Genomic DNA, 270,382 nt, shown 5'->3' with positions numbered 1-270,382 from the left:
CGCATTATTACTGGTGATAAGATGTGAGTTTATGAATATGAAATCGAAAATGTCCAACAATCTAACGAAAAAGCCAAAATTCGCGGAAGGCATTGAAGACCGTCCCGGCGGAGGCTTATAACAAGTATATGGAAAATTGATTTTGTAATAAAGTACTTAAATTTTTTTTTGTCAACTCTTCAACCGGAATAACTGCAAAATCAGGATAAACCATGTGCTGTGCAAGACAAATCAAAGCTAAAAAAACATTTCCTCTTAAAAAAATTATTGCTTTTTCTTCTCGTTAGTGGATCAATAGCTACTGGTGGCTGTAGCCATAATTTAGTTAGATTTTTTTTCGAACACACAGAGTTTCCTTTAATAATAACATGGCTACCAACAAGGCTAACAATACAGTATTGACCCAATTGATTTAACCACTTAGACTTATGATTGCGTCATTAGTTCAACTTAACCTCAAACATATCAAAACAAATGAGTATGAAAACTATAAAAATACACGCATAAATGACAAAAACGGTATTATATGGTAACTGATTGGAAGAAGTCAGCAAAACGAAACAGTTCCAGTGATTTACAGTTATTAACGATATTTGTGTGCCGCAAAAGCTTTAACTGTATGTGAGAGCTTAAATTGTAGCCAGCAAATATGCTTCGCAGACGACATTCACAACAAACAAGCATGACTTTACAACAAAACGAGAAACCTTGAAGCCAATGCGACCAAGTGAGAGCTCTTCATATGCATTTGCTTTCTGCATATTTTTGGCAAGATTATTTTCACAATTTTCCACAACTTCAAGTTACAAATACTTTTCTGGCATTTCAGTGTTGCCAAGCAGCGTTTTGTCAATTTCCTCTTTCAATTGCGAAATATGCATTTTTTGTTTAACTTTTTTGAGATATGAAATAGTGTTTCATTTTGGACTGTTTTCCTTGCTGCACTCTTTTTCTTTGATTATTTTTCTTTATTTTTGGATTTTTTGTTTTTGTTTTTGTTTTTGTACTTCGAGTGGCTTATGACGTGCGCAAAGCTTCAGCTACACAGTTGTGTACATTTGTATGTATGTATGTTCGCTTGTGGCAATAGGTACGTATGCAAACATGAAGTTAACATTGAGATAAATTCGGTATTCTTTTTCCTTTTTGATTCTTCTGAGAGCACTCACAGCCAAAGTGACTTGGCGGCGATGTGAACGCCAGTGGCTACTACAGCCATTTCAAAGGCGAACGCTAAGTTGCATTTTAAATTTGATTTTTTTTTTTACCTTATCTTTTGAATGATTTTTCATTTTCCATTTTTTGGTTTCTTTTATCAATATATACTCTTTTCCACGCCACTTGTATGCCTGCCTGCTCCTTGGCATGAGTTGCAGCTAACATACATACAAACACACATATGCATCTGTGTTCACGTATTTACATGCCAAACTCATCCTTGGATTGGATGGCAATCGCACTGAAAGGCAATGAATGGTGGCGCAGCAGTGCAAAAACATGCAAAACTCTTACCCAGCGCAAGCATGTGGCACAGACCACATGCCACAAACGAACAAACTGCATTGTGCGGAAAAAAATTGAGAAAAACACAAAGAATCGTAGCAAAAAAATTTATATAGCTATATGTATATATAGTATATCATGTGGCACGCAGACAAGAATGCAAAATAAATGATCATGCAGGAGCAATGGAGGATATCAAAATCACGTACCGGCCACTTTTTGCACAACTGATAGGCACGTCTCGAGCGCAGCGAAGATTTTGTGCTGCAGCGGAAGCGTAAAATGAAAAAGGCAAACAAAAAAAAAAAACACAAAACCAAAGAAATATGAAGTAGTGAATGAGAAAAAATCATAAAAAAGAACAAATAAAATAAAATCGCGATAGTGTTGCGTAGTTCGGTGCTTCTACCGTGGCACGCACTCATTCTTTTGGTCATTCAATATACACACAAACACTTACAATAATGCACTCATTGAAGTATATTCTTTGCACAATGGACTGTGGCAGCCATGGCGATAGTTGCAAGAATATGTGGTGCGAAACTTTATTGGAAATATCTGTGGTTTAAAGGAAAATGCCTTTGTATTTTTATTGAAGCTTAAAAATAGCAAAGAAATATAAAGTACAAGTGCACACCGGTAATTGCTTCCTACCTGTTCATATAATTTAGAGTTCAGTCCAAAATACAGAACTCCAACTTACTATACTTGGGCAATAAATTTGCTTGATCAAAGTATCAATGACCTAAAACACTTATAATTTACTTTTGATTTTCATACAGAGCAAATAACCAAAGTCTTGCAAATAAATTAAAGAATAATCTATGCAAAACCAGAGAATAAGAATTAGATATCTGTTCAAACCCTTGTTAGTTGTTTATTTGGTATTCGTAAACTTTGTCAAAAGTCACATTAACATATAATAAGTTTTACTTATTCTGAGGACTTTTTTTTATCTGCCAAAGATGGACCGTAAGGTGCCAGTTATGTATTCAAAGTTTTCAACGCATATTTATCTTTCTATTTTTTTACTAAACTTTTAGAAGATCTTCAAAATTTTTTAGCAGAACGTAAATATCCCTGTCGACAAAAACATGCTATAACTCAAATTTCCCAAGGTTTGTTTGCTGGCTTCGACTCTCTCTCACAAATATCTGCCTCGATAGTTGCTTTTAGGGCTGTTTTCTTGTTAGATTATCCAGAATTGTCAAATATCAGCCTTGATACGAGTATTAGATTAAGAAAACTGATAATACGATTATTTACCTAGATGAGTGAAATGCGATAACAACATGACCTACGTGCCATTGCTTCCAATATTGCTTAAGGGATTATATATACTTGCAAGTCACAAAAAACGCGTTTTTTTTGATTATTTAAGAGGCATTTAATATATAAATAAAAAAACATAAATTTACAGAATTTAATGTATTTTGATAATCGATGAAAAATATTGGATTCCCTTGATTCCGTAGCCGATCGCCAGGAGAGCTTTCGAAAAAAGGTATCTGGCGTTGAGGGATTTTTCTGCTTACAATTATCGTAACTAAAAAATTGTTTAATTAAATACTATATATGAATTTATATGAAGGACTAGTCGAAATACTGACTTTTGTGAAAACAGCGGCTCCTAAAAAAAGACGCTTTTTGTAAAAAAGATTATTCCTTCAATTGTTAACAATTTATCTATAAAGGTCTTAAAAGTTCAATTGGTTCAGCCGCTTCAGAGAATTTTCCTCATCAACTCTGATAACAACGTTTCGAAAAAAAATGGTTTAAGGTTTTGGGAGCCGATTACGCTAACTTAAAAATTCTTACAAATACGCTCATATCTTTGAAACTATTTGCCGAATCAACTTCAAATTTTTTTGCAGAGTATTCTCAAATACATGCACATTCGATATACGTGCAAAAGCAAAATCGATTTTTTTGAAATTCACAAGTGGATATAAACCTCTTTAAGCAAAAATACAAAGTGATGCTTTAATTATTCTGAGACTGACTTTTCGCTATATTTACTAACAGCAAGTAGCTGCCATTAAAAAAAAACCAATTCTGGCAACCGTATGCCTTTGAGGTTATAAATGTATTATAATCAATGGTCTCTCGAATTCCAGACAGTTCCTTGAAATTCATTAAAACAATTAGAAAAAAGTAAAAAAGTTATCAAATGATATTGGAATTTAAACAAAGCCATCTCAGAAGTGAGAAATAAATTAAAATTTAGTAAATAAACAAAATAAAATTGGTAAAAACTATACCGAAATTAAAGTTAAAAACATCAGATAAATGCGAGTGATACCCACGTGGTTTCAAGTTTCATGAGATAAAAAATATCATAATACAGATTAGCAAAATAAAATTCCGGTGGAGCATGAAATACATTTTTTAACATGTTTAATCAATGGTCATCAAAGACATGGTCGTACATTGTTGTGAGAATTGAACATATATTAATTAATAAGATTTATTCACAAAAGTCGAACCACAAGAAATTCAAATTTTCACCATTTACAACGCAATAATTCAAGAGGAACAAATTATGCAACACTTTGTTGCACCAACTCTAATTCAATGCAAAGCGTAAATACAAAAGAAATATTAAACAACATATTTCCAAAATAGTTGGAGTTGGCATGAATAAAGGGAAAGTAAATGAAATATTTGAATGAACAATGTGCGAGCAAATACGAAGTAAGAAAAATGTGCTGCCATTTCATATTCGGCAGCAACATCTCCACAAAGTACAACACAAGCTGCGGCCCCTTCGGCGGTGTGGTGGCAACTTTGTGGCGCAACTACGCGATTAAACTAGTATGCATCTCTGTACTCTTGTGTGTGTGTGCGTGCCCATAGAGCAAATGCATTGCGCGATCCGTTCACCTTTGGCTTTAATACCTGTTAATATTGTTGCGTACTTTTGTAATTTATTTCTACTTCAATAAGAATAACAACAACAAATTAAATTTAAGGAAAAATGAGCTGATATGTAATAATCAAGAATAGATGGGAGTTCAAAAAATTGTACAAATAATTCGGTAAGGCAAATAAAAACTTAGCCTGGATGTCTATATACGGTTCTTCAAAGAAATCAAAGAGGATAACTAAAGTATAATGGCATAGAGGACAACTAGAGTATAATGTGCTTTTTAAAAGTTTTTCAAAAGCTCTGTCAATCTTCACGCTTCGTATGCTTCGATATAACCATAACCATACCATGAAGTATTCATTGAAGCTTTTAAAAGTCGAAAAAAAATCACTAGAATCCATTTCAGGTTCAGTAATTTTTTTGATTGGATACAATATCATTTAGCAATTTACCTAAAGTTCCTTACATTAACTGATGATGTTGAGCTTTTTTAGATTTACATTAAAGCTCTCAAAAGCTCGCAAAAATTAGTCCAGCATAATGACAATACAAATGTACCGCTGTATCAATAAACCAAGCAGTATTCAAAGCTCATATTAAAAGCTTGGCAACTTCAAACTTTCAGACTGAGATACAATTGAGAAAGGATTCCAATACTGAAACTTTAGTAATACGAAACGTCATTAAATATCATTATTCGAGATCATTTTGGTTCCTTAAACTGGTGAAGCGCTTTAAGCTTTCTGAGCCGACGCTCCAACACATTAGAACAAGCTGAAGCAGATTTTTTCGCTTTAAACTTCAACCGAGCTTTTTGATCACCCTCGTGACAATACACGTCAAATGGTAGAAGTGCAACAGAGCGAAACAAGAACGAAGACATTTTGCACAAAATACACAGAAGTCGATTTTCAAACATTTCTTCGCTTGAGTACGGAGGCGTAATCTTGCTGCTGCGCTATACCATCGGCCATCCCTGCCGCTGTTCAACGTCACATTGTCGTGGCGCGTTTTCATGAGTCCCAAAAGTGCAATTTCATCTTTTCGGAGACTTCGAAGTGAGTTTCATAAGCAGCTCGGTAAGTAGTGTGTGCCAAGTCGGAGGTAAGACTATTGGATATGTTCATGCCAACAGAAGCAGGAACGCCGTCAGTGAGACGAACAATAAGAACAAAAACAACGCCAACAGCTGAAACAACAGCGACAATGTAACAACAATGGCAGTGGCAATACGGTTCAAGCGCAGAGGCAACTATTTATTTTGCAACACAACCACCAATACCGCCATCACCACCACTACCACCGACCACAATCACCAACAATCTTTCAACAATACTTCTTAGCTGCTCCACACTAGGTAAGTTAGTATATGTGTAAGTATGGTCTTCATCACCATAACCAGCTAACATTGCTGAGTGCTAGCCATTTCCACTAGCAGCTTGCTTGCCGCCCCTCAAAAGCCCGTGTACTGGCTTATAAAGCGTATCAATGTTGATGTTGTTACAGTGCTTGTTGTTTTTGTGGTTGTTTTTCTTCTACTTGTACTACTCGCACTGGCTTTTGACGGCTACGACGCTGTGGCCTTGTCTTTGGCTTAAACTGCACCGTTGCGGTTCAGCGTTGTCGTTGTGGCCTTTGTGGCATGTTGGCTGGTGGTTCTGGTAGCTAACGCGCTGGAGGACTGCGGTTAAAGTCTGACTCCTTACATTGTTGTTTTTGTTCTTGGTACTTGCTACTTGCGCGTTTACCGCAATAGAGGTGAGCGCCGTGTGTCGGTTGATGACTGTGTCGGCCGCTAACGTTGGCTTCGGCCCGGCCACAATAATTTCATATCAGTCCAAAAGTGGGCGTTTATCGTTTGACGAAGCAACAACTTCTGGTTGTTTGCCAATTTTTTTCTTTTTTTGCTCATATAAGGCTACATTCATTTACTACCTTCATTTTCAACATTCTTTTGTTCGGAATTTTATTTTTGTTTTTTCGCTCTTCTCAAGCTATTCAAAGCAACCGTTTATTACATGCACGATATTGAGTATTTTTCCGAGGTTTTCACATACTCATTTATTTTCGATTGGGCTTCATTGTTGTTCATGTTTGGCTTTTCTTCATATTTTTCTTATTTATGCATTTCTGTGGCTTTTGACAGTGTTTATGTTGTTGTTGTGTTTATTTTAGATAAATACGAACATGTTTTAGCAACAAAGTATGTGACAAAACGGTGACAATAAAAATTGACTTTTTGCCTCAGTAAACATCATGTGATATCTGGTTTCGCTAGTAAGACAAGAGTGAGAAATTTTAAGCCTCAGATGAGAGATCCAAGCAGTCAGCTTCTAACAAAATAAGAAAAAATGTCCATAAATCTTTTCCAGAAACTTCTCTCTAACTGGGCATACATAGTGTGAAATTTTGAAAAATCGAATTTTATACATACTGAAGTTTGAAATCGGTTTCTCAAATAGTTTTTGAGTTACAATCATTAAAGACATCAGCTTCATCTATTTCATTCATCAGCTCCATCAGTTTATCTTTAAACGCTTTTTTCTCAAAACGGCATTTTTCTTCCTGTTCTGTATTCAATTCTACTCGTACACACAATGACCGAACGGTTTTTTAATCAGATCAAAAAGTGAAAATCCAAAAACGACAAAAGTTTTAGGTAAAATTGAACTTATTTTTTAAAACACCGCCATTTTCTCAATTTTTGATTACTTTTTTTTTGATTTGATTTGATTTGATTTGTACGGAGAATATCTTCTAGTTTTACGGAGATTTTTTATTTTTACGTTTCAGCTACGCAGAAGGCCGGATCACTGCCGCCGTGGAGGACCTGTTTTTAGCGCCGTCGGAGATTTCAAATAACTCAAAATTTTTTCAAAAAAATTTCATTGTCTATTCTTGAAACATGTATCAGTATTCCTTGAACATTTCAAAACAATCAATAACGCAAATTTTATTTTTTAATTACCAATAATCGACGTTTTTTTTTTGGTCTGTCACATTTGGTGTGCCTTTAATAACTACTCAACAAAACCTACCAGCACCTATTCTCTGTTGGAAATTATACGTACGACACTCGTAAATTTAACTTCTCTTCTAAATCTCAGTCAACAGTACCAAGGTATTATTCTTAGTAGTATAGTTAGTTTCAATTCTGAAATGATTTTTGGAGCTCACTAATTGATTCTTTCCCTTGCCACTATACAAGCTGATCAAATTTGGCTCGGACTGGTCAATTTAAACTGCGCGGCCAAAGCGAATCGAAAAAATGTTTTCCTAGATTGGTACAACCCATTTTAATGTACTTGTGAGGGTTGATATCCATATGTTAATTTGTATATTTTTTTAAGCTGCTTGTTTACGACGCGAAGAGTTTGACTGGCGATTTCTTCCATAAAAAAATTGTACAACGAGTTTGATAAAATTTTATTGTTTCCAAAGAAATCACGGATATGGGTCGTCAAAGATGTTGCAGAACTGTTTTGGAGAGTCAACTTTATCACGAACACAGCTAATTGAATGGCACAAAGCATTCAGTAAAGTTATCGAAAACCTGCCACGTGCGAGTAGTTCATCCACCTCTGTTAATGACAATAACATCGAGAACGTTAAAAAAATCGTGCTTGAAATTGTCCTGTTGGAAAGAAAGCAGGGGATCTCAACATCTCGAAACACATTTTGGTTAATGTTTGGGTATGAAGCATGTCAATGCTGGACTCTCATCAAAAAAAAACTGTCTAAAAATCTAGCGAATGGTCAATGCTCCAAAAATGAGCTGCAACCGAAAAAACCAAAATGCGCTTAAGACACTGAAGGTCACCCCAGTCGAGGCTTATTACAAGTATATACATAAGAGTATGAAAAATTGGATTAAGCGTTGGCATGCTTTTATTGAAATACCCTATTTTGAAGGTAACAAAGAAAGTTTGTAATAAAATAAATGGAAATGTAGTTTTTTTTGTCAGTTGTATATATAAAGTTAGCAAAATTTTACCATATTTTTCAAAAATTGCGAAAGTTGGCAATGAAAAGTCCTTGTTCCATTCGGTTTAAATTCGGTCGTGGATTGCGATGAATTGTAGGCACAAAAATCAGAAGGGCGCTATGTGCAATATTAAAATATATCTTTGGTCGCAACATTCTTGTAGAAAATCTTGGAGATAATATAATTTTATACACTCTCTATTCCATCGCGTCTCTTGGTTGAGGACTTCATGCGGGCAGCTTCGGTTGACTTACTCACTTCTAATGAACACTACATGCCATGTTTACGCCTTCAAACACACAAAAAAGATAAACATTTTCAATAAAAGTATGGCAAGAAAATTGCAGTTCTCTATTTCAGTGGCGTGATTCAATTAAGAGCAATAAGCTAAATATTAAAATCAGGCCATCGTCATTAAAATAGAATGTAAATAGACTCGATCGCAAATAGATGATTTCTCTATCTAATTTGACACCAATTTTTGGTGGTAAAATTTAGGGAAGATCCTGATAACCGTCAGGCTACGTGGCGGTTAACGAGGCGATATTCTGTAATTGGAAATTCTTAAGTATATTCATGCTCGGGTGTTATGTCGAGGCCATAAATACGATGCTAATTTCAAACGAGATGAAATTCAGAAATTGTTGTAAATCTTTAGATTAAGAAACTGATAACAAATGAGTCATAAATTATGTATACAACTTCTTCGGATCATAACTCCTTGTCCATTTACTGAATACAAATAAGTGTGGAAAGATTATAGAAAGTAAATGGCTCAAAAATCTGGAATATGGACATATGGACTTCGTTTGACGGCAAAAGTAAAAAAAAGAAGAAAGTACGAACAGAAAATGACCGTTGTAAATCAAACAAGAAAAATGTTAACTTTGGTTGCACGGGTAGATGGTATACTACCACAATTACTAAAGATTCCATACAAGACTTGTTTTGATCGGCCAATTTGTATGTATGTAATAATGGTCCGATCTAAACAATTTCTTCGGTGAGACAGACAGACATGGCTAAATCGACTCAGCTCGTTATACTGACCATTTAAATCTATACTTTATAGGGTCTCCGACGTATCCTTTTGGGTGTTACAAACATCGTGGCATACTTAATATACCCAATTCAGGATATAAAGAGGAGCTAAAATTAGTTGGCTGATAAAATTTACCTATAGTTTAAGAGTTAACAGACTCCCGGGAAACTGCAGTTCTTTCATGATCGAAAAATAAGCATTTTGTTCCGAGATGATTGAATGTAAGAGCATGTTCTTCTCAGAGAAGTTGGTGGCTTATACATCGAAATATTGAAAGAAGTTTTCTATTGGTAGTAGTAAAATAGACGAGGCAGTTATAAGGTCAATTGAAATGAGTGATCCGAGAAATATTATCGGCTGGAGAGAACAAATCCTGAATACATATATTTTTATACATATTTCTGCTACAAATTTTCTCGAAAAAAACGTAGAGGAAACAACAAAGAAATTATGAAATCTTGCGCAAATACATATAATATTGTACATACAAATGTACCAACTTAGTTGCCACTGTGGGAGCAACAACAGCAAAAGACCTCTGCACCCGAACAGAATTTAAGCGATTAGGTTAAATTGCATGCGAGAACGAATTCGAAAAGCTACAAAGCCTGTTAAGCCAGCAGAGACAGAAGCTAAAAAGCGAACATAAAAGGGGAGGATGCGGTCATGCTAAAATTGAGGCTACAATTTTATGAAAAAAAAAAAAAACAAAAAACACAAACTGATGATGGCAAAAAAACGTAATAAATAAAGAAATAAAAAGAAAATGCAAAAAAAGCAAAAACAAGTAATGAACGAAATCACTGTTATGTGTTGCGCGCTGTATTGTTGTTGTTTTAGTACAATAAGATAATGTATCTGCGCGAACGGCCGGCCGCGTAGTTGCCCATCCACAAGCGGGAAGATATTAACGTAACTACAACAAATGGCATAAAATGAAAATGGAAAGGAATGAAACGTGCGAACAACAGCGCGGACCAACAGACGGCCAATGGGCCATTACAACAAAGGCGACAAAAGCCCGCGCGGCGCAAATGAATGTACGCAAGTGTGTGTGTGTGTGTGTGTGTGTGCTGCACAACAATGGCTTCTGCTGGTAGCAAGTGCCAAGTGGCAAGTGGCAGTGACCAACGGTGGCAGTGTGGCAGGCAATTTTGCAACTACAAATAATTGGTAATCTCACAGATACACAATGATAATCGCAAATGCGAGTACGCGCCGGCCATCGCCATCGCCATCACCATTCACTCACTCACTCATCTTGGCCGCAAACAGCCAGGCAGTGGCGCAGCATTTATTCCACTCATTCAGCGTGCAACGCGGTCACCGATTGAAGTGTGGTGTGGCGGGCCATTGAGCAATGCGAGCAAGAAACCAAAATAATAATAAAACGAGAGTATAAAAACAACAAGAACAAAATATGTAATAACAGTAATACAAGGTATCAATTTAGTAGGTTGGCAGTCGCGACGACTGGTCATTGAACGAAATAAAGCCGCCAGCGTCAAGTTGAAGCGTTGCAGGAGGAGTGCGAGTTGACGCTGAGTGTCGCTCTGGTAATAACTGTTCCTGCCATTAAAAGCATTGCTTGGTATTATTTATGATATTTATAACATAAATATATGTATATATATATGCAAGTGATTATTGCAGATATGTATAGTAGTACTTACTTGATTATTGTTGCTCGCAACAACTGCTGATGATCACCATCATTTAGGCAAGCAATAAGTGGCAAATGAAGTGAACAGCAATCACTGAAAATAAGAAAATGGAATTAAAAATCAGACTTAGTACTATTCCTTATGATTGTGTCATTTCCTAATGTAGCTGGTGCTCATATTACTTATTCAATTTATAGTTTTCAAAAATTTGCCTGTATCCAATTTTAAAATACGCTGGAATATAAATTCTACATACTAATTGCTCCGTCCTTTCTGTTTCTTTGGGGGGATAAAAATGAAACCATCGCTTTAATTACACCTAAATTGGAATCGTGTCACAAAGCAAGGAAAATGTTAGCAAAATTTCCATGATGGAAGAATGATGACTTTTTTATGCCCTCAAATTGAAAAAATTGCTAGTCGGGAAAAAAATTTAGCGACAATGATAAAGTAATCGCCGAAACTGGTGCCGGTTTCGAATCAAAAGACCAAAAAAAAAAGATATCGTCAAGTAAAAGAAAAAAAAATTTTCACTTCCGCTTAACCAAAGCTATAATACCTCACAGGTACATTTCTTATAGCAACTACATATATGCATTCAACGAAAACGTTTTCCTAATTCTTTATAGCCACATTGTTTGATATAAACCATCGCTAAGTTGAATTAAGGTTACTCAATTAGGAAAAGCGATATTTTCTGAAGCACAATATCTTGATTTTGTTTTGTCGGATCGAAATAATTTGTTCGGACATTGTAGCTTTGCTTTAGAAAATAATTTATGCCAAATTTCGCGTAGACATTTTCTCAAAAAAAAAGTTTTCCATACAAGAACTCGGTCAGTTTGCATAACAGCTATATAGTGTAGTGGTCCAAGCTGAACAATTTGTTCGGAGATTGTAGCGTAAGTCAAATTTCATTAAGATATCTTGTAAAATGAAAAAAGTTTTCCAAACAAAAACTACAACATATGACTTGATTTTGATTGGTCATTTTGTATGGTATCCCAAATTGTTCCGATATCAACGGTTCCAACATATGAGTAGCTTCGTGGGAAAAGGACTTCAGAACAATATCTCAAAAGCTGAGGGTCTATTTCGGACGGACCGACAGACAGATGGATATGACTAAATCGACTCAGCTCTTCACGCTGATCATTAATATACAATATTTTATTACTGGGTGTTACAAACTTCGTGGTAAACTTAATATACGCTGTGCAGGGTATAAAATGGCTATTATCGGTATATCAAGATTATTAAATCTATATAGCAAGATTATTAAAATTAAAATTAAAATTAAATTTTGCCAAAAAGTACGTATTTTCAGCCTACCTGATACATATGTATTGTATATACTTGGTCTAACACAGTTTTGAAACCCTTTAGAATATCTGCTAATGTCTACTATAACAACAGTGTTAAACTAGATTGTTTAAGAAATTATGTGTAGGACACCATAGTCCTTCATTTCGAGTAGAAACAATTCTTATACGACAGGAAATGGTTATTTTTTTGTTACCGACGAAGGTCGAATGTATGGAATTTTCTATCTTATAGAACTGTTCCCCTTCTCCTACATATCTCTTATAGAAGAAACATTATCGATAACGGATTGAAAGGTGTTCCTATATTCACCTAGTAACAGAAACCAAAACCCAAAATTTTTCCTAAAATTAACTTTAGATGGCATAAGCTCATATCCATAGTTAAAAATTAACGATGTGCGACGGGCAAAAACCTCTCGAAAGAAACGAGGAAGGATTTGTTCTTTATAATCTATATTATATAATATTGAAGGACCAGAAATCTTTTGTATTTGAGTTGGTCTTTTACGTGACGATCTCAAAAGTAGGTAGCTAACATGGATATATTAAAAATGTTAGATATTAATTATATCTCCTGTCAAGATGGAGATGATGTGGCTTTTGTTTCGCGAACGATAACATAACATTTTTGTGAAATACTGTAATCCTTTCTTCAAGCTTTTAGTTTGTTTATGATCTCGTATAACCTCGAAGTTTCTGTTCAAGTGCTTACTAGGGTCTGTGAATACCTTCGGTAAACAGAATCGAGTAACATTTCAGAGACCTCAGTTGGCTTTTATATAATAATTATTATAAAAAGTTAAACTAATTCACATTCAACCCCGATAGAGGAAACCATAATTTCAACTTTCGTAAAAAAAAATAAAAATAAAAAAAAGTTATGGGCACTTAAATTTAATACTTTAAACTAAACTCTTTTAATATTCCCTTAAAATAGGCAAAATAAAAACGAAACCAGTAGCTTTGTAGTTAAAATCGCCAGAAAGTGCAAATACGAATGGCAATAAGAAGTGTAGTAAATTATATTGCAATGTCTACATGCATGCAACACCCAGTAGCAGAGCATTTTGCAACAATATCAACACAGGGGAAATACAAAATACAAAATATTATCATTTAATGTGCCGTCAAAGGCAAGTCTAACTAACCATTTATTGACAATTATTTTGGTCACAAAACAACAATAAATGTTGCAACACAAAGCAAAGTTGCACAAACAGCAAACTTATAGCCATTAACTATGAGAATGTTGCAATATCGACTTAAAAACACTTAAATATTTGCATGCACATTCTTATTGTATGGGTACAGTGTGACTGAATTGAGTTTTAAATTTTCAAAAATTATTTTAATTTTGCATCTTACGACACACACGGAGTCGGCGAAAGTAATGTCAAATAGTTCGAATGCTGAGCAAATACAAAAACAAGATGTCCGATCTAAAAAATATATACGGAGATTGTAAATTTCGCGAAAATAGCTTGTCAAATAAAAGTTTCCCACACAAGGATTTGATTTTGATCGATTAGTTTGTATGGCAGCTATGTATATTCGATAGTGGTTCGATATCGACGGTTCCGAAAATGAGCAGCTGCTTGTGGAGAAAAAGATATGTGCGAAAATTCGCACTGATATTCCAAAAACTGAGGGACTGATTCACATATATGTAGACAGACCGAGTGGCGGACAGACGGATATGTCTAAATCGACGCAACTGATCTCGCTGATCACTTAAATACCGGTATAGAATCTCCAACGTATACTTAATTCAGAGAATAATAATGCAATGATCACTTCTACTCATGAACTTCGACCAGTATATCCAAATTGGATAAGAAAAAAATTGCTTTTGTTCTGTACGATTTTTTCTTTTTTTTTCGATTTTTCAGTTCTTCCCTTTACCTTAGAGGTCGGAAGATCTTGGCAAAATATACAATATAAGATCTATTAATATATATTTATATATGGTTGCGATAAATATTGGAAACATGGATATATAAAGTATTTTCCGATCTCTGCATTGAATATAGGTTAGGACCCTACAAACTGGCTGAACCTCGGACTAAGGGTAACACAGGATCCCCCTTGGCCTGATCTGTCGAATAACTCAAAAAGCAATTATCGGATCAACTTGAAATTTTCAGAGAATATTTTCAAGGTATTAACGAAAATGCAAACAAAAAAAACTGAATATTTGAAACTTTTAAATATAGGACAGGCGACTAATAGCGATTATTCCTTCAGTCTAAGAGCTGACTTCGCTGCCAGTTGCTTACAGAACAAGCTCTACTGATACATACCTACATAGCTAGGAAACATTATATGAGTATGTATGTAAATTAAACAATAATGATATTAGTTTACAACCTGAAGCGTACTCTTCAGTCCCACTGTATTCAAGCCAACGTAATACAACAGGAAATAGCAGGTGACTACCATTGGTAATGATGATTGTCCTATGAAATTGCGAAAAAATATAAGAAATAATTCTTTCTATAATATGCTCTGCGGCGAAAGACAGCTGAGTGGCGCCACAAATCTTATAGCATACCAACCGTGCAACAATGTAACGCGAACGTGGCTTATTAGTCATAAATTTCATGAAAAATAACTATGCGACGGATAAATGGTGTGGCCGAGTTGCTGCTGCACGGCTACTGGTCTGAGATTCTGATGGTGGCAACAATAACAAACACATAAACAATAGGCTGCATTATTGAAATGTAAAAGAGTATGTGCATATGAATGTATGTAGTTGCCACCGAATGATTGGCGCAGCTGTATGGCGGCGGCGACGCAACGCAATACGTGACGCAGCCATCAAATGACTTCGGTTGCCCAACTTCGATGTGGCATCATGCAAATTTGCACTTCCTTTCATAATAAACAAATGCCATGCAGCAGCAAGTGGCATGCCACAGCATAAACATAGCACATAAATCAGACATGGTCAGTTCATCAGCGTGTCGTCAATGAATGCCTTCGTAGAATATACACAAAGCAAGCAGAAATACAAGTATGAAGTAGGAACAACAAAAACACTTCATCTCACAGCGGCTTACAACATGCGCTCTTTCAACTCTGCACGAAACCGCATGTTGCACTTTCAACTCCAGCTGCATTGGCGGTCAGCACGCGCTCTTTTGGATTTTTATTGTTTGTGTTTTTGTTTTTGTAGGCAATGCCAAGGCAGGGTATTGCAGCTAGCTTGCCGAGCCGTCACCAAGTGAGTCAACCATGTGGCAACCGTTGCTGTTGCTGCCACATTACGCTGGCCACTTGTTTGCGGCTGTTGGCCATTCGCCGTTGGCTAACATTGCGCGGTATTTATGACTGTTTTGTGCATTGATGCATTACATATACAATATAAAAATATTATAGACACTCATTGCAGTGTGTGGCAGACACATGTGCGGCCAGTTTATTTGCCCGACTGTCGTTGTGGCTGTTTATCAATGATTATTGTGCTTCAATCTTCATCAAATGTAACTCATACTAGCGATCCATCAGCGCTCATTGACTGTTCTCATATCTTATTTTTTCCAATTACAATATTTTCAATTCGACGTATGAATTTTACAATTGCTCAAGCTCTTCATCTTGGTAGAGTAGTCAAAATAGACTGGGTAAGAAATTTTCTATTGCCAAAAAAAATTTTCAGCCTACTCAGATATATTACTCCCGATTTGCAAAGAAAATATACTGCCTACACTTGACGCTGATTTATTCCCAGTAATTCTCTCGAAAAATAAACTCCAAAAAATATAATATAATATAACAATGCAACTGGCGGACATTTCATTATTACCCGATTCAGAAATAAAAGGGAAAAAAATTGTCGTACGGTTCGGCAACTCGTACGATAAACGAATGTCAGATGAGAGCTGTCAAAAGGATGTTACATAGCACATTGCTAAACTGGTGTCAGATGGAACCTATCAACACTATGTAATACAGCAGCTGTCAATTATAATACTATAATAACCGGGACCAATCCGTTTGAAATCGTTTATTAGACGGTAACCAGTTTTGTAAAGTAAAAATAAATGTTTCAATTTAAAAGATGACGAACATATGAGGCAGTGTAAAGCCTTTGGCTATACAGTAATGCTGGAAGCTCCTGATTTTCCATAACACTGAATGGGATGTGGAAGAAGAAATTATGTATATTAAGCCTCAAACACAATCAAGCTTGAAATGATTGCATCCCTGAATGACTTCTTACTTACTTCGAGAGATATCTCCTACAGAGAATTTTGTTGCTGAAAACTTAGAAAATTGAACTGTAGAAAATTGTATCTTGTAATTTTTTGCCACGAAGTTTGCAACATTTAGAAGGAAACGTTGAAGACCCTATGAAATATATACACCGCATGACGAGCTGATTTGATTTAGCTATGTCCGTCTATCTATCCGTCTATATATACTATATATACGCGAACTAGTCCTTTTGTTTTTGAGTTATCGATCTGAAAATTTGCCTTTTCTCTCCAAGAAGCTGATCATTTGTTGGAACCGCCGATATCGGATCACTATAGCATATAGCTGTCATACAAATTGGACGATCGAAATGAAGTGCATGCTTGGAAAACTATTTCATTTGACTAGATATCTTCAAGAAATTTGGCATGTGTGATTGTCTAAGGCAATGGTGCAATTTCCGAAGAAATTCTTCAAACTGGATCAAAATCAAATTCTTTTTTGGAATCTTTTGCATTTGTGAAGGGTATAGTAGTTTCGATGCAAATGAAATTAACGATTTTTCTTAATTAAAAGTTAAAGCAAAATCTCAATTGTACCGGTTGCGTTTACCGAGAGCATACTGTACAATAAATTATAGATGTAAGTTTTCAGATTGTTAAGTAACTCCATCTTAATTGAGGATATTGAGTAGGTGGCAAGAATAACACTTCTTGATAGCACATACATAAACACACACATATGTAGGTAATAAAAAGCTAGGTTATCAGAAAGCTACACACATACACCTTCATCTTTCTGTTTGTGGTCATATTAAGTTCCTAGTTATTTTGATATCTTGTCGCATTTTCAAATTAATGAGCAATTCATGGCACACCAAGTGCTTGCGCCTGTAGATATGCTACATTTAACGTTAAACATGGAAGCTGCTGATGACATGCAAACAACTAAGCACATATGTATGTATGTGTGTGTGCATGTGTGCGTATTTGCTTGTAATTTTAGTTAATTTTATACTGTTATAGCGCAAGCAATGCAACAGTCGCCACACGGCCAGGTAATTGAAGTAACTAAAAGGCATGTGATGTATGCATGTACTTATATGTTCAGTGTGTTGCATGGAGATCGTGTCAGAATTTAGTTTTAACTGCCATTGCTTAAGGTGAGTAAGCTTTTTTAAGTGGAAAAGTTTGCACTTGCACGCACACAAACATGAATATCACACATGTGTACATTTAAAATATTTACACTTGTCCCTTTTGTACGCAAGTGTGTGTTGTCTCCTAATTTTTGAGAAAACAACACTAATTGCGCAACACACATATATTAGCTGACTGCCATTTTGGCCGCTAGTCAAGTCAGTCAATTTTCACATACAAGAAGCCCTTCTGACACTTACAGCTACTTGCAACATTTTGTGGCATGCAACATGCAGCGTTTTAATGGCAACTTTCCACATTTGTGTGAACAATGTGTAAACAACACTTGTGTATGAGAGGATAAAGTTATACTTGCAACAACAAGAACCACAATAACAACAAAAGTAGCACATAATAAGTGCACACACACATATAATGAAATATGTATGAGTGTGTGCGTGTTAAAAGTTTGGCGCACGCCTAATTTGCCTGGTAATTTATTAAAATTTCCACAAGTCTGCACCAATATTTTGCTAGCATTCAAATGCTTTAAGCAGTTTTGTAAATTTATTGCGAGCAAATTAACAGCATTTCACCCAACGTGCCAGCCACTTAATGTCCAGTTTGGCTAATCAAGCGTACGATGATTTTCATGCAATCAAATTGGTCTGCATATGCATCCATGTATATATGTGTATATATGTGTGTGTATTTGTTTACTGGTCAATTTCGAAAAGCTTCTGCTCAAATGGCCAAAAGTAAAAATGGCTTGTGAAGTAAAGGGTTATTGCGAAAATACATCACACTATGGCTGGCAGCATTCATGTGCATATATGTTTGTATAGCGATTTACCCGACAGTACGTGTCGTGTGGCTGGCATCAAATCACACGAAAGCAAGCATCACTTATTCCAATAGCTACGGGGTGCAAGGAAATGGGAGTTTAAATGAAACGAGAGATGGCTGGTGGCAATCCCAAAAGCGGTGTGTAAAATTGGTAGTTAAAAGCAACTTCAAACAAGAAAAATCATTAGCTTCAACTGTACGGAAGCTATGAACCTTTCATAGGTGCATTTCTTATAGCATTGAGGGTATAAAATTTTTATCTTGATTTTGATCGGTCAGTTTGTATGGCAGCTATATGTTTCAGTGGTCCGATCTGAACAATATATTCGTTGATTGTAGGGTTGTCTTGTACAAAAACGGATGCCAATTTTCGTAAAGATATCTTAGACAAAAATATATTTCATACAAGAACTTATATATCGATATCGGTTCCGATAAATGAGCAGCTTCTTGGAACGAAAAGGATGTGTGCAAAATTTTAGATCGATATCTTAAAAATTGAGGGTCTAATTCGCGTATATTCAGATGGACAGACGGACAAACATGGCTAACTGGACTTAGCTCGTCACTTACAAACATGACGCCAAATTTAACATAGCCTGTATTAAGGACTACTATCCGGAACGTCAAGCACACGAAAGTGCTACCTTATTTTGAGGTGCTGTAAACACTAAAATCAACCGAGTCACTAACTCATCATCGGATTTCAAATGTAATTTTCAGACAAAACTTCAATTCACGGCTCGGAAGGACTATTCTGGATTACATCGATTGAGACCTTTTTATACTCTCGCAACATGTTGCTACAGAGTATATAGTTTTGTTCTACTAACGGTTGTTTGTATCACCTAAAACCAATCGAGTTAGATATAGGGTTATATATATATAAATGATCAGGATGAAGAGACGAGTTGAAATCCGGGTGACTGTCTGTCCGTCTAACCGTGCAAGCTCTAACTTGAGTAAATATTGAGATATCTTTATGAAACTTGGTAGACATGTTTCTTGGTACCGTAAGACGGTTGGTAGAGCAAATGGGCGTAATCGGACCATTGCCACGCCCACAAAATGCCATTAATCAAAAACAAATAAATTGCCATAACAAAGCTCTGCAATAAGATACAAGACTGTTATTTGGTATACAGGATCAAATTAGGGAGAGTCATCTGCAGTTGAAATTGTTTTTTTAAAGTGGGTGTGGTCCCGCCCCTAATTAGTTTAATGTGCATATCTCCTAAATCGCTTAAGGTATAATAACCAAATTCACTGGGAGCAAATTTTTTTATCATTTCTATTGACAGTGTGAAAATGGGTGAAATCGGGTGACAAGCCCGCCCACTCCCCATATAGCGGGACTTTATAGGAACCGCGTTCAAAATTAGTCAATGGGCGTGGCACCGCCCACTTGTAGGTGAAAACCCATATCTTGGGATCTGCTTAACCGATTTCAACAAAATTCGCTGCACAACATTCTTTTCATATTTCTATGTCATAGTGCGAAAATGGGCGAAATCGGACTATAAGCACGTCTATTTCCCATATAACACCATTTTCAATACCATCTGAGTCTTTCACTTTCCACTATGCATATCAAGCAACAATGATTATATCGGGGTAAAATAAGATATATAATTGAAACTCATATAATAAAATAAAAAAATGAAACTCTCGACAATAGTATGTTTTTGTGTCAAAAATGAGTTGAATCAGATCAATACTTCCTTTAATATAAAATTTTGCCAACACCTGAAGTAATTTTCCGGCTTTTGAACCTTGAAAGTTGCGAGAGTATAAAATGTTCGGTTACACCCGAACTTAGAACTTCCTTACTTGTTAATTTTTGTTTTTACACGTTAAAACTTTAAAACAATATTCACTTTTAGAAACAGATACACTCGAATCATGACTGCATATATATGTATAACAATATACTCAACTCGTCAATGTGAACCGATTTTAATCACCTTGTATCTCAGGATAGTTATCTGTTTTGCGGACAGACCAACTGGCGATTCTCCCACACAGATATAGTATTTAAGAGTTTTTGTGCTGACCGGTAGATTATTTTCAAAACTCATTTGACTTTCGAATTGTTTCCAGGTATCTTGACTGTCATTTTATACACTTGAACTTTAAATATAGGCTTCTTTCGTTCCTCATTGACCAACACAAATCCTCAATTTTTAGTCAGTTATCGCTTGCACGGACAGAGAGTCACCCGGATTTCAACTTGTCTCGTCATCCAGATCCTTTACCATACACATAGATAACTATATAACTCCGTATATATCTCGTTTAGTTTAAGGTGTTACAAATACCTTTAGGTGCACAAAACTATGATATTCTGTAGCAACATGTTGCGAGAGTATAAAAATTAAACCGTTCGTCCAAATAAGAAAATATCTCCAAGTCCATTAAACTGACACTTGAACAAAGATAGAGATGGCTATCTACAGATCTCATGGTTGCAGTGAAACGAAAATGACGTTGCAAAATCGAGTTCAACCAAGCGAAATTTTCTTTGTTCTTGCTATTGCAACTTCAGCGGCTATTTGCTGCGTGACAACAACAACAACACTAATATTTTTCATCTTATCAGAGAAGTAGTTGCGTTAACACTTCATTTTTCTGCTGAAATTCATTTGCTGTCTTATTTGATAACTTCTATTGTTGCTTTACACCGCTATGTGTGATTGTGTGCCGTTATTTTTATTCTAACTTGCAAACTTTGCTCTTTCACCGCTTTTACGTTGCTTAACTAAGTAACGGCGCGGTTGGCGAACTCGTTAGCCATTTTTGCTGAAATCTGAAATATTTGTAGCTCCTCGCCGTTGTTGTTAGTGTTGTTTTTGTAGTGATGGTCGTTGTCAGCGGCGACAATACCAACGGCACAGCGGCACAATGGCAGCGATGTCACCTACTGGCCCTGCCCCATTGACGCATAGCGAATCAAAAACGCACTAAACGGACACTGCCACAGCTGCCTGTGTTGCAAGTACCTTCTTCTGTCTCCAGTTCAGTGCTGGTGCTTACTCCCGTCCCTCTGACTTTTCAACAATCACGTATGAAGTATTGTGCAACCGGGAATCGTGTTGGACAGCTACTTTGACCAGTGTTGCTTTTGTTTTTGCTTTGCTACGCTTGGCTGTTTTTATTCCAGTGTCTTGTTTGCCCCATAGTTGTCATTTGTGTCACGTTCGTCGGGGACTTTTGGATTTTATTGCACTTGTTGTTGTTGCCACTCACTGTAGTTAGATGTTGGTCGCTCTGGTTGATGCTTGTTGGTGCGACCTCAAAAATTTTCCACATTGCATTTTGTTTTTTGCTCCGGTTTTCTAGGAGCCCAGCTAGTTTATCTGCACTGTTTTGGTTGTTGTTGCTGTGTTGTCTGCGTAGCGTTGATGATGTTGATGATTTCGGATGCATGGATCACAAATGTCACATGAAGTGCGCTAATGTATGGGTTCCATATACGGTATCTACGGTCCGATCTGGAAATATGTAGAATATGTTCCGTCGGAGTTTGGGGTTAGATCTCACTAAACTCTACACACTTTTGCAGAAATGTGGGGGTACCATATTACGTATATAGGACGCGGAAATTCAATCCTCTCGAAAAAGATAACATATTTAGTTTTAAATTCATGTAGAATGAGGTATTCTCTCTGGCTCCGTCGGATTTTGGGCGTGGGTCTAAGTTGTTTTCACATGCTTCTTGGTGGTTGGTTACGACATGAAAATTATGCTCTCAGAAAGAAGCTGTCATTTGGGTTCGTAAGTTAATATGAAATTAGGTAATTTCTTCTGCTCCATCCGATTTTGGGTCTGGATCTCACTTACTTTCACAAGCTTGTCGGTGCCAAACAATTTCTAAATGTTAGCGAAATAAATAAACATCGGTACATTACAACCTCTCATGACAAGGCTTTTGAAGACTGTTAGATCATCAATGAACTACTCATTATATAACCAGAAGTCCGTTAAAAAGCTGGACCTCCGCTAATACATGTAAATCACGACCCGACTTCCAAAATTAATATATCTCGAAAATAAGGGTTCCATAGCTTCTGTAAATATTTGAACATTCCCTTATCAGCCTCCCTTAAAATTAAACCAGGTGATCAAAATTGACCCGGACTGTGACAAACAATATTTTCACGTGGTATATGTTAATGAACTGATACATAGATACCAACTTAACAAAACTAGCTGAACTATAATCAATAATTAACTTTGTAAGCAACTAATCTCGATTTATAATCCTTAGTATAGATGTTACACAGCAGATAATTTCAGAAATATCCCACACAGGTTGGGCGAACGTACTATACTATGTCAAAAATATCAGCATGTTACGTCACTAAGTCTTAACCAAGCTTTCTAGAGGAATTTATAGAACAAAACAAAATAGTATTAAAAATAAACAACTATCTGCTCTTTGAACTTGTAAATTTTCCTACAGGGTATGAATCCATCAATCCCGTTATGCATTTGGGCGGATGTGCTGCGGTTGGCCATGTGTCACATCCTAAAAATGGCACGTACCAACACACAACATTACACCTATCACAACGCACCGCACCGCACCGCAAAGCAACGCAACACAAATACAAACACCATGGCAACAACAGCAACACCACAGTGGGAATCAAACATTTTTTGCTTGCGTATTTCTGGTTATTTGCTCGCCTCGATGCGACATTTCTGCCATACATTGTACACCATTTTCCTTTCGTTTTTACGCCAATGTTGCTGTTGGTGTTGTTGTTCGCATTCGTGCAAGCGCCATTGCAGTGAACCGAAATTCGTACGTGACTTTTTACGCTGCAATATTTCTTTAGCCCCCCAGAGTTATTTTGCAGTCGGGCATTGTAGAGGTCTCTCTGGATTTTGTGGGTATCTACATATATACATAGGTATTATGTGCATAGTTTAAGCACGTATACACAATGCTCACCAGCGGCACTCGGTTAAGGCGGCGGATGTGTTAGTTAAATGACATATTTCAAATTTTTTGATTTAATATTTTGTTTCAATATTAACGGATTTTTCTAAGGCTACTCAACTGAATGTAGATATATGTATCTATATGATTAGTATGCATGAAAATTGTTGTTATATAAAAAAAAATATCTATATAAGTAAAAGTTTAGATTTATTATGAATTTTTAAATTCCAATCTGTATTGAAGTTTTTATCATCATAATTTATCACCTTTTTTTACAAAAACAGCTTTTGAATTAACTCATTGAAGATAAAAAAAAATTGCATAGTGATGCCCAAAGCATAGCAAATTTCTGTACGGATACCAATCGATAGGAGGTATTATTGAAAAACGATAAGGGTGTACCTTTCATATGAAAAAATTGAAATAAAGGCTGAAAGACCAAGAAAAAAGCTATTTAAAAACGAAGAAATTTCGCCCAAGATTACATTACAGAAGTCGTCCTTTTCAAATCATTCAGTGAAAGTCATTAAGTCATCGAAACCTTGCCATCGCTCATCCACTTTTGTTAGTAACGATAACTTCGAAAAACATTTCTTATGGATCGACTCAATAGATTTTGGTTAATGTTGTGGGTATGAAGGGCGTCGATGCTAGAATCGTACCAAAACACCTGAATCGTGTGTAAAATTGACGTCAAGCAGAGGTTGCAAAAGAGATGCTTGATAACATAGCTGAGAACCCATTCACCAAACGCATCATTACTGCTAATGAGACATGGGTTTGAGAATATGACGTGGCAACTATCCAAGAATCTCGAGAAAAATAAGCCGAAACCATAAAAAAAATAGAAAAAATTCGTTGAAGGCCCTGAAGGTAAACTCAGCTGAGGCTTTCATAAAACAAATGTATGGAAAATTGGGTTAAGCGTTGGCATGTTTTTACTCAGTCAGGAGCTTGTTTTGAAGGTGATAAAATTTTTTTTTATGAAAATACAAGAAAATGTATTTTATTGCATTTCGGGTTTAATTTGATCAGACTATATTGAAGACTTTTTTCTTGTGAAGAATTTGTGTAAGAATTATCCGATCTAAAGTCCTTTAATATTGTTCATGCGTTCAACTTTATTACGTTTAACTTTACACTGTTCACTTTCAATCAGAAAAATATTTTTTTGTAATTATAAAACTTGAAGTTTTTTACACAAAATAATACTTATTTTTTAAATAATAATATGTGATTTTTTTACTCCAAAAAAATATTTTTTGATATTATAAAATGTGAAATTTTTTACACAAAAAAAAACTATGTTAAAAAAAAAGGTGAATTTTTTACCCAAAAAAAATTTTGTTTTTGAAATTATGAAATGTGAATTTTTGTATACGCTTATACGAGTATAAAGAAAAACGTGATTTCCAGTCATCTCAAATACAGTTGACTATTGCTAACCGATAGCTATTCCTTCTGAATTTGGTGAATTTTCGCAAAAGTTAAAAGAAACTTTAAAGGAATATACATGTTGTATATATAACACATAAAACCCTTATATAAAAGCACGTTTTCGTGTACTTTTTTCTTCCCAGTTAAGCTTTTTTTATGGTGTATTTTAACTGTTTTCCCTCTGCTTGAATTGTCATATTTGATTTTTGACTTTTTTAGCTTTCACATACACTACACTTTGTAAAAAAAAAAAAAGCGGATTCTCCAGCAAAGGCGACGCCATTGTTAGTGAGTTGGTCGTTTTGGTTGTTATTGTACTCTTTTTCGTAGTGTTTTTTTTGCGGTTTTGTATTCGTATATGCAGCAAGAAACAAACGTATTTATTTATGTATGTGTATGTATGTATCTTTGACATTGCGGTTAACATTACATTCGTGTCCTTCGCACACGAAAAGGGTCCTCAAATTTATGACAAACGTAAGCGTGGCAAGCCGCCGGGATTTTATTTTATTTTACACCCAATATAAACGTGAATTATGTACTGGAGACACATGTAAGTCAGGTATAAGACAAACGGGCATATAGGTATATATAATCACAAACATTGATACACACATAAATTACAATGTATATATAAATAGAAACATACTGCCAGGACATAAACGACAGGAGTGAGTTACGATTTATGATAAAATAAATATCAAAACATATTGCAGAACATAACCTTAACAAAAAAGGTAAAGTAAGAACTTGTTTTTCCGTATTTATAATTAAGTACCAAAGCAATATACAAATTGATCAAATTTGAACCGGACTAATAAATTTTCAGGTGTTTTAATAAAACTCTTTATTATTGCCTTCAAAATGGGCTCCTTTTGAGTCAACGATTACTCAAATTTTTCATACACTTGATCTACTCGTATATGGTACATATTATATTTGCTTCGACTGTGATGACCTTCAGTGCCTTCAGCGAATTTTGGTTTTTTCAGTTTCGGCTCATTTACGAAACACTATGTGCTGAATTGCTGAACAGTTTTGACATTATATTTTTAAACCCACGTCTCGTTACCTGTAACTACTCGAAGTCCTTTTTGCAAAAGACTCTGGTGAAATGGATTCTGGTGGTACGTGTCTAGCATTGACACGCTTCATGCCCACAACATTTACCAAAATGGTTGAATCGATACATAATGAATGTTGAGATTCTCTGCTCTCTCTCTAATGCCACCACGACGATTTTCAAGCATTGTTTCTCAAACTTTTTCGTTGTAATCATCATTGGCAGGAAGCGCTGGACGACGCGCATGATGCAGATTTTCGATGATTCGGCGACCTTCACTGAATGCTTTATGCCACTCAAATACTTGTGTTGGTGATGAAGTAGACTCACCAAAACACTTCTGCAACATTTCATGACTTCATTAGAAACAAAAAATTTCCAACAAATATTTATCGATTCGGTTTGAGCGTAGTTTAAATGGACCAGTCCAGACCATATTTGATCAGATTACCATCCTTGTTTTTATTTTTTTTTTTAAATTTGGTACTTCAGTAAATCACACTTATAAAATTCAACGAATTGGCAATAAACATAGAAATATGACAATATTTTTGGTGTTTCCGTTTCAAAGAAGATTGCAGAACACGTGTCCATAAAACTTTTCGCTACAGCTTTTTGCCCCATCGCAATTTAATAAAAAATTAGATAATAATATTGAGTTGTGTTACTTGTTGCAAAGAGCTAATCTACATTTGGGTTTCCAATACATCAACTTGTCCGAATCATAACTGTTAAACAGTTATGTGTGGTTGATTAAACTAAGGACATGAGATTCTGGTTCTCTATCTAGTCTTGATGACGCTGATATATGGAGAACATCAATATGTATTTCGATATATGGAGATATTTTTTCTACAACAAAAGAAATATATCCTAATTTTAATGGATTGTATCATAAGCCAAAAAACCGTATAGCCTAAATTAAACACCAATTAGTCCTTTTCCCTTCTTTTATTCAAAAGTTTATTGATCATTTTTGAAACAAATATACATCTCAACGCTTCTTTTTCCCTGGTTGTGCCAGTAATAATCCCTCCTTTCACCCAGCTTTTAAAAACATTAAAAGGGTAGTTCCAATTCAAAATAATAAAGTTTCGTAAAAAGATATTGAATGGTTAGTTTACTAACAATGGCCTTTGATTTCTCATAAAAAACGCTGGACCCAACTGTTATATGCGCTGTTTGGATTTGTCAGCTGCCTGACATTAGCTTCTTCTTCTGATGGCATGTTCCAAGCACTTTACTAGTTTTGTCAACCAGTAGAAAAAAAAAGGAATTTATTGTACAAAATAAGTAAAACCTTGTTAGTTAGTAACTCACCAAATATTTAAACTTTCTTCTGAAATCAGCGAATTCGAAAAGAAAGTTAAAGTTTTTTGAATCGCTCAACTTCAAACACTTAAGATCAAATTTGACCCGGACTAGTTTCCAGATAGGAAAAAAATATTTATCACTGCGGTTTGCGATTTGATCCTAAGTGTACATTTGCCTAGGAATTTCGGCCGTCACAAGCTTATGTCCAAAGTAGTTGATTAAGATCTCTACTGGTACAAGGTGAAAGTCCTCCGTCACTTTTATTAGAACTTCAATGAGAATTTTTCAATTTTATGGCAATAATATAGACTGGTGGACCTTCTTGACTTGAAAATTTTAAAGGCGATCATTGCTTTGTTGAAAAATGAATATTGTGCTCGACCGTTATATGAACGCAGTATCCACCGAGCTCAGATAAACGTTTAGAACAGCAGTCTTTCTAAACTAAACTTTAATGGTTTCAGCCCTTGTGATGGACAATCGTGTCATATATTTTTACGACGTTATGAATTGAGTGCCAATTACAAAATTTGATTTTAAGAAACTTTTTTTTTAATAAGAGAAATCAAAACTCAAGACAATTTCGAAAAGACTTTTTCAAACTTTTTTTTGGCTTTCTGCAAACTTTTTTCAATATTTTCGAGTTATTCATGATTTAGTGATTTCTTTGAGGAACGAAAAAAAAAACTAATTCCTTTTCTGTTTTTGTGCAGAAGAAGACTAAATTATTACGCAACAAACTTTGCTTCAAATCTCTTCAAGCACTTTTGAGAGTCAACAAATGTGCGAACAAGTATATTTGCCACAACATGTGCACACCAACATAGACACACACGCAAATCATCTTCACGCCTATATGCATGTAAATTTGCTGCATATTAAACTTTTCACATTAAATGAATGAGTACGAAATTCATGGCAAAAATTTGCATAAAACAGGGAGCTTCTACTGTGACCCCCGCAATTTTGTGCACACAACTAACATGAGTACGTATGCATGTATTATTGTGTATGTATGTGTGTTTGCATATCCTTTGCCGTTTTACCATTTTATGTTTGCACTACCTAATCGCCGGTACACATCTTAATACGCACACTTGCCTCTACACACACACTCTCAACGAGCTTGGGTAACATACATTTTGCAAGCACCGTTGTGCTGTGCGAAAGCAACTTTGGCAAACCACACTAATCGCCGACAGAATTTGTTGTACTATTTTCATTATTTTTTCCTTCAACGATGTGTTTGTTGTAGTGATAGAAGTCTAAAGGCAGAGGTGTGCGGAGGTCTGCTTGAAAATTGCAACATTTCTTTCTCGTCTATAAGCCTACAAATTGTTGTGATAACATAATTTCCATTTAACCAACAAAGTAGCTACCATTTTATGGTTCTAATACTCCTACGAAATTCAAATTTTGGTTCTACCACAAGCAATAAAAGCTGCTACACTGGAAAATATTTAGGATGTGAATTTTAAAGCATAACTGTTTGCGCTGTCACAAGCTGTATCGCTCTCCCTCTTTTATTTTTTTAATGAGAAGACCATAAAGTTCTGTATTGAATTTTTTGTTACGTAGCGTCTTATAGCGGTCTAATCAATCCAGTTACTTAAAGAAACTTTTAAGTTGATGAATTCTTCCACAATTTGACAATTATCACGAATTAATTAATATCATATCCCACTAAAAGTCGGCTCTGAAGAAAAATATACCAAAATGCCTCCCCCTAAAACAATTAGCAATTGTTGTAGGTCTCGGAAAATCTACTACCAATCTGAAATCAAAATGTCTAAGTTACTTGAAACATGTGGGATTTATTTTACGATACCAAAAATCTATGTTTATGTACAATATCGGAGCTGACACTTTCGCGTCACTCCCAACATACCAACTGAATTGTTGATCTGAATTTATCAGGATGCTCTAAACAGAGGGCTACAGTCAGAAAAACGAATCATAACATAAGAAACATCAATACCATTTATTTTACTAGAAAATTATCTCACAGATTCTTTAGGGAAAATAATAAATCGACTGAAGAAATAGAAATTAATGTGAAGATTATGAAATTCGACCACGCACTAATCAGAGATCAGAGATTTGTTGGTTGGTTAGATACTTTCTATGAGGAATTGATTTCGACTTTTTAATTAATGAATATTTTCTTGGAAAAAGGTTGCTGTTAAAGATAAATTATTTCATCGCGGCTCTGAGGATTTAAATCCGGTTCATATCATCTTTCGATTCAGATTGAGGCGGAGTCTTTTGGTGTCAGGACACGACAACGCCCCCTGTACTCTACAATCGCGCTAATAAAAACATTTTGAATATAATATGCTGAAAACTCCTGCGTTCTTTTCGGTGATCTGTACGACAGTTCGACGATCACTATCATCGTAACATCAAAGATGTGGGTATTAATAGACATTGATTATTTGTATAACTTGATATAGCTTTAAAATAACTTTGCACTCTCATAGCAGCAATTCAATATAAAGTGCTAAAATCTACTAATGGCAGTTGTTTTATTTTGCACAGAGATAGAAAAGATAATATATCCTTGTATGAAAAATAGATTCAAAATGGAAATAAGTCAAAAGAAGTTAAACGTATGAGCAATATTGAAGAACTTTAAATCGATTTATTCAGTATAGGAATAAAATACGAAAGCTTATAGATCCGAAAAATATATGTTCTCTAGAAAAGAATCTTCAATACAGTCTGATCAAATTTAAAGCCAGTAAAAGCATGCTAACATAACGGTTAATCTAATTTTCCATATACTTGTGATAAGCACCAGCTGGGATGACCTTCAAGGTCATTGACAAGCATTTCTTTTGACTTCGGACAAACTCGTAAACAAACAGCTACCAAACACGAACATAAAACAAATTATAATAATCTAAGAAAAATTAGTTAGTTTATATAGACCAGTCTGGGTCAAATTTGATCAGATGGTATATCCAAATAGGTACCAAAATGCAATTATTCTCCTGTTATTTCGTTAAATTAAGAAGCAGAAACTCTGTCGAAAGCCGAAGAAAATATTTCACACATAACTGTCTCTTTAAATCTAAACGAAATTATTTAATTAATACGAGCAATTATAGTAGTAGTAGGATCAATCATACGGAAATATCCCTTTTTGAACTCAACTACTTTTTTTCTGAATGTTTACGGACAGTAAGTCCTTCCCCAATTTAAACACTTGATAATATTTTGACACTATTAATTTAATACAAAAATCAGTCGGATATCTATTTTCTTAGCTTAGCTTGTTCATTTCGAACAGATATTCCACAGAAGTTCTTAGGAGCATTTAATTTAATTTAGGAGAATTTAATTTAATTTATTAATTTAGGAGAATTTAATTTGATAATATCTCCTAGAAAATTTTTCATATTTTTAGAAAAACCAGTGAGTGCTTTCTTCAAAGGATTTTATCCGTGTACTTGCTTCCACCTGCAACATGAAACTACGACAGAGAATGTACAGGTATACCTTTTGCTTATTACACTTTATTGGACTCGGAGATAGAGACCACAAATTTCAACTAAAATAAAATGCACAACAGGATTAACCGCAAATACCAACGCAAATACACTTGAAATGTGTAAGATAAATATGCACGTATGTGTGCATGTGTGTGAGTAGGTCTATCTGCCTCGGTAAAATATTGGAAAAACCCTGAAGTACAAAACTAACATGGAAAGTGGTGGACAAAAAACCAGGATATGCTGGTCGGAGTTTGCACTCAAAAGGTCAAGTGTCTTACACGTGTGTGTGCGAGTGTGAGAGCAAACGCATGACGAACGATCTATGAGCGCGCATGTGAAAAAGTTGTAGCAAACATGAACGTGCAACATGCGTTGCTTTAGTGGCAGTGGCAAGGTGTATGTATATTGGTATGTTAACGCTTACACACATTACCAACAAAGTGGAAAAGTTCCATTTTTATTACATTGTTAATACACGCACACATACAAAGATAAACACACACACATACGTGCAACATTTTTTGCTCTCAGCTATACCTTTGAAATATATAAAACGATAAACCGAAGAGTTGTGGCACTTACGCTTTACCGAGTAGAGGTGATATGCTGCGGATAGTGGTGCTTGCAACGGGTGTGGCCAGTAAGCGGGTGTAATGTGTGGCAAAGTTTGTTGCAAAAGTAATTGTATAACCGCAAAAACCACCAAAGCCAAGTTTAACCACAACAAAAATAACAATAACAATGTTGAATGATGGCAACGATGATGCAACTGATATGCAGAGCAATAATGAAAACAACAACAACAACAATACACAGGGTTACAATAGTCAAGTGCTTGTCGTTGCACGTGTGTATGTGTGTGTGTGTGTGTGTGGCAGGTGTTTGTTGTTTTGCCTCAAACTGTCAAAAGTTTTGATGGACGCCATTAACAACAACAACAATAGGACGAACAACAATAATAACAACAATAACAAACAAACATCAAAAGTTACAATAGCAACAGCAATGCTAGCAACAGCAAGAGTTACAACAAGAACAACAATGCAATGCACAATACTATGCATGCATGTTGCAACAACAGAAAATATGATCAACCATTAGAATGCCAGCAGGACAGCAGTCAAGGACCATGCATGAGCACTCGTATTTAGATGCTGCAACATGACAACGACGCCAACAACAACAACAACATGCATAACCATCATGCTTTCTGACAGCATGACACATATGACAAACCAACACATTTGCATACACAACTCCCAACAAATAAACAAACATAGCTAATGGTGTATATGTGCATCTGCGTATGTGTATGTGTATTTGCATATCGCTAGGAACACAATTTAAATTTGCTGATGGATGCCCTAACCGGAGGCGATGGTGCACATGCATAAATGCCAAACGTTTGTGATGTGGCAAGGCAAAGCAAAGCAAACCCAAAGTCAGCCAGTTACAGAGTACGAGGAGGCCGACGTCGAGACAGAGACATCGCCCAAGTCCGGAACCGATGCGACCGAAATGTTGCACATAAATGCATTTGGCAACAAACTAGGCAAAAGTAAGCAGAAAAATATTGTACCATAATGCATTATCGCTTGGGGCACTTAGCATACAGTCGCCAACATAAATTACAAAGTAAATACTTAAATGCGTACACATACCATACATACTACTATAATAAATTTATATTTTTTGTGAAAGGAACCAATTCGAAATTCATTATTTTTTAAATACTTTAAATGAGCATTTGATTTATAATGTTTTTTGATAAAAAAGGAAAGTTATGCAGTCTGAGAAGATATAGATATAGTTCAATCATTATTAGCAAAAAGTTGACACCAAAGCGAAACTAAAACAAGAAAAAATTCGGCTGCACCCAAGCTATAATACCCTTCTCAACTGTATTTCTTAACATATAGCATAAAAGTTTAAAAATATATCTTTATCGTGATTTTAATTAGTCAGTTTGTATGGCGGCTATACGGTGTGGTCCGATCAAAACAATTTGTCTCGATATTGTACCGCTGCTTTGAATAAAAATTTATGCCAAATTTGGTGAAGATATCTAGTCAAATAAAAAGGTTTTCCATACAAGTACTTGAATCCGACCGTTCAGTTTGTATGGCAGCTATAGGCAATAGTGGTCCGATCTGAAACTTTTTTTCGAATATTGTACCGTTGCTCTGAACAATATTCTATGCCAAATCCTGCAAATATCTCGTCAAATAAACAAGTTTTCCATACAAGGTTTTTATTTGGATAGATCAGTTTGTATGGCAGCTATATGCTATAGTGATATGATCTTAAAATTTTTTTCGAATATTCTACCGATACCTATGTATGTGTGCAAAATTTCAGATCGAGATCTAAAAAACTGGAGGACTACAAGTTCGCGTATATACACACAGACGCACAAAAGGAAAGACGGACATGGCTAAATCGACTCAGCTCATCACGCTGATTAGTTATGTATTGTATGAACTTGTAGGTTCTCCGACGTTTCCTTTTGAATGTTACAAATTTCGTGACCTGTTCAGGGTATAAAAATTAATAATAAAATCATCCGGAGCTTGGTCTTCCTACCTAGGGTAACACTGGCGAGACTATGAGACTTTAGGAAAATGTGATCAAATCATAGAGATTGCAATTTCAAGTGTAAAAAGACGGCTTCGGAAGTAGGATCAAGTTTTTAAAGTCTTGACAAAGCATAATCTAAAACGTCCACTGTAAGCTGCTGCCGATGGGCAACATATATCGGTTTAAATGTTTCGATTTGACAAAATTAATTTTATTCAAGGTCCAAAACAGAAGCAGCACAATTGTTGTTGTAGTAAAAAAAAAAACATTTCGTGAACAATTTTGAAAAATGCCACCGATTTCCGTTTTCCGTTACATAGACTTAATGGGTGAGAAATAAAAGAAGTTCAGAATTAACAAAATGAACATAAGGCGCACTTTTACAAGATTTTTGTCTGGTGTCGTGGAAGTTATTCTCTAGCACACTAGCAACATTTGATTTCGATTGTTGCATTCGTACTTGAATTTGCCGCTAAATATATTTGAGTTGATATATGTATGACTCTACATGGCTATGTAGACATACCAAAAATGCCTAGCTGTTGCCAGTGGAGAAAGATATGCAAGCAACAACAACACTTAATCACTAAACTATGTAATTTAATGTAATGCTTGACCATAAGATGGCTACAGAAAATGGCTACTAAAGCTGCGGCTACTGTGAGTTGTTGTCGAAAGACAAGGCAACAGGACTTAAGCGTGATCACTATGTGAACACTCACAGGCGTAGCCAAAGCAAGCAAGAGAGCAAGCAACGTCAACCGAAGTCGAAGAACAACATGTCAGAATTTATGAGTGGACATAAAATATGGCCACACACTTACACACTAAATACTGCTACCAGTTATGGGTGGACACGCAATCAAAATAACCAAAACGCCAACAAGAACAACATGACGACAATTTGTGTTTTGGGACAAGATGCTAAGCCAGAGGGAACAGTGTTTAATGAAGGAATTGTGAAAGAAGGTAATTTTTGGGATTAATATAATATATTATGTAGAAAAAATTTTAAACTAAAAATAGTTTAAAAAGTTAATCTTAACTATTCATAATTTAATTAGAGAAAGGTAAGTAATCAGGTTTTGCAACTCAATGTCAAAGGGTTTTGAAAGTTAATGGTACCAAAAGATCAAAAGCTCTGATTAAGGTGTTATAACCACTTGCAAGCCGGAAAAAAAGTGTTTTTTGAAAGTTTTTTTAAGGAGTTAATAAATAAATAAAAATTATGTAAGTTTACAGAACTTAATAAACTTTAATAATCGGCAAGTTATTTCGAAAAATTTTGGATATCCTTGATTCCATAGGCGATCTCTGGAAGGCCCCTACGAAAAAGGGTGTTTGCTGGTGAGGAAGATCATTCTGCTTAAAATCATCTCACGCTTTTTTCTACTTAAAGCAGGTATTAAATAATCTCAAATCTTAGAATCAAAAAAAGAAAAATATTATTACTCTAGATTAATACAGGAAATGATCAAAGGACTAGTCAAAAGCATGTTTTTTCACAAAATTGCGGCTTCCAAAAAAAGGCGTTTCTGTGAAAAAATTTACATATCAGAGTAGCTTAGAAAATCAAAATTAATATCAAAACTCCTATTCTTTCGATTATTATCTGAAAATTTTTTTTGAAGGTCGTCTGAAAATTTCAAGTCAATCGGTCAAACCTTTTTGTAGAAATTTTCTTCACCGTCTCTGAAAACAGCGATTCGAGCAAAATACATATAAAGTTTTAGGAGCCGATTGCACTAAGTTAAAGAAGAATTATGATAAATAGGTTCGTATCTTCGAAACTATTTGCCGGATCAATTTAATTTACAAAAAATTGATATTTAGAAATTCACAGGTGAGTATAACGCTTTAAGCAGAAAAGTTTAGAACTCTCGCTTAAAAATAGTATAGAAATGATCCCGCCGAAACACTATTGAAAACGATTACAGCAACATGATCGCAATGAATGAAGAAATGCAAGAAAAATCATCCACCCAACAGCTTTAATAAGTATTTTATTCTAAAGTATCTAAAAAAAAAAAGAATTAATATTTAAACTTCGATAACTTACATATTCATGAATACTTTCCCGAAATTCCTCATTTTTTTAAAATTTTAGCGTTATGGCAAGTGGTCGGCTTAATGAGAATAAATCTAACCATATTAGGCTGTAGGAACTATAAAGAAATGTTTTTAGGAACAATTTTTATCCGAAGCATTAGTCCAAAAATATCACCTTCTAATCAACCTTCTAAAAAATGTCTTATTATAACTATTATTCTTTTTATAACAATTATTAAAAAACAAGAAAAACGTTAACTTAGTCTGCACCGAGGCTATAAGACTTCATATGTGCATAATTATAACATAAAAGGGTATCAAAAAATATTGATTATCGTTCAGTTTGCATGAAAGCTATATGAAAAGAAAAATGTCGAATTTTGTCCAAATAAATTTTTTTTTTGCACGCAAAAATTACATATTTCATATAATCGAAAAACTGGATGGTCATGACAACTACAGCAGCGCAATAGCTATAGTTTCCCAAAAACTTAAACTTGAAATTAAGGCAACTCTAGACATATTCGAACATATTGTTCGGCCCTTTCATCCTTTACCAATAGTCACGACCATTGTAGATCACACATGTCCTGCGTGCAATGAGTCTCCGCATGACACTAACCACCTCTTTGCATGCCCAATGAACCCCACTCATTTAACACCCTTTTCCCTATGGTCCGACCCCGTCGAAACAGCTCGTTTCCTGGTCCGCCCGAACTTATCACCCAAACGGGGATTAGGTAACCGTTACAACAACAATAACAACCATTGTAGATCGTTTCTACAGCTATTTAATACTTCTGAACTCTGAAATAGAGTTTGTTCAACGATCGTTTGATTGCAAAATCTTTTTAACTTCCGCTAAAATATTCGAAATCTCCGAAGGCGCTAAAAACAAAGATCCACCATTGCAGCAGTTATTATAAATAAGTTCTCCATGGATTAAACTTAAAAAAAGCCATTATCTACTATAAGATATTGTTCATTCTACGGTCGAAAAAATAGATTAAAAACTGACAAACATAAAAAAAAAGTATTTTACTCACAATTTTTGTCGTTTTTGAGCTGCGAAAATCGATTATTGATTAGATGACAGGTATGACCTGGAGAACTATGCAGAAAAAATATGACGGCGATCGGATCATTTATCTTTGAATAATTACTTCAGCGTTTTAGAAAGCTGTAATTCAAAACTATTTGAGATACCGACTTATAATTTTAATATGTTATTTTCAAAAGCATAAATTATCGAAGTATGAAAAATACAATTTTTTTTTTATTTCACAGTAGGTGTGCCGCTTAAGAGAAAAAGTTTTTGAGTTTTTTTATATCCTGAACAGCTTATATTAAGTTTCTCACGAAGTTTGTAACACCCAGAAGAAAATGTCGGAGACCGTATACAATGTATATATACATAAATGATCAGCATGATCAGCTGAGTCGATTTAGCCATGTCCGTCTGTCAATATACGTGAACTAGTCCTTTAGTTTTTGAGATATCGATATGAAATTTTGCACACGTTCTTTTCTAACCAGTTTCTTTGCCTAAACTGCCGATATCGGATCACTATAGCATATAAATGCCATAAAAACTGAACGACCGGAATCAAGTGCTTGTACGGAAAACTTTTTCATTTGACAAGATATCTTCACGAGGTCTTAGACAATCAAATTCTTGTATGGAATTTTTTGAATTTGTAAAGGTTTTTTCTTGTTTTGTTTTTTTTTTCTTTCTTACTTTAAACATATTAATGTATATTTTTCTAAGGTTTGAACTACTAATAATAAAATATTTAAAAATTTCAAATTAAATAAACTAAACCAAAAATCAAAACTGAAAATCAATATTTCATTTTCTCTGCACTGTGCAACATTGTGGCAGCGACTAAGAAACGGTTGTATATGTGTGTAGGGAAATATATTTATGTAAAATATGCTCCTATGATGCATGATGTTTGTATATGAAAACGTTGCTGACAACAATGCCGGCAAGTGCAGCAAAACAACAATAATAATAACAACAATAGCCGGAATGGCAATGGGAGAGCCACATTATGCATGCTTGCATACATGCAAAATACAAACAACAATAAAGTTGCAAACAAGTGACAGTTTTGCCAACCAAACAACGGTGCCAACAAGCCAAACAACAATAACAGCAACAAATATGAAGCATGAAACAGCAAGAGAATGCAGTAGCAGTGGCAACAGTAACGATAACATGCAAAAACAAAAACAAAGAAATAATGTGTGGCAACTCGCCAGGCTAGGGTTAACAAGAAACTATAAGGACAAGTAAACTTCAGTGGATATCAGCGCAGAAATCAGTTGCATGCAACAAAAGCAAGTGGCATGACACGCGATATTTCATATACATGCCGGCAATAGTATTGGAAATATGTATGCTGCTACTACTCGAGCCAAAGACTGGTGCGCAATTACAGCGCTTAAAGGGACGAAACACCCATTTGGGCATACCCAAACAGCAAAAACAACAACTTGCTATATGCAACTTGCAACAAAGGAGTTTCAGCTAACATGCTGCAACAAAAAACCAAAGAAAGTGTTTGAGCTTAAGCAGAGGTACAAAAACCAAAAACAAAAACAAAAAAAAACATACAAAAGCTTCGCTGTTGCACGTAGCAAAGAAAAAATCTCTTGCGGCACAATAAGAAGCGGCCGACGACCAGTCAAGCAAGCAAACAGCCGTCTAAAGCCGCAGATAGACTCGGTGGGCCGGCAAAGTGGGTGGATACAAAGCCATCGCTACAACAACAACAATAACAATGAATGGTGAGTTTCATCGATTTGCGAGTCGGAGAATGGTAGCTGGTGTACATGCAGCAGCAACAACAAAAACAAAAACAACATTTAGCAATTCAAAAGCTTTGTAGTTATTTCCACTGTTGTCTGTATAACGTTAACAACAACGACAATGTCGAAATGTCTCAACGTCTTGTTCAGCATGCCACATGTGGCACAATGATGGACAAGCCATAGTGACACATAGCAGTTGGCAGCATGCTAGCAACTGTCAACCTGTACATACATACATATATAGGCTTAAGTACATACACATGTATGTGCATAGCGCGCCAAAATGTCAGTAGCAGCTATAACAAAAACAACTACAATCACATGAATAGTGTTTTATTTGAATAAATATGTGTTTGTTCTTATTGAGATTGATTGTGATATTGTGGAGGATTCAATTGTTTTTGTACAAGGCACCAACTGTGAATTGGATAGCAAGTGTACTGAAAGTTCTGGATTCACGCTGCCATATTCACTAATGCAAATAATAATGACAGTACTATAAACGAGGGCTGCAAAAGCAGTAATAAACTTTGGTATCTAAAATAATTCTAAAAAATTTTAGATAACAGTCCTTTAATTGTTTGTTTACTTAAAATATGTAAGGGGTTATCTTATATACACTTATGAAGTTCAAAGATATATGTCGAACATACATTTCATACATTTTAAATATTTGTAGTTGATCCGGCATATAGTTTCAGAGCGTATTCGCCATCATTTTTTAACCTATTGGAATCGGCTCTCAAAACTTTGAACACATTTCTCTCGAGGCGCTGCTTTTAGATTCAGTCAATATTGATCGAAGTAATAAGATTTTTGATAATCGTTTAAATTTTTCAGGCATTTACTCATATCTGTACATTTTTCACGAAAAAAAAAAAACTTTTTTGGAAGCCGCCATGTTGTTAAAACTCAAAATTAAGACATGTCATTATACGAGTATATAGTAATAATATTTTTTGTCGTTTTTGAATTTCAGATAATTTTAGGCAGAAAAATCTTCATCGCCGTAGGATACACTTTTTTTGGAGTTTCTACTAGAGAGCGGCTACGGGATCAAGGTAATCCAAAATGTTTCAAAATGAATCGCCGATTATTAAAATACATGAAATTCAGTAAATTTAATTTTTTTTATTTATGTATATTTTTTATATAATATATATTTTGTTATATTATAAATGTTTTTTATACCCTGCCCTGGGTATATAAAGTTTGCCAAGAAGTTTGTAACACCCAGAAGGAAACGTCGTAGACCCCATAAAACATATACATAAATGATCAGCGTGATGAGCTGAGTTGATTTAGCCATGTCCATGTCTGTCTGTCTGTCCGTTTGTCTATATATATGCAAACTAGTGCCTCAGTTTTAAAGCTATCGATGTGAAATTTTTTACTTGTCCTTTTCTCACCAAGAAGCTGCTCATTCTTCGAAACGGCTAATATCGGACCACTATAGCATATAGCTGCCATACAAACTGAACAATCCAAATCAAGTGATTGTATGGGAAACTTTTTTATTTGACGCAATATCTTCGCGATGTTCCGCTCGAGTAATTTTCTAAGGCAACAATGTAATCTCCGAAGAAATTGTTTAGATCGGATCACTATAGCATATAGCTGCCATACAAAGTAAACGATCGGATTCAAGTTCTTGTAAGGAGCCTTTGTATTTGTGAAGGGTATTGTATTTCATAACTAAGAGTTGTGACTGCTGCTAATTTTTCCTTGTAAATTAATATTACATTCACCTTAAATAAATTTACCACCATTACTACTATTACTTTTGGTTCACATTACTGTATCTAATCAAATCTTAGTAATTTCAGTCGCAAGATTTCGTTCCTTACATATTGTCTCCTTTAACTTTCTTGATATCGAGGGGGTATTAAACAAAGCACGGATGGAAGCGATTATCGGAGCTCTTACTCAAGAGTACCTAAATGTGGTAACAGAGTAGGCAGAAAGAAATGTATTAGCCATAAATACAAACAAAACTGAGCTAGTTTTATTTAATAGGAGATACAAAATCCCTGATGTTACTCTCCCCTCGTAGGAAGGCTATTCTTCAACCGGTGGACAGGGTTAAGTGCTTGGAACTTATCCTTGACAGGAAGCTTTCATGGAAGCCAAGTATTGAGTAGAGAGTGACTAAGGTATCGGTCGTCTTGTACTATTGAACAATTGGGAAGAGAAGGGGCCTCTCACTAAAAGTTTTGTACTGGCTGTGTGAAACCGTAATTAAGCCAATAATGTTTTATGGTATCGTTGTTGAAGTTAAGAGAGAGGGTGGGGGGAGGGGCTCTCCATCATCTCTAGCTTCAGGCTACCAGACCACTGAAAGTCACTCAACAAAGAATAGTAGATGTATTGCTCCGAAGTGCAGCTTTCTTCAGCGAGGTATGCCTTCTCTTCGATAGCAAAGCGGTTACACTGGCTTTGAGCTCGCTGAGTATAAACTCAAAACTAGTCAAGAAGTACATGGCCTCACTAGTAATAAAATCAATTTTCTTCCGTATTAAGCTTGTTTGGGTTTCCGGTCTCAGTGGATTCGCCAGAAACTGCAAAGCTGACGATCTAGCTAGGGAGGGCACTCTTACACATCCAATTTCTTTCAATCGAAATCGAGCCGGTACTCCGTTATCCTTTTGCGTTTTATCGCTGGACTTATAGAGAGATATTAATTGCACTAAACAATTTTTGGTCAATCTATGATAATCTGGTGATCCAGTTTCAAAAGTTTTTGGGTATCACAAAAGACCAAAGTTTACAGCTGTGCAAGTGAGATTCATCGATGTAACCCATTCTACATCCTAACTTAATCTAGGAACAATGGACCATTTTCTAAACCCTGAAGAGGGTTTATTAAGTTTGCCACGTAGTTTAAAACTCCCAGACGTCAAACAGCCCATAAAAAAACATATATTATATAAATGATCAGCTCAGTTGAGTTAGCAATGTCAGACTGTCCGACTGTATGTCTGCCTGTATTTACGCGAACTAATCTCTCAGTTTTTGAGATATCAATTTGATATTTTTGACACGTCGTTTTCTCTCCGAAAAACAGCTCAATTGTCAGAATCAAGTGCTTGTATAAAAATACTTTTTCAATTGACGAGATATCTTCAAGAAATTTGGCATGGATTGTTGCCTAAAGCTACGAAGAGATTGTTTAGATTGGATTGCTATAGCATATGGCTCGCATACAAACTGAACGTTAGTAATCAAGTTCTTGTAAAGAAAACTTATTTATTTGAAAACATATCTTCACGAAATTTGGCATAGAATATAATCTTTGAATAATTTTTTCAGATCGGATTACTATAGCTGTTATGCACACTGAACAATTAAATATAATTATTTAAAAAAAAATTGTTGCCTCTACAAGATCTTTAATATATTCTTGAAAGCTAGCGCCCAAATAAATTAGCTATACCTTGACTGACAAAAACTGTCGAATCGTTAAACGTCAAATAATGTATGTATGTAAGTATGTAAAGAACGCAACTTTCACTCTTCCGCTAAAGTTTGTTCAACGCCACTTCGCTTAGAATTCGACAAACAAAAGCCACAATGGAAATATACGCCTGCTTATATACGCATACATACATACACACATACCTATGTATTTATGTATATATATATATGTATGCCAATGTTCATTTGCAAAATGTGTGTGAGTGTGTGCGTATGAGAAAGTATTCGTTCTGAGTTGTGGTGTTGTGAGGACATAACAGTAGCACCAGTGGCAGTTGACATTAACACCAACACCATTAAACACAATCACACACCAACGCAATACATACATATATAGATACATACATAAATATGTACATATGTACGTATAGAAAAGTGTAGCGATACAAAAAGCATTTATGCTGCACGACAGACAAATATGAGAACGAAATGTGAAATCACACAAACAGCAAAAAAAAAAAACAACAACAACAAACACAAAAGGAAGTAACAACGCTGGAGCAGTGGAGCGCGGAGGCAGCCCAACAAAAACTTCGACCAAACACTTCACAGCTTAACACCCTAATGTGCAATATATATTTTTTCTTATCCTGCTGCGCTTTCGTTTCTTTGTTCATTTTTTTGTTAAGCCAACAACAAATGCTGCCACATACCTATAAACATTCCTACGCACATATGTATGTAGCAAAAAAAAATTAAAAGAATCGACAGCGTATTTTTGTATTTGCATTTGTTCGCTTGTGTGCGTGCCGTGCTGTGTTTGTTTTTGTATTTGTATTCCCGGTGGTGTGGAAGGTGGCTGGTTGACGCAAATAGACAAGAGACAAATACTGACAGCAGACGAACGAATGTTGAACGAAGCAGAAAACACGCCTGCCTGCAACAACAACAACAATAGCGATAGCAGCAAGAGCCGAAACAACAATCATAAAAGTCGCGAATGCGCAACGCTCATGACGATGGCGCTGTTGCTGCTGTTAGTGCCACAGAGGAGCCGCCCACCCACTCTCGCGTTCATAAGCTAACGTACACACACTTACTTATTTAAACAGTTCTCTGTAGGTAAAATCAACTACAAATGAGGGGGCAAAAAGCTATTAAAAACGAAAGGTAAAAATTTCCCTTAAAAATATATCACAAAAAAATTTAAATTCTATTTAATAATAAATAATAAATAAAAAAATAAACTAAAAAATATGGCTGCCTTGAAAACAAAAGCTATTAATAACGAAAGGTAAAAATTTTTCTTAGAAAACCTATTGCAAACAAAAAAATTTAAATAAAATAAATAAATACATCAAAAGTATATAGCAGCCTTAAAATCAAAAAATATTAAAAACAAAAAAAAACTTTGATGAGAAATAAACTTTCAAAAATATATCACATAAGTTAAATATGAAAAGTAAAAATATGGCAACTTTATAAACAAAAAAAAAATCTCAAAACGAAACGTAAAAATTTCGCTTGAAAATATTTCACAAAAAAAAAAATAAATAAAAAAAAAACTTTAAAACTAGGGCAACCTTAAAAACAAAAGGTAAAAATTCTGCTTCAAAAAACTATCGCAAAAACAAAAAAAAAATATATGGCAACCTTAAACAAAAAAATATTTAAAACTAAAATACAACTTTCATGAGGAATAAACTTTAAAATTATATCACAAAAGTTAAATATAAAATATATGGCAACTTTAAATATAAAAATATTCAAAGCGAAAGATAAAAATTTCGCTTAAAAAGTAGATAACAAGCTCCAAAAAAAGATAAGAATAAAAGAAAAAAGAAATATTAACAAAAAATATGGCAATTTTAAAAAACAAAAACTATTAAAAAAATTTGCGAAAAATTCCAACTAGTGTGTGAAAAGCATAAATAAAGCAAAAAGCAAAACATTTCGTAATGCTATTGTCTTCCCAAAGCCACTTACCGCCCCACAGCTCAGCAAATCATCCTCACTTGGTCGCCGTCAAGTTTTCTACGCTACTTCGCCAATAACTCAATGTTTTTTTTTTGCAATTCATTACATTTTCTTTTATTTTACTTGCCGTTGCCACCTTTTCTTATTTTTAATGCTTCTTTTTAAAAATTTGTATGCCTCTTTGATCTTTGGCTTATTACCGTGTCATGTTAAGCATTGAAAACTTGGCGAAACAAAAACTGGCGCAGTAAAAAAGAAAAATAAAACTAAACGGCAACAACAACAACACTAACAAATATGCATATATGCATGAAGAATCGCGACAAGCGCGCCTGGACAGCGCAGCGTTGAAGCATCCTTTAGAGATAAAAGTTGCAAAAATAAAAAATAAAAACAACAAAAATATACATATGTATATGCATTTGTACATATCTATGTTATATGCAGCGCCAAAAGCTCGAGCAAGTGTATTCGTGACAGTTGTCGACTTCTGCGCCAGCCATAGCTGTAACAACGACAGCGCCAACGGCGACACAGTCAAGTTGCTGTCGCTACAATACGCTCACTCGAAAAGTCAAAGGGGCGGATATTTTTGCCTTACTTTGAATTTTGTTTTTGTTTCTGTTTTTTTCTTATTCTTTTCCATTATTTTGTTTTTTGATTTGCTCGAGTTCAGTTTGTTGGGGCATAACACTGGCGTAACCAACAAAAAGCAACAAAAATAAATGCAAGAAAAATATACGTAGTTGAGAACTTCTATGTTACTCTTACACTTTCATGCGACAGAGGCGGCGCATTGAAATTTTTTTAAAAAGTTTATATAGGAGTGTACATACATATGTCTCTTGATATATCGCATTGAACAATCATGTCAAGCAATTTTAAAAAACAATAACATTTTGAATATTTTTTTTTCAATTTAGATTTTTTTTTCTGAACATGTATACATGTTTACAACTGTATATTAAAAATGCATTTCAGAGCGCTCCACAGCATCTTTAAAAGAATGTTAATAAAAAATATAAACAAAAATTATATATTTCGATGTTTAAATACTTCTCATTACCTATTTCTGAAATGTCTCGGTAAATATAATAATATATTGGATTCAGTAAAACGAAATTCATTATTTTTCTAATAGATGGCTTTAGTAATCTGCATCTCGCGTTGTATCAATGCGACCGGGTTGCTGTATATATGAAGAAGAAAGATATGATAAGATATAAGATTGTACCTTCTCTGGCATTTCTGTGATTCTTGACTCAGCAAAGATGGACAACAGCAAAGAGAAAATATGACATATTTTGCAGTTTTTCTTCGATAAAGTCGAAAACGCAGGCCAGGGCTAATACTGTAACAACTTATCACTCGCAATTTTGGTTTTGTCGATTCCGTTCCGGTAACTTTGTTTTCAAATATACATCACGCACTTGAAAGCCAATTGTCTTAAATATCGTTAAAACAATGGAAATGGATAATTGGCTTGCATATTTTTATGCATTCGCCTTATAGTTTGGACTTGGCACAAAGTATTGTAATTATATCTCTTTATGTCTATGGCGAATAATTTTGCTGATAAAAAATTCGCTTCTGGAGAAGCTTGAGAAAACCGACTGTCCCAGTTTTTTTGAGTGACATTGTGAAATTACCTTCAAAATACCAACAAGCATATTTCATCTAATTGGATTATTCTAACTATGCTGAATAAAACCATTTTAAGGCAAAAATAATGAATTTATTTTCTCCTAGGCCTGATTTATTTAACATTTAGACAAATTGATTCATCATTTTTAAAAGCATATGGAACATTGCTGCTCACATAAAATCTGGAATATTTTTTTTTTTACTTTTCGAAATAAAAAAGTATTTATCAAAATCGAAAACAACATTTAAAATTTTTTAAATAATAATTTTTAATCAAGCGTTCTAGTAGAACACCTGATTTTATCTTTTTTTTTCTTAATCTATTTAACTGCTAAATGGCGTGCAAAAATAATATTTTATCAGAACTGCCGTGATCCCATTCATTTTAATAGACACGACACCACTGATGACTGCCTTGGAGCGCTACGAAGAGTAACCAGCGAGCTAACCGACACGAATGACAGTGCGCAGCGTATTTGACATTTTACCTTGGAAAATGACTATGAAAGTACCAACCGCAGCAACAATATAAAAAAAATTACAACAATAAAAAACACGCACAACAAAAAAACTGCCATCTACACAGCTAACAAAAATAAGCGTATAGCTACAGAAACAACAAAAGGCGATAGTTGATAAGCCGAAGTTGAGCTTACAATAAAACACAAACATATACAACAATTACAACAACAACGACATATGTAAATACAACAGCAACCAGTTGAGAAACATAAAAGCAGAGCAAAGCGAAAACAAACGCAAAGTAAATAAAAGAAACGAAAAACAACAAAGGCAAAAACTTGTTGTACAAGGAAGAAAAAGCACACAGCCAACAGCAGTCAACTACAATAACAATGGCAAAAAGCCGACAACAACAGCAACAACATAGGCGTGTGGTAGCGCCTGTCGACAATAAGAAGCGCAAAGAGCAAAATGTCACTTTGAAAAATGCCATTGGTTCGACAAACTTCTCCGACAAGACACAGCGCACATACACACCTACCCATACACACTCGCTGGCATACACTGAAACCCAAACGTACCAAAATAAAAATTGAAGAAAAAACCCTTGCTGAGTGCCAGCGCGTACTTCGTGCCGCCTTTTATCGCTTTCGCTGAGCGTAACTAGTTGCTTAGCAACGCCCTCTTACCACACAAAACGCCGCTACTCATTGCTGTACGCTCTTCAAGTCACTTTGCGTTTACTACACTCACGGTGTGCGGTTGTTGTATTTGCACATTGTTGTTCCTTTTGGCTAGCGGCGACGGGGCTGTCGTTAGCACTCGCGCTCTATGCCAGCAACACACATCCCAGAAGTGTCAGCAACAGACTCCATTGCGATTTTTGTGTGAGCGAGTGGGCGATAGTGTCTGCTGAGCACAATACAGTGTTGCGCCGCTTACACGCAAGTAGCGCGCTTCTTACTATAAATAGCTTAAGAGCGCGCACGACTTATAATTGAGCACTGCACCAGGTACTCATCTGTTAACGCAGGGGAAATATTTGCCTGCCTTGGTGCACTCTCTCTTGCGCGCATGTTAACGAATACGCCCAATTTCCAAGGAGCGAGTGAGCGCGTGTCTGTTTGAGCGAGTGCACGGCCTGTTAGCCGCTCAGAGAGCGCGCGATGTTCGTACTTTTGTTGCGTTTTGGGGTGGCGCGACCGAGCCAGCGCTTGTGTGTGTGTGCGGTTGTGCGTGATTGAAGAGGCTGGCAAACCGGTTGCGCGTTGTTGCTCTGCGCTGGCAGCAGCAGCTGTTCGCGTGTTGTTTATATATACAACATTAATAAATATGTATGTATGTATTTAGGAAATTTTCTTATTGCTTACTGGCCGCTAGTGGTTGGTGCGCTCCGCTCGCCATACTGTTGAATTGCTAGGGCGTGTGTGTGTGTTTGTTTGTGTGCTACTGCCAGCGCATCGTGTCTGATTCGGTCGGTGGTCGTGGCTGTGTCCGTCGTCGTCGCCGCCGCCGCCGTTGAGTGCGCTCCGCGCGGCATACGCTTCAGTTTCTTCTCGACGTTCGCGTTGTACGCTCGTTGGTTTGGTTTAGTGTCTGTTCAATACGGATTATTTACGTGCGCTAAACGATTTCAGTCAAACGGTACGTTCCGCCGCGCAACAAATACATATAGAGCGTGAAGCCTTTTTTGGAATATTACGCGCGCGTTTCGTATTCAAGCAGCAAAAAGTGACTCGCGAATAATAAAAATTAACGCAAATAAAATATTAAAATTTCTAAGCGAAAAGCAGTTGGTTTTGCTCACACTGTGGGCTGGCGCTGCGCCAAAAAAGAGCTGTCAATGTTACTGTTAGCCGCCTCTGACAGTTGACACATTATCTGCAGGTGATATCGCGCGCTGTGCGCTTCAAGTGACGAAGATTGTTTAACAAAAGGTGCCGAAAAATTTACGAAAAAGTGTTGCAGCTACCCAATAAGATTGGCATGAAGGCTGAGAATATCTCAAAGCTTTGATGTGACAGCGCGTGAACACTAACAACTGCACATAACTGTCAATAATAAATTATAGTAAAGTTATATGCTGACAGTTCAAAGCACAAATATTTTCAACATTAAAAAAAATGTAGAAACGCAGTTTATAATTCCTTCACAGAACTACCTTGCAACCAATAAGCCGCTTTTTATCGCGACCAGCGCTAACTATTTTTAAGACTTATCAGCATATGCGCGCACGCCTACAATCGCGGCGCGTCCATCACAACTGTCAAGTGCCAAAAGTGAATTTCACACCGACAAAAGGCTCGAAGCCTTGCGAAGATAAGACAACCGCGATACCGGGAAACATCAACACTGCATACGCAGCAACTGGCGCACACGATAACAGCCTGCCTGTCTGTCTATCACGTCCGCCTTGAGCCTTTGCTTCCGCGTCTATATAGGTGCGTGTATGTAGAGCGGCGCGTGGACGAAAGTGCAAGTGTATCCAGTGAAATTAACTAAAGTGTCTGTGCGCGCGTGCGTGCGGCTGTTTGTGTGTGATTGCGCGCGTTCAGGCGGTCGTAAAAAGGCCTGCAGCAGCCAAAAGTCAAGTCATTATTAAACCCTTTTTTCGTGCATATAGAACAGCATCCGCGGCGCCTACGACACCGCCCCGCCTCCTCATGCTCACGCGTACTAATTAACACCATTAAATAAAGCCTTTGTCGTCGTTATTGTCGCCGCAGTCGCGTGTGCTTGTTATTATAATTATTGGGGTAAAGTAAACATTGCATGTATATATATGTGTGTTTTTAAGTTGCAGTAGCAGCTGTTGCTTCAACACTTCTATTTACACTTGTTACAAGTTGAAGTGTGTCGGTAGTGTGCCGCCGCAAAAAAAAACAAAAATAACAACACACATTCATGGTCAGCGCTGTCAGCGAGTTTCGCTTAATTAGCGTATACTTGGCTCATCGCCTAAAAGTAGACTATTAATTGCGTGTATTAGCGCGTCAACTCGAGCGCACGTCCTGCGCGGTTGCATACAGCGTCGACTGTGGCCTCTACAAAATTTACAACAAATTCAAGGCGGCAACAACAACAACGTGCTTCTGTGGCAAATACACTGCTTCTCAGTTGTATATATATGCTTGTGTGTGTGTGTGTGAGTTTACCTTTGTTCCCAAAGTGTTTCATGTGCATCGCCGTCGGCAACAACAACATAGCCATTTACTTACAGTTAACTAAGTTACAGTGTCGATTACAGCCACAACAGGCGTAACGACAAGAGTGACAAGTGCATTAAGCTTCAACAACAACAACAACGGCATAATAAGTGTCAGCAGTAGCAACAACAAGCAAGTGTAACAAGTATCGCACGGCAAATTTGCCTTGCCACAGCGGCGGCGTGTTAAGCGAAAGCTACAAAATTCTAACCGAATTATCGAAAACGCCCCTTAGGGCTGTCGCGCTGGCGTCATTTCTGGGCGACGGTTTTGCCGCGCTCGGTTCAAGAACACCATCGGTTAAGGATCTAATGGCGTTCGGATCGGTATTACACAATAATCAACATAGTATCGGTGAGTACGAGGAATTTATTAATATTTGTGATATGAAAGCGTGTCTGGTTTATTATATTTAATATAAGTATTAAAACAAATAATAATAATTAATAAAAAGAAAGATCGAAAATAAATAAATTTATGAAGATTATAAAATATATATTTATTGCCACAACAAACATTTTAAGACAATAATTTGAACATATTTACAAAAAAAAATTTTTTCTAAGATTATAAATTGAATATATATAATCCTAGAAAAAGTTTTTTCGTTGGCCAAAAGTCGATCTTAGCTTCAGATTTAATGCAGCTTGCCTTCGGGCAGGAAATACAAATCGCCAAGGTGCACATTTTTGATGAGAAAACTTAAAACAATGTATCAGCCTCACTCAGGCGTGTTATAACATAGTAGAGTCCTGCATATATCGAAAAACTACATGTACTTTCAAATTCTTAGTCGCAGCAGCAAATAAACTAGCATTTATTCAACTTTGCTAAGTTTGATTCTAATTTTTTTTTAATAAATATATAGCAGTTGAACCGCAAGAATTTTTAAATGATCCCTTGATCAAGGATCAAAACAACAGTTTTAGAATGCAAATGGTGTTGTGCGTAACAGTTCAAATAAAATATTTTGCATGCAATTTTTTTACTTACGCTACTTTGCTACTTACGGCGTGTCTTTAAAACTTTTGTAGGTTAGAAAATAAAAAATAGAGCAAATTGCTTCAAATAGATTTTTTGTTATTGCTGCTTTTGTTTACAATTCTCAAAATTCGAAGTTGTTTAAAAAGATACCGCCTGCTTGTTATAAGTGAAATGTGAGGAGCACTACCTCAATTTAATCTTGAGAGGTACTACCAAAAATCTCGATTAACAAAAGAATATGTCCAGAAAATTACGGGAATTTTAAAATTACGTCGCTTTACAAGATAGATGAAAATCGCTGAAAGAGCTAAAGGCTATCCCAAAAATCGAGTTTGATAAGTGTTTCGACGATTGGAAGAAGCGTTGGCATAAGTGCATATAATCCAATGGGGGACTATTTTGAAGGCGACAACAATTCAGTAGACGAATGAATAAATACTTTTTTTTAAAAAAACATTTTTTTTTTCATTTCACTATCATTCGTTAACATTTTTAATTTCATTATCATTTTTAACTTCCGGTTTTTGTAATATTTTAATATGCAACTGGTCGAAATTTTAACTAAAAGCAAAATAGTTTGCAGTTAATTTTTTTTTTCATTTTTATGTCTGAAATAAAGATTCTGTCACAAGTAAAACTGAATACCTATAATGAGAACGATTTTCTTTCCAATATTTCATGCCTAAGCAGTTTTGACAAGACTGGAGAAACTACAATGGAAAGTTATTTAAATGAAAATGCAAAATTTGCCTTACGAATTTAAATAAAGTGATCCAATTTTCAATGAAGAATCTGAGCAACGTTTTTCCGACAGACCATAAAAACATACAAAACTGTCCCAAATATTTTTACCAAAAAAAAAAATATTAATTAAAAAACTGAAAACACACATTGAAAAACTTTATATAAACTATACAAACCAAAAAACATAATAATTTATAAAAAAATCAAAAACAAAAAAAGAATAATAATAATAATACAACGGTAAGCCTGGAAACATGAATATTATTTGAAGCTTCTTCAATGACAATTCTCAATCAAACAAAATTCGCCTTATAAAAAAAACATGTCCCGTTATGTGCAATAAATGCCACAAATAAACTTTGCGCTTGTTGTATTTGCAAATAGACAAAACAACAAAAACCACGTTTATAAAAACTCACAACCAATTACAAAAACAATACTGTGTTATTAAAAAAAAAAATATAAAAAAAACGTGCAGAGCGAAAAAGTTTTTAAGAACAGTTTTTCCAACTTTTGAACTTGGTCCTCGTTTACCAACATTTTTCGTCATTTCGTCCTGCCCGCTGCATGGCGAACATTTTCGAGCAACCAGTGCGGCATAAGCATGTTTGCTGTGGTGTTTTCATGTATATTATTGTGTTTGGGAATTTCTTTGCTTTTGTTTTAATTTTCGGAAAAGACACATGCAACGCTATTGGTGTAAATTTGTTTGTTGTTTTTCAAACTTTTTCTTATAAATTTTGTGCGAACTTTTTAGTAGCATATGAAAGTTTTGGGTTAAGCAACAAAAAATAAAAACAAACAATTTTTTTTTGTAGAAGTTGGCAAAATATGTTTACTAGATTTGACAATTTATTTGGATTAGTATGGATATATTTCATATTATATGACGAATGTTCTAGTAAATTTTAAGATTTTATCGTGAAAGCTGTTAAAATGTGTGGTTATTTTGAAAAGTGTTTTCAAAAGAAAGAAAAAAAATTATTTGAAATATAAATTTTGTGCTCAACAATACTCATATATAAAAACACCTGTTGGTAAACTTTGGAGTCCAAACATGTATAAAAGTGGTTAAAGTAATTATAGCGAATAATATTTAATGAATTAATCTCTTTCTCTTTTAATCTACGCGGAATATTAAATTTATTAATGAAAAAAATTACAAAAAAAATACGTGACATTTTAGAATAAAGAACAATTTGCTAAAAAAAAACACAAAAAAAAATTAATTCGGTTACGAAGTAATGCTTGATAATATATAAAGAAATTATTTTTGAATATAAATTTTATTTTAAGTTTAGCTCAAGAAAACTGTTTAAATACCCAAAACTTTATCAAAATCTTAATTAAATATATAATAAAAAAATACGATTTTATAATAATTTAAAAACAAGAATAACGTTGGCAAAAGCTATATTAACCTTGACAGATGCATTTCTTATAGCTAGCAAGATCGTTATCTTGATTTTGATCGGACAGTATGTATGACAGCTATGAACTACAGTAGTCCAATTCGAACAATCTCTCGGGAGATGGTAGCATTGCCTTGGGCAATAATCGGTGCCAAATTTCGTGAATATGACAAACTAAAAGGTTTGCTAAACAGAAATTTAATTTGGATCGGTCAGATTGTATGACAGCTATATTATATAGTCGTTCGATATGAACAATTTATTTGGAGATTGTAGCGACGTGTCGAAGAATAAATCCTGCCAATTTTTTTGGAAATGTCATGTCAAATAAAAAAGTTTTCATACGGGAACTTAATTCTGATCGGTCAGTTTGTGTGGTAGGTATATGCTATATTGATTCGATATCGACAGTTCCGAAAAAAAGAACCGCCTTTTAAAGAGAAAAAAACGTGTGCAAAATTTCAGATCGATATCTCAAAAACTATGTGACGAATACGCTTATATACAGACAGGCTGACGAACATGGCTAAATCAACTCAGTTCAACACGAAGTTTCGTTCTGGATGTTACTAAATTCGTGGCAACCTTAATATACAATGCTAAGGACACAAATGAGATGTACGTAATATTAAAAATATTACCTATTAAGGATCAAATTTAAAGCTTCAAATTAATTTTCTTAATTTACAAAAATATACTGAATATTTATAGATAACTCAAAAACATTTTTTTTAAATATTTTTATATAATAAAGTATAAGACGCCAAACGTAATAAATTTTTTTTTTTAAGTTTCAAGATTGAAGAAATAAAAACTAAACATTAATTAGTTGAATTAAAATAAAAAGACCATTTACTATAACAACTAATACTTTAAGATTTCTGAAAAAAAATTAAAATAAATATCAAAAAAAAAAAAATTAGATAAATAAAAAAATATATAAATTTAAAAAAAATATGAATTTAAACAAAATTGAAAATTAGAACAGTATTTTAAAATTAACAATTAAATTTTTATAATTTTCTTGATCTATATCATTTAGTTCATTTCTTTCATGTAATGCCTACAAATTATTTTAACGCAATTCGCAGTATTTTCATTTCCTACACTCGAAAATATTTTTTCAAGAAATTTAAAGATTTCTGTCACAAAAAAATGACGTAACTGCAACACTAAGTATTATTATGTAAAATGAGCGTACAATATGCAACTACCTCCTTTCGGCAGTATTTCAGTCTCAACTGCTTTACTACCATTACAACAACAACACTGCTAAAATAGGTGTTAAATGCTGCCAACAGAATGCAGTCACGTGCATGCAACATAAAACCGCAGTGCAACGCTGCGGTGGCAACAAAAATTGTGAACCAAAAAAAAATTATATACAAGCAGTAAGCGGCAGGAGGCACAACAAATACAGGAAACTGAGCAAAGGCAAGCGGACAGGCAGTCAGGCATCCAGTCTTCCAGGCATCAGCAGTAAAATCTCACATTTTTCACTTGAAAAATCGCAAAGGAAATCGACGAAAGGCAACAATTTCATAAGCCGAGCTAATGGCAGCGAAGGAGTTATGGGAAACAGTAGGAAGGGCCATAAAAGTGCAACAGCAAGAACAAATCGAACAAAAACACTGAAAGTAATAACAATGCAAAACGGAGGTTAAGTTGGCGGTGTTGCCACACAATCAACCATCTTCCTTGGAAAGCGCTAGTGTGTACGAGTATATGTGTATGTGTTTGTGTTGCAAGTGGTTGTATTATGAGAAATGTGGGAAATGTGCGTGTTGATGCCACACTGCCGCATCAATTGCAGCAGCTGACGAGCAATGGCCCAATTGATGGGCCGTGACTTTGCAATTTCAACAGCACTCACTCAACAGCAACAATGGTCACTTGCAATTGCTGTAATTGCTGCCACACGTAGCAAATGTGCAGCAAGCAAAAGGGCATTCATTCGATTGTTGTTGCCCCAATAGTGCAAAATATCTATTCAGGGCACATTTCAAGTGCTTTTTGTTGCATTGTAGCAAGCATTGCAAGTGGCGAAGGTGGTGTGTGTTGACTCATAATTGTTGCCACATTAAACTAGTTGGCCTGCAGCAGCAGCAGCATTGCCGCAAAACACGTTTGAGCACCTACATACGAGTACATGCGATCTGGTGTGGCATGCGGCATAAGGTAGGCGGCGGTTGGCATAGAGCGTGGCAGCAGCGCGCATCAATGCACAATGCAGCAATGGCAAATCCATCCATTCTAAATTGTAAGCTGAATTTATGAGTTGTGCAGCAATATGAGAAGTGATTTTCGTTGAAATTAATAGGCAGTCGGCGGTTGGGTCACTCCGTCAAATGTGTTGCAAATGCAAGTGGCAAGTAAAAATGCCAGTAAAGTGTTTTTGTTGGCAATTTATTTTATTTTTATACATATTTCTATTACTCGTCACAGTGGCAGCGCCAGTGGCAGATCCTCGCAGCTTTCGCTGAGCAACTTGTCAGTAAAAAGCCGCATTGCATCATGTGGCACAAATGCATGCGCGTTAAGTTGCAGTTTAAACGTTCGTATGAAGCCTGGCAATATTGTAGCTGTGCTTTTGGCTGCTTCGCAGAGGGATTACGCCAAGTGTGCAACATCGTGTTGACAGCATGTATGTGAGACGACAGCAGGCAGCGCGTTTGATGCAGCTGCAGCGGCTAAGCGGCGGTTAGTCGGTCAGCCAATTCGCACGTCACTGCGAATTCAATTGCACTCAATCGGAGTTTCGGTTTGCAAGACGGACAGGCTGCAAATGTTGCAATGGATTTGGTATGTGATTGGGGACAGAATGTTTGTGCGTTAAGTTTGGCCGCACACTTGGCCGGTGTGTTGCATATTTTTGTTTTGAGTTATGATTTTTGAGATAAAATTTTGCGCAAGTTCTTTTCTCTCCAAGAAGCTGTTCATTTGTCGGTATCGCCGATATCGGACCGCTATAGTATATAGCTGCCATACAAACTGAATGACCGAAATCAAATTATTGTATGGAAACCTGTTTTATTTGGTAAGATATCTTCACGAAATTTCGTATAACTTTTTATCCAAAGCAAGACTATAATCTCTGAATATATGGTTCAGATCAGACCACCATAGCATATAGCTGCCCTGCAAGCTGACCGTTTAAAATCAAGATAAAAATTCTTTCATAATATTTTTTGCTACGAAAAATGCACCTGTGAAGGGTATAGCTTCGGTGCAAGCACTCTTTTGAAGTTGAATTATAAGTCAAGTCCTTATGTATCAACCATAACCTCAAATCATTCATAAGAAAATTTCGTTAAGGAAGCTATTGGGAGTCATGCAGTTTTTTTAGGTCTAAGTCACATGACTTGCTGATGCGTTCAACTACATAGGTCTGAAAAAATAACAAATCTCAGAAATAACAGATTTATGTAGTCGCTGACTATACATCTATTATCTCCAATCTATCGAAGAATAAGTATGTATGTGAAACTACTAGAAAAGTAGAGATCTAAAATTTTGGGGAGATAAAAGCCAGGATAAAATGTGTAATTTAAATTAGAGCCTAAATTGGACAAACCAAAGCTATTTACGCACTCTTGGAAAACCCTCTGGCCGGCTGAGTCACTGTTTTGAGAAGTTACCCCTCACGATGAATATTTACAAGTATATTTAAAAATAGCATAGCAACTATTTTTTTGTTGACATCAAGTATGCTGAAAAGCTAACATTTTATCAAATCCAACCCCACAACTGGTTCTGGTTATACAAAAATGTTCTACATATGTATATGGTTACAACATAAAAATAAAATATGTTGGCTACTACACGGAATTCACAGATTTTTCTGAATTTCTTCATATATAGTGCTAAGAACTATACAGTAGGGCTTCAACCAGATTTCAAACCCAAATAACGGCACTTCAAAATTTCAAAATTTTTTATATTTTCATAACGGCTGATATATGAACTAAATTTATGGCTAGACAAATAACATGACAAGAAAATAATTCACCCACAAAGCGAATATGGAATTAATTTCCAAAAAATCATTACAGTTTTTTACAAATTTTATTGGAAACGGAAAAAAAACTGTTTGTAAAAACATTTTATAAAAAAAGTGATAACAATGTTTGTGATTATTAATCATTTAAAATACTCTTACTGAATTCGGCAGTATTTTAATAAAAATTTAGAGTATTTTATTAATCATATCGACAAAATGTATTAAAAAATATAAAATTATTAATGAAAAAAAAATTTGAAAAAACCAAAAAATATTTTTTGACACATACAAAGTGCGCCATCTTTTATATAATATAATGTTTATAAAATGATAAAACATGTAAATACACATTTCAAGCCAAATAGTGGTAAATATGGAGTTGAGCAAATAATTTTGGAAAACATACAATATCTGCTATACCAAAAATAAAAAAAATATTTAAAAAATTAAAAAAAAAAACAATTTTTAACATTTTTCATGAATTTAAAACTAATTTATGTTTTTCTAAGTTTTAGCAAATTTTAGAAAATTTTTAACGAAGTTGTTAAACACGTATGACATTTAAATTTAAATAATTGTTTTTACTCACCTTCAATTCCAAAGAGTGGCCAGCCACTGCAACAACAAAAATATAGAAAACACTTTTTGCAAACCGCACTTGCAACTTGAGTCGAGCTACGGACTCGCTTGTGAGCAAATTATGCTCATTTCCTTTATGATCACTACAAGAAGACAACACAACACAGAACACTGAAAATAAACAAAATTAAAAATAAAAGAAAAAAAAATTTATAATAAATGCAGAAATAGTAACAAAGCATAATAGATGATATAAATGAAAAATAATAAGTATAAACATGATAAAACATTTGCAATAAATGAAAAACAACAAACATGAATAACTGGGCAGTGAGAATGCTGCTGGTGGACATAAAAGAGAAACAGACAAAAAACAAAGAAAAAAAATACGAACAAAAAATATATGAGCAAGTAGCTACTATAATAGCGTTGACTTTGGCAAACAGCATTTGAACAAGAACTTGCGGCAACAACAAAAATTTAAACAACAACAATAGAAACAAGCAACGCTGCTGAAGCCATTGCAACATTTATGTTGTTATGCTTGTGCTGAAGCCATTGCCACTGTTGCGCTTGTCTGTGTTGTTGTTTTAGCTGCTGTTGCACCTACTTTTCTGTGGCTGCCGCAGTTGCAGCATTATTTTTATGATTCCAATGCAATTACTATGAGAGCCAGCTGCCTGTCGGTTGGAAGCCAACTAAGCTGTTGCCGTGGTCATCGCCGATGCCACCGCGCTGCGCTGTGCTGCACATTTCGCAACCTCAATCAAAGGGGAGGCCATAACCAGAGTACGAGTACAACTAAGAATCCTTGTATTCGATCATTTGGAAGAAATCACGCTTCACCAAGCGAATATTCGGCGGCAGAAGCGACTCGCTATTGCACTGCAAAGACTGGGAAACGCGTTGAGGAGAAGTTAAATAGCTGGACATGCAGTCAGTCAGTCAGCCGGTCAGCGTTGTGTGCTTGTCGTAAAATCACATGGTGACTGACTTTTTGCCTGCTTTGGGGACGCGACGCGCAGGCAGTTGAGTCAATTTGTAGGTTTTTTGTATTAAATTTTCGCTACTAAGCTTAATGTTGAATGACTCCAGACTGCTGTATTGCAATTTCTTTTGCTGCTGACCGCCTCAAATGACAGCCAATGGTCGTCTGTCAGGGTATCCACCTTCACTTCGACGACTGTCAGCGAGATAAATGTAAATAGAAAAAGTATTAAAGGAAAAGTAAGGTTGCGCAGATTTGGTCTCAAAGTAGGCGATTTCAATTTTTAAAAAATATTATTAAAAAACTTAAAAAAATATTTTATTGCTAAAATTTTTTCCTAATTTTTGTTCTCATAAAAAAAAATTAATTTTAAATTTTATTTCCACAATTTCGAAAATTTAATTACAATTTCGAAAATCTGATTACTTTTTTTGAATGGCTTGAATTTGTTTTTATAACATAATCTTCATTGAAACACACTAAAATCATTTTTTAGCTGTCGGATTTCATAAAAACATAATTTTAGTTTATAAAATGTTTTGAAAAAAATTAGGAATAACTAAACGAAAGAAAAAGCAAACTTGAACTAAAAAACTAAATTTACACATTTTTTTGTTTATTATTTTGAGATATATTTCCAATTCGAAATAAATTTTTTTTATTTAAAAAATTTCTCTAAAATTATATAAATATTCAAAAATTTGAAAATAAAATTTTGGTATCTTTAATGATCTAAGAAAAAATTTTGTATTCTTTTTTTTGAATAATTTTACTTGAAAATTTTTTATAAAAATTATAAAAGTATTCAAAAAAATTAAAAATAATATTTTGATATTTTTAATGATCCAAAAACATTTTTTTCTTTTATTTTTTTGACATTTGGCTATATATATATTTTTTTTTAATACAAACCGGTATAAACACGTGTCAAACACTTCAAATTATTTATTTATTTTTAATTTTAAAGAATTTTATAATTTAAATAGTATCCAAATAGTATTTGATTTCCAAAGTAAGCCACTTCTACTAGCCAAACTCTTCTTGCACCAAAACTTTACACACAAATTACTCAGCAAAGTCAATAAGTTCACGGCTTGCATCACCTTCCTATGACGTCTCATGTTGCAACAAACGACGGCAAATGCATTAAAATTGCAGCAATTGCGAAAACTTATAAATAATAATAAACAAAAAAATATTAAAGAATTTTGTGCCAAAAGAAGAGTCTACTTTTTTTAGTAAGTGCATTTGCCATGATCGACAGCGATTGCTGTTATTCAATTGTGCAAAAAAAAGCACACAGTAGGCTAGTAACGACCATAAGGACTCAATAGCGCAGAACTTTTGCAACAAAGCGACCGCGCTGAGATTTTCGCAGCGCTCACGAATTTGCTGAAACGCTGCTGGAGTTTAATTGCTCGCCTGGATGATCGATGTTTGAAGTTTGCCGATAAAATAGAAGCGCATCTGCGTTGATGGCCGCAATGCAATTTTGTATTAGAGTTTTTTTTCTTTTTTTTCTTTTTTGTGTTAATTTTTGATGAGCACTTTTTCTGTTTTTCTTTTTACTGAGTTGTAATACGCGTAGTTAATATGAGAAGGGATAATAGTATAGTTTATTGGCTGCTGCTAATTTTGTTTGTGTAATAGTTTAATATACTTGTAAAATATTTTTTTGGAGGTAAAAATTATTAAAAATCGAAAAATAATTAAATACTCCAAACTTTTAAGCTTTAAACCGTGTAATTAGGTCTTTTTTTGAATTTTCTGAAAAAACTTACCATAGTAATGTACATTTCTTTTACACCATCAGAAAGTAGAGAATTCAACACACCAAAATCTTACCGACTTTTTTGAAAAAGCAGAAATTTTTAGCGTAAGAATTTTCTATTGAAAGTTGAGATTCTTTCACGACCGGAAGTCAAAATATGTTAAAAAAAAAGAATTTATATTTTAAATCAAGAAAATTATGCTACCTTTGGGACATACTTTGTATGTTAGTTTACTCCAGATTTGGAGAAATATTATTTTTTGGAAAATATAAAAATAAAGAAAAACCAGAAAACCTAATTTCTGGATTTTTCACATAAGTTTTGTGTCTATATGACAAAAGTGTTCATCCAAAACTTTTTAGATCTTTACACAACTACATTTGCCATTTAATATTTTTGCATTGCACTTTTAGTTTTTCCGGAAATCAAGTTAAACTGATTTTTACTCTAAAAAAACTTAATCAACCCCTTCTTTTCACGTCCCGACGACAGATCGCCCCTAAATTATTTCTGCTTTAACGATTCGTTATATTCTCTCACTTTTCCAATGTGTTTCATCTTACAATTATTTCTATCACTTTTTACCATTTTCAAAAGCTTCAGTCGTGATCTATATTCAAAATTTAGGAATTAAAAATATATGAAGAAATTTAAAAATCTGAGCATAAAATGAAAAATGAATTCTTGAAACCATAGAAACTGAGAGCCATGGCGAACTCTCTAACTAAACAGCTTTAAAAATCCGCTGCAATACTTTTAGTAAACGAGCGCGTTAACCCTCAGCCCCTGTACTTGCATCAGTTGGCAATCTGGCTGGCGTGCCCACTTTTAAACTATCAATATTTACATCTAGTGAAACTGAACAGTTTGCATATCCTCCTTTTATTATTATTATTATTTTTTGTTTCTTAGTTTTATTGTTGTAATATCTTTTCCCTAACTGTCAATAGCGCATGTGCTAGATAATTTATTTAGTCATAAATAAGGCAAAATGTCGTGGCCGCAGCCAGCGAGGCAGAACGCCGCAAAACAGTTGACTGTCTGCCGTTGGAGAAGCAGTGAGCAGCCACTGCCGCCTCAATAGGAGCGAAATCGTAACTGGCTATGAGCAATATATTTTCCAAGTGCCCACAGACACACACACACACCCATATGTGTTGGTATTTGATTGAGTGCATGAATGAATGCATGACTAGTCAGTGATTTTACTGCGCCATATATTCAGCTTACTTGTCAACAGCGTCTTGCCGTCGCTGATGAGCGTGTAAGACAAACGTCGCTGCGGCAAGTAGCGAAAACCGGCAGCAGCGAAAGTCAGTGACACTAACACGAGCACACACCGAACAGCGCGTACTGACAGTTTGGCAGTCAATAATGAGCAGCAGTTGAAATGTTCACACCCCCAGACCTATGGCTATGGCTTTTCGTGCAACAATTGATTTACAATGCAGAATCTGTCCGCAGCAGACCAGCCAAGAGACACAGACAGGTAGTCATTTCGTCATTTGCACAGCCGAACGGTCTATCAAGGTCCGGCTGCTGCCGACTGACCGCGTTACAGTGAGCTGAAATTGTGGCGTACAACTCAATTTTCGTTGGTCGCCAAACTGACTGCTGATGTGTGATCGACCGCTCTCGCTGCCGGTATTGCTGCCGCTGTCCCGCTTACATGCCCTGTGTTGTTCAACACCTACAAAAAGTATGACAAATGTTTTGTGCTCGGCGTTTGACAGGCGGCTACTCGAGGCGGCGACTTTGTTGAAACATTCAGAAATTTGCTGTTAATATTGTTTGGCAACAATTAAGCGTCAAGTCGAAAAAAAATATATATAAAAAAACTCCAAAAAGATAAAAAAAAAACGCATGTCAAGCGCACTCAAAATATCGAACAGATATTGCCACCATATGTGTGCGTCATAGGTATGTAAGTGTACATGAGCATGCGCAAATGACCGCAGCGAATGCCAATTCGTTACACATGCACTCAATATAAAGGCACGTCGTAGCGCAGCCGCGCCGCTAAAGCGGCATACTACCGGTAGACCTTAGGTCTGTCCCAGACTACTACGAAAATCGTCAGCTGTTCGATGCAAGACATATGTTTGTATGAAGTGTTTTTGATGAAGTGTTTCGAAAGTATTATGATATTTATTAATATATATTATATATTTAAATATTTTTTTATGAAACGATTAACTGTAAATGAACATTATAAATGTTAAATGTGTACACTGTATTGTAAATAAAAATAAATTTATATAAAAATATATTATAAAAAAATTTCACAGTTAAAAAAATTTATAAAATAAATTGAATTATTTATCAGTAATTTTTGTTTTGTCAATTCTATAGGGTAGGTTTGCCAGATACTAGCACTAAAACATTTTATTATTGAGTATTATTGAGGGAAAAAACGTAAATGTTTTTCAGTAATATTTTTATCTACTGCCTTGGCAAAGGGTTGCCAGATGTGGGGAAAAATTAGTTTTTATAAAAAAATTAAAAAAAAATTATTAAAAAATTGTTGGGTAAATTTTTTTATCAACTGTTATAAGTAAGTGTTGCCATTTGTAAATATTACCACTAAAATATTTTAAAGAAAGCATAATTGAGGGGAAAAAGTTAAAGTTTTTCAGTAAAATTTTTTTTATCCACCGCCTTAGGGTAGGGTTGCTATATATGGAAAAAATTAATAAAAAAAAATTTTTTTAAATGAGAAAAAAAGACTTTTAAATGTTAATGTTTTTTTTTTTCAACTCCCATATTGTTATGTATTATTGAGGGGAAAACAGTTAAAGTTTTTCAGTACATTTTTTTTTAACGACTGTCGTAAGGTAGGGTTGCCAGATGTAGAAAGAAAATGCCAACTTCCCAGTTATTGTTTTGCATGAAATTTTTGTAAAATTTTTATCTGTATTAAAGCCACCAGGCTGCACTCAAATCGTTCCCAGCTGCCATGTGGTTAATGGTTTAGCGGTTAATGTAGCCACAGTGTCTCTGGTGGTGCTATTATTGGTATTACACATATCGTCATATATGCCCATATACATACATACACACATATGTATATAAATATATATGTGCCACTGCCGCTGTGGCAGCGCGAGTGCACAACGCGCATCGAAAGGTGCGGCACTAAAACCCAACTGAAATGGTCCAGAGCACACACGGATATTGACTACATGCACTCCATATACAATAATGTACACACACACTGGTTCACATACAAATGTGTGGCATGTGATTGCGCATATGTTGCACGCATCCGTGTACATCACTGCGGCCGCGTGTGACCGTCAAAAAGCGTGTAAATGTTTTGCCGAAACGATCGACATTGCACCTCAAAAATACATACATACATATGTACACACAAATATACCAAATATGCATCCAACTGTCCGTCGGCTTCACCGGCAGTTAACCTAAAATGCCGCCGCCACAGCCGCTTATAGGCAAGCAGTTGTCATTGTTCACATGTTTAGCGCTCCGCTTTGCCTCCATTCACACTGACACACGGTACTGCCATGCCCCATCTATCCCCAACATTCTACTCAGCTGTTGCCAATGCACCCAGCAAGTGCTTGCCACACTGCTGTGCACATAACAATTTGTTATTCATTTTTATTATGCGATTATTAATAGTTTTTTTTTCATATTTTTTTTTGTTTGGAATACTTCTTTGTGCCGCTCTCTGCTTCCACTCTTATTTCATAATCCCCCATATTCATTTGTTATTTTTATTATGTTGCACAGCATTTAGTAGCCGACTGTCTGCCGTTGTATTGTCTCCTTTGTGCTTTCCCCAACTCTTTTTTTTTATTGTTGTCGTCCTCTTCCTTGCTCACCTTGTCGTTGTTTTAGTTTTCTAGAGTGCGTGCGTGTGTGTGTGCTTTTATTATTAATAATTTTTTTTCTTGCATTTAGTTGCAAGTGATAATGCCACCATTTGACAAGTGGCTACTAATGACAGCGTTGACACTTTCGGTCAGTGTGCATATTATGCGGCATAATAACGGTGTCAACGAGTCTGTTTTGCTCGTAGTTGTGTTGACAGTTTGTTTAGTGTCATTTGCAATTTGTTTTGATTAACGATAAATTGAAAAAATAACTGAAAGGAAAATATAAAAATAATCCAGTTATAGCTAAGTGGCAACATTTAATGGATTTTAAGTTATTATGTTTTAAAATAACTATAGAAATGAGAAGAACAACAGGATTTCTGTCTTCCAGGTCACAAATTTTATTTTAAAAACAAGTGAATAACTCTTTTTTTATGGCCTGGCTTATAAAAAAGTTTTTCGTCGACAAAAAAAAAACATCCCCGATTCATGCAATTTAAAAATAGATTTAAATTTAATTAAAAAATTTTATATTTCTTTTAAAATTTTGTATAGATCTTATCAAAATAGGCTTCAGTGCCGATGATTAGCCGCTAAATTTCTTTCCAGCGTTCTTGTTTCAAGATCTTCTAGAAGCAGTTCTAGTGGTGATTTCCACAGGCCTGCTACAGTTGCCTCTCAATGTTGAATTAGCTATGTTTTAGTTTCTCAACCAGAATTTTAGTGGAGCTAATGCCAATATGTCAACTAAAACTAATCTTTCAGATGTTTTGAAACTTTCGAACTAAAAGTTCCAGTCATATCTAATTAAGCAAATCTATTTGAGGAGAAAAATATCAGTCTGGGAGAGCATAAAAGATCTCGTAAGGTTTAAGGGCTATCTGACCTAATCGCAGAATTATCAACTAATCGCGATTTTTTTTTGCTTATACTAGTATTATTAGCCCTTAAAGAAGACTTAAAACAATGAATTAAAATAAATGAAAAAAATGGAACTTTTAGAAGGGAAAACTGAGAAGGGTTCTAGTAATATCATTACTCAAATCGCTTTCGGAAAAACAGCGAAAAAGTCTGGTCTGCGAACACAATAGCCCTAGAATGGATTACAAGGGGCCAGTCTAGAATTTGCAAAAAAAAAAAAATTTAATTAATAAGTATAAATATATAATTTAGTAGTAGTGAAAATGTTTTTTCCAGTCTATTTAAAAAAAAAAATTTGCCCATTTGCGAAAAATATATGTAAAGTGTACTTTAAGGAAACATTTTGGAAACATTTATTGGGAGTCTTAGACAGATTTTGTTTACTATATTTTTGAATTTTGTGTCAGACAGCACGGAGTTCCTAGAATCACTATCGTCGACAAGGCCTTTTCGAATTTAGTGGTTCCGAAGATTAGTCGAGTAGCCGCCAAAATTTAAATACAATTTTTTTTAATAGAAATAAAAAATATTTTTTTTTAATAAAGCCTGAAAGAGAGAAATTTGATTCCCTTTTCCTTTATCCTAGAATAAATTCTCAAATTTAGACCATATTTTAGGGCTTTAGACTGACCTAACATCTTTAAATAAAGACATATCTTTCTTAATATTGATGAAGAGAACCTTAAAATGTTTTAGAGATTTATTATGTTTAAAAAAAAATCAAAAGAAAATATGTGAAAAAGGATACTAAAGCATTAGCGCTGTATTCTAAAGTATAGATATAAAACGATAATATAAATCCTTTAATGTAAGTGTAATTTTAACGAAAGTATTCGAAAAATATTTTATGCTTTTTATTCAAGTAAAAAATAAAGTAAAACATGTTTTAATATTACTTTTCTAAGATATATATTCCAAATTAAGTTTTAAAAGTGAGAAACAACAAAAGCCACAAAAACACTTTTTACCGTTTTTACTGTTTACCACTAAATTTATAAGATCGCTTCATATGGACCAACAAAGTATTGTGTCCATTTAAGGGCATATATATATCATTGTTACGAAATTTATTTATCATTTGTTTAGCCATTAAGCTGGCGAATAAAAAATAAATCAAGCAAATAAAAGCGAGTTCATCAAAAAGCCATTTCGAGCGCAAGCGATACTGCGCGGCAACTCTTCTTCAAAGCCAATGAGAAGAACAAAAAAAAAAATTAAAAAAATGAAACTAAAAGGCAGTAAACGTAGTTAAATTGTCAAATGAAGACAGACTTTAGCTTTTAGCCTACAAATCGTATCGCTGATCGATAAACATAAAAAGCGTCAAATTAGTTCAACACCTGAGTATTAATGTTGTGGCACAGCCATTAGCGGCATTTCTGAGATATGCAAAAGGCACTTTTGATTTTTACACACAGACACACACACACATATATATTTTTTGGTTTACTTTTATTTTGGTTACTTTTACGGCCGTGGTTTATGGTCAGACAGCGTAGCGCTGAGCATGGCACAACAACAAGTTGCTTGTTGTTGCGGGCGCTGCGCAACTCTCAAGCGTGTAACAAACTGCCAATGTGTAATTAATTAATCAAAATCACATTCTACTGTACGAAAAGACTGCGCTGCGTTAACTTGACTTGGACTTCGCGGGTGACGGTGTTTTTCGTTTTTTTTTTTTTGTTTCAAAATTGGTGGTTTTGATGTGGGGCTTTGTTGTTGCCAGCACTTTAGCTGTTTTGACTTAATATAACATGAAATGCCGTTTTATTTCTACGCTGCATGCGGCGTATTGTTACAGCCGCACAGGGGGTCGGGTCAGCAGCTTGTCAGAGTTGCCGCCGCTATTATGATTTCCCATATACTCGAATGTTTGATTGACTGCATGCTTTGCGAGAGCGTTTCGAAAAGTGTTGCCTTGAGTTATTGCCGGCGCTTTCGGTCAAAGCCGCACGTGTGATTTATGGCAAAACTAAAAAACAATTTAAATTAAAAAAAAAATAAATATAAAATATAAGAAAAAAAATATTTAAAAAATTTAATAAATAAAAAAAAATAAATAAAAAATATTTAACAAAAAAATTTTAAAATATATTTAAAAAAAGTACTAAAACAAAAGACAAAAAATAAGCAAACAAAAAAAAATGTATTTTATTTTAAATGGAATATATCAAATAATTGTAGAAAACAGTTTTTTATTTAAAAATTCTTAATTTATTACGTTGGCATTAAAGTCTTAATCAAATAAGCCGCTCAGTGGCCTGATTAGTCGATTACGTGCTTACAATTTCATTTCACTTTATTTTTTTACGGTTTTTTTAACCTTTATCTTTGCACATAAAACCTAATTTCGACCTCGAAATTTTTGTAAGCTAAGCTCAGTAACGAGTTTTCAAGCTCGGCTTTAATTTTATGACAGTGCAAATAATTTCAAAAATAAGGAACAAGATAAGTGAGCTAATTTTTTAGATTTTTTACATTAATTTAATAAAAAAAATAGGTTTTTTTAGTGAAAAAAAAATTGTTTAGTAAAAAACTAAGTTAAAATTATTTTGGTAAATAAAATATATATATATTTTCTTTAGAGAAAAAACAAATTAATTTCCGTCAAGTTCTTTCTTCAAAGAATCCTTTCAGAACATTTTTTAGATTTTGAGGCTTTAAACTTCATTTACATCAAAGTTTTCGAAATTGTCGTGAGTCTTCTAAATTTCCAAAGCGTTCTCAAAATTGAGAAAAAAGTAGCATTTCTTGAGAATATCGGCTACGAAAAAGTGGGGATCCACACATGACCATAAATCACTTAATATATAACCACTTAGTGATTGACAAAACTAGAAATTATTAGATTTGGTTTTAACAGTTCTTCTTCTTATTTAGCGATTTTAAGATTTCGAAAACTCTTCTCAAACATTATTAGCAAACAAGAGACGGATTGAGACCTAAAAATGAGACATCTGTCTATATAAACACAATAGAAAAACCACTTAATGTACAATACGGCTGGCTTTAAATTTCTTAAATATCAATTAAACTGCAAGACACTCTCTGTGTCTTTTCAAGTCCCTACACTCTCACCAAACCAAACAATGTCATCGATATTACTTGGCGGCATCGATACGCGTTGACTCATCAGCGACACTTCAACGACACACTGACCGCACAATAACGGTGCTGTGTGCTGCGTACAACAACAAAGTGACATTGAAAGACTAACGGCAAAACTGACCGTTATTTCAGAAGCGTTGGTGGCGTGACACAAACCGCAGCCGACGAAACGCACAGCAAATAGCTCCGAACAATGTTCCACACAGCAGCTGAATTTGGGCCACACAAACGCCCTGTCACAACCAACCAACCATCCATCCATCCATTTAGCCATTCATCCAGTGAGGCAGCCAGGCAGCCGGCTATCCATCAGATGCAGATAAGCCGCTTCACTGGGCAACCAATGCGCATACCAAAGTTGACCGCAACGACGGCAAATGGAAAGCGGGGAAAAGTCGAGAATAAATAGTCACAAAGTTGCACACGGGTTAACGGGTCGCGTTGGTGGGTTGATCGAACGCCCGATTTGACGCAGGCAACGCAACACCACGCAACTATTTTGTGGGCTCTACGCGCCTGATATTGACATTTTTTGTGCGAAATTTTGCACAGCAACCATTGGCAGCGGTAGGCGTACGCACGCACACGCACACAAGCAAATATGGATGGCAAGATTGAAGGCGCAACAGCAGCGGCTGCAACCAACAACGGGTAGAGCACATTTCCGCGGCGAAAAGCCAAACAAAAAATCATAAAAGTAAAATAAACGCGCATTTTCCTCCGCTGCTGGTGTCGGATTACCACCCCGAGCGAGCGCGCTGCTTGCGCAAGATTTAGATTTGTCGCCGCTGATAAGACAAGCCGAAAGCCCGAAAATGTTGACTTTTGTTAGCTAGACTGCGGTTTGTTGTTGTTGTTATGGCCGCTCCCTTTACTTCTTTGTGGCTGTTGGGTCTCTTCCTCTTCTTCCACATAGCTCGGATGTCTGACTGTCGAGCTGATAACGGCAGTTAACAAAGATAGAGCAAAAGTTGCCAAGGTTAATGCTAGCGACAAAATCGGGCATTAGAGCAGATTTGTGTGCCACTTCCGACGCAAGTGTCGGTAGAGAGATGGTAGATATACATATATACTGAAGCTGTGCTGGCTGTACCCTTCACCCCGCTTGACTGGCTAACACTTGCCACAACGCGCCTCAACCCGGCGCGGCCGGTTATGGCATGGCAGACGTGTGGCCTCTAATGATTTTTATTGTTGTTGAAATTGCTCATTGCTTACAATTTATTTGATATTGTTGCTATTGCAGCAGTCGCTTAAATGTGGCAATGATCTGATAAGAATTTTATATAAATGTAACAAAAGGCCCCGAGGGGAAAAAGGTTGCGATTTCAAGTGAATGATGCTCACGGACAAAAGTGAAGTTTGCAAGTGGGCAAGCGTTCGAGCGACAATCGTTAACACACTGCTACAACAACAGCAAAACTAAAGTCCACAAATAGCAACAGTAAAGGTAATAACATTTAATATGTTTAGTGGAAAATATTTGGTTTAATGTGTGCTGAATTTAACTTCAATTGCCTCGACGACCACCAAGCAACCCTCACCGACGTCCTTCACCGTTTGCACGAATTGTGTCAGCTGTCGCTTTTCGTTTGTGGCACGTAAATATCAGATTAGCATGAATACATAGATTCTTTACATAATTTTTTTTTGTTTACAAAATTATATTGTGAGAATTCTGTGCGCAAAAGCTGGTAGATTGCAAATCTATTGCAGAGTTAAGATTTTTTCAAAGTGAGAGCAGTTAAAAAACCGAGAAAAAGCACTAACTTCGACTACCCCGAAGCTATAATATCCTTCACTGGTGCATTTTTTATATCATTAAATGGTATAAAATGGGCATCACTAACTTTATTTTGGTGGGTCGGCTTGTATGGCAGCTATATGATATAGTAGTCCGATCGGAACAATATATTCGGAGCTTGTAGCGTTGGCTTAGAAAATAATCTATGCTAAACTGCGTAGTCAAATAAAAAAAAAGTTTTCTATACAAGGACTTGGTTTTGATCGATCAGCTTGTATGGTAGCTATATGCTATAGTGGTGCGATATCGCTGGTTCCGACAAACGAGGAAAGGAGATGTGCAAAATTTCAGTTGGATATCTCTAAAACTGAGGGACTAGTTCGCGTATATTCAGACAGACTGACGAACATGCCTAAATCGACTCAGCTCGCCACACTTATCATTTATATATATATTTATATGTGTGTATATTTTATGAGGTTTTCGATGCTTCCACCTGACTGCTATAAACTTCCCGGTTCGGGGTATAAAAATTGTCAGAAAATGAGAAACTAATTTAGATGTGAATTACTTTTTGCACTAACAAACTTTTTTTTTTTTATTTTCAATACTTGAAAAAGTTCAAAATTTATACAGATTTATTTCTACAGTGGTCTACAGTGGTCTCAATACTAAATCAAGCTGGAAAGAAGTCGACGTTTGATCGAAATTTATACCAATTTACTTCTATATGCTTCTGAAGTCACTGAGCCAGGTTGAAAAAAAAAAATTGAATGATTGAACTTAAAATCTTAAAAAAATATCAAAAACTATTTACGTGATGACGGGATCATTGATTACGAAAATCGAATATTAATTCCAAATTTTTAATTGGTTAGACTTGAAAACGGTTATAGAATATATAAAAAAAATTTAAAAATTGAAAATCTGAAATGTGCTTGTTAAAAATATTTCAAGGTTTTCTCAAATACAAAATCTTCAAATACCTCTTTTTTTTCAAAATTAATTTTGATATTAAATAAGTTCTTTAACAAAATATTAAATAGTTTACATTTATTGAAATTGATTATATATATTTTGCTAGATAGCACTCAGATCTTACTTTTTTTTTTAATCTCAATCAAATTTAATATTTTAATAAAATTAAATATTCTCCAAGTTTTCGCAAAGTATATTTAGCAATCATTAAATTATACATACAATTTTGGTAAAGAAATAAACTTGTAACTAAAAAATTATCCTAAATTTTATTCAATGCTGTTGTTAAAACTCACTCAGACATTTTCGTAACTCAACCGATTACCAACCAGTGTTGCGAGAATTTAATAGGTGCCGAAAAATCAAAGTAGCAACAACAATTTCGAAGCAACAAAACTATGTAAAATTTTAAATTTACGCAAAATAAAATAAATATATACACATACACAAACATACACACAGCTATGGAAACGCATATATACATATTTGTGTGCACTTTGCGTTTGGGCTGTTGCACAAAAATTTCACTCACGCTTATAAAATAATAATAAAATTATGTGTGGACAGTTGAGGATTTGACTTTAATCCTATTTAGGCAGCGACAACGACAGCCGACGCACAGACACACACACACGCAGCACATACGTAAGCACAGCAACGACGAGTTCGCATGCATATTTCATGCACACGAGAGCGAAGAATGTGTGCGTGACATTGCAGCCATTGGTTGGTCTGCGTGCGTGCTGCTGCCACCGCATAAACTTTGTCTAGTGTGGCAAGTTCGATGGCGACGGCTGAAAGGCAAACATAGACACCAAAAACAACAACAATAACAGCAACAGTTCGAACAATAACACTAAGCAAAATAACCTAAAATGGTTAATTTTGCTGGATTTGCTGCCAATATTGTTGTTGTTGTTGTTGCTGTTGCAGTTTTGGTGCTTTAACTGGGGCTTAGTTCGCATGCGTTGACACGGAACTCATGTTGCACTAAATCCCTTAAAACAAAATTTTGAATGGCCTTGTGGTGGACATTAGACGCATGGCTGTGTGGTGATACATATCTGTGAATATAATATGAATATATTTAAGTGCTCATCACATACTGTACTATATGACTGTAGTCGTTGCAACTTTTGCTGAGGCCTTCTTCCAATAAACACACTGACCGTTGCAGTTGGCGAATTCGAACTAACAAATCGATATTTCAATGTGGAAACCTGTCGGCGCTGTAAATTTAGTGATTTTAAAGGCTAAACTATTTTTATGTCAACAAAAAAAAATCATGTGTGGTTCTTTTAAAGGTGTGCAGGAGCATGTGTACATATATATGTCTCTTACCTCTTATATATATCTTTATGTTTACCTTTAACCTTAACTTTAGCCTTAGCTTTCACCATAAGCACAACCTTATCTTTGACCTTAACCATAATGAAAACCATAACCAAAACTTTAACGTTAATTTTTACAAGAACTTGAACCTTAACCTTAACCATAACTACCGTTAACGTTAACTTTAACCTTAACGACAATTTTAACCTGAACGATAACCTTAACTTTAACCTTAACATAACTGAATCTTTAACCTTAACTTTAATCTAAACCTTTATCAAAACCATAACCATAAACTTAACTTAAAGCTTAACCACAACCATAATCTTAACCTTTGCCTTAACCATAACTTTAACCTTAACCATAACCGTAAACATAACCTTAACCTTAATTTTATATATGTATGGGTATACAAAGTTTGCGATATAATGATTTTAAGATAACGACCTGAAATTTCGCACACTTTGTTTTCAATCCAAGAAGCTACTTATTTGTCGGAACCGTCGATATCAGATTTCTATAACATATAATATAACTGTCATACGAACTGATCGATCAACATCAACTCCTTGTAAGGAAAACTTTTTTATTTGACAAAATAACTCCACGAAATTTAGCATGGATTATTTCTAAAAATAACGGTACAATCCGAGAAAATTGTTCAAATCGGATTAATATAGCATATAGCTGTCACACCAACTGTTTGATTAAAATCAAAATTTTTTTTGTGAAGAGTATTATAGTTTAGCTAACGATTTTTATACTCTCGCAACCTGTTGCTACAGAGTATAATAGTTTTGTTCACCTAACGGTTGTTTGTATCACCTAAAACTAATCGAGTTAGATATAGGGTTATATATATATAAATGATCAGGATGAAGAGACGAGTTGAAATCCGGGTGACTGTCTGTCCGTCCGTCCGTGCCGGTACCGTGAGACGGTTGGTATTGCAGATGGGCGTAATCGGACCACTGCCACGCCCACAAAACGCCATTAGTCAAAAACAAATAACTTGCCATAACTAAGCTCCGCAATAAGATACAAGACTGTTATTTGGTACACAGGATCACATTAGGGAGTGGCATCTGCAGTTAAAACTTTTTTTTAAAAAGGTTAGGTTTAATGTGCATATCTCCTAAACCGCTAATGCTATAATAACAAAATTCACTAGAAGCAAATGTTTTTAGCACTTCTATTGACGGTGTGAAAATAGTTGAAATCGGGTGGCAACTCCGCCCACTCCCCATATAACGGTACTGTTAAAAACTACTAAAAGCGCGATAAATCAAGCACTAAATACGCCAGAGACATTAAATTTTATCTCTGAGATGGTATAAATTGGCTTTATAGGAACCGCGTTCAAAATTAGTCAGTGGGCGTGGCACAGCCCACTTTTAGGTGAAAACCCATATCTTGAGATCTGCTCAACCGATTTCAACCATTGGGTGCATAACGTTCTTTTCATGTTTCTATGTCATAGTGCGAAAATGGGCGAAATCGGACTACAACCACGCTTACTTCCCATGTAACACCATTTTCAATTCTATCTGATTCTTTCACTTTCCACTATGAAAATCAGGTAACAATGATATTGTCTAAATCGAACCAAAACTGTTCAAACCCCTAAGTACTAAATATGTGGACCCCAGTGCCTATAGTTGACCTTCTGCCGAAAATATCAGCCAATCCACAAAGAAATCTCAAACGAGTATACCATTTGACTTTGCGAGAGTATAAAATGTTCGGTTACATCCGAACTTAGCCCTTCCTTACTTGTTTTGTTTTATCTTCACACCAACTTACATAAATACAATAATTTTTCAATTTCCAAATCGGCAATACATTAAATTTGACTTGCTGATTTTTGCTACTCACTCAATGAAGGACAAATATGGCATTTCGATAAATTATTTATATACAATATCTACACACATACATATGCGACAACATGAAAAGGACATACCAGATGGAACCACAACAATTTTTTAATATACGACACAAGTGCTGCCACCCATTTCTATACAAACACATACATAAATCCACCACATTAATGTTGCATAATAAACAATGCAGCAGCATCTTTCATTTGCCGCCAAGGACCTGCTGCTGAGCTTTGCTTATGCCGCTCGCTTGATTTGCTCTGCTCTTTATTTTGCATGCTTTTTTTTGTATCCACCTTTGTTGTTGTGTGCTGTTGTATTATTTTACCCCATGGTACAATGAATTCTCATTTATGTTGGAAATTATTGCAGTGCGCTGTGACAACCAAAGCAAAAGTTTAAAAATTCAAATAAAAAAGTGAATCAAAGCCACAACAATAACATGAATTATGTAAAGCGCTGTGCGGCATGTGGCAGCTACAGCATTTTTACTCAAAAACGCACACATATAAACATATACATTTACATATATATATATATATATATATATGCATGCTCATATTTAGCCGACAAACATCAACGTCGGTTGGCCCGGTCAATGGCGCCGGTTGGCCACCTTCGCAGCCAGCCATTCATGCAACTGCCACAACAAATGCCGCAATGGCAAAGCAAACACACGAGCTGCAAGAGGCAATGCCCACAGTTGCAGCCAAAGCCCATCCCATGGCACACAGTCGGGGCCCGCCAGTCAGCCATCCAGCCAGTTCCATTGTTCGTTATGCTTTTGATCTGCCCACAGCTATGTAAACACGTCTATGTATGTGTATGTATGGATGTCTTTGCAACGCCCACTCTACTACATGTACATGCAACATTGTGTCTCATACGTGTATGTATATACAATTGTATTTATCTGCACTCGCTTATGCAATTGCTGTTGTTGTTATTATCATAGGCAATAGCATAAGTGTTGTTTTTGCTCGCCACCCACAGCGCGTTGGCTTACATTTTGACGTAGGCTTTCAGTTGGCGCTGTCGGTGATTTGTGTGTTTGTTTTAAAATCTTGGCTTTTCTTACAACAATTTGTGGCATGAATCAGCGTTTTGTATGAAAAGTGTTTCAAAGATTTGAGAGAAATTTGTTTGGGTTTTTATTGCATAATATTGGAATAGTTAGATATGCTAAATAAATTTTTTTTTCTAGTAAATAGTTTACTTTTCAGTCGCGAATTTTGTTTTCGTTAGCGAATAAATTGGTTTTTGATAGCGAATAATTTTGTTTCTTGCGCAATTCTTTTTTTTACTCGCGTATAAATTTTTTTTGCTCTCGAATTTTTTTCTTCGCTCTTAAATAAAATATTTTTTTTTAGGCTCTTCAATTTTTTTCGTTCGTCAATTATGTATTGTTTCGCTCGTAAATAAATTTTATTCAGCTTACAATTTTTTTACTGATATTATTTATTTTCGTTGTTGATTATAAATAAATTAATTTTTTTTAAATTTTATTTTCCAAAGAAATGTATGAACAAGTTTATGAGTTTATTTGGTTGACGAATAAAAGAAGAATTTTCGTTCTCGTGTAGTTTACTTAAACTAAATATATTATATTATATATAACATACATATAAATAAAAGGAGATAACTCGTTTTACTAGAATTCTACTCAAGTGCCACCAAAAGTTTCTCAATACATTAAGCTTTCGATAGCTTTCCCTCAACACAGCTTCGATTAAGCAATTTGCGCAAAGTATTTATGAATGCTTTACCAAGGATTTAACTCATATCTTCTTAATAAAAAGTAATAAAAAATCGATCGCGAGCCAAAACCATGTTTACGGTTAATTTCAGCTGCTCAACACGCTTGTGTGGACAGGAGCATTAACTATTATATACAATAGGATATAGCATTTGCATATAAATATACACAAGTATATGCTGGGTTTTATGTGTACATATATATATATATATATATATACATATATATCTATGTATAAGTTCATAGTTATAAAAATATTGTATATATAATATGTATATAGTATACTCGCACCATCACCTCGCGCCATTTACATAAATAAATTTATGCACAAAACTGGCATCTGTTCGGGCGTACTGAAATCTTAAGGAATAACGCTGGTACGTGCTCAATTTTGCTTACTCACGAATTTATATACATATTTATATACACTTGTGTGTGTATTTATTTCATGCGCTTGATCCCCATTAAGGTTTGGTGAAATGGAAAGGAAGCAAGTGGCTTAAAGCAAATGCGTCGGTGTTAGGAAAAATAAATAACTTAAATAAAAATAATAATAATATATGTATACGTATAATAAATTAAAGCACTTATATGTAAGGAAAATAAGTATATGTGTATGTATATTAAAAAAGCCTTCTTTAAAGCTCTTAACCTAGGAGTTTCTCTGATAGTGACTGTACCTTGGGTTAAGAAACTCACTTAAGCATTTAAAGACTACAAAACTTTATTTAAACCAAAAGTAACCGAAATCCATAAGCAGGTGTTTTACCGCGCGACTTAGTATAGTTGTGACAGCTTAAAAAAGCTATCTAAAGCTCGCTTGAATGTAGTGATATATGGAGTTCAGCATCAGAAGAGAATTATATATATATTTTTTTCTGCAACTAAAACCTTCAAACAATAACATAAATAACTCGCAAAAAAATGTAGAAATAATGGTATTATGACATTTTGTCTTGAGGAGAAAATTTTCAACTGGTTTAAATGAATTTTTGCGAACTTAAATTTGAAAACAGTAGTATGGTAAAAACTGCCCGCAGTTGAGTAAGTTTAATGTCCTTCAAGCACTATCGATAAAGCTTTTAGTCACTAAGAAGAAAAGAGCGATATGACATTTCTTTGGACTGGTCTGGATAGGATGTAATTTTGATTGAAATACATTTTTTTTTTAAAGCCGAACATTAGAGTGATCCAGTTTTTTTATATAAATTCGCTCGAATCTATATTGGAAGACGCATAAATTTAATAATATCTAATATCTGCTGAATCAAGAATGAAAAATATTGTCGAATTCCGCAAGTTAAGAACAAATCTGGACTAAGAAAGCCTTTGACCCTGGAAGCTCCATCAAATATGGAATAAATCTAGCTTTGCAAACATAAGCATTAATAAATAAACAAAATTTCATTTTTTAGGTATAAAAAATAAAATAATTTCCATGACTTTTTCTAAAAGGAAACGCCGTGGCCGGTCTTTGAGATATCGATCTGAAATTTCGCAGACAGTGCTTGTATGGAAACATTTTTCATATAAAGAGCTATTTTTACGAAATTTGGCATAGATTTATATGCAAGACAGCGCTACAATTCTCAAACCTATGGTTTAGATATCTAAAACTATAGCATATAGTTTTAAGATATATCGATATTTAGATTTTATATATGTATACTTTTATACCATAAATTCTATATATATAATATTATATATTCTTGTAGCATGTATTTATCAGTCGTTTATGCCATTCACATTTCAAACTGCACTGCCATAGGAAATGGGTGGGTTAAACAGGGCAAATAAATGCACGGCAAAATTGACATAAAAAGATACATGCCACAGATAGCGCAAATAATGGCAGTCTGCTGCATACGCGCAAAAAAAGTTCTACGAAGCAACAAAAACAAAAACAAAAATGGTAGCAGAAACAGCAAGTGGCAGTAGCATTCTGCAATATAGATTTGCTGCAGACATTTCAATACACACACACAAGCAGGTAGTTATTAAGAAGAAACGTTGAAGTATAAAGAAACGTAGGACGTGTGCGGCAAGTGAGGAGCGGAGAGCCTTTAATGGCTGCAGGATATTCACAACTGGAATGTGTACGCAGCAACACGCGCGCACATAAATAAAAAATAAACATTCAACTTCCTTATCGCAAGACGCTAAGATGACGATGGCGCAGACCCAACAACAACAACATATGCACACACACACATATGGAGCATACACAAACGCTCATACCTGACGCTTCGGCGCTTTAGGGGTAGGCAAAGTCGCCTTGCGCTGATGTGGCCGATATGATACGGTCGGCAGATACTTTATATGCACGAGGCGAAAGAGAGATAAGCTCGAGCAGACAGCGCCGCTGCCAAACGGAAGGAGTTGCGTGTGGATGTGGCAAAAAAAAAAACAAAAAAACAACAGCAACAGAAATGGAAATGGAGACAAGGCGGGTCGCATGCGCTTAGCATGTAAAACGTACAACAATGGCAAGCTGTTGTGGTTGGAGCCAAGAAATACTGCAACAGCAACAAAAACATATAAGTGAATAGAAGCATGCACAACAACAATGCCAGTATGGCCAAAAGAAAAGAGGCGGAATTTGAAAGCATAACGAAAAAAAATACAACGATAGCAACAAAAACTAGAAGGAGTTGAGTGGCTCGGCAAAGAAAAATAAATATGAAATATGAAAGAAAGAAAAAAAATTTAATACAAAATATAAAATAATGCTGATACAAGCAGGCAAAAAATGGTGGTTTATAAGCATGTCTGAAAGGCCAAATAGGGGTATAGGGGACCCCATATGTATATACAAGTATTTGTAAGCTAACATATTATTTTATTTACAAAGGTTAATAAATATCACTCTAACAACTGCAATATTTATATATCTTACATACGTATGTAAATAATGTGTATGCTTACTTTATGTACACATTGTCTGCTTGTCAAACGCATTGTCGCAGTAAAACTGTACGAAATGAAAGAAAAATGTCTATATATTACAACAACAGTGATTGCATACTAAACCCAATGAGATTCAGCTGTGAATTGCCAAAGATGTATATACAAACATATTTACATATATGCAAAGGCGGCATCTATTGCTCATTATTGCAGCAATGACTGTGACTGCTGTCAAAATGAATTCAAACTGAGGGTTCAAAAGTTGACAGTGGAAAACTTTTAGTCAGAAAGTTGGCAGAGCGGACTGTTTGCAATAAATTTTTTATATAAAAAGAGGAGAATAATTTTTGAAAAATAGTTCTTCGAAAAAATAAATAAAATAATTTTTTAAGTACAATAATTTATTAAGTAAGTACAAAAATAGAATTAGAAAATAAATCTATAAAATTGTAAAACCTTGAAAAAAAAAATATATTTTTTTTAATATAGGAACTACAAATTTTCCTAACATCAAGAAAATGGTGTCATATAGTTTATTTTCAATATGGTTTTAAAAGGATTTGCTTTCCATTTTCTCTACTTTGATATTAAAAGCAATAAAAATATGTAGTATTATGCCATAAGTAATGCTCACGAAGCAAAAAATATGATATAAGAAAATTCAAAATTGGAAAAATATTGTTTCAAAAATGAAAATTATACTTTTTAAAAGGAAATAAGAAAACCAAAAATGCCGAAGCCATAGTCGCCTTCACAAGCGCACTTTTTTTAGCATAAAATTGTATAAAAAGTTCCTTATCTTGATTAGTTTTAATGGTAACTATATGATATAGTAGTCTGATCTAAGCAATTTATTCGTAGATTGTAACGCTGTTTTGGGCAATAACCAATACCCAATTTCGTGAAGATATCTTGTGGAATAAGAAAGTTTTTCATACAAGGACTTAATCTTGATCGTTCAGTTTGTATGGCAGCTATATGCGATAGTAGTCCGATGTGAACGATTTGTTCGCAGCTTGCAGTACTACCTTGGATAGTGATCTATGCCGAATTTCATGAATATACCTTTGAAAAGTAAAAAAGTTTTCCATACACGGGTTTTAGTTGGATCAATCAGTTTATGTGGTAGCTATATCCTATAGTGGCCCAATATTTGACAGTTCCGAGCGATAAGCAGTTTTTGGGTAAAAAAAAGGACATGTGCCAAATTTCAGATCGATTTCACATAAACTAAGTGACTAGTTCGCGTATATACAGACAGACGGACATGGTAAAATCGACTCAGCTCGTTACGGAAAACTTTATATATATAATTTTAGGGACACCAACGTTTCACTGTTCAGAGTATAAATATATTTAAAGAATTATATTGGCGGATCTTTATGTAAACATGTGCTTCTTTTTATAGAGTTTAAAATAAACTTTAAAAATTTTTTAGTATTAATTTTTTAACAAATTTTCATATTTTCATGTTACCTAAAATCTTAGTGTCATTTGCTGCTTTTTAAAAGTCAATAATCTACTTAATATTCAATCTTGATATTAGGCACAGTATGAGCAATAACATAACTTATAACTTAAAATTAATTAGGAAATTCGTTACGATGCTTACTAAAGACAAAAAACAGCTAACTGTTACGCCCAATTTCTCAATTACATTTTTTCTACTTGCCTAAAAAGCAACAATTTTATGAACATAGATGTACGCTCCGTTACACAAAATACACATACATACATATATATGTACATACAGATATGCCATGAGCATAGTCACCCAATCGCTTACACTTAATACTTATGCTAACAACTTTACACCTGAACCAATTTGAAGGTGTTAAATTGATGCCGCACCGCAAACGCCTTTCTTTCCGCCTCGCCAACAAAATTAATTTCATACTTAATTTCGTTGAAAACTAACAAAATTTTCATAACTCTATTTGGTTTGCCACAAAACGGTGGCACACTGGCACACTAGCGCATGCATATGTATTTGCATGCAAGCACATATGTATGTATGCATGTAGTGTTTGTGTGTTTTGTGTGTACGTGTGTGTAGTGTTGTGGACAGCAGCTAAGGAAAAGCGTCGCCGCTACGCTGCTGCAATCAAATTGTCAAATCAAGCGAAACGAATTTCGATTTGAAGTTGAAAAAGGCGCAACAAAAACAACAACGACGCGCATTAGTTGCGGTCTTTTTAGTGGCAAAATGATATGACGACGATCCCGCTTATGCCACACACGCCCTTGATCACTGGCAGACACACAGGCGCATCAGCTGAGGCGATTAGCTGGATTCGGCGCACCGCTTGCATGCTACTTGTCTATTTGGCCGCTTCGTTAAACGCTTGAATATTATTATAAAAAATATTTAATATACATATATATCTATAAATACGTACCTATTATTTATTTACTTTGCATGTTGATTGCCTGGTTGCCTTGTTAAGTGAGTTGTTGTATTTAACCATATAACCATTATGGTTATTTTGCGCATTGTTTTTGTTATTTTGTTTTTAACTTTTTGTTATTGTTGTATGTTCATCACTTGCCTGCATAAACTTTACAATTTTATTACTTCATTATTTGCCATAAATTTGCTGCTTTTCAAACGCTTTTATGCTTTCTTCAAATGCGCCGTTTTTTAGGCTTATCGTAAGCGTTTCCTATATAGTTACATATGCACCTAAACATACACACACAAGCGCAGAAATGAGCATAGGTACTACAGGTGCGTGCAAATGTGTATATTAGCGTGTTCAGCGCTAATCTGAAAATCTGACAGCCAATAAATATTTAAAAGTTTTTTTCTGTATGTTTATTACCTGCTAATAGTTTAGCACTTTTTAGTATTTTTTTATATTTTTTAATATTTATTTTTATTTTTGTTATTTTATTAATAACTTAAACACATTATTGAAATTTAGCGCATATTTTTCACGCTTACTAAGCCCGAAGTCGTTAATTTGTCTAAAAAAGTGGTAACAGTATATTAATTAACAGCTTATAAAAAAATACTGTGAATGAATAAATGTGTATTTTAACAAGAAAATACTTAAACATCGCTTACACCGAAGCTATAATACTCTTCATAAATAAAAATTTGTTCATACAAGAACTTTTAAAGATCAGTCAGTTGGTATAGCAGCTATATGTTATAGTAGTACGACCTGAACAATTTGTTGTTAGATTTTAGCGCTACCCTGTACAATAACCCATGACAAGTTTCGTGAAGATATCTTGCCAAATAAAAAAGTTTTCCAAACGAAAACTTGATTTGGAACGGTCAGTTTGTATGGCAGCTGTAAGCTATAGTCGTCCGATCTAAACAATTTGTTCGGAAATTACAATGTTGCCTTGAATAATAATACATACCAAATTTCGGAAAAATATATCATAAAATAAAGAACTTTTCCATAAAAGAACTTCATTGGGACCGATCAGTTTGTATGGCAGCGGTACCGACCGATGAGCAGCTGCTTGAGGAGAAAAGGACATGTGCGCAATTTCAGATCGATATTTCAAAAACTTAGGGATTAGTTCACGTATATAGTTAAATCGGCTCAGCACGACACGTTAATCATATATGCATACTTTAAAGGGTCTTCACCGTTTCCTGCTGGGTGTTAAACACTTCCTTGTGCAGTATATAAAAAAGTAAAATATATAGAATAAAAATTTTGAAAAAAAAATGCTTAATAAGAACATTCAGCGAAAAATTTCCACACAAGAACTAAAAAGTACCCAATACCTACTTACATATGTTTGAAGAAACCAGCAAGTATCTATTGCCCGTAAAAGTGTAAAGCTGTCATATTTGCTATTTCGCGAGGTGGCGAAAAGGGGTCCACATGAAAATGTGGTGAATATCAATGAATATGCCACACACACGTACACGTTCGCTAGACAGATAGAGTGCACAGCAAAAAAGAAACTAAGAATGGAGCACACAGAGCGGGAGGATTAAAGAGAATCAGCTGCGGTTGCTGGCAAGATTGGCATTACAGCATTTGCTGTTGTTGTTGTTATTGCTGCCACCGCATTTGCGCATACATTGGCACGACTTGACTTTGGTTGAATGCTTTTTGGCTGAGTTTGCCTTTTATAGCGCAGCACGAGCGGTTGGTTGCCTTCAACAGCTCAGCTACGCCGCAAACGTTTTGCTATGATAACAACAACAAAATAAGGAATTTTTTTATAAATATTTCTTTTATTTTTATTTTAGTCACGTCTTGGCGGGTTCCGTCGACTCGATACACCACGATTGAATGCGTTTGCATTTCGTTGCTGACGATATTGGCAGTCATATCAATAATAACAACAAAACCAACAACAACAACAATATGTAGCTTATGTTGCATAGTAATATCGCGCACCACCAACAACAACAACAGTTGGGGCCAAAAGTGCGCACATTGTTCTTCATGTTGCTGATGTTTTCTGCCGTTGCATGTTATTGTTCTTGCTGATGCTGCAGCGTATCTTTTTGCTTATAGTTGTTGATTGTGCACTTCTTCTGGAATTGGATACGAACATATTTCTGGCTGCCTTGGCTAGGTATTGCAGCATTCGAAATGGGTTTATTTGCTGCTGCACTATTTTGCTTTCTTTTACTCTTATTTTTCGGCTTCCATTGCTCGCTTTTGCACAGCGAAAAATCAGCCAGCAACAAGAAGAAAGGCTCACCTATAATGTCTGCCATTATTGCTGCTTGCTGTAAGCTGTTTCAGCTATTTTGTGTGTATTTGTGGCAAAACATGTATTGTTGTTGTTGTTGTTGCTGACATAAACATGTTTTTATTGTTATTGTACTTCTGATGGTTATTGCCATTACGTTGCTCAAGCTCGCGTTACACTCGTAGTCAGCGTTGCTGCTGTGCATTTTAAGGAGCCCAAGTGAAGCCAATGATAACAACAACAACGACAACAAATTGTTATGCACGCAAAAAATAATAACTACTGAAAACATTGACCATGCCACAAGCACGGTCTACTGCATGGTCGATCAGCACATGAACGCTTTTGCGCTTTTTGTTGTTGTTATTGTTGGTTGCGGTGGAAAAGCGGCAATTATTACTGCCGCAACTTGCTGCTGCATGCTCGTGCTACGTGCTGCGGTCACTGGGATCGTCGCCGACGAGCATACAGAAGCAGCCAGAGCCATCGTCATGCAACCACCACCAACAACAACAACAACAACCATTTTGTGTTGTTGTGCCGCCGTCGCCACCGCCACCGTCACAGCTGCTGTCACTAATGGCAGGGGGTGTGGCTCACGACAACAGCAACTAGAAAAAGTGGCGAAAAAAATTACGTAAAATTGCTTACTAGGCTATTGTTGCAAGTGGCATAGTCTGCAGACAGTGTGTGTGTTGTAGTCAGCAGCTAGAAGAATTGGAAGCCTTAAAGCCACACAAAAAAGCAGGATATAGACAACAATGGTAGCAGCAGCAGCCATTCAGTCAATATGTGCGCGCGTGTGTGTGTGTGTTGCATACACAAGCGGTTGAAAGAAAATCGAAAATGTATCTGGCATTGGCAGCAAAGATCATGAACTTTAGATTTTTCAGCGCAATCTCGAGCTGCCAAGTCGCGGATGAATTGCCGTGGAAACGCAGTAGTTGCCAGATAAGGCTACTTTTGTGGGTGAAAACGTTGTTGGTATGATAGAAAAGCGTCGCAGACCCCAACAGCATACATTATTATTTAGCTAGGTGGTGTGTGTGTGTGTGGAAATATTGTGAGCTGTAAACGCCTACTGGCTGTGTGTAGCATGCCGCTACAGGTTTGAAAGGAAGCTATTGTTGCTGAAAAAACCTGCCCTAAGTGGCAAGTAACCGGTATGTGCGGTAGTTGCAACAAAGTAAGCGTTTGTGATGATTGGATGAATTTAGTCTTTGCATTAAATAGCGTTTTTTGAGCCATTTCCTGATAAATTGCAGTTTCTTGAAGTTTTTTTCTGCTAAATATTTTTTTTATACAACTTTGTAAATACTTTTATTATTGCACTGAGATATCGATATGAAATTTGCAAACGTACTTTTCAGCTTAAGGAGCTGCTCATTTGTCGAAATCGCTGAAATCGGACCACTATTAAATATAGCTGCCATAGAAACTGCTTCATCTAAATGAGGTCATTGTAAGAAATGTTTTTTATTGGAAAAGATATCTTCACGAAATTTTGCACAGATTATTGCCTAAGGCAACCCTATAATCTCCGAGCAAATTCTTCAGATCGAACCACTATAGCAGATAGCTGTCATACAAAGTGATCGAACAAAATCAAGTTGTTGTAGGGAAAACTCTTTTATTTAACGAGATATTTTAACGAAATTTGGCTTGAATTATTTCCTAAGACAATACCATAATTTCCGAAGAAAATGTTCAGTTTGGACCACTAAAGCATATGGCTGCCATACAAACTGCCCGTTCGAAATCATGTTAAACATTTTCTTATGCCTTTTTATGCTATAAAAAATGCGGCTGTGAAGGTTATAATAGCTTACCGTTTTTTCTTTTTTTTACTATTTTTTTCGAGCTCGATTTTTTACTGAAATTTTCACTGCTACTGCCTTCTATATATGTATAAGGAAAATATTTTGAACACAACAATTTAATTTTCGCTACTGTACTTTATAACGTTTAAACTTGCTACATAAATATGCGTAAAATATACGCTTGCGGCACTGTATCCGCTGTCAAAATTTACGCAAATGTTGCTCGTTTGCCTTTGATAAACGGCACTTGAGAAGCGTTGCAAATTCCAGAAGCTTGCAACATAAATTTCCGAAAATATTACTTTCATGCAGTTTGGCTGCAACATACAAATGCAAAGTGTTGAAAATTGTGTGGCAAAAGAAGAAATGCAGAAGTTGCAGCAGTTTGCATATGCGAAAGCAAGAGTTTGCAATGAGAGCCGCAGCAGTTAGTTGCAAGCGCGAAGTACTTGTCAGCGTAGCAGCATATTTATGACCAGCTTCCTAATGCGCCGCTAGCCAAACAATTTTTTTAGGGCTAATAGTCAGCACCAAATTCTTATATATACGAAGGTCTTCTGATGCTGCTAAAACACAATTCAAAAAAAAATATCGAAAAAACTAATTTTTTAGGCGCAATTTTGCCACAAACTCTCACAAGTTGCACCGCAGCTTCAAAATCAGCCGAATATTGATTAATGACATCCGTTAAACTTTGCGCGCTGCCCAAATATGCTGGGCAACTTGCCGTCTTTGCCGACAATTATAATTTGCTGTTGCTCTCACTCAATGTCTGTCTGTGGATTTGCCACAATATATTCATTCACAAGCCACGTCCAGTCATCCGTATGTCGCTTGCAGCAATTTGTGGCACATGCAGACAATTTCATGCGGCTAACACGCTTGACTGCGCACAATTTTATACGGCAACATTTTAATATTCAATGCATATACTTAACCTGTTGCACTGCCTTCGTCACAGGCGACCACCGCAAAACCCCGTTAACATTATATTTGTACGATTTGTATGTGTATATGCTATAAGCTTTGTGCTACTGTCTTCGGCTAGCTAGCTGTCTGGCTATCATCCTCATCAGCAGCCAATTGATTTGGCCATTTTACCGGTCTGACCTTTAATGCAATTATGCCCGCAGTTATTTTCTTTATTTCAGACAATAACTATCTGTGCCCTTCACTCACTCACTTACTCTCTTTTGCGCTCGCTCTGTGGCTTCTTCTAGCGCACACGAAAGTCACCTGAGTTTGCTGTCATTGATAATTCATTGCTATTCATTGATAAATTCAAGTACTATTAAGTTTTTACTCAGCTGCTGATTGACTAATTTTACAATTTGGCTTGAGTAACGGCTTTATTGCTGTGCTAAGACATTTGCAACGTGGCTGCATTGTGCAACTTTTCTATTAATTTTTATTATTTTTGATTCTGTGAGTTCATTATTTTTATTAGTGAACCTGCACTTAATGTTGCAGATTGCAAAATTTGCACATTTTTGTTGGTTTTAGGCACCACTCCCTTTCTTGTACAATGTCATTGGACTACCAATAAAATTATTTTAATATAGCCTTATATGTGTATATGTATGTACATATATCTTCGGTATGAATTTATAAGAAGCAAAGTTTATGCAGCACTTAAACAGTTCCACTTCAATGCCACTGTTCAATTACGTAAAAAAACATATTCGATTTATAAGTGTTTTAGTATTTTATCTCATTCATAAGGCTGCGTTGACACTATGTCAGTTTTATGACATAAAATGTAGTTAACAAAATTTTCTGTTCTGATATTTTGTCGCGCAAAATAAAGTCTTACTTGTATATATATTTTCTAACTTTTATATATAATAATTGTATTAAACACCAATCTATTTTAACTTTTACTATAGATTTGTTGTCATTGAAATGACGAGCAGGGTTATAAGGCTAAGTTCACACTAAGACGTTATTTTATATAAAAAACAGCAAAAACAATAACATTGGCGGTACCGAAGCTATAATATCCTACACAGCTGCAATTTTTATAGCAGAAAATAGAGTAAAAATTTTTATGTTCATGTTGGTTGGTCAGTTTGTATGACAAATAAGTGCTACAGTGATCCGAATTGAACAATATCTTTCGACATTATAGCATTGTCTTGGATATTAATACACGAAAAATTTTGTGAAGATAACTTGCCAAATAAAAAAGTTTTCCACACAAAACTTGATTTAAATATAGTGTTCCGATATCGGTGGTTCCAACAAATGAGCAGTTTCTTGGGAAGAAAAGGATGTGTGCGAAATTTCAAATTGATATCTCAAAACTGAGAACCTATTTCGCGAGTCAGCTCATCACACTGATCATTCCTTCTTCTGGGTCCTACGAACTTCGTGGTAAAATTATTCTACCCTTTCAAGGTATAAAAAATCATGGTATAGTTTGCCCTAACTTGTCGCGTCCTAAAAAGTCACTTACTTGCCACTTAACGTTCTCGAATCTGTTTTCCAAAAAATAGCATAGCAGAAACCTGCCTTACTACTTCATTCAATTTTAAAAGCATATGCAAATTAAGAAAAGATGTACTTCGTGGTAAGAAAATATAAAACGTTAACTAAAAAAATAAACAAAAAATAAATAAAAATCGTACAAAAAAGAAAAGAAAAGTAGCACAAAACTTCGCCAAACTCAAACACACCAAAATCGACAGTTTTGACATTAAGGGTTACACAAGCGCAATGCAAAAAAAAAACATAGATACGAAACTTTTTGCATCAAAATAAGTAAATTTCCAAGTTTTCCCACTTTTGCAGCTGCAGCAAAGTTGCTACAAAAAAAGAAAACACAGCAAAAAAAAAATTATAAAATAGAAGCATAGTGAAAGAATCACCGAAAAAGAGTTTAAAGAAAAAAAAGCTGCAAAGCTACACAGCAAAAAGTTTGCACAAAACTTTGGCAGCCAACATTTCAAATGCCAAACCAAACTGCTAGACACACACACCAACACTTATATACAAAGTTTTCGCACGAAGAGCAGAAAAGTGCTACAGTTGTTGTTGTTGTACAAGTTGTTTAAATTTTCTGCACTTTTGCTCCACTTTTGCGCAATTGCAACGAAATTTATATACGAGTACATACGAGTATATATATGGTATGTGGCATCTACTGGGCTGCACACAATATAATGCTGCCACAATTGCGGTTGCTTGCCTGCAGGGGCTATTTTGTGGGGTCCTCCTTTTCTTTTCACTCCCAGTTTCAAACTATAAGCTGCAAACAACCGCTGCCGAACACCTCAACTGCCGTAGACTTTGCTTATAAAGTCTTTCGACTTTTTTCCACTTTATTTATGCCTTGATGCAACATCTTACCTTGCAACTAAATGCCTTAGTAGTCAGCGGTATGCAAAGATATGTCTGACTGTGTGTGTGTGTGTGTGTGTAGACTTAATAAATATTTATGCGGCGATCCGACGCCGCCACCACCGACATAGTCGACGACGCAAACTACCCTCCGGCTATTTGCTGGCCAAGCGAAAATCAACACAAGCGCACAAAAATTCGACTCAAGCGCGCTATTCTCCACGTTAAGCGTAACCGAAACTGAAACCGTATCATTAAACGGTTGCACTTTTGGGGTTGGGAATGAGCTCCACCCTTCACAAACGCAAACGAGACGAATGCGCGTGATAAAAACAAAAACGTAAATGAGCGGAGCGGCGCGCTTTCCAGCGGCCTGGAGTGATGGCAACTCCGCCTCAACTTGTCTCGCTACCTGAAAAGCTGGCTCCTATTTAGCAGCGCCACTTTGCTTTTGAAATATTTCGTATATGTATGTATTTGTGTATGAGTGTGTGTATGCAAATATATACATTAATTTACTCATTTATTTACTGAATTTTGTTTTATTGTACATCAATGCCTGAAGGGCGGCAAATTCTATACACAACCACAGCTATTTGTGCGTGAGTACGAGTATGCGTGTGCATTTGTTGTAAGGTGTAAAAGTCTGAAAACTACGCAGTTATTTGTATTTAATTACACATACAAGCACATATATTTATACACAGCAACTCATTCGCTTCATTCATATTTATACTTCATAATGTTTGTTATGTAGGCGTAAAAAGCTTTGAAATCATTCTTCCCCAACCAACAGCTACTCACACACATACGCACATTGCTATGTATGCTTACATACATATATTATAATAAAGGTGTTGAAAGTTTAAGCTATGCTCGACACATAAAACAAAAATGTATAATGCTTGTGTGCCGCTGTTATTCATGGTATATACATAAATACATACATATGTATACTTGCATGTATGTACGTTTGTATTCAAGTACTCTTACTTCCATAAAACCACGTGAGCATATTGTATACTTGAGCACATTTAAGCATGCCATGCATGCGGCATTTTCAATGCGTGCCACAAGAAGGTGCTGACAGCCCCTACAACATCACCAATCAAACGCACACACACATAACCATATGAATGCTATCTAAAGGACCCACGTGCACAGTTTCGGTGCTTTTAGCAAAAAAGTAGGCACTAAACAATAATATTAACGGTTAATGAAAATAATTTATGAAAGAGGAAAATGCCACTTTCGTAACCAAAAGAAATTCTAGAAATTAAAAATGAACAATTTATACTCAAAATAATTTATTATAAACCAGGTAATCACTCAAAAATTCGGAGACAAATTCTAACTATCAATTGTTTTAAAATTTAAATAATTTCTTATATTTATACATATTTCAAGAATACACAAAACTGATACGTTATTGTATGGAGAACTATATGTTATACAGAGCATGCAAAAAAAAACGATAGCAATCGGATCACTTGTCTCCGAGAAATCAGTCACACAAATTCGAAAGATGTAGTCTCGATTCACAGATTTGTGTCAAATTTTGTCAGTGTGCTCAGTAAGGTTTGATATATGGCTGACTTAATGGCTTCGTCAACGAACAAAACATGGACACATGCCTTACAAAGTTTGGCGACTCGTTAATTTTGAGATATGGCTCAGGCAAAAGACCGTCAAGATCATCCGATTTAACGCCTTCAGATTACTTTCTCTGAGGGTATGTTAAATTAAAAGTTTACGCCAATCAACCAGCAATGTTCGAAGAGTTCGAAGACAACGTCCAGCGCACTATAGCCGAAATGGATGCACTGGCGAAAATTGGCTAAAAACGGGTGGAGATATGCCAAAGGAGCCGCGGTGGCCATTTGGCTGACATTTTGTTCAAATCATAAATGGCATATAATTATCTGCATAACAAAAAAAAAAATTAATTCATTTTGACCAAATTTGAGTGTCTTATTTGATTTTAACATCACGTCATTCTTGTTGGTAGACCTTGAAAAATAAATTGATAAAAAATCTCTTAAAATCACGTTTCTAAAGAAGGAGCCAGAAAACAAGATGCGGACACAAAGCGATCGAATTTAGGACAACAGCACATAGCAGTATAAAGGAAGTAGAATTAGGAGTAAATTCTTATATAAGAAAAGGTTTCTTTAGAAGCGTGACTATAGATATTTTTCCTAGGTCAGCAATAGTTGTGATGTGGTGGTATGTCCAATAACAGTTATTTGATAATTTCAACTTTGTACATATATTAGTAGAATTTATTTAGTCGGAATATTTCCCCCACTCCAGGAATTATTTTTTACTTATAGAAACTTTTCACATCTAAGTAGTTCTTAACTACTTCGAGAGCTCATCTTCGCAAATGAAATTTTTCTTATATAATGACAAATGGGTATAAGGTTAAGAAATGAACTTTAGGCCGTGCACATATTGGAAAGAATAGCAAATAGCAATAGATAGCATGGATATATAAAAAAACAATAAACCAAATAATTAACGACCCACATCAAAACCAAAATATTTTGTATCTGCAAATGTAGTTTTCTAGCCAATATCTTAATTTAAAAATAAAATAATGCAGATTTATATAATTTAATGTACTTTAACTATGTACTGATTCATATTGAATAATTTTGGATACCCAGGATTCAGAAGGTTCTAGGAAAAAAGGTGTCTGGCAGTAAGGAAGGATTTTCTGCTTAAAATTACTTCAAATCCAAAAAGCAAAAATATTTGTTACTATAATACAAGAATACAGGAATTGATAGAAGGCTTAGTAAAAAATTTTATTTTTTTGGATTTTGACAAAATGGCGACCTCCACAAAAAAGTATTTGTTTTTGTGAAAAAATGTACACTTCAGAGTCGCTTAAGAAATTATTACCACAAATTTTATTTTTTTGATGATTACCTGACAAATATATCAAAGTAGGCAGTGTGATGTTTTCAAGTTGTTCGGTCCAGCCGTTTCCGAGAAATTTTGGTCACAGACTCTGAAAAACTGCTTTAAAATTTTACGAAAATATATATATATTTTTTTTTTAATTTACACAAAATCAAATATTTTTTTACAAATACGGTCATATTTCAAAACCGATTTGCCGAACCAACTACAACTCAGTATTCTCAAATATATGTACTCGTACATTCGATATACATATGTATGTATATACGCAAAAAATATTTTTTTTTGTTAATTCACAAGTGGATATAACCCCTAAAGGATGACTACAGCACATTCTAGATCTGACTGGCTTAGCCATAGACGGTTTTAAAATTATAATGATGCCGAATATCGCCTACTATATTCACTATTATATTATTATATTTTTTAACATTTACTCATAAACTGTTTCGTTAATTCGTTTCCAGCCAGTATTTATGCTTAAGTATTTTCTAATTAAATGATTAAGGCTCTGAAAGTAATATTCAGACAAAACGTCAGCTCTTTCCAGCTTTTACAAATTTACTTTTCAATCTAAAACTCCTAAAATTTACGCTCCACCACTTTCCAGTTCCCCTACAACACATTCACTTAAATCCTTTCCAACTGATTTCATACCAAATTTACCGACTAAATACATCCTTCAACGCTAAGTAAGTAGCAGCAGCACCGCCTTGACCATTTAACAAATAATTTTACTTTGGGGCAAATTAAACGTTTGTGCACTCCGCCCCAGCGACACTCCTGCCAACGCGTACCACAACTATGTTGCCACTAAGTATATGTTGCAAGCAAATATATGTATATGAAGGTGGATGTGTGCGTGCGCTGGTGTTGCGTGCATGCAAAGCAATTATCAACATAAAATGTTGAAAAGGCAAACAAATGTTGCAACAAGCATGCAAATACACACACACACACGCATACGCACACATGCATACAAAAAACTTAATTGTAGAGACTTGATTGCTGGCGAACAAAAAAAGCAGAAAAACCAAAAAATTTGCGTACTTAATGGCAGCAAGGCAATAAAAAACGATAAAAAGTGGAAGAATCATTGCAAGCGACGCCGGCAAAAAGATCAACTGCTGCAGGTGGCCATTAAGTCTTTAGAGGGGCGCACTTGGACGCTGCTTTAATTGGTGGTGTGCGGCGCATGCGTGCGTTCAAAGTCAAAAGCTGGTTGGTTGTTGTTGTTATTGTTGTTGTTCTTTCTGTTATTGTTGTTGTTGGTGAATAGTGTTAATGATGTTGTTTTGACATCGCAACATTTGCGCATTTTACTGCTCAACTACTATTTGTTGTTGTTGTGGTTGTTTTTGTTGCTTTCACTTTTTACGCGCGTGTGTGAATTTCAGCGCTGCTCAGCACTAGTTGTTGTTTTTATTGTTCGACTGCACCAGCGCACAGGCCGTTATATGTTTGCTCTTCTCCACATGTATGTTTTTATATGTACGCGTGTGCGTGTGTGTGTGTGCGGTGGCTTTGTTTGACTGTTTGTGCATGGCGTTGCATGCGGAATTAGTTGAATTGTGCAAACTTAATGAGTTTAGGTGCTAAATTTGCCCTCAAAACGTAAAACGGATTTTAAATGTTCACTCGCCTCACTTATTTCACATACACACCTATACATGCACACACTCATATGCACATCAGCACACTTTCAAATGGCTCCGCATGAGAATCTTCTGTTAATAGTTTGTTGAATTCGGCTTGTGGGCGGCGGGGAAGGGGTGGTAACGTGCTGGCATTCATTCACACATTTGTTAAGTACACACATCCACGTGTATGTACATAAGAATGTGTATATAAGTAATGCAGCAGTAAACTTTGCACAATCAACGTCATTCAACGGAATAGTCTGGCATTTAAATGTTTTTGAGTGCAAAATTTCATTAAAGATTTATGAGTTAAAGTAAAAGATTTAAACATTTAAAGCTATTAACGAAAATTGCTTACTCAGGTGAGAAATATTGTAGATATAGACAAATACATATATGAGAAGAATATATAATATTTCACTACTGGAAATATGTAAATATTGAAACACATAAGCTAAGAAACATAATTTAAAGACAAAAATTTAGAAATAATTTTATATATTTTTATTTTTTTTAGCAATATTTTAGTTATTTCAACTTTTTTTTTCAAAATAAGACCATTTTTAAATATTATCTAACATTTCCGCAATTTTTGTCTATCTTTGCAGGACGCAGTGAACCGCCCGTTGGTGTTGGTGATCCGTGTGCGGGTTGCAATAAACCAATATTAGATAAATTTTTATTAAATGTCCTTGAACGCGGATGGCATGCATCCTGCGTACGTTGCTGTGAATGCCTTCAACCGTTAACGGAAAAATGCTTTAGTAGAGAATCGAAATTATATTGTAGGAATGATTTTTTTAGGTGAGTAAGAAATTGAAAAATATGCGCATAAAGAGAGAAATTGTATAAAAATAAATGTAAGAATATTTACGACTTTTTCATCACATACATACATTACATATTCATTATAAAATATATTTTTTCTCAATTTAATGTAAATGGATGATTCAAAATATTAAAATACATATATAAAAATTGTAAATATTAGAAAAAAATTGTATAAAAATAGAAACAAAACTAGAAAGAAAGTTAATATCAAAAATTTAATAAAATTAAAATTAAATAAAAAACTATTATTAATAATCATTATTTGAACAAAAATAAAACTATAGTAATTAAAAAATATAAAAAAGTATAACAAAATATATAATTAAAATAAATAAAAATCAAAATATTTATTAAACAATTTTATAACAATTAATTTATAAAAAAAAAATACTAATTGAATCAAAAATTAAATCTATAATTATAAAAAAATAAAGAAGAAAAGTATGATTAAAAAATTATTATTCAAAAATAAACTTAAAACTACATAATTATAACTTATAACACATAAGAAACAAATTAATTAAATAATATAAAATATTAAAAAATATTAGAAAAAAACTTAAAACGAAAATAGTTAAAACAAAAATTTTTATTAAAATAAATATAATGAAATATAACATACATATTAATTATATTAACTTTTTTTAAGTACTAATTTAAAAAAAAATATAAGAAACGTTCAAATAAACAACTTACTAAAAACATGAAATAAAGATTATTTTACATTACAATCATAATATATAAAAAACACACAATTAAAAATGCATGTTAATCATAATATATTTATAAATACAACCTACAGAAAAAATAATAAAAAAATATACCAAAAATTGCATAATAATTATTATACAACATATAAAAAATATTAATTAAAAAATATAAAACAAAATTACTAAAAAAAATTAAAAAAAAAAAACATAAAAACAAACAACAATAAATTAAAAAAACAGTTAAAACAAGTAATTAAAGAAAAAAAATTTAAACAAATAATAAAAATTTAAAGAAAAAAATATTACAAAATTAAAAAATAAATATAAATAAAAATACATATTAATTATAATTATAAAAAAAATGTAAAAACATTAATTAAAAAATATAATTATATATTATTTGAAAGAAATAAAAAAGAAATTGAAATAATAAAAAAAAGCAAAATTTAATCAAAACTAGGAAATAGGTAAAATAAATAATTTAACACAAAAAAAATTGAATACAAAAACCCAGAAAAATATTTAAAACAAAATAAAAAATATATATTTAAACAAATTTTATATCGTTTTGGCGATAACGAATGGAAACACCTACTACAGTCACATTATCATATACAATATATACTTGTAGTATACACCAACAAATCTATTTAGTATAAGAATTATTATAAGCAATTTGGATTGTAGCATATTGAAAGGCAGTTATTTCATATTTAATACCCAATGCGCCTAAATGTAGGCCTCATCTATCTTATTATTTGAGTAGCATGTTTTAAAAGAAATTTAGTAGGCCGTTAAAAGTTTAAATGAACATAGAACTACTAAATCGTTCAGCTCCTTTGACAACATTGAATAAAAAACTCGTTTTCTCATGGAAATATATGTAAAAAGAATTAAGGATTGTTGTGAAAAATTTCACCTACGAATATATGAAGAAGAGAAAAGAACAAGTTAGGTAATCTTAAATTCAGCCTGAACCTAAGACATCAAAATAACTATGCCAAATAAAATAATAAAATATAAATACCGTGATGTCAGATTTATAAAAACAAAACAAAAAAACAAATGAAATAAGCGAAAAATATTCATTCATTCGTTGAAATTAAATCTGACTGACGATTCTGAAACAACAATTTCTTAGTTTCAAAATTACTATTTTTAAAGCTAAAGATATTATGAATTTCTTCTTTTCAAACAGAATCGGAATATGAACAGGTCGAAAACGAGTCATTCCATTCTCTCCAAATGCAAACATACATGTTTATGTCCATCGTTGGTCAAGTTTTTGGTCACATATTCATCCAATTCACCCGAAATTTCGAATTACCCAAATTAGCGAGTCAGTGTTTTGGCAATAAAATATATTTATTTTAAGGAAAATTTAAAAAATATGCATCCCAGATATATTAATTAAGAGAAAGGAGTAGAAAATATAAAAATAGCTTATTAACATTAGGCATTTGCAAAACCATAACATCATAGTAACAATTAAGATTACTAGAAAATGCATACCAAAACTTTATTAGCCACTAAAGTAATTAAAAAAATTAATTTCAGAAAAGCTCATAAAACTAGTGAAAGGTGTGAGAAAAAATTTGCGAAGAATGAGTGTAAGGGCGAAATGTAACGGAAGTGAAATGAGCGCAACAACAGATAAGAATTTTAAATAACAAATGTAAAGCCACTAATGAGGAAAAAATAAACTAAAAAATTTAAAACCAAAAAAAACTTGTATTTTTAAAATAACTAAACTATTATTAAAGAAAAGTATGCCACTTAAAGAAAAAAGTGCAAGAAATTTGCGCTGCTTGAATGCAATCCGCGCCAACGATTTCGCAGAGCTCTCGCGCTTAGCCGCTACTGTGTATTTTCAATTGGCTGTGATTGCAAAAATTCCACCGTTACTCTATTTCGCATAAATTGTTGCCGGATGTTTTTGTTTTAAATTCCATTTGCATTGCTTGTTTTTGCAAATATTTAAGTGGTAATAGCCTGACACTTCGCGTTAGCTACCATAGGGCTGCAGTCAGTCAGTCACTTAATCAAAACGCGGCAGTCAATAGACATAACATACAGAGTACATGCTACATACAAAAACAAATCAGGCCACTCATTGTACTGGGATTCTGTTGTCATTGTCAGCGGCGAGTGGTTTTGTGATAAGGTACACACATACATATACATACATATATGGTATGTGGTGGCAGGCAGCTCTGCGTATTGATTGCGATATGTGGTAGCATGCAGGACATGTTGAAAGTCTGCTAGACCCACTCACACTCCTTTTATACATATTTTGTAATTATTCTCTATTTTTTACTGCCGTAATTGTAATTGAGAAAGCAAAAATTCCAATCATTGCTGCTGCTACCGCTATGACTACCTTTTGTCGTGCGATGTACGAGTGTATTTCAAGTGTGATTTTTCCTATTAATTCAATTTCATTTGCATTTCGCTTCGATTAAAATGTGATTCAAACACAGGAACACACATACAAGCATACACTCAATCATTTTCGTGCTTCAATTTTTTTTTTTTTGTCGCGCTTCAATACTCATTTAGCAAGCAGTTAGGTTTTTTCAACTTTTTCATTTTTTTTAATATTTTTTTTTTTGTGTTTTGCATTTGACTCTTTTGTTTCTTCCGCAGCGTTTGTTGTTTTACGACTCAACTGCAGTTGATTTAGCTTTGATTTAGTTGAATTGATGTTTTGATGCTTTGATGTGTTCTAAGCGCTGATCATCAGCGCTGATGTGTTATATACTCGTGTGTACAAGACTACTTCGTGTTTTTTATAATTTTTTTTTGCGTGATTTTTTTTCATTGCAGTTTTGCCCACTTTTATTGCATCGCAAGCGTTAGCTAACGGTACAAAGTGATTGAAGAGTGTAGTATTCACTATAAATCAACATTTATCCAAACATGTACACATAACTGTTATCTTTTGTGGGTCAGTCAATTTCACTGCTTACCTATATACCTTGCGAAAGGCGTATAAGGTATACTTAAATACATATGCATGTGTATAACTACTAGATTTATTGTATACTCTAAATCGGTATCTCTGTAAAACAATAATGGCTTTAGAATGAAAGAAAAAAGAAACAATAAGAAAAATAAAAAATAACTGGCAAACATTTAGAAATCTAACTAACCAATACTAAAGGCCTGAAGCATATTTTATCCAAACATTAATTGATTCTTTTTTCCCTGTTAGCACTTTCAAATTATTAGGTCAATGGATTTTCGCACTTCCAGCTGCCAAAGAAGAATAAAATAGAAAATTGCTTTCCAATTACGCGATTAGTGCTGCATAACAAAAATTTGCAACGTTTTAAGAAATAAAAATAAACCAAAACAAAAACAAGAAAAAAACGTAAACTTTGGTTGCACCGATGCTACATGTATAATATCTTTCACAGATGTGTTTCTTATCGCATGTAAGAGTATAAAAAGTTCTTTATCTAGATTTTGACAGCTATACGCTAGAGTGGTCCAAACTGAGCACTTTCTTCGCAGATTGCAATACTACCTTAGATCATAATATATGCCAAATTTCGTGTATATATATCTCGTCAAATAAAAAAGTTTTCCTTAAAGCACTTGATACCGATCGACCGTTTGTATGGCAGCTTTATGCTATAGTAATTCTATATGAACAGTTTGTTCGAAAATTGTTGCGTTGCATAGGAAACTTAATATAAAACCAGAAAAAATGTTAAATTCGGTTGAACCGAAGCTATAATACCCTTCACAAATACAAAGGTTCCTTTCAAGAACTATTCAGGGCATAATTAGGATATCTCAACTCTTTTCTACCTGCCTTTAATTTACCTATATGTTCAGTCAATTGATTGTTCGATTCACCACTCTCTTAGTTTAAGCGAACTCAAGACCGCTAATAAAATATGGATTCTGCAAATGCGGAATAAATAAATATTTTAAGCTACTAGTTTTATAACAAATATAATGTTTTAAACAAGACTGATTTTGGGTAGTAATAACCGATATTACGAAATAGTTATCCAAACTTTCGGCACCTACGTATGTACATACCATATAAAAGGTATATATACTTAAAACAACAACAATCCAAAATGTAAGAAAAGTAGCCCTGAATATGAAACGAGGTAATCCGAAATGTAGATACTACTATACTAAACTTACACCCAGAATCACTACTGATCAGCCAATTCACAAACTTCCATAGTTCATTTAAATCATTTCTACATGTATCAAAAACAGAGCCTAGTAGAACATTTAGCTTCATACTTCAATTTTATTACAACTTTTAATTATCTGAATAATGGAATTTGAATTTCTTTTGTGCATTCCACAGGCGCTATGGCACAAAATGCAGTGGCTGCGGTCAAGGCATCGCTCCCTCCGATCTCGTACGTAAGCCGCGCGACAAAGTATTCCACCTCAACTGCTTTACATGTTGCATCTGCCGCAAACAGCTCAGCACTGGCGAACAACTCTATGTGCTGGACGACAATAAATTCATCTGCAAGGATGATTATCTGCTGGGTAAAGCGCCTGGTTGTGGGCATAATTCACTGAGCGGTAAGTTGATCAATGGAAAATTTATTTAAAAAAAAAAAACGATAGGAATACGAAAATCTAAAGAATTTTAGAGTAAATCAAAAGAAAATGTTCGAACAGAGCGAAATTTTAAATATTTTCATTTTTTGAATTTTAAAATTGTTGAAAAATTTAAAAGTTCATTCAATAACTATTAACTAATATATGTATGTTACTAAGAACTAGATTAAAAATTTATATTTAGTGAATCCTAAAATCTTACCTAAAAAGGGAATATATAATATATTTAAATTTTTATTGTACTATTCTTAAACTCGTCCTAAATACAAATCTTTAGACTCAGCACTGTTTTGCAACAAAATACGGAAACACTATTGAAATTTTTGAGATTCTGAAACACAACAATGAGAACGCGTGATAGTCGTTTCTAAAAACAACAAGAACGAGTTTGTTGTATAATTATGCCTCTTCTATTTATCTATTATATACATTTTGCAACTTACATACTATTTGATCAAATTTGACCCGAACTGACAAAAAAAATACGAATTTTCACAACACATTTAATCAAATCTTATTTATCGCCTTCAAAATAGACTACTTTTGAACCAATACATGACAGCATCCCAACGCGGAATACAATTTTCCAAACACTTGTTTTAAACCTCCGCCGGAATGGCCGACAGTGCCTTTAGCGAATTTTGTTTTCTTCGGTTTCGGCTCATTTTTGGAGCGCCATTCGCTAGATTGTTGGTCAGTTTTGACGACCTATTCATAAAGCCACGTCTCACGTCTGAATGTAGGGTTCTTAACTATGTTGTCAAGCTCTCTTTGAGACCTCTACTTGAAGTAATTTTGTAAAAGATTCGGATCTTGCTTTATGCCCAAAACATTAACCAAAACGTGTTAAGTCGATCCATAAGAGATGTTGAGATCCTTTGCTGTCTCTTTGGTGCCAACACGATGATTTTGAAGCACTGTTTCTCTAACGTTTTCGATGTTGTCGTTATTAATAGAGATGGATGGGAAACTCGTATGAGGCAAGTTTTCAATGACTTCACAACCTTCACTGAATGCTTTGTGCCACTCAAATAGTTGTGTTTGTGATAAAGTAGACTCACTAAAGCACTTCTTCAACATTTACAACGATTCCGCAGCCGTGATTTCATGGGAAACACAAAATTTCAATCAAACTCGTGGCAGTTTATATAAACCAATCCGGGTAAATTTTGATCTTAAGTGTATAGTGACTTACTAACAACTAATATTATAATATAGTAGTGGAGCACTAAAGCAAAACTTATTTGTAGCACATGCCACACAGTGAAACAAGGCAGTTGCATGCCACTTCCGTTACCTTTTGCGAACACATTGTGACAAATGAGAACTCAATACCAGAGTTGATCATAAATTTTAAGGCATAAAATTCCAAATGTATTAATATTATTGCACATGCTGTGCTTTAAACTGCTGCAGGTCGAGGCTAAGGGGTGGCAGCAACAAAATTAAGGACACGGGGGGAGGGGAAAATGAGCAGCAACAATATGTATGCTAATTAGCTGACTTACATGTGTGTATTATACATATGCTAATGCACACAGATAGAAACATTAATAGCAGCCAACAACAACAACAGGTATTAACCACAAAGCTGCTGGCTGGCAGCAACAAAATTTACAATCACAACATAAGCAATTTAAAGTGCATTGTAAAGTGCTATTGCAAATTGTTGTCAGTGTTGTTGTTGTATTTATTGTTATTGTCATATTATGATGTTGTTGTATGTTGCATCACATGCATTTACTAATAATTTTCTATTGTTTTATGTTAATGTCACAACAGGCGACACATGCATATATTGCAAAGTGCATGCATAGGCAAGCAATAAAATACAACAAAAACAATAATGCTATACTAAGGCAGCTGCAACAGCGACAATGACAACAACGCTATTTGTTGTGCTTTGTCATTTTGAACTGTATAATGCGCTGTTGCAAATTTACAGTGCAAGCAAAATATGCAATAAGACAATAACAACAAAAATTGCAGCAGCAGCAGCAACAAAAACAATAAGTGCCCAACAATCTAACAACGGCAAATGCCACACCGTCGCAGCAACAACAGCAGAAACAGCGCATTGTCAGCAGCGACAATGCAAATTATTAGCAACAACAACAAGAACAACACCAAAAATAATGCAAGAAACATTTAGTCAACGGCTGCTTTTGCTGTCGCTGCATTAATAGTTATTTGTTATTGTTATTGCTGTTATTAACTTTTTGTTGTTGTTGTTGTTGTTATTTTTGTATGCCTAATACGTGTTGGTTGTTCAAACTATTGGCATTTTGTCCATTTTGCTTCGGCATTAGTCGCCCATGCCAGCAGCAGCGCGATAAGCGCAAATGTTGTCGCATATTACTTCGGCCATTGTTCATACAATTTGTTACCCAACATGGTGTATTTAAATGCAATTTTGTTAAATAATACTTGGGGAATTCGATAATCAAATTTTGTTCGTTTGCTTGCCATTCGTAGCGTGTTCGTTTCGTATGTGTGGCTTTGGCGTGGCTAACGCCAATCTTCCAATCTTGTAAATGATTTGTTTAAATTTGATTAAAATATTTGTTTTTTCTTGTTTTTGCATTTTGGAATTCTTTGTTGTCAGCAATTACTTAATGCCAGCATAATTATTTTGTCGCCACTGTCATTTGGTTGTGTTGTTGCAATATTTTCTGTATATAGAGAGATACTATATGAGTTTGCTTAGCTCTGGTAACGGATTTTCACTTTAAAGCTGGTCGCTGTCTGACTATTACAAATGTGTATTGACTTATACCAAGTTTGGAGATCTTACATTTATAAATATATCCAAGCCTCAAAATATCATTTAAAGCTATAAGTTACACTAAGTAGCTTACTATATATTCAGGTAAGATCATTATATTAAACAAATTTTATCTTGTTTAATTTTAACTGGTTTGAAAACAATGCATAAAGCCATATATTCCCTCTGAAACTTAAATAACTTCTAAGTTGGGTTAAGATAAACCATTTAACATCACAATTAAACATTTATTGGCAGGCGAAATAGTTATCGAAGCCTAAAGAAAAGCTTCATCGAGATGCTGGCAATTTGGAATATCACAAAATAGGTGTGAAACTTCACTTTTTGTCTAGTAGAGACACATACCCCAACGCGGTTAAGCCAGATTCAGATTTTTTCATCCATTTTAAGTTATGCTGCGATGGTTAAAAACCGCTGAATATTTCAAAAAAGATACTAAACGATAATTGAACCCAATAATGTAGTTCATTATTAGCAAAAAACAAAAAACAAAAAAAAACAACAACAACAACAATAAAATATGCTCTTCTTAAGATATTATATGCACTTGTAAGTATTTAAAAAAGTATATTTGTGGATTTTTTTTTGAAGAAGCACTTTATTTTATAAAAAAAAATTTTAAATGTTAAGAATTGAATGTATTTTAATAATCGGCGATTTATTATGAACAATTTTGAATTGCCTTGATTCCGTAGCCAATTACCAGGAGGATTTACAAAACACGGTGTCTGGCAATGAGATATGATTTTTCTGCTTAAAACTATTTTGAATCCAAAACCAAAAATATGGTTTATTAAAAAAGATAAATGTAGGTATCGAAGGTAGGTAGGTATGAAGCACTAGTTAAAATTTTCTTTTTTAACAAAATGGCATTTCCAAATAAAACGAAATTACGAACCTTTACAGAGCGGCCTTAAAAATCGAAATTATTATCAAAAATCCTGAAAAATATACTTTAGAAGTTCGCGTGAAATTTTCAAATCGTTTTCTACTGCCGTTTCGAAGAAATTTTCCTCACTTTAAACTCTAAAAACACCGTTTCGAGAAATCGCGCTTTAACTTTTGTAAACCGATTACATTACGTTAAAAAACTTTTGCAAATGCGATAATATCTTCGAAACTAATGCAACTAACTTTAAGTATTCAAACAATATTTCAAATACAGCGTTCACCAATAGGGATGACTTGATTCTGACAGCTCGTGGCGGTCATGTTTGTTTACAGATTTATGTCAAATTTTACCAGTGTGTGGTGTGCTATTTCATCATGTCTTTCATCATGTTACGTTTCACTTTGGTGCAACGCTTAGAAATTTTTCAAGATTATTGCGCCAATTCATGTACTGTCGAAAATCTGGAAATACCAAAAATCATCTTCTTAGATGAGACCACTTTCTGACTTAATAACTTCGTCAACAAACAAAATTGTCGCTATTGTGGTGAGTTAAATCCTCATGTGGTTTAGGAAACGCAATTGCATCCCAAAAAATTGGCTGTTTGGTGCGGATTGCGGTATGGCGGCATAATGGAGCGTTATTTCTTTCGAAATGAGACAGGAAATGCCGTTACCATCAAAAGCGAGTGCTATAAAATTATTTTTTCTCAGAATTTGATAAAATCGACCAGGACAATCTTATGTTAAATCAAACGTTTACGCCAATTAACCAGCAATGATCGAGGAGCTCAACGACCACATTCAGCGCATTATAGTCGAAATTCCAGCCGAAATGCTACACCGTAAATGCTAAGGCGTAAATGGGTGGAGTTATGCCAACGGTGCGGCGGTGGCCATTTGGTCGTCATTTTGTTCAAACCATAAATGGCAGAACCTTATTTGCATAACAACAAAAAAAAAACAGAACCTATTTTCACTAAATTTTTGAAATTCACAAAAAGCTTTTTAAAAAACTAAAAAATAAGAGGATGCCGATATACCATTTAGGAAAGCTTTTGCCTATTTAAAAAAAAACTATACCTTGACCAACTGATTCCTAGACTCTGTCATTTATCAAAGGATTCGTTCTAACTTTCTTCAAAATAGTCAAGCCTGAATTTCTGTTTCACATATACAAAAGAATATAGATTATAAATATTCACATGAAACTATAATTAATATATAAACTAGATATATATTAAACATATATGTATAAATCTAAATAATAGCTTAGTAGAAGTCTCTGCTTGAAGCCTTGTTAGCAGCATGAAATATCGGTAATGGCATAAAGATACAGGCCACTGCGTTAAATGCATTCAAATAAGCTCTACAATGTATATTTTTTATATTAGCTAATGTGTATATTCGCTAGCGATAATATCCATATATCAGATTTGTAAGAGTAGACGCAACCATTTAGATATGATTTATGCTCATACGCGCTACTTCACATCAATAGAAAAGGCATTTGATTTATAAGCCATTAAAATTGTTAGTGTAGGTTTCTGTGTGTGTGTACGAGGAGGCAGGATGTTATATAAGTACATAACGGTATATGGTTTTGTATTTGTGGGCGCTATAAATAATATGAAAATTAAGTCTGAATTTTAAACTATGGAAATGTTGGATTTTTTAAAAAAAATTACTGACTTTGAGCTGTGAGTAAAGTAAAAACTTACTCAAACTTCTTTTAACTTTATGTAAAAATTTCCATAAAAATATTGCTGCGAAAAACGGCTAAAACTGCAGGAAAAATTTTAAAACCGTACAAAATTTTAATCAAATATATATAAAAAATATATTTTTTCACTAAAATTAAGTGAGTCCTACAGTCTTCTACAAATATGCGTGCACGTATTTGCTTTGCGAACATTTATTTCCGCCTCTTTTAAATAGCTGCAGGCAAAATTTTCGCAACTTAACATGTGAGTATTCGAAAAGAAAAAAAATTACATATGCAGAAACATATATACAAATTCAGCAATATGTATATAAGCGTGTGGCAACTTCCTTTTTTGCGTGCAACATTATTTAAATTTACACAGCGTCACATCTACCGCGAGTTGGGGCAATTACAAGCGCGTCAACCAGTACAAATATGTATGTATATGTGCCCGCGCCTTGCGGTATGCTACACACAAATTACATTACATACATTAGCGTAAATTCTAAAATTTCCTTGCTACACTTTCAACAAAAACAAATAGGAAAAACACAGCATCTACAAGCCTCTTCCATTCACACACTCTGTCGCAAGCACTTGTATTTGCATGCCACACACGCTCATATATCACTTATGCCTTATCACTTCAACATGATCAGTTTTAAATTTATTTGCTCGTGGCTTTAAGGAGCATAGCAAAATATATGAATATATGTAGATAAATACATATACTCGTACCCATAAAAAAGCTTCAAAAAGCATTTACTTAATTTTCCATTCGTGCGTTCGTGTGTATTCGCATGCGTTATTTCTGCCGCCGTGTTGGCGCAAGCATCTTTACGCTCTCCCTCACATTTCGCCTGCCATTTTCAAAATATATATTTTACAGCGCATTTTCGCTGCGTAAAGCAAATATTTGTCAAGCGTTTAACGAAAAATTTGTCTCTCGGGACGGCAGCCAACGCATTCTGCACTTCATTTTAAACTTTCCCGTATTTTAAAATGAGTGGTTTCCCGATTTTGTAATTTTTTTATCAAATGCTTCTCTTAAAATTTTAGTGATTTTATAATTTTTTTTTTGGCTTTTACATTTTTTTTTCGTGTACTTTCATTCTGTGCGCTTTGTTCTAGCTTTACTCGTTGTGTGGCAACATTTTCTTTTGTCTTTGTTCCCGGCATACATTTTTGCTTGCTGCTCTATTTCCCAGTTGTTGCTTAATGAAAATTCAATGAAACGAAAAATTATGTTGTCGCAGCGGGTAGTTCTTTTTTTCTTGTTGTAGAAGTTGAGTGCCTCGGTGTGAAAGTGTGTGGGAAGAGTAGTGTAACGCGTGGGATACGCCAACAGAGTCATACGTCGCGCCTGAGTGAACTCTAAAATTGCCTTGACGAAATGTAAATAATCAAGTAGCCAAACAAAATATCAATTTCGGAGAGAAAATTCATTTCACTAGAAAGATTTCTTTTTGATTTTTTTTCGCATAAAGTAATAGTAAACAAGTAAGGAAGGGCTAAGTTCGGATGTAACCGAACATTTTATACTCTCGCAAAGTCAAATAGTATACTCGTTTGAGATTTCTTTGTGGATTGGCTGATATTTTCGGTAGAAGGTCAACTATAGGCACTGGGGTCCACATATTTAGTACTTAGGGGCTTAAACAGTTTTGGTTTGATTTAGACAATTTTTGGCCACAAGGTGGCATACTTTAATCGCATTATTCACGCAAAGTTTTATCCCGATACAGTCATTGTTGCCTGATTTGCATAGTGGAAAGTGAAATAATCAGATGGAATTTAAAATGGTGTTATATGGAAAGTAGGCGTGGTTGTAGTCCGATTTCGCCCATTTTTGCACTGTGACATAGAAACATGAAAAGAACGTTATGCACTGAATTTGGTTGAAATCGGTTAAGCAGATCTCAAGATATGGGTTTTCACCTAAAAGTGGGCTGTGCCACGCCCACTGTCTAATTTTGAACGCGGTTCCTATAAAGTCATCTCATACCATCCCAGAGATAAAATTTAATGACTCTGGCGTGTTTAGTGCTTGATTTATCGCGCTTTTAGTAGTTTTTAACAGTACCGTTATATGGGGAGTGGGCGGAGTTGCCACCCGATTTCAACTATTTTCACACCGTCAATAGAAGTGCTAAAAATATTTGCTTCCAGTGAATTTTGTTATTATAGCATTAGCGGTTTAGGAGATATGCACATTAAACCTATTAGAGGCGGGACCACGCCCACTTTTTTAAAAAATTTTTTAACTGCAGATGCCCCACCCTAATGTGATCCTGTGTACCAAATAACAGTCTTGTATCTTATTGCGGAGCTTAGTTATGGCAAGTTATTTGTTTTTGATTAATGGCGTTTTGTGGGCGTGGCAGTGGTCCGATTACGCCCATCTGCAATACCAACCGTCTCACGGTACCATGAAACATGTCTACCAAGTTTCATAAAGATATCTCAATTTTTACTCAAGTTAGAGCTTGCACGGACGGACGGACAGACGGACAGACGGACGGACAGACGGACGGACGGACAGAGAGTCACCCGGATTTCAACTCGTCTCTTCATCCTGATCATTTATATATATATAACCCTATATCTAACTCGATTAGTTTTAGGTGATACAAACAACCGTTAGGTGAACAAAACTATTATACTCTGTAGCAACAGGTTGCGAGAGTATAAAAATATATAAATTTTTAATTAAAATTTTTATGCAATAATTTTCACACAATTTATGTAATACATTGTAGTTGCATTGCTTTAAACACTTATTTTGATCTAGTAGGTACATGGCGTATGAGTAACATTTTGGTAAAACATATGTTGCCGTCCAACATGTAACATGATTACTATCTCAAATACTAAAATAAAGTACAATAAATCAATAATTTAATCCCTAAAAAGAGAGTATTAATCCAATATCAATGGTTTAAGCCAATACTTAAACTTTTTTTTACTTTTGCAACAACGGCGCGGACACCTAAAATGTTTTCCCATTACTAATAACCTATCAGCTGTAATAATGTATGATATTTATACCTTCAACTCAATAAAGCACTCAAACGCATTTCTATAAGTAAAGATTTTAAAAATTCTAAGGCAATACAGATGCTGGATACTGCATACTTATTATATAAAACTAAGGATAATAAAGGAAAAAATATTAAAAAAATTAGTTAGATTCCAATTGCGCCCTTTTAATATTACTTTTCTTGCCTATAGCGACTGTCAGCTAATATTTACCGCTCTGACGCCTAAAAGCATAACATAATTTGTATTTACTTTAATTTGACTTTAAAATCGTGTAAATGACTTTTAAAGTGTAACGTGCTTAGAGACATATCATATAGTAAGACTTACACAGGCGTAAATATACAGTGCTTATAAAAATAAATAAAGATTGCCTTTGAAGATCTACAAAAGGAAGAATATTCAACCGAATTTGCTGCTTTAGTTAGCTACAGCTTTGCGTTTCCTATTTACTGCTGAATATACTTCTAGGTATTGTATATGTATGTACATGTAAAATACTTGTCTTTATTTCTTCTCTTATCGCTTTTATCCCCTGCTTTTCGTTTCTGTACAACAATTCGTAGCACCACTAGTTCATGCTCCTAGAAGTATGCTTTCTTTTACAACTTCCATGCTTGCACCACCCACAATTTGTGTCTATCTCTGCATTTATTGGCATATCTTCTCGTATTTCGTCTTGCCACTTAGTCCTTTACTTATATGCTGCTTTCACGCTGTTGCTTCTCCTTTAGAGCTACTCGAAATTTCTTATTTTCCGTTTCGTAGCATTTATTTTTTCTCAAAACAACTTTCAAGCATCGCTAAGCACCCGCAGCATTTACTTGCGCTTCGATTGGCTTTCAAGACGCCATATTTGTCTTACAGACACCTGCTTTAGCAAGTACACACACGAGCATGTATGGAAGACATACATACATACAAATAATATAATAAAATATGTATCAAAATAAAATGTGGTTCAAGAAATTTGCACTACGTATACTATATACCTATACTGCCTTGACAGAAATTTCCCTCTGTGAAAATATTTAAATAATTTGTTAACTGAAATGCACAACTTTTTGACATACTAAAAGTTGGCGACGATTTTTTCTGACAAGCAAATAACCACATTTTTGTAACATACTTTTCAGAGTTTTTTACACCCACAGGCATGCTTCATATACAAAAAAAAACGGCAGTTCAACACATTCATTTGCTCACGCAGCACCGTTTTTGCTCTCTTTCTTACACTCTCACTCACCTCTGCTTGCGCTCTTTCTTATACTCTCACATATGTAACGGTTTAATTAGCATTAAATACTCCCACACAATACTGGAATACTTGTGTAATGTGCACTTTTAGGCGCTTGCGCTGTAGAGAGAATTTGTTGGGATTTTTTTAAAAATTTTATTGCTCTATTATTTGAGGCAGGCATTAGGTAGCTATCTCTTTCTAACTTATACTATAGAGTTTGAAAAATAAAATATTGCTTATATTATATAAAATATTAAAGGAATTTAATTCTCAATATAGTATTTTTTCTTCATGACGAAAACAAGTACGCTTAGTATATTTGTTTATTTTGATGATCGGTAACCTATATGTGGGTCTCCCCAAAATATTGCATTACAAGCAAAAATAAATAAATAAATAAAAAATATGAACTCTACTCCTTCAACATTTTTTCTTCTTCTACATTAAAAAACCGAGTACAGAAACAGAACAGAGAGTGCTCTTTTCTTTTATTCGTTTTCGTGTAATGAAATAGTCCTACGAATGAAAATCTCTCTTTAGAAATGAGCGAAATTGTTTTCTATGAATGCCTCTACACACGCTCTTGCGCCGAAAAATATGCTCTTAAATTGCAAAGCAAACGCAATATTTTTGTATGTCTACTGTAACATATGCCGTTAAAACTGTAGGCATATATACATGCATATGTATATAACTGCTATATATACATACAGGCACACGAGTATGAGTGAGTGTTCACAATTAACATAATTAGGAGTGGTAGTAGTCGGTGTATGTGTTTCTATTTTTCCTTCTACTAAAGCTGAGCCAAGCATACGCACCCATACACACACACATACTCTTACATAGCGGTACATGTGTGTTGTGGCCGTTTATAAAAGGTCATTAATGTTTTGATTTTAATTGTGTTAATTACGTGCGCGACGGATTTTGCTTTGCTTTGTGTTACGGCAGCGGTAAAAAGGATACAAATTAAAAAATTAAGAAACAGTCACAATGGGAAAATCCTTAAACGTCAGCAGGTGTGTGAAAAAAAAAAAATATTTCTAAAGAAAATGTGATTAAAAGTAAACTAGAACAGCAGACAATTTAGAACGAGACGATTTAGAAAGCCAAATAGTGAAGTGTGATCTCTTATGTAAGCGCAAAATAATGATATGACACTACAGAATACGTAAAATATATGAAAAAGTAAAAAATATTTCAAATATATAAAAATTAAAAAAAAAAAATACACAAAATGTAAACGAGTATGAAAAAGTAAAAAATATAATACAAAATAAAAAAATTAATCAAAAACAAAAATTATGACAAAATTAATAAAAAAAAAAAATTTTAAGTTAAATAATAATTAAAATTATATGAAAAAAGTCTAAAAAATTTTAAACAATTTTTGTACAATATATGCGTTTGATTCTACTGACAATGAAACGCTACTGTTAAAAAGCTCAACGAATATGCGAGTTAATGCCGACGGTTATCGGCAAGTAACCCGATATAACGCCGACGGAGATTGTTTTCATACAAATTATTATATTTTATATTAAAATTTAATTATAATACAAAAATTAAATAACCAAAAAACAAAATAATAAAGTTTCTTTTTTATAAATATTTAACAAAATTAATAAGCTTGAAGTAATTGCATTAATTTTCCAGAGTAAAAAAAAAATACTGCCAAATGAATAAATAAATCGTACAAGTGTCAAAATAAAGGTGTAACTGGGTGTTTTTAAGCTCAAACCGCAAGACCCTACAAATTTTCAAAATACTGTTCACTTAAAAATAGATAAAAAGGTCACATGAAAAAAAAAAACAAATAATACAAAACAGAACAAATAATAAAAAAAATAAAAAACAAAAAAAATAATATAAATAAAATAATAATAAATAAAAATAAAAAGGTTGCAAAATAGTTCTAAATCATAGAAGATTAAGAAAACGTGTAACTAGGTGATTTTAAGCTTAAGCCGCAAGACTTTTTCAACTATTTTAATTTTATTTAACAATTTCTATCGCTTAAACAAATTATTAACAAAATATAAATAATATAATTTATTAACCAAACAAAAAAAATCAATATTACGAACAACTAAATAAAAATTTATATTAAAAACAAGTTTATAAAAAATATATGTATAATAAAAACATATCCATGAATAAAAAATATATAAAAAAAAATTATAAAAAAATAATTATAAAAAATATACATACATATGTATAGTAAACTATTCTCTTAGTTAAATAACATATAACAAAAAAAAAATAATTAAATTAAAAAAAATATTAGAAAATAAAACAACAAAATACAATTTCAAATCAAAAATATTATCGTTTTAACAAAGTATACGCTATAATTTAAAAAAATGTAGACACTAACTGATATGCATACTGTGTTTCCATTTTCATTTCATTGTTGTTGCAAGTGTGCATTAACAGTAAAAATGGTACTTAAAGGTGACTGTGTTCAATAAAGTAAATGATGAAATATGCATATACTAAATCAATATTTATTTGTGTGCAGAATTTTTCCAGTGAAAAGCTGCGAAGCAAATGTGACGCTTGCAATTTTGCGAGAACCAGTGATCAGATGTGAGGTTATAAAATGTGGCAAACAATATTTTGTTTTTGTTGTTGTTGTTATGGTTTTTCCTGCAATCTAAGCCATCCTTAAAAAGTTATTGAAAAAATTTCTGCGGCGACAATACTAGTCCCGCTCATAAATCCCGTTTTTTTCATGTTACGAAAACCGAATAGTAATGAAAACGAAACAGAACGAGTGTACTAAACTATAAGACACTGCAAATCAAAAAAATATTCGCTAGTGGTCACAAACCGAAGGGCCTTCAAGCACTTTTTGCACCTAGACAGATCTTTCATGAAATATTCTCGTTAGGGGGCGTTTTATGAAACTTAAGTTTTTCGAACTATAACACAAATCGGAAAGAAAGTCTACTGAAAGGTTCGGGGGTTTCACAAACCTATCAATTGGAAATGTGTTCTTACTTTGCATAAAAAACCTGCATTGTATATAAAAATAAAATAGAAAGAATCGTACTTTTCATAAATATAGTGGTTTCTACTTAGCCTCAGAGTCAGACTTCACGACATATTCTGATAATTTTTTATACCTAATTATTAATATACTTATTTCAAGTAAATTTATAACATATATAAACATATAAAACATGTACACTCCATTATTTGCCTACAATGCTAAGCCGATAAAGAGAACTTAGTTAAGCAGCATAATAAATCTCATGTTTCGCGCATCATCACGGATGCGTCAAACAACGCACGCATAAAACGCATATTTATACAGAAAACTACTGATATATATGTTATACTAACAGAGCACCATAACCTCCTCTAGGTAACGAAACAGCTACATTACCTGACTGCCACAGCGCTCGTCTATTTTTTATGGCCACTAATCAATCATGCTGCTGTTCCACGGTAGCGATAGTAAACTGGACACAGTGGCATCCTTGTGCGCCCGCCGCCATCGCCTTCGACTTTGCCGCCCTCAAGCGCGCGCTACCAAGCCAGCATGTCGACAACAGCGCGCTAACTAACAACCAACCGTCGGGGCATCCAACCGGGCGGACAAAGGCGCAACGATTGTAAAGGTCGCACATTTTAATTGCCATTTTAAATTACAACTGCAATAAGGCAATCTCGCAGGCTATTGCAGAAGTCCTTTTTTAGCGCTGTTGCAGCAACACCTGTAAGCAAACAAAGGCAGAGATGTGCGCTGACGTGAGCGGCGGCGGCTGTCATTGTCATTCCGGTTGTTGCTGTTGTTGTGTATTTGCTGTTGCCGTTGACGGGCACTCGCGAAATTGCCAACTCACGCGGCAATTGTGACGGATGAAAATTTACAACTTTCCATAAATTTCCCGAAATGCTGACACCAAGCGACCGACACCACTTGCACAGCGTATACTGGCGTGGTGGAGCGTGCAGGAGCTGGGCGGTCGTAAATAGTTGGTAACAAATGTTTCGGGGCGTAGCGCTTGCAGCGGCGGCATATTTACTACTAAATACACACTACGGTGGGGGGGAATGTATGGGAGTGCGCTTGTGGGCGCGTTGGTGATGAGTTCAGCCAGCATTTTCAGCGATTTACGTCGAACGCTTAGCTTTTCGCTAGAACGGCGAAGTAGCGCGCACTTGGCCAGTGCAATCGGCTGATTGCGCTTTGTCGCGGCAGCCGTGGTAGCGAACCATACAAATCATCGTCGCGGCGTATGACGGACAATGGTTGAGACGGGCGTCGTTTTTTTTCGTTGCTGCGAACATCGTCGGTGGTCATAAATCAAAAAATGTTTAAACGCGCCACGAAAACAATGCCGAACAAGATAACAATAACAATAATTTGTGGCATAGAAAACAGCAGCGAAGGAAAAGAACTAAAGTTTATAGCTTACTAGCTGTGAATACTAACTACTAGCGACTGCTTCATAGCAGCAAAAAAAATTTTTTTTTAGAAACTCTTTTTCACTCATCACTACCGCAATCCTTGGCCAATAGATACCAACTCAGAGCCAAAGAGACAAGCAGTCACTAGCCGATATGTGGCAACAGCCTAGCCTACAGTCAAAGTCATAAAGATGGCAGCGCTGACAACAAAAACAATAATAACAACTTCAACCTCAGTGCCTTTGCTAGCCATTCACGCGCCTCCTTTTTTACATTCCAGCCTTTTTCTATCACCGTCACCATCGCTACTGCTGCTACCAACTAATGCCGCCGCTGTCCACTACAGCTCTCTCCCACTTCACACTGTCATGTCTAACATCCTAATGACTTTTCTGACATTTTAGGCGTGAATCTATGTAGTCAAGCAGTCAGTCCGTCCGTCACACGCTTAGCACGACCACCATTTGCGACCGTTAAACGTTTTGAGATCTTGTAGGAAGTTGCAACAGCCACAAGCTTGAGGCATGAGGCATTGGGCGCAAAAAACAGTAGCCGGTTTATGGCACTAGAGACCACAAAAAAAAAAAACTGCGGCGAAAAATCAAAATAAAGAAATGACAAAAACTCAAAGGAAAAATTTTGCCCGAAAAAACGGAATTTTAAACTGCAAATGAGCTGTTTGTCGACTGTCTGCTGGCACTTGGCGGCTCGCTGACTATTACAGCAACATATCATTCGGCTCATCGTTAACCACTGCATTGTGGTGGTGGTGGCGGAAGAAAAAAGAGCACAATTTTTTAACAGTCTGCCAATCTGATTGTGCAATTTTTTTTGCTGCTGTTTTTGTAAGCGAACCCGTAGCAGCAACGCTTTGAAGTGACTCCCGCGATGTGACTGTCAAAGAAATGTCAGCACGGGTTGCAGCTTTTCTGTTGTTTGTGTAGTAATGGTGGAATTTAAAAGTCTTTAAAGGTACTTTGACTGCATGAGCAATAATTTTTAAATAAATTACCGAATGTTAATTGAATATTACTGCATAATTATGCTTCTGTATTTGTCTTAAGTGTGCGGCTAGAAAAAATATCTATAGTATTATGGTCAAGTACTATACTTGAACAATCGTAATTTCACTCAAATATGTGTTTACAATCGGAATTTTGTTTAAAATTGTAATTATTAACTTCTCTTTGGACAAAAGTGCCCATCACATGCAAAGTAATTACTGTAGTTGCCACTTATTAATGTCTACTACATTTTAAATATGCATTTTTTAAATGATTGTATGTAATTTATAGATCTATTAGTATAATTGAGTGGCGGAGGGGCACCTAATATAATTTTAGTATGTAAAATAAAATAAATTTCAATACTTTTGCGAAAACAATAAGACTACTAAAATAGATGTAAAAATATATACAAAAAATGTGACTACATCCCTTCTAACATATTAGACACTACAATAAATTTTCTTTGATATATTGTTCCAATTAAATTTTATGGTTTACATAGCCGAAAGACTCAAGAAATTTCTAATCTACAAATTTTTACTACTAGTAATTCGATTTTTTAAAACACCTATTAGAAAGAAAGAACGGCCTAAAGTTGTCTATATATAATATTATAAAGTGAAATTAAAAAATCGGCAAGTCAGATATATATTTACCAAACATAGTCCACTAATTAGTATATTGCCACCGCTATATTCGTAGAGTAATTCAAAAAACAAATTTAATCTCAAATAAATTTAGAAATCTTGGGGGAATTAAAAATATAATTTTAAAAGCTTAAAGAGGCAACCTACATTCGCGGTTTGAAAAAAAGGATTTTTTTGGCATATTTCTAACGTAGACATGACTTGAAACATGTCCTATAAAGGATTTGATCGAAACCATGTCGATATCTCGTAATTAAGCCCCAAATTCAGCCTCGCTCTGACTATTCACGTCGCTCAGTTAGCTTTAAGCGTGTTTTCCCAAAGTAACAATTTTTTTATTTTAATTTTTAGCACGATTATGACGAAACACTAAAATATATTCGAAATCTGTAAATTGTTATTGATTCATAAAACATTTTGCTATGTTTAGACACGAGCTTTTTGGACTTCTTTTTTTTTGATTTCTTAGTCTTTGAGGCACTTTATCACTAAATCGCTGCCATATTGTCAGTTTTACAAATTTTCAAAAAAGCTTATGTCTAGACATTACTGGGGTTATAGTAAACCTTAAGAAATATAAATTTTTTAATTTTTTCAATTTTTTTTTTTCAATTTCTGATCTGAATCATTGCCCATATTTCGACAAGGTCGCACCGGAGGTGGTGCATTCAAGTGCAGAGTATAAAGTAATTTGTTTTTTATAAGTTTAGGAATTAATTAATATAGAATTTAAGCTTCCAAATGTAGATTTGAGGCCTCGATATTTATTGTAGTATTATTTCAGGGTCGCATTTGAATAAAGCTAAACGTTAAAAGTTACATCCACTTCTTGTGGTCTACCGACCGTCTGTCGATTCCACATTAATGAAATTGAAAAAAAATTGTGAAAATATAAGCTGTAATTTTTTTTTTGCAATCCATCGTCAAAAAAACCCCGAAACTTGAGCGCGAAGATAGACGATTCACTTAAAACAAAATTAGCATCCTTTGCAAGAACTTTTCATTAGTAGCCGTTTAGTTAGGCATGGAATTTTCATACAACAAACTCTCCCGAACAATTTCATATTGCATAAGGCAGAGCACACAGTGGCGTACAAAGCTAAGATAACACGTACATCGTTTTTGCCATTATAAAAACAACAAAGCAAGTCGTTTAATGACACATCTGCAAAAATTTATATAGTAAAATTTGCTTAATTTTTTTGTTACTTCAATATTTCCTACCTTCCACACTGCACACAGTTTTGGTATACTGTTTAACGCGGACACTTCATGGCAGGAAAATTATTGGAGATATAAAAAAAAGTACACGCACCTGAAATAAAAAATAAATAAAGTTGTTTGAGTAATCTAAAATGTCACAATTGAGTATTTAACAATTATTAATATAATATTTAGATCAAATACCAAGGAAGGCAGCAGTAGTTTTTTAAAATAATAAACAAATGATATTCTATTATTGTTTAACCATACATATCTTCAGCTTATATAACCCCTTTAACAATAAATATTGCTAATATAATATTTTCAAATATTTCTGTAATTTTTTCGTATATGGAGAAATGTTATTTAAGGGTTACACAGATCTTCAAACTTTTGCACTTTTGCACATACTTATTTCTATCAGTGTGTAAAAAAATAAAATCCAATAAAGGGGTAACCGAAACCTTTAAAATTATTATGTGTGTTTTTGGGTTAAGAAAAAGTTTTTTATATGTATATATTATATATATTTGACTTTGCAGCATTACTCTCACACAAGTCTTGTTTTATCCTTCGTTGTACGATTTACAAAAAAATCAGCTTAACGAGCACAAAGGGTCAATAAAGCAGCCAACAGCCGGTCAGAAGCGCTTAACAAAGCATGGGTGGGTATGAAAAAGGCGGTCACTACTTGGTTGTGAATAGGTTGGGAGTAAAATAATGCCGGAATATAAAAAAATATAAAATAAGCGGTCAACATAGAAGTAAATGAGGTTAAAGTTATATATTTTTAACTTACAAACTTATATACTATACATATACATACATACTTATATATGATAATATAATATATTGTAAATGTATGTGCGTGTGAACCCTAAATACCAAATTAGAAGTGTAGGCCAACATATTGGTGTCTCTAAAGATTTATGGACGGAGCTTGTCTTTCTTAGTTATGTTTATAGCGTTTAATCGATTATTTCAAACCAAGAATAGTCTCTAATACGGATTCTTAGCTCTGCCTGGGTATAGCTTAGAGATAATATAAAGCCAGAACTTTGTCGTAGCAACTGTAGTAACACTTTTGAGAGATTGTAGCAAATTCCCGATGATAAAAAATATAAAAATATGAAATATACAACACATACTGAAAATACAAAACTTTCATCAGTGAAACGGGCTTCCTGGAGCTACAAAAAAAACTCTAACATGCTCATGACAGTCATTTTGGTCCACTTGCGGTTCACTTGGCTGCTTTATGGATTACTTGAGTAACCGAAGAGTTACACTTTCAACAACATCAACTACTGAGCCAGCAAGTGACGGGCCAATACCGCAGCAGGCGTATGACCCACAAAGTGGTGGCAGAACGAACCGAGACCGAGACCGTAGCCCGAACCGGACAGTGTTGACCATATTTTATTTTATATGGCGGTTTTTAAGAGATTTTTTTGTTGTTTGTTTGTTGTAAAGCGCTTTTTTATTAGTGTCATTTATAGTTGATGCTGCTGTTGTTGTTGCAGTGTTAGCCACAACATTAAAGCGAACTTTATTTGCCCTTACAGCGAGAACATTTATTTCGGTTGGCATGTGTGTGAGTGGCATGTACAATAACTATAACAACTGTTGGCTTGATGCCGGCAATGATGTTGGCGATGAACAAGGGTCACTTTATGGTTGTTGTTGCCATCTTTATTACCAGCATATATGCCAGCGCAAACACATGTACATACATACATATTTACATGAGAGTACATATTTACATGAGAGTACATATTTACATGTAGGTATATAGAGGTGTATGTGTGTGTGTGGGTATGCATGTAGTGTAAGCTGGTCTTGCGTTTGGGTGATATTTTATTTTTATGACGTGATTCGTTGCTTTTCGTACTTGCTATTGTTGTTGTAGGTTTTTACTTGCTGTTACCGCTGTGGAAATACATAAATTTCAATGCTATTTTCGGTGCGAAGTTATGTACGGCAATAAATTTGATACACTTTGCGGTAAAAAGGGCCGCACTCGAGAAAGCAACAACCAACACATACACACACATATATGTATATATATACGTACGAACTTTATGTGGCACTTTTTACTATCTGCTGGTCTACTTGTTTATTAAGTGTTATTGTTGTTGGGCGTATGTGAACTTCATGTGCTGTTGTTTGTCGGCTTTCCGTAATGCGATATTTCAAAAAAGATAATAAAAATCATCATTCCAATAAAGTAAAGAGTTGAAATGTTGCATAAAGTCTGGGGAATTAATTTTTTCTTTTAAAGAAATGTTGTAAAATCCATTTCATACATGGGTTATAGTTGCTTTATAGCGTTTATGTTAGTACTTCTGCGCATAAATTTGGCTGATAATTGAATTTGTTCGAAAAAAAAGTTTAGATTGAGGTTATGCGGTTTGCAAGTATTGTTAAAGAAATCAACAAATAAAAAAATCGAAATCGCTTCAGTACAAAAATCAGTGAAATTTGTTATATAAAAAAGTTTATAGTAAATGAAGAAAAGTATAAAATCATATATTAAAAAATCAGCTTCATCACTCACACGAGAGTCGGGTCTACGTAATCGAAACAGATCCACCAAAGAATCGACAGCTAGCCTTAAAATTATTTGGCAAATATTTGCTGCTACTACAATAACAATAGCAACAAAAAGCTCCGAATTAAAAGAAATATTCTATCTTGTCGAAAAAGAATTCAACAACACGATTTTTCTTTAAATTGTGTTTAAAAGCGGCCAATACCCCGAATGTTGGAAATCTTAGAGTCACAATTCCTATATCACTTTTATTACCATAATGTTTTATATATAAAAGCTGATATTTGAGTGGTTTCTGATAGATTTTCCCGCTAAGTATAGATATTGGAAAAGATCGCGACTCAAGTTCGATTATTTATACTGTCTTTATAGCCCTAAACCTCTCCGAAAAGCGTAAATATTTCCGATAACCCCTAATATTATTAAAGTACTACCCACAACATCGCTCTTTAGAAAGAAATAATAGATAATTATAAAAATGATAACAATTCTTCACTTTCAATTTCTTGTTCTACCCGAAATGTATAGAAATCTGAGATACCGACAACTTATAAAAAAACTGTAAGTTTTTGAGATATCAATCTGAAATTTTGCAGGCATTCTTTCCCCTCTAAGCAGCTGCTCATTTGCCGAAACCGCTGATATTGAACCACTATAACATATAGCTGCCATACAAACTGACCGATCAAAATCAAGTTTTTGTATGAAAAACTTTTTAATTTGACAAGATATCTGCACGAAATTTGGCATGGATTATTGTTCAAAGCAACGGTACAATATCCGAGCAAATTGTTTAGATCGTATCACTATAGCATATAGCTGCCATACATACTGAATGATCAAATTCAAGTTCGTGTATGGAATCTTTTATATTTGTGAAGGGTATTATAGCTGCGGTACTGCCGCAGTAAACGTTTATTTCTTTTTTTTATAACATTTGTTCGACATAACCAACAAATCCATGTTGAATAGTTTTTTGCATACCCACCGAAGCAACAGTTAAAATATGCAAAAATACCAATTTTAGCAGAAACTTGCGAAAAACTTGCACAAAACTTTAAATTTCATGCTTAAATAGACGCCAAAGCATAGATCCAGTTGTATTTTCTTAATCCTGCAATGCGCCGCTTGCGCCCTCCCGACAAACTGACACAAAGCGCATTTCTCCCCATTTAAACTGCAAATAACTTTCCACAAATCCGACAAAGTTTTGTACGACAACGCACACATACACGAGCAACCGCAAATGAGTGTGTGTGTTCGTAGAATGGCAAAAACTTGGCAAAAAATGTCGACCAGCTAAGCCAGCCAACGGCAGCGAAGCAGACAGTTACACAAGCACAAACACACAGACAAAAAATAGAAAAAAAACTACGGAAAACAGTACAGGAAATGCAACACAGAAAAATCCCTCAGCGATGGAATACAAAAATGCGAAATAAAAGTGGAAAAAATCCCGTAATCGTGTCATATTTCAAAAACAGCAGAAAAGTTAAAATCCCAATGCAAAAGACGAACAAGAAAAACACAAAGAGGCGAAGAGGAAGCATAAGTATAAACTTCCCAAAGCGACGAGCGACCATTTTGAAATATAAATCCCCAACAGTCAGGAACATGCGCTCGCATACCAACACGTGACTCAGCGTACAAACGGCAAACGGAAGTACGTTGCGAGATAGGTTAAGAGCCGCTTCAGCAGAGAAGAGAAGGAGCTGAAGTGAGCTGAGGTTAGGTGCGACGATAGAGAGGGCGCGAGAATAAAGCACAATAAAATCCGGTGAGCTTACCGCATGGCAGCGGCGGGTTATAGAGGGGACCGCCGGAAACTGTAGTTTGAAAATGCCAAAGTTCGAAAACAAGGTAACTCAGACAGTCCGTGTTTGCCGCAGCATGGTCGGATGGTCGGTAGGACCGGAAAGGGAATGAAATGGAATAAAAGCATCCAACCAAATCAAACCGCTAAAAGCAACCCTGTCGAAGCGAAGTAAGGTCGCTGTCGATAGGTAGGCATGTAGGTCGGTGAGGGCGGCTGACTGCTTGGGTTGGCAATTTTTGTAGACTCAAACAAGCCAAGTATGGCAGTAAAGGCAGCAACAAAAACAACAGAAAAACTAGTACATATATATATTTATTGAGCCAAAAAGACACAAAAGGACAAAGAGCACGTTGGGTTCGGTGAAAGGTTGGCGGATTGTCGCAAGGTCTCGGAGCGGTCGCAGGCAAGTGGAGGGGAGAGCATTAAGCATAAAAATGGATGCTGCGCACGCCACACAATACCAGGCCAGCCATGAAAATCCAAATCCGACTGTCGAAAACAGCGTAAATACCTATGCATTGTTAAATATACACAGCTATATAAATACACACATACATACATACACGAACACTTGTGGCAAAAGGACATTTTTGGGGGCGCTATTGCCACGAGGGATGTGCGCGCACATGATGGCTGAAAAGATGCAGAAGTGAAGATGAGGTGCGGTGAGTTGACGTGAAATGTGCATGTGTGTGTGTGCTGGAGAAAAGTTGGGGATCAAACACAATAAAAGCGGCACAGCGACTGACGCGCATGGATAAGTTAAACCACTGGGGAGACGAAATATTGGCAGCTGCCACAAAATGTCTGTGCCAAGCACACTTACACACGCACAGGCGTATGAGTGTATTTGTGTGCACGTGTGATGTTTAGCTCGATATTTCTTTTTTCTCACATATGTATATAAAATCTTTTTTTCTTTTACTCGTACCTTTTGTGTTTATAGTTGCCATTGTGCGCCATGTCGTACAAAATAAGGTTATGTACACAAAGCAAGCGAAAAAATGCGGAAAAAAATCGAAGCAAAAGATAAAATGCTCGCAAAAAAGTGAGGGGCCGGAAGCAGCTTAAAGGCATAAACCAACGCACACACACACAAGCAATCGTCTCATAGAGAAGCGAAGAAGGGAGAAACAAATAAAAATATTGCAAGAAATAATAAAATAAAAATGGCGTATATGGCTTGTGGCATAATGTGCTGTCACTGCTTGTGTGTGGCAAATGGCGAATTGTATGTATTTGTGTGTGTGTACATTGGAAAACGCTTTGATGTAGTTCAAATTTAATAGAATTGCATAGCAAATTTGAAATCGATTTTTATTTAACACAAGTAGCAACTTCATGTAAATATGTATCTATGTGTTTGTATTTATTTAGGAAAGTGTTTGTAAGCCTTTGTAACTCTTGCTGCCAAATATTTAAGTAAAGCTCACACAATAGTTGCTATGTTACACTTGTCTTATAAAGAGGAGACTCTGAGGCTTCAATTCACATATATTATATATAAACGAATTATTTCAACAACAAAAACAATTATACAACGTATCGTATATCGAGTTTTAATGTATGTATAGTTCTGCGAAAATTGGAAAACTTTCACAGAAAAAATAATAATAGGTGAAAATTTTTGGGAAAAATATTCTAATTTTAATTTTTAAATTTTAGACCACAAAGAATGGTTTCAGTTTTTCTTGAAACTTCACAGATTTTAACAACCGAAAATCAAATCAAAAATAAAGGTATTTCAAGGGGCCACACTATCAGAAATTTATTTTCGGAAAGACAACGCAATAAATGAATTTTATATTCAAACAACTTTAAATATATTTACCAAAGTAAAATTTTTCGACTTTTTTTCTAAAATTTTAAACAAAATGGCAGCTGTAAAATGACCTGAGTTGGAAAAATTATTATTCAAGAAAAAAATTTTGATTGAAGAAAGAGTTGATGATTTATTAAGTCACAATGAAATATCCATACAAATTTATATTATAAAAATTATGCAAGCAACTACAAAAAAGACTGAACATACAAGCACACATTATGTCAAAAAAATATGTTTCCAAATGAAACCACCATTTCATCTTATCACAGCTTGCGATCTCTGCTATTGGCTATGTCACCGCCACGTGCCCACATATTTATTTGCAATTCATAAATTTTCTTTCTATCTACAACTTTCGTTATGAGATTGTCATTGTCGGTGAAAGAGTATACTCGTATATTATGTGAAAAAATCATAAGTTGAATGCCATCTATGCAGTTTGAGTAGTGGTACTCATACCAGCACACGGAATTGTATTGCTCTTTGTAAGCTTTTTTCTTATTGCATACAATTATATAAAAATTTGGTGAGTTCAACTTAAATGAATGTAGAAATGCTGTTATATGAAATCAAATGTTTTTGTCAACCCCTATATAGGTAGCTATTCAGCCAAAAACATAGAAGACATTATTTAAATTAGTTAGGAAAAATTTAAAAAATGTATGCAAATAACTTATAAAGCAAATATTTTCTTCAAAACCGAAATTTCGGAATTTTGAAAATATTACTTTCTTGCTCCTGAAAACAATTTCTTTAAAACAGTTTTTCAATCAACAAAAAAAGTCTGAATGCCGAAGTTTCGGGATCCCGAAAATATTTTCTTTAAAACAGTTTTGCATACAAAAAAAATATGAATGCCCAGAATTTCGGGATTTTGAAAAAATTAACTTTAGGATCCCGAAATGAGGACATAAAAAATATCTTATATGAAAATTGTGTTTAAATACACGCGGATAATATGAAAAATTTGTCAGTGAAAAAAAGTATGTATAAAAGGTTCCTTTCCACATTCGATTAATAATAAACTACAAAATTTTAATATATATCGGGTCATAACATAGATGAATATAATTAGGCTTTTCATTGTAGCACATGCTCGAACAAATGGCAAAATTAGTTATATGATTCCGTTCTCAGTATGTGTTTTTCTACACGTATACATATAAAATATAATATATAATATATATGAAAAATATATGGACAAGCGATTTTCCTTCAATAAATGTACAACTGCTATACATACATATGTATTATATTGCTATGCTCTAACGCTATAGTCTCCAAAGACCAGCCACGTGTTTGCATGGAAGCTTTGTGCGCTGTGCTTTCAATTATTATTATGTATTATCTACTATTCTGATGCTTTCAATATTTTTGCTGCTACATATATGTACATATGTATATATGATTTGATATATATTATACAAGTATATGTTTTTTCAAGTATTTCATTTTTATCTTTTCGTTATGTTGGCACTGCCGGCATTATGGCAAATTTTTTTCTCCGACACAACATTTTTCTTAGTAAATTTTTCATGTTTTTCTGTTGTCATTTATTTTGGTGGAAGCTTCTGGTTGCCATATTCATTATTTACCTTTACTATACAACATTTTTCTATTTGCTCAAAAACACATATATGTATATGTATCTATGTTCTTCTAAGAATTTATGTAGGTGAATATTTCTAAAGTCTTTTTTTTTTCTCAAACTACGCTCTATATTTTCCTTATTTTATTATATTTATTTTAATCGAGTTTTCATGTATTCAAATATATGTATATATTTTTTTTTATTTTCTGCATTTGGGTATACACGCCAGCACTTTCTGCTGTATTTTTCCACATTTTCGTTGCATGTTTTGATATTTTATAATTTTAACAATATTATTATTATAGTTAGCGTTGTTTTTGGTCGCTGCTGTTTTCCCTACACATTATCTGTATATACATACATGTGACAGTACAGTTATTTGCTTTTATCCTTCGAACTCAATAACAGCCTCCTCCTCTCCCTCTCTCTACTCGCCGTATACCACTTGTATGCAGATTTTTGACTCTACCATTTTTACGGTGGCATTTTGGGTTTGTGAATCAGTGTCAAATATGCTGTCACATATGCAGTTATTTTCACAAGCACCGCTATGCATGGATATATACATATGCATGTATTTACCAACATTACATTTAAATATGTATGGCAATGCTTGCATATCCTTTCGTAGCTGCCATTTTATCTCCGCAACGGTTTCGTGCCAAAACACAAACACACACACTATATACATTTCTACATATATTTGCATATGAAGATTGTGCATGCTACTGCTTTCGTATGTTTTTTCGCCACATATCTCGCTCTCTCTTTCCCCTCTCTAAATTTATGCAAAATATTGAATGTTTTTACATAGATTTGTTGTTTGCGATAACGTGGAATATTTTTAAAATAAATATTTCAGTTTCGCATTTACGTATAATTTTGCATAAAAGCCGTTGGTTTATGTGTGAGAAACATGCATATACTCGTATGTGTGTGCGATAGCATGTGAATAGCACGACTGCACTGGATATTTTGCTTTTCGGATTTATTTTAGTTTAGATTTTATTGTTTTTTCTGTAGTTGCACATACATATATTGTATAAATGTGTGCAACAGTTGACTGCGGCTTTGTTATTTTAAAATGGATTTCAAATGTTCCTGTTTTTGATGCTGTTGCTTGTAATTTTTAGATAAATCATTTTATTCGGTTCTCCATGAACTTCTAACGGTTCGTTGCAGCTTATAATGCCCATGCTGCATTAAATACACAGGTGATTTAAATCGACAGGGATTGTGAAATTAAAATATCTTTGCTTTGCGGCATTTAAATAAATTATGAATTCAAGAAATAGTGAAAAGAGGTTTTATAATAAGTCTGTAATAGATAAATAAGCCAGTATTATGGATTTACTTATTTAGGTGTAAATTGCTTCTAAGTTAAGAATATATAAGTAAAAAGGAAATATAGAAGAGATATACGGAATACGACAATATTCATATCTATAAAGAGTATAAAGAAAATATAAAAGAAAAAAAGAAAAAAAGAAGCCACGTTAACTTTGACTGCACCGAAGCTATAATACTCTTCACAGGTGCATTTCTTGTTAAAAGGACTTTTATCTTGATTTTGACCGGTCACTTTGTATGGCAGCTATATGCTATAGTGGTCCAATCTGATCAATATATTCGGAGAGTGCAGCGCAGTCTTGAACATAATTATATGCCAAGTTTCGTAAAGATATCTTGCTAAGAAAAAATTCTCCAAACAAGAAATGAATTTTGATCCTTCACTTTGTATGGCAGCCATGCTACAGTGGTCCAATATTGCAAAAAAAATGAGCAGCTTCTTGGGTAAAAAAGGGCATGTGTACAATTTCTGATCTATATCTCAAAAATTGGGGGATTCAGTATATATGTACAGACATACAGACAGATGGGCGTGGCTAAATCGAACTGGGATTGGAAAAAAACCCAAAGAGTGCTATTGAAAGGCTGTGCCAAAATCTAGTACATAACAAATTTATACCATTTCTTCTCAGACGACCTTCCACAATGTAAGCAATTTATTAGAATGATGGCTACAAATTTCAGAGAAAAGGTTTCTAAAATCGAAGAGGCTGCAAATGGGATAAAAATTTGCTTTCATGTAAATGCTACGCTATTTCTAAGACCTTCCTGAGAAAATATTTGTCTTATTTCTTTGACAGTTCATACTGAAACAACGAAGCGCAGAAAACAAAGGGTATGACCCAAAGAACGCTTTGCTTTCAGTGTTTCTCTTTATAAAAATGGCGACGGTTACTTGGCAAAGCGTAAAAATATGAGAGTTGCCCAACATTTTGCTTGGATTCGCGTTGAAAAAAATTGTATGTGAACGTATTCATACAAAAGCGTACATCGAACGTTTCTGTCAAAACAAATGACTGACGTAAAGCGAAGCAAAAGTTCTATGTGAATTGGCCCTAAAACTGAGGGATCTCAAAAGAATGGAATTATAGAACTGCTTCTGATTTCAGTCATCAGCAATCGTAAAAAATTGTAAATGTATATGTAGCTCGATGCACATATGCCAAACTATCCACATTTCCTAATGTTACAGGGTGGTCTAAGATGGAGTCGACCTATTTTACGAGTTCGTTTCGAATACTATTGACTGTGTATTGCAAAGGTTTAGCATACATGTATATTAAAATTTCATGATTTTATAATAACAACTAACAAAAGAAGCCAAACAAGAGTCGTCACTACTTTTTAACCACAAATAATCGATAAAACTGAAATTGTAATACGTTTGAATGATATCGGATTCACGGGTTTGCCAGAGCAGTCTCCAACCAAATAAACTCCTAAAGTGAGACTCTTATCTTGAAAGTTTCATTACATCTTATCTCTTATACGACTTTTACAGTACTATGAAGTTGCCACATTGTAGGAAAAGAAATACATAAATATAAAAATAAATATTTTTTTTGTATATTATACCTACTAACGAAGATATAACTCCATTAACAAGCAACAATGATATTTTAAAGGCTAATAAAGTAGATTTATTTTAAAACGTTAGAAAAGCCGCCCATAAAAATTGTAACGGCAGTAAAATAAATTAAGTGGAACAAAGATAAAAGTATTTGAACGGAAATGCATAAAAGCTTGAGTAGAAAAGAAAATTAAAAAAAAAAAACATACATAAACATTTCACAGTTTTAAAAACAAAATAAATTGAAAAATAATTTTTTTTTTTATCCAATCCCTAAGTTTACGCATTATTTTTAAGCTCAGAATGCAGAAAGTCAAAACTTTAAGCTGAAATTACCCTCCTACAGCCTGGTATCATCCCACCGGCTATTCTGAGGAGGAGCTTGTGCATTAGGTTCTTACACGAGTTCCACATAGCTCCCTGATATTCAATACAAATAATTTAGACTACAAATAAGTTCAAGGTTAACAGCCCCAAAATTCCCATTCCCTTTTTCTTACCCTAAGGTCTAAGTAACAATGCCAACATAATACATACAACCGACTTATAAACTACGTATACATCTGATCAAATTAGACGCGGACTGAAAAATACAAATATTTATTAACACCTTCAAAACAATCTCCTTTTGAGCCAATAGAAGCATGCAGGGATAGTCTTCAGTATCTTCAGCGAATTTTGGTATTTCCTGTTTTGGCTCATTTTAGACGTCCTATTCATTAACTCACGTCTCGTTAACCGTATTGATACGTTTGATGAATGCAGGGTCTCAGCTACGTTCTCGAGCATCTTCTTTGTGACCTTTACTCGACGTCGTTTTTGCAAAAGATTCAGGGGTCCAGCAGTGACATGTTTTATATCCGAAACATTAACCTAACTGCTAACTGTTTGTTGCCAACACATCGACTTTCAAGCACTGTTCCATTAACTTTTTCGATGTTAACGTCTTTAACAGAGGTGGATGGACTATGACGTATGAGGCAGGTTTTCGCTGACTTCACGACCTTCACTGCTATGTGCCACTCAAGTGCTTGTGTTCGTGATAAAGTAAACAAAATTTCAAGCAAACTGGTTGTTCAATTTTCTTTCATGGTGAAAATCGCCAGACAAACTTTTCGCGTCGTAAACAAAGAGCTGCCAGATATACAGGAATTGGCTTATGGATATCAAGCCGCACACGAATATAAAAAAAAAAAGTTTTATCTATTTAGAAAAAACATTTTTATTAATTCGGTTAGCGCGCGCAGTCTATATGAACCAGTAAGAGTCAAGTTTGATCAGATGGTACAGTTATGTGACCATTTCCAGCAGTTCATAAGTGGAAATGAGAGTAATACGTGCTGTTTCTGCTAGTTAAAATTAGTTCAACGGTTACTCTTATTTTCAAAGCATTTAAATATCTACGTAAATACGCATATATATTATATATATATTTCAAAGCGAGACTTGTCGATTAACGACTAAGCCATTCAGGGTCTGCCTGAAAGAGAACGCTTAGAATTGCAAATGGCGTAACTTATAGCTTTTCCTAGATGTAAGCAAGTTAAATAGAGCACATAAAAATTACACAAACAACAACAAATGCGACAGTACTGCACCAGAATCATAGCTGCAGTCAATTGTTCTAAAAACATTTGTTATTTTTTTATTTCTGGTTTTCCAGCGACAAGTGCATGCAACATAAGGGCAATGCAACGCCGTTGCCGTATCATGTTGCAGGCGCACATAAAAATTTTTATGACGCAACCAAGTTTAGAACGCACTCAGCCAAGTCATCAATGTGTCATTCCAGTGCAGGGCAACAAATAAAATCGGTTATGTGGCATGAAGTGGAAGAAAAGTTAGAGCAACAACAAAAACAACACAAATAGCTAATAAAAAAGCCACAACAACTAGCCGAACAATGAAACAGCGAAATCACACAAATAACAATAACAACAGAAATCTCGAAAAGTCGCCTAGAAAAGCGGGTAATTTTAGACGGAATTTACTTAGCGATAGTGACGCAAAACAGCTAACGCAACATTAACTAAAGCAACAGCACATGCGTTGCACATAAAGTGCAATTTTATCGTTTTTTTGTGAGCATTTGTCAGCGATTAGCTTTAGAGTAAGCTTTTTCGTCGTTACTCGAGCCGAAGTTCTTGTTGTTGCTATTGTTGCAAGTTGTCGTTAAAGGTGTGTTAAACAGCGAGTGTGGCTGCCATGCATTAGCTGTAGTTTTTGGGTCGTCGTATTCCCGACGGAATCAGGGCTACACTTAAAATTTAGTCAAGCGTTGCAAAAATCGTATAAACAATAGTAAACTTGTTGGCCGTAACGTAAGCGAAAACTTGTTTACAACAAAAGAAAAAAAAATCGATGAAAAGAAAAATTCAAGAGAAATTTGTTTTGAAGACTAAAACTTCAGTGAAAGCTTTATGGGTATAAGCACGTGTGTGTATGACAAGAGCGACAATTAAAATTGCCAGTTAAAAGCTCAGCATTAACTATAAATTACACAAATTTAGTGCATTTTTAGTTTAGAATGGACTATGACACCTTAAAAGCTTTCGTTCGATGTGCCTCAAAGTACATGTATATAGGGCCTAATTTTCACGTAAATGATTATATTGATATTAAAATTACTTCTAGAGTAACTAGTTGGCAACAAGAAGTTATTTTTTTTGTTTGGTTTTTTTTTTTATACTTTACAATAAATTTTGGTAAATAATGTTATATATGGTTTAGGTCGTTCGAGAGAAAAACAATTTTTTTGGTTATGAAATAAAAAAATATGAGTGAAAGCTTTAACCGAAGCTATAAAACCCTTCACAGGCGCATTTTTGATAACATTATAAGCGGTCAGTTTGTATGGCGGCTATATGATACAGTAATCCGAATCGAAAAATATGTGCGGATATTGTAGCCTTGTCTTGGTCAATAACCTTTACCAAATTTGGTGAAGATATCTTATCAAAACAAAAAGTTTTCCATACAAGAACTTGACTTAGATCGGTCAGTTAGTATGGCTGCTATATGCTATAGTAGTTCGAATCGAAAAATATGTTCAGAGGTTGTAGCGTAGCTTTGGAAAATAGTCTATGCTAAATTTCGTAGAAATATATTGGCAAATAAAAATGTTTTGCATACAAGGACGTGGTTTTGATCGTTTAGTGTATATGGCAGCTCTAACCTATAGTGACCAAATATATCCCGTTCTGACAAATAAAAAGCTTCTTGAGAAGAAAGGGACGTGCGCAAAATTTCAAATCGATAACTCAAAAACTGGGTAGCTAGTTCGAGTAAATACAGACGGACATGGATGAAACGACTCAGTTCGTCACTCTGATCATTTATATACATATATATATGGTTTATAAGATCTTCGACGCTTCTTTCTGGGTGTGACAAAATTCGTGGCACACTAAAAATACTTTGTTGAGGGTAATAACATTTATATTGGACAGCTTAAGCATATGATATCTAGACAATTCACATAACGCAACATTAACAACTGGTGTCAAAAAAACTTGTAACCAGTCAGCGCATGCAATTTAAATAAAAATGTGCATACAAATCTTACAATATGCATTAACGCACATTGTATTTGTAACTTGCGATCGTTGCATACTTACATACACACATACAGCTAATGTTGTAGTGTAGCCAGCCAACGCCTCGCGATTCTTGCCTTATCGCGTTGCCGGCGGCGACCGCGACTGACGACGACGCCGCTGCTTGTCACTGTCAACACGTATACACACATCAAATATACCGACGGCTTATGAATGTATGCTTCAGTGCGTCTTTTCGTGGCCGCCATGTTGCATGCGTGTCACTCACTGATAAGCCGATTGTTGCGCGTGCAACAAAACGCATCGCAACAATGATAGTCAGCTGACGCGAATATTATGCAGCCTTTAGACTTTAAGTAGCTCAGCGAAATTTGTTTCCAATGCGATTTATTTCTGCATTTGTGCAACTTGCAGTTTCCCATAGCTGCCACATGGCACATTAACTGTTTTGCATGGTAAATGTGTGTGCGTGAGAATTGCCAAATTGTTGGCCGAGAGCAAATTCAGTATTTTCGTTGCAAAAAACAACAATAACATTAGCAAAACAGTTGTAGTGAAAAACGTTGAAGGGTTTTATTTGTTTTCCCAAATTTTTCATAAATATTTTTACAGCCGTTATGCGGCACACACATTCTATATTTTTGATATATGTATTTTGTCTGTGTGCAAGTACGCATGGAATTTTTACTCTTTTATTTTTTTATATTCGACATGCCAAACTTTTGTTTCCTGCGCCGTAACGCCTTTGGCGCAACAATGGCAATCTACTCAGGCGCGTTTTGTGGCATAAAGGAGTGCGTACAACCTTGTTTTTATGGCTTTCGCCATTACCTTTGCTGTTTATTGTTTGTGTTGCTGTCTTACAGTTTTCGGCGTTGAACTGTAACAAAAACAAACGGGGTACGCGTTGAAATGAAAGGAAAATACAAACAAGCTGAAAAAAAGGGTATGCATGATGGACGTTGTCTTTGATTGGAGTACAGCTAGATGTGAGGCATTTTCGTGTAATATGAGAGCAATAACAATAAGTAGAGTAAAAACGAATACCGACACTCGAACGGAGACAAAAATGTCTGTGTTGCTGCGAAAATATTCAAGTAGTCTTCGTAGATAAGAAAGTTGGTATAAAGTTACTCAAATCCATTATACCAAACCTAGTAATTTGTGTAATATAAGGTTCAAGCGTCTCACAACGTCATAACGGTATTACTAGGTTAACTTTGCATGACAAACTCGAGTTTAACAGCCATTTTAGAGTTGAACTCTAAATAATACAATAAATACGGTGTTTACCAATATCTATGATTTAAATGGTGGTTAACCCACAAATGAAATTCAATTTCACAACAAACTCGAGTTTAATAACCATTTTCATGTTTCACTTTAAACATCACTCATAAAAATAGAGTTTACCATACATTGTTATACATTTTGCGTATAATTTTGCAAAAAACTCAAGTTTAATGATCAATTTGGTGTTTAACGTCAAACACTCCCCTTTAAAAACGGAGTTTACTATATTTTATATTAAATTTTTTTTTGAAATTTCACAACAAACTCAAGTTTAGTGATCATTTTTGTGTTTAATTTTAAACACTTCTCATAAACACCGAGTTAACCATATATTAAAATACTTTTTTCGTCTACTTTTGCAACAAACTCGAGTTAAGTGATAATTGTGGTGTTTAACTTTTAACACAGAGTTTATAATATAATACAATATATTTTCCTTTCAATTTGCAACAAAGCGGAGTTTAGTGCTCATTAATGGCGTTTGACTTTAAACAATACTCATAAACATGAAGTTTATCAAGATTTCGGATTCAAATGGCGATGGCAAAGTGTGCATCGAAGATTATCAAGATTTCGGATTCAAATGGCGATGGCAAAGTGTGCAATTTTAACCTAGGTCGATTTTTTATAAAGAATACTACAATAAATTTGGAGTTTCTTAATTACCATATTAATTTAGGCATGTGAACGTACTATACTCGAAATTCTGTATTCAATATACCTAAATGTTTAATGTGGGAACAACTACTTAAATCAGCAATATGCCCACTTATAACACGAGTTAAGGATATCTGTATAGTTCCGAGTTTGTCACAAATGCCTGTAAGCAAACCACTGCAATCATTCCCATACATGTAATATATGCCAGCTGGTTGAAAGTTGCATTCTTTAAAGAAAAACGTAAAAAGAACAACACAACTCGCCATTATTTTCTTTACCGCTGAAGCGGTAAACTTAACAAAAGATATCAATTTCAAAGATAAAGCCTAACTTAGCCCACTGTTACCTTTCTACTGAATACACAAAGGTAACAGAGAGAATAATATTTATACGAGTGCGCGCTATAGCGGAAAATACAGCACACGTATTGCCACTTGCAAATTTATCATACAAGCTCTGTAAGAAAAATATTGAAAACTTTTAAAATAATACAATATAAAAAACAATTTTTTTAAGATTATGAAAAGTAGAGAATGTAATATTTTATGTGAAAAAATTGTTGTGATTAAAACTGGGTATACAAAACCGGTTGGAAAAATATTGAAAATTTTTAAAAAGAATAATCAGATATAAAAATATACAAAAATGTTTCTCAAAGATGGTGAGAAGTGGAAAAAGTTATATTTTGATGAAAAAATCAATGCAATTAAATGTTTTTATGATTTCGTTTATATTTTTACAATAAATACCACACCATATGAAAAAATTGTATGTTTTCCACGATTTGGAATTTTTGGAACACCTTATCCCTTACTGCAAAATATGTGTTTCAAAAGCAAACTACAATTTTCTCACATAAAAAATATTGAATTTCCTACAGGGCTTCTATTGACTGAATTTAAGTAAGCTTACTGAGCCGTTATCATAACAACAGAAATTGTTTTCAAATGCCAATCAAAACAATTGCAAACACCAAACTCAAGTAAAAAAGGTAGCCAACTGAGATAAGCCATACCCAACCATTGACTGACTGGTTGAACAGTGATACGTTGATATTTAGACGGGTATTGCTTGGGGTGGCTCTTCATGCACATTTACATACAAATATACAAACTGAGAAAAGCAACCGCATAGCGGACGGACATAATGGCGTACCCAAACGCACATACATACATACCAACTGTTATGATATGAAAAACAAATAAAATAAAACCTTAAACCCATTGTTGCCGCTTCATGTGGCAACAACGCACACAACATATCGATTTCAAAGCGTTTTTTTTGAATATATTTGCGTCGGCAGTTGTTTCAACGAAATCAGTTATTTTTGTTGTTATTTTTGTACGACCCAACACTCTTTGCTGACGTTGTTGTTGCTGCTACCGCATTTGTCTATGTCCTGGCTGCTCCAAATTCGTTGTTATTTATTGTTAATGTTGTTGTTATTTTTTTAACATTCACTGCCATTTTCTGTTGTTGTTTTTTGTTATTTAATATTTTGTAATCTTTTTTGAATAATTCCTATTTGTGTTTTTTCGCAGTTGGCACTTTTTACTGCAGCTTTGCAACATTGTTTGCACGTTATCTGTCAGTTGGCATTTGGCACGGCTCACCGATGTTGCCAACAAAAAAATACATATAGTGTTTTGTGTTTGAATGGCAGTCAGGTCCATTTCTGCAATTTACACACACATACATATATATGACTACTTTTTGGGGACATATAAAGAGATGGAAATTGAATGCGGAAGTTGCAAAGAAAATGTTGCACACTTATTCGGTCTTATGTTGCCGGTTGTTCATACAAGAGTAGTCAAGTATTACGAGATTATTTTAGCAAAACAGGTTAAATGAAAAAAGGCTTAAGTCGTAAAGTTTTGAATGACAGGTTCGATACGAGACTGAGCCTGAAGTACTCATTTTTAAATCGGCTTGAGCCAGTCCAGAGCCTAATTTTGACCACTTATGTTTGGCGTAAATTTATCTCTTTCAGGCTTTATTAAATATGCATTTGAGTGTTGGCTACTAATCAAATCTTCGGAATCACCTTTTTAAGAGGTCCTCCACGGATGACAGTGAATGTAGAAAAAATATCTTCAATGAAGATATTTGTACTGATTTTTACCGATCAGTTTCTAAGACAGATATATCTCATTATATTGGTCCGATCTCAACACTATGTTCGGAGATTGTAACGTTGTCTTGCAGAATAATCTATGCCAAATTTCGTGAAGATATCTTGTCAAATAAAAAAATTGTCTTTACAAGGACTTGCTTCTGATCAGATTGAATGGCAACTACGTATATGCTATAGTCAATATGATTGTTTTCGATTATCTTTAATTAATAATATTAAAAAATATTTGAGTTCGCCACCCAGCTTAGCTAAAGACACACTCTGTATTTTAATTTTTTGCTTTTCAATTTTTGTTTCTCTACATTCCGCACCATAAACCACAGTCACAATGCGCGTCTCACAGCTGACAAGCCGACGGCCCACGCCAAAACTAAAAATTAGCAAGAATAATGCTAAAAATAATTCACGCCGTCAAGGACATATAAAATTGTTTGTTGTCAAAGGCTCCATAAAGTTAAGTTGAGAGCATGGAGAAGACATGCATCAATGCGTTTCCCACGCGTAATTGCAAGTCTTGACAAAAGCTTGCAATGCTCAAGCCATAAAGTACGCTTACACGTACACATAAACAGCCACACACATATATCCACACATACACTGGTATAAGCACACTTATGCGTTGGCTTGCGTGCATAATTTTCAATATTTTATGAGCGCCAGCGCCATATAAATAAATAAATCGCTTGATTTGCAATGGAGCTGTGACAAGCTGTATGATGAAGCGCTTGCCACCAACCTGCGCTTACGCGCCTGTGTGTATGAGTGCGTGAATGAGTTCAAAACTGGCAATGGGCGGCGTTTTTAATGCTCTTTTTCGCGTCCTCGGCCACCAGCTGCCAACAATGACAAACGTCGCAACCAAACCGCAACGCACTGTGTTTGCTGTGATAGCGCAAGCACATGCGTCGCTCTCATGAAAGCTTACCAACTTTTATTGTCATTATTATCACAGCAATCATTTGCTTGTTATTGCTTTTATTGTTGCGAAGCTGCGCCAGGCGATGCCGCCACACCAACAGCACCAAGTCATAAACTTGTGAATAATTAAAATACGCATGCGCGCGCTTCACTTCGAGAGCACAGCACAATGGCAAAAAAGCGATGAAAAAAGCTTACAAAAAATCAGCGCCACAAATTATTGTAATGAAAAGGCGAATAAAAGTCATAAAGTGCCGCATTGACGGGCGCGGAGTAGAGCGCTTGTATGCGCGCATGTGTATAACTTTGTGACTAACGGCGCTTGCTAGTGTCTTTCGACTGTCGGCGGTTTTATAGAGACTCTAACTGAAGGAGAAGGAGCACAGCTGGGTTTAAAGCTTTTGGCGCGCTGCAAAAACAGGCCACTTTTTAGTGGCAATAACTTTTGATAGCGCGCACAGACACACACACGCGCGCGCTTGCATACAACAACAAGTTAACAAATTGCGAATCTTGAATTACGAATTACGGTGGCAATTCACAGCTTTATGACTTTTTCAGATGATTTGCATGAGTTTAGAAGTGGCTCTAGCCGCTAGCCCTAGGGAGCGCTCGTAGATTATGGCCTGGAATGCATCAGCGCAGCTACTTTTTGATATAGATAACTGCACTTGGTTAGCTTTACGAGCGTTTATATGCTGAGCGCTTTTATATAGCTACATGTGTGTATGTGTGTGTGCGTTGTTGGGTAACTAAAACCTCTGCAAACGTTTTTAGTGTGCTAATCTACAGTTAAGCGCAAGCGCGCCATGAAAAATAAGGCAACAAAACTACAAAGATTATAGACTCGTATAGCCGCTTTAATTTGACCGCAAATTCGCGCGGAGTTAAAAGAATCCAGTCTTTGGTTCAACAACAAAGTGCCAAAAGCTGCAAATAGCTAGTGAAGAAAAATCATCAGCAGCTGTAGTATGCACGCTCGAGTTTAGCTACCTTAATCCACTGCGAAACTAGAGAATCTTCAATTTCACAACTTTGTTTAATTTCTTGCATTTTTTTTCTTCTCTTCTGCTTTTATCGTTATTTTTCGTGGCATTAATTGGTTTATAACGGCTTCTATTTACGACTCAGCGCTGAGGCACTGTTTTGCAAGCCATAAAAAAATATAACAAACATACAAACATGCTAACTGCACAACAACAAAAGCAATAACAAAACATTAACCCCACAATTGCTAAATTTTTATGTGCCTTCAGTCTTTCATTTCGGTTTTTTTTTTTTGCATCGATTGCTGATTTTTGGCGCTGCAACTGCAGCGGATTATCCACTTTAGTTGCACCGCGCAATAACGCGCTGTTCGATTCGTACAAGGAAATCATGGAATTCCAGTTCAGTTTGAGAAACGTTAATACGGTATAAAGTGCATTCGCTTTGGCAAAATTATTTGCGCATTTTCATCGAATTCGTCGAAAATATGTTTTTAATGTGGAAATTATGGGTTTATTAGAGAAGGTCAGTGAGTTGTGGGTTATGAAAATGGCGCATAGTATTGATAAATGGAAGATAAATATACAAAATCGCTGAAGAAGTTTTATAGTCGAATATTATATTAGAATATTGCTAATTATTAGCAGATCATTACATTAGGGATCAGAAAAGAATTATCGCAGAATTACAAATGTATTATATTAATATTAAGTATTGATGAAAATTGAAAGATAAGTGTTTTCCAGCTTTTATATGTATGTATGGTATAAATATTATTTCATCATTAATTTGGGAACAGTATAAATTGGTTGAGAATTATAAGCAAAGACAGCAAAGTAGTAAATTCCGCTTTGAGTTCGCGCACTGCTCAAAATAAGTCAAGGAGGGTCTATCCTCACTCTCAGTAGCATGAGGTTATTTCAGTATCTTGTGGAATTGCCAGAAACTGCAAAGCCGACGAGCTCGCAAGAAGCGGCACCCCGTCACATCGGATTGGGAACGAGCTGTAACCCCGTTTGCTCTTGCCTTTAGCACCGAACATATGGAACTCGCTGGTCTGCTATGGAGCTCAGCAAACTTTGGTTGATGACCAGTTTCTGTGCGACTTGCTCTCATCAGGCTCAGCTTACTGAAATCGTAGCGGTTCTTACTGGACATTGTCCAATAGGCAACCATGCGGTAAGGCTAAATATCTTATCGGACGCAAATTGTCAAAGTTGTATGGGGGAAGATGAGGTAGAAACATCCAAACACTTTCCCGTCCATTATACGACTTTTGCAAGATTCACCATTCATTCATCCAGTTATCGAACCCGGTTAGCCGAAACTGATATTACCTGTCTCAAAAGATTTGTGGTAGGCTCAAAGCGCTTTGTCGAATAATAAGGGGCTTTATTATCATTATATAGGAGTTTTAGGTATCACAACGGTCTGGCGTTCTAAGCTGTCCAAATGAGATTCCTTCTGGTGATTGTACCAGGATCGGCTTTTTTGGCCAAACCTAACTTAGTGAGTGTTTAAAATGGAAAGAAATTTTATATTAAAATATTTTTAGCCCATTATATGGCTTTATACATATTAAATGATTGTCATTTAAAATATTTGGTAATTCTGTTCCACAATCAGAAGCCTACAACAAGACAGATTGAAATCTTAAAAAACATTATTTAATGGTAGAAAATTGTGTCAGAAAACATTTCCAATATTTGAAATTGTAATAAAATTTTAGCCAAACTACATTTCAGTTATTTTTAACTTAAAACCGATTAGCAACTCCACTTAACAAATATTTTAAAATTCCTTGATATAATATTCCAATTTACATATGATCGAAAGTGTTATAATTTTTGGCTGGTAGCACTACGCACATTACATTGTGTCCTAATTTTTAGAAATGAAGTTTGTTGGCAACTCTACTTATTTTTCTTCATATTACATAAATAAATTTTTCTTGTCCACTTCTTTCACTTTGCTATACCGAAAATAGGTTTTCTTGGAGTATTTCAGCGAACAATTTTTTATGGTTATTTGCCAACTCTAGTTAAAGCCATTTATTGCTACAAAATCATTTTTAAGCCATTTCTAACGAATAAAGTACATTTTTTCGGCAACTTTAATTTTACTCGAAATTATTTCAACTCCCTTGCAAAACTTTTTTGAAAAGTAAAATCATTTGAAGAAAATTAAGTAAATTAAAATTGTGTGTCCATGAGTTCGATAGGAAGAACTTTGGATGATTCAGAAACTCGCTAACGGCACTACCTGACGCTGTTTAAACGATCAAAAAAGAGGCTCAGAGGCTTCGCAGCCACAATTGCTTTAGATATAAAGAGAGCAAATATTTCCTTAGATCTGTTTAGTTGGTAAAGAGGAACCTAAGACTTCCCAAAAACCCGTTAGCAAACAGGATAATCTCAGTCGTGGATGTTACTAAATGTTTTAGGGGATTAGCAGGCATGATTCTATAAAGATTAACCTTCTCTGAGACATTTTCGCATAAAGCGCAAATATTTAGGAATATTTTACATACAAATATATGGCAGTATGACCTCTAATAACACCAGCAACTACCTCTAAAAGTTTGTATGTAGGTAAGTAAACAGCAACACAACAAATTTCCAGCATAGTAAACACGCTACAACACTCTATAGGGCTCTATATATTATGGATGAATGTAAATGCAAATATGTTTTTTGTTAGTGTTGTTGTAACACCAACCGCCGCTTTTGTGATAGGATTAAAAATTTACCTAAATCTTATCGCAACGCAACAAAGTGGTGTATAAGCTAAAGCAACGACAACAACAAATAGGAAAAAATATAGACGTAAGGCTTGTGCCTTTCCGCTAGCTGCTTATGCTATGTACCATACATATGTATGAGTGTTAGTGTGTGTGGGTGCAATTTGTAAATCCCAGCTTAACAATGATCAGCAATTGATCTCATTCAGATGATTGGCAGCGCATTGGGATGGATCAATGGTTGGCGTGGTGGTTGCATGGCTCACTTTTACCTGCATACAATCGGCTGCTCGGCCGCAAATCGGTAGCGGCGATCAGTGCGTAGGCACAGGTAATGCCATGCAAAGGCGCTCCACATATGTTTGTTTGTAGGTATGTGGTAACTGAGAAGATGCCACAAGGGAGCAAATGTAGTGAGTAGGTGCATGTGTGGCAGCAGCGTATAGGCGCTCTTGACATGCCACATGCGACAACTGCATGACAGTTCGAAATTTGTCACTAATCATATGCGCGAGTTTAGCTGGGCGAATGTGTAGAAAAATCAACATTTGCGATAAGAATAATTACAAAAATAACAACAAAGTTTTTTTTTATCATAATAATCAGAGCAGCGTTATAGTAACAGAGGTTGAAGCCACACGCAGTTGAAGTCAATCAGCCCTGCATCGGAGCTCTTCGGCTTTTAATGGCAGTGGAAATTCAACCAAAAGGCTTTTTGAAATATTGTATATTTCTGTTTTGTTATTGTTGCTCTGCGGTACTGTGTCACCTTAATCCCAATAGAAAAAGTCAACAAAGCGCATAATTTTAATCTCGATCACACACACACATAAGCACAGCATAGAGAAACGAAGTTGAATGGCTGAAGGTTAGCTGTCAGAGGCACAAGCGCTGAGTTCGCTTAGACAGTCAAACTTCAAAGTGTGCAAATACAAAACATAAATACACTCATACACACATACATTCATACATTCATACTCGTATATGTTTATATATTTTTTCATACAAATATCCATGCAGCCGTGTGCATTTGACATTTGCATGTTGAGCCGCAGTTGACAAAAACGCGCTTATACACACACACACAATTTTTAAACAATACAAACAGGATTTAAATGAAATCAATGCGGTTGTGTGGTCTGCCGCCAATTGTCCTGTAATCCCTCCTCAACGCCAGTAGTTACTCATACATATGCTCACACAAACAACAACAAGCATGGTATGGAAAATCAAAGCGAAATATTTTTGTCAAATTCAAGCAAAAGCAACAACAACACACTTTTATTTATCTACCTTTTTCAAATGATCTGTGGCAGATTAGCAAATTGCTTTATTAGATATTTTTGCAACGCTGACTTTGGCTGGCAAGCATAAGCTACAGATACATACATATGTATGTACATTCATGCATACATATAAACATATAAACGTAGTTGGATTATATAGGCAAAACGTATGCAAAACCGCGCGGACTTAGCAAAGTTGCAAAACGGCACATCAATAACTCAATGTAGAGATTATGGTGGCTACCGTTAGAACCTCAATATTTATCAGCATCGACAAAAACAAGTACTATTTTGGGAAGATAAAAATTGGAGGAAAAATAGCAACCATAAAATTAATTTGTTAGAAAAGAAAAATTTATAGTCTGGAAACTACTAGGATGAACTTTGTTAAGAGTTTCAAAAAATATATTTTTGTCGATAAATTTTTATTATGTGGCAACGTAAAATTCATACTCTTGTAATATTATAACTTCAAAAAATTTCGTATCCATATTAAATTTTTTAAATGTGTTAAATCACAGCTTGTTCAAAATTTACGCAGGGTGGCAACCCTCATCCAAGTGTATAAATAAACACAAACCTTACAACGCATCTAAAGTTTTGTATCACAATACTAAGGCAAAAAAAAATCATAATTAGAGTCAGATGGCAACTCCGCAAAATAATATTTGTTAAGTAAGCTTGTTAAAATAACTTTTTAAGTAGATCTACTTTTAGAAATTGCATTAAATTTTTGAGTTACTTTAATACATGATATGAATTCAACAACAACGGCAACCCTGTTTTTTCGAGTTAAAAAATTTTATATACACATACATATCTACATTTACTATATATACCTACATAAGTATACTATTTTAGTGTCATCGAAAGACTGTTTTTAGAGTTGGAAGAAAATTCTTTCGAAACGGGTGGACCGATCTACTTAAAATATTCACAACGGCCTTCTTAGATATACATATTTATTTGCCTGAAAATAATCGAAAAAATAAAATTTTGGCAAAATTTCGATTTTTAGGTCACACAAGTGTAACTTTTTTCACCAAAAAAAAGAATTTTTTTTGACGTCGCCATTTTGCCATATCAAAATTTTTACTAGTCTTCTATCATTAACGGGATCAAGGGAATCCATTATTTTAAAATTTCTCGATTAATTAAGGACATTAAATTCTGACAAAACAAAACGCAAGTGAAAAAACCGCTTAATTCAACAGATATGATAACACTGTTACTGATTTTTTCAGCATTAAGGCTTTAAACGATCACTATTATGTGAAAGTATGCGATACAATTTTGAACATGTTTGCATTATTTTATTATATATGGATATAGTTCAACTATATAAAATCTTCTTAATAATAATAAATTTCCAACTAGAGGCATCTTTTCTATATATTGGACACAAACATATGTACGTATCATAAGTATTTTAGCATGTCCTTCTACATAAAGATGTTAATATGCCACTCCTGTCGTGCGCTTCATATATTACTTTCAAGCACTTGATTATGTTGTTTCATGTTTCCCGCACCTTTCAGTACATACGTACATATATTACACGTCTTCCCTCTAAATTTCAACTACCTTTGTCTAGCTACCCGCACGTATGTATGTATGTATAGCGCTCCTGTTGCAAAGGCAGCGTAGCCTTGACATAAAAGCTGGCCCTGCGTCCGGGCTGCCAAGCTGATGCCATACTTCATTGCTGACTGTTCAAGTGTTAAATAAATCGCTTAGTCTAACTGAAAAATGTGACTCCCCTTCCTCCAAACGGATGTAAATGCCAGCCTTCTGTTTACAAACTCACATACAAGTAGTATAGGTATGTACATACATATGTATGCTTGTGTAATATGCATAGCCTCAGCTCCTTTAAGCGTTTCGAATTGCTCTGGTATTTTTGTGCCGGTTCATTTTGTGTTAGCCGCTCTGCAACCTGCCACACGAAGTATAACGTGCATCCACACACATATACTTACATATTACTTATGTATGTACATAAAAGCGAGTACGTTTATCCTTACTGGACTATTTTTCCGTTGCCTCGCTGTTCAGTCAATTTTGCATTTTATTAGTTGGATTTATGCGTTTCATCATTTTAGTTCCGCATTAAATTCCTTCCCTTTATTTGCGCACCTCAGATATATACATTTGTATGTATGTATGACATCTACACAGGGTGTACGAGTACGCGCGCACTTGTGAAGCATTCGTTAATTTAGTTATCACGCTGACACACCCACTCGCCCGCACTTGCACACTTACGCAGGTCTATTCTGCTCCACCATACAATAAAATCACTTGTCACTGGGGAGAATACATAAATACCAGCGCAAATATGGGTGTGCTTGAGTTGTTGCATATACATTTTTAGAAATACTACTGAGGGTTAACTTACTTTCCTCTCAAAATATTTTTCTTTAATGTTTTCTTCATTAAATGCTTCTTACGGCTGTTGATTCTTTTTCCATTTATTTAATTTTGTTATAAGTATGAAAATGGTGGCAACTCTATCTTCTATGCTTAAATGCATTACGAACAATAAATTCGATACAAATATTATATTATTCTAACACAATCCTGTTTATTAAAAAATATTTTAAAAAGGTGGCAACTCTGCAGAAAATTTAATTTTTAATGAATAAAGGGGTACGTTAATGTGTCACCATAAAATAGGCGATTTTTGTGCATTAAACAAAAACCACTGTACCAATTGTGTTAAAAGTTTAAGGGTATATTTATACTTCCATACATATGTATGTATGTATTTATTCAAAGGTATGTGTTTTTGAAATACACAGTAAAATTTTTGAAGAAAACAAATTAAATTTTTTTTGTGTTATACGTAGATGAAACCCAAAAAAAAAGTCACTTCTAGACGATATTGTCCGCGCAACGATCTACGGTCGAAAAAATATCAAAAATAAACAAAGTGGCGGCGTTTATAAAATTTTTTTTTTAAAATTTTGGTTGTTTTTGGCCTGCCAAAATTCGATTTTTAAACAGATCAAAAAACTGGTAGGTCGTTGTGTAGAGAACTATGTGCTCGTACAGATCATGCATAAAAATTTTGATACTGATAGTATCATTTTTCTCCGGGTAATCATAAAAGCAAATTTCAAATATGTAGTTTCGAGAAAAACGCGTTTAATGATAAACTGATAGAGCTGACTGAACTGAGCGGTTAGAAATTTTTAATGAATTAAGCCTTTCTCATTTAATTTCATAATTATATTAATCTGATGTAATTTTGTTATTGTTACTTATTTTTTAGTACAGGAGGTACCCTAATTTTTTTATTTGATCAGAACTTCTCGTTAAAAGCTATCATGGAATTACTTTATACCATAGAAATTGCATTTCTTTAAATTTTAGTTCAACTTTCATGGTTAAAAAATTTCGATTTGTGCCCAGGGTTGCAAATATTGCATTAAAAATAATTGAATTAAATATTTTTTTATTTTGTAATCCCAAATACGGATTAAAAAAAAAACAATATTTTAATCCCACATAACATATTAAAAAATAAAAAAAGAATTTTTAATTCCAAAAACCGGATTAAATTTTTATTTTATTTTTAAGACTAACATTAATAAAAACTAAGAAAAATTTTAATTAAAAAAATTAATACAAAATTTTTTTTCAACCGGTTTTTGGAATTAAAAATTTATTTTTTTATGTTTTAATATTTTTTCTATAATTTTTTTAATTTTTACTATTTATTAAAAAAATTTATTCAAATTTTAATTTTAAATTAAATTTGAAATTAAAGATAAATGTTTAGTCTCAACTACCGGATTAAAAAATATAAAAGAAACTTTCAGGCATAAGCATATTATTAAATATGTAAAAAGGAATTTGCTCTAGAAGTTTATTAGTTTATTCAAATTAAAAACCGGATTAAAAACATTTTAAAAACTAAGATTAATAAAAATTAATAAAAATTTTAATTTTAAAAATTAAAAAAAAAAAATTTTCAAACGGTTTTTGGTATTAAAAATTGTTTTATTTTTATTTTTTAATCTGGTATTTGAGATTAAAAACTTTTTATATTTTGTTTTTTTAACTTTTATTAATTTTAATTTTAAATTAATATTAAAAATTAAAAATAAATTTTAGTCACAACTACCGGATTGAAAAATATAAAAGAAAAATTTTAACCTTATACATATTATTAAGAATTAGAAAAGGAATTTGCCTTAAAAGTTTATTACTTTATTCAGATCAAAAAATAATATTTTAAATTTTCAATTTTAATCCCAATATCGGGATTAAAAAATTGAAATCTAATTTTTGATCCCAACATCGAGAATTTTTTAATTAAAAAATACACAACCCTACTTGTGCCTTACAAAATTAAAATCATCTTTATGAGAGCAAATCACATGAAATACATTATTATTAATCTAACAATTTGATAGATGAATCATCATTAGATTGTGTTGAAATCATAACAAAACAGATATAATAAAAATATTCATCAAAATTCAACCTTCAAATTTTTTACAAAGAAATTTTTCGAATTTTCAACTTAAAGACACGATTTTCTTTCATACAGTTACACACACTTACCTACAGCTGAACAAAAGTATCTTGCACTTTCCTTTCCACTCCTTTCTAACTTCCTTCGATGGCAATCCACCTGCACGCCAAATTAGCTTGTTGTATTTATAAGCAGTGTTTGCATTTCGGTCAACTGATATGCGGACGATTTGTAAAATAAACAAGCTTGCTTCTTCTTCTTCCTTGTCTACTGCTACTTCTACAATTTCGGGTATTCTTGTTGCGAGTTAAGTTTGCGTGTTTAAAGAAAATTTAGAATACTTTTGTCGGCGCTGTCTTGTGAGTGAAATGTGTCTAAGAAAATGTTGAATAGAAAACACGTGTGAACTAGAAACCACTGAACGACAAACAATTGCCATTAAGCACAAGAGGAATAGTACTGGAAGCTACCCAAAGGCAAGTTGAAGTATAAACACATCTAGTAATCTAGTAATCTAAAGTAATGGCTAGGGTAGCTTAATGGGCCTGTAAATGACGGAAAGTGGGTGTACTTATGTGTATGTATGTGTGTACATACCTACATATGTATGAGCAGGAGATGTTTTTTCGTGGAGGGAGAGTATTTTAACCGGCTTGCATGTTAACCATGCTTTAGACGCTTGATGGCAATTTGAAACAAGGCATCATTATGTGGTATACCCTATCTCTTTTTTTGTTTTTGTAAATAATAGATGAAGAGGCAAAGAACATTGTTGGTGTGTAAGGAAATCGCATTCACCTGTTTATGTATTTTTAAAGCACTTTTTCTGTCGATATTAAAAGTTGAAGGTTCCTTCGGTTAATGCTCCTTGAAATGGATTTTTTGTGAAATAGTGTTGCCACCAGAAGAAAAATACATTTTTTCTACATTATTTAACTCGTTTCGAATAAAATTGCTTAGCTTTCTGGTGCAGATTATTCTATAATACATATTTTTCGTGCCAAGGTTGCCAATAATTTTATTTTTTTTTAAATATAACTTAAAATTTTTGAGTAAGTATAATATTATAGGAAACAAGAAGTATTCGAATAAAATTTAAAGTCAATTTCTATACATAGAAATTTTTTTTCTTTAGAAGGTTGCCATATTTATGCTATTCATTTCATTTTAAAATTTCAGCCAAATAGTAAAATTCGAAGACTATTTTAATACATTTCACTAGCTACAGAGCTTAACTGTTGAATCCTCGTAGCTCAATTCGCCCCAGTATTCATTTGAAAAATTAGTTCGACTACAGATTAGTTTCATTACAGCTCCAGTTGGCATTTAACTTAATAGTAATTTATTCCAGCTCAGTTTTTCATGCATTCCATTTACATTTAATTTGAAGCCGAATTTAATTGCAGCTCACTGCACAGTTATATTTTAAGCTACACTTAACGCTCTTTTAAACTCAGCTTCAAATAAGTTTCAGTTTTAATTTGGTTCAGCATACAAAAATCGATTTCGAATCGATTACATTCGATTTGGTTTAGTTCAATTCGCTTTAAATTGTGCTAGGTTTCAGTTTAATTTGAAATCAGTGGCAGCTCGATTTTTGATTCGCTTTAAGTTCAGCTTCAGTTGATTTCATTTCAGTCATAGTACTGTTACGGCTACAGTCTGATTACGTTTGAGCCAAGTTCCGACAAAGATTTTTTAGTTAAAATGGATTATGCTGGAGCGGAGCTTAAACTTTTATGGTATTGGTTTAAATTTCAGTCTATTTCAAATAACTGTAAAAAAAATTCGAATTGTATACTAAATTTAAATTCCATCTTAAAGCATACTCCAACAACTCTTATTGATCCCCTTTAAATTTTCTCCCTTTTGTCATTCAAGTGATTTTTCCGTGAATTTCTCACACGCGCACTTCATCCCCACCAGGTTTGCTATTGACAGCGTGCAGTCAAGTTGAACTAAATTGTTGCAGACTATCGGTGACTGGCGTTTCGCTTTCCATTTCTTCTTTTTTTTTTTCTTTTTTTCCTACACGGTATATTCAGGGGGCGTATTGTGGCAAACACGTATTTGGTGCAGTTTAGTAGTCGTTAGAATTCGTTCTTACTACATGCAACTACCTCAAAATCGCTGACGCGCGCAAAACTTCAACTAACGTGTGGCATTCTTCAATGTTGCATGCATCACATACAATAGAGTGTGAGTATGTGTATATTTTTGTTGCTCCCGCTATTGTTCCAGTTGGGCTTTGTCAGCTTTGCATTAGGGGCCTGCAGCGGCAGCAGCAATTTGCAGTTTAGCGTGTTTTTGTCTTTGCCTAAACGAAAAGTTGGTGGCATGAATTTTGCACGTGATAGTTTGCGGCATCATTTATATGCGTGTGTGTGATTGTTCACATAACTAAATTGTGTTGTGTAATTTTGTTGTCTGTATTTGACATTTAAATGTTTGAAATGAGAATTTTTTCGTTACAACCGCCCACGGCTCTAAGCTTTCCTCTCCAAGCTTTGGCAAATATAGTCGATATTATGGTAATGGTTAGGTTAAGGGTGTGTTTGTGCTGGTTGTAGTTTGACAAGCAATGGAAAATATTCAATTGATTTTTGAAATAAATTTGAGCATGTTTTGGTTTTATTTAGTTAGCTAGTTAGTATTTAAAAGTTTGTGTAAATATTTCCACCATACATTAATAATTTTTTGAATAGAAGAGACTTTATGTGGCGAACATTATTTGTTGATATCTCTTACGCTTTTTTATTTTTAAAGTAATCATTACTGCCAGATTTTAAAATAAAAAAATTCTAATAATTGTTTAAGTTTAAAAAAAAAATATAATATCTTGTATTACTGAAGAATTCCAGTAATTCTAGTAATGGTTTAATAATCATCACAATAATATTTATAAATTACATGTTATCATTCTTCTTACGAAGAATTTTAAATAAAATATATAAATATAATATCACATGTAGTAGCTACCGGTAATTATAGTAACGATTATATGTATTAGAATGATAACTTAAATACATGTACCAATATTAAGAGTAATGATTACTTCTAGAAAGATCAATATTAAAAAAATTAACTTTACTAAATAATTCTAAATATCAATTTTTTTCCAAATCTTTTATAATGTAATGGTTACATGTAATTAGTATGATAAATTAAATACTTATGCCAAATTAAGAGTAATGATAACATCTCAAAATATATGTTTTTATTAATCTTTCGTTTTTCTTTAACGTACTAAATATAAACACAAAAACCTTAAGAATTATCAATAATGTTAGTAATGTTGTAAGTAAAATAACCAATACAATAATATTTAACAATTACAGTAATAATTATTTTTTATATCAAAACTGATATAACAATGCTATCTAAGCGTTTATAGTACTTAAAGTAATGATTAAACGTAATTGCAATGAAACTTAAGCTACAAATACTAACAATAAGAGTAATGATTATTTCTAATAAGGGACAATATATTGCAAAGATACTTAAGCTACACATACTAACAATAAGAGTAATGATTATTTCTAAAAAGGGAATGTTAATTAAGAACCTTTAAAAAGAAGCTTGTGTAATTTTGTTGTAATCATTATCAAAAAAACAAAAATGGTGTCCACGATTCACTCTGGTTTAGCTTATCATTTCGTGAAAACATGCCATTACAAAGTAGATCAAAATTAAACCTCACACCCGCTTTTAAATTAAAAACAATAAAAAATTTGCAATAATGTTAGTGTTGGTCAGAAATCATTACAATAGTATTTAATAATTATAGTAATCATTACTCTTTACATTACAATGAATTGTAAATATCATTCTAAAGATATGTAATCGTTAATAGTATTTAATGTAATGATTACATGTAATCGGATTTACAATTAAAATACATTAAAAGTAAAGATTACTTCTAAAAAATATATTTTTTTAAATCGTTTGTTTTTCTTTAACTAACAGCATTTTAATAAAATCAGAATTATGTAATTATACTGTAATCACTATAAAAAGTGTTATATGTACACTGCCACTTTGGTTTAACTCATCACTTTCGTAAAGCAAGCAATTTGACAACAAAAACTACTTTCCCATGCATTTAAGGCGTTAAACGAGAATTACACATATAGCTACATACTAGTTGTTTCAGCAACTTGTGGCACTTGCCACCAAACCCATTTTGCTGTTTTTGCAGCTTTCAATTAACACGCGCAAATCGCAACTGTCAGTTGGACACCAGCGTAAAAAATAAAAGTAAAACAAAAACGACAAACGCAAAAGAATTAAAAGATGCAACGAAGAGTGCAACGGCTGAGCAAAGTGCTTTATACAATATACAGATGCAAGTGAATTCAACTTGCCACAAGTTGGAATTCTCGATTATGCTCACCAGCCGGTATTAACCTAATTTCTACAAACAAATGCGCTCACAGACAAGTTATGAACGCTAAGCTGATAGACAGTCGACGAAAGAGCGCACAAATCTGTTGGCGATTGCGAAAACACCGCGTTACAGCACCCATCCATATATCCAAGCAGGGTATCTATTCGCAAGGCGCGCATTCACGTGGAAAATCCGCCGATCTGTTCCACATCCATGCGCATGCAACACAAGAACACGAAGAAGTAACAGCCTCAAGTGGCTGACCGAAGGCGCTGAAGGCATTGTAACTGCCATAGGCTTAAGCCACTAGCCAGCTGGTGGCGACTCAGACACACCATTCAACTCGCCCGGACGAGGACTTTAATAGTTTCTCATAAAATCGAATTGCAGGCAGGCATACACACACAGTCTTATACAAGTCTACATACAAGTAATCCAGCTCAAAGGATACTCTCTGCTATATATTTCCCCGGCAGTCTCAGCTGTGGCTGCGCTCGTCTGCTGGCGGTAACGCGTTTAGACGATTTTTCTGCATGGTGTAGCATGTGATGCAAAACTAATTCGAAATTAATGTGTGCGTCAAAGCGGGAGAAACATGAAAAAACTGCGATACAGCGACGTACAAACATACACATATACATATATAACGAAGTAAGCCTATAATGTGCCACGCATTACACGCGTCGTGTGGCAAGTGTTGAGTTGTGCGTGTAGCAAACGTTATCGGTTGAAAGTGAGTGGTGGAAGCTGTGACTGAGGCATAATAAATAGGTGTGCCAAAGGCCAAGTGCAGGCAAATAGCGGGTGGGTAAACAACAACAGCAGCTCAAGAGCAAAAGCAACAACAAGAACAACAATTAAAGCAAACATTAAGCGCACACGAAGCACCACAAAGCAAACAGCGCAGCCTGCAACAACCACAACAAGCAACAACAACAACCAGTCACTCAATTGGGTACCACGAGATAAACTTTCCAACCAGAAAACCCAAATAAACAAACAAAAGTGAAACAACCGAAATTTTCAACTCACTTGCTGTCAGTCAACGCAAACACTTTGTGCTTTGTTAAGCTTTGGATAAGTTGATGGATGGGAGCGTGGTGTGCGGGTGGGTGGTGAGCTAGTGTTGTATGTGATGGACTCCTCCCACATACACACAGTTTATGTTGTGATGTGTTTACCTACGAAACAGATAGCCGGAAAACAATAACAACAACAATTCTTGGAGAGCTTCCGCTTTGGTAAATATTGCGCGGTAGTAGTTGTTGCAACAACGCTGTCGCAAGTGCCGCGCGCCACTTGTACAAGTGGCCACTGGTGACCATGCAAGTGGAGATGCATAGAGCTGCTATAAACTAAGTACCGAAGTGGTATATATGTACATACGAGTATAACTAAAACTGAGAACGACTAACCACTACCAAGATCAAATTGCCGTTCAGCGAGTTTAGAGCAATTATAGGCGGTTTTGAAGAGATTTTAGAAATTAAATTAAACTATAGAAGCTTTCTAAAGCTAAATAGCAATATTTTAATCCAAACTTATCATAATAATCAGACTCTTCAAGAATTATCTAAGAAAAACATTCAGTGTTCCACAAGTTCAAAAGAAATTTGCAAGCTCAAAGTCATATTATTGTTGGTGTAAATAGTTCGAAGCAACTCTAAATGTGTTAAACTAAAAAAAAATTTTAAATATATTATATATACTATATATATATTAAGTGTTTCACAAGTTCAAAAACCATTTACGGGCAAACGGCTTTATCGAATATAATTATTTAGCTAACAAGAGTTGGCGGAAATTTAATTGAAACTTAAACATTAAAGAAACCGTTAAACGAGTTTGAAATATAAAAACATCTATCTGTCCAAATTTATCTAACAAGTTTTAATATTACCTGTTTGGTAACCTGGTGCTTTTCTAATATCATAAAATGCTATCTTGATTTTGATTGAGCAGTTTGTATGGCAAATAGGTATATGCTTTAGTCGTACGCTCAAACAATTTGTTCGGAAATTGTAGCACTGCCTTGGACAATAATCTATGCCAAATTTAGAGAAAATATATTTTCAAATAAACAAGTTTTTCATACAAGGAATTGATTTTGTAGTGCAGTTTGTATGGTACCTATATGCTATAGTGATCCGATTTCAGTGGTTTAGACAAATGAGCAGCTTCTTGGGAAGAAGAGGACGTGTGCAAAATTTCAGATCGATATCTCATAAACTTAAGAACTTGTTCGCATATATCCAGAGAGAATCGACTCAGCTCGTCACGCTGATCATTTATGTATATACATATATTCATTATAGGGTTGCCGACATTTTCATCTGGGTACTACAAATTCGTAGCAAATTTAATGTATTCAGAATTTTAAAATGGAATTAGTTCACAGAAGTTCAAAAACCAATTTTTCGGTCGCAGTACTATGAATTTTCGTAAACTTTGATATATAAAAATATATTTTAAACTTTTTTCGTTTTCATACAACTTCTGCATACATACTTGTGTGTTATACCACCCAAGTATATGTATCTACTGCCTCCTTCAAGACCTCTGACAGCGTGTCTAACCCAAAAATGACACAAGTACACGAACATACTCGTATGTAACTACACTATGTATACTTAAATGTGACCCTGAATACTCGCATCTTGGTTAAAGTCACAGCATAACGCGTAAATGTTGCATTGCGACACAGAAGACATAAAAATGTTGCAAGTAAACAAAGTGAAGCACCGGACGCATCTGGGTTGAGTAACTCAATCAAAGCAAATCGAAAATAAAATGCAAACAAAAAAAACCATATAAGGCAAGAAAAGGCTTCCACAGAAGAAAATGTTTCAATAGCTAGCTAGCCTGAAATTCGTTGTTGCTGTAAACAGGGAAGCATACATATGCAAATGATTCAAAAGAAATAAGTAGAAGTCCTCACATACGTAGATGCAAGTGTATGTAGTACTATTAACAATGCTGAACGGAATGGTATAATGAGACAATGACATTTCCTCATATTCGACGCTAGCAAAGTTCAAATAGTTGCAACGAATTGTATTGAAAACGCTTGAAATTCAGCTGTGCATAATTGAAACTTAGCTTGGTTAAATCAATCTATGAGGATTAAGCGAATTGGTTAGGCCTGCTCCTTTGCATATTTTCAAAGTCTTGGCACTGGTAAAGAGTTATTCGCGTATTGTTATTTACTTACGCTTAAACTTGAGTAAATTTCCCTAACCAATCGCTTCGTCGATTACGATGTCAGGATTTTGTTTTTATATTTTTGGTTGTATGTATAAAACATCTGTTATTTTATAGCTTATTTTTTATATTTTTAGGTTTATACCAAAGACGTTATCGTCTCTTGGAAACAAAAATAAGGCATATGTATTAATTACCTTCTGATAAACAGATTTTGTTCGCAATGTATTCAAAGTTTTCTTTATTTAATTATGAATAAAAGTGTTTCACAAGTTCAGTATTTGATCATAGCTAAACCGGCAAAAGAATACTATACTTATGGTATGTCAATCCTCGGGGATTTTTAGGCCTGCAGAATAGTTAATAGGATAAAGAAATTGTATATATAAATCTACGGTTAGCAAGTCAGTCACTAAAAACATTTGAATTTAGCTGAAATCATATTGGAGATTGGTGTCTCACAAGTTCAGCAAGCGAATTGAGACTCATTGTTCACTAAATTTTGTTAAATTTCTATCACTATTGATAGATATTATAATAAGCATGAATAATAAAGAACTTCTGCTTCATATTAAGCTTTTACATTAGCAAAATAGTTAAAACTTTACTTATTCGCATTCGATTTTATTGTTCGTGTTGTATTATAATGCTAAAAGCTACAGATATTTTATGAAGTACATGAATATTTTAAGAGAGTCCTGAAACGCTATTGAAAGCAATGAGTGCCCACATGGCGAGAAAGAAAGAAGCAAAAAAACGATTTACTTTTGACAGGGCGCACGAAAAGTTCTTACAATATTTGCATTCACAGGTTATCGACTTTTTTTGCTTTAAAACATCCGATATGATAAACTCCCCGAGACAATATCTTGTTGTTTGCATTGCACTTGTGCATCATTCGCCGTCCACAAAACGTTTGAGTTATTCATTGATGTGCTAGGGTCACGTGTACTAGCTTTAATCGTTATCGCTGCTGCCAATATCACAGAAGTGTTTGCACAAGACAAACACTAGAAGAATTTCTTAAGCGAAAAATAAGTGCATGTTTGAGAATTCACTTTCGAAAATCGTGCGTGTCATAGTTTTTATGGGTTTTTTGGGAAAACATTTTACTGTTGTTGCTTTTGTGAGCTTACTTTTTTTTTGTTATTTTTGCGTATTGTTGTCGCTTATCTCAAAACTAACAATTGGGCATGCGAAACGGTAATGCATGCTTGGGAAGCAAACAATGTAGAGCGAGGCGTAGTAGAGAGGGTGGTTCAAAGGAGAAGGTTAAGCTTGTGAGCTTTTGTTGTCCCAAATATTCAAGTGTACTCGTACGAGGCGCATCTGTGCCGGTTTCATTTTTTTTCTGATTTTTTCAATGTTGTTTTTGTAACGATATCTTCGATAGAGGGTGTGCTCTACATACACGCTTTGGGTGGAAAAACATGCGAAGCCTTCAATGGCATAATTGCTATTTTACAAGAACAATAACAACAAAATCGGTTGCCACATGCGCGAAGAAGTACAACAAGTGCTTTCGGCTACAAGTACAAAAATAACACAAACAATAACTTTGAATGCTTTGTTCCATCTATGGCTGAATGTTTGTATGTGTGTAGACAGTAAACACAGCCTATTATGCACATACACATGTTAGCATACGCATGCTTACACCCCAAATACTTGGATGGTGTGTCCTGCACGCCGGGACGGGTTGTTTACTTGGATGGCAGGAAGTAAAGGAAATCGTTGTCGCGGTCGTCATAAACGGCGCATTCGGTAAGTGAGTGAGTGCGTGAAAAGAAATTAAGTTCGAATTTTGTGGCAAACAAAATGAAGTGGCCACTTGCATGTGCCACTTGTATGAAGTGTTGTTGAAGTTAATTGAAGTGTTTTTGCTGTTGCTGCGGCTGTTTTTGTTATAGCTATTAACACGTGTTTTGAAGCTCTTCAAGTTTGGTGATACCATTTAGATTTGTTTATACTTTAGTTGCCCATCAACGTGTGCATTATACGTGCAACTTGCAACTCAAGTGATGTAAACAAGAAGAAAGCTGGGCTAGTTTGGGAACTTAGTAGCAAAAATTTGATTATAACTTTCAAGATGTTGGTGAGAATAAAAAATATCAAACAAAGCGGGGCGAAATATTAAGAAATACTCGAAATAGATTACGGTAAAAAAAAAAATATATATAAGGAAATTGTATTAAATGAAACAAATTTTATATAATTTAATTTATTAAAGGTCTTTTAAAAAAGTCTATCTTATTTTCTAACAAGTAAGGAAGGGCTAAGTTCGGATGTAACCGAACATTTTATACTCTCGCAAGGTCAAATGGTATACTCGTTTGAGATTTCTTTGTGGATTGACTGATATTTTCGGTAGAAGGTCAACTATAGGCACTGGGGTCCACATATTTAGTACTTAGGGGCTTAAACAGTTTTGGTTCGATTTAGACAATTTTTGGCCACAAGGTGGCATACTTTAATCGCATTATTCACGCAAAGTTTTAACCCGACACAGTCATTGTTGCCTGATTTGCATAGTGGAAAGTAAAAGAATCAAGTGGTATTTAAAATGGTGTCATATGGAAAATAGGCGTGGTTGTAATCCGATTTCGCCCATTTTCGCACTATGACATAGAAACACGAAAAGAACGTTACGCACCGAATTTGGTTGAAATCGGTTAAGCAGATCTCAAGATATGGGTTTTCACCTAAAAGTGGGCTGTGCCACGCCCACTGTCTAATTTTGAACGCGGTTCCTATAAAGTCATCTTATACCATCTCAGAGATAAAATTTAATGTCTCTGGCGTGTTTAGTGCTTGATTTATCGCGCTTTTAGTAGTTTTTAACAGTACCGTTATATGGGGAGTGGGCGGAGTTGCCACCCGATTTCAACTATTTTCACACCGTCAATAGAAGTGCTAAAAATATTTGCTTCCAGTGAATTTTGTTATTATAGCATTAGCGGTTTAGGAGATATGCACATTAAACCTATTAGAGGCGGGACCACGCCCACTTTTTTAAAAAAAATTTTAACTGCAGATGCCCCTCCCTAATGTGATCCTGTGTACCAAATAACAGTTTTGTATCTTATTGCGGAGCTTAGTTATGGCAAGTTATTTGTTTTTGATTAATGGCGTTTTGTGGGCGTAGCAGTGGTCCGATTACGCCCATCTGCAATACCAACCGTCTCACGGTACCATGAAACATGTCTACCAAGTTTCATAAAGATATCTCAATTTTTACTCAAGTTAGAGCTTGCACGGACGGACGGACAGACGGACGGACAGACGGACGGACGGACAGACAGTCACCCGGATTTCAACTCGTCTCTTCATCCTGATCATTTATATATATATAACCCTATATCTAACTCGATTAGTTTTAGGTGATACAAACAACCGTTAGGTGAACAAAACTATTATACTCTGTAGCAACAGGTTGCGAGAGTATAAAAAGTGTTTCAGAAGTTCAGATAACGAATTTAACTGAAAATGGATGCTGGAGCGTTTCACAAGTTCAGCAAACGATATTAGTTGATATAATAAGAAACTCTCAGTATGAGAATCGTAAAATGAGCAATTATTTTGTTGTCAAACAGTTTTAAAAAAGCCGAAGAATTTGGTATATACTAAATTGTCTATACAGTTCTCGGTTGTTGACAAGAGAAGAGACAATTTTTTCTCAAAATTGTTAGAAAATTTTTAGAAATAAAAAACAATCAAAGTGTAGTCATAAATCATTAAAAACTTTTATTGTTCCACAAGTTCAATTGCTCTCCGTTTGCTTTTGCCTATACTATAAGTACGAAAATTAACGATTGAAAAAAAACGTTACACAAAATTAAATAAGTATAATTTTGAAAAGAAGCATAAAAAAATGCAGTAGACAAAAGTCAATAAAATTGTCGTAAGCAAATAAGCATTTGAAAGCCCATATAGTCAACAAGTCCAAAATTTTTAATATTCTGAATTGGTATTAGATGTAGGAATTCTTCATCTATTTTTAAAATCTGCGGCCGTTTAAAATACTTTATTTACTAATGATTTTTCACATCAAAAATATTGGGAGCCTCTTTAAACTTAATAAACACTAAAATGTAGAAATTATAAAAATAATTTTTTATGAAAAAATTCCTGCTTAATAGTGAAAATCATTGCAGAATAAATCTATCCTTACCACCAAGTATCTCTTGCTCAATTCCCTTAATTATGGTCACATTTAAACATGTCTACCCACAAAGAACACGCTGATAAACCGACTGACACCAGCTCTTATATCGCTGTTTTGGTTTTCTTCGTGACAGCAGTGGCGCATCAATTAAACTTTATTATGCATAATCTAATTCGTAACAGATGAGCCACATCAAGCAGAAGGCGGTCGGTGAAAACCAGTCAAACACCAGCACAAACAATGAAACTCCGGCTGGTAGACAGCAACCCCACAAGAAAGGCGGAATCATTGACGTAAAAGAACATTGCGTATACAAGTAAGCCTGCACAACAACATGCATACATTTACAACGGCAATTGGCAATTTATCATAAGCGCGCCGTTTAACATATCCCGTTACACCGCCCATATCCGCACGGCACTACAATATGCAAGAAATTACTAAACGGAAATGTTAAAGGACATTTCAGTGCCTTCAAGTGTGGCAATACATATACATACATACATACATATATAATGCATATATATATATATATGAACATGTACTCGTATAAAAAACGGTAAAATGTTGACAAATCTAATAAAATTCTCAACACCCAACAAAAACAAGCGAACGGGCGGTTTTGATGCGATCTTAACTATGTATGTATGTGAACATCTATATATGTGTATGTTGTTGTTGTTGGAAATCTGTGCACTCGAAAAAATTGCACAAATCTGTCTTTCAAAGGCAGTTACATTAATCTCACTTCTACTTTATATGTATTTTTGTGTACGTATGCGTTTGTACTGTCAAACCGTTAGGATCAACTTTATGCGGCACAGACGTTTTACTACCCTGTCTGCAAGGGCAGCAGCCAATGAATTCCCCAAAGGGATTTTAATGCAGCCAAATCATTCCATGTCATTTCGTTTTATATCAATGACGCGTCAGAACAGTAAACGTCAGTTTTGGGGTTAAGGTGAATGTTGAGGTAAAGGTGGCAAGAACTTCGTTTAAATGGTTGGCTCTTATAAACGTAAAAAAGAAAAATTTTAAAATAAAAGCATCAGTTTTTGAGAGTGGAGTTGTTTGTTTGGAACAGCGGAAGCTATTTTGAATATTTCTTTGGTCTTTTCGAAAATTTCTGCTTAAGCAAGAGTAAGGAAAGAGAAATTTTAATATTATGCTTCCGACTTTGTTGTCTTTATTTTCTTTATCGGTTGTAGAATGTGATCTTGAAAAATGTTTTCGTTCCGGCAATATTTGCACCACACTGAAACAATTCTTAGAATTAGATATTGGTGCTGGATCATCTGATTCGAAAAAGCAAGGTTCATTCGTTAGATAAGCGTTTTCACCAGATAATTGCGAGAGGATTTTTAGATAAAAACATTTTTTAATTTTTTTAGAAACAAGCGCGATTTCTTGCAAAATATTTATTATACATTTATCTGAGATAAAAAAATATATATAAAAAAAAAATTTGAAAACCCTACTTTCTCCTTAAAGAAAATTTTTCAAATTAGACAGAATGCACTATGAATAGAAGAAAAGAGCGACTAAATACACAAAAAAAAACACGAAAAAGTTTATAATTACATTATTGAGGTTTAAATATCTTTTAGGCTTCAAATTGACTATAGATGATATTGCAACATACCTCAATATATTAAAAAATATATGAATTTGTGTTGTAAAACAAGCTTTTATCAAAACTTCGCGTATATCTCGTAAAGACGCCTATAACTTTAATCCCAATTCAAAAGGTCTACGAACGGTATCAACTAAAAGACTAGTCTACAATTTTACTGATGAACTAATAAGCTGTTAGTGCACAATAAACCCTACGTCGCAGGGCAAACCTCATTTTCAAATGTAATAAGCTGTTGCTTTTGAAAAAAAATTTCAGTTGTGACTGTGTACAACATACTATCAGTGTAAGAAAAAAATTAAAATTAGGTGTTTGCAAACATCACTTTTTTGCTGACGTCACGTTAGCGCACGAAGTATAGGTATATGAATAGTTTGCTTTTTTTTAAGTTTTTTCATGAAATCAAACTTGTTGAGAGTCGTTATTCAGTTTTCACTCTGATCTTTCTTATTTAGACTTTGCAATCCTATATTTTATAATTTTGAAAAATAAAAAGAAAAAAGGAAAAACTTTCCATCTAGAACTTGATTTAGATCGGCCAGTATGTATGGCAGCCTGGTCCTACTAGGAGATTGTAGCTTTGCCTTGGACAATAATCCATGCTAATTCGAGCAGACATCTTGTAAAATAAAAAAGTTTCAGTACAAGACCTTTATTTTGATCGGAGTACTTGTATCGCAGCTATGTATATGTCATAACGGTCTGATATCGGTATCATTTATATATTCATGCTTTATAGGACCTCCGACGTTTTCTTCTAGGTATTATAAACTTTGCGGCAAAATTAATATACGCTGTTCTGTGTATAAAAAGGGTATACCTTGCTATTGAGTGATGATAAGTCTAAGCAAATTCTTGGCAAATTTTTTTCTTATACCACCTCTTCTTTCATAAAGATAAACAGCGTAATGAAAGATCCTTATGTTATTCTATAAATCCTCAAATAATCTCTTTGTGTTGAAGAATGAAGCATATGTTCAATTACTGACAATTAATTGCTCTTTTAAATCAACAGAAATGAGGTTGTCACCTTATAGCTTAACGAGCTTATTTTTGCACGAATAGCTCTGTTAGTGACAACAAAACAAGAAAATATTTCACAGATTGCTTATTTAACGTTTTTAATTTGTATTTGAGTTCACTAATTCAATGGCGTTGAGTTCTTAATTATTCAAATCTTATTTGCATAACAAATTTCCCAGGAGAGTTTTCTCATGCCAACACATTTTAAAATACACATTTTTTACGCCGAAATGTTTACCAAAAAGAGACTAGAGAATTTTTCATTCTCTTTTATTAAGTCTATTAACAAATACAGAATTACTCACCCACAAGCGCCGAGAGTTACACGCTTCATTCTTTCTTCATAATATGCTCATTAAAGTGTCCTTTGAGGCCGTGCAAGTGCACGACAACCTACAAGTGTGTTGCTACTACTAAAAGAAGGTCTCAAGGCAGCACATTTTAAAAAGCGATTAATTTTCAAGTACAAAGTGCTTAAGTGCCAAAATGTATGCAACGGTTGTCTGACTACCGCCAGCCTGCGTGTGTATAGGGCTCAACCATCTGTCTATCTGTGTGTCGTTGCGCCTGCCACTTTCATGCGTGAGTGTCGTGCGCGTGTCAGCATTTTGCATGGTATGGCTTTGATAAGACACAACCACTGCTGACGTTGATGTTGGCGGGTGCCGGCAATAGAAATGCAAACGAACAACTTGCAACACCAGCAAGCACCACATAGAACAACACATGAATGCAAATACGAGCACAATGGAGACTTGTGTACATGTACGTATGTATATGTGTGGCGTTTGGCGACAAACAAATACAGCAGTGATTGAAGCGACAGCTTTAAAGCCCGCTGATTGTCTGCTGCGGCTACTTATCAGACACACGCACTCACAGCTGTATACAGCAACTTTGCTTTGTGCAGTTGCGCGCAACGGCATTCAATAAGGCACACGCGCACGGTCACGTGCCGCTGGGCCTCAATTCGTTGGGCATTCAACTCGAATTGGTGTGAGATTAGCTGCGCAAATATTATTTATTGCATTTGTTAAGTTGATTCATCATCTTGTTAGGCAATTTCGGACACAAATAACTATGGCAATATGATACATTATTGTTGTTGTTGCTGTGTAACCTAAGCTAAATAACTAGTGCGTAAAGTGGCGTTGCATGAGTTTATGCATGTGTGTGTGTTTGTAAAAGGGGAAATGAAAGGATACACGCGTATGCGGAGTGCTCAGTCGCGGAAGAGGCGTGCACTCAAGGGTTAAAGTTCACAGACTTGTCAAAAGTGAAGGCTTGCGTAGTAAGTTGCTGAGTTGGAGGGTGTGTGACAAGTTCATATTGATACATGTATATTTACATATATGTAATATATGATGAAAACAGAAGTGCTGGGAAAATAAGTTCAACGTCGATCTAATATGGACAGAGTATGAAAAGGCTTAATTTTTAAGCGGAGAATACGAAATTACTTTCTTAAAAAATAAAATATTACTGAAATAAAACTGAAACAATTTTTTTCCATAAAATTATTACAACAATTTGCTAATCAACCGTGGATCTGCTTACTAAAAACAGTTTTTGCAATAATTGACACTCATATTTTTGAATTAAATTAACAAATATTTCAAATTATCTTAAAACAAATTTCCTACTTTTACTACACACAATATATGCAGGTTATCAGAAGCATACCTGATAGAAAGTAACATAAAACATATGTATAAATAAATGAATTTACTAGGGAGTAATTTTAAAATTTTTTTAAAGTTTTAAAAAAAGTTAATCTTATATTAAAAGAAATATTTTAGAAACCGTAATATACTTATAGTATGTATGTATTACATATTACAAAAAACACAAAAAACTTCGAAAAGTTGGAATTTCCAAAATCGCAATTTAAAAAAATGTTTAAAACAAAAATTTTTTAAAATCGGTTTAATTCTTATTTATATTTAAAATATACAATTAGCAAAACAAAACAAAAAACAATAATAATAAAAAAATATAAAAAAATTAATTAATTAATAATGTATTTAAAATATAATAAACATATATTCAATACAAAGTTTCATAAACTCAAATAAATTTTTGTGAGTTCAATATATTCAAAACAAAAAAAAAAACCATCAACTTTGGTTGCATCCTCACAGATGCATTTCTTTTAACACACAACATCTTTTTCCTTATTTTGATCCGTGAGTTTGTAAGGCAGCTATATGTGCTACTATATAGTGGTGTGTTCTGAACAATATATTAGGCAATTGAATTGTGGCCTTGGAGAGTAAATCATGCCGAATTTCGTGAAGATATATTGACAAATAAAAAAGGTTTTACATATGTACATGGACTTGATTTTGATCATTTATAAACAATACATATATACTTCTTAGGGGGTCTCCGACGTTTCCTTCTGAGTGTTATAAAATTAATGGCAAACTTAATATACCCTGTTCCCGTTAAAAAAAAACGTAAAAATCTGCAAATACTAAAATTATATACATATACCAAATATTTAAAAAAAAAACATTGCCTACATTTGAGAGCGTTTAAACGAAACTATTAAATATGACAGTTAAAAAAAAATAGCAAAATTTTGAGATTTTAGATATTTTCGAACATACCTTTTCTAGAAAAATACAACGCCCGAGGCATAACTCCATAAAAAAACAAAGAAAAAAATTTATTTTTCGAGTAGCAAAAATTAGATACCTTAAGCATTTTGGATAATAATATTTCTAGTTAAAAACCATGAACGTTACATAAAAAACGTTACATTAAAAAACTAGAAGAGTAAAGTTATTGTAATATTGATAAAAAATATGCGTAATAGAGATATTAAGATAAGAACTAACTATACTTGCGAATCAAAACTTCTATTGTTTACGATTTGTTATATTATATTATTTCTATTATATTATCTAATGTTATTTTTTATTCTTGATAACTGTTCTTTGCTAGAAATATTAATCAACCCATTTGAGTGGTTACTCTATATTTATCTCACAGTTGCCCAGTTAATATTTAACACTATTCACTAAATACAAGAACAAAAACAACTAAAAAGATAAAAAAAAGCAAACAAATCAAAAACCATAAAGAAAAATAGAAAAAAGTATTGCAAGCAGTTAAACTCGCTAACGCTTCGAGTTCCCAAAACATTTTGCATTAAAAATACATTTTTCATGCCATCAATACGTTTCCATTTATAACGAGTAACAAATAAGCGCGTCGTAGTATTTTTGTGTAATTTCCACATTTACACATTTCCCATTCAGATTTCGTACACCTCTCGATACGACTGATTCCCTAATCATCAACTCATGCAACATTTTTTTTTTCTTGTTCTTGTAAATCATTACAGATTCATTAATGGGTTCCGCGAGCGAAGACGAAGACGACGATGATCCACCACATTTGCGCGGGCCACCACTCGGCCTCGGCGTATTGGGACCGAACGGGCCCGACTCAGCGGGTGGACCATTGGGAGCATCCGATATCTCAGTACAAAGTATGAGCACGGATAGTAAAAACACGCATGACGATTCCGATCAGGTAATAATCATTAGTAAACGACTAAAGTATATGAAAATAATAGCCAAAAAAATAAAGAAATACAAAAAATGTTAAATAAAAACAGTAAAAAAAATATTTAAAAAAATATATATATAGATAAAAATAAAAACATGTTGCATGCAGCGAGTGTGAATAGCGGCAACAGCTGATGTAAGCGGCACAGCGGTGCACCAAATATTTAGTCATAACTCATTGTGAACTGTGATAAGTATTGGTGTTGTTGTTGTATTTGCATTAAATATTTCCGATAAAGGTGTGTGCGTGTGTATCTACTTGCCCATTTGACTTTCCGACTGCTTAACGCCGCCAAAATCGTTACTGCGACCGATCGTTTGATGATTATGCGCGGTGCGCTGCTGATGATGTTGTACGCTGTCGGACAGTCGATTGTGTTAGTGGTGTTACCGCTGATGATTAATGATTTGAAAATGGTTATTCAACGAATATAAGCGGTAAGTATGTAGTACTTGCAACGTTAAGCCTTTGTTTGGCGGTGCAAATGAAATCGCTCGATTTCACTAAAAACCAAAAAGAAAAATTGAGAAAAAAAATCAGACACACTTGCCCCACACCTCCTCCTTGCATTACATTTCTATATTATTTTCTATATTTTTGCCATTTACAGGGTTCCTTAGATGGCGATCCTGACGGTCGTGGTGATTCGCAGGCGGAGAACAAGAGTCCTGACGATGCGAACGGCTCGAAGCGACGCGGCCCGCGAACGACGATAAAAGCCAAACAACTGGAAGTACTGAAAACGGCATTTAATCAAACACCGAAACCGACACGGCATATTAGGGAACAATTGGCCAAGGAGACGGGGTTGCCGATGCGTGTGATACAGGTGAGTTTTGCATAAAGATTATTTGTAAAAAAAAAATTAAATAAAAAATAAAAGGTGTGAGCGTTTGGGTTGGCGCATATTTTCAAAGCATGCAAACTGTCACAAAGATGAATGAGCGCTTTGCATGTAGGCGGCGAATGGCAAATTGCAAATAAATGTGCCGTTTAAGAGAGATATCAAGGCAGCTGGCATTCATGTAATTGGCATTAGTAAAGGAGGTGTGAATGTACATATATGGTGATAAATATGAAACTTAGCTTGTGAATATGTATATAAAAAATCACTAATTTACCGGGTTATATCTCTAAAAAAATTGACAATTTAATTTATAGCAAATCTCGAAGCTTTATTCTTTAAGATTTTCAATTATTGTTAAAATTTTTCTTTGTTTTGACGAGTTTTGGCGCATATACCTTTAGTATAAAGTCAGAGTCAGAATCAAGTAAAAAATATTTTCTAAAAGTGTTTGGAGGGCTTTTAAAAAACTTTGCCTACATTTCGGCGAATCAATAAAAATTACTTGCAATTGCCTAAAACCATGCATGCAAGGTTTTGAGAATAATCGAAAAGGTTTTAAGAGCCTCCTTGACATACAATAACCATTTAAAAACATTGCCTTCATTTTGGATGTTTATATCAAACTATAATTAAAGTCAACTACAAAAATCTAAATGAAATGAAATATTTCAAGAATTTTTGGTAAACATTTTTCCTGAAAAAAGCGAAAACCGACATTTAAGAAAATGTTGAATACTTTTCGGCGCGTACTTAGATATGAAAGATACTAAATTCCTTGGAAAAGCGTCCAACGGTTTCGAGAAGTATTGAAAAGTTTTCAAGAGCCTCTTTAACATATAAAAATTATTAAACAAAAACATTGCCTACATTTTCGAGCGTTTATATAAAACTACAAGATAAGTCTATTAGAAAACTTTGTCAAAAATTAGACATTTTAGATCTTTTCGATAGTAAGTTTTATATAAAAAGACTAAGATCGACAAATACGTCCAAAAAAAATAGAAAAAAAATATTTTTTTCAAATCAGTAAACATTTTGTAAAACGTTGCCTACATTTTGGCAAATTTATACTAGAAAAGCCTGGATCGAATAGTAAATTCAATACAAAAGTTAAAAAATTTGATATTTTTGCAAATACGAGTTGAATTAAAAAAAAAATAAATAAAAAGATTTTTCGAAAACTAAGCTAAAGAAGATATTTTGGCGAACTTTAGACAGAACTACAGACTGCATAGCAAATAATTTTGTTGATCTGACTAGTTATCACTAATCTTTTAATTATTGCTTTCTATTATATGAAAAACCAAATTAAAATATAATAAATATTAATCGCTAAGGGGTGATATCTACTTGCAAGTCAAAAAACAAATTTTTTATATTTTTTCAAGTGTTTAATATACTTGTACTTTAATAACTGGCGGTTTCCTAAAAAAGAGTAGGTTTATGTTAAACAATTTCATCGCTCATTACCTGACAAATACAAGTATATATAAAAATGTCCTGTGCAAATTTCAAGTCGATCCATCCAGCCGTTTCGGAGAAATTTTCTTCATCGACTTTGAAAACGGCGTTTCGAGCAAAACGCGTTAAAAGTTTTAGGAACCAATTGCACTTAGCTAAAAAATCTTACAAATACGCATATTTCTGAAACTGTTTGTCGGATAAACTTTAAATTTCGGTGAATGTTCTTAGATATATGTATCAAAAAACGTTTTTTTTTATTCTTAATGGATGAATGGAGAAATTAACAGAATATACAATAATTTGTTTCCCGGAAAGACGTGTTTTTTGCTTAGACTAATAATATCACAAGTTGCTTTTTTTAATAGTGCTATAAAACACAATCACTTTACATAAATTGCAATCTTAGCGACCGGAATAAAATTAAAAATATTTAAATATTCAATATATTAATTTATGCATGAAAGAGGCCTACTAAAACAAAGTCTATAACTGCGAGACACATAATCAACGCCTACAAAAGCTTTTTTGCTCACATTGCCTACATAAATTTTGGATATTTTTTTCTAATTTTTTAATGCTACATTTTAAATATAATATGTATGTCGCACTGGTTGTTGCTTAACGTTTTCGACGTTATCGGGTCGCATAATATTTGGCAGGGTTGCTGCTGTTGGTTATTTATGAACTTTTTATGCTAATGAGCTGAAAGTATTTGTGCGTTGTAGCGAGGAAATTTTGCACAACAGAACAATAAATAAAATTAAAAAGTAAAAATTGAAAGTATAGGAAAAAATCAAAGCAAAAAATTATAAAGTAGCACTAAAAAAAAATAAAGAAAAAGTGAGCAGCTAAATGGGAACGAAGAGAGATCCGGTCGGCGGAGTGACTAATTGCCTGTTGGAAGTTTAGTACGAGCGATATATACATATCTATATATTGTATATATATATATATCTATGTTTAAATATATTTTTTTAAATATATGTTCGTGCAGTTAGCAACCACAACTGAGAAGCCTCTCCGCGTTGAGCTGGTGCGCAAACAATCATTTATAGATGGCCAGTTAGTCATGATGACTTCGATTCAGTTTGCTTGTTTATTGTTGTTATTTTTTTATGCAACGCTTGAGACGATAGCAAATCGGTGTATTCTTAAAACGCTGAATCAACGGATGATACTCTCGATTGTTACTGTGGTCGCTTGGCAGACGACGAAAGGTACCCACCTAGAAAAGCAGATATGATAGACGTTGCACAAGGTGACTATGAAGGAAGTCAGTGGTAGAGCGCTTAGTTAAGCTTGTTGTTGTGTAGGTAGAAGCAGTAGAGGCACTATGACAGCGACGAATATTGAGCAAATCAAAGTGATGGGTTACGCTACAGCGTAACTAACTGACAGATTTTAAGGTCAAGTGAGTTCAGCGTTGCAAAAAATAAGGAGAGGTGTAAGGAAAAAATGCATAAACAACAACAATAATACGAAATTAAGATTAAAAATACGTGTATCTCGGTTAGAGATTTTATACATATGCTGTTTACAAAGTTTAGTGAGTACTTTAATTACCATATTTTAGTATTTATAGGATTGGTTAATACATTTTTTAAGTAAAGCAACGAATTCTCAAATAACTTGCATTGGGTACCAAATATCGAGCTCATTTAATCAATTCGTTTGATTTTAATTTTTTTCGAACAGGTGGCAACACGGTTCAAATACATTTTTATGGCTGATTTCTTGCTTCTATTTTGTTTGATATACATACTGGCATAATTCGCTTAATTTATAAATATTTTTGAAAGCAATAAAAAAATCTTGAAATAATGTTATCCTATATATGCTGTCTACAATGGAGTATTTAATTTAATTAATACCTGAATATTTTTGAATTAAAAAACTAAACAAGTGGCATCCATTTTCCAAATGTAAATTTGGAAAAATTGTGTCCATTGATTGATGTCGAAATTGGTGTAATTCGCTAAATTTATAAATATTATTTACATACAAAAAAAATAACGGTTGCCACATTTTCAAGAAATATTTTGAAATAACTTTGTTATTTGTTTGATGTTCATAATATAATAATTCGTTTCATTTATGCATATTTTTAATTAAAAAGTAATAAACAGGTGGCAACCATATTAAACAATATTTTATGGATGTATAGCCTTGATGCTCCTCAGTTTTCAGTGATTTTCAATTTTTGTTTAATAATTATTTTGTATTAATTTTTGAAAAGCTGGCAACCTTGTAACTTTTATAACTGAAAAATGTATTTCCAGCAAGTATTGAAAGTTAGGAATATTTGCTAACAGAAATATGTTATATCGCAACAACAATGTAATGTTTGTGTGTACAACAATATACTTGTATAAAAAATATATAACTCTACCGTTTAACAAGTAATGCTTACAAATAAACAAAAAAAAACAACAAACAACAACAACACTAAACCGCAAAAATGCTCACATTCTCAAGCAGAAAATTGTTTTGAACTGCAACTGACAGCCACATTTGTCAGTTATGGCTGACCACATTCAGTGCAGCCGCATCATGACTACAACAACAATAGCGGCGGGTATCAGCAACAGCAACAACAAAATCAGTGTGCTCATAAACCAAAGCACACAGCAAAGAACTACAAAGGTAAACCAAAGCAACGAAATGTCGGCTGTACACACATACACACACAAACAAAAGTAGAAAAAATATGAAATTATATAAATGCAAAGGAAATAAAAAATCCAACAACATTTTAGTTGGCATTGCAATGTGCATGAAGCAAAACAAAAACCAATAATGAAAACTATAATAATAAATATGAGTTTGAGGAGAAAAAAATCCATTGAAAAATTGCGTCTGTTAACCACAAATGTACGAGGAACGTAAACCGCAGGCTGTCAGCTTGCAACAAGCGCGCAGCGTCGAAGCCACAAACTTGTGCGGTCGCATTGCAAGCAAAATACTGCTGCCACATATTTTTAAGTACATAAGCAATTTTTTACTGATTTTTTTCAGGTTTTTAGTTTGCAGTGCAGTTAAAATGGCGCACTCGAAAGCATAAAACGCATTTTGTGCCAGATTTCCGGCTTTGGTGAGCAAAATTGTGGAAAAATGGTGGCGCTGGTGGAATATTTGAAGTTGCATAAGCACATGCACATACAAATATAGAGAAGAATTTTGAGACCTACTGCAATTTTTGCTATTTGGGCCTTAGAGCTTTGAGTAAAATACTTTACATGTTTACAGTCAGTACAAAAAATCTGGCATCGCCCAATTTAGCAGCAAACCAGAAGTTCTTACTATGCTACTAGTCTTCAGAGAGTCAAAAGGTTTAAGTATGTTCTTCTAAATAAAATCGAAAAAGTGGCACTTTCCGTTGCCATTTCAAAGCTTTTAAAAATTTTAGGTGCTAAAAGTAAATTGTCGTATCATTTTGTCGTAAGTAACCAATTTTGAAATTATTTATCCTGAAATTCGAAATGTAATCCTAACTTCTTTTAATGCTGTACTATTGTATTCTGTATACATAAAATTTCATTGAAGAATTTAACTAACCCTTATTTTGCTGCTTTTGAAAAAATATTTATATATGTAAATTTTTGTACAGAAATTGAGCATAAATTCAGAGGATTTATTTGTCGTAAAATTTTTCAAATTTTCATTTAATATTTAGTTAATTTTAACCTCTGTTTCGACGTATCACAGAGCTGAAGCTTATACATATATAAACTTTTTGCACCATATCATTGCGTATTAACATTTTCAAATTTTTTCCAGAGGCCTTTCACTGAATTAGCTGATTTATTATTTTAAAAAAAAGGATCCTGAATACTAAAAATTTGCTAAATGTTTCAAAAATGATATATTAATGTGGGCTCAAGACTTTCTAGCAATTTACGAAAAAAAAAATTTTTTTCAGTTTCGAGTAGCACACTAATCCCGAACATAAAAATTTTTCAAATTTAAAATATTAAATCATTCAAAACAAATATCTGCATTTTTCAATATTATTTCTTTTAATACTCTTAAAAAATAACAATAAAATTTTAAATCCCGAATATTTTTCGGGATCCCGAAATTTAAAAACTTTCAAAACGGTTTAAAATTGTTATATTCATTTGAGCTAAAGACTTTTTAGCACTTTATGAAGCAAAATTTTTTATAATTTATACAAAAAAATATGCTTTTAGCTTCGTTATTGGGATATGAACAAAAATTCCGAATAAAGAAACTCATCACTTTTCATTTTACAAATAAAATTAAAATATTAAACCTCTCAGCACAAAACTTTGAAATTTTAAAAAGTATAATTTCCGCTGTTACCCAGCGACTAACAATCAATATGTCACACAGGAAAACACTTGATTATATAGCAACAGCTTTATATTTGTATGCTTACGGTAAAATTTATATAACGTTATGTTATATACCTTACTAAGCAATCTGCAACCACATAAGAATGTATATATAATACATTACTGTATATATCTTGCTTAACGCAAATTAAGTTCTCACTTGGCAGTTTCTTAAGCTCGAGAGATCGCAAGTAAGTAAGACAAGTTGATATTTTAATCTGCTTTGCGAATGCCTTGAGACTTCGCGCGCTAAGCGCATTAAGATGTTTATCACCTGTTGGCAAAGCGAAAAGTGGGTACTTGATAAATTAAACAATAACAACAAAAAATATGTTAAATATTAAAAATAAAATTGAAAGTAACTCGAAAGCTTCAAAAAACTCAGAAATTAACACAAAAAAAATATTAAAATAAAATAATTTGGAAATATTTCGCATAGTGAATGAAAACATTAAAGTGTGATTGAAGCGATCGAGCTGTAAAAGACTTAACCTGTCGAAGTTATGAAGTGATGAAGTAATAAGATTAAATTTAGCGCAAGAAAGTGTGATGTAGCCAAGCAGGCCACGAATGTCGAGATAAGCAATTATGAGAGTATGTGTGCGTGCACGAACGCGATATTTTAGTAAGCGTACACACGTAGGTTTGTATGTACGCTACGGTCAAAATGCCCGTCACTTGCGGATTTTGGCACTCCGCGGAGCCTGCGAGCACAATGCGCCGTACGCGCAACGTGTCGCCTTAAGTAGTTGGAGGATATTTACTGACGAAACGTGACAACACAAGTGATATGGTAAGGGCGGCGCTGAACAATAAAGGACGTTATTCACTTACACCTCCATACATACATCAACATATAAGCAGTATATGTATGTATTTCGCCGCTAAGCAGGTGAAGCAACGGCTATATAGTTGACTTGGCTTAGATTGATACTGAGAAGCATCAGGAAAGCGCGCTAATATGCGCGCAGTGAATTGCATGTTGCGGCTGGCTACTTAATGCGCATACAACATGTGTAGTTGGCGCATATATATGTTTATAATTGGAAGTGGAGCGCGCGCGCGCGCGCTTGTTTCGCAAGAGGCGTTAAGTCGTGCGTGTTAAACAATGCCCGAGAGCGTTGGCTTGTTAAAATGTAAGCCATCGTATATAAACTTACATATATATATATATAAATAAATGTGCACATATATGTAAACACTTACATGTAAGCGCGCGATAATTTATATGCTTTAAAGCAAACGCATAGTTGTATTGTCGTCGCGCCTACCGCGCGCGCTCTGTTATCAACGCGCCGCGGCGACCACAATGTATGCAAGCATAAAGGGTAAATGCTGCCGCGCGCTGACGCAATGACCCCTGCAGCTGCACATAATTAACACAAAGTAATAAGATAGGAGCTTAAGCGCGGCAAAAGCTATTTGCTGACAAGAACGGGTACAACAAAAACTACAGCGCCAACAATAATGTGCAAATAATAAGTTAACTACAATCCAGTTGGCTGCAGTAATAATAGCCAGCGGTAGCCACTTGCGACGCGCTGTTGTTAAGCTCTTGGCAGTCACCTTCGTTGTGCTTGAGGCGTGTCCATTGATAACCGTGACCGTGAGATCTGGCTACATATATCTGGAAGGAGCATGTTTGTATGTGTGCTGGTTAAGGTAGCGCGATAGTTTGCAAACAATTTCTAAGTAATTGTATTATTATTTTAGTAAGCGCGCGTGATAGTTAAGAGCGACTATTCTCTTGTTGCATGTTAGATGAAAAGCTGCTTTATTAGCAAACCACGCGATTTACTTAAAATAAAAACATCGTATAAATTGAAGCAAATTGGAGTGGTGGTTAAAGCAAAATGCATAAGATATTATATATATTCAATGCTAAAATTTGTTAAAAATATATAACGAAAGTGTTTAGAAATTCTACAACTTCTCAGAAATGTTAACGCGTTCCAAGCGCGCAAGATTTATGCGCGCTTAGCAGACAACAACGAATGGGTAACAACAGCGCGCAGTTGGCGTCAGCCGAAAAGTGAACGCGCGCGCCTCTCCGCTTATCGCCGCCTATTGATCAGTATTTTTGCATTTAATAAAATTTTTCAAAAGTACGCATGTATGTGTGTTCGTTACGCATGTATATTGTATTTGTGTATAGTTATAAAAATTTATAAGCAAAGAAAAAATTGCACAATATTGCGGGGCGTTAACGCTTATTTATAAGCAAAAAGTAATTAAAATGCAAACACATTTTTTCAGCACATTCTTTAAACACACACACATATATACTTATGCAGCCATCATCATAACTTCCGTTTGTGCAACTTTTTGCGCCCTTCACATTACATACTCGTCACTTTTATTTTATTTTCGCTTATTTATTAACCTTCGCTGCTACCAACATCGGCCGCTGCCGTCAGCTAACCAGCTCGGCGAGCAATAAAGCGTTGAAAAATAAATAGTAACCATAATAAAGCACACACTAACAAACACATATATAAAACTGTGACTAGTAAATGATTGCAGTCTGTCAGTTGCTCGCTTGGCAATCAACGACAACGATCAGTAGCACAGCAGCAGGAGCAGCCGCAACAGAAACGCTGAAAAGCTTAGCGGCTGCCGTGTGAGCGGCCTGATCGGCCTGTCATGAAGCGAAACGGCGAAATGAGAGTTAAGGTTATTGACTGCTTGTTGTTGGTCGGCACAACGACAGCCAATTGTGCTGGTGTTGTGATAATAGGTGGAGAATATGGCGGTAGCTGTTGCCGTCATTTATATGCAACTAATTGATTAGAAAGGCCAAAAAGTTAAATATTTTCCATTACAGTTCCATAATTCTTTAAAATGCACTTCTGTTTTACTACTCAGATTTGCTTTTGCATTTCAAGCTACCAGAATGGTCATAGTTAGAGGTTGCTTTAAACACTTTTTTGCTCATAAAATGATGTTGCATATGTACTTGTATGTTTGTGAAATATAAAATTGGCAGCTCATAGATAAAAGTAGCTTTCGCTAACTTAAAATTATACTAGAGTTAGTAGCCAAGCGCACAAATAGCAAAATAAATGTTCCAAGTTTAGATGAGAAAATGATTTTGAGTTTAGCTAAAATTTTTGACAGTAAGTCATAAATAATGGCAAAACATAAAATATGGTAAGACATGAATTATGGCAATATATGGTAAGACGAGAACTGTGGTACGGCATAGAATATAGTAAGACGTAAAGCATGGTACAATAGGACATGACATAAAATATGGTATGACACAAAACATAGTATGACATAAATGAGGTACAATATAAAATATGGCGAGACATTAAACATGACAACTAATTTTTAATTGCGAAACATTTTCAAATGTCAATGAAAAGACATAATAAAAGGCGAGAGATAATTTGTTGTACATAAAAAGGTATTATGCATTGATACATATTTATGATACATACATGAACGACAAGGCTGATGTCTAATAATAATATTGAAAAATGTGTGTACAAAATTTAAATAATTTCAAAAGGCAAAAATTTTCTTTAAAAACTTACACTTATACTAAAATAGGCATGGACATAAAAAATAACAAGAAAAAAAATAGAAGGACATATAAAATGGCAAAACTAAAAAATCTCAAGACATAAAAATTGCAGAACAAAAAATGTCATGACGTAAAAAGTAGCAAAACATAAAAAATGGCAAGACATAAAAAATGTAAAGACAAAAAAATTACAAGACATTAAAAATGGTAAGACATAAAAATGGCAAGACAAAAAAATTACAAGACATTAAAAATGGTTTGACATAAAAATGGCAAGACACAAAAAATTACAAGGCAAACAAATTTCAAGACAAAGATGGAGAGACACAAAAAGTGTTTTGCTACAAAAAATGGTAGTTACAAAAAATGCTCAACACATATTAAAAATAAACATATATTTTGTATCAAAAAAAAAAAAAAACAACAGCTAGTCTGCAAATTTATACAAACTATGAAATATAATATGCTATAATGTCGATATTGTCGAGAAGTACTAATAAACCCCTTTGTTTTCTGGCAATTTAAGACTGACCAAATTTTTTTCTTTTATTTTGAATGTTTCATTTCATACACAAAAATTTTCTGTCTCCTACCACTTGTCACTGCAACTTAATGAAGATGTTAAAGTTGACAACTTGTGGCAGCTACAGCTTTACACAACAACACTATCACACATACAGAGAGCGTGTTGTTGTCGTATACCGGCTGCTGCAGGCACGTTTTTCTGTTGCTGCTTGCTACACATTCCATCTGTGATTTTTTGGAATTTGTCACTTTCATTTCAAAGACACGTCTTCGACAGACCGGCAGTCGCATTGCGCTTTTGGAAAGTGTGAAGCGCTTTTACAGTCACTGCACAGTAACGCTAAGAAGGTGTTGCTCGGAGACGGCAAAAAACAAACTGTGCAGCGCGATTGTTTTAGGCATATTGCCCCCGCTGTTCGTTCGCTTTCGATATCCTTTAACTGTATCAAATGACACATCAAAGCGGCCAATGCCGACGCCAGCGCGTTCGATGCTTATGTCATCATATCGGCTGACGGTGACAAGTAGCGCTGCATGCAACACACACTTGGGCACATATCAATATGTAAGTGAGCAATCTTGCACTGGTATGCAAATGTATGTGTGTGTTTGTGTGTTGTATTGCGCCTGTAACCTGTCAACATGTCTGTTCTTAAGCTGTTAAATACTTTGTTGATTGGGATTAAAATGGACGCTCGCTATACACATACATATACTATATAATGATTCACTTGCGTTGCTGCAATATTCGTAAGCCTTTTTGTGCCGTGAAAAAATTTAAGAATAAATTAGTATTGACTTTTCAAAGCCTAATTTTACTAAATATACATACTTTTATATATAAGTATATATGTATATAAGGCAAGCAAGCTACCTGCTTAAAATTTTACTCTGCGCACTTTGATTTATTTTGGGTTCACTTTTTCGTTTCTTTGTTTCAGCTAAATGAGATCCTAATAATTTCTAAATATATTTTTTTGATTGATATGGAGCGACAGGCCGCCGAGCAGTCATTTCATCTCGGCAGACACATGTTGATTGGTAGCCGCAACATATGTTCGTTTTGTTAGCTTGTGATGGCAGATAATGAAATAGCTTGCGTGTTCTGAAGACACATGTTGACAAGGGTGTTAGATGATCAGTGAACACTAGTGTGGATCAAATATGTGTATAAAATGTTTCAAAAAAATATAAATGGAAGACGACTCTATGTCCATGAAATAAAATGTTTTAATTTGTATTCTAATGCACACAGTGGATGTATATTTAACGCATTCAATGAACAATCATCTGTTATTTTTCTTGAGGGTATTTTAGTGCTATATTAATCGAATAAAATCTCCATTTTTTGTTTATATAATTTTTTTTTTTGACACTCGGAAAATCAGTCTGAATTCGAGTAGATTACAAATCTCCGAATGAATGCATTCTAAAATAATTACATCACTCGTTTAACAAAAAAAACAAAAATTAAAAACAGCATAAACGTTAACATCAGTTGCACCTAAACTATTATACCCTTGACAGGTGCATTTTTTATAACATAAAAGGGTATCAAAAATATCTTTTTCCTGATTTTGATCGGTCAGTTTGAATGGCAGCTATATGCTATAGTGTTGCAATATTGGCGATACCAACAAATAATCAGCTTTTTGCTAAGAAAAGACCGTGTAGAAAATCTTAGAACGATATATCAAAATTGAGAGACTAGTTCGCGTACATACAGACGTGCAGGCAGACGAACAGAAGGATATCGACTAAATCGACTCGTCACGCTGATCATATATATATTTATTTCTAGAATCTCTGACATTTCCTTCTGGTTGCGACATAATATGACGCCATATGTTTATATAATCTTGCTCTAACTTTCTTCTAGTATAAAATTGAATTGACAAACCAGTTTAAGTCTTACTCAGCAACTAACACAACAGCAACACATATTACTCTCTCAAATACTAATTTTCTTGAAACGACTTAAACCTACTTAAAACGGTAGCGTGACAAGTTTCACTCTGATTTTGTCGACATTTGTCGACTTTTAAGAAATTTTTCACACTTTCCTTAAAACGAAAACTAAGAAAATCTAGAGCGCAAAATAAAAAACTATGCAACCTACAACGAAAATGAAACCAAAGACGAATCTCTAATACTTATGTAAATACATAAATGTGAGAGTGTTTGTAGATTTGAGTTTATGTGGTTTATAGTTCAACGGTAAAGGGGTACAAATTGTCACCATTTCTAAAGAAAAACATACAACCAAAATATTAAAAAAAAGACTTAGAAAAGTAACTAAAAAAATTTTCAATTTCAAAGTACATCTGTTGATTCCCAAAAAGGGTGGTGCAGCGGGCAGCGGCGCGTAGAAGAAAGCGAAACTGAGCTGAGAAATGGTAATTTGATCTCAAAGGAGGCAGAGCGCAGCGGGTGCAAAAAAAAAGTGTTAAACAATGCGTATACACACACACATATTTCCATATACAATTTTGCTGAAAGTGGGTATGTTTGCCATCATCACTCACGCGTTGACTGGTTGACTGTTGGAAGGCGAGAAATTTCGAGGGCGCGTACGTAATTGACGAGTACAAACCGCTGTCTGTTTTTGTCACCAACAACAAAAAAAAACATCAAAAGACATCATTTGTCTGCAGCAGCAGCAGATTGCAGTGCATCTTTCGGTTGCAATGGCACAACCAACTTTTAACAGCGGTAGCCACAACGCTCAAGACTTTCTCAAACACAAGCATATATAAATACATACATATTATATTCATACCCTGAACAGGCTTTTCCTCGAAGTTTGTAAGATCTATAATGTCGGAAACCCTATAAAGTATATACATAAATATATACATAAATAATCGGTGTGACGAGCTGGGTCGATTTAGTCATGTACGTCTGTGCCTCAGTTTTTTAAATATCGATCTGAAATTGTACACACCTTGTTTTCTTCTCAAAACGCTGCTCCTTTAGCAGAACTGTCGTTATCGGACAACTATACCATATGTCTACCGTTTAAGCTGAACGATCAAAATCAAGTCTTTGTATGGAAGACTTTTTCATTTTACAAGATATCTTCATGACATTTGGCACATATTATTTTCCAAAACAATGCTACAATCTCCGAATGAATTGTACCGATCGAAACACTATAGCATATAGCTGCCATACAAACTGACCGATCACAATCAAGATAAAGATCTGCTTTCTACACTTTTATGCAAAAAAAAAATGCAGCTGTGAAGGGTATTATAGCATCGGTGCAGCCGCAGTTTACTTTATTCTTGTTTTCGTCATAATTTGAATACTTAGATCTCCACCGCCGGCGAACAAATACACACACATACATACAATAAAAGTGAAGGCAAACGCACGTGGTGCGGCGCAAGATCCAAAGCCGGTAGGTGTCCTCAACAAATTGCTGCCGTTCACCCAGCTACACACGCACGCACACATGTACAGTTAGTTAGCGGAAGACATGCGACACAGTGGCCATAATTTGTCCACATGATTTTTATGAGTCATTTGTAGGCGATTTGCATTTATTTCTGCTGTTTCAAATTTGTTGTTGTTGTTACCGCTGTTGTTACTGTAGTTGTTGTAGCTGAATTACCTTTTTCGGCTTGTATTTAACGAGCAATTTGGTGCGGTTGGTCACTTCGTGGTCCTTGCCGTACCTCTTTTAGGCTGCTTCTTTCGCGTTGCAGCTATTTGTTGTTGTTGTTTTTTGTGACATTCCCGTTTTATCGAACTACCGCTGTGTGTCGTACAGCCGAGATTTGTCGTATGCATTTGACTTTTATAGTTTTATTGAATGCATTTTTTTGCGTTGCTTCGCACTGTCGCTAATGCTGTTGTTGCTCCTCGTTTCAGCGTTCGCCAACCTTTACAGTTTGTTGCCTTTTTTACAACCGCTGCAATGCAGATAAGATAGCATATGGAGCTTCTTTTACGCTTTCTGCAAGTGCAAGTGCGGCACCAAAAAAGGTCTGGGTTCTTTCTTCCCAAATCCAGCATGACGCGAATGGCGCTCAAAACAATAACAAAAAATACAAAAACAAAAACTGGTAGACTTTTGAGCGTGCAATGCGAATAATGGCTTTCCCCAACATTTTAATGATCTCATTATGCTCAAACGGCGTAAAATTGTCGCAACGCCGTCGGTGCGCATAAAGGTCCGGTCGGTCGTTTGATTTCTGTGTGTGCTCGCACTTAACGGGACCGGTATAAGTAAGCGCACAGGCAGGCGCTTGACCGGTGCGTTGGAACAGGTGTAAGCATTGATGTGTAGTGGCTCCATTGAATGTGTCACACACAAACATACAAAACCTAAAAAAAAAACTACCGGGGCTCAACTTTTGCCCGAACACATTTTTAGCAGATAACGGTTTTGTGCTTTTACGAGTCATCACGACTTTGTTGGTCTCTCACACATATGTACGCATGTGTGTGTTTACCTGAGTTTATCTCTACATATTCAGCTATTCACCAATTTCAAAGGTCGCCTGTGCCAACTTAACCGGGAGCACTTGCCTCGGGTCTGCCATAACGGCAGCGTTTCTTATCGTTCGCATCAAATCTTTCTACTTCGTATAAATCATTACTTTCGTCAGTTTTTATTTTTATTTCTCAGGTTTTCTGCTAGTTGCTCTGGACAGTCTATTGCTTCAGCAGAAATTATAAAAATATTATTGTTACAAATCCAATGGAGTTCAAACGATTGTATTCTAAAAGCTTCGAAAGCAGAAAAGTTCAGCTGAGGAGAGATTGCTTTCGTTTATGCAATAAATCTTCAGCTTGACACAACAATAAATTCCACGGTATCTTCAAAAGTCTTACAGAGAGATTTAAAGAAAGTTTTACTCCTTACTAGATGAAAAAAGGCCGAAATAATATATATAGTAGATTCGAGAACACTTTCCTCTTTTTTTTGAGAACTTAAAATGTTAGATTGATTTATTCTTTGACGGCATTCTTAAGTAGGCATCTTTAAGGGGTATATCCACTTGCAAACTAGAACAAAGCATTTTTTTCGTTTTTAAAACCTTACTTTTTTGTGAAAAAATTACCCTTTAGTGTGGCTTAAAAATCGAAATTATAGTCAAAATCTATAAACCTAAATATATATATATATATATATGTATGTATATTACTTAATGATGGATATATAAGGTATTATGAAAATTTCGTCGATCGGTTCAGCCATTTCGGAAAATTTTCCTCACCGACACCGGAAACAACGTTTCGAAAAACAAACACGTTTAAATTTTTGGGGGCCGATTACACTAAGTTAAAGATTTGATACAAATATATACAAATCTCCAAAACTATTACTCGGAACAAATAACTGTACATTCCATATACATGGATGATATTTGATTTTTCGAAATTCACAAAGGGGATATAAAATTAAGTAATTTATTTCGAAAAGATCTTTGAGGGTGTGAATTTTAGAAGAAAAATGCAACCATACTATTTTAAAAAACTTATTGGAAGTTTCCTATACTGTTTATTTCATATTTCCGTTAGATTTTACATTTGTAAAGAAGTGAGACAGGCCTTACTAACTACAGAATATAGCTAGAGATTATTGATTTATCAATTAGTGTATCTCATCCTTAGCTTAGTTTCATGTCTTTACTAGTTGAATTACACATCATTCCTTGACTGTTACAATACGAAATTTCAAAAATAGAAAACCTCTTAGACGACTTGGATGGTATAGTTGTCTGCTTATTTTGTATTTTCACACTCAAGTTAAGTATTTTGGAAAAAGTATATTGGCACAAATATTACTAATCTAACCTTTTGTATGGAAAACAATACTTTAAGACCTTTACTAAGCCCTCAAAACTTCGAGAAGCGATGTCCAACGTATACAAAATCATCTTAAACATAAAATACCCAACCTTATGATTTGTAAATGCTATGATACAAAACCCCACACGAAAATTATAATAACAGCGTTTGCCAGTTAAAAGCAATACGCCGAACTAAATAGACATTTAATTAAATCAAAAAGCTTCCGTTCGAACAGGTTCACTCGTTGTGCGCTTTATCTAACATTTTAAATACCAAATTGCCACAGATGGCAATGAAGCGAGTAAAATGAAGCCAAATTATTTGGAAAGACGCACCGGGACATTTATCATAAGACAACATCCTGCTACATTTTTACGAGACGACGGATGTGTGGCGTCTAAGATACGCTACGCAAGCATAACATCATAACATAACACATGAAAAGGCCATTGCAAAACTCCCACGACATATTGACAACAAAATAAAATACTTAATAAAATAAAAAAAGCTAACATGAGACAAAGCGGCAAAATGAAATATAAAAACGACTAAAAAACACCCACACGAAAATGTGCTTAGAACTGCTTCGCAGCTTAGCCGCACCACAGACACATAATCTAAGCTAGAGACAACAGCAAATAATACAAACTACCGCCGCAAGTGATTAGCAAAAGAAAAACAAACACCGCATGGCAGATAGGGTATAAAGAAAACGTGAGTGACGCTGTTGACAAATGACAAAACTGGCGTCAAACTTGTTGATATGCAATTTTTTCAACATCAACATCTCATTTTTATGCATAACTTTAACAAAAAAAAATTGATTTTTAATGCTTTTTTATTTGAGAAGGAAAGGGAAATCGTTGGCGCATGCGCCACTGAACCGCTTGACTTGAACTTTAAACTTTTTTCTTATTGTGCCATAATGATCAGCGCCAACGCTCATTGATCGGTGAATGTTGGCGCCGGGTCGTCGGTTGCGCATAGATTGTTGTCATCTGTGTGTTGCCGCTTCAACACGCACCATTTCTGGCTTAATTTTCTGGCAATTATTCGTGTGCATTGCTGTTATTGTTAATGCCGAGTGTTGATTTCTTTTGAATCGGTTTTTTTTATAATTTTTTTGTTTTGTTAAAGGTTTTGTGGCTTGTTTGCTTTTCTTGCTAAATACATTAGACTAATGTATCTTTCGATTAATATGCGACGTAAATGGAGCAAATAAACTTCCAGTCAAGCAGTTAATATGGGCGCTTGGCAATATGTTGGTGGTAGAAGACTTTAACAAAGCAACAGAGAAAAAAAAGGCTAATAAAAATGTAAAAACACTTGTAGGCCGATAAATGTAAAAAAAAAAACCCAGCAACGTTAGACTGGATATGTTAATGACACTGAAAACGTTTGGTTGCTGATTTATTGTAGCACGATTATTGCTTGAGCTTTCAACACAGCCGTTTTTCATTATAATTTTTAACTTTTTAAATATTTTTTTAAATATATCAGCAATCAGTATAAAGTGATGCAAATACTTTCGCGACTTTTAAATTAATTTTTGTCAAACTAGTTTTTTTTTATTATTATATGTAATGTAATTATAGTTAATATAGAAGAAGATAGATATACATATTTTTTCCTAAAAATAACGCATGCTGCATAGACATTAGTAGAATTATTTCATGTGATGCTGTCAAGTGTGTGAAGATACAAGGTCGAGACCTTTATTTTGAGAAACGTTTGATATATGTTAATAAAGAAATAAGTACTATCTTTAGAATTGAAATCAAAGAAACGCTTCTGAAAGTTCTTCTTGTACTTGATCTCAAGTTTTGTAAAAAACTAGGCTCAGTTAAGTGTAATATTCTTTAAATTAAATTTTGAAACAATTTTCTGTTTTTTTACAGCGATATCTAGGTTCTTTAAAAAAATCACAACAAAAAACAGAGAGATGCCAAATCAAAAAAACCTTACGGAGCACACCAAGTGTGATAGTCTCAAAATGGTATTTTTTTTTATTAAAATATGAGGAATTAAAACAAAAACTGTATAAATTGTTTTAAAATTTTAGGCGTATATTTATACATACATATTTCAAGAATACACTGAAATCTTTGAGTTAAACAATAAAATAGTTTTAGAGTTTCGGCGCGGTTAAAAAATAAAGTTGTCCGCTGCTGCAGTGATTCCTACCTTTTCCGTGAATGAAACCTAGAAAATATGTCTTCCAGAAAATACCCGTACCCGTACAAGTACTCCTCCGCGAGCAGGAGTTATGTCAGAAATAGTGCTATAGTACTCAGCTTAAACTGATATTATAGACTTTGAATGAGATTCCTTCTAATGAAACGATATTTGCAGTTCACGCGACAAATGTCACCAGAATTGAGTTTGATGGGTGTTCAACTGGTAGTAGCTTCGGCTACAAGATCTTACCGGAAACTTTAACCTGGTACGACAGGGAGCAGAAAGCCCTTGAATTCCGGTCCAATCTGTTTATTGGATTTGGCCCTTTAGGGAGATTCGTGGTAACTCTGGCTTAAACCTAAATGCTGGAAGAACTGAAAAATTAGAGACGAAAAAAAAAATCAAAAAATGACATATGAAAATTTGAATTTTGTTCAATATTCCATTTTTGAGCAGGTCAAAAAAATGTGTGGGTCACTGTATGGAGAACTAGTATATGCAGGATATGCAGTACCAACATCTAATTCAAGCCTGTATGCCAGTCTCCAATTCAGATATACACAAAAACATTAAAAAGAAGAGTCGACATCTCACAAAAAGTATTGAAGCTTGATGTTTTCTTTGCAGCAATTAATACATCTCACTTCCAGGATTGAAACATTATTCAATGCACCATGCTTTTTCATCTCAAAAATCATCGATCGCACCTAATGATAGGCAACACTAGATGCTTATTATTTTCGCTTAAGCGTTATTATTACTAAATATTTATTTATTACTTTTGAAGAACCGATTATAGTAATATACTTACTATTAGATATTACTATGAGATTTCAACCTTCAATGCGTATAGACCTGAATAAGACTAAAAACAATACGTTGCCTACATTTAAGCGTAAACAGAGAAAGCATAACGTATAAAATATATAAATATATATATAAACTAAAAAAATCGGTTGATTTCCTTGCTACTCATCTAGGCTTAGAAAAACAAGGAAATTAATCTTCACCAAACAGATAGAGTTCACAATTTTAGAACAGCTGTCACCCTAGAGAAAAAAAAGCAAACCTCCGAGTGTATTTCAGCTATGAAAAAAGTAGGTTTCGCATAATTTAAACCAATTTGCCAGATCATATGTTGACAGGTTTATGGAAAACTTTTACCTTTCTTTATATATAAATATTTAAAATTGCGAATGTTGATTAACGCATCCAAACTCAATTTAAACATGTAATTATATCTCACATAACCCAGTAAAACACAAGAGTTCCCAAGCTATTTTTTTAACTACAGTATAGAATTTTTCACTTATCCTTTATAAGTTCTACATTACCAATAATTCCAATATTTATCAAAAAAGCAAATGTTCTATAGTTCAAAACCAATTTAAAAAAATATATATACATATATTATATATTAAATAGTCATCTCAGTACCCTTTGCTAAATCGACGGAACTCCAACAATTTTCCACACAAAATATTCTGTGTAATCTCAACCGTCAATTAACTGCAATTCAAACCGCAATTTAACCGCAACACAAACGTTTTCGAAATTCAAAAGACTCTTTAAACCATGCGTTAACGTCAAATTTATCGCACGTATGAGTGTATGTGTGTAGTAAACAAAAAATAAAAACAAATCATTAAAATGCACAAAGGGCAACTAATCAACGCATTTATGCTCAATTTTTCTTACTATTCAACAAATAGTGAATATAATTGTTAGAAAAACACAAACGTCAAGTAGCCGACAAGAGAACGAGTTGGTAAAACAAATGGACACACGGACAGACAGACAAAGCGGCTGATGTTGGCGCTGTTGATGAAAAGCCCACTTTGCGGCTAATAGAAGAAACAATGGAAACACGCGTTCGATTTCAACAACTCATCAACAGACGATTAATTTCATGAATTGACCATCTTTTTGGGCTGTCATTGCCTACCAATCGCCTACCGAAAAATAGTGAGTTTGTAGTGGACTTTGAGCCATGACTGCGGGGTACGGCGCGTACTTGAATAAATGGGTTATTTAGTGGATATGAAGTATATTGTATGTATGTATGTGGTAGCGACAGCTACTTGGCTATAAACACATACATACAAACACACACAAACACAGAGTACTTGCATGGCGCACATTGCCGCCGGGGGTCGCAGCAGCTATACCGTCGGCACTTTTTCTTTTCCACTGTAGTTTTTGTTGTTGCTTTGTTTACTAATATAGCTTATTTTATTTGCCTTTTCATTTGGACTAAACAAATTTCTTTACTACTGCACAACGCCCACAACCGCCACTCGCTACTTCCTTGCAACATGACTTGACGATAAGCGAAAGACGGACGAAAGAAATAATATATTTGTATAAATTGAGAAGGAAAGAGGCGTTAACGCTGGCGCTATCGCTAAAATAAAGGAAAAAACTACAAAAACATAGTATATAGATACTCAGAGGAGACAAGTTGCAAGTCATCACCAGCGTTCAAGTAGCAAGTACAACTCTGTTTCGATTACAGTATATAAAAAATAGCTGACAGCTACATGGCAACAACAACAACAACAACAAAATACAATGACTATTTTCCAAATCGCTTTTTTTAGCATTTAGCATTGCGCAGGTGAGCGGTAGCTAAGCGCTACACGAGCGCCGAGTCGCTTTTAACCGCAATCGTGCCGTCGGTGTGTTGAAAAGCACCACGCCACTCAATGTTGAGCTTAGCTTACTACTTGCAGCACGCTTGCCGCTGCAGCATTTCAGAGAAGTTAATTAGCTGTGTTTGTTGTTGTTAAATATTTTCATTTAAGTTGAAATTTACTTAAAGTCATGCAAATATTTTCTGGGGAAGGAAAAAAGCGTGAAATTAAAAAAAAAAAAAATCATGTCAGATTGTATTAAATCCACGAGCCGCACCAAAACTCTACTAACTGACTCATTTTCCATAACAATGGATTTGCATGAAATTTGATTAGCTCGGAGCCGATTAAAATTGACTGTTGGTTGAATCTGTGTTTGCTTCTTGACTTATAGAGTGTGCTATACAAATTTTATGTCAACTGATTATTTGAAAAAAAAAAACCTAATAAATAAAGCTTTAAAAATGTACATTAGTCCCTCAGTTTTTAACGTATTAATATGAAATTTTACACACGTCTTTTTCTCCGTAAGAAACTGCTTATTCGTCAGAACAGCCGATATTAGACCACTATAGCATATAGCTGCTATACAAACTGAACGATAAAAATTAATTAATTGTATGGAAAACATTTTTATTTAAAGCTTCGTCACGCTATGTATATTTGGTTTCAAATATTAGAAAATAATTTTCTATAAGAATACTGTAGGAGTATCCTCAAGGTGCCGCTTATAAGGCTTCAGTCTGTATATTAAGTTTAAATATTATTCCTTAGACTGTTAGCATTTCTACCCAAACACATTGTGCCACAAACAACAAACAATAATCATAAAAGTGCCAATATACAACAATGAGCAACTAATGGACCAACCAAAATCAAATCATAAAAGTAACCAATGGACCAACTGCCAAAATCAAAAAACAGACCAATCGAAAAACCACTAACCGAAAGCGCCAGCTAAACAAAATACGGGCGAACCACCAAAATCAACCAATCAATGAAAATAACAAATCAGGGCGAGTAAGGGGCAACATGAAACTATGTAACAAACAATGCCGAAACAACAAAGAGGCGCCGAAAAACATGTGAAACCAAAAATGTCGGCGTATAAAGGAGGAAAAAAATCACATTGGCGTTAGATGAGTTTTCAGTTTACAATTACAGCGCCCACAGTTGCGCATAGTTTTGATAACTTTTCACCACAAGCGAACAACTTGCAGCACTGTATGGCGTCGGTTGTGTAAGAGTCATACAAAATTTTATTTTCCTGCGTGTTCATTTAGTTACATTCATGAATTGCCATTTGGTGGCCTTTCGACTCGCCGCCGCTCTGAACAAAAGAAAAATCGCCGAATCATCGAAACTTAATTTTGAAACAATTGAGTTTTTCGATTGCCTTGTCTAATGAACAATTGTTTTGTTTTTGCGCCAGGCGCCAATTTTCCATACCACACAGCTTCGTATTGTTTTATTGAGATCCTTCTTGGATCTATATATTGGTATATACTACATGCTTTCGCCGGTTGAAATCAATGATTCAAGAATCAAGTTGCTTCCGCTAGTAACTTAGAGAGCTGACTAATAGTTTTCTCAGATTAATATCTCTTGGTGATTTGATCGTTAATTTTCATCCAACTGTTTAATAGAGACTCTTCAGAATCTAACTATAACCATATTTTTCTACAATACATTACCATATTTTCTTTGGTACCAATTCGGAATCAACTTCGGTTTTGGAGATGTGGATATGAAGAAGTATAATATTTGGTACGGTAACATGCTCAACTCTTTTTAGAAGAAGACTTACGAGAGTCCACTACGGGCTGTATTAGGTTTTATTTTTCTAAGATGTAGTATTTTTTTAAAGCTTCCCACCACACCATGGGGCCATAAGTGAATTTTTTTTCTGAATTCTGTACATGGTACATCTATAAATCTAGTTTCGGCCTTAATCCCATCTTTCGTCTAATAACTTTCTGCGTTTCTGTAGACAACCTTGTACTGTTGTAAGTTCAGTTCCGGCTTTAGTCCCATTAGGTATCCTCTTTTTCAGCGATGCTCTAGATTTGCTTTCCCTTTAATTAAAAACAATTTTCTATTATCTAGTTCTTTAGTTGTCAAGACTGGGAGAGCTAAATACCACTACAAGGAGGAATTACTCATTTATGCAGTTTTCGTTTCGTGACTCAAAAGCATTGGTACGGTTTTGTTCGGCTTTACTTCAAGTGCGTCTAAAACGATACAGCTTATGGCAGAGATGAGACTCAAGAGTAGCGCGCAGGAATAAGGAGCAAATTATAGTTCAATCCCAATGACCCGTCTTCGTTATTTACAACTCCGTTCACCAACTTCAGCTGCAGTTTATCAGCAGTTACTATTGTCTTTGCCAACTGCAGACCGAAAATGTATAATGCTAATGTTCTCTTTATTGCTGAAGGGCCCTACTTTATTAAGGAAGAGTTTCTTTTAGCAAAAAAAAAAACACGTGAACTTGAATAGCTCTTCTAACACCTACTAGTTTAACTACACGATTTATGTATGAAAACTTTTTACAATTTTATTAAGCGTACCAAGAGATGGTCATAAAACATCACTGCATCCATATTTATATTATCTGTCAATCAGCTTTTCGTTGCGCCCACAGCTGTCATTTTGACTGCGGTATACTTCAAATCGCTCAAGCGTATTATTAATATTTGTAAACTATTTCATTTTATGACATTATTCATTGCAAGATATTGCTTGCCAATTTTAATGCTGACCACATCTGGTCGATTTTCTCGAACACCATAGCAAAATAGACTTCAAAGCCTTTTGCCTTGATAGCCGCATAATTGCTTATGAATCTGCTTCTTGATATTTCTGATTTTTATGATTATTAGTTATTAGTTTTGTTTTGTTTTGTGCTATTATTTGGGCAAGCGTTTTAACCGTCAACCAAGCTCAATATTTGATTAGCGACTCCTTTTCGCAAATCACATGCACACCGCGTTGCATTCTACATACTATTTAGTGAGTGTCGAGCGCAGCAGCCGCGCTGACGGCTGACTAACAGCTGGCTTAGCTTTCCACTGCGCTTGCGCACGCTCAACGGTGTAAGCGATTAGCTAATCATTCATGCTTAGCAATGCTACTAGTATGCGGGGCCAAGCGTTTGCTTGTTGTGTAACGAATCGCATATATATTTTTTTCCTCTACACCACTTGTCGACGATTAATTCATGGCATAACTATGAAGCGTAGATGATCGATGCAAGTAGCTAAAGCATTAGTAATGATAAACACAAGCAGCAGTTTATCGGAAAAAAAAATTACAAACAAAATTTGAAAAAAAGTGAGTTTTATAGACTTCCTCTTTTTTTCTCATCTATCTTCAACTCATTTTCGCTTGAGCTGAGCTGTTGACGAGCATATGCACACACTAATGATGCTATGGTGTAATCAATTACATTTATTTGTTCGTGTGTGTGTATGTGTGTGATTAGAAATCGGTTGAAAATCTCATTTCTACACGGTTTATAACTTAACAGATTTGCTACACCAGCAGCAAAATAAGACAAATATACCTATATATACATATATATATATATATTAACATGAAGCGCGCTGAACTTTTGCCACGCGGCGGAAATGCTGGTGATTGTTATGACTGCAAAGTGTTAAGAGATCAACAACAGCGTAGTTATTTATTCACAGAAAGTTGTTGAACCCAAAGCGATTGTGGCCAACAACATATAACAATTAAATAATCGATACGCGCTGACAACAACAACACTAACTATATGTTAAAAAAAAATTACCGCACAATACCCAGAAATAGCGAAAATGGTGGACCGCGATCGGTAAATGCAGCGCTGCAGCTGTGTGCTAACTTGCGCTCCGTTCAATAATAATAACAATAACAACCTAATGCATTTTGTGATCGATCATTTGATGCTTAGCGCTCGACATAATAAGCATAATTGACGTCAGCACTTTAAAGACTTATGAAAATATAAAAATTTTCTCGGTTATACATGCACCTAAATATGACTGGATATATAAGTTTCTACACAAGCTACATCAGTGGCCTACAAATTATTGCTTTTGTGCGCGTTGAAAGCGATTATACACCTCAATTAGCAAATGCGCTACATAGCCACCAAAAAAATTTAAAAAAGTTAAAAAAAAAAGTTCAAAGTCAACAACAGAAATGCAGAACAGGAAAATATTATAAAACAAGAACATAATCGTATACAACAACAACAAAATATTATACAACAACGACAAAAAATTATACAACAACAACAAAAGATTCTAAAACAACAACAAAATACTTCTAAAACAACAACAAAAACTTCTACAACAACAACACATGACCAGCAATAATTACATTGCACATACATTGGCCATATAACTGCCTAGCATAGCCTTGCTGAACGCGTCGATCATTACCGGCCGATCTTGCCGCCAGCGCGCGTTTGCGGAACAACGCGCACTCATGTTTCATGTCAGCTAATATTTTATTTCCGCACTTTACGCTTGTTCGGCTGCGCATGTAATTTTATTTGCCGCATTGCCACTTCACGCCCCGCCTCGCGCAACTGCTCAGCACAGCAATATTTCAATATACATTTTTTCCAAATTTCATCGAAGGATGTTTGAATTGTGATGATCGCTCGTCGTTTCAGTCTTTGAGTAGCGCGTCTCGCAAAGACAAAGGATCATTTGCAGAACATCATTTTTGATCATTTAGCCAAATTACAGGTTACGCTTGGCATATTGGCCAATATTATTATTGTTTGGCGCAGAGCAGCGCAGCGCCCGGACAGGCAAGGAATAAGCAATATATGTATACGTATGTGTGTATGTGTAATGAACGCATGTTGCGCGAAATTTGTTGTTATTATATTCTTCTGTTGAAAATTATGGTAAATTATATTTAAACGGAGGCACACACCGTTCGCCGGTGCCGCCAGCTACGTCGCCGACAACAGACAACCGGCAATCGCCAAAACAACGCATGCATTGTTGTTGGATTGTTGTATGAAGCGTAATAAGCACCTGGTTTGGCGGTAAAAGTAGGCGCTTTCGCAGATGACGTCTGTGCCCCTAAGTTGTCTTAAGCGCAGCCTTCTCGAAACACCCCATACTCATAGAGTAACCAATAATTTGCAAGTTTTTTCGCCAAAGCGGGGCGTTTAACGTGATCCGCCCGCAAAGTGGCCTATAATCAGTGCCACAAAAACAACAATGTCACGTAGCAATGAATAGTAGAGCCGCTGAATGGGATAAACCAGATTGAGCCTAATTAGGATGTTTCTGAATCTTAGCAAAAAGTTCGCTAAATGGGATTCAAAAGATTATAAAAACAGTCGCGAAGCTAGAAACATGAATGAACTCCTGTTATTGCAAAGATGTTAACATTGAGCGAGATCATTTGACCGCAGGTAGCAAACAAAGATCATAACTGTTGCTCAATCATAATATTGACTAGCTACAGACTATGAACTCACGGATCCAGCTGCTTGTAAAGTAAAAATGGAATTAAGATTTGACTAGGAAGAATAGTTCTAGTCAAGTCAAAAAGAAAGTTTTGAATTGGCGATGTTTTCTACGCACATTTTACTTGCTCAAAAGGGTCGTAGATTAGTGAGGTCATCATAATACTAAATTTTCGTCATTAGTATACGTAACTGCAAAAGTGATAAGGGAGAGAAGATCATGGAACCCAGATTGTAGCTTTCTATTTAGTTTAATTTGAGAATGGAGAATATCGTAGAGCATTATAATGCGTTAGAATTGGCTTATGTCTCTTAATCGATGTAGTCAGATAAGTCAAGTTAAGTGCTAAAGTTGATTTATACTTAAGATATTCAAGTGATTACAAATTATGCAGAAACGAAATCAAGAAGATTAAATTAACCCACCAACGAAACGACCAAGCGTCTTGAGCCCATCACTGAGAGCTAAGGCTAGGTTAATAAGATGCCAAAAAAATGTGCGAGCACAGATGGTTGGACTCGTGTTGTGAAAGCATGACAGTCAAGGAAGAAATCAACATATTAATTAATACCATCTATAAAAAAATCAATACTTTTAGAGCTTCTAGAAAATACTGAGACGAAACCGCGACAAAGATGATGCACACACTTTTAAAAAAAAATTAAATGGACTGCGTGTGTGTTTGACAGCGGTTTGTTTATGACACCAAAAATTTGTTTGGCGACTTTTAAAGATTGAACAATTTTCTTTTGTAATGACGAAGATAACATAGAAAAAGTAAAAGAAACGCAAAAAGCACGTCGAATAGAGGTCACAAAAGAAATGCTTGACAACGTTACTGGTCACGAGGCGTGGGTTTGTGAATATGACATCGAAACTGTTCAACAATCTAGAATGATGCTCCAAAAATTAATCGAAACCAAAAATTTGCTGAAGGCGCAGCAGCCTATTTTAAAGGCGATAATAAAGATTTATATTAAAATAGTTGAAAATGTAGTTTTTTGTCAGTCCGAGTCAAATCTGATCAGATAGTATATCCTATTTAATAATTTTCCTTCACTTAATGTTTCACATTAGGGCGCTAAGTTGTACTCTAACATGAAATTCAAATTTAACCTTTAAAAAAATGTAATTCGTTTTTAATTATTGCCATAATATATATAATCCATTTGTAGTATCTGCAAGTGTCATGCTCTAAAAATTATTTTGATTTGCTACTTCACTTCACAAGTTGCCTTGAAATTCCAGGTAAAAATACCAAAGTATTTTAAGCCGAAGTATAATATTTTCTGACAGTCGTGGTATTGACTTAACAATTACACGGATTTGACACTGATTCACAAAAGTATAAAAATTTAATAAATTTTTACAACACGAATACATAAACACACTCGCTGTCCCCATTGCAATTTATGAACTACATACTGAATACAAATATACAGATAACGGCAACCTCGTTTCACTGTTGCACCACTTGAAATATGCCCCAAATTGCAACTATTTTATCACTAAAACATATAAGTTTTACTTTTCGAATTTTATGTAAAGCCATAAATTGAAATATTTTTGATTGCAACAACTAACTGTCCGTAAAGACTGAAATGTGGATGACACGAACACAAATACAACACCAGTCAGCCATTCCGGGGCACAAAACAAAGTTGGTAAAATGTATTTGTAGCGCTACACAGCAGTTTGTTGGTGATTTACTTTTGCCACATTTTATGCTGTCAGTCAGTGAGTGAGCTTGGTCGTTCTGTCGGCCCGTTGGTGGGTCTGGCACATATTGGCTGGGTAGTTGCAATTCGGCGCAGAGGAGTTATTACCAGTTATTGCTGACATCGTTATATATATAAATGTTTTTTTTCTCTCGACAAATTCAGCATTTTTAAGTGACGAGTATGCATTGTGGCAAGCAGTTGATTTTGTTTTGCTGCTGCGACTGCAGCAGGTGCATCTAAACGGGCTGTCACACTGTCATTGCATAAAATTTTGCTGGCAACGCTTTTAGCTCACATTTACCGGGTTGTGACGCGCTTTGCTTGCAATACACCGTTGCAAACGAGTGAACTGTCAAAAGTGACATTTCACTGCAAGCTATATGCGAAACGGGCTAAGTGACAGCTGTTAAAAAATAAAAAGACAACAACAAAACACGCAGTGAAAAACAAGTCAAATCAAAATTGAAACTGAACATGACAGCTGCATTTCAGTCAGAGTTTTTGAGGTTTACTTTTACAAATAACTGCTCATAAAACATCAAAAGATGTGGTGAATAAATGTGTATTTATGTTGTTGTTGAAGGAAATGTGTACACTTTATTTATTAAAATTAGAGTTTATTTAACTTTAATTAATCAGCCAGTAGTGTCGTTTTTTTCTTGAAGGCAGTTAAGTGTTTGATAATAGAAGAAAGCAATACGATAGAAACAAATGTTTGAGTTTAGAAGGCTTTTGACTTATACTAATATAAAACAGTTGAGAATTCTAGACGAATTTTTCAAGCGAAAGAAAAAATGACACAATTACGCAAGTAGCCTCTGGTTTCAAATTGAATTTTCATATAGTGACCTAAACGTTATAGTAGAGAGCAAAAAAGTATTAAAACGTTAAAGCGTTTATGTAGAAATAACGCGATAAAAACTGGGCGTCCATTAATTTGTATGAATCGTATTACTCTAACTCATACGAACTTCATACTTTATTGCTAAAAAAAAGTCTTGTAGAATTACTACTTATTAGTGAGGTCAAAATCCTTTTTTGGCAGTCATCGTAACTCATTTACGCACGCATCAATAAAGATTTTACATATTTAAGCTTAATAGTTAGTAAGTAGGCGCGAATGAACGGAAACAACAGTTAGAAGCTGAATTGAAAGTTTTTCTGCGAAATTAGTTATATTTGCATTTTTATGGAGGAACTGGCAAAAGCTTAAGACTGTACTAATTATTTTTCACTACCAAAAAGACTTCTTACGAATATAAGCGCTGCCTGCAATGTACATCTGAGCGGCATTATTAATTATGCCGTTAGAGTTAAGTAAAGAAAAATTAATTTAATAACAAGTCAGAAAATGTGAATTGAAGACTCAAGAAAAATGAAGTTAGAATTTACAATTTTCAGAATAGGACTTTTTTTAACTCAATAGAGAGTCTGAAATAAAAGCGCATGAGATCAGACCTCATAATACGGTAGTTTTGTTCTGAGCGGCCTCACACATGAAGTAAGTAAATATTATCAAGGCTAGTTATCACTCTAAACTGCCAGAAACAGGCTACTGAAATCAATTCAGGTTTTTATAATTCTATGTTATATAATAAACCTCTGTTAAAAGAAAATTTGAAGAGAAACTTCTTTTAGAATTCTCTACAGTTCAGCTTTAAACCACTCAAATTGAAAACTACAATACTTGTATGGTTTTATTATATACTAGACTATTTTTATAGTTGATGTGTATAATAAAGTATATCGAAGAAACTAGTTTTTCGATCTCTCAAGTGGTTTATACAATAGACATGGTAGGAATTCTCAAAACAAACCTTGTCTGATTTGGAATTCGCAACCCTTTCTTTGGTAATAGAACTTGTCGTTAGTAGAGAAATGCCGAAATGCACTTCCTTATCTAAACAGACTTTCGCAGTACTTTTCCTTTCTTTCCCGTATATACAAGGTGCTTTCCAAAGGAAACAGTAAAAAAAGTAACAAAGTAAACTCTAGTGGCGCCATCTATATATCGACTAGTGCGTTAGAATCTGCTATCCTTTATAGACTTCCAGTAAAAATTTCATGACATTTCATCTATTGAAAGTGAAGTTATTGCGTTTTAAGTGTCAGTATGTTTTTGTCATCGGTACGAAAATGAGCTTCGAACAAACAGCCTACATTAAATTTTGTTTTAAAATTGGTAAAACTTTTACCGAAACGTTTCAATTGATGAAACAAGTTTATGGCGATGGAGAAGTCAAAAGTGAAGACAATGCTGATTTGTTTTTATGATTCCAAGGGTATTGTCCACAAAGAATTTGTTCCACCCGGCCAAAACGATAATGCGGTATTCTACCTTGGAGTTTTGAAGCGTTTGGTGCGCCGTATTCGACGTGTTCGGCCCGAATATCGCGAAGATGGCTTGTGGCCGATTATTTGACCAAAAATCACATTTTGACAATCAATCACTCCCCGTATTCGCCTGATATGGCACCGTGCGACTTCTACCTTTTCGGAAAAATGCATTTGCCGATAAAGGGAAAGCGTTATGCATATGCCCGGGCCATACCGGGCAACGAGCTAAAACACTCGTTCGACATGCTTTTGGACCGTGCAAAAAGCTGTATTAAAGCAGAAGGAGACTATTTTGAATAAAAATAATTGATTATGCCGATAAAACCGTTTGTTCTGTCTTTTTTTAAAAGTCCTGTTTACTTTGGAATGCACCTTGTATGTACATATATGGCACTCGGAACAATGCTAAAAAAATTGTGAGAGGTCAAAGGTAAGATAAGATTGAATCCTTAATTGACGTATGCCTAAGTTTTCTACTTAAAACATGAAACTCGAAAAATTTAAAAGCGATCAGATGAGTCTAAAACATTGACGAAATTGAAAAAAGAACAAGAGATTCCAAACTTGAATAACGCTGCCGCAACAACAAATTCATAAGCTTAAGCACAAAAACTGACCGAAATCGTGATAAAATTCTCTTCAAGACACATTGCGAAACGTATCCCAAAAAATTTTGGTCAAACAAAGCACTTCAACTGTTGCATACATTTCTAAATTTGCTGAAAACAGAAATAAATACTAAGCGCTCAAATCCGTTACTACCGAGCTTCTCAAAAATAATAATTATTCACGCTATTAAAAACCAACAAAAAAAGGCAACAAAAACTAAAGAAGACAACATATTAATACACATCAATCCTGCGCGCACAGCAGGAAGTAGCACAGCTGACAGATAGACAGACCAACTAAGTAACGAAGCGTAAAAATGCAGACAGACGGTCATTCTCCCACGAAAATAAAAGTGTTGGCAGCACCTTGGCGCGAACAATTATTGTTGCAAGCGCCGAAAGCTGCACACACAAAAGCCGACTCTAGCACAATAAAATTCAAATGAACTGCACAAATATTATATATGGACTGCCAGTCAGGGCGCAAGGAAATATGATCTAATAAAACATAAACTCGGCGAGAGTTTGGTAAAAAATTGCAAAAATCAAAAACGAAAAACAAATTTTAGCGAAAATTTCATTGGAAACTATTTAAACAACAAAACGAAATGCGTTTAGTGGGCATTTTCAAGAAGTCGTTTACTTCACGAACCCTCTGCATATTCATCAAATGTCGACACATTGCGGCTGTGTGAGAGACTCAAGCAAAAATTGAAGAAATAAATGTTTAAAAATTAAAAAATTGACGCATAAAAATAATGACGTTTTCGCAAGCTAAAAGACATAAATCAAAAAATTTCATTGAGAAAAATTCAAAATTCCACGCAGTGGCGCACATTAAACGCAAAAAAGGTAACCGAATAATAAAAAAAAGAAGCAAATGTAGGTATAAACTAGCAACCGCAAAAAACGAAAACCCAAAAGTACTACGGTGCTTTCCGAGATGCCACTAAAATTTTGATATATGAAATTTTTGGCGCATAAATACGGATTTGGTAGAATCTTTGGCGCACTGTCGTTAACCAGCAAATATGCGCGTAAAAGGCAAATGTCGTCGAATCCTGAAAGAAAACAACGTGGAAAACAAAACGACAACAGCGAAAGATATAAACAGCGAAAATCCGACATTAAAGACCACGCTGAACTACATAACACATAAAATGAGCGAACAATAAGAAGTTGTGGCGGCAGCGTACTGCACAGAAACTAAGCCGACATGATCGCTAATTTAGCAGTAAAAAATCGCAAAATATCGGCAGTGGGCTGCTAGGGGTCAAACAGTGGTTTATGGTTGGCAGAGAAATGGGGTTGCTAGGAAAAACAATTCGGGGTGTTTAAAAGTCAAGAAAGTAAAATAAAAATATTGATATTGAAGTGTTCTCATAAGATCTTTAAAAGAAAATTCTTAGACCCCAAAAACTATAACTAGTTAACGGTTAAAATAAGTTACGCAGTCGAAATTCATTAACGAAGTTATTAGACCATTTTGTTCACAGTCGAGTTTTTTTTTATATAAGATAACATCTCTCGATTCCCTAAATGTCTTTCTCTCTCCCTCTTTCTCTTTTGAGCTTGATCGATTGTGCTGATTTAGACTACTCAGCCAATATGAGGGTGAAGTATGAGTGAAACTACAGTGCTTTATTAGCTGATGTTGTGTTTAAATAAAGCAATACTTTAGGGAAAAAATAATACCGTTATAGAAGCAGAGTACTACATCTAAACACAGAAAAGGACTCTTCTAGAGTCTTAGAGTATAGTTCTAGAGTATAGTTCTATTATTCAAAAAGCACGAGTATATAAGCTAAGAAAAGATATGGGAGTGCCACTCTTCGATACATAACTAGTATATGGAGAAGCATATAGACGGTTTATGAAACGAAATTCGCGGCAACCATTAGTTAGTTTACAAAATTTTAATCCCACCTGAATTTATCTTCAGTTTCCTTATTCTCTAAAGATATAAAGTCTCTAAATTTTCAATCCTTTTAAAGAATTAATTTTATGAAAAATAATTTGGAATATTTGATCCATATTGGTTATTATCTTATAAAACAGAACAAATAGCCCTGAGTTTTACTGGGTTGTGACCGGCATAAAAATACTTTTACATACTATACCTTGCTCTGCGGAAGCATTTGGTCAACATATTCTTAAGATTAGCAAATTATGCCCACAAATTTAGAATTCGATTAAAAAAGACGCGCGTGAGAGAGAGAGAGAGAGATAGCGATAGTGTGTGAGTGAGAAATATTTAGAGTAGGCGAGAGAGAAAGATAGTTACCGAGTGAGAAAGAAAATAGTTTTCGAGTGAGAAAGATTGAGAAAGATAGTGTGCGAGTGTTTAAAAAAATATTTTTGAATATATTTGAAGAAAATATTATTGTAATTGAATAAGATGCTTAAATAGCTGATTTGAAAAAATATTGAATATAATTCTCGCGATTACTTATAGACAAATATTTATTTAACTCTTAAGGTCTATTCGAAAATAAAGTTCTAAAAAATATTTGTCTAAACACTGTTCCACGGCCCACTACTTGTATATACGAAAACCAGCAAAGCTTACTCAAAATCGAGGTGCACTCATAGACCCTAAAAGCAGTTGAAATGCGCGTCAGATTTTTATGTCTGTCGGTACGTCTAAAATAGACAAAAACGAGGTTGAACAAAAAATTAAAACCAAAATGAATCCTTTCTGCAAAAAGTTTACTGTTTGGTCGCTTGTTGTTGCTTTGGTGTGGCGGTTGCTGGTGAATGTTGAATGCGAGCAATTATCCATGTATTTCCTACCGTATAAAATGGGCAACAACAAAACAGGTCATAAATGCGAAACAACAGCAGTAATACAACGGCGAACAAGACCAACAAAAACAAAATACAGAAAATTGCAATAAATACAAAAAGTGTCGAGCGATAAACGCACACATTTATGGCAGCACCGATGCGAACCGATTGGGAAGATCATAAAATTTTATAATCTCACAAGCGTTGATGATGTGGGATCAACATAAGAAACGCTATATGGCCACATTTATAGTTACTGTTGCTCTTTCTACTGGTGTTGTTGTTGTGTTTGGTGCTTGTTGCCAGCTAGATAGCTGTTGTTAAATCTTTATCGCTTGTAGTTGTTTTTATTGTTGGTCAAGTTCAGCGATTTGGCGCATAAACCTGCCAACACACTTGACTTGACCCGACGCCGCGCACACAACACAACGCAAGGCAACGTGTGCAACATGGATATGGCGCGTATGCGCTTGGACTTGACATGAACACGGGCAGGCGCTCCGCAACAGTTGGGCAGAGTCCGGCTTGTTTGGTTAGTGTGCGCTTTGGTGGTTGGCTTTGTGGCGCGCGCAAATAAACAGTCTACACTGAAATAAAGAAGTGCATAAACAAAAACAGCAACAACAATAAAAACAACAACAAAAGAAGCCAAGACAAGCTTGATAAAAATTCAAAAACAAAACAAAAAAGAAAACAAAGAGTGGCAAAAATAGAGGATGCATAGACATAAATGTTTGCGCTTGAATGTCGAGGTGGGCCAACATAAAAGACCCACACTCTACACCTCCGTTTTAAGGTTGTAAGCGCGCGTATTTTAATGTGGTTTCCCATGTCCCGATGTGCCATTACTAATTCATAACAGTCAGGCAGCTAATAGCAGCCGTCCGAGTGCGAACATGTGGCCGAACAGACCGCAAGGACCGCAAGTATATGTATATATACCCGCTACACGTATCCGCATAACCGCCACAATTTTATATTGCAAGTCAACTGCTGCTTATGTGTTTCTTCCAAGTATTTATGTGTGTGTGTGTGTGTGTGTGTGTGTCTGTGTACGTACATATGTCGATGTCTGCTGCTCTAGGCTCAAGTCTTCACCACCTGCAACCATTTTTATTGACTTAGTTTTTAATTGCTTTCCACGTTCTTCTTCTCTTTGCCGCCACAGGTTTGGTTCCAGAACAAACGTTCCAAGGAGCGACGCATGAAACAAATCACCAGCATGGGACGTCCACCGTTCTTTGGCGGTGCGCGTAAAATGCGCGGCTTCCCCATGAATCTCTCACCTGGTGGTCTCGACGATGGTCCTGGTTTCCCTTATTTCGCTGCTGATGGCAAATTCGAATTTGGCTATGGTGGTCCACCGTTTCATCCGCATGACGGGCCATTCTTTCCAGGACATCCGGGTGGACCAATGCCATTCAATACACCAGGTAGGTTTTGTAAGTAATTTTTTTAAATTTTATTATCTATTTGTAGTATATTTACCTTACCATATGTAATTATAGAGGTGTGTAGAGCTTTAAGCTTATAAGAGTGCAGGTGAATCATTTTTGCTAGGGATATGAGTCCATGGTTTATTCCAAGAAATATCGTATATATTACAAATCTATAAACTCCATCGGGAAGATGTGACTTCCTTCTTTTGTTATATTGGTTGTAGCAAAGCATAGTCCCATTTAAATATAAAAGGGATTTACACTTTTGCAAGCATATACGCGAACTAGTCTCTCAGTTTTTGAGATATCAAACAGAAATTTTGCAAACGTCCTTTTCAGCTTATTTGTTGGAACTGCCAACATCGGACAACTATATTATATAGTCGTCATACAAACTGACCGATCAAAATCAAGTCTCTTGACAAGATATCTTCTTGAAAGAGTATTATAGTTTCACTCCAACCAATGTGAACATTTTTTCATTTTTTAATCAGTTTTGGGCGTAAGCCTTAATTAGCCAAATAACAACGAGTCTTATAGTAATATAAGTTTTAGAAAGTTTGGTGGATATTATGAAATCTAAAAGCTTTTTCTTGACAGCAATACACTCAGAGACGTTTCATTTCCTACCGAGATCCGCCAGACCTTAACAGAACTCTGCTTTTGCTGATGGTTGGAAATTTTATGCCGAACTAGAAATGGTTTCGACCCATAGTTGATAATTGTTATCACTTTAAAATTCCCAAGGCAAGATTGGATCTAAACCGATTTACTTGAGAATGGGCCCGTGATTGCTGTGAGAATTATCTAATGTGCAACGCTGTAGCTTCATTTATGCCATTAAATAAAAAACGTCATTCGAAAACGATAATGCCAGGCCGCCTCTTAATGTCGATGAAAACCCAACCAAGATGTACGGTTAAAATTCTTCCAGTAATTTCACTCTTAAAAAGCGCCAATCTCGTCGCCTAGATTAACACGACTTTTAAACAATTTTCTCGGTACTAGAAGTTAGATTAGGTTGGCTAGAAATTAGATTAATGACAATCCTGGAAACTTGGTTTAACCCCCTTAAAAGTCCACACTTCGAAATATCGAAGATTTATGCTTCGAGAAATCTAAAAGTTCCAAAATTTCTCAAAAAATTTAGTGAAGCTGGGACTCGTTACTAGAAATTAGTTTAAGCTGGAGAAAACTTAGAATATTCACATACTTGCAAAATACAATTTTTTTTACCCTACTAAGCGTACACACTTCAAAAACTCTAGAAGCATTGTGCTTCAAGAAGTGTTCTGTGAGATCCACAATTTCTCAATAAATGTGGTCAGATTGGAGCTCGACAAGAGAAATAAGATTAGGCTGGTTAGAAATTAGAATGTTGGCAAACTTAAAAATTTAAACTGGTTTAACGCTCCTCTCCTAAGATGAGCCCACTCTTCGAAAACTATAGAAGCATTGCGCTTTAAGGCGTCTATAAAAACAATTAATTCTAAAAAAAAATCGGACAAACTTGTAGCTCAAGCTTAAATGACGTCTCCCCTCTAAAATAAAATCTTAATTTAAATTTTAATCTCCAACGTTTTTCAAAAAGCCACATTTTCTAACGCCCACTCTCTCTCTCTTTCTCTTCACACACTTTCAGGCGGTCCCATGGATCACAGCGGCCCCATACCGATGGTAAATGAATTTGGTCTCACACCCGAATCGCAATTCCTCAGTCAAGCTGGTGGCCCACCGATGAGCATACAATCGGCTGGGGGGCCACCGCCACCACCTGAACACCTACTGGCTGCGCAACAACAAGCACAACAACAGCAAGTGCAACAGCAACAACAACAGCAAGCACAACAATCGAATGGCCCGCGCTCAGCATCACCGGAATTCATGACAGCGGCGAACTTCAGCGAACCATCGAATATGCAAAACGAAGGACTGGTTTGGTAATATACAAAACAATTGGCCAATCGCCTGCTGCTGCTGAAGACCTTGAGCGCACAACAGCAACACCAACACCAGCAACAACAACAACAACAGCAACACCATGCGCAATTGCAATTACAGTCGCCGGCAGCGCAGCCGTCGCCAGCCGCTCTGCTGCCAACACCATCAACAGCTGCTGCTAGCACTACAACAATAGCAGTGACGCCAGCAGAAACGATGGCGGCGATCTTGCTAGCGAATGAACCGCAAGTGGAGCAACAACAACAACAGCAACTGCAGCTGAAGCAAGAAGTTCTACCGCCGGAACAATTGGAGCTGTTGGAACAATGGTGATGCACACGCTGGCAACTAAACGCGACGCAACCACAGAAAACAAAACAAAATGGCGGCGCATTACCCTCTAGCACATATATAGATGCTTGCTTTCTAGCAAAATTGCTGCAATGTAAATTTTATTGAATGTAAAAAGTGGAAAAAAATCAAAAATAATCGGCGTATTCACACATGTAAACGCAGCTCAGAGTGACTTGGATTTGGCAGCTAGATAATATATGTTGCACACACATACCATACATGGTGTAGAAAAGCAGCGCGCGAGAAAAGCCAGCCGAAAAATGGCCAAAAATAAATTTAATTTATTTTCTATAAGAAAGCACAAAAATAAAAAGCGCGCAGTAAAATTAATAGATATACAAGAACAACTACACAAACAGCTCTTTACCCTCACAACCACACACACATAAGCATCTAAGCTAAGCCTATTTGTATTTTGTGTATAAAAAAAAAAAACAAAACAAACTTTAGATAAACCCGAAACATAAATTTGTGGCACTAACAAAAACAAAAAAAAAGCAAAAATCAAGCAGTTAATTAAATATATATAAATATATTTAAATAAAATTAGTAAATATGTAAAATCCAAACAAACCAGAATCCACTTTGAATGTGCAACAAAAGAAATTTTTGCTAAAATGTACCACAAAACAAAAACAAAAACAATACTTTGCCCCTAATTTGAGTTGTTAGTGTTTTTATATATAAATTTTACTTTTTTCATTGTTTCTCCCCCTTTTTCTAAAAAAAAAATTGTTGTCAAACAACGCACCGCACTTTGTATAAACTTCCTCCCCCACCCCTAACTAGTTTCAATTTTATATGAATGTTTGTATGTATGTATGTATGCAATTTTTATGCTTTCCCACTGCACAACTTCCTTTTGCGTTTCAGTTGAGTATCTTATTTATCTATGTAGTTGTAAGCTGTATAATTTATTGCTAATAGTGAAACCTATGTAATATTAAATATACAAAAACATATATGTAAAATGCTGATATTAATATAGAAGAAGAAAAAACCAGGAAGAATATAACAAAAAAAAAAAACAAAAAAGCAACTAGTGAAACGAGCAAGGCCCACTAAGAAGAAGTATGAAATGGAAAATTTATTATTATGAAAAAAAATGTATTGTAAAATGTATAAAGAGTTTAGTGTTAGCTTAATGTGTAAGTAATTATAAATAAATATATATATATATATATAAAGATATATATACATATATGCATAAATATGATATTATATTTATCAGCAAAACTATTACGGTAATAATATGAAAGTCGTGAATGATAACAAATAACAAGTGAAAACGTAAAACAAAAAAAATTATATAATTCAAATAAACAAATTGTTAACTAAAATGTGAATATAACGGTTGTTTTTACTTTAAAGAGTAGGAAAGAAAGCCATTCGGATGCAGAAGAGGCTAAATTTTATTTAAAACAAGAAAAAACGTAACGTCGGTTGCACCAGCTATATGATATAGTGATCTGATCTGAATAATAATTTGTGCCTAATTTTGTGAAGATATTACATCAAATAAAAAAGTTTCCTACACAAGCACTTGATTCCGATTGATCAGTTTGTATAGCAGCTATATGATATAGTGGTCTGATATCGGCCGTTTCGAAAAATGAGCAACTTCTTAGTGAGAAAAGGACAGGTGCAAAATTTCATGACATGGCTAAATCAACTCAGCTCATCATGATGATCCTTTATGTATACATTTTATAGGGTCTCCGACGTTTCCTTCTGGATGTTACAAACTTCGTGGCAAATTTTATATACCCTGTTTAGGGTATAATAAGAAGGAAGGACAAAAAATTGGTATAAAATTATCTAAAACCTACCATAAATGGCCAAGAAAAAAATAAACAAAAAGAGAGAGAGGATAAAGAATATAACAGTTGTTTTTAGGTGGTATCAGGCCAACTGCTTAATAAGTGAACTTCGGTCGGAGAAGTTACTAAATTTGCTTAGAACAAGTAAGGAAGGGCTAAGTTCGGATGTAACCGAACATTTTATACTCTCGCAAAGTCAAATGGTATACTCGTTTTAGATTTCTTTGTGGATCTTGCCGCCTTGTTCTATGTTGACCGATATTTTCGGTAAAAAGTCAGCTATAGGCACTGGGGTCCACATATTCATTACCTAGGGGCTTGAACAGTTCTGACTCGATTTAGACAATTTTTGGTCACAAGGTGGCATACTTCAAACGCATTATTCACGCGAAGTTTTACCCCGATATAATCATTGTTGCTTGATATGCATAGTGGAAAGTGAAAGAATCAGATGGAATTGAAAATGGTGTTATATGGGAAAAAGGCGTGGTGTTGTAGTCCGATTTCGCCCATTTTCGCATTATGACATAGAAATATGAAAAGAACGTTATGCACCGAATTTGGTTGGAATCGGTTAAGCAGATCCCAAGATATGGGTTTTCACCTAAAAATGGGCGGTGCCACGCCCACTGACTAATTTAAACGCGGTTCCTATAAAGTCATCTCATACCATCCCAGAGATAAAATTTAATGTCTCTGGCGTGTTTAGTGCTTGATTTATCGCGCTTTTAGTAGTTTTTAACAGTACCGTTATATGGGGAGTGGGCGGAGTTGCCACCCGATTTCAACCATAAAGGCATTTGCTTTCAGTGAATTTGGTTATTATAGCATTAGTGGTTTAGGATATATGCACATTAAACCTATTAGGGGCGGAACCACGCTCACTTAAAAAAAACAATTCCAACTGAAGATGCCTCTCCCTAATGTGATCCTGTATACCAAATATCAGTCTTGTATCTTGTTGTGGAGCTTAGTTATGGCAATTTATTTGTTTTTGAATAATTGCGTTTTGTGGGCGTGGCAGTGGTCCGATTACGCTCATCTGCAACACCAACCGTCTCACGGTACCAAGAAACATGTCTACCAAGTTTCATAAAGATATCTAAATTTTTACTCAAGTTAGAGCTTGCACGGACGGACGGATAGACGGACGGACGGACAGACAGTCATCCGGATTTCAACTCGTCTCTTCATCCTGATCATTTATATATATACCTATAACCCTATATCTAACTCGATTAGTTTTAGGTGATACAAACAACCGTTAGGTGAACAAAACTATTATACTCCGTAGCAACAGGTTGCGAAAATAAACCCAGAGGGAGATAGGAAAAGAAAGAGAGAGGAAGAGTAAAGTAAGATAAAAAAGAGATACGGAGTAAGTATGACAGTAGCAGAGATCGGAAACGATGCACCAATCATTTTCATTGATGCCAAAAATTTGGAACTAAGGAGCTTACACAATCTCACAATTTGTGAGCATATGAGAAAAATAGTGTAGCATACGGTAGTGGTTCAATAAGTACTTACCCAACAAAAGAAAAACAAAAAGTCTCTTTTTGAAACGATATGCCTGACCCAGGCCAATTGGTCGTGGAGACGACGGATGTGTATGTCTGTTATTTTCGCAACTCGGCCAATAATTTGCACAGTAAAGTCCTATGACCATTTTACCTTTCTTCACGTAGTCGATAAAAATCACATTTTTTGAATTCCAGAAAAGAATGTGGGCAACTTCCGGCCGATAATACAGTATTCGCCTTCTTTGAAAAGGGTTCGCTGGGTCCATTATTTCGACTTTTCTTTGGTCTCTGGTGTAATTGTATGTCAGGCGATTTTCGTTCGATAAAAGCTCATACTTCGTTGTTTGTTCGTGAACATGGCACTGTGTCACTTTTTCATATTTCCCAAAATAAAGAGAACCTTAAAGGCCCAGTATTTTTACAAGATAGATGTCAGGGGATCCATGTTTCGTCGACAGTTACGAAACGGATATGTATCTACTTCGAATTAGTCTTAAACAGCATCAAAAACTGCTGTGAACTGTTGTCCTTGTCATCTGCAGTGAGCAATTGCAGCATACATCGGGGCGACAGCTTTATCCTGCCAAATATCAAAGAATATGACCAACACAGTATTTTAAGAAACCTATTATTTTTGGCTATGTCTCAAGAATTAAATCGGCGGTCTGATAATACGAGATCATCGACATTTGTCAGGTTATCCTCCGTGGTAGCCGTTTTCCAACCACTTGGCGTGGCTCGTCAAAAACGGAATTAAATTCCTATGACAGCACGTTGAAATTCTTTAAACCAATAACCACCATCGAATAAGAAGAGTCACCGTATACTACATCGAATTGCTATTTGATTTCATTGCGCGATTTCTCTTCCAAAAACCAAAATCGTATCGTTCTTACGATCAATATTGATTCTTATTAATTTTTATAAAATCCGCGGACACGTTCGCTCATACATGCGTTGGAAAAAAAACTACGAGTGCGGCTGACATTTTGACAGTAGCCGTCTTGTAGAATCTTCTACACGATATGCATATGTAATAGTGGCAGCATCAGGCGGAGCAGCTTCTGGTTATATTTAAAAATGTATAGAATAAATGTGAGCTGAGAAAGGGTGCATTCATTACTTGAGTACTTTTAATGCAATTTTTATAATAGGAATGTTATATCGACCTAGGTTGAGTAAACTATCTTATATTTTACCAGTATATTTCGGAACAAATAAAGGATTGGGCTTTACGAGGATTTAGACTGAATACGATCATTTCTCATCAGCTATCATGCTACAATATATCAGCTATATGTATGGTTGTTCTTTCTGTTAATTCTGCTAAAAATTCAACACTTTTCGAAAAAACTATGAAAAATGCTACTTGGGTAGAACGCCATATTACATTCATTTATGTGCATCAAATATAAAGGAAAATAGTACTGCAATGAAAAAAGTGAAATTGAAGTTGTGAAAATGGCGTGGGAAAAGTTAAACGCCTTCACATGTGGTCTTCATATGAAACTCAAACCCAAAGATTGCAGTTTCACTCTAAAGATAATAATAAATTCAGCATCGAAGACAAATGAGAAACGTTTATCGAATAAAATATTTTTTTAAGAAAAGATATACTTAATAATGGAGCGATTCTATTCAAGGCGGAAAATAAGAGGATGATCGAATTGAAGAATGGCAATGGTATATAATAGACCACCGTTATGGTTTTCCAAAAAAAATTAGTTTAACTTAAAGAAAGAGACGAAGAGATGGTTCGAAGTACGGACTGATTCATTTAAACTATATCTGTACTATACTTATCGCGATTGAAGTGATATTAAGGCGCACTGAATGCAATACACCCAATGCAATACAAAAGACACACTACTACGCGCATGCCACATATGCAACACCGGAACAAACGCTAATGCTTATGTGCTGGACATTTGTATGTTGTCATGTGTCCAATGCAGCAGCCATTAAATGGCAAACCTGTGCGCTTGCACGCAAATGCAATGCAATAGTCACCCACACACACACACCCACACAGACACACACGGACAAAAGCACACGCCTGACCACAGTTCCAGTTCACGGTCGCTACACTGGGATGCATCAAAACAACATGCAATACAGATAGAAACGCTTTCAAATGGCGCTCGCATGTCCACCCGCAATGTCAATGTTGCCACATGGTGCCGCAAAAGCACCAGTGCAGATGTGTTGGTGTGACGCGAAGTTCATCTGACATGTGTGTACATTTTGGATGCACTTCAAAGGCGAAGCGCCCTCAAATGCTGCTGTTGCATGTTATACCGTTGCAGCGTTGCAAGCGACGCTTATATCTCTATCACAAATAACAAAAGCCGAATGCAGCATGTCCTTATGCATGCCGTTATCACCACCTCACCACACCGCACCACATCGCTTTCAATGCAGCCCTGTCAACGTGCTTGAAGCAGGAAAGCAGCCATTCAGCGTCCGTCTCGCAGTCTCATTGTCCACTCTATGCTCGGACGGACAGACACAGGCTGTGGGTTAGGCAGCGTGCAACAAAACCTTTAACTGGATGAAGTTGACCAGCGAGGCAGACAAACATTACATTGCTGCCAACAGGAGGAGTCAATGCTCTAGTCTGCATGTGCATATGTGTTTGTGCGTGCGTGTGTGTTTAGAGGCGCTCATGTGTCACTTGTGGATCGGCCGAGTGTTGTTCGCATTCATGTTGGAACTTTCATCAATGTTGTTATTTGTTGTTGGCACTCATGTTTATGCTGCCTAGTGCTGTTAGAATCTTTGCTTTTGTTGCAGTTTGTACTGTTGTTGTTGTCATGTTTCTGATGGCCGCTTTGCTGTTGTGCTGTGGGTCCTTGCGTTGGCTCGTTGGGTCGTCACATTCCATTGTCTCGATTGCACATAATTCGTGTTGTTGAACACGCACTCGAACAACACACCTACACATATACAGACACACACGTACATAATTGCATATCGACACACACACTTCAGTGATTTCCGTTTAAATCACACCCCTCCAACTCCTTTCAGCATTTCATCCTTCAATCTCACGATTTTCGGTAAATTTTACAGTGGTAATTTCTTGAATAACTCGAAAACACTTATTGTTTTGTTATGTTTTGTGAAATATCAAACTCTTAGTATTCTAGTCTAAATGTGATTTAGTAAGTTACTGCAGACTTTCATTCACTTACGATCAGTCAAATATTGGAAATCGTCCAATCCGATTTTCATGTGACCATCGGTTGAATAGAGCTGGATACAAAAGGAAGCTCGATGTACTCATGGACCGAGTTTCCATCTGCGAATCACTGCTGAATCGCAACAAAATCGTTCTATTTCAAAAGCGTATGGTTGCTGGTGATTAAAAGTGGTAATTTGCGACAACGTCGAGGGAAACATTCGTGAACTGTCTGGAAGGTTTAACTATGTGTTTGGTGGCATTGGCAGGGAATCATCTACTATGAGCTAATAACCTGCGACCAAATTATTTCAGACAACTGCACCGCCTGAAGGAAGCAATCACCCAGTAGCGGTATGCTTTCACCGTTAGGAGAGGAATTGTGTTGCATCAAAACAACGCCAAACCACACACACATCGATAGTGGCTCGGTAGAAATCCCGGCAGCTAAGTTGGGACGTTTTTCGGCATCCACCCTATAGTTCGAACCTGGCATCAAGTGATTACTACATGTTACTATGGCGAATGATTTTGATGGTGAAAAATTTGCCTCAAGAGAAGCTTGTGAAAAGCGAATTTTTCCATGAAAAAATATTTAACAACAAATTTACTTGAAATTTTGTGTTTCCAATGAAATCACGGCCACAAAATCATTGGAAATTTTCCAGAAATATTTTGGGGAGTCTACTTTGTCACAAACACAGGTACTTGAGTGGCACAAATCATTCAGCGAAGGTCGTAAAGTCATCGAAAACTTGCCTCATTCGAATCGTCCATCCACTTCTGTTAATGAAGTTAATATCGAAAAAGTTCGAGACAGGCCTTTAAAATCATCGTGTTGGCATCAGAGGGATACAGAGGGTTTCAATATCGCTTTTAGATCGACTCAACACATAAATATGAAGTGTGCTATGGCTAGAATCATACCAAAAGACCTGAATATTTTTCGAAAAGACCGTTGAATAGATGTCACCAAAAAGATGCTTGTCAACGTAGCAAAAGACCATACATTCATTGAACGCATCATTAGTGGTGACGAGCCGTGGGTTTATGAATATGACAACGAAAATACCCAAAAATCTAGCGAAACCGAAATATACGAAAATTCACTAATGCACTGAAGACCATTACCAGCCGATAAATGCACAGCAGCCTATTTTGAAAGCGATAATTAAGATTTATATTAAAATACGTAAAAATATGGTTTTTTTTTCATTCCCTGTCAAATTTGATCAGACGGTATGATTACTAGATATTACTACAATAATCCCACTGAACAGACGAAAAATTGTCTACAAAAATTGTTCAGAACCTAAAATCGTAGTAGAACACAAATGAAAAAATTTTATTCTTGATTAAATATGAAAAAAAAATATGGGAAAAATCGTTTCCGCTACAAAGCCGTCAATATATTATGCAGCACTAACAGATATCGATAATGAACCACTGTGCACTCATATTGCTCGTCGAAAATTTCCAACTACAACCAATTGTGTCCTTTACAGCCCACAAAATAAGTAGCATTGTTGGTTTTGTACCGAAATGTCGGAACTGTCTGCCGCCATCCGGTAGGGCTGCTTGTCTGCTAGCCCATCAACCTTCCTTCCTGCTTGTCTATCAGAAGGGTGTTCATGCTTGGCGGTGATGCACAAATGACTGCCAGTCACCGGCGTGTCTAGCATTGCTATGCGCCCGAACCAGCCCGACCCAGCCTGGCCCTGTCGGCATGCCATAAACTGACTGACTGATGATAATGATGATTCCATGTGTCCACATTTGTGATTGATAAATGTGCATTTTGCACCGTTCGGCGTTGGCCTCCCGCTGCCCGCTGCCTGCCGCTTAACTGTGAGTGTGTGCACAACGCTAAACTAATTCGTTGCTAGTCAGTTGCTCTGCCCTATGACGTTTTGTTGGTTGTTGCCGCAAGTTGATGTATGTGTGTGTGTGTGTGTAATTGCCTGACGGTGTCTGTCTGCTCACTTGATTGTCTGTTTATCAGCGCTTTTGTCCGTCCATCTGCCGTAATCCTACGCAGCGTTTGCATGTTTCGCTGCATGTCTAGGTGTATATGTGTAATGCGTCGTGGAACAGACTCGTATCACCGGTAGCGGTCATTAAATTTAATGTTTGCCACATACAATCGTACAACAATACAAATGCAGCTCCAACACTAACACAAATCGTACGTGCAACAAATTGTAGCAATAACAGCGCAGAGCATAGCATAGCGTAGTAGCGAATGCAACAACAATAAAAAACATTGCATTGCCTATTTATTTGCTACAGTAAAGGATGACCATTCGCGCTTTCCAACTGTGTGGTGAACATTACCACGAAATTACTTCAAAGACATCAAATCCATGAAAACTATTAAATCCAGCTGAGCAACAAAATCATTTCTCCTCCCCCCGTTTGCATCGGCCGCTTACACTTGCCCTTTTCACGCATGTGGCAACACCTTCCCTGCCTGTGTGTATGTATTTACAAATGTGTGCGCGTGTGTGTGTGGCTGTGTCCTTTGTCATTGTCAAATTGTAGCTGTTGTCGTTGTTGTAGCTGTCAGAGTTGTCGAATTGGGGCGTTGAACGATCAAAAAGGATTACAAATATAAATATTACATACGATTGTTGTCATCACGTAATGCCAATTGAACATATGTGAATATGTTTTCATATAGTTACTTATGTGTAGCGGTATGTATGTATGTATTTATGTCGAAATATCGATTTGCAATGCGTTTGAAACGTATAATTATTTACCTTTAGAATTAGTTCACGGAATCATGACATGTAGATGCGGAATGGAACTACAAAGAGGGCGTAAAAACTAAAGGATCTCAAAAGCAAGAATACCCTTACTTTCGGTTGCACCGAAGCTGTAATACACTTACAAATACAAAATATTACATACAAGTACTTAATTTTGATCGGTCAGTATGTATGGCAACTATATACTATGCCATAGCATTGCTATGGTAGTCCGATCTGAACAATTTCTTCTAAGATTGTAGCGATGCCTTGGCCGGTAATAGATGCCAAATTTTATGAAGATATATTGTCAAATTAAAAATAAGTTTATATGTTTGAGACGACGTAAACTCCCGCTATACCAGCACTGGTTGTTTAGGAAAGTAATTTGTATACAAATATTCCTATCCTCTTGCGCTCTAGTGTTAGGTCTATGAGCTTCCTATCTGCTTGTCAAGCTCTGATCAACAACAAAACTTGAGCGGCTGCGAGATCCTTTTGAACCAAAGTGGAATGCAAGTGGCCTTCTGATTAATCACGTGGTGTTCTGAATGGACACTGTTCAATAGGTTCACATCCGAAAATGTAACCTTTCTTATCGGATTCAAATTGCCAAAGCTGTATAGAGAAAGGCGAGTTGGAATCATCTAGATAGTTTCTTTTCAACTGTCCAGCTTTTGCCAGACTGAGGTTGAAACATAACGGTAGAACCATTTTCGGCCGTATCTGGCGAAGAAGATCAGGATAAATGACAAATAATCGAAGGTTTTACTGAAAACACAACAATATTTCGGGAACTTTGTGTGTTTTAACAAATTGCTAGGCTTTCGGTTATGAAAGTGAGATTGTTGGTCCTTCGGAAATCCTTTTATACATTCAATAAGTTTAGATAAAGATATCTCTTACCCAAATATGTGGTTTTCAGAATTTCGGATCGTTTGAAAATGAAGAAAGGTAAACTCTAAAGAGCGTATTATTTTTGTTCATATTTATCTATACATTCATACTCATTAGGACCGTTTGTATTCAACATTGTGATTTTGAAATTTCGAAGCATATTTCGGATCTATACTTATGCGCATCGTATTCATACTCCAGGTAATGATTACTCATCAGTATATCAGGGTCAACGGTCAACCATAAGCAAAAATTGCATACCATAGTGAAATAGCTTTTTTATTGTAGTTCAAAGAGACAGATTTAAAAAAAAGTAGGAAAGCGGAGCAAAAAAATAACCATAGTTTTTATTAATAGGCATAAATTTTATTTGAATTTTTTTAGATATATGAACGAGTAAAAGTAAAGTTTCTTGAGTTTCAAAAAAGAATGTGACTATAATGATAACCGTCAATTCGTTCAATATTTCTGCATACAATTCAGTTCTTTCAGTGACGAAGGTTTAGGCATTTCGGAAAAACAAAAACGCGGAAAAAAAGGAATTTCAAAAGAAACACTTTATTTTAATGAAGAAAATTGCTTTATTAATGTAATCCAAACTCTACGCATGACAAAACAAAGATTCGATACAAAGTGATTTGTAGGAAAGAGGTAGTTCCGGTTGAAAACATCCATAAACTACAATAATTATAATGACCATATAACCACCTTGAACGAGAGAGCTGACACCCTAAATACAGCGAAGTAACGATATGTCCAATCCGCACTTTTTGTAATACGAAAGCTTCGTAAAAAGTGGTTGCCGCGCAATGTTGCATGCCTTAGGCTTCGAATACTTCCACATTGAGCGACTTTTTCTTATGCTTAGACCGCGTTTGAGGCGTATTTTGAAGCAAAAGACAAATCTTACTACCGAAATGGTATCGAAAAGTCAAAAGTTCGTTGATTTCAGCAGGTATTTATCCAATTTTCTTTTGAGATGTAAGCTCTACATCAAAATAATTTAAACATGCTCAAAATCGAAAAAGCTATCATCTTTTCTTTTCACTGGTACAACAACTACCATATGATTTCTTAGTCCTATGTCTTCCTTTTTGCAATTTTCTACCGCACAAGCGCACAATTAACGGTATAATAACTCAATTTCATATAATTTGTACAATTTTTTATTCAATTAACAACAACTCTTTTGACTAACCACTTCCTTCAGGGGCATAGCCTGTTAAAAAAAAATTATTTAAAAGAAAAACTGAAAAAAAACTCTCCGAGTATTCGTGATAATAATGTGGTGAAACAATAATTTTAATGAGCGTTACAAAAGATAACTACAGTAAACAATTATTCGAATGTGTGAGGACTGAGATAAAACAAACAATCAAGTCAAAGCAAACTATTAGAGACACGCAAACAAATAGCAAGCAAGTCAGGACGTGCAACACGCAATGCGAAGGAAGCGCACTGTGTAGTGATGAACTGAAACCAACTGTAAGTGACTAAAAGGTGGAACTAGAATAGTCCAGCGGTAGCGCCATTGCGTCACTAAGGCGCTGCAGCCGTTAAAATGCAATCAAAAACGCGACGCTGCAGTGACGCACGGCCGCACGAAGCGTAACACGGACGCTAGTGAAACGAATTAGTTTTGCTTTTTTGGGAAAACGTCGAATGAGTGACACGAAATGATTTGCGCGCTGGACGCAAGTAAGACTAAACTGCGCGCGGCGGCACACGAAAGTAGAAAACATACCGCATTTAGCGCGCGCACGAGTACTCCGTATGCGGACACAGCGCCTTTGATTGCCGCTGCGGCTACCGTTGACATTGCTGGCGGCATTTCTAGTTTCAGCTTTTTTTCATGACATTGCATGCTTAGGCATTAACACGCAATACTCATCACAACTGTCAATGTAGCACCTTTCCTCACCGCGCTAGGCGGTCAGCGCAGTCCGCGTCACGTAACAGCAGAAACGCGCGTCACGTGAAACATGGACAACGCGCGCGAACGCAAGCGAGCTAGCATTTCAAAAGCGAATGTGTTAATATTTGATGGTCGTAATATGTGGTAATTTTAGGTAGCAAACAACAAAAACAACTGGCAAGTATATGCGAAATCGAAAGCGTGCGCTGTCAATATCTGTGTTTAAGTGACCACAACAGCGTAAGCGCTCCTGTGCAGCGCGTGTGAAATTACGCGTTTGTGTGCGTGTGCGGAATAACCGCAAAACGAACTAACGGACTAAACGCAATCGGATTTGCTCACCACTACTGTCACTGTCATTGTCATTATTGCAGTCGCTGCAAGTTGCATTCCACAACCCCCGGTGCGCTGGCTGTCAGCTATCAAGTCTATTGTAGTTGCTTCAGCAATTCTAGGTATTTTCTACCGACACAAAAAGCCACACCTACACATACACATTTAATGAAATGGAGAAACGTCCAGTTAGTAATTCGGTCTGTTGCACGCGGCATTAACGTTTGTCACTTTGACACCTCGACGCAAGTTTTTGACAGCGCTTTTGCGGAAAGTTTCGTTATTTTTTATTTGACCGTACACACATACAAACGGGCATACATGTGTGAACGCTCGCATTAGTGCGCGCTTGTTGGGCAAAGTTAGTAATTGGTAAAGGAGCTCTAAGCTGCGGACTTGCGAATTGAAGGCGGACGAATTTGACCAATTGGACACAGCGTTCCACGCAAGCTTTTGCGGTTGTTTAACTATCTGTTAGTGAAGTTGATGGGTCGTTTCCTGGAGTTCGCCACAGTTTACTAGAGAATATTGACCTAAATTGCTTTTGGTTGCGTTCGGGTATTAGATAATCCTTTTAAAAATGTAGAAAAAATCATAAAATATATTTATATATAAAAAATAATTATGAATAAAACAAAATTAAAACAAAAGCCAGAAAAAATATTAACTTTGACTGCACCGAAGCTATAATACATTTCTTATAGTTTAAAAGGGTATAACAAGTTCTCTATTTCGATTTTAATGGGTCAGTCTCTATGGAAGCTATATCCTATAATGGTCCGATATCGGTGTTTCCTACAAATAAGCAGTTTCTTGGATATAAAAGAACAACGGCAAAATTTCAGAACGATAACTCAAAAACTGAGTGTCTAATTCGCGTGTATACCTAAAAACAGACAGGCAGCCGGAGGTAGTTAAATCAACTCAGCTCCTCACGCTAACGGGTCTTGGCAATTTGAATAAACCTTGCGGGAGAAAAAGCAAAAAACGTATATAGAGTCTTAAGTCACAGTTCAACTATGGTATATAGAATTTTGAAGCTATAAGTAGTTTACATACATATATTGAGGGTCCACCATCGCAGTCGTGTGATTCGATGCCAGCAGTCTCGAACGTAAATCCAACGTCAAAGAGTGAGGTATATATTGGCTGTATGTATATATGGAATTTCAGACCCACTTTGTGTAGGTTGTTACAAAGATTTTTAAAAAATCTCGTATCTGCTTTTGAAATTTTTCAGCCAAAATTTATCCGGTTCTGTTGAAATTACGCTGGGACTACTGTCTTGAGAATTCACAGAACCGGGTCTACGTAACCGAAACGCGCCCGGGCTTTTATCTCTCTCAACTCTCAACACGACTGTATTTCTCTAAACTTGTTCGTAGTATAAAACATTCCTGAGGTGGTTTTGAGTGGCCGACGGTCCTTTGCCGAATATCATTTTGGGTCGATTCCGATTACATGGACTCTACTTTGGAGGGTTCTTCACAGTGGAATAACTTTTCTCCCTTCCTTCCACCTCACTTTAAATTAAGGATTTGCATTGCAACCAAAGCTATAGTAGAAGACGTCTATTGACAAGACCCAATAAAAATATCTACTTTGAGTGAGCTTTTATCAAGCTTTCGTTTATTTTTAACCTGAGCTCACCAAAAAGTGCTTGAAATTGGTTATGAGCAATATGTCATCTTGTGAGTCAATATTTTTAGTAGCAAAGAACCAAAGATAGAGAAAATGGGTATCACCATAATATTCTAAAGTTATCTTTCTTCTACCTAACGTCCCACCCCAAGTCAACTTAACCATAGTAAAATCTGTTAAATCTGGTAAGTCATAAATATTTATGGCATTGTAATAGCAATTACTTCAGAAATACACTAACATAATCAAAATTAACTTCAATCTGAAATTTTATTGCCCTCCTTTATGTCTACCCCTAATATCTAAATTATTTACGAATCAAATACTCATGAAGACTAAAATTTTGCCGTCTATTTATATGCCTCACACAAGCAGATACCGAAGTATTTTCTGCAAAGTACGCAAATTTTGCAAAATTCCATCTTTTGTGAATGATAAAGAAAATTATGAACGGAAATTAATTGTATCGAAGACGTAATAAATGTTACAACATGTATAATACACTACCGAAAAACGAACTGTGCTTGTACGCTTATAATATGAAACCAAAAATGTTCATGACTACCAAAAGTATGCTAAAAATATCTGTGCATATAACTGTAGTTACTTAATATGGACAATTAATATGAAGAACAGTTATGAGAGGAGAGCGCAGACTAAAATTGTTAGGCAAGAAATTAATGCGATATATCGGCACAAGTAATCGAAAATAAAGACAATGCGAAATAAAGAGAAAACTGGGGTAAATAAATGAGTAGCAAAACGGGGCGTTTATGGACTTGGATGGCAAGGTAGAAGCTATATATACTAAACAAATAATAAATTACGTTAAAGCATCATTTTCCAACGAAAACGTAGATGAAATATATCCATTCAGATGATGGACTAGCAGACGGGTTGGTTGGGGCGGTTGGAAAATCATGATGTAAAGCTACAAAGAACATTCACGATATGCTCGTATATTGGCATATTAAACGAAAAGTATTTTGCTGAAATGTACACATATATACAACGAAGCATACTTAGTTGGAAATCTACACAATGACACTGCCTTGTTGCCACAACAGCTAAGAAAACTTATGCCACACCACAATACATGCTTTGGCCCACTTATAAATGTATGTTTCTTTGTATATGGTATATGTTATGTATGCATGTGTTCTCCCCTTTATGGTACTTTCGCAACTTCGATGTGTTACATTAAGGCGTAACGTAATGTTATTTATTAAATTATTTACGCTTGCATACGGTGACTGTCGCTAATACATAATCATACCTACGACTTATATATTGAAGCAGAAGCAAATGAGTGTTTACTTCGATGAGTAGAAGAAGCAAGGAGCTTATACAAACTAGGAATTTCAGCAAAACTATGAGCTTTCAAGTGTTTTCTGTTTAATGTTTAAAAATATCATTTACTTTTGGGTTTTCGTAAAAAAAAAAAACTCTTGAACAGCATGAGCTCAACAAAAGTAGGTACAGCATACCAATCTTGGGATACACAGTCGAAGTCTGTTGTAAAACATTATTAATGCAATATAATACTACTAATAATTAACCATATTACGTGGCGATTTTTTCACAGTTTTTTTGGGACCTTAAATGAAGCAGGACTATTCAGAAATTAAGAAGAAGAGAAAAAATCGTTTATTTACAATGTGTATTAAAGAGCATGCTGAGCTCGAATTTTTCGATAAAAAACATATTTAACCTCAAAAAGACACTTATTCGACACTTAGGAAAGATATTCGCATGCAAGAACTTAACCACCTTCGAAGAGAGTGGTATTCAGAACCAAATACATCAGCGAAACACAATACAATCGGATGAATATAGATTGCATAGGAAGAACCACTTTAAAGATATTCTCAAGATGTATTCAATAGCTCTACTAACCAGATAAACATTCTTTTTATACCCTTAACAGGGTATATTAAGTTTTCCACGAAGTTTGTAACAACTAAAAGGAAACGTCGGAAACTTTTTCATATATAAATGATCAGCATGACGAGCTGAGTCGATTTAGCCATGTCCGTCTGGCGGCTCTATATGCGCTCAGATCGACATCTCAAAAACTTAGTCACTAGAGTTTTTGAGATGTCGATCTGAAATTTTGCACACCTCTTTTTCGCTCCAAAAAGCTATTAATTTGTCGGAATCACTAAAGCATATCATATATTATATATGGAAAGCTTTTTCATTTGAGGATATATCTTCATCAAATTTAGCGTGGGTTATTGTCTAAGGCAAATGTGCAATCTCCGAAAAAGTTGTTCAGATTGGATCACTATAACATATAGCTGCCATACAAACTGTACGATCGGAATCAAGTGCTTATAAAGAATATTTTGAATTTGAGAAGGGTATTATAGCATCGGTGCAACAGAAGTTAATGTTTTGTCTTGTTTAGATTAAAACTAATTTTAGCACAAACTATAAAAGCAGAACGGTTTGCATTTTTTATTGTATATATTTTTATACTCTTCAAACTAGTAACCTTGTTTTATGATCCGGTCAACGATATATCTCTACACTTTTCAAAGGTTTTAAACGGAATCTTATTTCTTGTTATTTAATGGCTATCATTTTTTTGGCTCATGGCGAGTACAACGAAGCAAGTATTTGGGTTTCGAAAGCAGGAAAAATTCTCATGCAGCCAAAGCTAGCGAATGAGGTGGCTGAAGTTTGGCAATTATCTATTTTAAGACTCTTACTCTACGGCTCTACTCTTACTCTACACTTGCCGAAGACACGCTTCGAACACGAAATATCCACCGATATGATATTGAGCCACCCACACAGAATATTGAAATCGAACTAACCAATGATTTTTTATATAAAGGTTATACTAACCTAAGAAAATCTAAATACTGATAATATTTACATAAAGTTTAAAATGCTCAGTTCATTTAAATTTTGATCAGATCGTTTCTAGTATATCTATTTTAAAATAAAAATGGTTTGAAGTAATAAATTATGCATATAACAAACATAACCTAAAAAATTTGGAGTATATAAAGCTAAAAAAGCAAAAATAAATAAATTTTTTTGAACAAATACGTATAAATGGTATAGATTTCATGTAAGCGTAATTTCAAAAAATAATAAGTAAATAAAAAACGAACTTATATGTGAAAATAATTTAATGAAAAATATAAAAAAAAAATTATAATTAAAAATGTTTTGACACAAAATTTTTAAAAGTTTAATAAAACAAAATTCAACAGATGATTTAATTGTATGTTATAATAACTATATGAAATTAAGAAGTAATTAACAATATTTCTTGCACTCAGAAAAACTAACGAGCTTATTCACGAGTTATTAAGAAAGCAAGTAGCCGAACAGATACAAGAAAATCTCCGTAATCGAAACAGCAAAACCTCAACAAATAATATATACAAGCTGCTGTATATACTTGCCGTTACTCAAAAATTCAATCCAGCAGTTACTTGTCGTAAATTGATTGAATGCCCCATGTCACTACAAGAATTTCGGTGATGAAATCGCAATTATTTTCGGTTACTCAACATTTAATTCGGTTAACCGTTCGCAACGAAGCAATACAAGCGCATACATACAAATATACAAACACTCGCAAAATGCATGATGAGCGATGATAGGCAGCTATCAGCATAGCAGTGGCCCGCATAGCAGCAACAGGAGCCTACCAACCAGCATATGCATTGCCATCTATAAATCGGCCAGAGGCCGCCACGACTTGCCGGCACCCGGATTGCTGTTGCGGCTGCTGGCAGTGGCGCTGGTTGGCTTACTGCAACATTCTGGCCACACGGCTGCAGTTGATGAAATTAATGTCGTTGCGCATAATTACAAGATAATTTTCTTAAGTTTCCCTTCACTGTTACCTTTCATTGATGCATCGAAAAGCTGACAGACAGCTTTGATGGCGCACTCCATTGGTGCGGCGCTGTTGTTTAAGGAGCGCAGCACTTTGTTGTTGGTGCTCAATTTTAATAGGGAAATTTTTGAACATCAGAGGCTTGGCTCTTATGAGTTTCATCGATGCTTGATGAATTCCAGGGTGTTCAGCATAAATATTTATATAAGTGTATACGTTTTGATTTTTGTGCAGTGGTGCTCAACTTTTTTTACAAGTGCTAAAATATTAATTTTTAAAGGTTCAATTCAGAGAAAGCCGCGGATTTTTAAAATTAAGAATATCTCAAAGTGCATGCATAATGTAAAAAAAACTGCGATAAAAGGTTAGATTTTCTTTGACGGGTTCTAACAGAAACCACAAATTAAAAAATCCAAAGATCAAAAGTATCGATTTTTGAGAGAGTTAGTAGTAGTATCAACTCATGATAATTTCAGTAAAGAGGAGTAAATATTATTTTAATCTGAAACTGTATGTTGTAATCTAGAGACAACAACAACATGAAACGATTCCTTAAAGGTGGCCGTGGTTTAGACGGTATTTAAACTCGTACCACATCGGCTGCTACGACACGCTTTTTCTGAATTTTCAAATTGAACATTGAACCTTACTGTTTAAACTCCCTTTTTTAAGAATTTAGTCTTGAATTAACAAAATATTAAGAGTGGTATATAAACCAAGAGTGTCTCATATCCATGATACGCCAAAAGTAAATAACATGCCGTACAGTTATAATAAGATTAAAGTGATGAAATATGAACCATGTTGTTTTATTTCTATAGTCCTATAATATGTTGCACATGGTTTGCTAATTTTGTTTATCTAACTATTGTTTGTGGCACTTAAAACTAATCGATATAGGTACAAAGTACAAATATTCAAATCATCAAGATGACGAGACGAATTAAATACCGTATGTCTGTCTGTGCGTCCATATGTTGGTCAATGCAATCATTAGCATGACTAAAAGTTTAAACGATTTTTTCAAAATTTATTACACTTGTTGCAAGGCACTTTGAGGAGCTCGTGTTAGAAATCTACAGAATCTGACCCTTACATTACAACGCCTGTTAAATGCCGATGCAGTTCCTAGTATTCCGAATTTCAGTCCTTCATACTGCTTATATCAGTCAACATGTGATTTTTTTAAGAAATTAATGCAAATATTTTTTTTGAATAAAGGAAAGTCCTTGGTCTAGCCTCCATATCTCTAATAAAATGAATTTAGTCCCCTGGTTGGCCTTACGCCGAATATATTGGTTACTATTATTTAAAATATTTCGACAACTTTAGGTAAACAAAGTTACGTGGGTTAGGACCCCATAAACTTAAAACAAGACCCAATAAATTATATTCATTATTTTTGCATTGAATTGAAATTTTTATTTAACATAGATAGAATGATTCGATTTAAGTCAAATATGCTCAGTTTTGTACGATAACTTTTTGGCCTTCTGAAGGTAATTTCACAATGCCACTTTTATAGAAACCCTCGGCGCTATTAACAAAACTTGGACAATCGATTTTCACAAGCTTCTCCTTGCGAATTTTTCACCAGCAAAATCATTCGCAATACACAGGAGCTTCCGGAACTTCTGGCGAGTTCCTATCGACCTATGTGGGCCTGGCATTATCTTGATGGAACACAATTCCTCTCCTGTTGACCAAAATTTGCCGCTTCTAGTGATGGTTCAATTGTTTACAGTACATATTTGAATTAGAATTTTGGACGCTTGGGAGCAGCTCATAGTGGCTTGACCATCGTTTTTCCGTGCTCATCGCGATTCAACCCCGACCGTTTTCGTTTGATGTTGTCTTGAGTGGCAAAACTCCGCATTACCGGCTGTTTCAGTATCGGAACCATAAACACTTTCATCCACCTTCTTTGCGTTTACGAAGATGAAAAAAAATTGTAAAATATGGCGTATTTTCTCTTTGCTGGTGTCCATCTTTGCCGTGTGCTCGAATAATATTGAGTCAACCTGAGAACATTAGTGCTAAATTTTATTTTTCTTACGAAATATATCGACGAGAGATACAGATTACTAAACTTATATATTGGAAAAATAATGGATTTTCATTTACTTAACCTTTTAGTTCATTTCATTTGAAAAAGCGACCGACAATTCAAATGAATTGTATTTTTATATTTTTTAATATAACAAATTGCAAGAATATTTAAAGTTTTCAGGCTGCACACGAACTTTACGCGCCCTTACTTTTTACTTTTGTATGCTGGCGTGATAATTGTAGTTGCTGTTGTCGTTGTTGATGCGCTTCATTTCATTTTCATTTACGTTTTCGTTCTGCCACTGAATTTCATCTTATTTAATGCAAATGATCCGTCAACGCCGTCGCCGTCGCCGGCAACAGCAACAGCAGCAGGAGGGATAGCAAGCAGCAGCAAAGTTGAAGACATCAACATGATTGCGAACTTGCAACAGAAAGTAGACAATGTGCTGTTGTTTGTCATGAGTATTTGTTGCTGTTGCAAACACTTGTTGCATGCGGCATTTGCATGTACATAAGCAAGTTTATATACATATGTGTCTATTTGTATATATAAAAAGTTGCTTTCTCCTGCGTCATTTTAAAGATCAATTTTTCTTGTTGTTATTGCTTTTTAAATTGCATGCATATTGACTCTGCTACTGCTGCACTTGCTCTTGCCATGACTTGGGCATCGATGAAGTCGTGTCGGTGTCGTTGTCGACGCCGACGCCGACGTTGAAATCAAATTGTCGGCCATATTGACAGTTTTTGTACAAAAATTTTGCATTCAAGTATGTGTACTGTTACACATACTTACATATTTATATGGTACATAAATACATACATATTTTGTAGTATATACGAGTATATGCTGCCATATTCTGCTGTTGCTGTGAAGTGTCTGACATGTCTGAGTGTCGCTGACTTGTTTTCGATTGAGGCGACAGCAATATATTTTATTTTACATTTTTTTCGCCACCCTGCAGCTATCCTTGCTTGACATCCTTTTCGCCCGACGAGGCATTCTGCCCTCAGCCTGTTCTTCCGCATCGCAGAATCTACCGCCTCCACATTTCTGACACGCCCTTCAGCTATGTAGGTTTTAAAGATAATCAAATGACTTGCCATGAAATTACATTGCAAAATTTTCCAACACTGTTGCTGCAGCAGCAGCAATAACGGGTAATTTTTTAAGGTGGGCAATTTTGCGTTTGTTAATTAAGATATTTAATATTTTTCGGCAAATACAAATAGTGTACTTGTAATTTTTAAAATATTATATAAGTATCATTCTTATATTATAATGTTCAAATAGTTCGAGATGTCCATAAACGAAGCTGTTAGGATCTGCTATGAGTAAATTTTTTACCTAATTTGATTAAAATATCTCATGTTGTACATGGTACAAGGTACAAGGTAAAGCAGAAGTACCTAGATCCTTTTATTCCCTATTTGCCTACGAGCGAAAGATATGACCGAGTATGCACATTTTTGATAGAAATGTATTAGTGTTATATATATATAGTAGTTATATATTCCAAGACCAATAAAGTGGATCCAAAATTACAATTGTGGAAAATATGTTTGTCGATTATAAAACACATGAAATAAGCATTAAGCGGTTAAACCAGTCCAGGATTTTCAAGAAATTCCCCTAATAAGTTTAATGTATATATCTTCCAAGCCAATAAAGCTACATACATATATCACCCAAATTGACACAGGACAATTTTTTCCAACCCTTCTTACGACAGTGCGTAAATAGATGAAATCGGATTATAACCCCGCCCACTCCCCATATAACGGTTTTGTTAAAAACTAAAAAAAAGTGTGATAAAGCAATAACTAAATACGTCAGAGATATTAAACTTTACATCAAGGATGTCACAAGAGGGTTTAATAGGCTCTGTTAGGTGAAACCCCATACATTTAGGGACCTGCTCCACCAATTTCAACTAAATTCGGTACATGAAATTTTTCTCATATTTTTTTTTTACAGTGAAAAAATCGGCCCACGCCTACTTCCCAATTATCACAATTTTAAATTCCATCTGATTCTTTCAAATTCCAGTATACAAATAAAGCACTAACTAATATAACGAGATAAAACTTTGCACTAATAGTGTCTTCAGAGTGTGTCACCTTATAACCAAAAATTGTCTAAATCGAACCAAAACTTTTTAATCCCCTAGGTACTGAATATGTGGACCCCAGTGCCTATAGTTGACTTTTTACCGAAAATATGAGTCAATGTGTGAGATATGTAATTGAAATTCCTTATAATAGTATGTCTCAATGTTAAAAATATGTATGTTATCTCAATGAAAACGAGAGAGTGTGTTTTTCTAATAACAGCGTATCTTTGTGCCTAAAATGGATAAAATTGGAAGAAAACTTGACCTAGCTCCTACATAACTAATATCAGAATTTTCGAACATCCGGCTGACTTTACTCCATATACTCGTAGATTGGTGATGGTATGTGAGGTACCTAAATGAAATCCTAGAAGCATTTTATTAGTCGGTAGCATGAATAGTATGTGGTATCGTAAAAAATTTATAAAATCGGGTCAATACTACCCCCAACTCCCATATACTACTTATAGTGATCTTCGTTAGTCTAACAAGTTTTATGCCGAATATGCGAAATATCAAGTTTACCTGAGCAATGTCCCAATTATTGCAATACCTTTCTCTGTTCTAATGTAACACATATAATGATTTCTGTCATTCCACCTGCCTTTAAACCCTTCGGGTTGGTCAAAATTCATTATTTTACTACAATAAAATTAAATGGACAAGTTTTCTTAAAAATTATGTGGTGTGGCGCTGAATTAGAATGGAATTGGTCTAGACTTTGGTCTAAACCTTACATCCCTAATATAATGAATACCGATCCTCTGGTTGACGTTTTCCACATCAACTCAATATATTTAATTTAGCCGCTCCTTTCGCGTTGATATTACATACATATATCTCATTTGAAGATGTTTTTATATACCTTTAGCTGACGCGAACTAAATTATAGCAATAAAATTTAGTCTAAGTTAATGATCTTCGATATAGGTAAAGAAGATACCAAATTCGATTGTAATTTATTCACGATTTCATCGAATAATGGATGTTTAATTGCCAACTCCTGAAAGAATTTTCCGGCTTTGATTCCTCCAATTTGCAAAAGTATAAAATGTAGGGTTACACCCACAATTAGCCCTTCTTTACATGTTTCATTAATTATTATTTTTTGGACAAGAGAGCCGTAGGAAGCAGAGAAATGGCGAATCGAAGACAGCTAATATTATCAAATAAGATCTGGCTATGCACCTCAAACAGCTTTACAACTTTAATTACATGGTCCTATGGTGTTTTTTATGGAATTTAGGACTACCTACTTTCGGCAAACTAGTTTGAGATGTTGGCAACAATAGCAACGAAAATGCCGATATATTTCTGACATGGAAGAGCTTTGCTTATAAACGACAAAACATATTTTACTTTAAATTAAAATCAATGATAAATATCAGAGTCCCCTCAACGAAACTTAATAGTCCTGCGTAACAAATATAAAATCTCATATTTTTTCCATAGGATTATAACATAGCCGATCTCGCTTACCGAAATTTGCTTTTTATTTTAATAGTTATTTTTAACGGTGTTAAACGATGCATTGTTAGAATTCTGCCGAATAGGAGTAAACTTCAAATATATTAAATGTTTAAACACCGACATAAAATTTGATGTACCCTATACATATTAGGGTGGAGCGAAAAAAATTTTTTTTTAACATCCAGAGGCTCACTCTTAATACAACAAATATTCTGGCCCATTAAAAATTATTAACTTAAAAAAATATTTTGTGGTCATTATTGGAGTTTCAAAAAAAGTCTTAAACGACAACATGCTTTTCTTAAGCGTTAAAATAAAATTTTGAGTCAAAAACCGTGAAATTCGGTAATTTTTATATAAATGTGAAAAGTTTAAACTAAAAAAAAATGTTTTTGTCCAAAAAAAATTTTAACTCGAAATGTACTTTAAAGGTGAGTTTATCGCCTCCAGATGTTAAAAAAAAACAAAATTCCAAAAATCTTCTTTTTTTATAATCTACAAATTTTACCCTTAGGCTAAGCAAAATAAAAAAAAAATTTTCGCTCCACGCTAATACATATATGTATACAATACATTTAAATGGCGTAAATTAAAATGCACACAGCAATTAACAGTGTGAATAAACGCACGCTTCTATGCAATATACAAATTTTTTATCATATAGGCACTAGTGGACGCATAAAATCGCAAATATTTGCACAAATTCACTAACAACTTTCGCAAACAGTGCAGTCAATTGAGCTACAAGCCTGTAAGCTTTTTCACAGTCTAACAAAACACAAATGTCCATATATATAATATGAAAATATCAGCAACAACACATGCAAATTTAGTAAATTGCAAAATTGGCATTATTTTTGCTTATACATTTTTTCCCCCGAATACTTTTGCAAACAGTGTTTTTTATATAAATTCAAAGCATTTTTTGTCACTGGCGCAAATAAAATAAGCAAATAAAGGAATCTTTTTGAAAAATAAGGCGGAAACCATAACAAAATCAAATACAATTCTGCATTGCACTTTATAGTTAGCCTAAACAGATATATCGTTATTATATTTTTTTAATTTTATATTAACAAATAACAGCTTCATAATAAAATCGTTGCATCGCAGCAACAAATTGTGATTGGACGCTTTATTTGCGCGTAGCCTATGAAATTCCAAATAAAAAACCTTTAAACAAATAACAACATTTTATGTCTGCAAACTGCGGAGTAAACAAATAAATATTTATGTAAAAATTGCGGCAAATGCGAAAGCGCGATTTATTTATCTATGGAACACTGACAAAATAAATACAACCAATGAGGATAAATACGAAAAAATATGCTAATATTGATTGTGTTTAAACTGTGTTATTTATATAGTAGTTATTAAAGATATAAATCAATGTATGGATAATTGTACAATCACAGGAAACTACGTACAATATATGCTCATACATTTTCATCACATTTTCAACACTACCTTGACTAGAAAAATTCTCCAATTTATTTATAAAATATGATATTTAAGTCTTAAGAAAGTAATTGCATATCAGGTGAGTTTGTTGGTTTTTGTATAATATCTGTATTATTATTGATCGGATAATGATGGGACGGAACACACAGCGTTTTCGTGGTTTCAAATTTTCATGCAATATTGAATGTATGCTGGTCCCACTGATGCCTATAGTTGTCTCTATCTCAGGATAGGTCACATGACGATCTCGCAATATCAGTTTGCGCACAGTATCAATAGTTTCCGGAAAAACAAATAATTTCTAACGGCCTTTAGGCAATTCGTCTTGGAGTGTTTTACAACCTTGATTAAATTCATAATACCATTGATAAACACTACTCCTTGATGACAGTTCATCGTCAAAAATTTAATTAAGTTCATCGATGCACTGCTGCTGACTTAATCTACGTCGAAAGTTGTAAAAAATAATCGCGCGAAAATGTTCGCGATTAAATTCTATTTTTTGGCTGAGATGAATATTTTAAGTTACTGTAAACCTTATAGTTAGAATGATACGATTTAGATCCTATACATACATGTAGTAATCACTTGGCACCAGCTCCGGCCCATAAGGGGAATGCACTCTCACCCAAACTCTTGGATCTTTCTTTCCTTTTGCCAAAGCAGGCCACTCCGGAGCAATTGCTTACTTCAGATAATCCAATTTTTGACGGTATAGATCCGAATTAAAAGTATGCTAAATTCCCTACTCATCTGGCCAAACAGATAGCATAGTCTAGAAGGTTGACTGTCAACCATGGTTTGGCCACCGTTTGCGCTGGCTCAAAGCGTTCTGACCACGAACGTTTAAACTTGACGTTGCCATAAGTGCTCCACTTATCAGCATCACTGCTTTAGAAATATATCGATTTTATTACGATTGATATTCTGTCATAGTCATATAATATCATAAGCACTATTAACATTTTCAGCCGCCGGACATGCGTATTCGCCTTTATCGAAGGAAAACAGTAAACTTTTTTTAGTACGATTTACTTTTACCCAATCTTATATATAAATAATCTTTAAGAAATTTGTAGATAATAATGTGGCACATATTTAAAAACAAAAGAATATATCACCCAAATATCTTCCAGAATTGTGATATTGTTATTCATATACGTATTCTGCCTAGTTAGCCAATTTGGTGTCGCTAACATAATACGTAATGAAATTACCAATATTTACTGACATTTTTATTGTCTCTTGTATATTTGACTTGGCAAACAAAATGTCTATAACAAATTTTAGGCATAGATATATACAATAGCAATAGGAAAAAAATATGAAATTCGGGGTTGTAAGTCAAATTAGAATGTTAAATAAAAAAATATACTATGAAAGACATATATTACTTCAAAGAACATTAAATGGGTTCCTAGGCCTAAAAGTAGGCAAGGTTGACGACGGGAAGTGCCTTCAAAATATATAAATATATACCTATATATATATATATAAATTATACTTTTTTTCAAGATATTTCCAGTTGGGTATCTAGAATAGAACACACATTTTTTATAACACTATGTTCACCCTCCAATGTTTCATAAACCCTTTCGTCCAGTCAGCGACTTTAATTACTGTCAACAAAATTACAAGTGCTATTTCCGTTTAAGGACGGAGTACTGCGATTGCAAAATCAACTGTAAAGTGGCTGCATCAACAGACAAATATTCTAACACTTACTTATAAAAGAGACCAAATGAATGTAAATATGTATGTCATAACTTTTCTTTGCAAATAGGTAATTACTGACATAGGAAATCGCTTCTGTGAAACAAAAAGTAATCATAGTCTCTGTCATAATAATAGTAGTCAGGATAATGACATTGTAAGTTAAATTTATTATTTTTTTTAATTTTCCTTTTCATTCCGTATTTTTGTACACTGCCTGCTTGTTGTAGAAGTAAATATAAAAAAATCTCTCTAAAGGAATATGAGATGATCAGGAAACTGAGAACAAATCGAGTGATTTTTATCGCAAATAAACACTTCCGTTCAAAATTACGGCAGGAAAATATATAAACGGTCGTACGCGATTAAGAAGCTAAGTATTTGAAAATTTTAATGGTATAAAAATTTAACTTATTGTACTTAATTAACTGTCAAATCAGCTGTCAAATTAAAACATGTATTTGACCGTTCTGATCAATATACTCTGTCAAAATATCGAGGGGAGACTTAAATAAGAGAAGCGTTTAAAAATTTGAAAATTTTCGAGGTTAGCAGAGTTCGCATCCACATCCGGTGACAAACTATTGCAATAGGAGTAAATTAATATTTGAGAATACAAAACAGAAAGCGGAAGTTTGGACAATCGATAAATTATTAAAAAAGAATGGCATGTTTAATCGAAAAATGTTCTTTCTTCAAAAATTTAAGCTATTCAGTATATATCTTTAAACATTTTAAATCAAGAGCTACATCTGCGCACGATGCGACAGACAGAGTATTAACTGCCTCCAATTCTTATTGGCAACGTTTGAGCTTTGACACTTCATGTCGACTATCTCTATTGTTGTTATAATTTGCATGCTTGTTACAACTTTACTGCTACCGTTTTTTACTGTTATGGCTCGTGTGCCGTTATTTTTTTTTTTAAAGTATTTTTTGCAGCGCGGCATTTTCATATCCCCAACACCGGTTGACTCATATTTATTTGTCGCTCCAAACATACAACCAAATAACGGTATGAAGTAAGTAAACATCGGGGATAATATATATATATATATCGCCCAACTAATAAACTCACACCCAACGCGTGTAAATAACGCAGCCCTTGCAACATTTCAGTCTCATCCACACTGCGTGTGTTCTTCTTCTGCCAATGAACGGATGAGCATCATAACGGTAATCATATTACCTCGATTCGAAATGAATTCATAACTGAATTTTCATTTTCATCCCCGGCTACACTCGACTTTCCACCGCTCCCAGCTCCAAAGTGCTGCCATCACTGAGTGATTGTTATTGTTGTTGTTTTTGTTAGCCTATGTGTCGAAAGGATGTACTGGGACATGCTCGAATGCCATTACAGACAGCAATACGGCGATATATAAACACACATTTATACATATATATTGAACGACACGTAGGCCATAACAAGCTCTCCTTGCTCCAGCTACATTCAGCTCGTCTTTGCTTTATTTATGCTTCTATAGCTCAGTCATCATAGCCGGGCTTGGTTTGACGTTGACAAGCGTTGCCATTTTGTTCTTATTTATTTATTTCGGTTTTTTTATTTTTTCTTATTTTTCGTGTTTGCTGTTCACAATTGTTGTGAAGCTGTCGCCAGTGTGAACTTTTCCGGATGCACCTACCGGAGTGTGTGCGTGTGTAACGGCTTTGACAATAATGACAACACCAACAACAATTCAGTTGGTAAAGTTTCGTGTTGTTGGTGTTGTTTTCGTGATGTACTTGTTAAGGTTTTTGTTTTATGAGTTTTCACTTGAAGCATTTAATGGTGAGCAGCGAGCTGGCGAAAGCAATTTATTGCATTCACTTAAATTTACTTTAATTTATTTTCTTTAATCATATATTTTTGGGTAAAATGAGATAATGTTTATAGTAGCTAAAGTTTAAAACCGCAGATGTTGATATGCAATCATATTTGGTCTGGTGGTTGTAATAAATTCTCAGTGCATAGACACAAACTGGTTGAACCATGACGCTTTCTTAATCTGTAGAAAGCTAAACTTAAACTTTAAAATCGATATTTTACATATATGTATTTGCATAATCTATCTACTTAATCTTTATCGATAAATAAGACATGGGCTAGCGAAACGGGGATCTGCAATAGCTAAGTTAACATGGGCTCTGTAACTATCTTCGTGCGGTTTGTCAGGAGATGGCGTAAATTGATAGTTTTTCCATTATTCCAATATTCCAAACATGCGTTGGAAAGCTACTGTCACTGCGCGTTTCTTTCAGCGTCAATTTTTTAAAGCGTAAAAATTATATATTTTCTCACTCAAAACTGTCAAAAAACGTGTTTTTGCGGTGAATTCTTCCTCATTACTTTAATAGGAAGTAAACCTCGAAAGTCATCGTATTTTAGGTGAAACTTAAAAGTTGTTTGCACGATTTGAAAAAGGTGATTTTGGCATGAAAGAATGTCCTGGACGACCAAACAAGTTTGAAGATGATGAATTGGAAGCATAACTCGATAAAGTTTGCTGTCAAACACAAGAGCTCGCTGAATCTTTGGAAGTCACTCAAGCAGCCATTTCGAAACGTTTAAAAGCTCTGCTCTTGAAGCAAAGAGACGTTAAAAGACGATTTTGCATGTCAGAAGTCGATTTTGAATCGCATTGTGACTAGTGATGAAAACTTATTAACACAACCGTAAACCTAAAAGATCATTTATGAAACCTGGGCAAGCAGCCAAATGAACGGCAAAGCCGAATATCCATTACGAAGAAGTAATGCTCTGTACTTGGTGGGATCAGCAGGGCATGCTGTATTTAGCGCTTCTAAAACCGAGTGAAACCATTAATCGGGAACGCTACCGACAACAACTCATCAAATCGAAGCGAGCGATTGGCGAAAAACAACACCACCATAGACACCAGGCAATACTTTTCCATCATGATAACGCTCGTACTTATAGTTAGAGATGGGCAATACTTTGAATAATACTATTGTACATATTTTCCTTAAATAATCGTTTAAATATTTGAAAAAAAACCGCACGAATATAGTTATAGACCCAAGAGATAGGAAGAAAATTGTATTAAAAACTGGCATTTATATGACAATTAACAAAGCTGCTGGATCTGAACTGCTGAGCCCGATAGAAAAAACTGACGACAGTCTTATTAGTATGAAATGGCTATAAGGTACAAAGTCGGTAACTCGGACATGGGATGGAATGGAATGCTTTGAGATAGGCAAAAATTTTGACTGGACGAGTTGAGAAAGAAAATGCTTGTATTACCGAGCAATAACATTTTGTTTAATTATTAAACAGATGCAAAAAAGTAGCAGAAAAAGGTAAGACATATCATTCAACATTAGTTATATTAACACAAAGTCCAAAAAGGAAAATTCAGGGTTAGTCTAGAAACCCAAAAAAAACGAAATTACATATATAAACGTAATAATTTAAATATTCAGGATAATCAAAATATTGAAAGAAATTATTTTAAAAGTTACAACCATTTTAGTGTGGCAACTGGGTCAATTTAATCCGAAAGAATATAACAAAAGACAACTGAAGCAACTTTACACCACGCATTTTTCCCGATATAATTTTTATACCCTGAAATGGATATATTAAGTTTGCCACGAAGTTTTTAACACTCAGGACATCGGACTACTATAGCATATATATAGTATGTAGCTGCCATAAACACCCATGACCTATCCAAATCAAGTTATAATTGGAATATGTTTTTAGTTGACATGCACGAAATTTTCCACAAAATATTTTCCAAGGCAACACCAACCAAGTGTTCAGATCGGACTACTATAGCATATATACAAGTACATTCCATGCCATACAAACTGTTGTATGGAAAACTATTTTTTAGTATTTAACAACAGAAGTTAACGTTTCTTCTTGTCTTTAGAGAGTTTGTCAAAAAAATCTCAAGACGATTTACGTAAAGTTTGCAGGAATTTTCATTATGTTATATGTACATTGTTTTAAGGCGAGAAGCGATAAAAAATTTTAATTTTTCCATTTTTTAAAAACTCGGAACAGTTGAATAAATACAAAAAAAAAAACTATTTATTTCAGTTTCTAAGCTTCTCGCAAGATAAACGTTTTTACTGATTGAAAATCTGCCCTTTGTGGTTTTCAAATGAACAGAAGAATGGAAATCATAGCAACACGAACACGACCTTTTTTTCTCCTCCTCAACGGGTAACTTCTGTAAATTTTTGAAACTTTTGGAACATTAATAAATAACTGAAAAAATAGATAGCAGAAAAATTAATTGGTTTTTTTTTTTATCAGGCGTCGAAGAATATTTGAAATTTAGCCCTCTAGACTAGCATACCCCGGTAATATACGGAGATTGTATTCGAACTTGTCTTAAAGTAGGGGAGTAATGTTGAAGTCCAAAGAGTCTAAATAGTTGGGAGCTATTTAGAGTGACATTTTCCAGATGCACTTCAAAATCTACAAGTATGAATCATTAAACAACAACACACTACAAAAGTACTAAAATCATCAATGTAAGAAAGTTTAATAAGTCTTCACTTTGTCTTGACATAAAATTTAAACAAAAGCACTCAGATAATTTTAGAACCAAACAAGAAGATTAAAATGCTAACTACCTACAACTTAAAACGCAGAGCTCTAAAAAGCCCCACTCGCAAATAAGTAACGAAAATAAATATACAACCTAGGTACATATATACTGTTAGATATGCCTCCAACACAATTGACGGCAATCTCACGACAGTCATCGCAAGTACTCGAAAATGTGCTTGTGCAAATATTTAAATTGCATTTCAAAAGGAAACCGTCAAAAGGAAACATTTTTACAAAGGTAAGAACGCTAAGGGAATGAATATACACGTTGACGCATGCAGACAAGGAAACGGGAAAGACGCGGCAAAGAGGAAGGAATAACTTACAAGTAAAGAACAAACAGTAACGCGTTGTCAGCTGGCACGAAAATATCATGAAACCAAAAAAATATGAAAAAGAAAATACAAATGATGCCAGTGCTGAATAAAGAAAATTCTACAGTCTCTCTGTGCGCTTCGGCATCTCCGTGCACGGATGCGTTGTTAAAAAATGTGTAGTGGAAACGAGCGCACCTTAAATCATTTGATGAGCAAACAGATAAATAATGTTCCACAATGAAAGTCGCAAAGAAAGATAAAAACTTAAAGGAGTATTGTAGATGAGGAATGGGCAGGGGAGCCGACTAATAGGAGGAAAAATGTGAATGGCTGAAAGTATATACGCGCAGGTAGCCGAGAAAGAAACAGGACGAATGGAAGAGGAAATGAAATGGAGCAAGAAAAATTGCCACGACAACTGCCAACCAGGTAAATACCAACAACAATAAAATGGCAACCAAAGTGGAGACACAAGCCAACAGCGGCGAATAAAGGGAGAGTTGTGCAACTTGGTAACGCTCAAGAGCTTTGAGACACGAAGCAAGCGCGCCAAACCGATATTAGTGTGCAGGTGTGAGTAACGGTATTTTACCCGCGCAGCTTTCGTTGACGAATGTTGTAACATTTTCATGACGACAGCAATGGCAACATGGCGATGGTCGGTGGATCCATACTCTGCAAGGACACTGCTTGGCGGAACAGTTAGACAAGCAACGGCTGCAGAAAAGTGTTGGCAATTTCTTGTTGGAAAATGTATGTATATTTGAGAGTGAATGTGCGCATAGAGGTTCCGGCGGGTGCCAGAGTGTATTTGCTTCACTTTTTATCTGTCAACTTTGATCATTTTTTCTCCTCAATTTTTTTCTGTATTCGCCAAAACGAACAGTTCTCAGGCTAAGAGTCGCTGGAAAGTTTCTATCTGGGTGGTGTTGTAAGTCAAAGCCAAAGCAAGCAGTAGCTGGTAGTACGAATTGTCGAAACGAAACAAAATTAACGGCAGTTAAGAACCACCGACTAGCTTCAGTGGAGGAAATAAATAACGAGCAAAATATCGTGGCTGGCATAATGGCTGGAAACTTACGAGCTGTTGAAATGGAATGGCATGTAATGCTGGATCTGTGAAAACAAGAATAATATCTGCATTTGAGAATGCAAGATGAGTTTGTATGTGTATGGGTGTAAGTACAAACAGAATTGATCGGCGCTTACGGAAAATAGTCCTATGAGTTGCCGACGTAACTATGGGAACAGGCTGAATTTTTTGTGCAAGAGGTTCAATATATCCGATTTTCCTAATATTATATTTTAGGTGAAAATTTAAAAGCTGTAGATAAAAACAAAAAACTATGTGACAATTTTTTAACAACTTAAGGATGTTTAAAACATTTCCATCTATTTCGATATGTAGAAAACGCGGATGACACCCGAAAATATCCTTTCAGAGTGTAATATTTCATAGGCGACTAAATGACATATTAAGAATAAAATATTGAAATTACTGTGTGACAGGTTAATAACCAGTTAATTAAAATCATGATGGTTAGGATGTCCTATTCGGTTCATAAAATCGGGAGTTGTCGGCAGGATACTAGAAAAACGGAGTGTACTGAGGTCGTAAACAAACCAAATGAATTTAAATTAACAAAGTTAGTATGTTACCAAAAAGGAAAAGGATCAGTATTACGGAAGAAGAAAATTATAATTTCTTTTGATCTATTCAAAAAACAAGATTATTTTGGATTTATATTTTTCAAAGGTTTAGACCAGTCTATAATTCTCAAAATTTCGATGTTTTCTGCCAAAAGTATACTAAGTATATTTATACAGTTCTTAGATGGAACATAGAGCTTCCTTTTTTGGCTGCGGTAATAAGGGGGCTTAAGATGAGTAGGTGATTGGCCTTCAAAACCCGAGCTTATTTTCCGGGTTGCCGGTAATGCCTCAAGGCTGGCAGGGGCGCGGCAGTTTCATCTTTGCTGATGATAAAGTTATGCCACCTTTGATCTATCGTCAGAGCCACGTTCATAGTGACCGCGGGAAGGTGAGGTTGAAGTAAGGATACATGAGCGGAAAAGTGTCTAACAAGCACTTCCTTCAAATAATTTGCGTTAATTTTTACGCTTTCGCCAATGAAAAGGAGAGGAAGTTTTCCGTTTTGCAGATATGGCTCCCAAGGTTTTATTTTGATACCTTTCAATAGCTCTTTTATAAGGTGGGTTCTCAGACATACTGGTTGCATAAACGTCATTTCGTGAGTTGTGGCTTGTCTGTAACACAAAAAACTTCTCATCAGAAAACACAATCTCACAAATTACTATACAATCATTCAGACAAAGTGGTGATACACACATGTTACTACCACCCATCAATACCTTTGTGCTCCTTTTAAACATGTATAGGTATGTAATTAAATGGAGTCCAAAAAAAAAGTGGGCTTATGTATGTATATAATATATATGTAGATATACATACTTGTACGTATATATTTGGATATAAACCACGACTTGTTGCAAAAATATTGCACGCTGCATTTTAAAGCGTCAAAAAACAAATATTCAACAAATATTTGTGGCAAGTACACGCGAATGCACAATTACAACTGTACAAACATAAATTGTGTATTCGAGTGCAAAAAAACACACACACACATACATGTGTTGAAATAACTGCAATTTTAAATTCCGATTGAATATTTCAAACAAGTATGTACCTATAAAAAAATTGAAAAATTTAAAAAAATGCTATATACTCTCTTTAACTATTTTTAAATTGTCAAATATAATATTTCCTTAATTGCACCAATTTCAGGGTAACTGCTATATTTTCAAATATTTTTCAAGTCGAAGGTAAATTTGTTAATTAGATCAATACTTGTTTGGTATGTACCTTCTTTTAGGTCCTCAAAAAAGTGGTCTTTCAAATCCGTAATCTGTTGGCAGAAGTGATATATCTCCTAGATGACTATTCCTCAGGTAGAACCATCACTGGATTGTTTAGCGTAATGGTTCACTCGGCCATTTTGAAAATTATTGTTATTGGAAGTGTTCCGAAATTTTTCAACAATCAGTGTTAAATCTGATCGAGGATGTGGATGATTATGGCATGATTTTTAGGATGTTAACGGAAAATATCATATGTCTTAAACACTGTAAGTATTTACGATTAACTATTTCTTGCCAGCTTTTCCAAAATTGATGGATTGAAGCAGTTAAGATATAGAAACTCTGCACACAACTATTTATATAAAATATATCATAGCGTCCGTTTGAAGTCAAGTGAAACAAGATCTTGAAACCTTTGATAATCTCCCTTGATGTGAAACCACTGATTAGAGATAGGTCAATTGAAAATAGAAGCACTGAGAAATAAGCACTCTCGAAAAACCAATATTTTTCAGCAGAACTTTAATTAATGGAAGTATGACCGCTGGACCCAACAGGAAGAGCGTGTCTAGCGAAAGTGTATTAGAGACGTCGCCCCTATTATGTGAGGAGAGTTTTCAAAATATAATCAATTATATACATATATGAATTTTGATAACATAGCCACCGTAACTTAATTCGCTGAAAATTAAACATCTCCTTAAAGTTCAAGCAACTCATCTGCAAAAAGTAATACAAGTAATATAATATCCCGCTGGTGCAATGCCTAGAGGCAACGAAAAGTTAATATATATTCTAAGTAACTGCAGTAAAGTGGCAAAAAAGTTGCTGTAGCATTTTCAACTACAATCAACTTTTTCTGGTAGTCACTGAAAATGGGTAGCACACCACCCCAACATGGACAGGAAAGCAAAAACTTCACTTCTGCAAGCAAACCAATCAAGCTCGTGACATTTACAAGCACCTAACACATATCTATGGCCATTTATCTATCCTTCTATCTATTACACCTTCACTTTTAGCTATCATTCTCATTCTTTCGTCATCTACAAGTTAACTAAGAATGTTTAAGGGCAACTCATTTCGTTAGCATTTTGAAAAATCACCTGCGGCTATATTTTGCGTTCAAAGCAAGATAAACAAGAAACGGACCCGCAGCGCAAAAACAAGTAAACCATCAAAATTACACTCCACCAAACCTTTTCTGCAGAAAGTTTTTAGCTTTAGTCAATTACCTTGCAATATCTATAGATAAGTAAAATGTGGATATGAGGGTGATCGAAAGATTTATAGATCAGGTAGATAATATTAAAAAACAAGAGAAATTATAATAGTAGATTGAAACCCATTGGAAACGAAAGATAAAATGACAAACATTAAGTGAAAAATAATTTACGGGCAATCTGTGGTCCGGGAAATGAAGAGGACGGGCGTGGCTGAATTCTTAAGGGTTGAGAATGGTATATCTCAATTTACGGCAAAACTATGGATCCTACAGAAAAAAATTATATTGCAATGTAGTAGGTAATAAAAACATCTATAACTTTCATATTGTGGCTCTTTGCACATAACCTCAAAATTTATGTGAAAAACTCATATAACCAACTTTTTCGGTTTTTTATTTTTATCTTGTACAAAAAATTTTTATTTCACGAAATTTGATGAAAAATCACCTTCTTAGGTCCTAAACACAATGCATTTTTTCCATTTTAAAATATTTATTTTTTCTTCTCTATTTAGATCTAATATCGTAAAAACCCTTAATTTTCAATAAAAAAATTTCAAGTCAAATATCACATTTTTTTAAAAAGACTTTAAAAAGTAGGATTTATGTTCTTTCAAATGGTTTAACTTATATACATTACTATGCTAAACGTGCTCAGAAAATTAATAAAATTAGTCTGAGACTTATAGACTATGAAGAAAATAAAATGTATAAAAATCCCATGAAAAAACCACCTCCACCAAGAGGAGATTGTTTTTAGAAATTTAAATTATTTAACTTTTTTGGAAAGTTTTGGAACCTACTATTCCTCCTCAAATTACGAGTATATTCGGAATATTTGTTTTTGGAAAGTTGAGTAGCTTTGAGCCCACCCTAGTATGATGCTCGCCTCGCAAGCATTTTCAACTTCAACTTAAGTTTCTATGAAATCATTACCATCATTACCTGTCGTCAATTGCAAAGTGGTAACAAATATTGGGGTGAATGCGTTTATAATCGGAGGAGTCATTGTTTGTCGCTCGAAATAACTAAACACTCGCACCTCCCTTTTTTTTTTGATTCTACAAAATATTTTAATATTGCCTAGTTTTCCTGAAACTCATACCTCAACTTAGTTCACGTTGAAGTTTTGTGTTAAAGTATCATCCATCTTCGAATTAACCAAAGATTTTCTACACATTGTATATCGCATAGTCTCCGGTTTCATGAGATGTCTAAAGCAGCAAATTGGGACTTTACTTGAAATATAAGAATGTATCAATTGCTCCATATTAAGCGGAGTGAAGAACCGAAAGGCACTGACATAAAATAAAATAAAGAACATTTCCTTAAAAATTAACCAAATGTTTTATAATATATACCATATCTATGCTGATTAAAAACCAGTGGAAAAGGGAATATGACACGTCACATATTTTGCTTATTTTTAGAATCGTATTCAGGTACTAGATTTGATACATGAACATACTAAATTTATTGTCAACGTGGTACTTACTTTAATATGCATTTACTAATATGTAAATATCCTAATGGTACAACTCTAATGATTGTTGAAATAAGTAAAACATTACCAACAAATAGAAAAAGTACATTAATTCATTTTTGAATTGTTATCATTAATTCATTCAAAATATCTTAAGTAATAGTATAATTGGAGCAAAGAAAAACTTGTTTATTATAAAACAAAACAAGAAAAAAGGTTAGCTTCGGCTTCACCAAAGATATAATACTCTTCACAGGTGCATTTTTTATAACATAAAAGGTTATACAAAGATATTTATTTTGATCGGTCAACTTGGATGACAGCTATAAGCTATGGTGGTCCGATCTGAACAACATGTCCGGAAATCGTAGCAACGCCTTGTATAATAATCTGTGCAAAATTTCATGAAGACACGCTGACAAATGAAAGAGTTTTCATACAAGGACTTAAGTTTGATCGGGCAGTTTTACGCAGCCATACATATAGTAGTAGTATCAACAATTTCTTCAGAGATTGTAGCTCTACAAATTTCTTAAAGATACCTCGTCAAATTAAATAGTTTTCAATACAGGCACTTGATTCTGATCGTTCGTTTGTATGGCAACTATATGCTACAGATATCCGATCTCAACCATTTTTTCGGAGATTGTAGCGATGCCTTGAATAATATGCTCTGCCAAATTCCTTGAAGATAACTCGTCAAATGAAAAAGTTTTCATACAAAAACTTGATACCGATCGTTCAGTTTGTATGCTCTATGCTATGGAAATATAATTTTTTGTTGTTATACTTACTCTGAACGCTTTAACATACGAGCGCTATTTGTGTGGCTTAGACTAACATAAAATATTCATCTCGACCAAAAAATGGAATCGCGAACATTTTCGCGCGATTATTTTTTACAACTTTCGACTTGGATTAACTCAACAACAGTGCATCGATACACTTAATTATATATTATTAAGTGTTTATCGGTGGTATGATGAATTCTATCGAGGTCGTAAATTACTCTAAGACGTATTTTGTGAAGGTCGTCCACAATCAGTCGTTGTTCCGGGAACTATTGATGTTGTGCGATGATTGCAAGAATGTTATGTGATCTATCGTGAGATAGAGAAAACTATAGGCATTAGTGGGGCCTGCATACATTCAAGATTGCATAAACATTTGATTGGTAACAAATTTATTCACGAAATGTTAAAAAATACCAGAAAGGTGCTTCGATGAGCCGATATGAGCCCGAAAGTAATCAGCAGTCGACTTTATGGAAGTTTTCAGATGAGTCAAATCCAACAAAAGTTGTTCGAGCACGAGCTAAACAAATGGTTACCAGAACAGTAGATTCTGAGTGGTACACAACTATTCGTTTGACGAAGACGGATCACTCTTCATCACGACAATGCGAACTCACGAACATAAACTGAAACAACTATATTTTTGAGCACACTAAACATCGATTTGATGATTCATCCACCCCATAGTCCTGGCTTAGCACCGAATGACTTCATTTCATTTCCGTACGTTAAAATAAAACTAAGAGGGAAGATTTTTCGGCACCTAAAGAGGCGGTTAATAGGTTTCGAATGCATGTTTTGGAGATACCTCAATCAGAGTGGTGCTTCGACAACTGGTTCAAACGCATACAAAAGTATATACATCTTAATGGAGAATATTTTAAAAAACAATAAACCGATTTTCGATGATTAATAGTTGTTTTTGTTCTCTAATCCCGAAATATAAAAGAAAATCCCAAACGGACACACTTTTGTAGCAGTTAATATAATATGTCAATTTTGTTAAACAACATTTCATACTTTCCTAACTATGTTATGATATGACCACATAGTGATAAAACGAGAACCATCCAGTAAAAGCACAGAGGACTTCCTGTTCAAAATATGGAACTTATAAAAGCATAACTGTAACAAAAGGACGCCAAGAGAAAATTGTGAACTAAACTTATTGAATCTCACCTAATAGTGGACGTTTTGAATATAAGCGTTGTTAGCGGGGGGTGGGTATCAGAAAATTATATAGGGAAATGATCTCACTAAGTTTAGATGATATAGATTTAGCAGTTTGTGAGAGATGTGCAATCCAACCATCTAGAATACTAACAACGTCAGTGTGCAAAGATTTCTCAATTTTTACATAAGTTATCAGACAGACCGATGGACGGACATATGAACGGAATGACAGAAATTAGGAATTTAACTCGTCTTGTCATCCAGATCATTTATATATGTATATATAACTTTATATCTATCTCGATTGGTTTAAGGTGTTACAATCAACCGTTAGACGAGCAAAACGACGACGTTACACCAATATACAAGTATACCTACACACAGATATTTCTGTCGCCAAATCTAAAAAATATAACATATTTCCAATTTTCCTGCCACATGAAGCGTGTAGCCGCAGCAACTTCCTGCCACATGGTGATGCGTACAAGCGTGCATCCTTCCTGCTTAAGCAGCGTCACCACCCACCCAGCACGCAACAAACGGCGCCAACCCACAAATTACCAACATAAATGCATACGAAATTGTAACTGTTAACATTTCCGTTTCCTTACAAACAAGCATACACTTTCACACACTCCTACACGCTCAATACAAACACTTCCCCTTACAAACGCCTTCACCGCGGTGGACTGCTGTGTTTTGACTGGGTATTTGAATATTTTGTGCAAGTAAAATTGCATTTAGCGCCAAATCAAATCGCTCAATAATCACATTACAAAAGCCAAATGCGTTGTTATTGTTGTTGTACTGTGCGTTCATTCAAAAATTAAAGACAAGCACCAACCACGCGCGCAGTTGAGCAGCGAAAAGTGGCAGTTTGCGCTCAAGCGCCCTCCCAAACACTCACAGCTTTAACGCCTGGGGTCGCTCGAGTTGATTTTTTTTTTGCTTCAGATAAATTTCATTTAATATTTTTTATAATTTATATTTTTTTTACACTTTCCCCCCTTACTGTTTCCACTTCTAAACAGTGTTTCATTTATTTCACGTTGCGTTGAAGTGATTTCCGAAATGTTGCAAACTCCCGCTGGGATCACTAGGATGCGCCTGCCTGCCTGCCCGGCTGTCTTCAAATTCCACCAACAGCACACTCGCACCAAATGCTCCTCAACCCTCTGTGTATGTGGCGTATTTGTTTTTGAAGCTGATCAGAGACATGTGCAACACTCCGGGGCATATTGGATTATACTTTCCCCGCAAGCCGCAAGTCTACACGCTTACACTCGTACAGGGGTCAGCACGCTGTATTTGGGCATACAGGCATGATACTGTTGGAAGGGCCGCGATTTGTTTTCGTCTTGGCTGGCGAAACCCTCCATAGAATGTCGCTGCTCTTTCCTCCCGCCGTCTACATATCGGTATTTATATGTTTTGTATTTGTATTTATATTGCATTACTAAGCAAATTGCGGAAAAATTAGCGGCTGATTTTGGGATCATCTAATTACACAGCGCATTGGCCCAGACAGCCAGCTAGTTGGGTCGCTCGGTCGGTCGGTCGCTCGATGGGTTGGTTGGTTGTTCGGGTGCAGGCGCAGCCCGTGGTCGTTGCGCATCAACTACCTTCTCATCCCCTCAATCTCATGTGGCGTTAGCTTACCAGCATTGTCGACTTTTTGCTTTTATTTAGTTTATCTTGTCGATATTTTTATTTCTTTTCGATTTGTTGTTTACATTGCATTGATATCGACTTTGGCTCTCGGCTGACTTTGTGTGTGCACATCGTTTTTCGCATTTATTTGGCCGTCGGAAATTGCTTGTTTCTGGCCCGCATACACGCACACAAACACACAGTCGCATCATCTCTCTCATCAGCCAAGCATTTGTCTGCCCTCCTCCGCTGCATCTCATTTATCTATTATTTCTGCGTGTGTGTGTGTGTCCACTAAATTCGATTTGATTGTCAACTGAATTTTTGATTTAATGTTTATTTGTTGTAACTATTGTATTCATTTGCTTGTTTGTTTGTGTGTCTGTTCGTGCATATGTTGTAATTGTAGCTGTGTGTGTGCATCACCCAGGGCTTTGGTGTCATTGTCAGCTATCACTGCATCAGCTTAGCCTCTAAGCACATCAATACATATACTTTTATGCCCATCTGTGTTTGCAGTTGACTGGTAATTCGATATTAATCGTAGGTTCAACGGTGAATTGGTTCGCGGGTTTTTCTCCCGTCGCTCCTGTGGCTGCTTCAATTGCATTTGTGTGGATAATTAAAATCGAATTGGCATTTAACCGCAATTGTGACGCGTTTTTTATTATTGTTGTTGTAGCTATATAGCCCTTCCATCTGTCTGCGTATAGCTGTTTAATTTGTTATTGTAATTGGATCACTTAGCGACTAAAAAGTGTTTGACAAATTTGAGGGGCTAAACACAGTATACAAAAGTATATCTGCACATATGTTCGTCAAAACCAAAATGTCTAGATTTTACGTTTTAACACATTTTAATTAAGTAATTTAAAGCAGGAGCTCATCTCTTGGTCACACCCTTTCTAACAGCATTAAAACTCCACCACCTTCACCATTACACAATGGCTGTAATGAAATGAACGGTAGTTATTATTCCGTTTTGCCTTCCACGTGACTGCTTTTGACGTAGAATTATAGAAAATTTAAATTAGTAACCAACCTGTTATAGGCGACAACTTTGAACTGAGCCGGCTAATACAAAGTAAATTCTCCTCGAGGAACAAAAGTATACCTTAGGAGGTATAAAGTTTTATTATTTCTGAAGATAGATGTATATATTGGATATATAGTATAACTATATTCGTGTACAATAGTATTATTCAAAGTATTGCTCATCTGAAGCTATAACATTTTCCCAACTTTCTGGCAATTATGGATTCCATCCGAAAAGAATTGCGCCGGCTTGGCAGTCAAGAATAAATCAAGCCAATCTTTTGATACCTGTTCTGATGTGAACCGTATTCCCGTAAGGGCGTTCTACAACTGGAACAAATGACAGTCAGCAAGGGCAAAGTGCGGTGAGTATTGGAGCAACATTACAATAAATGCATTACTCTATATGAAGATTATATGAAAAAACAAAGCCAATTGCTATTATCAGTGAAAGGCTTTTCAGCCCATATAATATATCGTAATCTTGAAGATATTGAAACGAATGAAGATTACCATTTCCCTTACTAGGGAATATGTCATTTCTTTAATTTTTATTTGACTCATTATACGACATTTATCACTCAAAGATAAAATGGTTTCAACGCAAGCAGCAAAAGCAACGCTTGATAAGAGCATCCGTCGCCTTAGAAGCGCGCTGCTACCAATCAACCCATACCAATTACTCACTCATACGGAACTCTGCATTGTAGATTTTTTTGCTGAATATTTGAAATTCATATTGGTCTATCTCCTACTAAGACTTTGTTATATGATATTTCATAATAGAATATTTCATGGCATAAGGATTTAGTCTCGAGTTTGCTTAAGACACCCAAACACTCCACTTTAATTCAGAAGTTTCAACATCAAAACTATCGCAATATAATCGTTTAAGGATCCTGATGAAACCCTAAATGTCCTAGCTCTGTCGCAGTCACATAAAAGGCGAAACCTCAGTGCAGTAGACAGTAAATTTAACACACAGCAAGCGGATGGGAGCGGCATATGTAGTGTGTGTGCGTGTGAGGCCTACATTTAAGGTGCATCCCTTTTTTTTTGGCTACTCTTAATGATGATGCTCGATGAGCCGTGCAAGTCCTTGGCGAAATTTTCTACCGAAAACAACAGCAACAACAACAAAGAGTGCCAGCAGTGACTGGCTAGAGGGCAGCAAAAGCAAATAAAATTGTTTACAACAACCCCTATGAAGCGAAAGCTGCCAAACCAGCAAAGTTTACAAAGCGCAAACTGTAACACATACAAGTATTTGCACACACATACGTACACACATGTAATGTACCCATACATAAATTTGCAGCAATATATGCAAACACAGTCTGTGGCACAAAAGTGAATCGAGTTCAGGCCGCGCATGCCACAGCAACTAGCTGTGGCCGTGTGTCTGCCAGCCGGCGAGGAGTAAGTAAACAGACAGCCTTACCCGGTACATGCCTGCGGCACTTGTTTAGACTGCCATGGTCATATGTTCGCGCAAAATGATTACTTCCGATGAGCTGAGCGCGGACGGCATGGCGTTTCCCGTTGCAGCAATGACAGGCCGCGCTACAACAACAGGCGTGTTGAAAACTGAAAACAGTGAATTGCAACAGAAGCAAGTGAGTGAAATAATGACTTCAATGACGTGGTATAGTGGAGGAGCGGAGAGCAAATAGCAACAGACGACTGTAAAATAGGTTTGTCAACATGCAGCGAGAAAGAGTAAAGTGGGTTGGCCTAAAAAAAAGTGTCAACAACATGGTACACATGTCGCGAACGCGAATCCTCGCCGCTGTCGTCAAGCCGTTTGAAGAGTGCATTCCATGTGCTCCGAACACCGCGGGGTTATCTCTCTACGCCTGGCAGCGGGAAATCTTTGTACACATTGACTGGCGAAATTTTAAACTCGTGACAATTAATTGTTTGAAAAAGAGAGACCAAAAAGAGACATGGCGGAAAAATTCAACAACTTTTTAGAATGGATAAATAATGTGAAGATTTTGAATAAAAAAATTTGTTTCAAAAACGTTTGTTGGGAAGTCGCCATTTTTTGTTGAACCAAAATTTTGACTAGTTTTTCAATCATTATCTGTATTCGTTTATTGTAATAATAATTTAATTTGTATTTTGGATTTTAGATAATTTTAAGCAGAAAATGTTTTCTCACCGTCAGACACTTTTTTTCGGAGGTTTTTTTGGAGATCGGCTACAGGATCAAAGACATTCAAAATGTTTCAAAATTAATAGCCGAATATTATGCACCTTCGATGCACCGAAACTACAATACCTTTCACAAATACAAAACATTCAATAACATAACTTGATTTTGATCGGTCAGTTTGTATGGCAGCTATGTATATGCTCCAGTGATTTGATCTGCACATTTTCTTCTTTTCAAAGTATTTTCCATTAAGATCTATACACATCTATTCTTATACACGAAGCACTTGTGCCACTTTGCTTGACATTTTTGATGCTATACATACTCAGAACGTTTTAACATATGACTGTTATTGTGCTGTTAACAGTAACTTAAAATTTTCATCTCGGCTAAAAAATGGAATTAAATCACGAACATTTTCGCGCAAATATTTTTTACAACTTTCGACGTTGATTAATTCAGCAACATTGCCTCGATTAACCTAATTAAATTTTTTGGCAATAAAGCTACATCATGGACCAGTGTTTATCGATAGTATAGTGAATTCAATCGAGGCCGTACAAGTAGATGAATCCAAGACGAATTTCATGCAGGTCGTCCAAATTAAGTTGTTGTTCCGGAAACTATTGATGGTGTGTGCAAACTGATATTGTAATATATATATCAGTATATCGTAGGATTAAGACTACTAACATATAGGCATTAGTTGGACCAGTATACGAATATACCTCGTATATTCAATATTGCATGAACATTTGACTGTAACAATATTTGTTCACGTTGGATTATACACAATTTGTCAATCGCTCAAAACTAGGCTTGTATCGATTGGTCGAGAGAAATGTTAAAAAATACGAGAGCGGGGCTTCGAAACACGTCTATGACAGCCTGACAGGTGCTGAATCCTGCATTTATGAGCCCGAAAGTAAACAGCAGTCGACTGTATGGATGAGCCGAATTCAACAAAAGTTGTTCGGGCATGATGCACTTACAAGCAAATGATTGCCTGTGTTTTAGGAAAAACTGGACATATCGCAACCATAACACTAGAACAACGCAGAACAGTCGGGTTTACGTAACTGGAACGGACCCGGATTTTTATCCGAATAAGGACAGTCAACTCGGCAGAATTCTTTCGCTACAACAACAAGAACGCGGAACAGTAAATTCTAAAATTCTAAATCGAATTTTTTCTAGGTATTGGACCAAACCAAAAATAAGCAATAATCAGTAACTTCAATTTTGAAATTCGGTGGCACATATTTCACTTTTGGAAGCTAACTTCGAAAAGCGGAAAAATCATTTTTTTTCCTTATGACAAAGTCACTTGGAAAAATATGTTTGGTCTAATACCCAGCCGAGTGTTCTAACAGTCCAATGATAATCGAATTGCTCATTCCGTATATGAAACGAATGGTTTGTTAACATAAATTAAAGAATAAATGTTCGTTCAACTTGTAAAAAGGGAAAAGAAGATTAAAGAACTTTTTATTTTTTTTCTTTTTATTTGAATAATAAATAACTTTTATATTTTAAAGAAGAAATAACACGGATGAGTGTTACGCAACTATAATTTGAGGTTAAATTTCCCAATTTTGTGCAAGCAACCACCATAATTTGCTTTGAAGTAGCCTCAACACATCAAATCTATACATAAATAAGATTACAAATGTGTGCGTATTTTCAAAATTTCGTAACATCTGTTGAATTGGTTACTCTTAACTAGCAATTTGACCTCGTGGGAGTTATCTATCATAGTCATAAACGTTTTCGCATACTTTACTCCAATTTGTATGCAACAATAATTTGCTTTCGGCAACAGCAGTAAATAAAAATAAAGATTTATTCGTGAACATCCACTCGTGTGTTTGTTGAAAGTGATAGTTCATAAAATGTTGGTGTAGTTGTAATTATTGTGATTGTAGAGAGTATGCGCTGGGGTCACATTAACTTCATTTTGATACATATAATCCCGGGCATATTGCAGAGTTTACGGTTTTGATGATTAGAATGAGCAACGCAAGTGAGTTTACTGCGTGGTTACAATTATATGGCTCGTCGGTTTGAGTACCGATTACGGATAAATCGAGAATACGTAGTAGGAAAAGAAAGTGATTTCACAACGAAATTTATATCTGTCCACATTTCTGGCTGAAAGCGGCTTATATTAAAATGCATAAGCTGTTCGGATCTAACTAAGTACGTGTTGAGACCTCTTTTTGTATACAATATGAAGAACATAACCAGGCATAGGACGAAAAATTTAACTAGCAATAAGAGATCTACATACATATTCGACATTTCCAACGCGTTAAGTGTTCGATATTGAGCATTTGCCGAATTGCTTAATATCATTGTAGAGTCTATGCAGGATATTATTGATAAGCAAAAACAATTTATACTTTCGCTTTGAATAGTTGTAAAAAAAAGTACGCCGAAGGAACTACAGATCACAACATACGAGGGATATAAAGTATGCCCGAAAAAATAAATTAATTGTTGACTATCTTCTAACTACTGTATAGACGAGTGTGATGACGACAAAAATTATTATTTTACAACCCGAAACAATAACTCGAGTCAATTATATATAAGTGACCATTAGATTCAAGATATACAAGTACATCACCTAAGGACATTCTTAGCGGGAAGAGTTCCGGGTATTACGAAGCACCGGAGTTCTTTCCTAGCGGTAAACTTTGTGAACCTCGTCACGAGGATATGCCTCATTACCTAACCTAACCTAAATTTTTTGAAGCACTGTTAAGAGGAGAGTAGGGGTTTCAACATTTTTTTCGATTTTTCTTTGTCTTAAATGAATGCAAAACATCTCAAGAATTTTGTGTTTTAATTTCAAGTCGATTGAAGCAAAATTGAAGACAGTTTTTATTGCTTTTATACCCGTCTTATCAATGTTTTACAACAGATGTTTTAGTGCTCAAAACTTTTCGCACAGCGTTTTCCTCACAACTCACGTTTTCAATGTCTGTGCCCTTTATAACTGCAAAACTACTGCACCGATCATTTGAACAGTATTTCTATACATAATTTTCGAGGTAACTCTAGGAAGATTTTTTTTAAATTTTTTAATATTTTCGATTTTACAATAAATAACGAATTAACCGTTTTTTTTTTGCAAAAAATGGCGTTTTCCCAAAAAATTAAAAATTAATATTTCGGAAAACCCCCCGCGTTACCTGGGCAAAGCGATTATCTAACCTAAATTTTAATTTTTTATTTCAGATGATCCAGCACCGAGTTATGAGGGGCGCCGTAATTCAACTTTTTCCGGAGACACTCCAGAGCAATTGTTGCCATTGCAGTAATTTTTAATATTTCTCCATGAAACTTTAACAGAATATTCTTCAAATGTCGTACTACAATGCACAATTGGTTTTTAAAAATATCTAGATAAAAAAGTTAAAACTGATTTATATAAAAAATCTAAAAACATGGGTCTTACACAAATTAACCCGTTTCTTGCTCTAATCTCCTACTTCTATAAAGTCAACGTAACTTATAGACATTGTTATTTAAAAAAAAAAGAAAAAAAAACACCAAAAAATGTAAACTTGCAACAGCTCAAAAACGGAAAAAAGAAAATAAAGAAGTCGGAAGTCACATTGAGTAACAAATCCTACTACGATTCTAGACACATTATATACATACCAGTAATTTACTTCAAAGAATTCATTAGTAAATACTCAATTAACGAAATCACCCTATAGAAAAGGCCACACTTACCGAACATACACACAAACTCTTATAGCGGCTCACTAGCAACAACTTTCTACACCGATCGCGTATTTAATTATTTCTTTGAAGTCCACAGCTTGACATCCATATGTATAACTAGTATGTATATCAAAAAATTAAATCCAATTCATTTGCATAACGGTGAAAAGTTGCATTTAAATCCGATTACTGTACGTAACACAACCATACACCGCTGACGCCTTCGCAATGATTTATATTATTAAGTCACATAAAAAAATTGGCATCAACCTCATAAGAGGAAACCTTAACTATGCGTAATAAATCAAATCATAAATATTTAGCAATAAGTTGAAATTTAAATAAAATGATCTGATAAGAAGCTAAAGCTTATGCTTTAAACCACAATCAACACACAGCAAGCGGCATTAAAATACACAACAACAACAACAGCAGCAATAAGAGCATAGAGCACATTGATGAACTGATATAAATGCAAGCACTTGTATATACATATGTATGTAGCTAGGTGTGAATGTACATGCATACATACATATATACAGTATGCAAATGGAATACAGAAGCAGACTTGCGCACATAAATATTCATGTATGTATGTATTATATTTGCCAATGTGCTTGCTCGCACAAACACACACCCACACACATTACAGCACAACTCACGCTGGATGCGCCGTCGAAAGCATTCAGTCAAACGCCATTTTGCTTTCAGGCAAGAAATGGACTCCTTCCAGGTGAACGCCTCACGGCGTGCGCATATGACAGGCGCATTAAATATGCGTTCGCACTTCAATGACAAGAGTTTGGTATGCCTGTATGTGTGTAAAAATGTACATTTATATTATTAACGTACATATCTGCCTTGCTTTAACTGCATTAAAAGCAAAACTTTTTCTTTGGCCAACTTAATAGCAACCTACATTTAAAAATTAAGGAATTATTCAGTAAAATCAACTGCTTTATTAAATATACATATTGCTACGTTATTTTCTGGGGGCAGAGACCGAAATTAGTGTGATTCCCAATGTAAAGAACTAATCGGAAGTGCTTATAATACAGTGAGGTCCCGTCATAAACAAAAAAAAACCTCTCTTCTTATTTTAGAGTTCTAATCCAAAAATAGAATCCTGCCAAAGTTTATTTTTTCAGGCAATTTTTCTCAAGTTATCAGTCCACTAAATGGTTATTGCACATTGAAAGTCGTCCGAAGCCTCGAAAACACAAGAGTCGGATGACAAGATTTTAGCCACATTTTTTTGGAATTTACAAGGTAAAATAATCAGTAAACAATATTACTGAGAGGTTATTGGATTGAGTGGACGAGGGCAAAAGTCAGGGCAAGGACTTTTCAACCATTGTAGTAATTTGACACGGAAAATCATGCCAACACTTAATCCAATTTTCCATACTTGTTATAGTCCGCGGCTGTGATATCATGACGTGTTTTCCAAAGCGGATTTTGCAGTATTGAAAACAAAAAATAATCACAGAGAGCCAAATCTGCCGAATGCGGTGGCTGAGCAATGACTCTCGTTTCGTGTTTGGCCAAAAAATCAGTCACAATCTTGCTAGGTGGTGATGAAATCCATCGTTTACGACCAATTGCTTCACGTAGACGCCTCAATACTGCCAAGTAGTTTTCCTTATTGACCGTTTAACCCTATGGCATGAATTCATAGTGAACCACACCACGGTAATCAAAGAAATCGATGAGCATCGCCACGATTTTTGACCGACTTTGACAAGATTTTTTTGGTTTTGGCTTATTTTTTGAACGCCATTCGCTAGATTGTTGGACAGTTTCGACGTCATAGTATGATTATGAGATTTATTATCCTTACTTTTATAATTGTAGCTCAATATTCGTATACTACGAATAGATTTATTCAACGCAATGTTAGTAGCCATTAGTAGAGAATGTGCCATAACGGAACCCAGAGGATTTGACTTTATATACACACAATTTTGAGGCTCAGCAAGGAAAATATGTGAAATATTAGCTTATTACAATAAAATTAATCAAACGATATCCAGAAAGATGATAGGAAGAGAATAAAAAAAACAACGTAAAGGACGAGAGTATAATAATAAATTTTAAACTGCCAGGCTTTTGAATAATAGTGGAAATGGGTTAATGTGTTGTTAAACAATACAATTTCGTATTCAAGTTGGCTGTATGCGATTAAACTGAACTGATGATGATGATGAACTGGTTTCAACTAAATATTAGAACTATAACTATCTTCGTGCGGTTTGCCAAGAGAGGATCAAAAGTGGTTTGCTCGATTTTAAAGTGGTGATTTTGGCTTGGACAACGAAGAACGTCCTGAGCTACCAAAAAAGTTTGAAGATGATGAAGTGGAAGCATTACTCGATGAAGATTGGTACCAAACACAAGAGCTCGCTGAATTTTTGGAAGTCACTCAAACAGTCATTTCAAAACGTTTAAAAGCAGCCGGATACATTGAAAAGTACGGAAAAGGTGAATTGAATTGTAAAAAGTTCTTGCATTCGGTTGTGACTGGTGATGAAAAATGGAACGAAAAAAATTATATGTCAAACGTGGCCAATAAAGTAAAGAAACGGCAAAGTCAAATGTTCATGTGCTCTGTACTTGGTGGGATCAGCAGGGCATGCTGTATTATGAGCTTCTAAAACCGGGTAAAACTATTATTTGAGAAGGTTACAGAAAACAACTTAAAGCAAGCACTTGCCGAAAAATGGCCGAAATCCGCGACTAGACGTGAAGCAATAGTTTTCCGACATGACAACACTCGGCCTCTTGCTGCGATACAGGTTAAAACTTATTTGGAAAACAACGGGAGTTTTGTCTCACTTGTCTTATCCCATTGCAGACCTCTTCTGACTATCATTTGATCCGGTCAATGCTGAACGGTCTCACTGGAACGGTTCACATCAGAACAGGATATTAGAATGGCCTGGATTCATTCTTGATCACTAAGCCGACGCAGTTCTCTTGGAATAGAATTCACATATTGAGAGAAGTATGGGGGACATTTTATAGCTTCAGATGGACAATACGTTCAATATTACTATTGTTTACATTTTAAAATAATAACCGCACGACCCAAAAAGTGCAGTATATGAAACCTTATTAAACGCAGAAAAACTTTTGGAATACAATTTAAATACTCCCCTCGCCAAGTGTTGTTTTTTGGTCTTAAAATCGTGATTTTTATAACACCAATTGTGTATGCAACCAAATCCAAACAACTTGTATTAGCGAAATAAATCAAAAATGCAAATCACCGAGCGAAAAGTTCCACAAATCAGCCAACCGAACAGTGAACGCCAGTGACAGCCAGAGATCCAAGCAACGTATTCTCTTCCGTCGCTGCTTGCTTATTGAACGCCCACACGCATACATAAAAACGCGACGGCAGCCAACAGCGCCAAATCGCCACTTCTAATCACAATATAAAGCTGCAGTCTGCGCGCCCCCAACAGTCAACGGAAAGTATTACAATAATTATGATAATCTGAGCCATAAAAAGTAAAGAATTACCATACTTTTTGCTACCAATGGCAAAGTTACAAAGTTATTTCAAATTTATGCAAAGTACTCGAAGCCATCGACAGCGGCATTCAATGTCAAATTCGAAATCACCCACGTGAGGGATGAAGTTTCAACGCCGCGCTTTGACTGCCAGTCGTCTGTTGCTCTGGCGATGCGAACGACGCGCGTGTGCACTCGTGTGTGTAAGTGTGCACCAGAGCTCTGGGCCCTGACAGGAGGATGACATTTTCGCTATCTTGCTTCAGCATCAACAATGAAAGCAGCAACAACAACAACAACAACAGCAGCTAAAGCAACAGTCACAAAGCATAATATTTGGGTACAAATGCGTTGAATATTTATCTCTTCAAGCGCACTGAAAATTCCACACTCCATGGAAGTGGGTTCGTAAGTAGGTGGGCAAAGTTGTTAGGATTTCATCGTACCCATAACGCTCGTATTTCGTTTATACTTTGACTATCGAAAATGTAAAACAAGTGACAGCCAAAGCAAGCACCGATGTGATGATGATGATGATGGCGTCGGTCGTTGGACGGGCTTTGATGTAGCCATCCGTTTTGTGTCGTGCGGTTGGCGGAGCCCTGCTAAGCTGTTGCCCAGTGTCTAACATTTCATTGAACTAGAAACTTGTGAAAGATGCGTCTTGCTTGGAGGGCGTCTAAAATATGTATGGGCATGTGCAAATATATGGTATGTAAATTTCTGCTCTACTTCGATTGCGTACTGTCATTCACACAGGTTGCCATTTCGGCAAGAATTACCGAACTGAGCGCAAACTTGTGCTTTGCGTGTTTATGTATGGCTATGTGTGGGCTAACATCTGTGTCGTCGACTTTTGTCGAGAAGTTATATGTTACGCTATCGAATTTCATATCATTGAACTTTTCCTTGAAAGTATTAATCAGTTCCAACTCTAATTATATATCGAAAACCAATATTTTCTCATTGACTTTGGGTAAAATTCGTTTTACCCGCCTTCTTTGTATGAATCCAAGAGGGTTTTAAGGTAACATTTTAAAGTGAGATATTATAACGGGTGATCCAAGTAGAGGTAGTTTTTTCAATAGCCTTTTTTTGACAGATCACGCGTGATCGTGTCAAGCTGTCATATTATTTTTGTTCAGTATTTTTTGGCATTCGTTCAACTTTATTACGAAAATTTACGTTCTGTAAAAAATGTGTTTTGGCGCTTCGTTCAACTTATGGTCAACAAAATCGGCTTAGTAAACGTACTATTCGCCCACTCATCTTGAGACCTAGCATTCATTTTTGGATAATATTCGACCGAATAGACCACGTCCAGCACGCAGTAAAGAAAATATATGGTTTTTCCTTCCCACTTGCCGATACCACACAAGCATAAGAGGAAACGAATTTTTTCGTATGAAGATGAACGATGTTAGTAAGTTACTATATGAAATAAACTCATTGGTTTGATCGCTCTTTTTCTAATAAAATTGTGGCCGTTTTAAAATTCGCATCACACGTGTGAACTTGAAACTGATTACTAGGAGATAAATGATCCGATCACTATCAAATATTTTTCTGCATGTTCTGTATATAGTTCTCCATACAATTTCAAATTTTCGATCTCAGCAAAAACAACCAAGACTTTGGGTAAAATTCAATATTTTTTTAAAACGTCAATTTCGGATATTAGGTCCATAGGTCTTTTGTTTAAGGTTTCATCCACGGGGAAGGACGGAATCACTACACTACACACAACGAAATCTAAAAAAAATGGTGGAAAATTGTATAAATAGACCTTTTATACCCTATTTTTAAAGTTACGGTGTTTTTTTAAGAGTATTGCTAACATAAATTTCATAAAACGAAGAGCCCAAAAAAACTTCTTTCCTGTAGATATGTCAGCTAAGAAAAAAATGTTCATGTTGTCGCTTGGCTTGCTTAATTTCAATTGCAACAAGAGTTTTGTGGCATTGTGTACCATCTGGGTGAAACGAAAAACTATTCAAGTCAAGTATGTCAATTCTCGGCCACAAAAAAATCCTTATCAGAGCCCAGTATCGGTCGCTTTTGATCGAAATTTTATGTTTTCAATAATATTTAGAAAGCAAAGAAGTGGATTTTTATACCGCCTCGAAATTTTTTACAAAATGTGAAATGTGAAAGTAAAAATCTGAATATGTGCTATCTGATATTGAAAATCACATAAAGGTTTTCTGATTATCCATTGCGTCAATTTAATTGTTGGTCCCATAATACCAATCGAGATGAAAATGTTCCAATTAACACACCCCTTAAGCTATATATGTATGTTAAAAATTGAATATAAATCTTTATTGTACTCAAAAGTAAAGGGATTACATTTATTCAGTAGAGATATATCATTGCCTCTCGGTTTTCTGTCTCGAAAGAGTTCTCTACTAGACGCAAATTAGAATCAAAAACATTTCGTTAAAAATAAAAATGTATTTCATATAAAACACAATTTTATATTTCATTACCAAAGGAACGTCAGGTCGTATGAGTGATATTTGCGTGCAAGAGCCGGAATAATGAAATGATATCCAAGTATTTACCAATACAAGCTCTAAAAAAAAATTTCCACGCAAAAATATTCAGTACTTAGGACTCAAAGAAGTCATGCACCACTTAATAACTGGCCCAACTACCAACTATATAAATAAACAACACCTAACGCGGTTAGCAACGACAAAATTTCACTAAATGATTTTTCAACTTGTTTACCTTTTCCATTAAGTTTTCTGTACTTTGCTGTTATATTTTTGATCACGCTACCGATTTTTGATGCGCCAACACCGATAGCTGAGGGCAATCGAAATGTTGGTAATAATGACGGCAATTCATGACGGGCAGGCAGGCAGTCAACGGCTACACAACACCAGCAGAGACGATGAATGCCAATGAGATTGTTTGCTAACCTCCCTTCTCTGCCCTGCCATGCTATACGCTTACATGCATCAACATTCACTTCCACGCGCTCACTGGCTCGCTCGTAAATATAAGTGGCAACATGAAACACACAACCAAAGGAGCCCTCAGCTTCGCATAGGCCGCAGAGGTCGTAGCCGACTGCATATTATGCGAAACGCTGTGGATGAGTTTAATGTTGACGATACGTCGTTGGACGAGATATTCATCGGTATGAAAATGACAGCCTAGAGACACATTCAGCAAAGCGATAAGGAATGACAAGAACAAGCGGTCCGTATAAAAGCTACATAAATAAATGCTGGAAAATATTGAAGGTTATGTAAGTGAAATATGGTATGAAAAATGGAGCTAAGGAACGAATGTGATGATCTTAAGGTGCGATTGAAGAATGGCAAGCAGACTTACACGAAAGTTAGTTGGTACGTTAGTACTAGGAGAGAGTAGCTAACTAAAGGAATAAAACTTGATTAAATGCTATCTCTATTTGAGAAAAGAAGTTCCGGGGGCAAAACACTAACAGATATATTCCAAAGGAACATGCAATGGTTTTAATTTGAAAGCATCTCAACGCTTAATATTTTGAAGTTAGCTAATTGTATCTTTTCTGAAAATGTACAAAGCATGTACACTATTTATAGTTTGCAAGGCTTGTTAAAAGAAGAGAGGTAGGTTTATAGAACCTAGAGAGAAATATGATATGATCCCCGTTGTTTGACTTCTAGACTTTATACATGGTATTATCCTCAATTCCAACATTACATTGAATATACTTTCGCATTATCCCTTCCACAAACAACTATAATAAATACACACCCTGTATTCAAATCAAAGCAAAATTTTCGCCTAAATATAATTTTATAATCTAAAAGTAGGTTTGAATATTTTCCAAGAAATATGCAAACGAAATTTTATCTACACACATATGTACGTGTTTATAAAAATTGCGAATAAGACATATTCTTTATCTGCTTCTTTGTACAATTCAAACGTAAACTCTTATTTTCTGCAACAATGCATCACTTGGCTGATTTCATCTTGGTTTCAAGAGAACTATTGCTCACGTATATAATTACAACTCTGTGGGTTCAGTCTACTAAGAGTACTCAATCAAATGTATTATTTTTTCTGGGATCTCTTAGCGGTTTAGACTTTCGATAGCTGCACTAGCTGTATGGTGATATTTAACACATAAAAAGCCTTCGGCCTAACAATTAAAAGAAATGGCTTCGTTCTTAAATAAAATCTCCATTTAAAGAAGTGCATTTGTTGTTACAACAAATTCCTCCAATATTTCAAAATAAGCATTCGTTTCCTTATTGACCTCAACCTTTGTGTGAAATATTTTTTCAGCGAACCACTTTAGTCTTGGGACGCGAAAATAATTGTCAATGTTGATTAACCTAATACCCACAAAATTTCACGTATTTTTGGGATATTTTTTAGCAAACCAGTACTTGACTGTTAAATAGCTGGAACAGATTTGCCGTAGCACTTATCGAGCCAATGCTTTGCATCAACGGATTTTTTCCATCAGAAAACAATGTTTTGGCAATGTACTAATGAATATAAGTAGAAAATTAGAAGACTAAGCATCTGTCGGCCCAAAGCCAATGTATTATTTCTATCGCCTGTACTATATGAGACACGACTTCTAACCTATGTTTAATGTTGGCAAAAAAAATGGATAAAACAATGGAAACCATTAACTTCAATTGAAATAAAACTGTAATACCCTTCAATCTAAATTTCCTTACCTATAATCCTCGAAGGCTATGAAGAATTTCTTCGGAGAATGCGCCGTTGCCTTAAACAATAACCCATGCTAAATTTGATGACGATATCTCGCTAAATGAAAACCTTTTCCATACAATTACTTAAAACCGCTCGTTCAGTTTGTATGCCAGCTATATGTTATAGAAATCTGATCTAAAAAATTTTTTCGGTTATTACACCATTGCTTTCGGCAATAATCCACGTCAAATTTCTTGGAGATATCACGTCAAATGAAAAAGCTTTCCACATAAACACTTTATTCCGACTGTTCAGTTTGTACGGCAGCATATAGCTACAGTGGTGCGATATCGGCAATACCGACAAAAGTGCAGGTTCTTGGTAAGAAAAGGCCGCGTGCAAAATTTTAGATCGATATCTAAAAACAGTGAGGGACTAGTTCTCCTGGATACAGACAGACAGACGGACATGGCTAAATCGACTCAGCACGTCAAGCACTTCTTTTATACTCGTATATGGTGATTTGGTATATATACTCAGGATATACAAATTTTAAAAGCCTTGGTTAAAAAAAGCTATATCTCCACTATACTATATTACCATAAATGCCTTAAATTAGTGACCCTGTATGTATTTGAATATGCTCCAAAATTATTTATTCTAATAAACACCAGAATCATCAAAGCATATCCTACCGGCAGAGCAAAGTCTTACCGGCAAAGAGAAGATTCTCCGATTCTCAACACAGAAAAACGTAAAATAATGCAAGTAAAACATAAGAAAAAATAAAATAATAATCAAAGTACAAAAAACAGAAGGTATACAGCACAAGCATACAAACCTGGCACCATACAACTAAGTGTCACTAAGCTAGTGGAAGCGCAGAGCCACGTGAGGTGGCAGAGGGGTGCATATCAGAATGGCAAACAAGCTTTATATTTGCTATCATTGGAAAACTGAGCCAATGTCAGTGGCAGCAACGGACGAAAGGACTTATGTTATAAATATGTAGATGTATATGTGTGTGTAGAACAAGTGGATATGTAAATGTGTTCGTGATGAAGCTTGTGATGTGATGGCAACGTTGACAGCGAGCAGCAGGCAACCGTAGAATATAAAATAGATGGGAACAACAACGATCGAACGGCCAAACGAATCAGATATTCAACCAACCAAGCGGCCAACCAACCAAAAGACCAAAGAATGACACAAAAACAAAAATAGCAAAAACAACTAGTAACTGTGTATGTGTGCGAAGTACGTGTTGGGGAAGAAACGAAACGTTTGTACAAATACGAGTCGAAACGCTACAGTCACGTACCGGCCAAACAAACAATGATTTTCTAGCAAAGCTGCGCCATAACCAAACCAACAACAATGATACGAACGCTAGATATTAGTACGAGTGTAGAAGAATGTACTGTGCTGTGTGAGTTCGAGTACGACTTGGGAACCATCAACAGTCAGCAGGCACGCAGGCCACTACTGCCACTTTGGCAAGTTATAGTCATTGTGGCACGTTCGTGCTGACTCGCTAGTAGAGGTTTTTATGCGACGACGACGATGACGATGCGCAGCTTAAGAGCTACTTTGAACTGTGGCCATTTTGATTGTGGGTGGAATAGGTGATGTTGTTTTATAGCATCGACTTTTTTGTTTTTGTTTTTATATCTTCGTTTTTTTTATGTTTTGTGTGGAACAACAACAAAAACGACAGGTCTGTGATATTTTATAGTTATAGTGATGGCTGTTGGTGAACGGTGAGTGGCTGACAGTGAAGGTTACAAGCACAAACACACACATACTAATGCGTATATGTATATTTATATAAATATGTACATACAAACATACACATATTAAATGTTTGTACATATATGTTGGAAAATATTATTATTGCTGTTATTATTGGAAAATATACAAATTCATAGCGCAATTTGTAATCCCCACTCGCAGCACCAAAGGCTGCCTACAAATGCTAACGGAAGTGTTGGCTGCACTCACCTACATATATGCTCAGTGTTAGCAGTTGCACAAATATGAATCTTTTTCAACTTCTGTTGAACTTTTTTTCATCATATGTACTTTATATTTGCCAAGCTTATCTACCTTTGATTGGTGTTCATAAAAATATACCCCGCACTGCACAACCCCGCTTTATATCAGACATTGTTGAATTGTCAAAGGAAATATATACACATACCCGCATATAAATAACTTATCTGGTGCAGCTTTTCATTGTGCAAGCAATGGCAATCGATACAACTAATTCACATTCAGCCGTGAGCTTACAGCGTTGCCAGACATTTCGAGGAAAGTATGGGGAACAGTGGAGCTACGGTGAAGAATAGCTGATTACAAATTGTAAATATGAAACATTTTGGAAAAATCTTTAAAATATGATGGCTAAAACCTTGCAGTATTCAGACTAAATAAAATATTGTACAATAGAAAGTAAAAACCAAAAACAACTAATTACAAATGAGAAACTATTATATATTTATGTTTTATAAAAAGTATGAACGCTCGTTCAGTTTGTATGGCAGCTTTATGCTATAATTATCCGATCCGAACAATTTTTTCGGAGTTTGCATTGTTGCCTTAAAAAGTAACTCATGCCTAATTTCGTGAAGACATCTCGTCAAATAAAAAAGTTTCCCTTACAAGTACTTGATTCCGATTGTTCAGTTTGTATGACAGCTATATCGAATAACCCGAAAAGTATTAGGTGCGCAACAAAGATCTCGTTGTTTTTTTAATGAAAATGCAATTTTATTGTAAGGAAATGGTTACAATTGAATTATTTAAATCATTGTCTATCGCTAGTTACAACTATTTTTCATCTTTCTGTCAAAGCTCTAATACCATTACGGAAAAACTGTTTATCTTGTTTAGATATCCAAGAATCAAGCTGTCGCTATCGTCTTGTGCAGGGAACTGCTTCTGAGTAAGACCATGCGCCTTCGTACGGAACAAATAATAATCAGACGGTGCAATATCTGAGGAATATGGCGGGTGGGGTAGGTGCGTAAAATTTTTGCAGTTTCCTATGTGCTTCAGTCGCCGTTTTCTTTGACCGAAAGAAGAAAATCAACACTACCCAGCAAATGACGGCAAAAAATCGGACATATTCGCACAACCTAAAGTTTATTTTTTAAATGTCTAGGTTAAGGGTCTCACGTTTTGAATATATAAAAATCGATCACCACTAACTGCTAGAGCCATCTATTGGCAAGCAGCGGGAACGTAGTCGCGCACCTAATATTTGTCGGATTTACTTCAAATTCTCAGATAATATTTCTAAGTTATTGTGCTTTAAGAAAATGCAACAAACAAACAAATATATTTTTTGAAACCGATTTGAACGCACGGAGACGTCCTTACAAGTACGCTCTTATCTTCAAAACTTCAGAGAATATTCTCAAATATACATATGTACATTTCCTTTATATATACAAAAAAATTGATGTTTTGAAAATCACAAGTTTCATGAAGAAAGAGGGGACGAAAATTAATATCAAGGCATTATTATAAATGAAATTAAGAGAGCCAGTAGACCTTTAATGATATTATTGAAAAATTATAAACTACTCAAAGGTAAAGGAATTACAGCTGATAGAAATATTAAAGGCTGGAAGAGCATAAAATATAGACACCTAAAAAGTATAAAAATCTATGGGAGGGCTAACAAGGTCGAGTCTTCATGGCGTTATGATGCTAATTTTCTGTGTTATATGGTTAAATTAAAACAGTGATGAGGTTAGAGTCCAATTTCAAACATTTTTGACAATATCCGGAGACAGTCGGGTGGGAGCCGGAGTGTACCCGTATTTTTATCCGCATAAGGAGTGTCGACTCAACAACATTCCTTCAAATGACTTCAGAGATGTTTAATCATTTTCTAATTCTCTTAAAATTTTACAAGTTATTATCTAGACCTTTCGATTTTTTCCACGATTTCGCAGGTAGAAATCACTGTAAAGCCCACCCAACCACCTACATAGTCACTTCCGAATCAACCAAGCGTATTTCCAAAACCAGTAAACCCAGTGGAAGCAACAGCGGCAAAATCAACCAAATGAACGATAAGGCAAAACACGCTTACAGAGCAACAGAGAACTGGGCAATAGTTGTAAGGATTCACCTACTCCCCGTAGAAGGTGGTCTATTACACAAGTGTAAGTAGAATGGTTGAAAAAGTATGATGTGGCGGGGGGTGGAGCTTTAGCAATAGTAGTAGCAACATAACTAAAACATAAACCGAAACCAAAACCAAAACCAACAGTAACACTAACAGTAAAAGCAACCTCAATACCTACGCCGACACATTGAGCATCGACTCATGCGGAATCGTAATCTGGCATTAGATTACTGATCCATGTCAAATCTTTGGCTTAGGTTTTATGTCCCTTTTGCAACAGAGCACTTTTCAAGTGTGCGTGTGTGTATCCATGTGTGCTTATTCGTCTGTTTTCAGTTGACATTGATGTATTGTTGTTGTTGCTTAAGTAAAATATACACACTTACAATAATACATACACTGCTACATACAAACCTCCACACAAACACACGAAAAGGAGACAAGCTCATAGCTGCGAGTGTTTTGATTGATAGCAGTCGAAGTTGGTCACATCTCACAATGACAAGTTAAAGTTGAACTTAAAGCTAAAGTTGCATATTTTGCCCGCAGAAGTTAAATAGAAATATTTTAGGGTTTGACAAGTGAATCAAGTATACTCGTCGATTTGTTGGTGAAATCAGGTGGCACAATCTGTAATATTGCAACACCGAAAATGATTTCGCTAAACAAGTTGATTTGATGCTGAAAACCGTTTGCTCTGCAAAAAATTGTAATAAAACCAACAAAAACGAGTAACGTGATATTTTAAAAGGAAAAATATGTAGCATATCCACAAAAGAATTATATATCTGTATTCGAGTACAAATCGCAACATCGGTAAGTAGTGATAGATAAGGTATTTGTGTTAATTTAAAGAAATTTAATTAACACTTTGTTAATATATAAAGTTATCGACAACATTTTCTAAGGATTTTGAAGAATATAATCTACTATTTGATCAAATTTGACTCGGACTGTTCCATTTAAACTGCCGAATCGATAATTTTATTTTTATTTTTTTATGAATCTTTTTTTTATGTTCGTGGTACTACTTAGCCATTTTGAGACGACTACGTAAGCGACTGGAGTTGTGGGCAGAAAATTTATGAATTTTTCACCACGACAATACGCCGTCACATTCTAGTATAACTGTAACTGACTTTTTGGCCACAAACGAAACAAGAGTCTATTTTGAAGACGATAATAAAGATTTGATCACATGGTATAAGGAAGACAAAGAACCACGAATTTGTAGGCACCTGAGATCAGCAGTTAGCTTGTCTCAATATAATTCTTGAGAAAAATATTCAAAAAAAAAATACTAGTATTTATTTCCTACATGGCTGAAAAGCCTTAGGGCTAATAATGAGAACATTTTTTTAATGAAAAGTTATTCTTCGACAATGCATTTGTTTTTATGATCTTCTAACATTTCAAACCCGGTTCGATAGTGTGAAGCTTCGTTTCCTTCAAAATAGATTACTTTCACTTTTACCTCCTCATTTGAGAGAAATATTTTTCCAGCGAGCTACTTTTTAAGGCTAGGAAAAAGGAAATAGTCACTATGGGTCAAATGTTAGAACTAGTTCATAGCGTAATTAATTTAGTATATATATAGTCTTGAGGATATCATTATGAAAATAAAAGATAAGATGTCTGAACATTATACTGAAGTGACCAAATGTCCATCATTTTTGGATCATGAATTCGAAACCTTCAATGAGTATTGTTATTCATTTTTAAGTTCCGTTGATTTGCACTTTTCATTAAGCAAAAAATTAATGGAATCAAAAAATGAATATTAATATTTGATTCGAATTTAAAGCTTTTTACTATATTTAAACTGAATTAAAAATTGCAGTTATTGTTATATATAACCTGCCATCGATAAATTTAGCAATATTAATTGGAGGTCGCTTCATTTCAACCGTCTAGGAGGCTTTTCACACACTTTATGACCAAAAACAACTTTGTGGTATTTTCAAAATTTTTTTAAGAAGCTCAAAGTTTCATAAATGAAGTTGAATTTCGATTTTAAAAGGAGTTTGCACCACGAATTTTCGGATGATAATGTCGCACCCAATTCACTCGTCTAAGGGTCGATCTAAATGTCTGTATAAATAGAATGAGTATTAAACTCTGAATTTCCCTTTGAAATATTTAAAAAATATTTATGGCGAAAAGCATTAAAAATATATAAAATGTTCAAATATACAGAGAAATTTAACGACCTAAATAATAATGCCTTAGACTTAGGATTAAATCGATCTAATCTATGAATGTTTACAATTTAAGATAAATCTTATGATTCCCGTTAGGTCATCATAACATTATTATAATGTACAAATTTAGCATCAAATCCATGTTGTTGCTTGTACAAGAGCATATGTAAATGTATGCTTCAGAATGAGATATGTAAATGACAAATGTGGTAATGTGACCGCAAATCATCCGTCGGCATTTTGACAAATACCTTTAGCCATAGCGAGGTGTTAAATCATAACGACATAGCAGCAACACATAAGAGTACAGACATATATTCATACATATAGTTTCACAAAAAGTAAGGTAAAAACTTAAAACTTTAAGAGCATTAAAAGTTCTATAACAGAGATCAAGGCAATTACAAATTTCTGATTGGCAAGAGTCTAAAACAATAGTAGCAAATTTATAGCTACGAAGTCTTTTGAAAGAAAAATGCTTGGCCGATATACTAGGAAAAAAAGTTGTCTTCGGTTACACCGAAGCTATGATACCCTTTACAAATACAATACAAGAGGTTCCATACGAGAACTTGATTTTTGTCGGTCAGTTTGTATGACAGCTATATGCTATAGTGACTTGATCTGAACAATTTCTTCGGAGATTGCACCATTAGCTTGGACAATATTCTATGTTAAATTTCGTGAAGATATCTCACTAATATGTGTATCTGCCTAATGGAAAGGTTTTCCATACAAGCACTTGATTCCATTCGTTCAGTTCGTATGGCAACTAAAGGGTCTACCAACAAGAACGACGAAATGTTAAAATCAAATAAAACACTTAAATTTGGTCAAAATAGGTTATGTTTTTTTTAATGCAAAAATGTGTATGCAATTTATGATTTCAACAAAATGTTAGCCAAATGGCCAACACGGCTGCGTTTGCAATAAAAGGTGGTCAACATCGTCTTATAAGGCTCACTATTGATGGTAACGGCATTTCCTTCCTCCTTTCGAAAAAAATAAGGCCCGATGAAGCCGCCATACCACAATCAGCACCAAATAGTCAATTTTTAGGGATGCCATTAAACCAGAAATGAGCCTCATCTTAAAAGATGATTACCGGATATTCCGGAAAAAGTGAATTTGCGTAATAATCTTAGAAAATTTCCAAGCGTTGCAGCAAAATGCCATGATGAAATGACAAACCTTACTGACCACACTGACAAAATTTTACACAAATCTGTAAACAAAAATGGTCGCCACGAGCTCTCAAAATCACGTCATCCTTATTGCTAGACGCTGTATATGCTATAGGAATCCGATATCGCCGGTTCCGACAAATGAGCAGTTTCTTGCAGAGAAAAGGACATGTACAAAATTTCATATCGATATCTCCAAAGCTGAGGGACTAGTTTGCGTATATACAGACAGACGGACGGGCTAAATCGAATCAGCTCGTCATGCTGATCATTTATGTATATATTTTATAAGGTCTCCGACGTTTCCTTCTTAGTGTTACAAACTACGTGGCACACTTAATATACGCTGTTTAGGGTATAAAAACATTAATTTCGGCTGTACCGAAGCTATACTTCTCTTCACCGCTGTATTTCTTATAGCTTAAAAGGGTTAAACAGATCTTTAGCGACTCAGCTTGGATTCTCCAAATTATGTGAAATATATTTTCTGCCATTACAACAACAAAGCGATAACCTTCTTTTTAAACGTAACCATAATGAACCCGTATTTACCATATATACGACCATCGAGTCCAGTAATACACCCCAAAGTATTCGAGCAAAATTTTTGTTGCTGCAACAGAAACAACAGCGCAACTATTTCCAATCATAATTACACCCGTAAACACTTTACCTCAATGAAGATCACCATGAAACTCAGCCAGTAGACATAACATATTGTACATATATATACTATGCCCTATTGTATGTATGCCCAGCAAAAAAAAAAATTTTTAAAGGTTTTTCTAGGAAGTGTGAACATCATTTTTCATAAATTTAACAGCAACAGCAACAATAACAAAACAAATGACAGCCCTGCCGAGCAATAACAACAAACTGCATTCGTCTCTACGGACTGGCAGACGCATATGTTCACAAGGCATCAGTCCCGCATCGTCCCCACAGCAGGCGGGCAAACAAACCCTTGCAAAATTTAAACAACACACACAACAATGTAGAGAGGGCAAAACGCAGGGAAGACAGCAAAAGTCTCCTGAGGCTTTTTTGTAAGAGCTAACAAATAACAACAACTGCCAGTTTGCAAGCTTCCCCTTTACGAAAAGGAATAGAACAGCAGCAGATCCATATTTATACCCAAGTTTTGGCTGGTGCTTTCATACAAGCAAACATACATAATTGTGTTTTTGACGGCGGTACAATAACAAACCAATTACAGTTAGATTGGCCGCATATTAAAAACCGAATGAGAAACGCATCTGTCGCGTAGGCCAACAAAGGTGGAATAGTTCATAGAAGAACAAGTAAATATGTACACACTTTATGTATGTAGATACTGTGGCAATAGCCGTCCTTGCATTGTTGCAACTGTTGGTACGCTTTGTGCTGGTGTTTTGCGGCTGTGACAATAGTAATTTTTTTCATATCCCTTTTTTTGCAATTATTACTGAAGGAGAAACCCGCAATGAACGGATGAATGAATGGATGGGGCATAAAAAAAATGGTAACGGGACAACGATAAAAAATTGACTGTCGAAATTAGCGGTAGATTTTTTATACTTAATGAATAAGTGTGCACTGTATTTAAATTGAAGACTGGAACCAGTTAAAATTGTGGATATATTAACGAAAAGAAAATGTCATACTAAAAGACTGAGCTTCATATGTTAAGCGCAAGCTGTTCTAAAAAACCAGTTAGCAATCTGCGAGAGAATGTCTACGGTTTTATAGCACGATAGTACTGAGATTGACTTTTCAGTTAACGCCAATTTAAAATACGAATCAGTCAGGCCTACTGACTTCAAATGCTAATTGATATTGGACCATACTAGCTGATCAAATATGACCCAGACGGGCCCATTTTTTTATGAACAACGACTTTGCTTGAAAGATTGATTGTTGAATATGTATTTGAACTATTCTGGGGAATCTATTTTAATATGAACATATGTATTTCAGTGACACAAAGCATTTAGAGAAGGGCTTGAAGTCTTCGAAAACATGTCCAACTCTGTTAATTATCATCGACAAATTTAAAAAAACAGTGCTCGAAAATGAACGTGTTGGCATCAGAGAGATACCAAAGGATCTCAACAACTCTTATGGATCGGCTCAACTCAATTTTGGTTACTGTTTTGTGTATGAAGCGGGTTAATGCTAGACTCGTACCAAAACTGAAACGACCAGCCGATGCTAAGTGCTGATAATACGTGTATGGAAAAATTTATTAAGTATGCTTGTATTGGCTCAAGAGCCTTTTTTGACTCCTTGTATTTGGTCAAGAAGCTATTTTAAAGCGAAATAAAGTTTTTTACTAAAATACCTGAAAGTGTATTTGTTTGTAGGTCCGGGTCAGATTTGATCAGATGGTAACTCTCAGACACCACAAAAGAATCGTTCTTATAAATTATATTCGTTCACTCCACTCTTGAGAATAATGCAAGACTTGACCCCGAACAGGGTAGATTAAGCTTGCCACGAAGTTTGTAACACCCAATACGAAACTTCGGAGACCCTACAAAGTATATATGTACATAATTGATCAGTGTGACGAGATAAGTCGATTTTGACATGTCCATCTTTCTGTCCGTCGGTACGGTGTGAACTTGTCCCTTTTTTTCAAATATCGACTACAAATTTTGCACACGTCCTTTTCTCACCAAGACGCTGCTTATTTTGTCCGAACCGCCGATGTCGGGCCACTATAGCATATAACTGCCATATAAACTGAACAATCGAAATCAAGATAAATATCTTTTTATACACCTTTATGCTATAAAAAATGCACCTGTGAAGGTATAGCTTCGGTGCAGCCGAGGTTCGAGCACACTATTAAAAACAAGCAATGATTCAGTAAGTCCGAAAATAAATTAAAAATTTGTTTGACTTTTTGTTGAACTACGCTCTAAGAAACAATTTCTAATAAGGATTTCCTAAAGTAACCACTGTAGTGCAGATAGCACTAGCAGGCATCTCGTAAACGCAGCAGGGACTCGGGGGCGTATACCCGCTGTGCGCCGTATGCGACAAACGAGTGAACAATAGAATGTAGCGTAATTGTTGCAAACACAGAGTTAAGAAAGTTTGTGACAGGGGGGTTCTCGGAGGGCTGAACTGAACACACAAAATATGATTATGAAATGATTACTGCAATAATAATTAGATAATGTTTGGTGTATTGTTGCTGTTGTTGTGAGTGTAATTACTGTTGTTTGTGTTTTATTCACTTTGTCACAAATACAAATACACGAATTTCATATTTGTTCACAGATGTTTTGTCGCGAGTTAGACGTGTGCAAATGTCCTGCCCTCAACAGTACTTACTCATATGAATGTGCGTATGTAAGTAAGTGTGTATGTGTGTGTGCGTGTATGGATGTAAATGGGGCGACAACTTTTCCTATGGCCTGTTGACACCGTTATACTTAAAACGCCATGAAGATAGTTAATTATGAAAAAATAACACAAGCAACAACAAATGGCCAATAAAGGTGCGAAAGCACAAATACAACAACAACATGCACATTTCATATGCACATACACACAAATATTAGCATAAACTTAGATTCAACGAGTATTTACCCCTCGAGCTCATTGGCTTCTGTGGCATATTTTATGGCTAAATAAGTTGGCAGCTTTTGTTGTTGTTTTTCTTAACACATTCGCCAGCTTCGAACTTCAGGGAGGAGTTGTTCTCTTAGGGTAAAGTCTGCATTATTAATACGCAACCGCCAATGCCAACATTGAGGTTGACTTATATAATAACTTTCTTAGTCACTTTAATAGCTCGTGTTTGACACCATTATGTGGAGTTGCCTAATTTGGGGTTAACGAAGACACATAAAGTGGCAGCTACACTTTGTTTGCGGGCAATCGTAGCATATACCTAATAATTATGTTAAGTAGGCGGGGATGGGACGTTGAGTAGCCTAAAACGACATGAGTAGCTCACGCGTGAAATGGTAGCGTTCTAAGGCAGAAGTGGTTGTTGCTGATGCTTTCTTCAAGTTCATAAATTTGGTTATCACGTAAAATATTTAAGCAGCAATTTTTATACGGTTATTTTCCGAATTTAGAAATAGTTCTAACAAACTCTTCAGCATCTTAATGAAAACCGAAAATCTGCCGTGAACAGATTAATTCTGCGTAGAGCGAAGATCTTAAAGACAATTGGCACTTTATGCAGGTAAATGTGCACTTAAATAAAGTAATTTATTTTTATAAGGCAGCCAAGGACTTGGAATTTGTATAGTATTATGTAAACGACTATGAACAACACAGTAGTATATTAAATATACGAGTATATCTGCCAAAACTTTAAAATTAAAGTTTTAGTTAGATCTAGCTATATATTCTCATATTCACACTTTTTGTATCTAAAATATCAATTGAAATGTATATAACATTGTAACCTATTTTTCTTCCATAAAGGATTGGAATTCATGGTGGTGTGAATTAATTATTTTGATACATCTGTAGGTCGCAGTAGATACTAGATAAATGTAGAAGCCCACATTTCCATACATTTGGTCACTTACAGAATGTATCCCGAGAGAGAATTACGACTATCGTCGAAGGCGTAGTGACATCAAAGCTACAAAGGTGTAACTATAAAGTATAAAGTACTGGATAGAAAATTGTATTTAGCTTCAGTCGACAATGAAATTGTCTTCCTTTTGTATATCAGTTTAAATTATACTACATTACTTTCTTTCCCTCAATGTTAAACCATTAGCTTTGATTAGTACTTCATTTCTACGTTTTATTCAAAAAATAGCATGCATATGATTTGTAAATTTGGAGATTCAATTTCTAGATCTAATCCTCTTCGTATAGACAAAAATTTTTGGTATCAGTGCCCCTTTGCTACTAAGAATTTAAAGAAGTTTATAATATGGCTGATTTTGGGACACAATATTACTGGTAAATATAACAGTGCTGTCATGGATTCTCTCCCAGTTAGGATGCTCCAAAAATGAACCAAAACTGGAAAAACTCAAATTCTTTAAAGGCGCTGAAGGCCATCTCAGCCGAGGCTTATAACAAGTGTATGGAAAATTGGATTAAGCTTTGGCATTTAGTAGCCTATTTTGTAGACGATATTAAAGATATGTATTAAAATGCGTACATTTATTTTAGGTTTAGGAGAATGATGGTGCCATAAATCAACTTACAGAATTACGAAAGACGAACAAGACTACCACAAGAATTTTTAAAATACATTAGGTTGATCTTCAAGACTTGACTTCATTTCATTCTCTTCTGTTTATTGATATTTATTAATTGTGACAATCAATATATTAAAACTGTATCTAAATACTAGTGCAGATCTTAAGCATTACCATCTCTAAGCTATTCTGCGGGCTTGCCAGAAATTCGAAATTTACTCTATGCGCGCTTAAAACTCAACATGGATAGCTATACACTTGTTTCTTGACAATTACCGCAACGACCTTGCCTTCTGCTTACAAATTCGCTTCATATCCATGCAGATGTTTCAACATATGACCAAGGGAGGCAACAAATTGCTAAGCAATAACAATTTATTGCAACATTGTGCACAACCTGTCACTTTTGCCTGCAATTGCACCATATAGACATACTCGACGGAGGGGATTTAAGTTAGGTAACCCTTTAATTTTTTTTTTATGAAAGAACTTGAACTTTGAATCAAATAAAAATTATGAATCATGAAAACCAAAATGAGGGAAAATGTGTAGCTACATGTAATAAAAAGGAAAACAAGCAGGAAAAACATGAAAACGAAAACACTCTTTGAAAAAAAGAAAAAAAAACAGTATAAAATAAAGGCAAAATGTAATGGTTTGGTAATGGCACCAGCGATGGTCATAAAACATATACACAAGTACACCATTGGGTCACATCTGATACAGATTTGCGACCAATGAAGTACAAACACGAAAACTGGCAGGCTTGCAAGGACGAAGGGACAATTTGGTAGTACTGGGCGTATGTATGTAGCAGCATTTCAAAGGATTGACAGGCAGACACACAAGTGGGCACATTTAAATGCTATGCATCGGAGCAACCTTATATTTATTTATATTTCACTCACATACCATACATGTGTCGGCAGAATCGTACGAGATGCGCTTGTCAAATTCGTAATCGCAGCTCATCGTTGCCAAATGATAAATTGTGCATTTGAGAGTTTTAAGGTCAGTTTAGGGGTTGTCAGCCACCACATAACCGGCTATCAACAATAACAACAACTACTATAACAATTTCTGCAAAACACTTGAAGAGTTAACTTGTATAAATACAAGAGTGCTTATATGAATATGCAACACGCACGCACTCGGAGTACAGACAGGGTGGTCCACTAAAAAGTTTTATTAAAAAGAATTAGAAAAAAAAGAAATGCGAATGTACCGAAGTTATAATACTTTTCAGAAATAAAATAGCTTCAATGCAAGAACTCGAATTTAATCGATCAGTTTGTATGGCAGCTATATACAATAGTGGTTCCGAAAAATGAGAAGCTTCTGTGAGGCAAAAACATATGCTAAACTTCAGAGCGATATTTCTCAAACTGAGGGACTGGTGCGCGTATATATAAACGGACGGACGGCTAAATCTACTCAGCTCTTCACGCTAATTATTTACTTTTCTAGAATAATGGCGAATATTGAGCACTACATACCTTTTGACCACCAAAAAAGCTTGGCCTAGCTTTTCTTGCTATTTTTCCTGAATGTCTTAATATAATACGA

At 34.9% G+C, this 270,382-nt stretch overlaps 1 protein-coding gene across 2 annotated transcripts; it reads left to right on the top strand.

The window, feature by feature from the left end:
* The first annotated feature begins 47,320 nt into the window (after positions 1 to 47,320).
* Positions 47,321 to 201,517, top strand: Lim1 (LIM homeobox 1). 2 transcript variants are annotated; one of them, XM_036362075.2, is made up of 7 exons: positions 47,321 to 49,332; positions 92,932 to 93,127; positions 98,204 to 98,430; positions 161,934 to 162,124; positions 162,771 to 162,989; positions 197,601 to 197,874; positions 199,514 to 201,517. In XM_036362075.2, exons 1-7 carry the CDS (start codon positions 49,290 to 49,292, stop codon positions 199,813 to 199,815), a joined length of 1,452 nt encoding a protein of 483 aa, XP_036217968.1. In that variant the 5' UTR covers positions 47,321 to 49,289; the 3' UTR covers positions 199,816 to 201,517. The 2 variants fall into 2 exon arrangements, with proteins under 2 accessions (XP_036217968.1, XP_036217969.1); XM_036362076.2 differs by having other exon boundaries at positions 47,322 to 49,332; positions 197,601 to 197,865.
* Positions 201,518 to 270,382: the final 68,865 nt, after the last annotated feature.

Source organism: Bactrocera oleae, chromosome 5 (assembly GCF_042242935.1).
Source record: "Bactrocera oleae isolate idBacOlea1 chromosome 5, idBacOlea1, whole genome shotgun sequence".
Taxonomy (NCBI): domain Eukaryota; kingdom Metazoa; phylum Arthropoda; class Insecta; order Diptera; family Tephritidae; genus Bactrocera; species Bactrocera oleae.
This window is presented reverse-complemented; position numbering and strand designations above follow the sequence as displayed.

Excerpts from the sequence above, each read along its gene's own strand:
- Lim1 (XM_036362075.2), top strand. The coding sequence starts at position 49,290 with ATGGCGTTCGGATCGGTATTACACAATAATCAACATAGTATCG. Across the intron at positions 49,333-92,931 it reads CAATAATCAACATAGTATCG|GACGCAGTGAACCGCCCGTT; the intron begins GTGAGTACGAGG and ends CTATCTTTGCAG. Across the intron at positions 162,125-162,770 it reads CGCATGACGATTCCGATCAG|GGTTCCTTAGATGGCGATCC; the intron begins GTAATAATCATT and ends TGCCATTTACAG.